This window comes from Nilaparvata lugens, chromosome 2, assembly GCF_014356525.2.
Source record: "Nilaparvata lugens isolate BPH chromosome 2, ASM1435652v1, whole genome shotgun sequence".
NCBI lineage: Eukaryota > Metazoa > Arthropoda > Insecta > Hemiptera > Delphacidae > Nilaparvata > Nilaparvata lugens.
Genome location: NC_052505.1, coordinates 33,089,074 through 33,365,700, shown reverse-complemented (window position 1 = coordinate 33,365,700; position 276,627 = coordinate 33,089,074). Strand labels below are relative to the sequence as shown.

The 276,627-nt window shown below is 35.0% G+C and overlaps 7 protein-coding genes and 1 long non-coding RNA gene across 12 annotated transcripts; 4 read left to right on the top strand and 4 right to left on the bottom strand.

Annotated features, from left to right (window-relative positions):
* Positions 1-43,266: 43,266 nt before the first annotated feature.
* Positions 43,267-67,548, bottom strand: LOC111046734 (growth arrest-specific protein 1). The gene is made up of 4 exons (XM_022332347.2): positions 66,973-67,548; positions 49,116-49,418; positions 46,251-46,800; positions 43,267-44,706 (listed from the first exon to the last, which is right to left on the bottom strand). The coding sequence occupies exons 2-3, from the start codon at positions 49,413-49,415 to the stop codon at positions 46,264-46,266; spliced, it is 837 nt and encodes a 278-aa protein (XP_022188039.2). The 5' UTR covers positions 49,416-49,418; positions 66,973-67,548; the 3' UTR covers positions 43,267-44,706; positions 46,251-46,263.
* Positions 51,731-58,151, top strand: LOC111051552. The gene is made up of 4 exons (XM_039420057.1): positions 51,731-51,895; positions 53,006-53,158; positions 53,639-54,891; positions 58,130-58,151. Exons 2-4 carry the CDS (start codon positions 53,006-53,008, stop codon positions 58,149-58,151), a joined length of 1,428 nt encoding a protein of 475 aa, XP_039275991.1. The 5' UTR covers positions 51,731-51,895.
* A 22,485-nt stretch (positions 67,549-90,033) lies between the features above and the next one.
* LOC111046741 (ADP-ribosylation factor 6) lies at positions 90,034-133,082 on the bottom strand. 5 transcript variants are annotated; one of them, XM_022332358.2, is made up of 6 exons: positions 132,703-133,082; positions 116,553-116,640; positions 109,857-109,962; positions 107,806-107,909; positions 105,498-105,696; positions 90,034-90,763 (listed from the first exon to the last, which is right to left on the bottom strand). In XM_022332358.2, exons 3-6 carry the CDS (start codon positions 109,936-109,938, stop codon positions 90,621-90,623), a joined length of 528 nt encoding a protein of 175 aa, XP_022188050.1. In that variant the 5' UTR covers positions 109,939-109,962; positions 116,553-116,640; positions 132,703-133,082; the 3' UTR covers positions 90,034-90,620. The 5 variants fall into 5 exon arrangements, with proteins under 5 accessions (XP_022188050.1, XP_022188051.1, XP_039276991.1 ...); XM_022332359.2 differs by having other exon boundaries at positions 132,938-133,075; XM_039421057.1 differs by having other exon boundaries at positions 109,857-109,959; positions 132,938-133,075.
* Positions 133,083-137,323: 4,241 nt separating this feature from the next.
* On the bottom strand, positions 137,324-198,668 carry LOC111046742 (serine/threonine-protein kinase greatwall). The gene is made up of 16 exons (XM_039420056.1): positions 198,100-198,668; positions 196,865-196,920; positions 191,915-192,015; positions 187,345-187,436; positions 186,364-186,485; positions 184,887-184,993; positions 184,003-184,100; positions 181,581-181,816; positions 179,606-179,625; positions 178,303-178,558; positions 176,477-176,656; positions 160,319-160,475; positions 144,238-144,412; positions 142,965-143,078; positions 139,762-139,974; positions 137,324-137,639 (listed from the first exon to the last, which is right to left on the bottom strand). Exons 1-16 carry the CDS (start codon positions 198,238-198,240, stop codon positions 137,593-137,595), a joined length of 2,115 nt encoding a protein of 704 aa, XP_039275990.1. The 5' UTR covers positions 198,241-198,668; the 3' UTR covers positions 137,324-137,592.
* A 3,264-nt stretch (positions 198,669-201,932) lies between these two features.
* Positions 201,933-211,849, top strand: LOC120349854. The gene is made up of 2 exons (XR_005570469.1): positions 201,933-202,572; positions 208,585-211,849. It is a non-coding gene; the product is annotated as an uncharacterized LOC120349854 (long non-coding RNA).
* A 4,413-nt stretch (positions 211,850-216,262) lies between these two features.
* Positions 216,263-254,355, top strand: LOC111057231 (COP9 signalosome complex subunit 2). The gene is made up of 9 exons (XM_039421056.1): positions 216,263-216,480; positions 238,787-238,981; positions 239,628-239,753; positions 240,448-240,615; positions 241,248-241,422; positions 246,341-246,479; positions 252,065-252,255; positions 253,358-253,499; positions 253,744-254,355. The coding sequence occupies exons 1-9, from the start codon at positions 216,427-216,429 to the stop codon at positions 253,886-253,888; spliced, it is 1,335 nt and encodes a 444-aa protein (XP_039276990.1). The 5' UTR covers positions 216,263-216,426; the 3' UTR covers positions 253,889-254,355.
* Positions 254,356-255,604: 1,249 nt separating this feature from the next.
* On the bottom strand, positions 255,605-257,726 carry LOC111057236 (inosine-5'-monophosphate dehydrogenase). The gene has a single exon (XM_022344669.2). The coding sequence runs from the start codon at positions 257,537-257,539 to the stop codon at positions 255,980-255,982; it is 1,560 nt and encodes a 519-aa protein (XP_022200361.2). The 5' UTR covers positions 257,540-257,726; the 3' UTR covers positions 255,605-255,979.
* A 2,875-nt stretch (positions 257,727-260,601) lies between these two features.
* On the top strand, positions 260,602-274,943 carry LOC111057237. The gene is made up of 2 exons (XM_039420055.1): positions 260,602-261,173; positions 274,707-274,943. Exons 1-2 carry the CDS (start codon positions 260,775-260,777, stop codon positions 274,941-274,943), a joined length of 636 nt encoding a protein of 211 aa, XP_039275989.1. The 5' UTR covers positions 260,602-260,774.
* Positions 274,944-276,627: the final 1,684 nt, after the last annotated feature.

Here is a 276,627-nt window from a genome sequence, read left to right as displayed (position 1 = left end):
CCAGTGCCTTTATACAATTGAAAAAGTGAATCAACATACTTCGTTTGAAGTTAGAGTGTCAGTCATCACCACTGGAAACTTTGAAGAGGCATTTCCAACAGTGTTTTATCTTTTCAGACTATTTTTGACAGTACCAAATAGTTCAGCCTCCTGTAAACGATCATTTTCCTGCTTAAGAAGACTGAAATCATTCTGCAGAAATACTACAGGTCAATATAGGTTATCTACATCAGGAATTTTGGCAATATTGAATACATGTAGACTTAGAAAAAGTAGTTGAAGAATTTTCAATAAAAACCAGAAGATTTCAACTGAAGAAAATAATAACAGTTCACATTAAGAGAGCGCCGGACTTGGCTTTGGTGAAGAAGAAACCGTAGTTTTATTCAAATGACATTAACTCTGTAAATATGTAAAGATAGATTCTGTAAATATATAAGTAATGATTTATTATAATATTCAATTCAAGTTGAAACTGAGCAAATTATTACTTTCCTTGCCCTACTACCATAGGTAAGGAAAGTATTGCTTTCCAAAAAAAATTAAGGTACCCCAATTTCAAGTTTTCTATACGTTTCAAGGTCCCCTGAGTCCAAAAACATGATTTTTGGGTATTGGTCTGTGTGTGTGTATGTGTGTGTGTGTGTGTGGGTGTATGTGTGTATGTCTGTGAACACGATAACTCCATTCCTAATTAACCGATTGACTTGAAATTTTAAACTTAAGGTCCTTCTACCATGATTTCCCGACAATAAGAAATTCAATAAAATTCAATTCAAAATGGCGGAAAAAATGGCGGATAATTACTAAAAAACCATGTTTTTCACGTTTTTCTCGAAAATGGCTCTAACGATTTTCTTCAAATTTATACCATGGATAGCTATTTATAGGCCCTATCAACTGGCATAAGTCTCATTTCAGGGAAAATTTTAGGAGCTCCGTAATATTCTTGAGAAAAATGGCGGATAATGACTAAAAAGCCATGTTTTTCATGGTTTTCTCGAAAACGGCTCTAAAGATTTTCTTCAAATTATACCGTGGATAGGTAGAGCAGTTTATAAAAAGAACACAGTCATAGTCAAGATATTTCATCTGTAGAACAGCTGTTTTGACGAATTTCCAAAAAATCATCGAATTTCACAATTTACATAAAGGAAAAAGTACTCTGAAAACAATTGTATATACACATATACAGTAGTCTGATCGTAGTTGCAAATATGTTGCCGTCAATCGTCATTATGTTATTCCCCTAAATTATTCTTGTTTGATAATGAGGCTTATAGTTCAATGAGCAAGGAAAGTTGTGTGAGTGTACCACACCAGATTTTTTTTGTTATTTATCATAATCTTGATCATTTGACTAGCTCTCAGATTTTGCATTAGCATGCTAAATAGGCTACACTTGATTAATATGTTTCACAAACAATACATCTTAATGAATAAGATTCGAATAGTTTCACCAAAAGGGAACCCATGTATCGTTACCCCCCAGGCCCCCTGTAGTTTGCCCCCCCCCCAATGAAAATCTTGAATTCACGCCTATGCTTATAGTTTATAAGGTTAGATGTGTAATAGGTACTAGTGTGTAGGCAACTAACTACAAAATCGAGGAAACGAGGCAATACAGTGATGACGACTCGTTGGAGTGCTGATGGGAGTCGAGTCGTAACGATAATGGAGTCATTACAAGGGACATTATAATTCTCATGAGTTCGTTCAACCGATTTGATGGCGACAGACGCAATCTTGACGCTCGATCGAAACGATGAGTGATCATGATGATCGTTGATCATTGAGTTGATGTGATGGTTGCAGGAAGAAGGCTCAAAAGTTGAAGCGGCTGGCCTGGAGGAAGCCTAACCTAACATGTTGATAATGGCTCTATCTGGTGGCGAGGTTCCTAGAACCGCCAACCAAGGTCGCCGAGTCCAACGAAATAAAGACATCAGCGCGGGTCGACAGGTGGCGTCTCACGGCTCCGGCGCGCACCATCCCCGGGATAAAGCTCACTCTTCCACTCTTCGGATCAGCCGAAAATGAGCTTCTTCGCCAAGTCCCGTTTGTTCTTCCTCCGCTTCACCCTTCTTCCCTCTTTTGTTTCTCCTTCTTCTTCCGCCTCACTCTGTGCTTCGCCGCGCCAAAGCGAGCAATTAAGTTCTTCTGCAACTTGGCATTCAAACAGGCAGGATTGACTAAGTATATGCTGTTTAATTTAATAACAACAAACTTATAGAAGTGAATAACAAACTTTAAAAGGGTTGATGATTGCTTTAAAAGCAAACAATGATTGGCAAACTGTAAAAAGACTGAATTGTAAAAAGATCAGATGAGACATGAAAGTTTGTCACATCAGCTCCTCATTCATTAGAATAACGAGACTTTTGCTAAGACTACAAGTTTATGCAACTAGTAATGTGCATTCATTTAAAATAAATAAAACTTAGATGAAGTATTGATAAACTTTACGCAAAAAAATACAAAGAAATAGCAGATAAACTGCATAAATGGTGACATGATCAGTTCAAAGGCGAATAATGATTGGATGGTAAACTGAAGGAGAGACTGAATTATGAAGAGTAATCAGATGAGAATGAAACTTGAATTTATTGCAATTTTATTAAATATTTGGAGGTTGTGAAATTTTAAGCCTTTTTCAATTGGGATGCACTATTTTCTATCAACAACAACTTTAAACTACTCCTTATCTAATTCATTAAAAGTCCAAAAAGGTAATAATTTTCAAATTTCCTCTCCTAAAAGAGAATCCTCTTTTATCTATATTTTTGCTATCTATTATTTCATCTATATTGACGAAAAACCATTCCTAAATTGGATGTTTTAAGAAAAATCATCGGATTCTACCGGACTGAACCGGGCTGTAGGGAGCTATTGCTAAAGTGAGGTGCACGTGACCACAATGGAAGTAGAGAAAGATAGGAAAACACCGTTGCCGATTCTCTGCCTTGTCTTCACTGCAATCTCTAGAGTCTAGAGGATAGCTGATACCTGTATATTTGATGTAATATTGACTGTTCATTCTTGTTTAAAGTAATCAATTGTATTTTATTCGTCGAAGAAATATATTTTTCAATGATTTAATAATATATTCACATAATTAAAAAAAAAATTTCGAGGGTGATGCCCACATGAGCTCTAGACTTATACTTGGGTAATGCGGCGGATGATAATAAGAGATAAATATACCTATAGTTTTAGGTGGCTCTATATTTCCACATTATTGAAAAACGATCTGACAACGTTGCGAAGATGGAAAAGGATAGCTCTGCTCCGTTGCGGAGAAAAGAAGGAGATCTGCTTTGTCGAATGATAGACAAGAATAGCAACACCAATGTTAATCAAGTACTGGCATTTTATTGTGGTGCTCACTATAGTAGGCCTACATCGGGAGAAGAGTTCTGGTTTTCATTGTTGACAATGCTGTACCTCAGAGCTAGAGGAGCGTAAGTACATTCTTTGACAAAATAATGTTTTTAGTGGGTCTTGTTCAGTTTTTCGAACTCTATACATTCAAGATAACGTAAATCCTCTGCAGTTGATTGTTTTTAAGATAGTCGAAGCTGGAAGAGCGTAAGTCCAGTAAGCACTGAAACTGAAAAAACGTGAGTCCAATAATTCATTGAAAGGAAGTGTAATGCTGATTCGACTTACTGTACGCTCTTTTAGCCCCGGCTGAGAGTGTAATACTTTTTGGTCTCTCTTGTAAAATCAGCCGTTTGAGACTTACGCCCTTCTAACACTGAGGTACATTATGGTTTTCAAATGGCAGCCAGAGCTCTTCTTCTGGTCAAGTTACTAAAAATTAATGCCTCATGTTGGTAATATTGCAATAATAATCACTTGAGCACTTGGGCCTTTGATTATTTGTATTATGACTGCTGAAAGTTGCGCCAGAACACAATGATGAATTTATATTTATGCAATAATTCTGTTCTTGCAACCACTAACCAGTGTTTATCATAAAAAAACTATTTGAAAAACAGTGGTTTACAGTTTATTAGTTGTGTTGTTCACTTTGCTTCGATGCATTTCTCATCATTCACGTAATCCATTATAAATTGTGATGTTTTGTTGATGGTATTGAAGTGTATGCAGTTACCGATTTACCCTTTATGAGTCTTTCTTCATCCATGTCCAATTATTTATTGCATTTAATTCAACAGTTGAGGGTTGTAGTCCAGTCAAATGGTCGTTTTTCAGGAAACAGCCCCGAAAGAATTCTTCTCAACGGTTCTATATGTATTTTGGGGCGCTGAATTCGAATCTAAAATTTTCTGACACGCCAGAGGGCGGCTTCACCCCCAAAACCCCCACTAAAATCTCGGACTTTTTTTAATTTTTCCATTTAATCTCGAAAACTTCGAGTTTTTGAAGAAAAATCATTCCCTACAAAATTAAAGATAATAAAATTTCCAATAAATTGAGTGGTCGTGCAGGATTCTACCATTTTTGGTTCCGGAGCTACGAATTTTCATTTAAGGGGTTTTCAAAATAAGGTAAACCTACCACTTCTACCCTATACAATTTAGATATTTTCCTAGAATAGATGAAAAACCACACATCACGTGAAAGAACAATCAATTCTGAACAGGATTCCTTAGGAATTTTCGAATTTAGTAGTGGGGGAGGGGGAATACACACAAAAATAGAAAATCACAGACGTATACTTTGTCTGTGAGACGTTGATATATAGTAGTACTAACGGAAGTATTTCCCTTCAATGTAAATTGCGCTCTTTCAAGAATTTTAAGTTCCAAAAATAATGGGAAAGATCTAGTTATTGATTTGATAAGCTCACTATAAAACCATAACTTTGAACTTATTATTATAGCATGTAATCAGACATGTTTCAGTCATATACATGAACATTTCATAGCAGAATGAGAATGACTATAAAAAAGTGAATGTGACAATTTCAGAGAAACATTTTTTGATGCTTTACTGATTTTAATAGTAATAAGAAATATCTGTATTTGCCAGATTCGTTGAAAATGATCTAATATCGAGATTTGAATTTGAAAGACAGATGTCTGAGAGACGTTGGATAGTAATCAAGGGTTAATGAGTCTGCATTTCCCTCTTCTACTCTTGTTCTTGTGTAAAATCTTCAGATTATAATATTATGAAGTCTTAATAATCTTCACACTATCATAGAGATCTTGTATATTTGATTTTCCAGTCATCAATTTTTTTCTGAAAATAATCGTCAAGGGGGATTGACTCATATTAATTAAATTTAAGTTGAATTTGAAGAACGGAAGCATTTGATTTGAACCTTGACCAAACCTTCATCTGATACTTTGTAAATGGTGCTGAGACTACAAAGTAACATTTCTCATGTGAATGAATTTCACAATCTAATATTGACGTAGCAAATGTGATGAGGAATAAGTGGTAGATTTGTTCAATCTGTTGATTGGTTCGACAAGTGCACATTTGATTTGATGCTAGTGTTTTGTCCCCAATTATTTTGACTTTTCAGTATTAAGCCTAAAAATCTCATCTACAGATTTTAGATTGATCAACTACAGATTGGTGCAATGAATTTATTCGATAAAGTTGTGGAATAAATGGAGAAAGACACTGAAGCGATTACAAAACTTTGGAATTTTTCATGTAGGCTTACAATATATTATTAGTCCACTCAATATAGACATAGAAAGGGGATGTGCTTGCAATAATTCATATTGTAGTTCTGATTTTTTAATATATTATTTGGGTACATAAGAGAAGTCCAGAACCAATTTCTTCATGCAAAATTTCCTTGTGCTAGATACAGAGTGGCCCAAAAACCTCGTATTTTCGGCTCATTTCCCAGTTTTCAGCTATTTCTGCCAAATCTAGTAATCAGACAGAAGAATTTGCTCTTGCCTTTTTTTTAGATTATGAAATGTTTAATAAAATGAGATCATTCGGAACTCTCTATCTCCAATGAGTACTGAGTTATGGTTTTTCAAAAATGGGTGAAATTTGAAGAAAAAAATCAATTTTGATGAATTTTAGTTTTTTGATCTATAATATCTTCTGATTGTTACCATTCAGATGTATAATTCAAAATCCCTCTGGGCGTATTTTTGAACTCAACTGCCTGAAATCCATCTTGAATCACTTTTCCTATCATAGAACTGCCAAAACCGTTAATATGAGAAAAATATCTACAATTTCCGGATTTTTTCCAACAATTAAAACTCACTTTACGAACATATTTTTTCATAAATCGTTTACAGCAGATGAAAGAGAAAACTCTATAGTACATTTCAAGATCAAGTAATGATTTTTATAATTAGGAGTTACCGAGATACATAGCTTTGAATATAGAAATTGGTCATTTTTTGGGTATTGAATATGAGCTTCAGCATACTCAACAATAAATTTTCCATTTTTCGACCGAATTTGACTTATGATGCATGAATTTGGACCGCCTTGACGGGACGAAAAGAATGAAGTGTAGTACGATGTTTTCAGAGTATTTGAAACAATCGAGGATCTATATGAACTGAAAATTTACCCAAGTGAAATCATAAAATAGCAACCTGTCACAGTCAGTGAGGATAGAATGTACATTCTATACTCTCTGGTCACAGTGCTGTATTGTTTTAAGAGCGTTTCAAGCATGTTGTTTGTTTGGTGATGGTCTGAAAGCTTTTGACTTTTTCCAGAACTCTGAAAGTCAATGTGACAGGCATACGATTTTTATAATGCTTGTCACTTTCCCGTTACAGACCTGTCTGGTCGTTTGTAACACAGACAATAAATACAAAATGCTTCAACAAAATATTGTACAGTACAATATCTTCACAAAAATCTCACAAAAGGCAATATCATTCACGTTTTGTGTGCCTGTACTCGTTGAATAGTGTTCCTAGAAGGTCAACAGTTGAAATTCAAGGACTTTGACCATTATAGCTGTTCGAAAAACACTGAAACAAGAGGGGCTGTTTTGTTTGAAGGATGTCCTTCCCTCGAGTAGTATCGTATTTGAAACTTCTTACAAAAGGTGACGGCCGTGAAATATTGGAGAACGCTTTTATCGTACGTACATTGATGCACATCTTTTATTTTATTTCTAGTTTTGTTGTATTTAGTTGATGACAGGCGGTGGATGTTTTTAGGTGCCAATACAGCGAAAGAGCAAAGGCGGCGGCAAATATCCTTTTTTCTTGGAAGGACTTGGCTGGCGTGGAACAGTGTGAGTGAGTGTGTGTAGGTGAGGAAGAGGGGCAACGGGTTCAATGGAGGAGGGTTGTGAAACAGAGTGAGATAGAAAACTCGGAGAGTGTGTGTTTGTTATGGCACGTTGTAAATTACAGGAGATAACTATCTCAGCGTCTATGGAGGAGCGAGAGAGATGGAACGAGCATGAAGAGAAAGGAACACCGTGACAATGGTACAACTTCATGTGCTAGTGGCAGCCATTCCTTCTTTCGATTCTCTTCTCCTTCTTCCTTGTCCTCCTTCTTCCCATTTTTACCATCCTCTCTCGACCTCGAGGCAAACACTCTCCACAGTCCCCTGCAGAGCCGACTTTAAACCTGGGTATTATTATTATTATACTTGACTACATCCAACCCATTTGACCAGCCAAGCCGCTGGCATCTCACTATCTACTTGTTGTATAAGTGGTGTGTGTGTATATATACATCTTAACGACTATCAGCTTCTTCTATAACGAATAGAGCAATCCCGCCTCTACGAGAGTAAATGTAGAAAAGAAACTAAAATAAAAAACAGTTGCTTATAAATATTTGAAACACGGTTGAGAGAAATGATTGGTGTTGGTGTTTCGTGTATCACACATCATGATAAGTGCGTGATCTTATTTCTTGTTTCCGGGCCGGGGTTGCTTATATCAAATTACTTTTGACAAAGTATATATCATTGTTTTAAGTTATGTTGCTTGAGTTGATTTTGGAAAGTGATAGTCATTGATAGCCGAATTATTATTGTACTAATATAATCTAATCCGTCGAATTAAAAAAGTTACAAAATATATATTATCATTGTGTGTAAATGAATTAGGTTTAAGTTTATGTAATTAGGTTTAAGTTTTCTAGTCAATATTCACTGTTTCTGGAACAAACGAGCTTTCAATGGTGCTTGAAAACTTGTTTATATAGATTTGAACTTCTTACCTTTTTTATGTAGATTTATTGCTTCTTGTCATTATGTTATCGTACGTTTTTACAGTTTAAACTAATTGAATTAGTTAAGTAAACTGAAATTGTTAAGCTTTTTGAGTTTAGTGGATTTGTTGAATGTATAAAACTTATTGGTTTTGCTGAACTTGTTGAATGAATTTAAGTTACTCAGTTATTTGAATGTGTGGAATCTATTTAATTTATTGAGTCCAAAGCTCAGGTCGATGATCTTCTTTGAAATTCAGCTATAACGCTCACACTATATGCGTCTGATACGCGCTGAATTTTTTTCGCGCGTCTTCAGAATGCATAGCATCTTATAAGGGAGCGTCAATTTCGCTTCTATGGTTTACGCCATAAGAGGCTATGCATCCGGCTAACGAGCGGGGGAAGTTCAGCGCGTCTGACGCCCATGCATTTGGAGCCTATCAGAATTGAAGATAAATGTTGATCATAATATATCTTATTATATTAAGCGAGCAATTTCTGTATGTATTTATATATTTGGATATTTATATGGTGTAATGACGTGTTTGAGACACAATAGTATAAATGAAATCATAATTATATTATTTCTAACTCTTGGTCTTGAGAACATTCGAATTGAAGTTTGTATCCGAGTCGTCTATTGGACCGCACTGAAAGAAGCCTTAGAGGCACTTACATTAAAAATAGCTGCCTTCAATGGACAAAAAGTTCTACAGCCCTTATTTTACAAAGAGGAACGAATCACAGGCTTCAGTACACTTGGAAATTTTGAAATGACTTTCAATGCAATAAAGAGGCCCAAAAATGAAACAATGCCTACTTCATACAAGATGGTACACCCACTACACTATTGTGTAGTAACATAAAACCAAGTACACTCGGTCCCAGTGTGGAGGCAGTCTTTTTCACCTATACCTACACTACAAACCTTTTTTTCGCTTTCTACAGTGCGATTTTGTGCGATAAGTTACTTCTCGTCATCACACTCCGCCAATTTTAATTCAAAAGCTAAATATTATTAGTTCTAATGATTGAGATCCTATAATTTCACTGATAATTATGCCGTTGGAAAAGATAGCTCCCCAAATTCCATGTAGTTCCATGAATTTCTCAGAACTTTAAAATTAATTTTCAACAAATTATCTTGCTTCTTGTCTCCTTTTTGTTGTCCACTTCAGTGCATGTGAACCTGCTCCGAGACGCTTGATATAGCGACGGCACTGTTCGCTGTTGACAAGTGCAAGTCGACAAGCTCCTTTCAATATTTGAAGAATATTATACGGTAATCTTCTCTCGTATACACTATTGGATATCAAAATACAGTTGAAACTTCCAATAGAACTTTGAAGTAAGAACGTTGATATTGTGGAGGGTGAAATGTTCAACTTTTGATATGTTCACCACACTAACCAATCAGAACTGCGGGGTCAAAGAATGTGTTCCATTCCTTTATTCATTCATACCCTTTTTTGAGCATTCATTGTCTAGACTAAAATGGTGAACGAGCAGACTTCTGCTGACTACACAAGCCACATTATTTTGTTGTTTTAATTAAGTTGAATGCGAGTAGTGAATGAACACACTTGTAGTATCTGGTATGATTGACCGAACGTAGTGAGGTCTAAGGCCGGTTACAGAGCTCGACCGACCGTCAGTGCGTATGCACCATAACTTTTGACACAGTGCTCAGATTTCATCGTACTACACTTCATTCTTCTCGTCTCGTCAAGGCGGTCCAAATTCATGCATCATAAGTCAAATTCTATCGAAACATGGAAAATGTATTGTTGAGTGTACTTAAGCCCATATTCCAATATACAAAAATAGGCCAATGTCTATATTCAAAGCTGCATGTCTTGTGAAATACTTCTGATAAAATTTCCAAATAAAGTGAGAATGTGAAAATTGTCCCCCTCTACCCACTCCAATGAATAATACGTTCGATTCCAATACAATTCGAAAGTTACAGAAGATTTTAAAAATGTCGATTTCAGTTTTTATATTTTTTTCGGATTTTACTGTTGATCAAGAGTTTCTAAAACGAGTCTGATTCATCATAGAAACTCTCAATTGATTCCAAATTGTAGATAAATTCATCCTCTACGAACTCAACTGCCTGAAATCCATCTTGAATCACTTTTCCCTATCATAGAACTGCCAAACCCGTTAATATGAGAAAAATATCTACAATTTCCGGATTTTTTTCAACAGTTAAAACTCACTTTACGAATATATTTTTTCATAAATCGTTTACAGCAGATGTGGTCGTTTGTAACACAGACAATAAATACAAAATGCTTCAACAAAATATTGTACAGTACAATATCTTCACAAAAATCTCACAAAAGGCAATATCATTCACGTTTTGTGTGCCTGTACTCGTTGAATAGTGTTCCTAGAAGGTCAACAGTTGAAATTCAAGGACTTTGACCATTATAGCTGTTCGAAAAACACTGAAACAAGAGGGGCTGTTTTGTTTGAAGGATGTCCTTCCCTCGAGTAGTATCGTATTTGAAACTTCTTACAAAAGGTGACGGCCGTGAAATATTGGAGAACGCTTTTATCGTACGTACATTGATGCACATCTTTTATTTTATTTCTAGTTTTGTTGTATTGAGTTGATGACAGGCGGTGGATGTTTTTAGGTGCCAATACAGCGAAAGAGCAAAGGCGGCGGCAAATATCCTTTTTTCTTGGAAGGACTTGGCTGGCGTGGAACAGTGTGAGTGAGTGTGTGTAGGTGAGGAAGAGGGGCAACGGGTTCAATGGAGGAGGGTTGTGAAACAGAGTGAGATAGAAAACTCGGAGAGTGTGTGTTTGTTATGGCACGTTGTAAATTACAGGAGATAACTATCTCAGCGTCTATGGAGGAGCGAGAGAGATGGAACGAGCATGAAGAGAAAGGAACACCGTGACAATGGTACAACTTCATGTGCTAGTGGCAGCCATTCCTTCTTTCGATTCTCTTCTCCTTCTTCCTTGTCCTCCTTCTTCCCATTTTTACCATCCTCTCTCGACCTCGAGGCAAACACTCTCCACAGTCCCCTGCAGAGCCGACTTTAAACCTGGGTATTATTATTATTATACTTGACTACATCCAACCCATTTGACCAGCCAAGCCGCTGGCATCTCACTATCTACTTGTTGTATAAGTGGTGTGTGTGTATATATACATCTTAACGACTATCAGCTTCTTCTATAACGAATAGAGCAATCCCGCCTCTACGAGAGTAAATGTAGAAAAGAAACTAAAATAAAAAACAGTTGCTTATAAATATTTGAAACACGGTTGAGAGAAATGATTGGTGTTGGTGTTTCGTGTATCACACATCATGATAAGTGCGTGATCTTATTTCTTGTCTCCTGACACGCTCACTAAAAAATAAAATTCCATTAGCGAAGCATTTCAATTATATTATTTTGAACTTTAAATTTTGGGAAGTTGAGAACAATGTTCTTTATTTGGTATTTGTATACCTCCAATACTTTGTATATGGGTAATGGGTATTATACTTTGGGTGTGGTAACTCTGAATACAATCTCCACCTTAAAAAACCATATTATATTGCAAAAAATAACATTTGTTTATGTTTTCCATATATTGAATTCATTATGGGCGCGTTTGAATTTTATTATGAATTCATTCAGACATGGGCCCTCTTTACATAGAGCTCCTCAATAAATTATGAAAATGCTGTTCTGCTGGAAACGATTTTCCTTTTTCCTGCAAGCTTTCATAGATTATTATCAAGAGTGATTTAAACCAAGGAGAATGAGAATATTTACAAATTGATAGATAAATACTTACTTATTTAATGAACTCAGTTTGACAGTAAGCAATTTGTTTCGAATAGATGGATTGGATTAAATAATGACAATGAACGCCTAACCTGAAATCCAGATCTTTAACCTTAAAAATGTAAAACCCTAATGTAAATTGTATATTCAATATGGAGTGCGAAGTCTGCAATCATGATAATATACAATCATTATTTGAATTAATTAGCGACTAAAATATGACTAACTTGGAGGAACTTGGAAGTTAAAACGTTTATTAGAATAAAAAATAACATCCTGAACAACATCACAACAGCCTGATTGTTTGCCAGTTTCTTCAATAATGTTCGTAAATGCATTTATAGCTTGTTTTGGAGTGGCCGTAGGCGAGTGGATTAGATGCTGGCTTTGTAATCCAGAGGCTCGGGTTCGAATCCCACCCCGGGAGAGCTATTTTTCTCGTAGTCCAGGCGCTGGCTTACATTGAGCATACATGAGAGAGGCAGAGAATTTGACTTCGGATTATTGTTAGGGGGTCTTTAGTGTATATGAAACTCGATGTCGTCACGTCCCAGGGTGGTCGACAGCTTGGTGGGGAGGGGGGTAAGTTGTAAAAAATGCGCGTTTATAAAATCGCCTGTCCTGCAGTTACTATCCATAGTACAGCTTTTAATTTTTTCTCAAAATTATGTACACATAACTGGCTTTCAATATGGTCCTATACATTTTTGTGATAAACCGCATAGTTTTTCCGTAAAAAAATAAAATATCTCGAAAAATGTATTTTTTTATTATGGACTTTTTGTTATTTCTCGAATATTCAAGTAATTAGCCGACTTAGAGGAAAAGGGTCCCAATAAACGTTTTAGGCTGTTTCTTGCTGAATCCAATGATATATATAGTTTGAGGGTTACGATCATAGATGCGGCGGTGGGAGGGGGATAAGTAGCACTGTTACGCTGCGGCGCGGTCCTCCCCCATGATTAATGCGCGTAATGGCCTGTCTATCGCATCGCTCCTACTAGTCTCTGCATTCAAATTATGTATTTCAGGAACGCTATCTTATGTATTTTCGGTCGCTGAACACGATTTTTCAACTCTCAAGCTTTAATAATTGATAATCCTCATCATAATATACCAATTATGGTCAAAATTAGAAACTTCATCTCATTCTACAAGGAAACTAAGAAATGACTGTTTGAAATGAACGAAACTTGGGTTTCAAGAAATATATTAGGATAGAATTAAGATAATATTCATATATGTTTATGTTCTATTGTTTTTATCTCAAATCAATTTATTGTGATGCGCTGCAGGCTAAATTATATTATTAATTGCACACTGGCCACGCTTACTTGATATAGTGGTCAGTTAATTTCCAAGAAATATTTGTGGAATTTCTTAGTTCTTCATGGTGGATATGGAATTCATCATTCATTCATTATCATAATGATTAAGTTTAGTATGAAAATGTTAATCTTTCGTGAATCTTCAGTTTGTCGTGAACTTTTGAGAAATTATATCCAATATAATAATAGATATGTGTCAAATTAAAACTGAAATGAAAATTGAATTTTCATCCATATTATTTCTAACAGTATTATTATAATGATATTTCACTAACTTTTGATTGATCCATCCATTATGGTATTCCCGTTTTGTAGACTGTTTATGGTAGACTTTTTGAAATGGTAACAAGTTATTCAGTATCAAAATTTGGGATTCGAATAGTTTTGGGCCATGCCTGTTATTCATTCCCAAACATATTTATATGATTTGTAATTTTATCCACAAATGAATGAATTTATGTATTCCTGCACGTAGCTAACGTATGGATTATTCCTTTATAGATTCTTGCATGTCACATTAATAAATCTTTTCCACAGATTTAGAAATCAAGTCTCGATGGTTTGGAGAGCATATTATTGGAGTGATTCTTTTACTCTGCTGCTTCTAATATGTTCACTACCTTTGTTTGATTTTAGACCATAGACATGAAAAGCTATGTCCACCTGTATCACTCCATCTTTATTGAGAATTTTAATAACTCTTCTCATCACAAAGTTGCCATAATCTTGCAGCGTATTGAAGTTTTGAAAAGTGAAGTAGGAGTTGAATTCAGGAGAGCCATGTCATCATTATGCGAATTTGTCAACGATATTTAGGGATTTAGTCAAATCCACAACTAGTTTCACTTACAATTTTATGGGCCAAGTGAGAATAAGAGTTTTTTTTTTCAAATATCCATCAGATGTTGACAGAGATTGCGTTTATTGTAGAAATGCATGCTGCACTAAAATTCAATGCTGAATTATCTTTAAACAGCTACCTAGTAAAAATACAGAGATCAGATCTTTTTGTTCTAGAATTAACTAAGACTAGGATTTTTGTTTGATTGCATCGTGGAGAATGAAAGAACTCTGTTTCTTTTTATAGGTGAGAATACACTTCTACAATTTGCCACAACTATGTTCAGATAAAAATCGTTGGAGTCCGAATAACTATTTCTTTCTATACGTTCAAAAGAGTATCACACACTTCTTCACTTGCTTCCAGACTATTGATAACATTATGCAGATTCTGTTGTCCATCAGAGTCTTGAAGAAAAATTTTATGTTCTCTTGAGAAGATTATGCTTCTGGAAATCATTCTCACCTCTCATTATTCTTGTTTTACTTCATTAGATGACTTTTTTCACAATCTCCAGTGATATCCATAATAATGTCAACATACTTGAACAGAATATCTTTGATGGAAGATTTATTTATTTAGTAGCAGCCATTTTAGGAAAGCCTTTGAAGAACTAGCTATTCCAATCACTCAGTTTTGGATGATCGAATGAGGGTTTGCTCCAAAGCATGATCGGTTGTCACATTTATTAAATTTTCAAGGTTTCATTTGACAGAGAGTCAATGTATTGACTGTATAGATCTAATGTTCCCTTATTGGAAATTATTTTCTACTTCTATGGTTATTTTTTTCATATTTTCTAGATATAACACAGACTTTATAACATAGTTTTTGTGATTGAATGAAAAAAGTATGGGATCTTTTCTCGTACAGTTTCTATGTGCAGTACCAGAGTCCTTCCTTATGAGCATGAATACAATTTAAGATAATTTAAGCTATGTTACAATAATCAGTCATAAATTTCAAGTAGTCATTGATTTTGATTCTAAAAAACTCCACAAATAGCTCCTGACTTCTTTCAAATATACTTTGACAATCTCTCATATTTGAACTGTTCATGAGTCCTTGTAGCTGTTTCATTGAATTGATTGCTTGCTCTCACACCTTAATTATACTGATCTCCCCTCAATAGATTTCCAACAGTATTCTCTCCAAATATTTCAAATTCAACAAAGATATCTCTCATTCCACTTTCATTCAAGTACCACCCCAAGACAATCAGTCAAACTCAGCCAGATGAAAAGTATCTATTCGTAGATATAAGTTACAGAAATCAGTTAATAAAGCTGCGTTTACACCAAAGTTATTAACAAAATGTTAATAACTTAATCTTTATAGATTCTATTAGATTGAATGTTAATAACTTAATCTCTATAGATTCTATTAGATTGAACGGAACTTGGCAAACACATATGTCCATCATATGTATGATAAGTTATGTTCAATCTAATAGAATCTATAAAGATTAAGTTATATTAACATCTCCTTAATAACTCTGGTGTAAACGCAGCTTTAGAGTTGTATTTCCTTTGTAATCAAATATTTAGTCATATCACATGGGAGTAATTGGCATTATTTGTGCTTCAACTGTAAATTTATATAAAGAAAATATTTTACTCCTTTTACACGGTGCTCTATATGGGGTTGCCTATATTATTTGTTTAACTTACTCCATTACTTGACTTTCGCAATTCCAACGTGATCATTGAACTAAATCGAATAATTATTCTCTCCTAATGGAATATCAGTTTTTTATCGACTGAGAAACACATTAGGATTCCTAACAGGATGGTTTATCATTACAATGTAATCATAAATCATGATAATATACAATCATTATTTGAATTAATTAGCGACTAAAATATGACTAACTTGGAGGAACTTGGAAGTTAAAACGTTTATTAGAATAAGAAATAACATCCTGAACAACATCACAACAGCCTGATTGTTTGCCTGTTTCTTCAATAATGTTCGTAAATGCATTTATAGCTTGTTTTGGAGTGGCCGTAGGCGAGTGGATTAGATGCTGGCTTTGTAATCCAGAGGCTCGGGTTCGAATCCCACCCCGGGAGAGCTATTTTTCTCGGACCACTCACGTGTTTTGGATACGTTGTGCTGTCGGTCCCGGCTGCCTAAAAAAAGCTGTCGTTAGGTCATGTCAGAGGCCCTGAAATTGATCAGTTGCCACCTGAAAACTCTGACACCAGACCTGAGCCGGCCAGGTCACTCGATATTATTATTATAGCTTGTTTTGAAAACTCTATCCCAGCTTCCAGCCATTTTGAATAGATTTTTGAAGGAGGTTTGGTTCATTTGAAGAATATTGTTTGCTACTCATGATTGGTCCACTCTATTGATTCTACTTTGTGGGCGTTCTTATTTGTGCAATAGGACAGATCTTTATGGCTTGTTTGTCGAGATTGAGTAAATATTGAGTGAAAAAGGTGGGTGGGTTTGAGAGCTTTTTATTATCCTTGTTGAGAAGTCAAGAGGGCCAGTGAAAACAATTTGCATCATCCTTACGACGGAATGGGGTGTTCCAATGAAGATTTCCTTGGTTGCTATCACCCAGCTGCCCTCTGTATGTGAGATACCCAGCATTGTTTCTCCAACAATATCTTCAAATCTGATGTCTCAACAGCTCTTACAATGATTTTTTTTTCATTCTCAAGCGGACTCGCTCTCACACTTTCCCATTTCACTCAGAGGTGAAAATGACAATCTGTGTTTTGATCAGCTGCTACTTAAAGAACTAATAGTAATCCTTTTTGAGGTCCTTCTTCTTCAGCAAGTTATTCCAGACTAGTTTACTAAATTCCTAATTCCATCTACATCGTTAGAGCCGTTTTCGACCGTCGGACAGAAATTGCTCACATACAGATATAATAGGATTGAGATGTTCGTGTTTATATCAGCACTCAATAGGATTGAGATCTTCGTGAACACTACTTTGATCCTACTTATCTTGCCAAAGTACTATTTTGGGCACAATTATTTTTTCGATTCAATCAATCAAAATTTTTTATACGCAATTCAAACAATTGAGGGTCCTGCCAAACCCGAAGGATTTTAAGCCGGTGACCAGTTACAAAAAAAAAACTAGTTACAAAAGATGAATAAACTTAGACAAAATAAATATGACACTTCAAAGATTCTAAGTATAAGATAAAAGAAAACAAATACAAAGTGTAAAAATAAAATAAGAAATATACATCATAGATGATATTTGATGGATGATTTCACAAAAAATTATGAGCTTGGTTAGAATCTATTCTGCTGATTAACTGAAGTTTACAACAGGAAACAAAAAAGACGCACTATCCAAATCCATAGGCTGAAAATATTGAAGCTCTAACAGTTCCAATGCTCCAAAGTCAAAATCATGTTATGTCCCATTCTAATGAAATACAGAATTTTAATTCTTAATTATATTTATTATATCATCAACACGATAAAGAGTTTCCCACGAAAGGCATAACAGCCGAAGACTATTGCGTTTGAGAAAGTTTAAGCTCTGCTTTTTATTTTCTCACAAATAATAATTATTATATTATTATAATGATAATTATAATAATAATAATTATAATTATTCCTTCCATTATTGTATATATGGAGGGAAGCTAAAACTCTGCAAATAGGGGTTTTCATAAAATAGTTAATCTATTCAGACTCTCAAATTATTGGAACGCCTGATTACAGTCAGCAAAATTTTATCACAAACTATAGTCTGTCCTGACTGACATGAGCGCTGAAAGATTAAGCCGACCGTCGCTCCTCCACGCGCAGGCACACACGCCCGGCCTACCTGCGCCATTGATTTACTATGTATAACTACGTAGTATACGGTAGGCAGACCGTCCCTTTACTCACACACACAAAAGGAGACTGCGATTGTGTGTGTGAATAGAAGGAGGGTCGGCCTAATCCTTCAGAGCTCATGCCTAATTGGACAGAGTATAACTTTACTATTCTCAATTTCCTTTACATGAAATTAGTTTCCTTTACTATTTTCTTCATTTCCCTACTGAAAGTTTTATCTGCTTTGTACTTGTGAACAGTTCGAGGAGACAAGAGGCTATTGCATTCATCGCCATGTAGAAACAAATTACTCCGACCATCCGGCAAAGCTGTAGATGGACAAGATGAAGAACAAAATTACAACGTCAAGTGTAATTTCCACTGGACGATGGGACGAGAGTAGATTGTCCATCCTGGCAGGCAACTCAGCCGGAACTTCACATAGACTGTGTGAAAAAGGACCAAGCAATGTAATTGTATGAGGAGCCGTTGATGATATGGAATAAATCATCTCTATCGCTTCAAGAAAAATGAAGAAAAATAAGTTGAGGAAACCAGCATGCAATAGGTTTTGATTCTCGGCTGCAATTTCAACCTAACAAGGAGCCAATCAGAGTGTCTCCTCCTCCTCCTACTATTACTCCTCTTCCTCTTCTTCCTTATCTTCATCCTCATTCACCAACCACTCCTCCTCCTTCTCCTCCTCCTCCTTCTCCTCCTCCTCCTTCTCCTCCTCCTCCTTCTCCTCCTCCTCCTTCTCCTCCTCCTCCGATTCCTTCTAATACTTCTCCTCTTTTTCTTCCATCCTACCCTTATCATTATCTCGGAGAGAAAAAAGCCGAAAATACCTATCTCCAACACTTCTCCAATAAAAACTAGATATTTATGGAGCAACCTGGCAACAACCCATTCTACTGTGGAAAGGAACAAAGTCAAGGAGAATGGCAATCAACAGCTTCTCCATCCCCATCCCTCCTCCAACAACATCCAGTTTTTTATTGATGATCATTTAAAAGTCAGAAAACTCTCGAATAATCTTTTTTGTGGAAAATTAATGGCTTAATCCAAGATAGCCATTTGGATTCTCATAGTAGTTCAGCATTCACTATGGTAGTTGGCACTTTTGTTTTTATATCTTATTCTAATCAAAACGTACATCTACTTAAGCACACTATAGCATCTGCATAGTAAGTACCTAATAGCTAATACTTAATTTTATGATAAAAACAAAATGGAATATCAAGCTTAATGCTTGATAGCATCTTCAGAACAGATTATGTCTTCTAATCCAGACTCAAGTCAGGATTAATCAGGAAGCTTCAATTGGGTCGAATCTCAATTCATACTCTGTGATTTATTGCAATTAATTATGCATATCTATAATCTAGAAACTACAGTACTTATATTTATAGCTTTAAATAGAACTACTCTTATAGTAATGAGAATAATTGTTATTCTCATGAGGATCTTGCCTATTCACAGAATCTATCTTGATCTTGAAACATTTATTTGAAAATAATTTTGAGCAATCATTATTATTCTCTAACTATGTCTGTATGTTTTTATCCTCTTTAAAATTGTTCCAGCAATCAGATTTTTAACTTAATTATGTGTAACGCTAGTTTGCCTCCATGGTGCACATTAGGTAACGCTAAATGGACTAGCAAATGATGGCGGTCAGACAAACTTATGTTCTCCTGACCAAAAACTACACAACATCTCAAAGAAAAATGGAAATATACGGTGTATATCTAGGCATTTGAGACTCATGAGCTATATATTTGTTGTGTATCTGACATACGCTAAATAAATATGTCTCTATTCTCCAAGATCCAGGGACAATTCTATACTACATCAGTTGAATTATTGAAGTCTTTTAGCTTCAAAATATCTTACCGGTGGTTCGAATCTCACCTGAAAAACCGTAGACCATCCATCAATCATCATCATCATCATCCGCACTATTGCCTTATCCTTCCCGTCATTATCTGTCCTAAATAAAAATAAATAAATACTTGGTCATCAGCCTCAGTAAAAATTGATGCAATGTTTATTGGATTTGATCAATTGTTATATTCATAATTATTAATAATGATCAAAACATCCTATTTGTACAATAGAATATTAATTTTCCATATTTTGGTTGAATTACGATTGAAATAGTTCACGTTGTTGATTTTAATGGGTAATAGCCATGAATCTATAGCAATGAACCTTATAAGGAACAACATGCAGCACCATACTATCTAAGATCGTTCAGTTCAGCCAATATATTACATTTACATTTATTACATTCCTTAATCACAACATCAAATTAATGATTGGGAGAGAATCAACAGGATAAACCCAAAACTTTTCCTCTCCCTAATTTTGATAAAAATAGTCCAAATGAGGTTATGAAAACACTTCTATAAAGATCACAAAAATTTACAGTCCAAATATACATTATACTAAAAATTTTGTATCTCGGTTGATCAGAAAGATGAAACAAATTATTATTACACTTGAAAATGCATTAATAAATTGAAAAATATTAAAAAACTTGATAAATTTGAAGCCAGAAAAATCACAAAAACATTCACTATCAGCATATGATCGTACAATATCATATTAATTTATGATGACAATGTTGCAAGTAGTACTTATAATATTGAATGCTGTTTCCAGCGACCTTTTTAATGAGTTTGGCATTCAATTCCACAATTATTATTTACCAATAAATATTGATATTGATGACGAATACTTATTGATGGAATATACTTTTTCAGCAAACATGGGGTTTAGTCAGATGGCAGCTGCCAACCTGCAAACAACAATTTAAATCATTCATAGAAGTTATCGAGCATGCAAAAATGGAATTAAATCAAATGAAATGCGATTTAGAGAAGACATAATTCAAGAGTGTTTTGGATTACAAGGGAGCAGCCATAATTCAGAGTGCTGCAACATGTGAGTGAGACATAAGACATTCATCCATATGTTCCAAGTTCGTTGAGGTGGAAAAAAATCAAAGCGCAGATCAAAGAAGCCGCGCCGAATGACTACAAACGCTTCCTCTCACGCATGCACATGCGCATGCTTCGGTGCAAACTCATTTCTTGTGTGTGTATGTATAATTATGTTGTATGTAACAGAGGAGATAAATATTCACAAAAGTGGAGTGAGAGAGAAGGAGGAATGAAATGAACTTTAAAGAAGACATATTCATACCGCGATTAAATATATAATTATGGAATAAAATAGCACCGGAGGAGGACAGAAGTGCTGGAGCCAGTCGGTGAAGCCGTGCCTTTGAAGAAATGGGTTTTCACACCTGTGGACTGGAGTAAGCTTTATCCCGTGACCGAGCAGCCACGGAGCCGCCGCCGCCCATCATTCATCAGCCTTCGGCCAAGCCGACCGACCCAAGTGCTGCGGAACGGGGTGGAATGAGACGGAACGTGTAGAAAATGAGAAAAAGAACAAAGTAACATAAACCAAGAGAAGACCGGGATAATTGGGGTTGCTTCTCCGTCACGTAATCAAAATGCCTCCCAATCATAACATCGGCAGAACAACAGCCCAAGTCAGCAGACCGACAAAACGCCCCTCCCCTCGCCACCCCCCTCGCCCACACCAATCATACATCATCATCTATCTAGTGTCTCAATCAGCGCCGCTAATAAATATCACACAGATTTTTCCACTACAGAACCCCCCCCTCCCTCCCATCGACCACGGACCCCTAAGTCATGAGTTTCGTGCAGCCTCTAAGGCAACACGAAGATCCAACCAGAGACAAGAGACCAGATAGGACCGAAGTTTTGTTGTGCTGTTATCAGTGAATTGCAGTTTTTCATCGTGAAAAAATGAAAAATTCAAAGTTCTCATGATGCTCAACAGCTAGCTATCTCTGATCTAGCGCCAAGTGAGATTCTCTTGCTGACAATGGCTGGGTTGTTGTGATGACATGCTACGAAGTGGGAACGTTCACGTAGAGGGTTGTGTTTTTCAAGAATATCAGATTTTTGACGTTGTTTATCACATGGCGATATTGTAGCACATAAATAACAGTCCTTGAATCTCATTCCGCTCAAGAGATAATTCATTTTTCCACATATCAGTAATTCTTTATAAAAAAATTACGATATCAACTACAGTTCCACACTTTTTCAATTTTTACCATGTTTTTTTCTAAGATAGTCCTGTTAGTTGGACAATTCAACAAGAATGGTTCAGTTATGGGATTCCAAGACAATGAATGTAGTTCATTTAAATAATAATGAATATCAACGATAATCACCTACATTTAAAGTGAGTTTTACCTTTAATGCTTAGAAAAACGTTTCGAGCTATCGTCTGAAGAAAAGAATTAAAATTAATATGAAACACCTTTTACAAAAAACCTCAATTTGATTGATTTTCAATGTTTTTACTAGACTAGGTTAAGATCCATGAGTATTTTTCCATTCAAAATAATCGACATAATTGAATGATAACTTGAATTATTGCAGTATTTATGTTCTCCGGCCAAGAGGAGTCTGTATATGTATTGTCATATTTTGACAATAAATAAAGTACTTGTCAGACATAAGGATGGAATGGGCATAATACCATCTTTATAGATACCATACCATACTATATCCATTATCCATGTTAATCTTGGTCATAGCTCTGCTGAATGGCGTGCAGTTATAGCTGTAATATCGTTTTATCGTCGAGAATAACATAGACAACCAAGTCCAGGATTTAGAATATACCTCTAATCGTGTGTAGTAAGTATACAGATACAGGTTTTGTGGGCAGTTGACTCGCTTGTAACTGTAACTCAACACAAATTCAAACTGAACAAAGCTGAATGTATCAAGTTACACCAGGCATATTCAGATTATTCACTCTTCAAACAGACACCATTCCCTTAATAGAACAACTCAACCAATGCTGCCAGTTTCAAGTGGATCTCAGTCTAGCACGTGCGTGACTATGGTAGCCATTTATGAGGTTTTCCACTCAGTTTATTCCATTAGACTTCAGGTCTCATTTTTCCACTGTATCAAATTCATCGTTCAAAAAATTAGAGTCTGATTGGTTTCTTTTCTTTTCTAGGTTGAAGCCAGTGAGTATAGAATGTACATTATATACTCACTGGTTGTAGCCTAGACGTTCAGTTTAGTTTGTAAGTCCCATTTTCTTCTTATTTTTTGAAGAATTTGTGTCTTATCATAATAATGAAGATATTAAAACTGTAATTGTCTGCTGTGAATCTCGATATCTTAATCCCAATCTCTTGTAGATACCTAATCCTAATCTAGAGTTTCAGTACTGCAAAGAGATTTTACTGCTAGAGATTTCAGCACTGGTAAAATTTAAGTTTGTAAAAGGTTGAATATTACGTAATTGAGTTGCAAGAATGCAACCGATTCGGGTATTTGGCAAGAAGTTGTTCTTATTGATTCAATATAATTGAACATAAAATCAAATTTTCAATGAAATTCAATAGAACACAACAAATTTATATTGATCAATAATTGGATTTACAGCATTCTAGTCTTAGTAGACGCATTAAGTTATCATAATTTATTAGTTACTATTTCATTTTTTATTTATAAAATCATTGCTCTCAGCCTAAAATCATCAGCCATATGTTGTTGAATAGAGAAGTGTATTTTTGAATTTTTCCCATGAATTTGTGGAACTGGAACAGTTTGAGATATAATCTTCTGTGACACAACACAAGTGTCTTGTAGTAGAAGGAGATGAAAAGTACCGTACTACCCGACTAAGATTGAATTCGGATTTATCGGAATACAACGATAAAACTTTGTGTAAAATAGTCTATTGATATATTTATGTGATTATCACATAATATAAGTTTTATAGAGTCCACCGCCAAAGCAAAATATTCCAACCACACAAACATTTTCTATCAAAAAGTGATGATTTCTGCTTTTTGTATAACTTGCTATCCCGATTTTTTCATTTCGTGTATATCTATCAACGCACATCTTAATCTTGCTTAGAAAAGTCGCTCGAGCATTCAATCCACTTATCGCCGGGCTGAGAAGAGTGGCACAATTTGAAAGGTTGGAAGTAATCTGACAGCTTGATCCCCATCTTGAAGGAAGACTGGAACTGAATTTTAAAAGTTTCTGGCGTCAAGACAACTATGAATCAAAGTTGAACTGATTGGAGCTGGCAGCCGGGCTATGACCAGAGTCCACACGTTCGTGCATCGTTAATTGTTGCCCAGTCACAAACGACTGACATGACGTGTTTCAAGTCCTGTCGATGGTCTTTCCTTCTTGGAGCACACCTTTTTGGTTGAAAAAACACAGACGTGATAACATCTTGTTAGATCTCTTCTTCCATATCCTACCCCTACGCCTCAGGCTCCAACACTACCTACTTATCGAATGGCCTCTACGCGTCAATTCTTCTCCAATTATACAACTCCTCTCCAAATGTCACTAACATCTTGTCGTGTGGTGTGTAAATCTGCATGGAAAATTATGGAGATAATGTTTTTTACTATGGATTATACAACCCACCCGTTTCTGGCCTCATTAAAAATTCCAAATCATTGTCTTGTTTATTGGCCGTTTGGTGATAGAGGGCACTCTCCTCTAAAATAGCTGGTGAGTAATAAACGAATTGAGAGCTGTCGTTAAAAACAGTTCTTATTGCTTTGATAGAGGAAAGAAGAAATGCGTCCATGAGTTCTTTAGTATGTCTGGAGTCTCAAGAAATCGGGGAAAAGTCTTATTGTTATTTTCATTATAGTTGTGTTCACCAGTCAATAAATATTGGAGCAAGAATCGCCAGTTGTCTTAATCACATTGTCTTTTGATATTTTGGAAATAAGACATGAATAAGTACTCACAAAAACTCTTCCCCTTTTCCACCATTAATGTTTTATTTGTTTGAACAAGATTTGATAGATGTGTAGTGGATCGTAGTACTTTATACAAAAATCAGTCTGTAGGCCTACTACAGCGAATTATCATCTCAACATAGATTCAACTTGATAAATTCGGTAGATGTGGAATCTGGGGCCTATTGGATGTTAAAATGCAGACTAATAATATTAGTAGCCAGCTGATTATTAGAATAGGAAATTATTATTATAATTAACTTGTATTTTTTTCATGCAACAGGGTCCACTGATGATTAGTAAAATTAGCATAATCAGTTCTTGCAATCCAATAGGGCATGGGAAATAGTACATAGAAAGTTATTTTTTTTATAAATCTAGCTTATCGAAATAAATCAAGAATGAACTGATCAGAGAATGATAAGTTGATAGTGAATATTGGGAGAACTAAATGAATTAACACGAGACACAATTAGAGAGTGCCAATGACGTAATACTCTTTCAAATACAAGGGACACGTTTATTGGACAATGTATGGCTTCGGTGTGACGTTCTGATTGGTTGAAATTGTTCAATGATGGCTATTCAACTTATTGACCAATGAGGACCTTTCCTACAATTTGGAGGCGTGCCACGCCACCATTACAAGAAGTATGTTTTCGGTTAGTGTTTGTTGCTTATCATTCCTCACTTTTTGAGAACTAAATATCTTCTATTCTTAAAATAATTCATGTATATGATAATTTCAATAACATTAGCCGTTTTAATTTTCATTTATAAGTCTCTTATGCACGGAAACATGTAATCTTTTTCAAGGAATTACAATTAAGATGACTTTTCTCTTGAATATTTTTAACATATTTGATTCAAAAATTTTCAGCCTCTTTTCTTCAGAAATATTGAGAGCTGAGCCTTTCATATCTCTACATTGTTAACAAGCCAATACTTTCTTCAACTGTTTTATATCCATAAAACCACTACATACTAATTACAATCTCTGCGCATTAAAATAATATAATCTTCATTCCTATATTATAACTGAAAATAAAAAATATTTTTAGTTTATATGTAGTAGCACAGAATACAATAGAATATTATAGAATATAGAATGTAGAATATTATACACAGAATATTATAGAAGTTTTCTCTGGTAGTAGGCTACTAGTTGCCTCGGTGACAGGCAAGTGAGGTTCAAGCTTTTAATATTCATACGGACATGTTCATATTTTACAAGAATATAATGTTGGTTTGCAGTAATTGTTGCCTCGCGAGTAACCTTGTGAGGTTTGAGTTATGTTCAAGTTTGAAATAATATCTATGCGAAATTATACGATTTTCTCCATTATTGACATGTTTTGCTCTGCAATCGGCCTTGTCAGGTTAGTTTAAATCTGCAATAGGTACTTATTTGGAAGAAAACCTTATACTGTACTATGAACACTGAACATAACAGTCTCCATCTAACCTATTCGTGACTCAGCACATTCAGCATCAGCAACCTTCCAAATTTATGCATATCTATTTAAGCAGTCAACAAGTTAGCGTCCAACCAACATGTGGCAGGGCTTTGGTAAGATTCACTCCAAACTGTCAGTATTCCTCATAGCATAACATAAATGCTTCTCATTCAACCAATGCTGACAGTTTCAAGTGAATGCTTTCATAGTGAAATTTACTTCACATTGTCAGAATTTCTTATAAATAACATCAACGCTTCCCATTCAAACAATGGTGACAGGTTGTAGTGAATCTCACTAGCTGATTGTGGAAGAAGCCTGAGCGTCAGGGAATTGGTGTCCCGCTGCGTCTCATCGTTTATTTGCAGAGGGTTGCATGTCAGCGTTCTCCTCCAGAGCAGACAGACGTCACCTTCAGTGCTTCAGTTGTCCAACTCCAGCAGAGCCAGAGAACGGACAGTGTTCGGCTGGCTGGATGGATCTCAACTCAAACTGCTTCTCTGACTATACATGGTTGTGGAATATTTTTCCACTCTGCCTTCCAATCTTTCTTCATACATCCACATTTTGTTTTGTGTGATTGGAAGTTTTAATAAGCATCAATCGGCTGCAACCAGTTTTTGTTTGGTGTTCTTCGATTTTTGCACTGGTTTTATGTAATATACGATAGATACATAAATAAATTTATACTTCATTCAGGATTCAGATAATTTCCGTTTGTTCCGAATTCATATATCTAACCCATGAACGTTTCTATAGTAAGGTCCACGTTATAATGACAGTATTTGATCAACTTTGGTTTTGCTATCCTTGTCTATCATTCGACAAAGCCGGTGGTACTATCCTTTTCTAGGTCCGCAGCGATGCCAATTATGTTTTTGACAGTGTAGAAATATAATTAATTAATGAAGAGAATCGGCATCGCTATTCTTCTATCTTTATCCACTGCCATTATAACATGGACCTCACTATAGTATGCTTCCCCATCCAGATTGTAGCTGACTATTCTCTCTGGTACCCTTCCCTTCTTCATTTTATGTTCAAAACATTGTAGTTTGCTCTCAGATAATATCCTATTAAAATGTATACCTGTTACTCTTTGCGAACTGTGAGTTTGATTCGAACACTTATTGAGTTCATCAGTGTTGTGATATCAGTATAATATTCTTTCAGTAACGATGCTCTCAAGCACATGCAAGATAATAATAACAATCATGGTGTAATTGCTTAATGGAGTAAACTCCTTCAAACTGAGACGCCTACACCTAATACGCTCTACGATAGCCTACACAATTTGAGCCTTTACAATACTCATTGGTGCAGAGCTTCTCTGTACAATCTAAAACAGTAGGACAATTTATGAATGATTTCTTGATCAAGAGACAAAATAAAGAGCTTTGAGTCCATATAGTTGATGCTTATACATGTCTTTTCATACTAAAAATGAGTTCGGACAAAGGTCCTGGATCATAAAATGATTCAGTTCCGGTATTTATTAGACGTGTAATCTTGCATTTCGATTTGTTTCGTTGTTTTTATCCTTGGCTATAACTTGAGCGCTCGACTATCTTAATAAAACTGTCAAGAAGTCGAACGTATAACTTAATTAAGTTTATTCAACAGGTTTACGGATGAAGTAATGAAGATGCGCTCGGGAGGAACGTGAACTGAGTCTTTTATTCTCTCTCTAACACACACTCTTGCACCCTCGCTCCTTCTTCGTCCTTTATTCCTTGATTCTCTCTTCCTCCAGACCTGAGACGCCACAATAATAGCTGCTCATCTCTCATTATCTGCAATGGCTTAGCAAAAGGAGGAGTAGCTACAGGAAGAAAGCAGACAGGAAAGAGAGAGATGGAGAGCGCTCAGAATGAGAGGATGTTTCCTCAATGATGAGCATCATCAAAATATTCTTCTAGCCCCGCTCCCGCTCTCAACCTCTACTCTGAAACTACTGTGATGTTTCAGCCAGGAAACTTGCTCTATACACTTAAATCTCATAAACAACTTCATTCAGTCGAAGTACGGTTTTAATATTTCATATCCTTCCTTATAGGTGCAGTAACATCATTCAGGATATTTTCCAGGTTCATTTTGCTTCTATACATCGGCTCATTATATGAAAAATTTGCCCATTATATACGAATATGAACACTCAGATCAAAATAAATTATTGATTTGAGGGTTATCATGACATATAATTATAAATATTAGCATACAGATATTATTCTATGATTATTTCTCATTATAAATATTATTTTATAGATATCATTCGATGATTATTTCTCAAGTCGACAATATTCGGGAACTGGGAAGAAAGTTGAGTTATCTGGTGGACAGTTGAATGGCGGTAAGGTATGAAGTATATTAGTCACATTAAACCTCACCTGTGATGACCTGTACTCTCTGAAAAATGTTCTTAACATTAGTTGTACATTTCATTGAATCATGCAGCATGAATTGTCCTTATACTTGAACAAACAATAGGGCATATACAGTGAAAATTGTCATTTGAAACATAGAAATTCTAGTATGTAGAGTTTGAAAGAAATTTCAGCAGATAAGCAAATTCGAAAAATTAATTTATTCAAATTGTTAAAAATCTAGAAGTATATCTCATTCATCTCAATGCTAGTTTCAAATGAATTTGGAAATAATTGAGCAACTTTGTTATTCATGTTTCAGAAACTCTTTCCAATCCAACAATTTCAATTGACTCATGTGCAGAGCCATCCAGATTTGAAAGTTTCGAATTGGAAGAGCATATTCCCTTGTTGCCTTGTATTTTCTGTCGTGAATCAAAGATTTGACAATTCTAGACATGACTATTCGGAAATAGAATCCAATGAAAGAGGAATCGAAGCTTGAAGACATCTTCCAACTCCTCTTAAAAGGCAACTGACATTTCGTTCAGTAGCAGAAATTCTATTTTTATTTAGTTCTTAACTTAGCGTTACACGCTGTTTTAGCTAGAGTGACTCCATGACCAAATCTGTCCAATGCCCCACAGCTTGATCTCTTTTCATAATATCAAAGACACAGCATAAAAACAACTCGTGCATTCATCTTTTCAACAGACATAGAGCTGGAAGAATGTTTCTATAGTCGCTGCTATTCGTTCTGGTATCGAATTCTATTAGAACGATTTTTCGGTAGCTTTTATTTTCTAGTGGCGCGTGCCTCGAACGAACACGCGGGAGGTCGAGATGACGCGATGAAATGTCAAGTAATATTATTTGGAAGCAATCCTGATTTAGGGTAGGCTACTATCCTTTGTAATCTTTCCTTTTCAAATTTTGATCAAATTTTCAAAACTTTATTGCTGGAAACTTGAAAAGCAATAAGCTGATGTTCTACTTTCTATACTCTGTCCAGACTGCGATGAGCGCTTTTCTGATTATTACAATGTGCTATTAAAGATCAAGATTGAGTGGTCATATTCATTCAAAATTATATTTTGGCTCTTGTTTTGGTGTCGAAACAGTATTGAACTTACTGATGTATGTAATCTATTAAAACTGATTCATTTCAAGTAGTGTTATAGCTTTGTAACATTTTCCCTCCGTATGCTATTTCCACTGATAATAATATGCAGCTTCGATTCCAGTATGTATCTAAGAATATTGTATTAAAATGACTTGATTCTCAGCATAATTTCAATTCATGCTTTCAAAATCTTCCTTAAAAAATGTGGCATACATCAGGACTTTGAATTACTTGGCAAATTTTTAATTATAAATACTCACAACAGTGTAAGCTTAGGACATATTCAAGACCAACAGTGAAATAGTTTTCCACACCAACCCATAGGCTGCAAGTCCACAACTGAAGCGGTACGTTAGAAATATGCAATTCACTGCTAGCATTCATTGTCAGTATAATGCGAGACCTCAATGATGAAGACATTGAGAGGATTTAGTACTTGAACATGAAAGTTCCTTGAAGTTTCCATTGTCTGATGTTCAAGGGAAAAAACCGAACTTGGAATGTTAATTAACTTCCACTCTTGTCATCTCACATCACTCAATGAATTTCATTAGAGCTTGAATTTGTAATAATAGGCGGTAAGCCAAGATGAAATGAGAATAGTTTTCATTCAATATTAAGAGCCGAGTTCTTAAAATGCATCTAAATAGATTTTTTTTTGTACAGGATGATTAAGCTGATTTACCATGCAACATGGTATCCATTCAGATTGATATTCAGCATATATTCGCATTATCGTATTCGCATTAATCCGAAATTTACCGTACCTAAACAAAACAACTTTAATACATTTCAGAACGGAAAAATTGCAATCATGCATCAAAATGTCCAGCATTTGCCATCACGGTTAGATGTGTTGCAAATTAATTTGGAAGAGATAAGACCGGATATTCTAGCTTTGTCTGAACATAAGATGTCAGAAGGTGAATCAGCATTGTTGAATATACCCAATTATAAGATTATCTCTAAATATTGTAGATTTAATAAGATAGGGGGTGGAGTCATGATTCTTGTGAATAAAGAGAGAGATTTAAAAAGTAAAAGTGTAAATCTACCAGCAATAAACTTAATCGCTAAGGAAAAAGAGTTTGAGTGCTGTGTTTCTGGATTTTCTATTGATAATAATTTCTCCTTTGTTTTGGCATGCTTGTATAGGACGCCACAGCACTGCTTTTTAGATCCGTTCTTAGATAAGTTGGAAATTTTACTAGAAATATTATGCAGGAAGTTTTAAAAATGTTGTATTGGTAGGTGATTTAAATATCAATGTTTTGGAAAAAAATACTACTTATCATAAGTTGAATAACGTGCTGAAAATGTTCAATATGACCTATAAGATTGATTTTGCCACAAGAATTACTGAAACCTCTGAAACTGCAATAGACAATTGTATAACAAATATCGATGATAATAATGTAAAAGTGTCTGGTATTATTACTCACATTTCTGATCATGACGCTCAGCTATTTGAAATTAGGAATATCAACAGACCAAGAAATAAAAAATTAAGGAAACTTAGCCGTAAGTTTGATGATTGCAATTTGAAAATTCTTATAAGAGATTTACAGGAATGTAATTGGATAGAGGTTTACCAATCGGTAGTGAATGAGAAATATGATACTTTTATTTCTATTTTTAAATACTTTTTTGATATTAATTTCCCAATACGCTTCAGAGATGTTAAATGTCATAAAGGAGTGTCATGCACTGATGTTGTAGACAGAAGAGATGACCTGGTCAAACTTGAGACAGAATATAGAATTACTAAGAGCGAGGATGTTAAAAGTTTTGAAAGTAAATTCTCTTCTGGACCTGATGACATTCCAATGGCGATAATAAAAAAAGTTCTACCCACAATTATTAAGCCGTTGACTCATGTAATTAACTCTTCACTGATATCGGGCTATTTCCCAAAGTCTTTAAAAATAGCCAGAGTCATACCGATATTTAAGAAGGGGAATGCCAAAAGTCCTGAGTGCTTTAGACCAGTTTCTGTCTTATCAGTGTTTTCAAAAATATTGGAAAGGGTGGTGTATGACCAGTTGGTGAAGTATCTAGAGTCCAACAACATACTGGACAGTGAGCAGCATGGGTTTCGATCTAACAGATCGACTATCTCAGCAGGAGTAGATTTTATTGGGTCGATTATAGATGCGGTGGATAGGGGTGATAAGGTAATGGGTACTTTTCTGGATTTGACACGTGCATTTGACAGTGTCGATCATGATGTTTTATTAGAGTCACTCAAGGGCATGGGAGTGCTGGGGAAAGAGCTGTCCTGGTTCTCATCCTACTTGAAGGGAAGACAGCAATATGTGGAATTGGAGAGGATTGATGTAACCTCTTCAATTAACTATAAAATGAAGTATCGCTCTGAGCTCAAAAGTCTCCATTACGGTGTCCCGCAAGGTTCAATATTAGGCCCTTTACTGTTTCTATGTTACATTAAGGGGTTACCTGAGGTGATCCGAGGACAGGCATCTGTTTGTCTTTATGCGGACGATGCCAACATTATTTTTACGGGTAAGACAGTTCAGGATGTGGAGAAATCATCAGCCCAGGGTCTAACAGCAATCAATAAATTTCTAAACAGCCGAAATCTCCTCCTAAATCCCAATAAGTCAGTTGTAGTCCCTTTCTCAACTAGGCAGTGCAGAAGTGTTTCAAGTCCAAACATTATATTAGATGATAACATTTTAGAGCATTCAACTAGCACAAAATTCCTAGGTTTGGTTATTGATGAACATTTGTCTTGGAACAAGCATGTCAATCATGTGCTGATGAAAATATCACCAGGCCTGTTTGCTCTTAGGCGTATGACCAATGTGTGTGGGCTGAATGCTCTGAAAGCAATTTACTACGCATTGGTTCATTCCAATATAGCTTACGGCCTGTGTATCTATGGCTGCACATCGAAAAAAAACTTGGATAAAATATTAGTTCAGCAGAAAAGAGCACTGAGAATTATCATGAACATAAAAAGGAGGGACTCGGTGAAACAAATTTTTTTTTCAGCTAGGCATATTGACAGTTTATGGGCAATATGTTTTTGATGTAATAATGTATTTTAAAAAATTCACTGATTTAGAAAAGAGAGGTAGTATTTCACATAGATATAATACTAGATCCGGAAGAATAGTACAGAGACATAATTTAGAATTTTTCAAAATGAAGACAGCTTTCATGGGAGAGAAATATTTTAACATGCTGCCCCGAAATTTAAAATTCATAGAGGAGTTGACAATCTTTAGAGCCAAGCTGAAGAAATATCTGATAGGATTGTCCTTATATTCATTTGAAGAATTTTTACATATTTGATTGTGATGAATTTGTTATTGACTGTTTTATGTGTTTTGTTATTTTATTATGTATGACGCTATTCAATGTATCTGTACATTTGTTGAATAAGATATGATTGATTGATTGATTGATCGTAGGAATTACAGGTGACAATCCAGCCCTATACTAGACCATTGATCCATTGTCTATAATCCCCCAATCGTTTCGGACATTCCGACACTGATTTATTAGAGTTTTGTTGTTGAGGAATACATTCTTTTGATCAACTCCTTGGTTTTCTGTGTCATTATGATTTGTCTCCTTGAATAAATAAATTTCCGACTAATGAAGAATAGTTTTATTATTTCATTATCATTTCCATCGATAACAGTTTTTCTTAAAGTAAAATCAATGATGCACTATAAAGTTCTTCGAGTAATAGTACATTCGTGAGAATAAAATAAAAATATTATTACAGTGCTGTATAAAATCGATTGACTTCAACATTGTATATTGGGAAAATTAAACAATTTCTGAATTACAATTTCTAGACATAAAAAGGAATTTTAGAAGAGGTCAATAAAAAGGTCAACACAAGATCATAAGATGCATTGTAGCATTTCACCTCAATATGGCAGATTGAGTCTTGTTTTGAGGCTTGCTCACTTTTCATTTTAGTATACTAGTACTATTTTTTTTAGAAAAAATCAGCTATTGCTCACCTCAAAATAATTGTTATAACATTAAATCTTCCGAATTCAGGTTCTCCAGAGAAAAGTTTGTTCGAATTAGATTGGATTTTGAAATGCACCGTCCGTCGTGACATGTGGAGTGGCCATATTGAGTGTTTTCCAAAATTAACATAATTGGTGTCCAGAACTTGACCTTGGTCTAAGTCTATAGACCTTGACTCTAAGTTGTGCACACATTACACAGACATAGTACTTTAGCACTTCAGAAAGTAGCACATAGCACATTTCCATTATCATTGGTACAACAATGTAATTTTTTTCTCTTTTATTTTAATACTTTCAATAAAAATAATATCAACGGAATACATTTATTTCATAGTTCTTCAATGATTCTAGAATTCTTTTACTTTTAATTTTTATTGGCATCCCTGCTCCCACTTTATAATTATACTGAGTAGATTTGCAATATAGCGGCCATCAATTCCCATTTTTTTAGCAGTAAAATACTACTATTTTTGCATTTTTGATGATTGCATGCATATTTTTAGATATAAATGTTTTCAAACTGTAATTTTAATTACGAGAACTGATAGTTTAAATGCAGAGACTGAGGAGGAATAATGTTTGGAAAGCAGCTTAGTATTGTGTTGGTATATGTGTTGGCATGATGAAGCGGCGGCGGCGGCTGCAGCATTAAGGCGGTCACAACAAATTACTTGGAGAGCGATTGCGTTCGCTTCTCAATTAGGCCGGAAACGTAGACGCGACTTCCTTCCGCGGGCGGTGCGTTTTCAAGAAGAACTTTATTCTCCGTCATTTTTATTGTCGGGCGAGGACAGTGAACTGGTGTCGTTCTGGGAGCGACGAGAGAGAAAGGACAGCAGAAAACAGGACTATTTGGGTGTGAGTGGAAGATGGATAGATGAGGCAGTAGGCTGCTCTGATTCTACTCCGGAGGTCCTCGCGAAGAACAGAGCATTAGATTGGGGCACGTGCAGCGATGAAACTGATGTCTGTCAATCAAGTTCATCTGATGTTGATTGCGCGGCCCGCGAGCCTCTCGCCGCGGCGACACTCTGGTCCGCGGAGGTGTGCCGTGCCGACACCGCACGCACCTATCTCTATCTGCTCCATCTAATCTCCCGACACATTCACTCACTTTCCTTTCTTCCATCTCCGACAGGAAACTACCCCGCTTTCAATCTTCTCGTAAACGCCGAGTAAGTAAATTCAAGAAGAACTGGAGCGCCCTGAAACGCACTGACAGATACCTAGGTGGTCTTCAACCGCCTCTCTATTATCTCGTGTTTTCATGCACAACAACAGTATTGTACCTTTACACGGCAATTTATCTGCGTTTACACCATTTGGACCAAAGTTGAATTCTCTAACATGAGGTTTCTTACTAGAGAATCTACAGACGTGATAAGTCGGGTACTTCCTTTGCAATGTTATCAAATATTGTTGCCTAATTTGTAGGCTACATAGTTCGTGTATTTATATATTGCGTGTTTGAGAATAAAACTTAATAATTATTATTATACTTATTTTCCACAATTTCAATCACTACAATGGGATTAAAAAAATATTCAAGATTTAATTTCATAAGTTTTTTAGAGACAATTGTTTTATTGAGCTGGATTCCCTTTTTTATCAGTATCAGTGGAAGTGACCGGCACAGTGTAGGCTAAATATCATTTCGATGGGTTGATCGGACTATTCTTACTCAGGATATAATCACTGGATTGGGAGGCCCGAGGACTTTGAGCATTTGGGTCTGATTCTTGAAGGAAGTCGAAGATGACTTTCCTATAATGAATGTTTTTAAACGAATTGTCCGAGCACAAAGTTTCTTTTGTAGGTAATGTTTTATATTATTATTGTATATTTCAATGGGATAAAGTGCAAAATGCTCAGCTGTGATTAAATGAATTCATTTATTGACGAGCAGGTGTCGCCCGTGCTCCGCAAGGGTCTGTTAAAAGCACACATAGATTGAGTTTAGTTGCATAGTTCCATACTGATATTAATAAAAGTATTAACAACTGTATATTTATAATAGAAAAACTATTTGGTTAGGCTTTTATCTTACGTCAACTTCTCATGGCAAATTGAATAAATTTGTTTTGTATAGTTAATTAATACACATGAAAGTATTTTATTCATCATAAATGTATTCCCATTTATTGAGTATTCTGAACAAACATTTACAAAGCAATGAATGTTGTTGATGAATATTGGTCAGTGTCATACAGAATGTTCAATTTCATCCTCAAGGTCTCGTTGGACACGAAAAATCAACGAAGAATTTTACGACAGCAATCGCGGAGTGTTACGACGTGTCTCTTCGATACTTGGAGGCGCTCGATTTCAGCATGTAATCAGCTCAACGATTCTAGCTCGTTCAAACCGAAATTACCGTAGCAGGACTTGAGTAGCTGTACTACAGCAGGTACTTCAAGTAAAACTGCTGCCAATAAAGCTACTGCAGAACACTCAAATCGAATGTATATTCACTCTTATTACTTTTAGGGATGGCTGTCTTATGACTTGTATTCTGATCATGAAATAGAAGTTGACATTCAGTTTATGTGGTTCATCAAGTGAGTAGCAGGTAATTTCAATTAATAAATTCTGTTGTACAGTAGAAAGAATCGACATCTTTAGAATAATTGAGATTAGGATGCATATCTGAACTCTATAGCATGAGAGTCACTTTTTTGAAATCTTATGGTATGAAGTTCTAACTTTCTCAAGAGTACTCACAAGTTTTGGAAAATATAGGCGCGTTGAAAATGCACTGGGCCTCATCTACAGCGAACTTAATGCTGATCAATAGTCAATTGGTATTAATTTTAGTTCCTTTCAATTTCGTCATATCAGAAATGAATGTTAATTGATTGATACAAAAATTTGGCTGTTCCCGGAAAAAGGTTCATTTCAATCGCATCCACTTCTACCTTCCCATTGGCGTAGATTGCTGTTTCACATTGGGGGGTCGTACTGGGGGGTCTGGGGGGAGCCCCTAGCAAAGATTTTTTTGTAAAATAGCTTTATTAAATGGTGGTTTTTGGAACATATTTTACTAGCATATATCATAAAATATTGGGGGACGCGTCCACCGTGCCCCCCCCCAGGGGCACTTCCTATGCTGACGGGGTGGAAGTTCTTTACTAGAAAAAGAACTGGATAATTTCCAACAAGGTTCATTATGTGAAATATTTTTCTTTCTTGCGGAGTTTTCGATATCTACTCCTTTGGAAGTGTGTAATTTTCTTAAAAAATAGAGATGTTTACAGTTTCCTTCTCTTCTGGTCCTATCAACTTTCAGTACAACGACAAATCACTCATTTCATCTTCAGCACACCTTTTGCAATTTCAAAGCAGTATCAAGACTCGCGCTATCATGCTGATACATAGACCTACTCCGATTTTGGAAGATTCTGAAGATAGACACGGGAAAAAAATCATGGAAAGCTTTTTCTGTTATAACATAAATAATAATAATAATCGTATGACTTTTTAGTGAGGAGCCCTTGTTGTTTTATAACATAGATGAACACGTTCTATGTCATCTGCAAGTATAGAGGCTCTCATTAGGCGTTTCCAATCTTAGAAATTTGATAAAACTAACTGTGGGTGAGTTAATGATGAGATCTATGTTCTACCAATGCTATTATGCATGATATATGATAATTTTCAAATGGCCGCAGAGTGGCGGGGATCCGACAAGTCTATTTTCCATTAGTCTGGTGCACAAAGCGAGCTCAATCTCTTCAATGATTTGAGTAATGTTGACTTTTTTGGCATCGTTGGTCCAAGTCTTTTCAACATAGACCTGTGAATTAGCTTAGTCTTTCAAGAAAGCATTTAGCGGAGTCAAATCACACGATCATTGTGGCCAGTTGAAATAATCTGCACGAAATAACCATGTATGAACACATCCAGAATTTCGATTGTTCGTTTGTATTGTGCGCTGTCCGGTACATTGAACCAAAGTGGATTAAAAAAGCATATTCTTCACATTCATATCGTCCAGTTTAGGCCACAAGAAGTCAATAGTCATTATCTGTATTGACCAATTTGAAATCAGAGAGGCCGAGATCTTGTGTTTGTGATGACTGCCACTGATTCTCCAGCACATTCCAATGTACAACGACAATATCTTGCCAGACCTTGCGATCCATTGTTGCTAGAGCAGGGGTTTCCAAACTGAGGGACGTGAGAAAAGACCAGGGGGATGCGTGACACCCAAATTAAATGAAAAATAATAGAAAAACACAGTATTTTTATCGTCAACACATCTTCAACTTTAGTGTGTTGGTTTCACTATGACTGAAGATGTGATGGTTTCAACACGAAACTGCAATTCTGTGTAAAAGTTTAATAAATAATGTGGATGTGACAAAAATACTGTGGTTTTCAATTATGGAAAAATTCCAAAATATCAATTCTCATTCAACAAATTTTATCAAAAAAATAATATACTCAGACTTTAAAATAACTCTCAAGCTTTCATATTTGTTTTTGTAAAGTTTCATTAAAGTTGTAAACTCAATCAAAGAAGGCTACAGTTTTTTTGGCACAGCAGAAACAAAACGAGCTTAGTGAATAGTTTAAAGAACCAAGTGATTTTGTCCTATCTATCAACAACCTAAATTTGAGACTGCAAGACTGAAGTATAGTAACACATCGGGATGCCTGATGCCATCAAGGTGTACTCTTACTGTACGTTGAGAAAGTATAAACTTTGAATATGTGAAGTGTCGATAAATCCCCGCAGCTATTCAAGTTTCAGCAAAGTAGTGTGAATCTCTGAAAAAGCATAATCGATCATTTGAAAAACCTCAGGGAAAAGTTCAGTAGGTACTCAACTTGCCTAAGAGAGGAGTTCTTAAACTATCAACCTGGACATACAATTGCTGCCAGTAGAGTTGCAAGAAGAAGGAAATAGAAATGAAAAATGACTCTGCTGCAAGATACGATGTTGAAAAAATGGAAAAGCAATCATTTTGCTTAAAGTAGGTACTTGAAAGTTCACCCCAGTGTTTCAAAGAAAGCTGTTCGGGTATTACCAAGCAACAACATACACGTGCAAAAAGCGTACTCTAGTGGCGATCAAAACCAAGTACCGCAATGTCAAAATGTGACCTACGCTGTGATTTGTCTGGAACTCAACTCAGGATCTGTCAACTTATCCAGAAAATACAAGCGCACCCATTTCACTAAAATCAATTTTATATTTTGTTTTTGTAAGTAAATAGGCCTACTGTTCCACCTTCCTTGAATTGAAAATGTACCTGTATTACAATATTAAATTTTGCATCAGTAATTTTATTCGTTTTTCATGTATACTATCGTTTTTCAGAGAAACCTGTTAACAATACTTATTGTATTTTGAAAAACCTTATGTCTAGCTTCAGCCATCCTCAAAACTTAGTAGTTCTCACATTGCGATTTTGCACAATGATATAAATTCTTAAAATCATGTTCTATGATAATCACCCGTTAGATGCACTTAATTTAGTAGAGAGGCGCGCATAAGGTGAGGCTAGCAGTTGTCCCTGGAAATCTATATGAGATAGTGCGCTCTACTTGTTTTCAGGTTGTTGAGCACAAAATTACGCCCAGAAGGATTTTAAATTGTAGCAATCAGAAGATATTGTTGATTAAAAACTGAGATTCTACAAAATTTATTTTATCTTGAGATTTTACTCATTTTGAAAAAAATGTAACTCAGTAATCATTGAAGATTGAGCGCTCCGGATGATTTAATAATCTTGTAATCTAAAAAATTTGGTGTGGGGCACTCACACAACTTTCCTTGCCGTTATGAAAATTGATCACCTTACGCTAGTGTTCACGCGCATCTCAAGTCTACTATTCCAAGATCTAAGCCAGCTGGTGGCAGGACAATAACGCTGGAGATACACGAGGTCTGCTATCTCTTCGTAGTGGATGATTTAATAGAATCAACAGTTGCCAACAGTTTGCAATTGAATAATCACATTTTCTCGAATTCCGAGCTTATTTTCAATTTTAGGTGAAAATGTTACTGAACATTAATTGTTGAGATTTTCATGCTCAATGTTTTGTTTAAATTGTATCTGAAGCCTGATAATTTGGAATCTAAAATCGCACTTTGCATAGATGGGGCAGAGCTCCTGAAATTTTTACAGATATGGGACTTGTGGCAGTTGATAGAGCTTATCAATGACTATATTAGGTATAGATTTTATCAAATTCGTTGGAGCCGTTTTTTAGAAAATCGCGAAAAACACTGTTTTTGACATTTTCGCCATTTTAGCCGCCATCTTGTATTGCATTTGATCGAAATTGTTCGTTTCGGATCCTTATAGTGTAAGGACTTCAAGTTCCAAATTTCAAGTTATTCCGTTAATTGGAAGATGAGATGTCGTATACACAGACGCACATACACACACACACACACACACACACACACACACACAGACCAATACCCAAAAACCATTTTTTTGGACACAGGGGACCATGAAACGTATAGAAATTTGTAAATTGGGGCACCTTAATTTTTTCGGAAAGTAATACTTTCCTTACCTATGGTAATAGCGCGAGGAAAGTAAAAAGGCAAGAGCGAATTTCTCTGTCCGATGACTGGATTTGGCGGAAATACCTGAAAACTGGAAAATTAACAGAATACTCGAGATTTTGGTCCGCTCTGTATCTAGCACAAGGAAATTTTGCATGCAAAACTTGTTTCTGGATTACTCTTATGTCTTCAAACAATATATTGAAAAATCAGAAATACAATATACATTGCAAGCACCAATGTATGGTGACTGGACTACGTAGGCTAATATTATTTCTTCTATGAGCACCAACTCACGGACTTGGGTTCTCTGAGCTTTACCTTTAATATAAATTATATCAGTAAAGGATATTTTATCTCATTCAATGAGTGTATTTATGTTAGATTTGTATTGTTTAATAAAGGGGGATAGCATGAAATTACAAACTTGAGAAGTAGGTAGATGATGTGGATGAACCAAAACGTTTGAGGAACTGACAGAATCAGATTGATTTATAAATCGTTAATACTCATGAAATAGCAATACTATGTAATTATTTTTTCATAATTCTCTCTCCCAAAGCTATTTGTAATATTGTGAGTGAAATCCATATAAATCGAATTTATATGTAAACATTCGCTACTACATTAAATTTGATTGGTATTTATAATATTGGTGGCATAAATATGTTGAAAATTCAGATAAAATGGAAGAAAGCTCCATTCTAATTCTTCATAGAGAAGTATTCTATATAATTCATCCCATTTACATTTTTGACTACCTTTGAACACATTCTTCCTTGTCAATAATATCCTAGTTTGAAAACAATCATTTCCTCTTATCTATTTTGCAGTCAGAACGACCAAGACGTTTCTTAGAAGTAACCAATATATTTTATGCCTGAAATTTGAGTTGAGACAGCTAGCAAGCCGGTTTAAATGCCAAAATTGTTTGAAAATAGAAATGTTAGCTATTGTAGTTTTTTTTCAAGTTATACATTCTGTGATAGAAGAGTGCCATCCGCCGCGAAGAGCAAGAGAAGGGGAGTTGTAGCAAGCTGTGAAGGAGAAGAGAGGGGTTGTTGAAGGAGACTGGAGAGTGATCAGAATCTGGGTGGCCTGCCTCCTCCTCCTCGGGTCCTAGGCTAGCCGACGTGTGTGGTTCCTCCTCCTCCTCTCCCGCCTCCTCATCCTCACTGATCCACGGCGACGAACATTTTGTTATTATTACCGGGACGGGAGAGAGCACAGCGGAGCAGAACAGCTGATCGTCTTCTCTTGGCTTGACTCACTCTCGTCTCTCGTCCTACTGTCGTCAGTGCCGCGATTTTTATAAAGCTATAAAAACCGCGGCAACGTAAAGACACCTCCGGGATTCAACGCCGATGACAACGACAATTTAACCGTGTCATCCGGAAAATTAATGCCCAACTCAGAGAGAGAAAGAAAAATAAAGAGTAGATGAAGGGGTGGGGAGAGTAAGAGAGTGAGGAGGGAAACGTTTATTAAAATGTTGGTCGAAAATGATGGATGCGCCTCGCTGACCAGGCTGGGAAGCATATAGCTCCACTTTCACAGACCATTACTGGACAATCGTTTTCATTCATTAAAAAAGTGGCCAGAGAAGAAAAAATGTGGGAATTCTTCATGTGATAGGCTACTCGAAATGAGATTAGTAGTGATGGAAAACATTGGTAATGCTAATTATTATAAAATATAAATTATTGTAAACTATAACTAAACAAACATACTGATGGCAGACATTTGTGATGACTATTTGAGAGAGGATGCTTTTAAATACTCCAGAGCTTTGAAAAATCGAGTATTTTCGTTCAATTCCATTCATTCATTGAATCGCTTTTACTCATTGAATACTCAAAACCACTGGAACAACAACTAAATCTTTGATATCTGCGTTAATAAGTTGATGAGAGCAGTTTCATTAGTATTAGAATTGTATATTATAATTCACTGTGATTAGGAGATATTCTAAATGGGAGAATTATCTATTGTAACATTGTGCTGGTGTTTGCTGTGCACAAGAATTGTGTAGTTTGAAGCACTATAATTAAACGTTTTCCCAATGAACTGTTAGAATGGTATCAGAATAAAAACAACATGAACAAAACATGGTATTAACAAAGAATTTGAATAGTTGAAACCGTAAAATTCCAATCAGATGTTTTTGGCTGAAGTTTTTCTCCTAGATTGGACCTGATCCAAGATGTTGTTACAATTGGTTGTGGGAATTTCTCATCAGTTTGATGAGATGGAACTGATGAAGAAGGAATGAAGATGAAGAGGGCAGGGAGAGGTAGAGGCAGTCAGTGAGAGCACGGTCCAGCAGTCAACCTCTCAACTGGAAAGGAGAAAGCCACAACTGAGAGCCAAAAGCCGAGAGAGAGAGAGAGAGAGAGAGAGAGAGAGAGAGGAGAGAGAGAGAGAGTGAGTGAGAGTGCCTCCCACTAGTTCAGTTAGTTGCCCTTCAAACCAACAACATAAATTTATTCATAAATCAATTTACTCTGACTGCTTTCAGCTAGTAAGAACAGACAGAAGTGAACGAAGCAAGAGGTATCTGATAAAATCAACGCAGAATGTAAATGAGAACATGCCAATCATGAAGTGAATGGGTAATCAGGTTGCCATGAATTTTCTTCAACAGTAATTGATAGTCTTTTTTCCAAAATCCAAAAAAAATTGCAATTTCATTTAGGGAAATTTGTTTATCACTGTAGGTGACTCAGCAAATAAAATATAACCTAATTTTTTTAATCAACTAAAATTGAAATTAAATGTAAATATTGATTAATTGCATCTAAATGAACAGGTTACATTTTTATAAATCAATAGTACCTATAAACCTTGCAAAGATTGGATTTCTGTGGTGAACAAACTCTCATCAAATATAATGAGTACAATTTCTTAAACTGATCAATGATAGTTAAAGAAATTTATGACAATCCGAAGAATGGGAAAGGGTAAATGAATTATAGTAATGAAGCATAACATGGAATCAAGAATTCTGAATGAATTGAACAAAGTATTTGAATTGTGTAAAATGTTTTTTTAATTGTTATTTTTCAAACGTTGATATTGAAATCACAATGTTGTACATTTTTTTGAAGATTGAAAATAATTCAAAAGATTCGATAAAAAATTTTTGACATGAAAGTTGCTTTCGTTTAGAATTTGACTTCAATTAAGCTAGCATAGGGATACAAACATTTTTCAAGTCATCAAGATATTATTGGGCTTCAATCATTTAATTTTTATCCAAGTAGGAAACGAATCATGCTAGCACGAATCACAATGATACACTTATTTAACGTGATTTGATAATAAATTGTAAAATTACAATAATATTATTTACAAGAACAAGAGTAATTAATTAGATGTGTTATGATGATAGAATGGAAAGCTTTTTCATAGGTATTGTCTTCTCACTGATGGGGAATCTTTGGCAAGTCTATTATGGGCAAGTGATTGTACAACATTTCATCGACCAACTTTATCAATCGCATCTTCTTTCCTAATAAATTTACAATATTCCTGTACATGATAAGTCCACACCTTAATTTTTACGTACTACAAACTTTACATAAAAATTGAACATATTTACAATATCATTATTTACAAATAAAATAAATAGTTTCTATACAATAAACATCTACTTTTCAATTGTACAAAATTAATTACAATATGGGATTAAATTCAATTGAGACGAGCTCAATTTTTATTAGAAGGTTCAATTTTGCACTGTCCCAATATGATACCAAAATACAAATAATATAGGTACTTAATCCAAAAGATAATATTCTTAATTTGTAAATAAGACTTCTTCAGACTCAAGCATCACAAAAACTAGGTTTCCGAGTATTCAGGATTACATTCCCATGAGTATAAAATTAAAAGTACGAGAATATAATTATTACATATTTTATGGTCAAATAAGGACTCATTTTCTCTAGACATGTTATTGTCAATGATAGACACATTTATCAATTGTAGTTATTATTTCATATACCGTGTCTTAAACTTATTCCATAATCATATTATATGCTTTTACTTTTATAAGTTTCCATAGAAAATCATTAATCGAGTATTACTTCGATTGATTGATTCTGCATGTAATGATACAAGTTATATTATTCTTGAAGGATGAAATAATATTCCATAATTTAGATAGATCTGAAGTTCTTTTGAAAACAAATCAGCAAAATAATATTGCTAGAAAGTATAGTAACAAATCTATTGGTAACTAAGTATAGTACTAAAATGAGTATTGTAGATGTAAATTAAATGAAATCTTTGTTTGGTTTCTAGGAGAGGAACCCTTAGGTTTACAGTTAGGATAACGAAGAATATCAAAAGTAATGCACATTTCGGCAGGTTGAGGTAGTTGATACTTTACTTACAGAGAAGAGACCTCTTAGATCTAAAATTGGAAGTCGATATCACTAATAATTTTCAATAGTCTTTTATCCTGCAACAAAGAAAAACAAGAAAAATATTAATTATGTTTCCGAAAAGTTATAATTCTAGAATGAACAATAGGCCTATTAGCATAGAGAAAATATAACTTATGCTATCTTTTCTCTATGCTAATAGTCAATCCCTTTCAAATTTTGATTAATTTAGAAAAGTTCCATCAGAATAGACCATTAAGCTGAGAAATACACCATAGAAGTTCTTCCCTTCCAGTATAACAGATAACAGTAATAATGGGGCATGTGATGATAAGATTTAATAACAGCATAGACATGAGAGAGCCCGTCTTGATTAAAATGATTCAATTATTTCATGTAGTGGCAGAGGACATTTTTTTTCTCAATCAACATTAGTCAATTAGGCAAGAATTTCAAATTTTGAGAGGAATTTTAGTGTGAATATACCTAGTTAGAATTGTTGTTATTACAATGCTCAATTAGTAATCATATGAGCTTCTATCTTATCTCACAATTAAGTTTTAGAAACGCAACGTATATTGGTATAATAGAAAGAATCCCAAGGTCTAATAAAACAATATACAGTAAAAAGATACAAAAACAGAGAAAAAAATTAAATGTTTGTGGTTGAACGATCAACTTGAGAGAATCTTTGTTCCGATGAAACCAATGTAATTAATTAGAATACATTATGATTGTATTCTCATTATATTGGATGAAACTATAATGAGAACCATATAAGAGTACGGCATCAAGAGCTGTTTGTATGATACTGGTAGGTAGCCTCTATATTAATCTATCTAAATCATATATCACCTACAAATTAGGTACCTACTAATAGTAAGTAGATTTTTGATTTTGTATTCAAATTTTTCAAATAAGTGCAATAGGTATTTCTCAATTTTTTAACTTATTGTGATTCATTTAGAGTATAACATCAAACTTCAAAATTTTCATTATTCCTGGACCGAAAATCAAGTGAAGCAGTGTGAGATTACATAATCTTAACTTTTGGACAAAATTACCATTTCATAGAAATTTTTGGAGAGATATAGTACAGGCTCAGTCTAGTTTTTCCTCCAATGTCATAATTGTATTATGACTATAGTGTTTTATATAATAAATATAATTTCCTCAAAAAAAAATCATTCCAATGAATACAGAATTCGGCTACAATTTCATTAAAGTAAGACTGGTAACTAATTATTATTTTACTGCATTTCATATTAAATTGTAGTTTTTATCAACATTTTACATTACTATTATTTTGTTCATTGCATGAAAACAGGATATTTTGGTCAATTTTTTGGCCAACAGCAGGATCTAATTTGATTTAAACGTGCCTTGAAATGTTGACGAAAAATCAGAACTCATGCAAGAATTGTGATACTAAGTTGAACCAGAGATTGAATATTACAAGTGTCAGTTGAACGAAAGCCGGTTAAATTTTAATCGTGATTGATTCAACGAGTATCATTCAAAGCCTTCTTTGAATGGTACTCGTGGAATTAATCACGATTAAAATTTAACCGGCTGTTGTGAAACCAGACCTTAGTATTCTTTCCTCTATAGTTGAACTCACCTAATAACAAGTGTCACGAAGCCGAGCCGTTTAGTGAGAGCCTCGTCAATAGGAGACACAACAATAGGACTTGGACTGATAAATGAGTGACGGTTGACGCATTGGCGGCAGCTGCAGCGGCGACGACATCATTGGTCTCGTCGTTGGCACTGGGCTGCTCGGTCGACGTCGACGTTGTCGAGTTGTGATGATGGCTTTTACGAAAGCACAACTTGTCCATGTTGGTCCGGACTTTGCGGCACTCGTGCCTCTCCTTGTCCTGGCCGTCACACAGGCACGTGTCCAGCTTGGCCGCTTTCTGCTGACGCCGCAGGATGGAGATGCTGTTCTTGCAGCGGTAGGAGCACTTGCGGCCCATGAACATGCTGCGACAATAGCTGTGGTAGTATTCGAATGCCGTCAGACACTGCGTGTCGGCCGCGCAGATCTGCTGCGCGACTTGGCACGACACGGTCGTCTCCTTGAGGTGCGCATGCTCTACGCCCGGACGACACACTTCGATGCGCGCCTTCGATGCCTTGCAGTACGTGTCGTCCTCTTTGCAGTGGCACTGCAAACAAACCAAATCATTTTAATTATGTGTGAAATGAAGAATTGTCAAAATAAATAAAACGATTTTTCCCAACTCAGAGAGATGTCTAAATCAGTACTGGGCTTGAGTATGTCCAGTTACTCACATATCGATCAATGGGCGTACGTTTTTTCGCCTTCCTTATAAACTCTTCAACCAGGTAATACAAATGCTCAAAAAAGTTTTAGAGGGAAACGTTTGAATTCAATAATTTTTGACCCAGCAGCTCTTTCAAGGATATGTAGGAAGTAAACATATCAAAAGTCCTCATCCCTAACCCCTGTGCTAAGGGGGTAGAGGTGGTTTGAAAAGTACCAAATTTTGGTTATCTGTATATATCTCGAACAATATGCGTCTTTTGGACATTTTTATGAAACACAAAATTAAATCTTACAAATATTAGCCAACTAAGAAGCTTTAGTGGAGATGTAGTGTGAAATTTTAAATACAGCAACTGATGGTACTCCACATTTAGCACAGGGATGAGGATTGTCAATATATCCAGCTCCCAACTAGTCTCAATGAAGCTGCAAAGTCAAAAATTGTGTTCCAAACATTGTGTCCAAATAACAGTGTCGAATGGTCTCTTGTAAAACCAATGATTTTACTCAACACTAAAACTTACATAAAAATTGATGAAAAGCATAAAATGTTGATATTATACATCAAATTGAAGAGAATTGAACGATCTACAGCCCAATGTTCGGTACTCATTTTTTTCTATGCATTCTTGTTGTGTATGAAAAATTGTCATTTTAAAGATTTTACACTTTCAAAAGTGAATATATCTCAAAAACTAAAGGAGACATCACAAAATTCTATTGAGCAAAATTTGTAGGGAATTTATCTAGCTTCATTTTTGTTCATTTAGTCATGTCGCTGAAATACATTTTAAACCACCCTCATCCTTTAAGCACAAGGGGTAGGGATGAGGACTTTTGATATGTTTACCTTCTAACTAGTCCAAACAAAGCTGCGAAATCAAATATTGTGTTCCAAACATTCCCTATAAATTTCTCTTTCAATTGGTCTATTGCTGTGAAGCTGAAGATTTTACACTCAACTCGTTAAAAGAAAGCTGCGAAATCAAATATTGTGTTCCAAGCATTCTCTCTAAATTTCCCTGTCAATTGATCTATTGATATATTGCTGTGAAGCTGAAGATTTTACACTCAACTCCTATAACAGCTGCAACAATCGTAGGGAGATGCGTGAAATGATGAAATAATAAATTAAATTGAAGATAATATGATGGTCTATGAGCTCATGATTAGCACGGATTTTTTCAATCAATCGTTTAAAAGTTATAAGGCCAAAAAAATTGAAAAATCGGAGCCGGAAAGGTTTTTCTTCAAAATGTGACACCTTCAAGAGCTCATATCTAGAAACCCAGGAGAGATATGGGAGAATATTATAGATGAAACTTGTAGCCTAATTTGTGAGCTTTAATTTTGTATTCGATAAAAGTGTCCTAAAGACGCATATTGTTCGAGATACATGCAAAAAACCAAAATATGGTACTTTGAAACCATCTCCACCCCCTAAGCACAGGGTGACTGACTTTTTGATATGTTACCTCCACTATCCTTAAAATAGCTGCGGTGTCAAAAATTGTGTTCCAAACTTTTTCCTCTATAATTTTTCGTTGAATGAACTACTATAAGATAACATAACTTTGCTGTTGATGACAGTTATAACATAACTTGATAACCTTGAGCAAACACATCCGTTAATCTAGTAGACTTCAGTTACAAACACATCGATTTTTGGAAGTTCGATTTATTCTGTTGAATTAAACATAATTGACAAACCGATGATGTATTCATGTGTTTGCCAAGTTCTGTTTAATCAAGATTAATTTATTAAAGTAATGGCGCGTGCATGATCAAAGCAGGCTGCCGGGTTGTAAGATGAATGTAGTATTCCGTTATACAAATTATTGTTAGTAGGTCTACTCTTGATGTACCATGTCCACTAGGAAATGATTATATTGTGATATTGAACGATAAACAATTGAATTACTAAAGAAATAGTGTTCACAGTTGAAACACAGAAAAATAATTTATTCCATTGATTATATGGTGATATTTTTAATCAATAAACGATTAAGTGCCGGTTGCACAAAAGCCGGTTAGATTTGAATCATGATGTTTCACGAAAACCAATCAGAGGAGCCTTCTTTCGAAAAAGCCGTTTCTGCGCAAACGGGCTTAAGGATCTAAAGGAATAGTTTTCACAATTGAACGACATAATGTACCTATAGATCTACTTTTAGTCACTTGTTAAGAACTGACCGTCATAAGCCGGCGCCCGTCATCGGTGGAGGTGAGTGCGATGAGCGACAGCTGACACGGCTCGGGGCAGTGCTGGTAGGGCGGGTCTGCGCTCATCACTGCCGAGCAGCCGTACATGTAGTTGCGCAGCGCCATCGAGCAGCCAGCGTTGTAGATGCACTTGAGACGCACTGCTTCACAGCTGCTGCTGTTCTGGTGGTTGTTGGAGTCCTCCTTAGCCGATGCCACTGTCATCACAACAGTGGTTAGCAGCTGCACAGCTAGCAGCGCTACAGTCGCGTCCGGCCGCCACGCAACCATCACCTGCACAGCGGGAATATTTGGTCATCTTTCATTTCAATAAGTTAACTCAAAGTTAATAGTGTATAGATTACACTCCAAAAATAGTGTATAGATTACACTGTGGCGCTGACTACATGACAGTATAATGGGTGCATAGAAAAATAGTCTGCATGTGACGACAATGACGACCAGCACCAGTGTGTGGATGGGTGGTTTGCCAGTGCTGGCCTAGATGTGGACTAAACATTACCAGGTTGGGCCAAAATGTGGACTAGGCATTACCCTTGCTGTTATACTCTTTTTCCTGGGAGTAATGTTGCTGTGGAACGTTAGTTAGTGAATGATGAAATAATATTGATATTTTCAATACACATTAAACATCAATGACATACTAAACACATAATATTATTTTCGTACATCAATTTTATGATACATTTTGACACATATCAATGACTTTTTAGTGTTCAAATCACATTAGACATCAATGACATACTAAACATATAATATTTCGTTGAATGTATTCTGGTTGACTTGACAACTTTTGGGGCTCATAATATACGAATGGCTGAAGAGACTAAAGCTGGAATCCTCCAACATCGAGTATCGAATCCATAATCCATGTCCGGTTCAGTAAAAATATTCTTCCAATGGAACTATTCCACTCAGCCCGGTCGAGTAAGTTATGAATAGTGCTATTAGAATTCATAATAGAATATTTTCACTGAACCAGGAAAGGCTCTCTGATATTGATATGAGGGAATGCATCTTGTGTAATAATAATGATGGAGTTATACGCTGAGACTGTAACTACATGTGCATACAGGGAGTAATGTTGCTGTGGAATTGAATTTCTTGTTGATTAATAACTTTTGTGAATCAGATATGTGTCTAAAGTGTGAAAAGTCCATGCTAGTAATCCAGATGAGCTGTGATCCCTTCTGCTCACAAAATACATGAGTATGAAGAAGTCGAAAAATTGTTTTGAAAGCTGTAGTTTCATTTGGTATTTCTTTTATGTAGTTGGATTTTTAGTAGCAGCTTTTTCCGCAACACAACTAATAAAAAAGTACAATTAGCATCAGAGGAAAAGTTATTTAAGCGGAAAGTTGAATATCAATGTGAAAAATATTAGGAAAAGCAAGTAAAAGTGTAAAAGACTTAGCAATCGAACTTCACAATAAAGAATCCAAAAATTTTCACAAAACACACCACGAATTTACAGATTGATGATGAAAAAGAAGAGTAGCTATTTATATTCCCATGACGTCGTTACATCCATGTACGTTTTGTTCATACCAATCGAATTTGGGATTTATAGACGCCGGAAATGCAAAGAATGTGTGTCCTTCCATTTTAGGGGATAGAAGCCAACCATGCTCAGAAATTTTCGTTTCATCAACTAGTCTTGCTTGAGTAGATGTTTTGAATATAAAAACGTACATTGTAATATCATAGCCATAAACTGATAAATCATATATCAAATAAAACATCTCATGATATAAAATGAGGAAAGTAACTTTAAATGACATACGACACCACCCATTTTTGGAAATGGAGGACACTCATGATTGAATATTATCGCTTTACAGTTTAGCATAATCTCGTTTGATCACTCCTCCTATCATAATGAAAAGGAACGGAAATGCATATTCAAAATGACAATATGACACCTTCCATTTTTAGAGATTGAAGCCGACCATGTTTTATAGATGAGTCGTTTGGCACAATCTCCTTTATCGGTAAATCTCGCTTCAACAAAATGGTATAAGATATCACGATTAAAAGACAGCGGAAATGCAGGTTTAAAATTGCGAACAGATTTCGGGGTTGAAGAAAGGGAGTAACTTGAGTAGGTACTAAGCGAAAAAAGTGTAGCAGAAGAGAAGCTGGAAGAAGCAGCAGAGGGGACCACGAAGGATTGCAATGATAAACATATGGTATAGTATATAAATCATGGTTGAAGTATAATATAAAATATGGGAGATGAGTAAACAACAGAAAAAGTAAAAAGTAGAAGGAGAGAGACATGAATGGAGGGAGAGAGACAAGTGAGCACCTGGCGCCCAGAAAAGGGTCGAGTTACAGGTCGCGTGTAACAAGTGGTTTTCGGATCATTTTTTGTGCGTCAAAAAACAAGATCATTATTCCACTTGACTTGATTGAACAGTAAACACTGGAAGCAAACAGCGAGGAGACGCTAGCGCAAACAACGAGACAGTAGGCCCACAGTACACCACTTCATTTCATGTGTATTGTATCACTACCTCCGTAAACAAAGCCATAGCGCTCCGAAGAGAAAGTTCTGTGACGTAGGTATACGTAGGGGATTGAAGAGCCCACTCTTGACACTTGACAGTCAGACACTAGTGTATTGACCAGTGCAGTGCAGTCCCAGTTAACAGTGAATTAAAGATTCCTATTTGAAATCATGGATTGAATAAAACGTGCAAAATGTTTCTATTTTGAGTACAATCAAAAGCATCGATCATACTGTTAAGTTAAGTATACTAATTCATTTCATATATTTCTTTAAAAGATAAGTTAACTTTGTTGTAGCCAAAATCTTTCACCACGTGTGCTCGTGTAGGCTTGTTTAGCGTAACCTATTTGACCGTAAATTAATCCTGGAATTAAAATATTATTGAAATTTATAGATTAGCCTATTGAAAAATAATAGTTTATAGATGATAGATTATGAGTTATTATGTGAGTGATATAGATCAGATGAAATCAACAAATTAATGTGAGTTAGTGTTTTTATTGATGTATAGTGCGTTACTCAACCTTTTTGAAGTTTATTCATATTTTCAAGTTATCAACTTATTATTTAAGTGAATTTTTTTATTATTTCTTGTATTTGCATTTTAAATAATTCAAAATTTTGGAATTTAAATGATCTGATTTAAAAACAGTTTAGTACAGAAGAAACATAACCTTGTTTGGACTTTGGATCAAAATAGTATGTCTGGTTCTATCCCCATCATTTTTATGATTGTGTATTCTCAATAAATGATAGGCCTATATAATATTTACTTGTAAAGTATTCTTTTTGTGTGAGGATAAATATAAAATCATTCAAACATCAAATCTCTAGTTTGTTTCAATAATAGAAAAAAGTTTTGGTCTAATGTTTTGGTCTAGTGTTATGGTTGATCCATAACAGCTTAATTTCCAAATCAAACTACAACCTATAATAAATATTAGACTTAAAACAAGTAATCGAACCCCTATCTATAAGTTTATCTGTTTAATTAGCATCGCTTTCAATCACAATCACATTAGCCTTATAGTGCTATAATATTATTATCAATACACATAATTTCAACCCGTAATGTGTTTAATGTAGTGATAATAAGTTATCAATATTGGATACTGGTAGCCTACTAGTAGGTACGGTAGTTTAATGTCTTACAGCATAGAATACATTTTTAATAGTGTAAGCTCACAATGCTTTTTCTATGCTTCCAGTTAATCAATAAGGATCTGTTTGATTTTTGTTCACAACAATAGGTCTTGACTTATTCAGCTAATTCTTTTATCTAATAAATTTGACTGGAATGAATCTATTATTCTATTTCTATTTATTCATATCCTATTTCTATTTTTAGATGCCATACACTTGCTGCGTTCCCTGTTGTCGTGGCAATTACGATGCTGAACACAAAGTTGCAGTATTCTCCTTCCCAAAAGATGAAAACTTGAAGAGATTATGGATTAGATCTATTCCTCGAAAGGACTACTCGTACACATCATCATCGAGGGTAAGTTTAACTATAAGTTCAACTATTTGAAGTTTTCAAAATTTGACAAAAATGCCATACATTTAATGTATGGTACATTCAATAAATAACTTAATTCATTAATAAACAGGTAAAAAATGAAAATTGAAACAAACACATTCAGGGAGAATAGAACAAACGTATTTTAATGACTTAATAAAATTTGCTATTTTTGAGAAATGATGACAACTATTTTGAACCAAGTTATTGTATTATTGTATTTCAATCTTTGTTGACAACAAATACTGGTTAATTCTATCAATGGTTTAGTTAGTGGTTTTATGAAATACTTGAGTAAATTAATAAGCGTGAGATTGATCTTCAATTGCTAACACATTTATTGAATCATCTATCATACATCATTAATCATCATCTATTAAAGAAATTGATGTAATCTCGATTGAAACTTGATGAAACAAGTTACATCACATGATCATTTTGAAAATGTCTTTTGTTTCCCAGGTTTGTGAAAAACATTTCTCTATCGATGAGATACAACGCTTCACGTCGGCCTATGATGAGAAGACCGGGAAAATTGTGACTGCTCCTTTGAAGTTTCCAAGGCTCAAACCTGATGCTGTTCCTACTATTTTCCCGGGATGCCCCAAGTATATGTCTTCAACCACTCATCATAGAGAAGCTCCCACTTCAAAAAAGAAGAGGTTCGAAGAAGAGCAGGTATCAAAAGCTATTGAATTAAGCAAATCATCTTTAAAAAACTACAACGATGAACGAAGCTTTCAAACTTTTAGTGAACTGTGCTTATTGTATAAAAAATTCAAATTCAATTCCTGTTGGACAATTGTTTCAAACAATGACTCATTATCTTTCATTCTATTGAGGAGATATGAGGGAATAATGACATTGGACTACTCAATTGAAATCGACCAAGAATTGAACATGAATGTGTTTTATCGTGGTGTTGCCTTAAGCAAACTGAGAAGTGGTCGTTTCCCCCAAAAAGTTGAGAATATAAATTTTATTATTGATGTACTTGACGAAGTTGAGAATTTGTTCAAAAATAGATGCAGCAGTGTAAATAGGTCCTATCTGATTAATTTAATAATTGATTCTCTGATTAAGCTTAGAAATAATGTAGATGAAGGTAAAAAATGTGTTGTAGATTTTGTAAAAGAGCAAATAGGTTTAATTAATTGTCAACCTGAAAATTACCGGTATGGAACCGAAATATTAATTTTTTCTACTATGCTCCATTTGGTTTCACCACAAGGGTATAAATTTTTACGAGAGTCAGGCAATATCATATTACCACACCCAGTGACGTTGAAAAAAATAAATAGCTCATTGAAATTAAATCCAATGAATGAGCTTGATGATACAAGCTTTCTGAGCTATTTGAGAAGAAAAAACAATATTTTAGGAGAGCAGGATAGAAACGTAATTCTCATGATTGATGAGGTCCACATCAAGCAGAATCTAGATTATAAAGGTGGGAATATAGTTGGTATGGATCATGAAAACGTGGACCTTGCAAATAGTGCATTTGTTTTCATGATAAAAAGTATTGCAAGCAAGTTCAAGGATGTTGCTCACATACTACCTGTGAAGAAAATTACAGCAGATGTTCTTCACTCAATTACAAGGAGAACCATTGTTTCACTGGAAATGATTGGATTCAGGGTTTTGATGGTTGTCACTGACAACAATTCTATAAATAGGAAGGCTATGAGGATGTTCAACAATCCACTGGCAGAGTACGTTTACCCTCACCCTTGTGATCCTCAGAGACCACTATTTTATTGTATAGATTCTGTGCACATCATCAAGTGTGTACGGAATAACTGGCTCAACCAGAAAAATTGTGGTCAAGCTATGCTTTACCCTGATTTCGATCAAACCAATTGTAATAATGTACATGATGATAATAGTTGTAGCAACAGTAGTATTAGTGAAAGTAGTGTTAGTCCTAGTCCCAATGATTCGTTTAATGTTGCCTCACTTTCCACAATTAGAAAAATGTATGAAGCTGAGTGTGGAAACATGTTGAAATTTGGTTATACCTTGTCACAAAAAGCTCTTTGGCCAACAAGCCTGGAAAGGCAGAATGTAAAATTGGCTCTTGATATTTTCAACTCCCATATTGCCAAGAGTCTCATTGAACTTTCAGAAAAACATAATCTGATGAATGCTGAAAGCACCAGTAATTACATAAGTATTTTTAGGAAATGGTTTGACATTATGAATGTTAAAACACCATGTAAAGGTTTTCATCTTCGAAATATCTTTCAGGAGCCTTTAACATGTAGTGAAAGTGATGAAAAACTATTGTTTCTTCACAAATTTGTAAAGTGGTTAGATTTGTGGAAAAGTTCCTTAAGTGAGAGTGGGAAATTAACTAGAGAGACACATTCTGCTCTATTAATTACCACAAATGCAATGATTGATTTTACAGAATATTGTATTAAAGAGCTAGGAATGAGTTACCTTCTACCAGGTAAAATTCAAACAGACGATTTAGAGTTTAGGTTTGGGCTGTATAGAAGATTAGCTGGTTCCCAATACCATATTTCCATCCGACAAATTTTTGAAATTGAAACCAGAATAAGAAATTTCTCGGTTATGAAATTGAGCCTGCAGTCGGGCTCGAAAGGCTCGTTTGTTATAGACAGTTTTTTTGATGAAGGAAGTGAGGAATCCTTGCATTCTTTATCGTATTATGTTCCTGATGATTTTGTAAATATCCAAGTTGAAGATAGTGATATAAGTAATGTGGATTCTGACATGCCCTTGCTAACTTATTTAGCAGGGTATTGTGCTCACTCCTTATTAAAGAGGAAAAAGTGTAAAAATTGTGAATGCAACTTAACGATTGAAAAAGAATTGAATGAACATCCAAATTTCAGGCTCATTCATTCAAATGATAGAGGAGGCCTCAGATTCCCATCTCTTGATGTTGTAAATACAATTGTACATAATTTTATAATAGTTAAGAAAATAATTAGCTGTAAGGAGTTAGAGTCTAAGTTTATGTTAGTCAGCAATCAATTGGATTTGATAATTAATGTAACAATGAGTGTTTTGAACCAGAAGGAGATGAGCATAGACTATTGCGAGAAGCATAGGTCAGAAGAAATTCAACTGACATTGATCAGGTCTTGCTCTAATACTTTGTTGAAAAATTATTGCAAAGAAAAAAATTCAAAAATTGTAAAAGTATCCAACAAAAGAAAACTACAGACTCTAACAAAATAAAAGTAGGCTGTAGCGTACACTGTAGACCTATACCGGTACTATTTTGAGAATAAATTGAATAAAAATAAGAGAACCGTGTGCTTATTTCCACCCTAAGAATGTGTCTTTTATTTTTGATAACTTGGTAATTACTATAATATTTATTGTAAATGCTTGTAAGTTTTTCCTCTCTATGCCAAAGATTATGCTCATGATCATGATTATACCTGAGGAGTCAAGATTGATGGAACAAATTATTATAGTTAGGTTGAATAAGTATATTTTCTCGATTCAATATGCATGAGAAACCTGTAATGATTACGGCTCTCCATAGTACATTATATGCTATGTTTAATGACATAATTATGATCTGCACATCAATACGGATAACACTATTAATTGTATGAATCAATCTCTGTTACTATTTGTGACTTTCAGAAGCATTTATCATCCTTCAATTCAATGATGAGGCATCTATGAGTTTCTGATTACATTAATTCAATGTTTCTAAGTACCTACTGTATTTTGAATTGAACCAGCTATATACTAGTTCTATTCATATTATGTGGCTCATATTGTAACATGAAATGACAAAAACAAATTATTTTACAAGAGTACATACTTATAGACAACATTATAGACTGAAAAATCAAGACTGATTGAATTGCAAAGCTAATCTGCCATTTTCAAATAGAAAATATCAAACCCTAGTGTAGTAGCCTACTACCACTGTAGGAGGTGGTGAGAAGCCCTACGTGCTATGACGTCACCAGAATGCACTATGGCTTTGTTTACGGAGGTAGTGATTGTATTAGCATAACAAGGAGAATGTAGTGATAATAAATCACTACATCTACATATCTACTGGAGATAATGAAGCACAAACCAATTGTAAATAGCATTGAAAGAATAATCCACTTTGATCTAAATCTAGGTCACATGATACAAGTAATGTCATAGATCGTACCCTCATAAAGGAAAGCACCCTATTAACTGTAATGCAATAGATCCAGCATCTAGAAGAGAAAGTACAAAAGTCCTAAAAGGACAGAAATGTTACTTTAGTCATTATAAAAGTTGAAATGAAAGGTCATCATGATGAATTATTTTTTGCCGAGGTTCCAAGTATTATAGAAGTGCTGGGGATGAATTATGCTGAATTTGGGGGGAAGCTTCATTGAGATTGGGGGGTGGGCACCCCTGGGTAACGTCTTTCAGCAGAATAGTAATCAAAATAAGGATTAGTAGACATGTGAGTGAGTTGAAATGACAGTTTAACCGAAGACAATAAATCTCAATTCTATTCCATTCCATAAAAAATCTTTGATTAAAAAATGGTTGGATTCAATTTACTGTATTGCATACTGTAAAAGCATAATTAAAAAGAGATAGAACCAGTAAAATAATAGCCAATGGGTAATGTACCAGTCAAAGTAAGAGAATTGAGCTAATGAGCTTTGCTAATGGATTTATAGCTCTAGACTCAAACATCTATAGATTTAGCAAATCATGAAGATAGCACAAGCTAGTTAAAAATACATATTTAAATGCATTGGTTGTCCATCCCATAAATCACTTGAATTTTATCTTATTTTCTACATGTAGTGAGTTATAAATATGTACAATAAAATATTTAAAATATGCACATATAAGCTTCATAATAGCCTGTTATCGAAGTGAAATACCCTTACATTTTTAGTCAGTTTCAAACTTTCTGAACCCCTACAATACCCTCAAGCAATTGATTTTTTTGATTTCCAGTACTGGATCCACAAGGACTTAGATTTAATGAGAATGCCTAAAATCTTCAAGATTACAAATTGAATTTTAATCTCCCAACAATTCTACTCTATTTCTAACCCGAGCCGTATTTTATTTTCCGATGTTTACTCTTCCCTTCACTCGCTCCTAGCGAAAATTGCCCAATAGATTTAGTTACACAAGAAAATGTAGGAAACCCCACGACTCTCTATTTCATTCCCTCTTCTCTCACAACGTACACATTTATTTTTAATTTGATCAAGGTCTACGAAACTGTTTGCAAAGTTTACACTAGTATTGCAAAGGTTTATGAACTGGGAAAACTGATGACGCAGATTTTGAGAAAGAATGCTTTTATTGATGAATCAACTTCAAGTCCTAGACAGGTACAATGTACCTGAGAACAATACGTCTCTACTGAAACGTCACTAGACCTAGACTACGACGACTACGTCGCAATCGCTTGGCAATTGTACCCAATGAACTAAATAAAATCTGCTGGAGCACATTCCATTAATCTTCCAATACCGTTACATCTCGACCCAATATTCTATTATGTCAGTGGCTAAACAATACCACGACTGTCGTCTCACTATGTCGTGACTACGATACACCTCATACAAATCTACAGCTATAAATCTACGTGTTCAACAACTCAGTTAACGAAGATGAATATTTCAATATCCTACCAATATAATTGGTGAAATACACTTTTCCAAGAAGCAGATAAGATTATTAAAATTAAGATGATTAAACTGAAGTTTATGCTATTGTAAATTCAATTCTTTGATGGTAGTATTTAAAGTATAAAATAGTTACATTTTGGATAAGTCAATAGATTCTTTAGGGGAGAATAAATGATAGAATATGCTTTAGCTATATAAAATTCTCTACAATGAATTATAGAGTTATACTCAAGACATTGAAGAAACTGTGTATGGTCGGCTAATGTGAACTAATTTCTCAATGGTTATAGTATATTTTAACTAGATCTGTTACACTTTGAATGACCCACTGCACTCAAGACATTTTATTTACCCATCTTATTAGTGTGAACGAGAACGGCAAACAGAAATATGTCTACAGGCATGTTTGTGCTGCTTCTGTTTAGTTTCCAGGCGTGTTCTGAGCTCAAGCACACCATAACTATAACTAAATAAATATAGTGTAGTTGTATAGTTGTGAGGTCACACAGTGAAAGGGTCGCTTCTAGGCCACTTCTTGGACCCATACAGTAGTTAGTGGAGGTCCTACATAAACACACCCTCCAAAGAGACACCACGGCCGTGTTGGGCAATGCCAGAACGACAACTCACGCACGCACCTAGATACACACTCACACCACACCCACACACTTACACAATATTAATATAAAGATACATTGGACATCTGGTCCTGATCCTGTAGGCACCAGAGAGACAGCGCCTTACCAGACAATAAACACACACGCACCCACATGCGCATTCACAGTCTCTCTTGTATCTGTTTTTTAACATCTCTATCCTATCCCACTTTTTGCTCTCAGCTACAAGATGTGAAGAAAGTTTATTCAGTCTCTCAGCCTCCGCGCACTGCATCGCTAGCGCAGATGTTCTCAATCAAAATTGATAGAGAAATTCTTGTACTGTTATAGTTTGTAATTGGGGATTTCGAGTTCGTCTTTTTCTCATGTTCTTGTACTATTGAAGGGGATGTACTTGTACTCACTGTCACTTTATTTCTTGGGCAGATGTTTTCAATCAAAAGCTCTTGATTCTCTCAAAAACTGGTCAAGTTATTGAGAATGAGTCTTGCACTTTATTTTTATCTGAAATGTTGTAATTGATGGTAGTTTGTATTTTCTAGATTGATCTCGAGAAATTTAAAGTAAGGTACAAGTACGCCTATATCAATATGGGATGTCCATGATTTAGTCTAGTAGGCTAATTGATTAGTTTAACGGTGATCTTGCACTAACAGATTTTTGAAATTTAGACTACTACTTGATAAGTCTTGCATGGAATTTCTATGGATGATCTAATAAAGGTAGATAAATCCAAGCAAATGTTAATGAGATGCTTAATAATGGAATAACCAATCTTGAAAAACGAGCTAGCAGTTAAATTACTATAATGACTCAATTACATAGCAGACGAATGTCTCTCGTTATTTCAGTTTCCAAAGGGAAAATATTTTCTCAATTCTCATTCACGACTCAGTTGCCTCAACTGAGTGCCGCTGGGATTGGAATGGTGGATTTCACTTCATCTTTTTTTACGTGTAAATAATTTTATAATCACATTAATAGTGTACTAGTAATAATGACAAAGGTCCATACATGAATAATGATGGATACAGTACCAACTTGAATCTCTTTCATGAGCGAAAGATCGGAATTGGAGAGTACTCAGACAAATAAGCCTTCTATTTCGTTTTCATGATTAGAACAATGTACTCTATAATAGCCTAGAACAGCGTTCTCAAATTCTCTATGAGAGATTCGATCGGAACGCGCAAGTTCTTCTAGGTACAGTTCTATAGCAGCAAAGATTTCAGTGACACTTTTCACACTTCATCTTTTGAAACTCTGTAGAAATGTACAGACATTGATCGATTTCCATCAGTTTGCTTTCAGCTGCTTAGCAGAGGGAAATTTATGTGTTGACAGACACCTCTCACAAAGCTCCCACTCCCACAAAGAAGGGGAACTGAAAAGAACAGACCTGACAAAGGCCCTCTATAGTTCAGCAGGAAAGTAGTAGAAGTTGCAGCTCAAAGGACAGAAGGTCTCCAGGCCTTCTCTATTCTTTATTCGGGCAACATCTTCTTTCCAACAGATAACTATTCAAAATGAAACAATAAACGTCTGCTTCAATGATAGATGATACAGTGGCTCTATTATGCTGTTTCAAGGAACCATTCCCTGAGGAAATGGAGTAGAGAAGACTCTGAGAACGATGCACTCAGGACTAAAACAGATACTGTTCTACTGAACGTAGAATCATGTTCAAATTTGGAAAACGTTTCTAAATTTGGACAAACGATGGTAAATTATAGGGGTATTACTTTACTCAGAGTAAAGAAAAAGAATATATCTATTAAATCAAAAATGTTTAAAATAGCGTTTGACGTTTTATTTTATCTGTTTTCACAATTTATCAATACTCTCTACAAATTGCATGAGACACTAAAATTTGTCTCTTTTACACATATCTTAACCATTTATAGTATCTTAATTTTATAATACTCTAATCCCGTTTACAATAAAACTTTTTTTAATTTCGTTTCATAATAGATTGGTTAACGCTTATTTGAAGATTTCAATTCTCCTATTTTGCTCTCTGGACCTCTATTATTTTATCAAAAGTCCCATAAGTAGACAATATTATAGAAAAAATGCAGTTCCTTTGTATGTGGCGTCCAAGTCAGAACGAAATATAAACATTGAAATTTTTATTAAATAAAAATACTAAGAAATTGTCAAAAAACACAGATCTATTGATACTTAGAAAGATCGTTTTCTGTTGTTAGACCATTGTTAATCTTTATCTGAGAGCGACAACCCGTCTTTCTAAGTATCAATAAATCTGTGGTTTTTGACAATTTCTTAGTATTTTTATTTAATATGAATAATTACCACAATATCAACTTCTCAACTACACAAAAAGTTAAAATTGTTATCTTATCGAAACTAATATAATAGTAGTAGTACAAAATTCTTGTTTAGTCGAGTTCACTTGATTAAAGTAAGTTTTCTTGATCATTCACAGCTCTGCCAGACGTGCACATTGAATATTTAATAACATGGAACTGTCTACAATCTACATAGAAACTTCACCTCATAAAATTTGCTTCGAGAATCTCTGTAGATAAATTGGTTGAATGTTTGATTTGATTCTCCCGAGACATAATATTCATTAAAGAAGGTTTAAAAAGACATCAAGCTGTTCTGTTTCAGCATGAGACCTCTTCAAATAAGAAATAAACGCTTTCAACTGAAAACTGAGACTCATGCGGGTATCTGCACTAGGCTACGGGTAGGAATGGATAGGACCATTATGATTGTGAAGGGTTGAATTTCAACCTGTCAAACCTTCTATTGAGTAATTAGAGGACTAAATAAATACTGCCCTGAAATATACAGCTATAAATGATTAGGTTGATATTTACATATCATGCGTGATTTTTATATTTATTCACAATTTAAAAATAGCTGGGAAACATCAGGTGAAATCTCAAGTATGCAAAAATTAAAACTCATGAGTCACAATTACTTTGAGAATCTTGGATTTATACTTCGAGACATAACGTATTAACTTTAGAAACTCAAGTCGCACAATTCTATTCTTCTTAGAGGCTTAGAGCAATCACAATAATTATTGTTCTGCATAGTCAAGGTAAACAGTATGACTGATATCATTAATGTAAATGATATGACATTGGCCATACCTCATAAAATATACCTCACAACTACATCATTCAATATGTCTTTGAACAAGTTCGTTGAGAATAAAAATAGTTGAGATTAATACTTCTGTACAGACGAGGTAAACATCATGGGAGATTTTAATAATGATAGTGGTTGATACTATAGATCTTTATTTAATGATATATTTTCTTCAAAACTAATCAAAAGTTTCTCATGAACTTAACCTGATAAATTCTGGATAGTAGCAAGTTATGACATTGACAAACCAAGGAATTAGCAAATAGCAACCATGGATACCTCTCAAATAACTATAAGCTAGAGAGATGATTATAAATGTACTAAAATGAAATGTAATGTAATTGGAATTGAATTATTGGCTAACCATGCTCTCATAAGTTTTGAAAAGGAACACTTATCATGAAGTCAAAGAGTCAAAGTCGAATGATTTGACAAAACTACAACAATCTAGAAGGAAGAAAGCAAAACAATTTTTCTAAATTATTGATTAACTGAATTTATCGAATATTAATTACTAACTTCATAACTATCAGGTCATGTTAAGGTCACCTCAATTTGTAATATGACAATACTTTCAACTTTCATATCGCTTTAAATTATGTCAATCGATTTGAAATAAAATGAGAGAAAATGACTGCAGGCTCATATTCAGCCAGAACTGTTTCTAAGTAGGAAACCAAATTAATCCGTCTCTCTTATAAAATTAACAATTAACCAAATTGTATATTCATATTTGGTTCATTGAAACCAAAATGGATTTCAGTTTTGCATGATAATCTTATCTGTCTATTGACTCAAAATTACCTTCGTAAGATTGTTGAGAATTCGTGAATTACGGTGGATTTTTGTGAATTCGTAAATTACGTAGGATTGTTGTAAATTCGTGACTGTAGTAAAGAGCGATTCGTTACCTAACAAATCAAAAAGTATGAGAGGATAGAACGCAGAGACAAATATCACGCTCACATCTTACATTTTATTAAAAATAGTGACTGAAAGTCTGTTAAATGGAAAATCTAAGCTGCTTTGAACCTATTCAAATGAAATTGTACCACAACTTTTATTCTAATCTTATACTTGTTAATTTAATAGGACTTTCACCCCTCACATTTACCCCCACAAGTCACCTTCCAATCTCTTTTGTAATGCTGAGATTAAAGATGATACTGTCTGTGAAGGGAAATCTCTAATTTCGAGTTGAAGAGTTGAGACTCAGATTCATATAAAATTTTTATGTAGAGCTCATATATAGTACTTAACGCATTGATTTCGCACTGGATTCAAAATTTAATGATGATTTGAACTGAAGAATCTGTCTTTACCTACTGATCAGTCTGCTGGAGATGATGTAGGGTATTTGGAATTTTTAGATGTTTATGAGTAGAACCTAGACCAATACTAATCGATTACATTTAGCACTGGAATCATAAAGTGTGTTTTCTCAAGCTGTTTAGATTACGAAATCCTCTCAGATGTTTTCGGATCAACTTTGTGTTACTCGGTGATGGACGAAAGCCTAGAATGGTGAGGAAGCAGCAGTCCAATAAGAAGACAAGAGGACGAAAATAGAGCGGCGAGACTGCCTTCAAATCCACGAGCCGTCTCTACAGCCTCCCAACACAAAACTAGTCTACTAATATCAGAGCATTAATACCAGATAGTCCTAATTGCTTTTTTCTTAGATTAGTACATGAGTATAGCTATATGTGGGAATATGGCTGCCTGGTTTCAAATGAATGAAAAGGAGTATAGCTATAGTTTGGGAATGAATATAGCTGCTGTTGTCTCAAATGATAGATGTGCGCAATTTAATAAATTAGTTGACCATAGTTTCAACATCTGCTTGCAGCTTAATTAGCGTTCCGGCACAAGTCTGCAGGCTAGCTTTCTTTGTCGTAATTTTATACAGTTGAATTTCCCGAACCCAATTAAAAACTCCTGTTCCTTATTCAAAAAATCATTAATAACGATTAGATCACCCAATGACGATTTTCAACCTAGGAATAGTGTGCAGTGTGCAGGTGCTGAAGTTTATCAACGGGCTTACTGAAACTACAGACTACGTACTGAAATTCCAAAAAATGAAGTATTCAACAAAGTGAAGGATTGATATTAGTTATTAAACACTCCTCGAAGAAACACATTGAGTTATTGGGTGCTGGTTTAATGAGGAACTGGGAAGAAGTTGGGAGCAAAATGTTATTGGGTTATGAAGTAAAGAATAAGTAAAATGTACAAAAGCTTTTATTGGGAGATTCGTAAGCGTTATACCTTACAGAAGAGACCTGGCCTAGTTGCATTACTGAGTAGAGAGAGCTTCACCCAATCATCGCAGAGAAATGTCACAGACTGCTATATTATTCCTCCTATACTCCTCCCTCCCACACTCAGACCTGTAGTCGTGTAAGGGATTTCCTCAGATGTTTATATTATGTTTTTATGTTGCGCATTTACGGCGAAACGCGGTAATAGATTTTCATGAAATTTGACAGGTATGTTCCTTTTTAAATTGCGCGTCGACGTATATACAAGGTTTTTGGAAATTTTTCATTTCAAGGATAATATAAAAGGAAAAAGGAGCCTCCTTCATACGCCAATATTAGAGTAAAAATCAGGCTATGGAATTATTTATCATAAATCAGCTGTCTAGTGGACTATAATACAACCCGTTCAAAAACATCGAACATCTTGAATATTTATCTTTCCATTAACGTTAGTAGACAGTTGACTATAATACTACCCGTTCAAAAACATCGAACATCTTGAAAATGTATCTTTCCATCAACGTTGTAGACAGTTGCAGCCAGACCTGATAACAGCGCTCACACTCACATTCCGGGACGACACGTCACGGTACGATAGGACAGAAAGCTCTATATTTATCTAGGATTTTTTCTAGACATTTTAAATTGATAAATTATTTATTAATTTTTGAGAAAACATAACAACAGGTCAATATAACTTAGGGTACTGAGCGCGAGGTCTACTGTTCACAGAACTACTAGTATCAAACATCAGCTATCTCCATTAGAAGAAACTCGTAATGAATCACCTCTTCCCCTGAGAAGATGAATACTCTGTCAAATCTGAAGTGACAGATGCATTTTTAATAGATTCACATTTTTTCTAATAATTGCCTCGTAGAAATGAAAAAATTGTTACCGTAGTACTTCATACTTCACTAAACTCACTGCAAGATAATCAATCTAGAAAAATAATTCAGTTTTTACATAATAACGAATAAACAATGATATGCCAATCATTTGAGTTGTAAAGAGAAGTGAATTACTGTGACATCTTGTGAACGGTAAGTTTTAGAATCAACTCTCATACAAGAGTACTCATTTATTTACTTCACCTTCATTCCTAAAAGAGCTAGAGACTGTTTTAAGGAGTAGTGGACTTGAATTTATCTGCACCCATAATCTTCATGCATATCCAAAATCGTGATCCATAAGCAGAGATTGAGGCTTTCCTGAATAGATAGTGTCAGAAAATATAAATGTTCAAGTCAGACCACACATATTTACATAAACATAACCATAAACAGCGTCATAAACCAGCGAAGATGTCATTATGCTCTTTATGTTCTATCTATCTTGATAAATAGACCTGGAATACGTTAGGTGAGCGTTTCTCCCTTCACTGAATACGGTAGTTAAAACAAAACTACATGATTAACAATAACTAGATTTAAAAAACAAGTTTACACTTATAGACAGTTCAAATGCAAGTATGCAACTCTGGACAAAATCGTCAATGCTGAACAAAAAAAGGAGGGAATTACTTATACTCATTGTTCATTTGTACAACACCAATCATTTCAATGATTGGGAGTGAAAAAGGAGAACAATAAGCTACTGTATTTTGTATTTCTTCAATTTAAATTCTCTCAACAGATGACGACACCGGTAAGAATCCTTTTCTTGAGTGCTGTACTTTGAGACAAACTTTGCTCCTTTTGTCCTTGAGAACATTATCCTTGACATATAAAAGATATTGTAGTATTTATGTACGAGTTTAAACTACTGAGGGAGCCTGAATACCCTGGCTTAACCCTATCATATTGGGCATCACACTGAATAGCAGGAGTGCTTGTTCCTTGAGAAGGAAGATGTCAGTCTTTCACACAATGTCAAATACATTCATTTTGCATAAGGAAATTGTTGACATTGAGTAGAGCTATTTTTCTGAACTAAAAAGATGTTGACTTGAACTGAAATGCGATAGTCAATCACAGCTTAATCAATGACATCATTATTCCTTTATAGTACCTTGACATATAATATGTCATGAGAAGCATTAACAACATCAGACCCTTCGTCTTTCATTCGATTTCTGATCGAAGTACATCAACTACAATAATACTAAAGTACCTATGGGTACTAATTGAGCCAGTTTGAGAAGATTCAATTACCTTAACGTGGTATGAAGGCCTTGGAGCATGAGAGCACGGAGGCAGGTCGACGGTCTCACACGTGGCTCATCAATTCAGAAGCTGGATGCAAACAAGACAACGCCAAACGATTGTTTTCACAAGCACAACACTATCGAAGCCCATAAACAAACACACCGGACTACAATCGAATCTAAAAATGCGTCGCCAAGATTACTAAAAGATGATTTGCCAACGAAAATTGAGTAACTACTAGCATGGTTAGGGAGTCTAGATGAAAGGAGGAAATGAAATGATACACGTACGATGATGTCTCAATCACTGACCGATTAAGTTGTGGGGCGAACGGAGCACTACACTGAACCTACTCGCACGAGAGCTCGACTTCTACTGGTCGGTTTTGGTTTGGTTATGTTCAGTTCCTTTGCCTTGTAGCAGCGGCCTACGTTTGATGGGTACGAGATGGCACGCCGAGTCTGGTTCTGGTTTGGTTGTGTCTTCTTTCTTCTCACTTCTCCCCCATCTTCTGTCTTCTTCTACTCTCTACCTTTGCCCTTCTTTCTTCTGGGCATGGACCTCTTGCTCTTTCGATTGAGTTGTGTAGCGCGAGATGACAGCCCGCTCACTCGTTCGATCCCCTCCTCTTAAGCTATCTCTGTCTTTCTCTACTTCTTCCAAACTACTCCCCCTCCTGCCAACCATTCGAATCCCCCGCGCCACTTGATGGCGGCGACCCTCCCCCACCCCTCCACAAGGGACTAGTAGTTATCTTTGAAACTATCTCCTCCACCACCACCACAACCCCACGAAGGCATGTGTGTAACTTCGACCACTCTCTTCCCCTATTCATTCATTCCAGCACCTGATTCCGTCCCCTCTTCCTTACTGATCATCCTCTCCTCTTTCTCTTCATCTTTTCTCGCTCATTATGTCTCAATCCTGTCGTAGTCCTTTCCTCCACCATCGGCTGCTCACCATATGGTGTTCCATAGAGCAGTCTTCTTTTTCTAATCTGTTGTGTTTGCTTCACACATTTTCGCTCAACAAGATCTTCACTTGATCTGAAGAAATAGCAGCTTATTTCAAAAGGATGAGAGAGGGGGGGGGTAGAGACTCACTCGCTCCTTCTAATGTGCTCGTATTCATTCTTCACTTCTCACATTATTAGATATTCCTCTCGCTGTCAATCTGACAATTCCAATCAATAATAAATATCACCTCTCATTTCTCCACTCCTGGTTTGCTATATGGTAATCGCGAAAAGAAAAATGTTCAAAGTTTCAAATGGCAAAGGCCAGTATTTCAATGAAGAGGAGCGTTTTCTGATACGTTGATTTTGAAAAATCAATTTTCCAATTTTATGCTTCTATGTTCAACATATTAATAAGAACAATAACTCATTATTGGCAAAATGACATAGAATTTCACAAACACTCGCAAAACACAAATGACACGTTGAACATAATAATATATCATAGAGAAAAAATAGCGTTTCTCTATGATAATATATTGTACATCACAATTTGTTCAACCAATAATAAAGCTTAATATATTGCAAAATGCCAATGAGTATCAAGAATAGTGATAGGGATCCTATTTACCTATAGTACTATACAAAACTATAGGGATCAAATCCTATTATACTGTCCTCGAATGCTTGTTTTATAAAGTGATTAACACTTAATTTCATAGACATTTGGGGGTATTAGACGGGGTATTATTGCTGTGTGAGATGATTTTATTTTACAATAATAATTCAAATTGCTATCATCGGAAAATGATTACTGAAGCAGCATTAAAAATTATTATTAACAATCAATATTGACATAAGATTGAAATAAGATGACATAAGCCTCCCCCAGCATCGACTTAAGAAGTATAGTAGATCTCCGGCCTATTCGGGGGCATACCTGTTTAACCTGCTTCCTGGCAACATAAAATCCCTAGTGAATGACAACACCTTCACAAGAAGACTAAAACAATACCTGATGGACAGACCATACTATAGCATTGCAGAATTCATTGATGACCACACCTTCTCACACCTTAAATAAAAGTGAACACCGACACCCCCACGATGGGACGAAAAAGACGATTCCCCGGTCAAGCAGACTGCGGAGAAGACATAAGAAGTAAGTAAGTAAGTAAGTAAATAGTCATTACAAATAGATAATACTTATTCGGCTATATTGATTAAGATTAAAATTCAAATTGAAATAAATATTGGAGATTGATTCCAATTTTCAATCAATTTATTACACCTGTCGCAGTTCTACTTCTACTCAAAAAAATAAGCTTTGAAGTTGGATTTCCTACATGTACTTGAAATGCACAACATTTCTAGTTTAGAAAATGCTCATAAGGTTTATTCAATAACCCGCGGTTTATTTCCACAAAAGTCCTTTTCATAATTTATGAGCTCTATCGACCTGGGTAAAATAATGGAATGGACCGCATTCCATTTCATAATCATTTCTTCCTCAATTATTTGTTGTAACTGTACTCGTAGAGTTTAATTGAGCCTATATTTAAATCCATGTACAAAGTTGTGACTCAAAAATGATCATAATTATTGTACATGATGGAATAGATAATTTTTTAAAAATGAGAAAATTGAAGAGTTCTATATCTCTGAATATTTATTCAATACTCAAGATGTTGTGCCATGATGAAGATGAACACTTTGTCGCCAGGACCAATCCCAGAGTGTTCGAGTCGCTTTCCACTTTGAAATCTCCAACATACTTTGACCACTCATCCAAATATCCTTTTTCTTTGGACAATGCCTGACAGAACTCTTTGTCCAGCTTGTCCATCTAATCCTCGTCATTATGTCATCGACAATCCTTCAAGGTAGACCCGCTGTCAATTAGGCTCTTAGCTAGTGTTCATCCCCATTAGATGTACTTCAACAACAGGCCATGCGTGCCCTAATAAATAGCTGAGCGTCTTTGTATTTCAACACTCTCTCGGTTGAAAGCTTCACAATGATTATCGGTGTAGCACATCTGACACCAATAGAAAGTATCTGACAATACAATGCAATGCTTATGGTAACTCTTATAAATAATTGGAAATTATTAGAATAATTCCTGAAAATGAGAAATTACTGTGTAAGACACAAACAATAAAATCTAATTTGGTATGTGCTCATAACTGACATAGACATGAGAAATAATAGCCTTTACAACGGTACACGATTCAAATGCTCATTAACTATAGCTACAGTAGTTGTTGTTCTCTTGAAATAATTAGGCTATATGAGTTTCTCAATGGCTGTGGGACCTTATTAATTTATACCAATTATTTATTAAATACTATAATAGGCTACTAAATACTAATTGTATAATATTATTAGTTTTATCACTATGCTAGCTGGCCCGGCGAACTTCGTACCGCCAAACAGTTAATGCATCTCATGACAAACTTTAGCTGGATGCACACCTGAGGAGGCGCGATGCGGCATTTTGCATCCAGGTGCTTCTTGCTTATTTGTTTGAATGGAAGAACTCACACTCACTGATTCGGACATGGCATGTAACAGTGTGATAAGGCAATCTCCATAAGATCAACACTTTGTATCACCAAGCCGCGCCTCCTCAGGTGTGCTTAGTCTTTGCTTAATTTGATGCACTACATTTTTATGAAAATTATCCATCAATCAGTATTTTATATCTCAATATGGACTTCCTATGTGCCAGTTGTACAGCATTTTGTATTTTTAGATATAGTTGAATGCACCTTGCTGGGGAATTGAATGGTATATTTCCTTGCTGCTGATTTTCCTGTGCATATTTTAAATTTACAGCATTCCGAGTTCTACGACCCAAGTTTGGACGTCGTTCGCACCGCGGCATTATTTCATTTCACCATTTGATTTAATTTTAATATTAGAAATAGCTGTTTCAAAACTAACCTTATTCTATAGAATGGACGATTCTAAATTATAATGATTTGTATCAACTATTATTAAAGATATTATGGGACTAAATTTTTTTAATGAAAGAAGAAGAAAAAATACGTGTCGGTAACTGAATAACAATTCTAATCAATGAAATTTAATGTTATTAATATTAACAGCAAATTTTGAATTTTGTCCAACCTATAATACTATCATGTTTTTACTAGCACCATAGAGTTGTAGAGTTATAGAGTTGCTGCTCTATTCTCTACAGGTCACAAATTTGAAGCATGCTAAATAGAGTTGTCATCGGTTTTTGAAATTGCTCGATAAGAAAGATTCCGATTTCAACTTGTTCGATTAATGATTCAAGAGTTCAATATTTATTTTATTGTTTTTTTATTGTTATTGTTTTACAAACTTCAATTTGATATATTTAAATTATAATTTGTTCTACATTTTTTCCCATTATTGGAATACTTAATACATAATCGGGGAGTCCGATCTCACTAGGCATCAAACCTGCATCCTTGTAGAAACCAATCTGAAAAAACAAACCAATTCAAACTTTTTTTTGAAAAAATTGGAAACCCCAATGGGTACTAAATTTGTAAAGTCTCATTTAGGTATTAATAATTAAAGTTTATTTATTTATTCAATCATTCAGAATTATACAACTTACAGAAAAGTACCACAGGCTAACTTATGCTTAAAACGGTTCCAGTTATAATTTTCACTACCTATCTTCAATTTTTTCAAAAAAAAAATCCAATTTTGGGAAAAAAATAATTTTGAATTAGAACTCAAATGTATCAAATTTGAATAAAAATTCTAATTCCATCAAAGAGCTAACCATTACTGCTGACCACATTTTCTTCTGTATTTAATGCTATTGATGAAGTTGATAGGAAATCTGGAAAATATCAAAAATGTGCCAGTTGTTTGCCTGAAAAATGTTGAGAATATTTTTAAATGGAGCTAACCATAATTACTGCTGACCACATTTTCTCCTGTATCTAACGATATTGATGAAACCCTACCTACCAAAGTTTGATGTGACTATCAAACCTTAAGTGATGAAGACTGAGCAAGTCTGAGGGTTGCTCAGTCTTTATCTGGTAAGGCTTTGTTATATTAGGTTGGAAAATGCTTGGTTAGAGGGGAGCTCAATGGTTGGGCTGGACTGCATTTGTTAGTTCGAGTTAGGCTTTGTTGGGTTGGGGATAATAAAAAACTCAGGTTACAAAGGTTTGGGTTGAAAAAGGTTAGGTTAGGGGAGGTTAGGTTGGAAAGATTTTGCATAGAAAGGATTTGGTTAGGAGGCATTAGCTTAGAAACACTTAGGTTGAGAAAATCTTAGGTTAGGAGATACTTAGGCTAGGAAACTGTTGGGTTGGGAAAAATTAGGTTAGAAAAAGCTTTGGTTTGTGAAAGCTTAGGTTATGAAAAGCTTTGGTTGGGGAAAGCTTCGATTGGGAAATGCTTAGGTTAAAAAAAGCACAAGTTAGGGAAAGCTTAGGTTGGGGAAAAATTGGTGAGGAAAAGCTAAGGTTGGAAAAATCTAAGGTTAGGGAAAGCCTATGTTAGGAAAAGATAAGGTTAGGAGAAGCTAAGGTAAGGAAAAGCTTTGGTTGGGGAAAGCTTAGGTTAAGAAAACCTTGGGTGAGGAATAAGCTTAAGTTGGGAAAAGCTCTGGTTAGGAAAAGCTTAGGTTAGGAGAAGCTAAGGTTGGGAGAATCTAAGGTTGAGTGAAGCTTAGGTTAGGAAAGCTTTGGTTAGTGAAAGCTTAGGTTAGGAAAAGCTTAGTTAGGTTAGGTTAGAAAAGCTTAGGTTAGGTTAGGTTAGGAAAAGTTAGGTTAGGTTAGGTTAGGTTAGGTAGGTTAGGTTAGTTAGGTTAGGTTGGGTTAGGTTAGGTTAGGTTAGAAAAGCTTAGGTTAGGTTGGGTAGGTTAGGTTAGGTTAGGTTAGAAAAGCTTAGGTTAGGTAAGGTTAGGTAAGGTTAGGTTAGGAAAAGCTTAGTTAGGTTAGGTTAGGTTAGGTTAGGTTAGGAAAAGCTTAGGTTAGGTTAGGTTAGGTTGGGTTAGGTTAGGTAGGTTAGGAAAAGCTTAGGTTAGGTTAGGTTAGGAAAAGCTTAGGTTAGGTTGGGTAGGTTAGGTTAGGAAAAGCTTAGGTTAGTTAGGTAGGTTAGGTTAGGTTAGGTTAGGTTAGGTAGGAAAAGCTTAGGTTAGGTTAGGTTAGGTTAGGAAAAGCTTAGGTTAGGTTAGGTTAGTTAGGAAAAGCTTAGGTAGGTTAGGTTGGGTAGGTTAGGTTAGGTTAGGAAAAGCTTAGGTTAGGTTAGTTAGGTAGGTTAGGTTAGGAAAAGCTTAGGTTAGGTTAGGTTAGGTAGTTAGGTTAGGTTAGTTAGGTTAGGAAAAGCTTAGGTTAGGTAGGTTAGGTTAGGTTAGGTTAGTAGGTTAGGTTAGGAAAAGCTTAGTTAGGTTAGGTTAGAAAAGCTTAGGTTAGGTTGGTTAGGTTAGGTTAGGTTAGGTTAGGTTAGAAAAGCTTAGGTTAGTTAGGTTAGGTTAGGTTAGGTTAGTTGGGTTAGGTTAGGAAAAGCTTAGGTAGGTTAGGTTAGGTTGGGTTAGGTTAGGAAAAGCTTAGGTTAGAAAAGCTTAGGTTGAGAAAAGCATGGGTTAGGAAAAGCTTGGTTGGGAAAAGTTAAAATTGGGGAAACCTCAGGTTAGGAGAAGCTTAGGTTAGGAGAATCTAAGGTTAGGTAAAGCTTAGGTTAGGAAAAGCTTTGGTTAGGGGAAGCTTTGGTTAGTGAAAGCTCAGGTTAGGAAAAGCTTTAGGTTGGAAAAGCTTTGATTAGGGAAAGCTTTGGTTAGTGAAAGCTTAGGTTAGGAAAAGCTTTGAGTTAGGAGAAACTTAGGTTAGGAGAAGCTTGGGTTAGGAGAAACTTAGGTTAGGAAACTGTTGGGTTAGGAAAAGATTAGGTTAGAGGAAGCTCAGGTTAGGAAAAGCTTTAGTTAGCAAAAGCTTTGGTTTGTGAAAGCTTAGGTTGGAAAAGCTTTGGTTGGGGAAAGCTTTGGTTAGTGAAGGCTTAGTTGAGGAAATCCTTTGAGTTAGGAGAAACTTAGGTAAGGAGAAGCTAAGGTTAGGAAAAGCTTAGGTTGGGAAAAAGCTCAGGTTAGGAAAAGCTTAGGTTGGAAAAGCTTTGGTTGGGAAAAGTTAAGGTTAGGTAAAGCTTGGGTTAGGTAAAACTTAGGTTAGGAGAAGCTAACGTTAGGTAAAGCTTAGGTTAGGAAAAGCTAGGGTTGGGGAAAGCTTTGGTTAGTGAAAGCTTAGGTTAGGAAAAGCTTAGGTTAGGAAAGCTTTGAGTTGGGAAAAACTTAGGTTAGGAGAAGCAAAGGTTAGGATAAGCTTAGGTCAGGAAAAAGTCAAGTGTTAGGGAAAGCTTAGGTTAGAAGAAGCTAAGGTTAGGAGAAGCTAAGGTTAGGTAAAGCTTATGTTAGGAAAAGCTTTGGTTAGTTAAAGCTTAGGTTAGGAAAAGCTTAGGTTGGGAAAAACTCTAGTTAGGTGAAGCTAATTTTAGGAAAATCTCAGATTAGAAAAAGTTTAGTTTAGGAGAGATCTGTTCTTGGCCCAGGCTCAGTAAGCTTTGGTCATACTTGTTCAGGTTAGTAATTATTTGACTTGATTCAAGAGTTCTGTTGTGTATTTTTGAAAGAATAAGAACTCTCAGTAGAATTATTTCAATGATCTTTATTGAACACTTTATATTATTGTTAAGTCGAATACGATACAGAATAGAAAATACTAGAACAGGTGAACAGCGCCTTATGAATGTGTCTGTCTTTGTGTTTCAAATTCAATGCCTGTCTGATCTTTTTGAATGTTGTAGTGTAGAAATGTACAATGGATAATAATTTAGATTATAATGCAAATGTTTGTAATATTCATATCATATTCATGTAAAATAAATGTTGTTGGTAATAAATTGAATCAGTGTTTTCTTCATTTCTGTGCAATATTTTATGTTGACTACTCTGTTTAGGCGGTAGTTCAAATATATATATAACAAGTTCATTCAATTAAAATGTATCATTGTCATAAGAAAATGTGATTAAGAGTAAAGGTTTGTACATTGTCCACCACTTCTTCAACTCCTAGTTCTTAACATTATAGTTCTTTCCATACTCAAAGAGTCTCCACTATTGAAAAATCTCTTTATCTTAACTCTTGAATCCTATCTCAATGTTCAATTGTTCTATTCAATCATCTTAATCAGTAGAAAGAAAATGGAAAAACAGATCTACCGACGACTGTTGGATGACGCGATGATTATAACAGCTGATTTTTATTTCTGTGTGAGGCCAGCTCACAAATCTTCACCCATAAGGATTACATGTAAATTTTGAAGGACCGTAGGGAAGAGTCCTGAAGTCGGATTATAAATTTGATAGACCAAAAACAATCCTTGATGCGGATTTTATATCATGTTAAAATTTCAACTCAATCGGTGCAGTACTTTTGGAGTTTTTGAAGCGTACAAAAACCAACATAACATTTATATATATATAGATTAGGACCTCTGTCACATTAGGCTGATTTCGACAGTGGTGTAACAAAGGAAAATATTATCTCTATTTAAAATCATGTGATTGCGCAACGTGTGATACTGTGAAGTTGGTACCGTACTATAATAATTATGTGGTAGCATTATTATATGAAAATCGGGGCACCGAGCTTTGCTCGTTATTTATTGACCGAGCGAAGTGAGGTCTAAGATTACATGTCTTTCAGCGAGTTTTCCCAGGGATGAGAACTAGTGCAATCGAATTTTGATATCATAAACCTACTATATTTCAAATTTCATGAAAATTGTTAGAGCCGTTTTCGAAATCCGTTGAACATAAATAACCATATAACCAGATAGACAGATAACCAATATAAAAATAGAAAAATATAAACAGATATACAGGAATTGCTCGCTTAATATAATAGGATATCATCAAATCATGTCTTTGGTACTAACGTTACCGTAATAATTCCAATCATTATGAATACAACAGTCAGCTAGCTTTTTCTTTTTCTTCTTCTTCTTCATCATCATCTTCTTTTATGTAACTACCCCATAAAAAATGAGCTCCGCATTCTCGATAATTTTTCATTTTTCGCGCGTATCATTCATGATTTCGGCAAATTTTTACAGCAGGATGTAGACGCTAACCATCACCATTTATTGTCCGGGCTTGAGACCGTCACTCGAAGTGAAATATCACGTCCAATTGTTCATTTGACCAATCATGTACAATTATTTCACTTTCGAAAAGGAACAACAAGCCTTGTCCAAAACTAAAACCACCCCTCATGCCGTTACAATATTAAATAATAATATAACAGTCAGCCAGGCAAGCAAGTTATCAATTTATATAAACACATCGAGGCAAAGCTATACAAATTTCCACTCACATCATGCTTCAATGACATTTTTAAAAGCATGGGCAGAGACAATCAGAGAGTCAGAAACACGCCTAGTGACGTGGTGACTGGTGTCTCAATTCTCCTGGCATGCCAGCTTTCCCTAGTCGAAGACAAGCTAGCTGTACATTACACCTACATTATTCATTCGCCTCACCATTTTTACGAGCAGACAACTAGGCATAAATTTCTATTCATTGACAGTCACACTACGGCTCATGAATAAGGACTGTTTTTGAATAGAGCGAACATTGAATGGTCAATAACAACGGCACTCATGAAGCACACAGCCTTCGAACACTCCACGAGCCACTTGTACAAACACCACCTCCAAGCTCCACTTCACATCTGATATCTTTATTTAGTAACCGACTTCAAATTTACATAGACACAACGAGTGATTGTTGGTTGGATAGAGTCGACCATATGTGTGTGTATTCAAAAAGTCTTTTTAACCAAAATCATTTTATCCCTGAAGTATTTTACACATAATTGAAATAATAAGATGAGATATTGTCAATACCACTTTAATTTATTCGAAAATTAATTCATATTACAGAACCAGGTTTCATGGTAACACCTACCACATCTTCAGCTGAACTCCATGAAACCTGGTTCTGTAATATGAATTAATTCTTGAATAAATTAAAGTGGTAGCCTATTGAGAATATCAACATCTTATTCTTTCAATTATGGAGAAATACCACAACATCTCATACCATACAATCAAATTATTTTAAACATTACAAATTTAGCATTATTTTGAAAGTTGACACTACAAATAACTTGTAATGTATTCCTATTTCGCTTTACCATTTTCAATATATTTAACGTCAATAAGACCAGTTTCAAACAAAAGACTGGAAAAATCGTCGATGTAGATGAACTTTTTGTGGTTTGTGTGAAGAAACAATAATTTTCGTCGCCGCTATTCATCTAGAGGTTTCTTTGTTTCTCATAGCAAGAGACAAGGTAAAATCCTAGCGAAATCGTCAGGTAACGTTTAAAGGAGTGCATGAACAAGAAAACCATCATTTAATTAATGCATTTTTCATAACGTAGGTTTCAAAATCTATTGCTCACACTGGAAATGGCAACATTCAAACTATACATTGTTGAGATAAAATTCGAGTTTGTTTTTATTAATAAACTGGTGACAGTTAGGCCTATTTCAAATTATTTTATACCAGGACTTCCTATTTAGGAAGTCCTGTGTATACGTCATTGCCCAACTCGGTATAGGGTATAGCCTACTGAGGGCCGTTTGCACAGTGACAGTTTAAACTAAATTTAATTTTAAACTGGATTAAATCCGTATCAAGTCTAGTTTGTTATAATGTGTTTCATTTTGAGTTTAAGCCACCAGCTGATTAAATCGAGTTTAAGCTTTGACTGTGCAAACGGCCCTTAATATGATTTCCTTTGTTGTTATGAAGGTGATGTTGCGGTAGATGCAATTATTGAATGAAAACGACTTGATATTATCAAAACCACTATATTTCAAATTCTATGTTCGGTTTATACATCGTTATTAATCTATCGTGAACCATATTAGTATACCAATAATGATTGATAATGGTGTAACAACCGAAACTAGAATCTCAAATTTGCTTTAACAAATTAGTTGCTTTGAGAGTAACAAAGTCTTTTCTTTCAATAATTGATGAGATCACTTGTCCCTAATTACAGTAGTTAGCTTGTCTACTTGAGATTAGTTAATTCAGGGGTGCCCACAGCGGAGGAGGGGATTGGACGCAGATTGCGTCCTTGGAATTCATGAGAGGTGGAGCTCAAAATCAAATATTTGGGAGGGTCACAAAAAATGTAAAAAGGTCAGCAGTGTTTTAAATAAAAAAGGTGAAAAAGTCAGCGGGGTTTAAAATTTACGACATTATTTTGGCTTTTGACAATTTTAGGGGGGGGGGTAAAGAAGGTGATTATTTTTTCAATTATTAGGGGGTATCCGTCCATGGGCCTGATGGGGGTAGGTACCCCTGATTAACTTTTCCTTTACTCATCTCCAATTGGCTCTCACAATTATTCCTATTTTCTCATCGGTTAAATATTGTGGTTGACTGAATTCTTTCTTCCTCAATTCTTATTGGCTGTTGCCATTACTAAGAAATCGCTGCTTATTCATTGGTTAGTTCGTGATGGTTACTTTCTTTCGCATTGACTCTATTCTGTATTTGTGATTGGCTGAAGTATTTAGTTCTAAACTGAAATTGTCTGTGTCATTATTGGTCAACTTGTGATTGGTTGAATTTTCACTCTACTCCCACCGACACCGAATGTTTTCATAATGTCAAGTCGCAAAGCACTTGCATATTGGTAAGATTGTGATGGTTCAATTTTATTAAATTTTCTTCCACTTGATTCTGAAGCGTATTAAAAACATAAAAAAATCATCAAAAAATAGAAATCAATGTTATAAACGAAAATTTAACACAAAATAAAACATTGTATGTCAACTTCCTGTGTTATTCTCATTCATAAAATCTTTAACGCTGTAGCAGTCCTCATGTGGTTTACGGTATTTTTTCTAATCTCGTTATTTTCAACATTATTGATAAATTATCTTTCGTGGATGACATCAATTTTCATATTGATTTAAATCTGATTAAATTCACTCTCAACTCATTCTCAAAGACAATGAAATTCATCTTCTCACATTGTTAACTTCCATTGGCTGTTGTCATGACAAAGAGGTTGATGCCCTCTCATTCTCTCATTAGTTGTCTTGTGACTGGTTTAATTCGTTGTCAACTCTCACTCACTGTAACCATTTTGGTTGAATTGTTACTTTTTTACGTGCTGAATTTTCTTGTAAAATCTCATTGGACTTCGCCATGAAAAAAAGATTGCTGCTCTCTCATTCGGCAACTTGATTAGATCTTTATTCCTGATAGGTTTTCTTATAAGTTTTAGATTCTCTTTTATTATATGTAATCGTTTTTTTATTAAGAATTTTATTTATTTCTATTAATCTCATGTAATCTTATTACATAATATGTAATATATTATTTTTGTATTCTTATGTAAATTTTCACTTATTTTGTAAAAATTTGTGTGGCAGAGAGGAACAGGAGTCCTAACTCCGCCCTAATGAAGGCATATAATCAATCTCTCTCTCTCTCTACAACTTTACACCGCACCTAACACCTAAACCGATGCCGATGACCAGCAATAATAAATATACATCCATTTTGACTTGAACGACTTAACTGCTATGAATAATGAACTTGAGGTTCTTACAAATGGAGTGTGAAACATAGACTTAGAAATCAACGAAACAAAATCCAAGACAATAAAAATATTATTGGTTACACTAATTTCTTGACTCGCTGAGGTTTCAATTTTTATAATGGACCGTACATCAGAATAAATGACAAAAATTTGAATTACTGTGACTTTGTTACAATCCGACAATAGACAAAAAAACTTGACTGAACGGAACAAATCAACACCACTTGTAATAAGGTATTCACTCGCATAAGTTGTTATTTCAAATTTGTTTGGAACAACTAACTAAAGGTAATAGTGACTTCACTCTATTATTCGTTGATTATCAGTAGGTATCAGTTATTTGTATTTTCAAGCTGGGAACACTACTCATAATACATTCTTTGTAGTCAAGTAGTTTATTAGAACTGTATCGGTAAAACTGAGAGACATCGGTATCTGTAGATGTTTATAGAGACTTCCATTATAGTATTGATAAAAATATTGTAATTATTGTACAAAACTTTCTATTATCATTTAGTTGGTAAAAAGTGTAACTATTGTATTTTATAATTGTCTTGATGGAATAAACATCTATTCTATTCTAACTGTACAAGCGACCACTCCCTCAATGTGGTCGCTGATTCCAAGTACCACCAAATTTTTTATGAACCAGCAGTGAAAAGTAGTTACACTTTTCGCTTTGAAAACGTCCGACTGCCGACTGCCGAGCCGACTACTCGGCGACTGACGTGTTGACAAGAAGAAGAGCGGTGAAACGGGCCGGACGGGGGGGGGACAGGAGTGGCAGGTGCCGACAGGTGCGGAGAACTTTATTAGATGCCACAGTTTTGAGCCGATTATTCCAGGCCACTGCAGCAGCTACAGAAAAAATCGTCAAAACTGGTGACCATCGTTCCTCGTTTATCCCTATTTCTACAGCCTTCTCTCACATCAGGACACTATAGAAATACTATTATAAACCCAGAGCTGTAGGATGCATATAGAAAACTATAGGTATACTATTGAATATAAATAATCCTATATACAGTATAAGTTTAGTATTCTATACTTTCTTCGGGTGATCTTCCGATACCCGCAACAACGATCTATATAGATATATTAATACGTTCTTCTACGTTGATATAGGTATAATACAGTACATTTTATCGATCCTTATTACCTGAATCCGCTTTCCCGCCAATAAAGAACAACATACTATAGGAAACTCGAAACATGGAACTGAAATGAAGGTCTTTCAGGGAAGCTGGCATCCCCTGACAAGAAGATAATATATTACCATCTATTATGGTTCTGTTAGGCTCCTACGAGAACACCTTGCACACCCTCGTCCCTCGTCTATTCCTTCCCGTAAATATAGAAAGAAATCCACATGCAGTCCCTCCTAATCCAGTGGATCTATACAATATAGTGAATATAGTACAGTGCTAGTAGGAATACTATACCGTATTTCCCTTATATGGTGAATATAGTAGGTATGCCTACAGGCAGTTATGGTAGGTTCAACACTCCGTTCTCCACCGAAATTCGGGATTAGGGTAGGAAAGCTAAAGGTCGGCTACCGCCCTTCAAAGTGATGGAAGAGGCCGAAGGTTGGCATTGTGTAATAATCATTTCTCAAGATTTTGTATTCAAATTCTAAAGAACCCTGGGAACTTCATCAGATTCAGTGAGGGGTGAACTAGCTTCTACCACTTCAGCTAGCAAAAAACATGCTCACCAAAAATAGAAATTTGTTGGCACAAGGTAGGCGGTGATAGGCGGTGTATTTATTGGAGATACAAAGTTCCCAAATGTTCTTTGCAAGTATTCCTAGTGGTTCGGAACCAACCTACAACCAGGTAGGTTTTTCACCATCAGAAAAAAGGATACAAGTTTCTGATTCATATGAACATGATCTTCGTAAAAAAACTTCATATTGAGAGAAATGTGAAAAGAATGGATAAATGATTAAGATTGTCATCTTGCCAAAATCTATCGATGAATAGCGATTAATTACCTCTATATTGTTTCATTTGAATATAATCCACTTTTGAAATACAAAGATTCACCGCCCCATCAGAGCCCCCGAACATTCGGAGTCCCCATCGTTCCATCGCTTGCTTTACCCCCCCCCCAAAACTCTTTTAATCCCCTAAAACTGTAAATTAATGATCAACTTTTAAAATTCTGATATAGCCTACTTTCATTTTGAATGATATACCTTGTCATATCAGATATACTAACAAATCAGATATTTTGATCAAGTTGATTAAAATTTCTAGTTGATTAAATATTGTTCTCGTGAAATAAGCTGATTGATTAAGAGCCACCCAGCAGCTGAGTGCATCTGCTAATAACAGTTTTAAGTTTGAAGGATTAAAAGAAAAAAATTAACTTTATTGATGAATTTGGAAACATCGCGAAAATATGTTTTTATTTTAAATACGACTATTATTTTTGATCAATTATGTATAATATTTTAACTCGATAACTGCGATTTTATCGAAAACAGCTCCAACGATTTTGATCAAATTCATACGTAAAATTGTCATTGATAATCTCTATCAACTGCCACAAGCCCCACATCTGTAAAAATTTCAGGAGCTCCGCCCCATCTAAGCAAAGTTTGATTTTAGATTCCCAATTATCAGGCTTCAGATACAATCTAAACAAAAATTTCAAGTGGAAAAGATTGAGCATGAAAATTTCTATAAATTAATGTTTAGTAACATTTTCACCTAAAATTAAAAATAAGCTCGAAATTCGAGAAAATGTGATTATTCAATAATTGCAAACTGTTGATTCTATTAAATCAGTCACTATGGAGAGATAGCAGACCTCGTGTGTCTCCAGCTTTATTGTCCTGTCACCAGCTGGCTCAGATTTTTGAATAATAGACTTGAGATGCACGTGAACACTAGCGTCAGGTGATCAATTTTCATAACGGCAAGGAAAGTTGTGTGAGTGCGCCAAACCAGATTTTTACTATTCTCAATGCCATCCACCTTCAAAGCCCTTGATGATAGGAAATTGAATTTGGTTTCAAACTGCGAACCAGGATCCTTCTTCCACTTGGATTAACTTGAATTAAATTAGAAATAAATAGTTTTGAAATTAGTTACGGTACGTACGTTTTCAGAAGACGAAGAATTCAAGAAATTTATCCTCTCCATACTTCAAGCAATTTTCCAATCAAACGGAGAGGTCAATCAATCAATCATTTTATTCGGTAAAATGCATTACAAAAATTGGTCCCGCTAAACCTAAAAGATTTTACAGCAGTTGAAATCAAAATGTAAGACAAAAAGGCTTTGTAGGGAATAATAATTCCCTACTATTCTATATCAATCACTTTTTCGTCTTGTATTAAATTCTAATTTTTAGTTGGTAATAATTAACAGAAAAATCGTGAAAATCAATATTTCTTTCTTCTTACTTATTAAATGTTTGATGGTGAGTCAAATCTTGATGAAATTTATTGCAGCTTGGAGAGGAGAAATTTCCTTAAAGTCGGTATTCAACATGTTTTAACCTGAATACTTTCAAGATGGGATTCAAACTGTAAAACTGTGCATTGTCGAGCATAACCAGAATTTTTCAATGCTGGCACTTTTAATGTCGATTGGTAACTCATGCTTAAAATAATAATTATGATATTCATAATTCAGTATGATAATAATTATCATTCTAATGAGTTTATTTATTGATTATTTATATCTCAATCTAGAGGAAAACATGAGAATATGCAGGGGAATCAGAGATCTACTGAACCAAAACATTCAAATTTGCCAGATGCCAGAAAGAATTGTGCAAGAAAATAATTGGATTCGGTACAAAGTTGAGTTGAGGTAGGCCTATGGAAATTGTGCGTTGAAAAAAAATGTTTGTGACACTCCCAAATTACATCAGAAATTGTCATCTTTATAGTTATTTGCGTTTTTAAAGAAAAAATGAATTTTGATGAATTTCCGTTTTTGATCAACAATATTTTCCGATTGTTACCATTTAAATGTATAATTCAAAATCCCTCTGGGCGTATTTTTGTGCTCTACAATATAAAATCAGGTAGAGCGCTCTATCTCATAATATGAGATTTCCAGGTACACCTGAACGATGCACCTTGTATTGTGAAAAACACCTGATTTTCAACTTCAATCATCATCTCCCATATTAGATCGAACAAGAAGCCATTCCATCAAGAAGGCTTAATTACCTACTTTGAACATTTCAGCCGTTATAAGATCCTCTCCCGGCGCCTTATTGTTTTTGAGTGATTGAATGGCCTCCTTCAGGTCACACATGGTTAATAAATCATGGAAGTATTCTTTCCAGCAATCCATAATCAGCTCATCCCCTCCCAAAAAATTGCCTTCCTTATCCTGACAAAAAAGTTGTTCGAGGTTAAAAACCAGCCTTCCCTTCTCTAATATGGAGTTACATCTTTTTAACTTCTTTCGGGGGAGCTTTGAGTCGGACATCGTACTCAAGAATGTGTTGAAAACTAGAATACACCCACAGTATCCCTGCTTGTGGTAGGAGGCGACTAAAAGTGACCCCCTTTCCAAAGCCCTTCTTCTCCTCTTAATATGCTTTAGAACTTTTCATTTCTAGAATGACACTTTTTCCATTGACTTGGCTTTGTGCCATTCTTTATTTCTTTTTCTATTTGTCGGCCTTCCTTGGTCATATTCTTACTTCTTTTTAGGCCAACCCAAGGTGTTATGTAGACCGTGCTGATGGGTGGTACTTTTATATGGTGTCTCTAACGGTGCCTGCAGATACCAGGCGCCCTCCTGTAGTATTTAGTCATGCCTGGACATGCAGGGTTCTGTCTGGGTTGACTCCACTTCCCTAGCTGTTCGTGGGAACCACATGAACAAACCAAACCCCAAGGCAACTCCAGAAGTTGCCTTGCCTTCAAACCCATGTGATCTGCCCCATCAGGGCAGTTTCAGAGGGGCAAAGAGAAAACCCAAGAGACCAGAGATAGATTGAATTCCAGGCACAAATGTAGGTCAAGACGCTGAATCGAGGGTGACCAAGTGCCCTAGAGGCAATTTGGCAACCCCTCCTTCAGCAGAAGGACCTACAAAAAGGCCAGGAGTGGAACTCACGTAGGTCACGAGTTAGTGGGTGGTGGAGAGACCAAAACTCACCATTGCTCAAAGAAGGGCGGCCATTCAGGCAAAACTTCTTGGGAGAGGTGAGGTTTTTGACCCTGCAGAGATTCGGAGGGGCAAAAAGAAATACCCAAGAGACCAGAGATGGGTGAAACTCCAGGCACAAATGTGGGTCAAGAGGCTGAGTCAAGGGTAGCCAGGCGCATGGCAACTTGACGACCCCTCCTCAGCGGAAGGACCTCCAAAGAAGGCCAGGAGTGTAACTCACGTAGGTCACGAGGACCAGTCTGATGAGACTGCCAAGCATATCACACTGGATTGCGACAAGCAACCAGGTGATGAATGTTATTGCATTGGGAAAAACTCCTGGTTCTTGTAAAGGACACAGGTATTGGTTTGCCTAACTAAGATACTTTTTGTGTAGTTGAACATTTGATATTGTGGTAATTATTCATATTGAATGAAAAAGACTAAATAATTGTCAAAAAACCACAGACTTATTGATACTTAGAAAGACCGGTTGATACTTAGAAAGACCCTTTTAGTTTATCAGAGATTGACAATGGTGTAACAACCGCAACCTGTCTTTCTAAGTATCGATGAATCTGTGTTTTTTTGAGAATTTCTTAGCCTTTTTCATTCAACTAAGATTCTACTTGGGAACACAATAAGCATCGGTTGGCGTGTGGGGTTCTTTGAACCTTTGGGCTTGTTTGCATGCCTCTTCTTTTCTTGAAAGGATGCAGTTGTGGCCCTTGTTTTCCGACTTATCTTATCTTTTTTATTCTTGCCAATGCTTTCAAACACTCATCATCCATCCCCGTTTTTCTCTTTTCCTTCTCATACCCAACTGTTTCCAGTGTAGCTTCTGTAACAATCTGCTTGAAATGTTCCCACTTCTGTTCCACTGTGTCGTTTTCTCTTCCTCTTCTTTCCGCCATTTTTCTGTCAATTTTTGATTGTCTGCCTCCCGAATTCCATATTCTCCAAGCAACCTCTTGCTATCAAATTTCTTTTGCTTCTCACCTTTGAACATCTTCATGTTGTTTATTCTTTGCCTGTATTTAATTTTAACGAGATAGTGATCTGTATCGCAGTCTGTCCGTATGTAACTTTGCACATCTAATATGTCCGAGCCATGCCTTTATCAATCAGAACATGATCAATTTGGTTCTGTGTTATCTGGCGAGCTCCAAGTCATTTTATGTATGTGCCTACGCTTGAAGTATCAACTACTAACTCGCATATTCATTTCACCAGCGCTTGAGAACTCACTAGAAATATTAGAGAATGCTGGCGGGTTCAGAACGATAACATCGCCGCCGTTGTCTCCCTACCGCTGCATGCCTACTCTGCTGCGCATGTCTCTCACAAGTCAAAAGTAATTTTGTACGGAGTATAGGCTGTAAGGACGTGCTTCCTGGGGAGTTACCTCTTATGATAGAGTCCCACGTTGTGAAGCCATTTGTGTAAAGTGGTAAATTGCCAATCCTTTACAGGTGATGTGGTGTTCCTGATATTTATAAGAGCGGTTGCTAAAATCCCTATTTTGCAAATAAATTCTCAAAAAGTTAAGGCCGTCCAGCTCACAAAATTGCTGGGTTCAAACCGCAGCTCTAGCTCAGTGGTAGATGCATGAATTTTCCAAATATAATTAATCACCACAAGGTTCAACGATTGGTGATTAATAATTCTTACCACTGCTTCCGTGAAGTTCTGGAAGAAGACCAATAAGGAAATCAAAAAGACAGTTGATGACTGATTACCAGTAACCATGTATCCAATCAAGAATAATGAAGACCAACTATGGGTTTTTCTAGTTGATTTTTAAAATGCTTGTCATGAATACAGGTATTCACCAATTTATCCTTCTGAAATTCCTTAGAACTTACAACGCCAGTTCTTGAAGTTCTCTGGATCCTTATATCATATAACTGTAACCTTATTAATATAATTATCAATATGATTTTTCTGGCGGACTAGTATGACTATCATCAAAGGATGATAAGTACTGAATGCACTTAATAAGATCAATATAAATTAATTCACTAATTTTATGTGCTGCTGACGAATATTTCTTGGTACCAAGACAGCTCAAACTGTATATCACGAGATGAATTAGGATATAATAAAAACTTCTATGATTTTGTATGCTGACATAAAACATATTCCCATAAAATAATATATATAAAATATTCTTATATCTATAATTTTCTTTAAATTCTTTTCTATAATTTGAACAATTATCACAAGGCTTAATAGCATTCACAGTTGTGAGCTTTAAAAGTTATAAATTTGTATTTAATACTGATACATGGACTACAAGTCAATTCAGAATTCTACAATTTAAAACCTGTTCGGTCTGTAGATTCAACATGACATACTTTAATCAATGAGCAAATAATAATTAATAAAATTAACAATTCAATGATCTCAGGATTTTATGAGTTCATGCCGTGCATGGAAGTAAGCTTCCTACATAAATCAAATAAATTCATAAAACATTCTTATAGACTATATGATAGCACTCAACACGTTGCGAATTTTTCAAACTTGAATTAATTTATATAGAGCTTTGATCAATTCCCCAATTCACTATTAAAAGCCGGCTAATGAGCTCATTAGAACTAACACTCACGGTAATGATGTTCTTGAAGGTCTTGTAGATTGAATTAATTATTTCCAATAATTAAATATGCAGGTCCTTTTCATCTCTGCTGGGCTCGCGCGTGGTCCAGATTTCTTATAAATTTCTCTCAGTATTAAAAATATATTTATGGGAACAGATTACAATTAAGAACTCTTTAGCAACACTGAGTTCACAGATAATCAAACATTAATTACAAATATTTTACATTTAAAAAAGGGATTGGCTTGATGATTTTAGAATTTAATAGAAAGTAAGGACCCTAATCTCCATGTGCATCCTCACAGATCGGGATCACAAGCCAAAAAAAAAATGATTTTCAGAAAAATTTCATCTCTTCCTTGAACGATTTGTAAGCTTCCTTCTGATTGGCTTTCTAATTTTAGTAAGACTCAATGCAATTGGTTACTTCAGATTCAGGGTTTCTCCAACTTTGTTATAGAAAGATAAATAAAAAGTTTTTATATAAATAAATGGTGTGATTGTCTTAGATCATTCCAATAAATAAATCTCAATATACAATACTATAAAGCAGTGTACATTTATTTTTTTATATGAGCTTAGTGTACTCTTGGTTTTCATACTTTTTTAGATTGCAATAAATACTCATGCAGCAATAATAGTTGTCCTTATCTATTTACATAAACCTTCCCTAGTGTATATAATATATATTTTGTGAGTAAATCTTATAATTCAATTTATACTGGTTGATCGAGCAATCAGCTGATTCGTTAGGTATCGATTCAAAGAACTGTCGATTTATCCTAGATCGATTGATTCATTTAAAACAAAAACAAAGAATTCTAACCTCAAATGTACATGCAAACTTTTATTTTTTATGATCTGCCAATAATAAATAAGCCGCTTTATAATTTTTAATTCTGCCAATGGATTCTCATTATTGTTGAATTACAATTTTGCATGATTTTCTTATCACCAATAACATTCGATTTTACTTGAGTGGTACTTTGACTAGGCTATTTTTCCTTTCTATTTTATAATTCTATTAAAGCTCAATAGTTCATTTCAAAAATATTTTGTGATGCTAATATACCACGTGACAAGGCATAGAAATTTATCATCTCATAAATTCATCACGCACAAGCTGAAAGCTCATGTGGGCATCATCATCCGCAATAAATAGCCTATTGGAAACGGATTCGGAAAAAAAACTTCTCCCGTCACCCAGGAGTCATAACTCAGTCTCAGCTACCTTCTCTGCTACCCTCTACCTTCGCCGCTCTACCAAATTTTTACTCTTAGCAGTATAGTCCAGCCGCTGAGAAAAGGACATGCAGCTGGGAACAGCACAGTCATACCAGTAGCATTAATATGTCACATTTATGCCCGGTTTCACCAATCTCGGTCAAGACATTTCAGTATGGTCAAATCGCCTACGCTTTACACTAGAACATATGATATATGTTAATAGGTTTATAGGTTTAAAATGCGATAAGTTTGAGCGTGTGGATCGGCCTTAACAAGTCATGAAATTCTTATCCCATGATTAGCGTAATATGCGAATATTATACTTGAAGAAGAAAACTGATTTCACATAAAAATTATATGAATATAATAAATTAATGAATAACATTAGAAAATATTATTTTATTCCAGATTTCAATCTACAAATAACTTAAATATCATAAGTAAATTTCAACACTATTTATACAGTAATAGAGAAGCAAAGGCATTAAAAAAATTTCAACGATTATAATTTGGTATAAATAAATTCATAAAGTGGAACATAAATAATGTTATCTCCAAAAAATATAGAATTAGAATAATAATTGTTGCTATGATCTCTTGACTATCAAAAAAAAATATTCAAGATTTGAAAAAAAACCTAATTACTGTATTTACAAGCGCGACGTCAATTATTGCAATTACAGTTTACATTCTTTATTCAGTTTATTGAATGCGATTTCAAAAGAAATTCGAAGTCATTCTTATCTAACTCTGCAATAATTCGGGAACATCAACAATAAAAAACATTCAAGCCTTATAATTCTATACAAACTATCAGTTCAAGAAAACATTTCTCCTTGACCAGCGAATAATTTGTTTTGTCTAATAATATGTTGCAGTTGTAGATCTTAGAAAAAGTGCTAAAACATAAAAACACCGGATAAGTGATTGGTACAATGATTTTCACCTGGTTCACCTATTTCACTACTGTAGTGAGAGGAGATCCTTGAATTAAAAATGTTTGAAATAATACATGACTTGGCACAGTAAAGCTAGGAAGGAGAATTGAAATATGCTCTATTCAATTTGATTTTATAATCAAGCCTCTCTACAAAGACTTTCAGTTTGCATTTAGTGTTGATTACGCCACTCTATGTACATGTTTTATATGAACAATTAGGCACATTTTACATACAATTATCATTATTTCCCATATTGGCCACTGGATCGAATGTTCATTTTCAACAATAACCACTATTGCAGTACTCTAACTATAATTTTAACAGTATTTGATTTGATGTAACATTTGGACTGAATCTATCAATAACAAAGTGAGCGTTTTCCAAGAATAAATTTAGCTCAATTGACAGTTTCTGTACTCATTAATCAGACAACATTATAAAAAAGGTTCAATACTTTAAATAAATGAATTAGCTAGCAGAAAATTCAACAGATTAGCACTTCATTATCCAAAGTCTAGATCCAGCTGTAAATTTCTTATGTCACAGCTTCAACAGAGTAGATAACAGAAGTCATGCCCAACTAGAAGTTCGAAATCACAGAATTTAAGGAATCAAAGTATATTCTAGAGTATGGTGTGCATAAATAGTCCCCAAATTCTATAAAACGTTCTAAAGTTCTATAGATGGATTCAGACTAGCTAGCAAAGAATTCAACAAAATTGAAGCTAATTTTCCAAAAGTCTCAATTCAGAAAAAGCTTATGATGCACAGCATCATGCATACCAAAATTAATCACAATGAAGGTTTTGTAGACGCACTCGGAGCGATAAAGAGTATCATGAATTAGCTAGCTAGCAAAACATTCAACAGTTTATTTCACAAAACTCGTCGAAATTTTCCGATGCACAGCATCATTCATAACAAAATAAATTACAACGAAATCATACAGTCTATAGTACAATGTTTGTAAACAGTCCTGAATTCTATAAAAAGTTTAAACGAAACCCTATCATCGAACACAAATGTGCGAACAACAACAACAACATTGAACCTGCTTTGTTTTTATTAGCCGATCATTGTTGTGAGTTGGTTATTTGATCAGTGAACGGCCTGGCAGTGTCGGCTCTAGTGGTGGAGTGGCGTGGAGTGGACTGGTCGCTGGTCTCATAGCTTGTGGTTGCTGGTGAGCCAGGTGAGTCCCTCGTAGAGGCCATCCCCTGTGGTGGCGCATGACGGCTGCACATACCAGTTGCGGTCGCGGATCCGCGTCAGGCCCAACTTCTCCTGGATCTCGTGCGGCTTCATTGCTGCAACACACAACTCTATTTCTAATTCAATTCCTCCAACAATAAACGAGCAACACACCATGCAATTCTTAATTTATTTCCTCTAACAGTACAAATAAGCAAGCAACTCACAATTCAATTTCTAATGTATTTCATCCAACAATACATATCAACAAAATACACTGGTGTTGCATATAAAGTATACTTTTATTAAAGTATACAGACTAAACAAATACATCAATAATTTATTTTCTCAATCGAGCCGAACACTGCAAATACTCCTGATAGAAAACTATTGACATGAAACATCACCATGCAGTTTAATAAAACTTGTTCGACAGTATGAGTAGCAGGTAGCCAGTAGGAGTAGGAGTAGTGGCAGCACACTAAATTGAAACAAGTTTCTGAACTCTAATAAGTAATTCATTATTGAATTAATGATTGATAATGTAATATAGACAATGTTTCTAAATGATGGCGGCGTTACAGCTTTTCTAATAATGGAAGTGTTTGTCCACTACTGCAATGATCTTCAGTCAATGAATGACTGTGTTTCTACATGAATGACTCAATCTCAAGTAGATCATGAAAAATCACATACTCAATTACTAGCATGATATTAAACTTCATGAAAGTCTAATGAAGTAAACATGAATGTATGATTGTTTCTATGACCCTGAAAATAACCCTGGAAAAACGTGTTCAAAACGCAATGAAAAACCGAAAAACACTGAACACCGTACTGACGACGAATCTCAGTGTAATTCTAAATACTTTTTCAACACAACGTTTCAACAACTGGTTCTGAAACGCAGTGAAACGCTGATTTAGGTGTTTATTTTTTTAACAAATGAACACAAAATTGCTAGATATTATTAGCTTAGCCTGTGTATCGAGTTTCAACATTTTCGAAAACCGTTGAAAAACACAAAATACTGTACTTTGGAAAAGCGTCGTCTATAGACGAAAATCGTCTTTGAGGCAATTTCAAAGTCATTTTAACAAACATTTCTAGGCCTATTGAAAGAATAAAACGTTGATGTTGTCAATACCACTATTTGTTCAAAAATTAACAAATTACAGAACCAGGTTTCATGGTAACACCTAGCACATCTTCAGCTGAACTAATATTGTTTGTTATTGTTGAAGGAACAGGAAATTCCATTTTAGGTTAGTGCTGCGGTTGTGAAAGGGAAGAATGAAAATTTTTAGTGGGAATAGATGGATTAATGATCAAATATTAAATTATGTTACAATTTTTTAAATTGGAAAATTACACTGTTTATGAAATTCTGGTCATCTTAAAATATACATCAAATTTGGTTGGTAGCTTACTGGTTATTATATCTTCATTTCTGATTTTAAAATTTCGACTTGATTACAAAAACTTATAATAATTATAAAATTATGGAAAACAAGGTTCTTGTAATGTTCAATGTTTACAATAATTATGAATAGCCTGATCAAAAACATACTAAATTTATCTATATTATTATCTAAAGAATTTGCCTATGCTACCTTTAAGTTGGAACTGGTCATGGCACCAACTTGAATATAAACTTGATTTGAAAATAAATTTGAACTAGAATATAAACTTTATGGGTTATTTGGATTGAGCTTTACAGGATAAATCACAGACTACTGAATCATAACTCCGATACTCAACCTATTTGGGGGTTGATAATTAAAATAGCTTAATAGTGGAAAATTTCTTATCTGAAACTGAGATCCATCTTAAGATCAGTTGTTTTATGATGGATACTATAAGATATTGGCTTAAGTATGAATGTAATATGCAATAACTAACTAATTGAAGTTATTGGAACATGCTTATTTCCTGCTATAAAGAACCATTCAATACATTAAGTCTTATAAGGTTAAGAATTTTAAATTCTAACTTATGAATATTATATTTTATATCCATCCTGTGCAGACAGGAAATAATAGTATAGGTTAGACTGCAGATACCTCTGTATACTGCCCGAATTCCACAACAGCTGGCTGAGTAACATACTGAGTAAAAAATTCTTGTAAAGTAGATTTTAAATAAAGCTTGTCATTAAGTTCTGGCCCATATAATAGGACAAGTAGGTAGTTGTTGCATACTACATTCATACTTTAGCCCGTTATCTTAGAGTATCATCATAAAACAGTTGATCTTAAGATAGATCTCAGTTTTAGATGCAAGTGCAAGTACTGTGGTTATCTACATAGAGCATGGATTTGAAAGACCCAAAAGTCTGGAGTAGTGTTCTTAGACTTCAGCTCTGCATATGTCTCAGAGTGGAGAGGAGGCCTACTTTTCAAATTGACAAAGGTTCCGAGATTCAAGGAAGCCATTGATATCAAGAAAAAGATACACCTTTTCTTGAAAGTTGCCATGGCAACCACGTACCGAATATGTTTGCAGAGGTTGGCACTCAGTGTAGTACCAATCAATACAAGGTTTCACTTCAAATTAAAGTTGAAATAATTTTCAATTTATGAAATTCAAATTGATAATTATTGAAAAAAAGTTTAAATGAAATTAAAATAGTATCTAGTACATTACACTTTTAAAATTATTATTAATTAGTACATAGCTCTTGAGAACCAATTCCACTAATCAGAGCCAACATTGTTATGGACTAGTGAAATATAAAATCTGGTGTGACATACACACTACTTTCCTGGCCATGATTAAATATTTTTCACTAGTTCTCTCTCTAGTACTCTTGCTTCGCATTTGAACCCCTTTGTTGTATTTGTAATTTTATTTTTTACAATAGAAGTTAGTATTGTATTTACATTGTATTTGTTTCTATTATTACAATGTATTTTCGTTATTAGTTTTTGGTCTTCAAATTGCTCATTTCAATTATTATCATTTTTATGTCAATTCTTATGTGAAGAACATTTTTTAAATTGAATTATTATTACTATACATTTAATTTTTTATTGACTCGCGCTTCGTCCTTTGCCGAATTAGTCGAAACACTGACTTCTCAATATTAGTAGTGTCTCCAGATCTACTCTATCTCGATGAAGAAAATAGAAAACCTCTTTAGATCTATGCTATCAGATCATACATGCATGTGGAAAAATCAGCTCCATGCTCTATAATGGTCTTCCTAAAGGTCAGTCCTAGCCCCCATTCTTCACTTCAATCTCTACAGAACTCACCTGCAAGAGAGTCTCACACATCTATTCAAGTACAGGATATCAGGTTAGTAGTTCAAAAGCGGAGCTTCTAAATCACTAGTTAGCTTTAAATACAGACTGAACTTTGTTCAACTGATAATGCCTATTATAAACTTATTTGTATAATATTGTTAGAATTGTCATGGCAAACTACTTGAAGCAGTGGGTCTTGAGGTCAAACCCTTCCAAGAATGCATCAGCGGTTTTAATCTCGATTGAATCGATTTTCAGTAATGAAACAGTCTCCCACCAGGATGCACCTCGATACCTTGGGAGTAAGACTTGATACAGCTCTTATCTATCTCCAGCATTTGGTAGGCTGGATATAATCAGACTGGATATAATCAGTAGATTATCCGAACAACCTGGGGTGTGATATGAGGCATGAGGGCTCTCAAAGCATCAATCCTGGCACTTCTTTAGAGTTCTGGTGAGTACTATTCCTCTGTTTGGGTCCGTTTTGTTCATACAAGCAAAATAGATGCAGTTCTAAATGAGTGCATGGAACGTTGAAACGAACAGAGACCGAGATGAATGTAATGAACTTTGGAAAGAACATTCATACACAATGGGCCATATGAATAAAATCAGAGCATATGCTCATGAGCATGGTAGATAATAGAGCATAAGGTAGAAGCATAAGCATTTGCTCATTTTTCCTATATGAATAAGCTTTACTTTATACTCTTACCTTATGCTCCTGAACTCTGGAGCAAATGCTCACGTATTTTAAAGATTTTTCATCAGGTGATTCGCCTTTGTGACCTTGCTTTGTTTTTATAACTCACGTAAGCGCTAAAATATGCAAGTATAGACACCGCTTGAGTTTGGACGTCTACTCTGTTCTCTATCCATAAATTGAGTTTCAAGTTAGTTGAGTTATGAATTTTGAAATAATAGCGTGAAAAAATGTAAATTCTATAATAATCTTCAGCATAATCTTATAATCTCAACAGCCTTCTTAAAATCGTCTTCACTCTCATCTTCTTAAATGCCTATTTCCTATTCCGTGATGACTATCTTTATATCGGATAGGTATCTTTTGTATTTATTTTAGGAATAATGGTGATATTATATCATGGTTGAATGTAAAAAGAGTTTTATAGTTCTCAACTACACGAATTAGTTGAGCCATTTTACTATGAGCAAAAGGTGAAAAGCTGGTCCATACTAGACTCACCTTTTTGAAGCATTTGCTTCAAAAGTTGAGCAAATGCTCTAGTTTATTCATACAATTTTGAGCATAAGCTTTTACTTTTGAGCAAATGCTCGAACTATTTTTTTGATGAGCGTGAGCAAAAGGTTTTGGTCACGTTTATTCATAGAAAATGAAGCATATGGTCCATATTTTAGAAGTATAAGCAAATGCTCAACTTTATTCATATTGCCCATTGCCTTCCTAGAGAATGCTGTGCTCTTAAACATTATAAAATTCAACTGAAGCTCACTGTTACTGAACTATCTAACTGCGCTATTGACATCATACTGCAATAAAAAGTGATTGCAGTCGATGTTCAGCTTTAAATCATCTTATAATCAATATTTTGCACTTTTCAACTGCTAAGGAGATCCATTAATAAATCTCTACTACATGTTTCTATACATGGAGATTCAAAACTTCACGACAATCTCTGAGGGGCACATAGCCTGCTTCCCATCTATAGCTAGAAACAAGATAAAATATAACACAAAACAAAGGTCCCCTAGTGCCCCTTGTTTGAAGATACACAGCTCAAGTGCTACAATATGTAGAATACCAGTTTGAAATCAATAAATAAACTCAGCGCACCCTATTCCAAGCTATTTGCCGCCTATGCTTTTTCTTTGTTACTGCCACTAGCTGATACCTACTACCTATAGTGAGGTCTACTTTACAATGGCAGTGGAGAGAGATGGGAGAACAGCGTTGCCGATTCTCTGCCTTGTCATTGACTTCTAGAGGAAAGCTGATAACGGTATATCTGATGAAGTATCAACTGGTCCATTATTTTAATTGAAAGAATAAACCCTTGTTCAGGATGAGAGCTACTCGCTACAACTGCCAACATCTCCAGCAAGCAGACAACAAATCAGACATCAATAGACATCATTACAAGCAGACAACAAATCAGACATCAATAGGCATCATTACAAGCAGACAACAAATCAGACATCAATAGGCATCATTACAAGCAGACAACAAATCAGACATCAATAGGCATCATTACAAGCAGACAAGAAATCAGACATCAATAGGCATCATTACAAGCAGACAACAAATCTTTGATGTAGCTCCTCACTACTTAGCATGCTAAACGCTCTCGACTGGCCATGGTAGGTACGCGTTGAAGGTAGAGACCAGTTTCGTCCGCGTTTGTTGCAGCTCTAAGACGTTGATGTTGTCAATATTTGACATAAGTAAGGGAGTTTGTTTGGAAGAGATCTACCCATACAATTAAATTATGTTGATATTCTTATGTGAATAATAAAAACAAATAAGGAGACGAAGCTGATATTAATTATCAATTATTATTAATCAATTATATTTCTACGTTGTTAAAAACGATCTGACAACGTTGCAGATTTAGAAAAAAGGATGGAAATATCTGATTTGTCGAATTGACACCAATGTTAATGAATACTGCCACCATAAAGTGGACCTCACTATATTACCTTAGAGAAAAGATAGCATAAGAAGATATCCGATGGTAAAGGTACGGTAGTTTATGTCCCAAATTTCAAGCAATTTTTTGTTAACTCAAGCTGATTACTGTCGACTACTATCTGTTATTACTGTTTTATTCGGGTGAGAGTTTAAGAACGGCACATTATGAGAAACTACCAGTGTCACATAGCTTCACGAAAAATATCTACTAGAACTATCGGCTTGAGTTAACATCGAAATTTGGAACATAAATTTCCTATACCTATTCCCTATTTCTATGTGGTATCTTTTTATGTTATATTTTCTCGTTGATTGCATTGCATTATTGCATTGCATTGCATTGCATTGCATTGGTACTGACCGTCAGGCAGATCCTGTTTGTTGGCGAATATGAGTATGATGGCGTCTCGCATTTCGCGGTCGTTGATGATGCGATGCAACTCCTGGCGCGCCTCGTCGATGCGGTCTCTGTCGGCACAGTCCACCACGAAGATCAGGCCCTGCGTGCCCGTGTAGTAGTGTCGCCACAGCGGCCGGATCTTGTCCTGCCCTCCCACGTCCTGACAAACAATTATTTGTATATTATAATGAATCAATAACTCTATTGACAAATCCACCTACCTCTTCCATATGCGTTTAATTGATTATAGAAAATGGAAAGAAATATATCACTACAATAAACTAACAAAGACTAGAAATTGCATATAAATTGTAATTTATTTGATGATGCTTCCTGCAGATGTCCTGAGATTGGAAAGATTAGTCAAATAAAATATTTGGGATTGATAATCGAGGAGGGATTCAAGTGGAGGAGGCATATTGAATACATATGCCTTAAATTAAGGTTTGTCTCCTAATTTTTTTCAAGTTGAGGTCGATACTTGATTTATCAAAGTTGAGAATGCTTTATTTTGCGATTGTACAATCTCTGTTAAATTATGGCTTGGTGGTTTGGGGAGGTACTTATGACACTCTTTTGTTACCACTATTCATTATCCAGAAAATAATCATAAAAGCCATATAAAAATTGCATTTTTCAGTGAACTGAGAGTCATGTCAATCCGTCAACTCCATGTGCTTAGCATATTTAAAGATTTAAATAAACATAGAAGGTCATTTTCAAGAATTAATGTAACTCATAGAACAAGATACAATTTGCATAGATATGTTACTTATGATTCTAATTTAACGGTCATTCAAGCCGATTACTGTCGAATACTGTCTATTATTACTGTTTTGGCCGGGTGAGAGTGAAAGAACGGCACAGTATAAGAGACTACCTACGTCACGTAGCTTCACGAAAAATAAATACTAGGACAATAGGCTCGAGTTAATAGTGAAAATTGGAACTTAAACGCCCTACAGCATGGGATATCTTCTTATGCTATCTTTTCTCTATGGTTCAACGCTAATCGGGGATTACATCCATCTACTTATGGACGCTTTTAATATAGTCTGTTATATTCAAAATTTAACCCAACAGATAATCAATCTTCGTTTAAACTGAAGTAATGCATATGGCCCTAGATCGTTCAATTCAAAATGTGACTTATACACATAACCTATATTTTAGGCTTGTGTTGTATAAGTTGGGAGTAGGGGGTTGGCACGCCTGCCATGTACTGGTAAACAAGTTTGAGAATAGCTCTGTGTACTTACGTGAATTATTAAACTATCTTCAACAAAAACTGTGAATTACGGTGTCGAGTGTGCAGTGCTTGGTATGGTGAGACGGGATTCATAACTTCAATAGAGTTTTTTGAGTAAACAATTTAGAAATCCTCTTTCGAGTTTCGGTTAACCTAACTGTGATTCAACTTCAAGCGATCAGAATTGAATTCATCAAACAACAGCTGATCGGGGCAAAATTGGACTTGCGAGTGAATCGAGGAAGGAACAGATAATAACTGTGCTGCGACGACCTTGACTGGTGCATTACGTAAACTCACCCTTTGCTTCAATCATCCTTATCGCGAGATAGATAAATGCATCTCTAACACCTGTTGAACGCCCAAGTGTTTAACTGTGATATAGGTCAAGAACTAAATTCTCGTTTCGTATCAATTTGTTATCACATTCAAACAGTTATACATGGATAGGTTCTTGTCAGCGGGTAGAGGGGATAAGCGAGATCGTTCATCACCGGAGAGTGAGCCAAATGCCGCAAAGAGGGCGACGGTAGCAAGCGCCGAAAAGCAAGGAATGCTTGATGATATGACGGAAATTATTGGAAAACTTCTTGATGAAAAGCTAAAGGTTTTAGCAAATAAAGAAGATATGGATGGCTTAACGAAAGAAATTCAAAGGCTTGTGAAGGAAAATGCTGAACTCAAAGAGGAAGTTGAGCATCTGAAGAGGAAAATAGTTCAAGTGGGTGAAAGAGTGAATAATATAGAAGATCGTTCTAGGAGGAATAATGTAATATTCAAAGGACTCCAATATAATTCCAATGAAGACTGCGGAAAAATTGTGGCGGGATTCTGTAAAGATGTTTTGAAATGCAGTAAAGAGATTATTATCAATAGAACCCATGTACTAGGACCAAAAAGGAACAATGCACCTCTCATCGCCCATATCCCTAGAGACGAAGACGTCGCAAGTATCTTCAGTCGAGTGAAAACACTGAGAGGCACCGGCTACATAGTGCACCGAGATTTCTGTGAGGAGACGAGGAGGAAGCGGGGAAAGCTGGCGCGTCTGAAGAAGGAGATCGCGCAAGTCGTCGGCCAGACACGGATGTCAATCGTCGCTGACAAACTCATCGTCGAGGGAGTCTCGTTCGCCTTGACTGGAGAGATGTGGCTTCACTGTGGCCAACAGGACGGTGTACAAAAATTAAAAGAGATGTTCAACTACGATTTTTCAAAAATTTTAGAAGACATTGCAAAAGACGCTAGAAATGATGAATAGGAAAAATGTGTCTGTCAGGTGCAGGAAAATGATAATGACTATAAAATTCTAGCTTATAATGTTGCAGGCTTGAGAGGTAAGTGCCAGATACCAGGTTTTATTGATTTTGTTCAAAGTTATGATATATTTTTTTTGATAGAAACTTTCGTGGAAGTGAAAGACTTCTGTAAATATATAAATTATTTTTCAAATTACAATCTTGAATGGGTATCAGCCGAAGAGAGAGGCATTTTGATAGGGCGAGTGGGGGAATTTTGTTAGGATTTAAAAAAGCTAGGAAAGGAGAATGCAATTTTCTTAAAGTAAATGGGATGCAGATAATAACAATGACCGTTGAAAGAGATAGGTCTTTATATTTGGTTCCAAGTTATTTTGTCAGTAGCTCTTCATGGGAAGCTGATTACAATGGAATGTGTAGTTTATTGGAAGCATGTGATAATGAAATAGAAATGATAATTATGGGGGATTTCAACGGTAGGATAGGGGAGGGACAGGTTCTTCCTGTCGAACTTATAGAGAGTGATTGGGGAATCGAGTCGATTAGATGCTCAAAGGATAAGGTTGTTAATGCAAGAGGGCGTATGATTATGAATATGTGTGATGAATTTGGTTTGACGGTGTTGAACGGTAGAATGAAGGGTGATTGGGAAGGAGAGTATACTTTTATTGGAGCTATGGGGTGTTCAGTTATTGATCTGTGTTTAGTATCAGCAAGCTTATTGGGAAAGATACATGATTTCATGGTGAGCAGTTGCATTTTCTCTGATCATATGCCAATTACTCTACGGTTAAAGCTTAGGATAAAAGACCAGCCCAATCAGATACTCAAGCCACAGTCGAAATTAAAATGGAAAAAGGAAAACGCGGATATTTACAAAAATGAGCTGGAGGTGAGATGTAGAGATTTCAACTCTGAGGGGGATGTAGATAATAGTTGGTCTAATTTATTGAAGATGATACATGAGGCTGCTGGCAGACAGGCGATTGATAAAAAGAGAAATTCCAAAATTTGTAAAAATATATGGTTTGATTGGGACTGTAGAAAAGCTAGAGATAAAAGTTTTGCTAATTTGCAGCTGTTTAGAACTTGTAATAATGAATGGACTAGAAACATGTACATAAGTGCAAACAAAGCATATAAAACTATGTGTACACAGAAAAAGAAGGATTATTACGAGAGCATTGGGAATAAATTCAAAGCAATAAGGGATACAACAGAATTTTGGAAGCTTGTTAAAATTTTCAAACGGAGTACATATAAGTTTTCAGTGGATATAACAGCGGAGGAGTGGGTGATGCATTTTCAAGGTCTGTTGGCTTTAGAGGGGAGGGCGAAGACTATCTTGTATGCTGAACCTTGTTGGCAAGATCATATTTATGACGCTGAGATAAGCCGTTCCGAAATAGTGGCAGTTTTGAAAAAGTTGAAAGATGCGAAAGCGACAGGAGTGGACGGCATACCAGGAGAATTTTTCAAATACGCCCCACAATGTTTCGTAGATGTATTGCTTGGAATTTTTAACAGCGCTATTGGGTTCGGGCAACTGCCGGCCTGTTTTGGAAAAGCTATCATTTTCCCTATACATAAGAAAGGGGACATTGCGCTAGTTCAGAATTATCGAGGTATAACATTCATAGATGCAGGAGTAAAAGTGTTTGCGGGGATATTACTGAGGCGATTCGAGAAATGGGTGAGCCAAAATAGCGTATTAACAGAGAGTCAAGCTGGTTTTAGAAAGGGGTATTCAACGGTAGATAATATTTTCAACTTGAGAAGTATAGTCGCATTGAAAACAGCAAAAAGAAGAAGTAGAGTGTATTGCATGTACGTGGATTTCAAATCTGCATTTGACGTTATAGATAGAAGGGCTCTCTGGTATAAGTTGCATGAAATGGGAGTACCTTCGAAACTGATCAAGATGACACAAGAATTATATAAATGTACGCGATCTGCAGTGTGCACATCGAATGGGCTTACTGGCGAGTTTGAGACATTTTGTGGCTTGAGACAGGGTTGTTTATTGTCACCCATGCTCTTCTCGTTATTTATTAATGATTTGTTGGAATATGTTGGTGAAGGGCTATGGATTCGTGACAGAAACGTTAGAGGATTGCTATATGCGGATGATCTGGTGATGTTGGCAGATGCGCCCAAATCCTTGCAGAGAATGATGAATAGACTAAAGTGCTACTGTGAAGAATGGGGAATAAATATAAATATGGATAAATCTAAAATCATGGTTTTCCGAAAAGGGGGAAGATTGGCGGGGCACGAGGAGTGGTATTGGGGAGAAGAGAAAATTGAAGTTGTCAACTCTTACAAATATCTAGGAGTGACTTTTACGTCCACTATGAAGTTCCGAACACATATTGCCGAAAGAGTGACAGCCGCTAAATGTGGACTTAATTCTGTGTGGAGTAGTGTCATTACTAATAATATAATTCCAGTGAAGGCAAAGTGGGAGGTTTTTGACGCAGCTCTGCGAACAGTTGTCAGTTACAGCGCGCAAGTCTGGGGTATTGAAATGTTTGAGGGGTTGGAGATTTTTCAGAGGTATTTCATGAAAAGATTATTCTCTCTGCCTCGCAGCACCCCCAATTACATTCTGTATTTGGAGACAAGGAGGGATCTGCTATTCTTTTACACTTTCAAGATGCACTATAAATATATTCTTAAAGTATTAGGGCTGCCAACATTACGACTGACACGTTTTCTGGCGGAAATAATGATTGAAAGAAACATGGGTTGGTTCAAGGAATGGAGGATTCTTAACAACAGATACCAATGTGAGGTGGGTGTATGTCCTATTAGTGTTCTCGATCGAGCTGCGGAATTGGAGAGGCTCCGGGAATGTATGATTCAAGAGTTTCGGAATAAATGCTGGGAGAGAGCGGGAAGGGCTACAATCCATGACATATATGTGAAATTGAAGCACGATTTGGGAGACAACGATTATATTCATGCCAACCTAAATAGAGCAGAAATAGCCATGATAGTCAAGTCAAGAGCAGCACTATGGCCTCTAAATTATGGAGTGGGAAGGGAGGGTCGTCAGCTGCTATGCTCGATGTGCAACAGCGGACAAAATGAAGATATCATCCATTTCTTGGGTAAGTGTTCAGTTTTGTCGGAGTTCAGATTTAGTATATGGGGAATGCGAGAGCTAAACGAGCGACAGGTTATTGATGTATTGAACGGGGAGAGCTGGGAGAAATTGATAAAATTCATAAGAATAGCCTGGAGGTACCGATCTCACCTGATTGAGGAGTTCAACACTTGATAATGCAATCTTTCTCCTGACTTAATTACATAATTAATTATTTTTGTAGAATCTAATAGTAGTCAACTCCTGGCAGACGGCCTGAAGGCCATTGCTGTATAAAATTTATCAAGTGTAATAGAACTACATAATTTTTATTATTTGTCAATCAATTAATTGATTGGATTTCTACTTCGATGAAACAATGAAATATAATTGAGCTCTGATAGACAATTTTACTAGACATTCTAACGATGATTCATTATTAAAAGATGTGAATTGTTCTCACGTTTTTGTTTATGAATGAATGCTATTTGAAAATCATCAAATACGATTTATGCTTGAATATTATTTTCTTGACTCGTATGTAATAAAATGTTTCTCTTTTTCAGAAACGGATGATTCTTGATATAATAATTTATTTATTTATAAGATTATTTATGTGAAAACGTATATTTTAATAACAATATTATCTGTATTGATGTTAATGAAATAATCAATTCCAGTAGGTGATTACGATTGGAATATAAGAAATAGCTATTAATTTGACCATTACATAATCTATTTGTAGGGTTTTTGGGGATTTTACTAGTAATTATTGTTTATAAAATTGATATCTTATACGAACTGTTCATTGATAGATTAATATAGAGTACTAACTGATATAATATTTTTAAAATGAATACCATAATACTTTGTTCCTTAGCATTTGTAGAAATATGTTGTACGGTATTGTCTCAAGAAATTTCTCTTTTTCACGGAGCTCTATTTAAAGAAATTCACAATGTAGTATTTTACGAGTCCACAGTTCCAATAACATTCAGTATTCCTAGGTCAAATCCTTTATTTGTTATGAGGAACCTTCTGAGTACTCCTTTAAAAATTGACTCATGTCCTTTCCCTTCCTCATCGGAGTGTGCAGTATTTGATCAGATTCATCGAACGGAGCTGCAACTTCTACAACTACAAGACGGCATTTACATTGGCAGCGATGACGACAACACTCCAGCTGAGAGCGAAAATCGACTACCACGCCGCGAACGCTCTATCGATACGATCGGGGCGGTCCTAAACTGGTGTTGCGGAGTAGCTACCGACGAAGAATTGGGCGCATACGTGAAAACCGAAACCGACATCACTTCTCATCTCAGTAATCTTCAAGACTTCGTTCACGCTGAACATGTCGAATTGATAGACAACACACGCAAGATGAACGGCATGGCAGAGAACGTGAAGAAAGTATTGAACAACATGAAGCATGACCTTATTCTTTGGCAAGAATCATTCACCCAACAGAATAAGTTTCAGAAAGGGAATACTACAACCGATGTACTGAAAACACAACTGAGGACTACTATTTTCATGTATATGATGACTCTATCTAACAACTACAATGAAATCGACATGAGATGCTACAATCAACAACTTTCTCATCACGTCATTTCAAAAGAAGACCTAAACAATCGACTTCAAGAACTCGAAAAGAAAATAAACAAGAGAAACTTCACCATATCAACAAAAGACAACGATAAAATTCGAAACTTGAAACTAACATCCTGCAGAAAATCCGACAACGAACTATTGGTTACCCTCAAAATACCAATAAAGAAGAAAAATTCAACTATTTCATTATTCCACCTGCAATCTATCCCGCTTCATTGGAATGGTCATACCTGCCGTTTGACCTCCCAACATCACCTGATACTTAGAGAAGAAAATAAACTGCAAATCCTGTCAGATGACGAAGAAGACGATTGCCAGTTCAAGCAGAAAGGCCTCTGCTTGATTCCGAGGAAAAAGATGTCGAACTCCGCCACCCAAGCCACTTGTCTCCACCTTCTAACATCACAAGCAGACAACAAATCAGACATCAATAGGCATCATTACAAGCAGACAACAAATCAGACATCAATAGACATCATTACAAGCAGACAACAAATCAGACATCAATAGACATCATTACAAGCAGACAAGAAATCAGACATCAATAGGCATCATTACAAGCAGACAACAAATCTTTGATGTAGCTCCTCACTACTTAGCATGCTAAACGCTCTCGACTGGCCATGGTAGGTACGCGTTGAAGGTAGAGACCAGTTTCGTCCGCGTTTGTTGCAGCTCTAAGACGTTGATGTTGTCAATATTTGACATAAGTAAGGGAGTTTGTTTGGAAGAGATCTTCCCATACAATTAAATTATGTTGATATTCTTATGTGAATAATAAAAACAAATAAGGAGACGAAGCTGATATTAATCATCAATTATTATTAATCAATTATATTTCTACGTTGTTAAAAACGATCTGACAACGTTGCAGATTTAGAAAAAAGGATGGAAATATCTGATTTGTCGAATTGACACCAATGTTAATGAATACTGCCACCATAAAGTGGACCTCACTATATTACCTTAGAGAAAAGATAGCATAAGAAGATATCCGATGGTAAAGGTACGGTAGTTTATGTCCCAAATTTCAAGCAATTTTTTGTTAACTCAAGCTGATTACTGTCGACTACTATCTGTTATTACTGTTTTATTCGGGTGAGAGTTTAAGAACGGCACATTATGAGAAACTACCAGTGTCACATAGCTTCACGAAAAATATCTACTAGAACTATCGGCTTGAGTTAACATCGAAATTTGGAACATAAATTTCCTATACCTATTCCCTATTTCTATGTGGTATCTTTTTATGTTATATTTTCTCGTTGATTGCATTGCATTATTGCATTGCATTGCATTGCATTGCATTGGTACTGACCGTCAGGCAGATCCTGTTTGTTGGCGAATATGAGTATGATGGCGTCTCGCATTTCGCGGTCGTTGATGATGCGATGCAACTCCTGGCGCGCCTCGTCGATGCGGTCTCTGTCGGCACAGTCCACCACGAAGATCAGGCCCTGCGTGCCCGTGTAGTAGTGTCGCCACAGCGGCCGGATCTTGTCCTGCCCTCCCACGTCCTGACAAACAATTATTTGTATATTATAATGAATCAATAACTCTATTGACAAATCCACCTACCTCTTCCATATGCGTTTAATTGATTATAGAAAATGGAAAGAAATATATCACTACAATAAACTAACAAATACTAGAAATTGCATATAAATTGTAATTTATTTGATGATGCTTCCTGCAGATGTCCTGAGATTGGAAGGATTAGTTAAATAAAATATTTGGGATTGATAATCGAGGAGGGATTCAAGTGAAGGCATATTGAATACATATGCCTTAAATTAAGGTTTGTCTCCTAATTTTTTTCAAGTTGAGGTCGATACTTGATTTATCAAAGTTGAGAATGCTTTATTTTGCGATTGTACAATCTCTGTTAAATTATGGCTTGGTGGTTTGGGGAGGTACTTATGACACTCTTTTGTTACCACTATTCATTATCCAAAAAATAATCATAAAAGCCATATAAAAATTGCATTTTTCAGTGAACTGAGAGTCATGTCAATCCGTCAACTCTATGTGCTTAGCATATTTAAAGATTTCAATAAACATAGAAGGTCATTTTCAAGAATTAATGTAACTCATAGAACAAGATACAATTTGCATAGATATGTTACTTATGATTCTAATTTAACGGTCATTCAAGCCGATTACTGTCGAATACTGTCTATTATTACTGTTTTGGCCGGGGTGAGAGTGAAAGAACGGCACAGTATAAGAGACTACCTGCGTCACGTAGCTTCACGAAAAAATAAATACTAGGACAATAGGCTCGAGTTAATAGTGAAAATTGGAACTTAAACGCCCTAAAGCATGGGATATCTTCTTATGCTATCTTTTCTGTATGGTTCAACGCTAATCGGGGATTACATCCATCTACTTATGGACGCTTTTAATATAGTCTGTTATATTCAAAATTTAACCCAACAGATAATCAATCTTCGTTTAAACTGAAGTAATGCATATGGCCCTAGATCGTTCAATTCAAAATGTGACTTATACATATAACCTATATTTTAGGCTTGTGTTGTATAAGTTGGGAGTACAAACCAAAAATGAAGAACAGAGAGATTGATTTGGGGTTTTTAAATTTGTTCTTTTCTGCAATTTTGTACTCTACTTTTACATTGTAGTCAATGTAATGATATTTTTGATATACATTATGCGGACAGTCAACTTGAATGAGATAATCCAATACTATCATAAGATAAGTATAAGTTACTCTTATAGAATAGAAATATAAGGATAGAGTCAAAAATCGAGCATTATGAGTATTAAAAAATGGTCTAAATAAATTCTTGTGTTTCTTCCCTTGAATCATAATCTAATTATCCCTTCCTATAATTCTCAAGATTGAGTAGTATGTAGCTTTCAAACAGTATTCCATTTTTTAAATAAAATATACCAATTGAATTCACATATGAATGACATACACACATAATACTGTATTTTTATTGTAAATAAGTAAATGCCGAGTGTACTGGCTGGCTGGAAAGCTCTGGAGTCAGTTTTGAGGTCGCATCTCATCAATTGATGAGCCTCTGTCATGACTTAAAGATTGATTTTGGGTAGACGGGACCGACGGATTCACGTGTCAATGCAAAAAACTGGAGTGGCCCGAAAAAATATCTGTCCTCGCCGAAATTTGAGACCGGGGCCTCTGGTTTACAAAGCCAGCGTCTAAAGCACTCGACCAAGGCCTCTCCATTGATTGTGAATTTACTTCACTATCCATATCTTTAAATGTAAGTAAATTGTATCTACGAAACATTCTCGTGACGGATGGTGGAACAAAATTCAGCATTCCAGATTATAATTGAGATTGTATCTTATGAAATAGAACAATACATTGTGATGGTATTTATGTATTATGTACAAGTATAACAATGATTGTGATTTTTATGACGTTGCCTATACTTGTTTTATACTTGTCGTTGGCAATAAATGGATTTGAATATCGTATTTATCTCAAAAGCTCATGTCAATTTCAATTGGACACAATTAAATTATTTTTCAACATGAGCTAATGCAGTATAGATGGGGGTTCTCTTCATAACCGAATTAATAACTGAAATACGTCGTATTGTTTAGTGTCATCAAATTAAATTGATACTTACCCATACGTTGAATTTAACATTTTTATAGGTAACCGTTTCTACATTGAATCCTACTGTGGGTATCGTTGTTACACTTTGTCCTAATTTCAATTTGTATAAAATAGCTGAAGATACATGGTTAAGGAGACAATCAAACAAGATATAGTTATAGATTTATAGATATATAATCAATAAATTATAATTGGTATATAAAGTGAAAATCTGATTACAATAGATATATTATGTGAAACAATAGAAGAGCAAAGACCAATCTCTACTACATTTTCTGTGAAGAGGTGTCTGGTGTAATTTGACTTGGACTTTACATAATCACTACAGTACTCGTCTTTCGTCAAGTTTATTTTGGCTTCATTTTGTAAATGAGAATGAGAAATATAGATAAAATTTATTCTTCGTACATTCAACCATGTACAACTTAAGTGTATGACTTACATTTCCGAACAAGAAATTTGAAAAACATTTTGAGTATTTTTTATGGCAACTATAATGATAACAATATACAGTAAATTTTCATTTTTATATGTGAAATGAATATTATTACTGTATCATTATCAAGAAAATATTTTGAAAATAGAAAAAATTGATCTTCCCTTGTCAAGGATAGAAAAACTATACAAAGCTGTATATATCTTTCTCCTATTCAGAATGGCTCGACTAGGCCTACTAGTCAAAACTATTCAAGAAGGTGACAAGGGGATCTTCAAGCAATAATTCATAGTAATGAGCATGAGCAGTTGACGTTTTCGTTTTCTGTGCTTATTATCTGAAACTATCAAAACATTTTGAATAATACCACCATGTTTAAAAGCAAAAGCCTAACCCCCTAAACTACTCTTTAACCTTTTTGAAACATTTCCTTTTAGGTTATGTTACTATTTTTTATTGATTCTGGTCAAGAAGGTTCCATACAGATGAGTTGACAACTTGACGCGAGCGAGCAAGGAGACACTCGGTCGTGTTCGGTGCCGAATGGTTGTCACCTGTAGAAGTTGTCATGCAGACAGGTTGATAACATGTCGGGAGCGATATATTTTCACTAGGTGACAATCTGTCGCCTGTGGCCAAAATGCCGAGGTGACGACGAGACGAGTGGACAACCTGTTGCGTAGCTGTTCACGAATATTGATGAATAATGACTGGAATAAAATACATACAGAGTGAGGGATATGTATGAGAACACCTTAACATTTCTGTTACAAATATAGTTTGACAATAGGCTTGATAGGGGATCCTATTTGAATTGAAAAAAACTTCTTTTCTGCCTAGGGAAGTTCTGCCTTAGACATTTCATAGCTTCTCTCGATATATGGAACGCTGGAGCCATACAGAATATTGAGGTTGATTTGCCATCTTCTCAATTTTGGCAAAACACGCAGCATTGTTAGATATCTATCTGAAATGACAGTAGCGTTTTCTCAAATAACTAAGGGGATTGATAAAAATCAATTACAAACAGAAAATCTCTATCTTAATCCACCAACGTTCCTCCACGGCAGATAAGGCAAGGTTATCTCTTGCACAGCACTTTGTTATCAACTTCTCACAACGACTACAGGAATGTTGGTAAAAAAAACGAACGCCATTTTTCAAATGTTGTTTAAAAAAAAAATAATATCAAATATTATTGATGTTCAATTTTTTCTCCCTCTCTAATTATAAAAATGGCATCATTCAAGGTACATAGGCTACAGGATGAAGGAAATTTGAATTTCGTTCAAAAATGAGTAGCCTATGTAACAGCTATTCAAAATCACCGAATCCTCCATACTTCGTTGCCCAACCGTGTATTTTTCTTGTGTACGGACCAATTTCTCTGCTTCCATCCTCTTTATATTGATGCCATCAATAAAAAGTGTGGAAGCTTTCAATTGGCCTGTATACAATTTCTTGGTCTTATGACCTCATTACAATTTATTGTAATGTAATGCAATTAGTTCAAGTACAAGAATAAACTATCGATTCAAAACTCTACAATATTGTACAACATATTATTTCACAAATAAATATTGTTTCAACGTTTAATTATATGCTTGAAGCATTTGAAAGGATACTGGTTTTGCCGGCTGCGTCTAGGCCAAGCATGAGTATCCTCATCTCCTTGTTTCCAAATATCTTGGAGAGTAACTTCCCCATTGTGGATCAAAGCTCGCCAATCTACTGCAAAAAATGAAAAATCAATTATTAATTTGCTTTAAGATTGATAATATATTAGGATTGATCACTGAAAATATTAATCGGAACAGAAGAAAAATATAGTATACGACCTCCTACTAACAATAGCAAAAACAAATATTATTAATATGTATTTTACACTTGTACTACACATGTAGTTATACTTGTATTTTCAAATGACAGTAGAAATCTCACGTCAGTGTTGGTATTTTCTAACAAAATAACTAATAACAGAAAGAGGAACTTCGATTTTAAAATATACATAAATAATCAATTAAATTGAGATGAACTGTTCAAAATTTAATTATAGAAAAACTCAATGTTTTAAAAATATTTGGATTGGCTAAGACTTATTGTTTTTCACTTTATCAAAGTACTGGCTCTGTAAAACTACATGAATTCTCATCCAAATAAAAAAGGGATTGAATGTGTAGGGAGGGGCCGGTGATGCGAAATATGTGGCATATGCACTACACACCGCACCGCACGGCACTGCAATCTAGTGTGTCGATAATTAAAAGGGGAGAAATGAGTGAAAGGGATTGAGTGAGGCCCTTGTCATTTGGAGATGGTATCGCGCGTCGCTTTTGTCTTCTCTGCGGAAACAACTTCAAGAATGACGGCGATTCACTTCAAACTGCCAACATTCCTTATAAATAACATTAATGCTCCCCATTCAGCCAATGCTGACTGTTTGAAGTGGTTCTAAGAACAGCGCTACCGGCATTCATTGCTGCCACAACTTGGGGTGAAACGGGAGAAAGTGCGAGCGGCGGCGTTCAATGAAGGGTGCCGGTTTGCTAGCAATCCAACAATTGCACACACGTGCGATAATCATCCAACATGTGTTATTATTTCTAGTAGTATTGCTTATGTGTATTTTCAACACTAAATTCAAAGTCAAAATTCTATATGTTTCAGTTTCGGATTATGTTTCTCATGTTTCGGAATCATTGTGCTGAATTTAAACTATGTTCTTGAGTTTCATTTACCTTACTTTTTAAATGATTTGCTTCATAAAATGAAAATTTTTATAATAAGAGAATTTTTTAAAAAGAAAATCCAAAGTTTTGAGCTCATTATAGTTTTTAAATCAATGTAAACTGATAAAATATTAAAATCGTGATCATAAATCATGATGCACTTGATATATAATTTATAATAGTAGGTATTATAAATTCTATTTTATTGATAAAGCTAGTCAGTCATTCACTGTCCGATTTGTTATCCAACTTGTTGGACTAACTATTAGTAGGATAGTTTCCACCACTCACACTCCGACTTGTTTTCCAACTACGAAGTTGCTTGCTCTCCAACCAAAACTTTCAAGTTGAATTTAACTTTATAGTAGAATAGAAAACAATAACAAGTCGGATGTCGGACCTTCGTGTTGGAATGTGGATGATCCAACTCGTCCGCATAGACTTCCACTCACAGTCCGATATCGGATCCAAAATTGGCTGTTGGTCTACAAGTTGGACAAGAAATCGGACAGTGAATGACTAGCTTTATCAATAAAATAGAATTTATAAGTGCATCATGATTTATGATTGATAGCAATATCTAATATCATCTATATTTGTTTAGAAGATTAATATCATAATGCTTTACATTGCACGATACTTCAAAGATATAGAAAATGGACATCTCCACACATATTTTTATAGTGAGACTACTACAAAGACACTATTATAATAAATTTATCTTCACATTCAAAAAGTAAAACAATTGTTTCCAAATTACTCCTCTGTGATAGTAATGTTTCTGGAGGTCAATATTTTTTTATCTATAACACATCTTTCTATTTCCAACAATTTGATTTTTCTTCTTTTTTTCAAAGTCCTCCGGGTTGGTTAAGGCTCCATTTCTAATTATAATAATTAGTAGAAGTCTAGAGATCTTGGATACTGGGGCAATAGCGTTTTAGATATAATTCCTACTAATGGAACAATATGAAATTCCTCCTTCCCAAATCCCAGCTACTAAGATGTGAACAGAACGATTATTTCGCTTCTCAACGACAAGAAGCTGCTCAACATGGATGCTAAATCACTTTCAAAGTTGGGCGGAATCGATCGATGCTAGGGACGAACATCGCAAGTTACCAAACTTCGGTGATCTAATGCCAACCAAGTCGTGCTGGGGATGTGAAAGGGCATCAACATTGGATAAATTACTGCCCTCAGTTAAAACAGATATGTCCTGTGACGTTCAATCTATCCGTTACCAATCCCATAAAACCTTTAACAACCGATTAATATGTTTCGATGGATATTCAATTTTGTCGTTGTATACATTACATTATTTTTTAGTAGAATTTTATACTAGTTTAAACCACTAGCATACATAGCGGTAAATGCAATCAGTCTAGCGGACCTAATTAATTAAAAACGAGACATTACAATGTATTTTGTAATTTGATTGGAACATGAACAGTGTACTAAAATGTCATTAAAAAAATTAATATCAGGATTCTCAGGGGAATAATATTACACACAAAAAAAGAATATTGTTATTTGAACTACAAGCACAAATCACATTTTTCTCTGTGATTTTCATAAAATCACAGTTTTAACAATTTAAAATCACAGTTTTTACAATTTTCATAAATTTTATAGATCTCCAAACGAATAAATAAATATGGTTTGTTATTCGATAACTTTTGAAAATTCTATTTTATTATCAATACTTTACCACCACAGTATTTACAGGTTCCATTGGAGATGACTATTTTTCTGAATATGACTGAAGGTATTTCTAAATTCAGTATTAAAATACTGTGTTACCAAGCATATTGAATTAGTCTATTGTGATTCAAGATGCTGAATTCCCTCCAATTTGATTCTTAAAACAAACAATTTTGCAATCCTCCTAGTTCTCCTTTGATATAATCAAGCTACAAACAATAACATGAGTCCTATGCAATGCAATGGTTAACGGCTGTACGCTACCGGCACCGTTATCGAGCGAAGGATGTTGTCATTTGTCATCAATGACTATTACTACTATAAAAACACATCAAAACAAGAAGGGGCGAACGTTTAGAATGAATAGTATGATAGTATCGATTTCTAGAAACGGATCATTATAGTAGAAAGAGGTCAATATCACCAGGCAACACGCAATCGTGGAATCGAAAACGGGTGGGTGGAAAATTATTATTCGTCTTGTAGAAGGACAACTACAAATAGCAATAGAAATGCTTTATATAAACAAATTTGTTACAAGAAAGAAACTTGGGCGCAGATAAGGTCAGTGAGCTTCCTACACGAACGAATTTCAACGGGCCAAATTTGTTATTTAATTTAGTGTTGCAACAAGTATCCTTCCACGTTGATTACTATCACTGAATTTTCATGGAACATAAATATTCACATACGTAGGAAGTAAATGACACTCGTTACTTTTTGTATGTCATACACACTTCTTATTTATGTATTCTAGCATCACTGATAATTACAAAATATTATAATACTTTTTTGTAGACTATGTGTCACATAGTTTACATGGATAATAAGTTTCGTAACTTATGTTGCAGAATTGATCCGCAACGAAATAAAACAACAATAAGTTTACTCGTTTTACTTGGATAAACTTCTAACTCACAAATTACAATAATTTCGTTTTCATTGAAACTTTATCTTTTTATACATAAAAACAAATAGGCCTTTGCCTCGGGAGCACCTAATTATTTCCTTTCAGATGTTTGTGTGTGTAAAAGTGATATTTTGTTTTTTTTTCACGACAATAGCTATATACAGACTTTTGTATCACTCAACTAACTATTCATACAGTGTAATTGATATTATTTTATATAATATTGTTTTTTGTTCTTTTGTACACATCTTAATGGAAATAAAAATTATTATTATATATCGGCGAAGCGCCGTTAGCTTTGCTCAAAAATCAGTACTGACAAAAATCCAAGAGATGATGCTACCATTGATTTTTTTATTTCTAACATTGTTTACCCAATTGCCGTATTTTTCAAAATAAAAATAGAAATCGCACATTTGTTGTCGCTAACTTTGATTTAGTAAAACTTTAATCCAATTTGGTTCAATATAACGTTTACTGAGTCACATTACTTTTGCAAGTGTTATAATATAATAAGGATCAAAAACCTATGAATCTGAATTGTTGATAGTTCAGTGCAAACAATGCTAAACTGATAGATTGATAGGCTGAACGCTATGTCTAAAACTATAGAAGGTAATTTGTGCGGATTGATCGGAGTGGTCACGAGACATTAGCAGAGCAGAGGAATCCCGTGGGAACATCGACCTTGGCCTTAAAATGTCGAAGCGCAGTCAGTCTGTGCTCCTCTCTTTCTCTTGATTGAATGTTTCCCTACTTTTCGTCATCATATTCTTCTTCTTCTCTTTCATCACCTTCTCCTACTTCTTGATCATCCTCTTTTTCTTCTTCCCCTGATTTCATACATCTCCATAATCTACATTTTTTCATTCATTATAATCTTCGTTCTCTTTTACTTTCACTCGATGTTCTTGATTAATTCCACCTTCTTCTTCTCCACTAACTTCTACTCCTCCTTCCCCATCATTACCGCCTTTCACTCTTCTTCATCACTGCCTTCTCCTTGTTTTACATTTATCTCCACCTTTATTTGTCTTTTCTTGATCAACCTCTAGGGTTGTGTGGCAGAGGAGACCTGGAGTCTTAACTACACCCAAATAAAGGCAAATAATCAATCAATCTCCCTCCTATTAACAACCTTCATCACTCTTCTCTTCTTAACCGTATTATTCTTCTAACCCTCTCCTTTCACCTCTTTCAGTCAACCTTCATTCTCTTCTTCTTCTTTCCTTTCTTCTCATCTTCTTTTACTTATTCATCATGGCCTACGTGTCCAGCGTGGTCGGCAATTGAGTAACGGCATCGTGACGCGCAGTGGCCGCCGCTTGAGTAGATCGCTTGGAGAAAGCACCTTCCTTCCTTTCTTTAGTTCTTTGTTCCGAAATGTCGGCCCACATTTCTCCTCCATCATGGCTAAACGATGGTTAAGAACTAAAACTGACCAAATTTGAAAATTGATGGCCTCAATCATCTCCATTGATTTTACCAAGACTTTAAAAAACATTTTCTTGTTTAAACACAGCTCACGACAAGTACAAAATGTATGTTCAGTACCCTAAAGATTATAACAATAAGTACATTATTTTTCTTAAAATTGTGATGTGGTGACAATCATGATATCACATTATTATTGTAGCACCACAATTAAAACAGGATATTAATTTGGAATTTCAAATATTATCTCTCTCCATCAAATAAATTTCATAATTCTCAAATGAGATCAGCTAAATTACACAAGTTTGCTTATAAAAATCTATTCAAACCCCGCCGATTAATATGAACACAATACAGTATTATATTTTCGTGAATGAAATTGAATTTCATATTCATATAGTTGAACATAATTTTTTTACAGTTCATACTTTGTGGAAATCATTGAATTATATTAATAAAATAATGGATAATGATCAGATTGGATTTCTTCATCCATGTAGACTACAATGCAAATTATTCTGGCTTTTATACTAATTCATAATAACTATCAATATAAAAATAACTACCCAGGGACTGGAGATTATATGAGTATAGCCTCCAGCAAAAAATACAGTCAATTTTCCAAGTCAATCTTCTTTTTCACTTCAACACGAGTGTTCCTTCTCTGTCGCGATCAAACTGTTACGACGCTCATTCATTTTGCGAACGCAAACACCCTTATCTAGTACAATAGCTAGTTAGGCAAGATCGGAAAAGCGGGGTGGCACTTTTCCAATACTCCTTCCAGACAAGCAGTGAAAATAAAAGTTGGCACTAACGTTGTCTCGTCTAGCCATGCGGCTCGAAATGTTTGCAGACACATGAAAAAAGTATGAAATTCGGGAACGAGGAGATGGCTGTAAGCTTGCAATATTTCGCATCATCTGAATTTTAGACAAGCAAGGCGATGAGTAGGAATATCGTGTATGCCAGGCTTCGCCTTTACAGGTTACTTCATGTAACTTACTGAATTTGTTCACGTTGTTTTTCCTAAAACAATACTCTTTATATTTAGACTATTTCTATTCAATTGTAGACTACATCTATACTACTTCGCTAGGAAGGAAAATTATATTAATATCAGTTTGCTAAGCCACAGTACAGTGTCTGCAGATTATATTGAAGATATTGAATCCCAGTTGTATTATAGTTAGATAAAACAGAAATAGATAATTCGTATTTTCTGATAATTCATTGAGGAATCAACTCATAATTTTTTTCTTCTTACATCGAGTTCAATTTCCATGAATTAAAACCTACAATTATATATGCGATTACGTTTATAGATCTTGATAACTTGAGTTATTCATGATGTTATAGGAAGTACAGGATAAAACAATCGTTGAAAAACAACAATATCATAATATGAATAAAATTTCTAAAAAATGAAATGTTGACCATTTTTCCTACTGAAATTCAATGTTGCTCCCTATTTGCAAAAATATACAATAAAATGAAATGTTCTGAACTATAAAATACCGATAGAGCTTATCGCTTAACCTTACCTTTCATTAACTCAACGTCTGTTGTCCACTTGTAGTCAAATGAATAAATGTTATTCCAAAGGAAGTGAGAAAAACCAAATTCGTTTCTCTGGAAACAGAAGAACAATCAATTAAATTGGTAATCTTTAATTATCTATAAATATTGATTAGGATATGAATAGATCATTCTCAATCAATCATCTTACATAAATGGTGGATTGCAAAAGCAGGAATAAGCTACAATGAATTATTAAATAATACTGAACCCGGTATTTTACATAAGAATAAGGAAGTGATAAATTTAGCTAAGAAATATCTTCATTTAACTGTATTCTAACAATGTTGATAATAGAATGACATACTTTGCTTTATAGAAACAAAGGAGTGATATGAGGATAGAACATGGATTCGATAAATGAATCTGAAGCCCTGAATTATTGCATCACACGGAAAAATATACCAAATTCTCAACCATTCACATATCCTTGAAATTTAAAATCTTTAATATTATTAGATATAATATATTTTGCAAAGCTGAAATTATGTAATGAAAGGAAAGATCATACACTTAAAAAAATTATTCTAAAAAACCTACTAATATTGCAATACATAAGACCTATATTTTAATAGGAATCATACAAAAATAGAAAAGTACGCGCAAGGTCTATTTAGATGAACATGAAGCGTTATTGCAAATATTTCAGTACAGGGAAACATCTTAACCATAATTTTTATCAATGAAGACAACAGGTGAAACAAATTTTGCCTCCTCCACATAATACAATGACAAACAAAACAATAAAATGTTAAAAATATAGCAACACATAAATAAGATGGTATAGGAATACAGAAGGGGAGAAAAAAGCGGTGGGCCTATATTGAGATGGGTGTGAAGCGGTGATTTGCAATATTACAGTACAATCTAACTAAATGCGCCACTTAACCGGTTGCCCGTTTTGCGATCCGTTAGGTAAGGCACGAGGGCCAGTGCCAGGCTGCCAGCGAGCCAGCGCAGTGCCAGTCATATGAATAAAGTGGAGTGAAGCTGTGGCTTCCGGCTGAGCAGAGCAGAGCCAGAGCAGACCGCTGCGGTCGCTGGAAGGTCGTCACGGTTCACCGCCACCAAAACAATCACATGGCTTCAGATACAAGTCACAAGTCAGACGAGACAACATAGGTATCGGAGAATAGAACGTGGGGGAGATATAATCATATAACAAAATGCAGTCATTCATAAAATTCTGGTTATAAAGAATTTGTTTGAATTTCCTTGAACGTCCCCAACACCCAATGTGAAAATAAGCCAATTATTAACATCCGAATACAACGAGTTTTTTAAAACATTAAAACCGTAAATATATCTTACTATAGTAAGATTCTTTAGAATATAGGTTAATCATATAATTATAGGTTATACAATATACAAATTGCATTGCATACAAATACCATTTTATAGACCAATTATCTAATATATTCTTCAGAATATATACATTTAAACATCCAATATCACTATCCTGATAAAAATTCCTCAATTGTATTTAAAAATCCCTTCAACGTATGGTACTCATAAATTATTAATTTTTTAGTAATCTGTAAATTATCCCAATTAAAATTAAAAGTATCCCAATAATTAATAAGAATTCTCAATAAACCAATAGTTTCTCCCGTAGTTTGTTTCGGGATTCGACTGTATTTGCTTGGTTTTAATAATTCTACCGCTGTTGTATAGTTTTATATTGAAGTACCTACTTCTTGATAAAATATAATACTATCATAAAATCTCTGTAATCTTATTGATTCTGTGGATTGTTGTAATAATTAAAGCAACATCAATAATTTGCTCTTCTGTAGTCTGTGAATTGTAATTGTAAAGTGGGATGCTACACTTTAGTTAATGAAAATTAATCGAAGTATGTAAAGGACTTTTTTTCCATATTGTGAATGTTTTTTCATGTTTAATAAACAAATCTGACATGGGTTACATGACAGAGAAAATAAATAAATAATTCAAGCAACATCAATGATTTGCTCTTAACACATCAACAATTCAAATACGTTTCTAGGATTATTCCCACATGAGCCTTAGGCTTCAAAATAGGGAGTAGTGAACTTTATACTACGTATAGAGTCAACTCTAGAATACTAGTCTACTATATTCTCTAATATAGATTTCACTGATATAGAGAGAAATGATAATGAGAGTTGAATGGATCTTCAGTTTTACGAGGGTTCCAACTTCCAACTACAGTAATGTGATTTTGAAGCTTGTTTTTAGATAATGGAGCATCAAACACTTCTCCTTCTGCAAATACAAAGTGCACTTCACTTATCTAATCTGAACAATTAACGACCACTGGAGATAAAATTGATCTCAGTTCAAATCCAATGATACACTTATACTCGACCCATGAATCCATGAGTACAGATACAGCAGCAGGCTATCCAACTTTCAGCATCATAATAATTGGTTATTTCCTGTATATTTGCAAGCTGTAATCACATACCCAAAGGATCAGTCATTTGCATCCATTTCTGACCGGATGCAGTCAGCGACATTTTGTGGACTTAGCACGTGCTTCGATTACATTATAGCATTGAACTTCAAACTGCAACTCTTGCAGTGATGTCACGGATACAAGAATAGTTTGGAACTAATATTTATTTCCTCTGAAGTGTGACAGCAGTCATCTGCTTGAAATGCATGGAAATTTTGATTATAATATAAATATTACATTGTTGACAAATCCATATTTATTCATTTGGAGGGAGTTCATTGACAGCTTGTCCAATAGTTGTGATCAATAATGAACTACATAAAACTAGATATTTTCAACTAATTTGCTTCTGGACTGAAAAATGATAATCATGATTGAATTTGAACTAATTTCAAATATAGCGACTCAAAGTGGACATGTTTTCCAATTGCTAGGCTCCAAGCTATTCAAGAAAAATTATCTACAGAATTTACAAATGAGAATCGATGAAGTGTGCATATTTCAGCTAACATGACCTTACATTCCACAATTGTTTCTATAAATTTGGAAATTATAGACTTTTAGTGAAGATACCTATTTTGTTTTTCCATTATTACAATGATTAGGCTTGTCAAATCAATGAATTCGAAATAAATGGAGAAACATATATAAGTGGGTTGGAGTTTCAGTATTGAATTCAATCTTGTATTGAAAATATAAAACCTGCCTTGGAAATGTATATCTGTGATTGAATAGAAAAAAATTCTATGAGATAAATTCAAAGCAGCATTAGTGAATTATACCAGTAGTTTCAATATTATGGTAAATTTCTACATGAAAATGTAGTATAGACCAGACCGTTGTCCTAGTTTATAAATCCTTTTCCTGGAACTGGAGAGCAATTCAATTTCGAAGCAATAGCTTTTAGCAACGATGCATTGGATTGGTGACCAAATCGCCAATTATTGTTTCTGTGTGAGTGCTGCCGGCTCCCGATAATGCAGCCTCTGCTCACCGCCAGCTAAATGCTCCGACAAAATTAGCATTGAAAAAGGAATTAATCCCTAAATGGATTGGTGACGATAGATTATGTTCAGAGAGTGGCAGCAAAACATTACTCTCAAATGATTAAATTCTTATAAAAGTTTGAATGATTTGAATAAAATGTTACAACAGAATAAAAACATGAGTTTTATAGATGATTCTCTATTGATTTTTCTGATACCAATAATACGAATAATACTGATAGACATCTACAACGTAAAAGTAGAAAATATGAAAGACTTTTTGAATTGTCGAAACGAAAATTTAAAAACGCTTACCATTAATTATAAATGAAACGAAAAATAAATGAAGAGAAAACGTTGTAGAATATGAATACAAACTAATGTCAGGTTGTAAGAACATTTACTAATTTTAGTCGACAAATAATGTTATTCAACGGAAGCAATACCAGAAACAGAAGAATCAATAAACTAATCTGACAATGCGACTACTGTACGTCATTTTCGGAGGTTAAATTCAATTGTATATTTCTAACAATTAACTCTACATCCAAACTTCTCAAACTACATCCAAGAAATGTTGAAGGTAGACTAGCTTTACTGGGTTCAAAATGATAATTCAATTATATTCACATAAGATTTATTCCTTAAGTGAAGAGGTAAATGGGACAAAAAAGAACAATAAAGCATTGAAAATAGACTTTGAATCGAATAAGCTGTCCCACCAAAGTTCTCCAGTAAAAATATTGTATCACTCATAACAAATATCTAGAATATTATTCTTACTTCTTAACCACCTTTCTTATAAAAACTGTTTAATAGCAAGCATCCTCTGCAGGTGAGCTGGAGTAAGAGACGTCCAGAATATTATAAAAAGATTAAATTTTTCTAAAATTGATTCTGAGCACGCCAACTTTCACTAGTTTCAATTCAGCTGTAACACTTTCCGAAGAAATCAGGGTAAATGGCAGCCCGTCACTCGACCATCAACAGAGTGACTGGCATCGTTGTTCCTAATGGCAAAAAGGAGAGACCTTCACTGATATCAATATTCAAGAAGGTTATTTCGAGCCGTCAAATACAAACACAATCTGAAACCCTCCACCTATGAGTAGGCAACTAGTTACTCCTTCTCACTTTTATCAATGGCGTTCCTAGAAAATGATAGAGCACAGCGAAACAAGTGTATTCTGAACCACCTGATAAGAGGCTCTTATCAGCAGAGGCAGTTTGGTTGACAACCCTTGGACGATGACGACTTTTAAAGTCATTACGGGCAAGATGAAATTTATTTTTTAGGAAACATAATCTATTCATGGTTACATATTTTGGAATGCAAAATATATTTAAGGTTCAAGTTATTATTATTATTATTTAGGATGGGTACTATTCATTTGTAGCAGCTTCATCAGCAGGTTATACAGTATAGTAGTATACTATATGTATGTATGTATATGTATATGCAGGTATAAAGTAAGTAGTATGATACAAAGTAGATGAAAGATAGTACCAGTGGTAGACAGGTTAAGACGCTTTCCTCTTCGCTGTGAAAATTTATTCAGCACAATAATTAATAAATCATAAATATTCCATTACAGATCTGCATTCATTAGAGACTTCATTAATGAGCTTGTTTACTTGTTATCTTGAGCGGTATTTCATGATACTTTCTTGATTGGAATAAAACAGAATGTTTTGCACTATCCAAGCACAAAAATTATCTATGAAATATAAATTTTAGACGAAACAAATTTGAGGAGTTAAGTTCTAAGGTAGTAATTTTTAGTGGTAAAAATGTCACGAGCAAAGAAGCAATAAATAATGAAAATAGCTTGTGAACAAACAACAAGTTGATGTAGCTGACTTTAATTTTTCTGATATTTTCTTCACAAAAATCAACCGTTAGGCCTATTAACTATAGAATGTGAAAGCAAATTTACTGACGAAAACTTTACTATGATCAGTCAAAAGGATAGCTCAGAAGACTGAAGTGTCGCTATTAGCTGGATGCTGTTCACGAAAGGTTTTTGATGTGCTTGGGTAAAAATGATAAAATAATCAAACAACTATGCATTTGGCGGGATTCGAGCCTATCACTGTCTTAATAACAGTGGAGGTAATTTCTCATTAACATTCTGTCTTGAGAATGGGTTTTGGTTCGGGTTTTGTCTTGAAGTTTCCTACTTTAATGAAACAGTAGATTAATTTTCAATAAAATAAATCTTCTAATACATAAATATTAACTAGCCTGATTCAATCAATTAACAACAAATGAATCACGATCCAAACGAGTAATTCTACATTAACTGATGAAATCTTGACTTTGAGCCCCCTGAAGCGTTTCCAAACCTGTCAAAAGCCATCGTGCGGAAAGCACTGCAAACATATGACGGAAACAAACAGATAGCTCGATATTAAAAATGATGTTTACTTCAGATTGATATGAAGGGCGTCTGCTTCAGTGTTTGAATTCGAATGCAGCCAAAACCGATATGAGGCACCAACGCCCGCCCGCGGGCTAATTCGCTATCAAACACAGCACAACGCGACCTTATGCCTTTGCAGCCTTATGAATTTGTTCACTTCTCCGCAAGAAAAAACATTTTGCAAGGCAAAGCTGCACTTCTTTCATCCCCCACATTAAAAAACATTCCTTATTGATTTAATTTACAATATTGTGGTGAACAGAAAACAGATTCAAATATTAAACACTTTTATTTCAAGAATTTAGTCAAATGACTTTGAAAAGTTAGGTTATATCCAAAGATTCACATAATTGAGAACTCTGAAATTATGAAGCCAGCCCACCAGGATAGCTGAATCGACTGAGGCGTTGCACGCTTTAGTCTGCTAGCGCGTCATGGGTACGAATCACACCAGTAGGTAAAAACGTTTAATCATCTTATTCAATTATCCACGCTTAAGCGAAAATCGTACGTGGTCATTAAATACAACAATAAAAAAGGAGCAACAAGTTGCAATTTCATCTTGTATTTTCTTTTCTGAGGATGAAATTATCCAGTATTTCAACTTTTCGTTATAGTCTGGGCGCAAATGTCATTCCGTGGTCATTTTTGAGTAACAGCCGTGGCAAGAGTCTCAATTTCTTCGTTAGGTGTAGCATAATAAGGATCGTGGTGATGATAGGTCAAAATCACAGGCAAACACCTCGGAAACAAGATGGCCGCCAAAATTTTCAGGGTTTTGCTATATCGCTTGTATTACAATAACCATTCAAGATATTCAACCGTTTTTAGACGAAAATATTTTAAAAAACTTGCTCTACAATTTTCGTTTTATAAAATTTTCCTTTAAAACGCATATTTTTTTAGTTATAACCTTCAAAAGCCCTAACAACTTTTTATAAATTTGTTCAAATTTCATTCCATTATAACTTTTTTTGTGCAAGAGATACAGAGAAATTTCAAATTATGAAAATTAGAGCGTTTTTTATCTTATCGTTTTATATCTTCATGCGCTGTATGTCAAAAAAATGAGTTCTCCAGCGCCCTCCAAAGAAAACCTTGCATGATTTCTGGTGCGTTTTTCCATACACATGAGGTAACAAACTAGAACTATAAAATCGATTTTTTCATGACTACTTTAAGATAGAGACTTGAAAATGGTCTCAATCTCTTCGTTACAACAAGACGAATAAGAATATTGATGATGGAAACAACGAACATATTCGACATCATTGAAAAATACAAGCTGGCGGCCATTATTGACAGAGATTTTTATATCGCTTGTTATTCAGTTATTGTGAGAGATATCGGATTGGTTTTACCAACAGTGTTAAGAATTAACCAAACAATGATGATCGAGAGAATCATCTCATTCCATTACCCACGCTTAAGCGAAAATCGTATGTGGCCATTAAATACAACAATAAAAAAGAAGCAACAAGTTGCAATTTCATCTTGTATTTTCTTTTCTGAGGATGAAATTATCCAGTATTTCAACTTTTCGTTATAGTCTGGGCGCAAATGTCATTCCGTGGTCATTTTTGAGTAACAGCCATGGCAGGAGTCTCAATTTCTTCGTTAGGTCTAGCATAATAAGGATCCTGATGATGATAGGTCAAAATCACAGGCAAACACCTCGGAAACAAGATGGCCACCAAAATTGTCAGGGTTTTGCTATATCGCTTGTATTACAATAACCGTTCAAGATATTCAACCGTTTTTAGACGAAAATTTTTAAAAAAACTTCCTTTAAAACGCATATTTTTTTAGTTATAACCTTCAAAAGCCCAAAAAAACTTTTTTTATAAATTTGTTCAAATTTCATTCCATTATAACTTTTTTTTGTGCATGAGATACAGAGAAATTTCAAATCTATGAAATTTAGAGCGTTTTTTCAACTTTGGAACGATATATCTTCATGCGCTATACGTCAAAGAATGAGTTCTCCAGCGCCCTCCAAAGAAAACCTTGCATGATTTCTGGTGCGTTTTTCCATACACATGAGGTAACAAGCTAGAACTATAAAATCGATTTTTTCATGACTACTTTAAGATAGAGACTTGAAAATGGTCTCAATCTTTTCGTTACAACAAGACGAATAAGAATATTGATGATGGAAACAACGAAAATATTCGACATCATTGAAAAATACAAGATGGCGGTCATTATTGACAGAAATTTCTATATAGCTTGTTATTCAGTTATTGTGAGAGATATCGGATTGATTTTACCACCAAAGTGTTAAGAATTAACCAAACAATGATGATCGAGAGAATAATCACATTTCGACCACTCTTTCCATTATTTATTCAACTTCAAAAACTTGAAACATACATTTTTCGGGGACAATATTTCACTTTCCACCCTGCGTATGTATTCCCAGTAAACAAACATTAGTATTATTGGCACAGTGTTGTAGAATATTTCCAAAGCTTCAAAATGACATCTGGTTGGAGGCTGTAAGTCCATATTTTACGACTGAAGCGTCATCGGAAAAAGAGTAAAAAGTATTGTTTGCAGCGGAAAACACGCTCCACCAAAAGCCAATTCCAACAATTAGAAAACCGTGTAACTCATGACTCCTTGAAGGTACAGACTTGGGAATGGTATCAATATGTTTTTAATGATGTTTAGAAAGAGATTATCTATTATGGTAATCTCAAAAATGTTTGTCAACATGAAAAAACAAGATGGCGGCAAAAATATGTCGATTTTCAAGAAATCGTTTGTAATTCTAATAATGTCGAGGATATCGGATCAATTCAGCCATCTGGAAGCTCCAAAATAATCATACTACAATATCCAAAAGATTTATCCAATTCCACCCACTTTTACTATGGTGAATATAACTTCAAACTCTTGAAATTAGATTTTTGGGGGACAAAATTTTATTTTTCACGTTGTAAATGTATTCAGAGTGAACTAACACCAATATTATTGGCACAGTGTAGTAGAATATTATAAAAGCTTCAAAATGGCATCTAGTTGAAGGCTGTAAGTTCACCTTCTACGGCTGGAGCGTTCTTTTTTCACCATATGCAAAACCTGAACAATTAGAAAACCATGCAACTCATGACCCCTTGAAGGTACAGACCTGAAAATGGTATAAATCACTTCATGAAGAAGTGTGGGAATAGATTATCGATGATGGCAATCTCAAAAATGTTTGTCATTATTGAAAATCCAAGATGGCGGAAAAAATCTGATTTCAAGAGTTTGAAGTTATATTCACCATAGTAAAAGTTGTCGGAACTGGATAAATCTTTTGGATATTGTAGTTTGATTATTTTGGTGCTTCCAAATGGCTGAATTGATCCAATATCCTCGACATTATTAGAATTATAGACGATTTCTTGAAAATCGACATATTTTTGCCGCCATCTTGTTTTTTCCATGTTGACAAACATTTTTGAGATTGCCATCATAGATAATCTCTTTCTAAACATCAAATTTCAAGTCTCTATCTTAAAGTAGTCATGAAAAAATCGATTTTATAGTTCTAGCTTGTTACCTCATGTGTATGGAAAAACGCACCAGAAATCATGCAGGGTTTCTTTGGAGGGCGCTGGAGAACTCATTTTTTGACGTACAGCGCATGAAGATATATCGTTCCAAAATTGAAAAAACGCTCTAAATTTCATCTGTATCTCTTGCACAAAAAAAGTTATAATGGAATGAAATTTGAACAAATTCATAAAAACGTTTTTGGGCTTTTGAAGGTTATAACTAAAGAAATATTCGTTTTAAAGGAAACTTTTATAGAACAAAAATAGTGGAGGAAGAGTTTTAAAATATTTTAATCTAATAAAACGGTTGAATATCTTGAACGTTTATTGCAATATAAGCGATATAGCAAAACCCTGAAAATTTTGGCGGCCATATTGTTTCCGAGGTGTTTGCCTGTGATTTCGACTCATCATCACGATCCTTATTACGCTACACCTAACGAAGAAATTGAGACATCTTCCACGGCTGTTACGCAAAAATGACCACGGAGTGCCTTATTCATGACATTTGCGCCCGGACTATTATTCTTGTGTATTACTATCAACACATTTCGAATAATATCAACAAATTGCCATTTAACAGCAAAAACCCAGCTCCCTAACCTTTCCTTTTACCTGTAAAACATAATTCAAGAGAACCTTTTTGATTGTTTTCAACTAAAAGCAAGACAAATTGAAATCTGGTCAATCTGAGAAACTTGCCTTACATACGTCATGGGAGGAATCATAGTACAGTACGAGATGAACGGACCAAAAGTTTAGGTGGATTTTGGATGACCGGGAATGGATTTTGGAATTCAAATTGTCTGATAGCAGAGCCGGCCTCAGGCAAACACCGTTCCAACTGGCGACCCGTCAGCACGGCGCTTATCTCAATCGGGCGTGCCTGCGATGACATCACTTCCCTCCAATCTTTTGAGCTCTACCGACGCTGCAGCAAATCAATATAACAATAGCTAAGTTACAGACAATCTCATACAAGTTTTGCAACTGATACCAGTATCAGTTGTTTCGGAAGAAGCAAAATTATTTATAATTTGATACACAAAAAATCCAACGGTTGACAACATTTCTGAACACCCACTTGAAACCATTAGGCCTACAGATAAGTGATAACAGCAATAAACACAAATGATTAGGGAGTATTTTAAACAGAAAGTATTTTTTTCAAACATCTTTATTGCCCATAAAAAGAAAATACAAAATAAAAACTTACAAAAGAAATATTCTAGATTATAATATTATGCTATTTTACAAATAAATTAAAATTACATGACACCACCCAGCAAGGGCAAAACCCTGACCGCTGAGTGAGAGTATCAGCTGTTTAGACAATATAAAAATTTACTAATAATCAAAGCTACAAAAAATCGAAGTTAACAACAAATTACAATACAATATTTATTGTGTTGTAGTGACGGTGATGTTGTAATAAATATCCATATTGAATCAAGCCCCTTGAGTTTGTCACAACTACTGATTTACCGAACATTTGAGAAACTAGTTTCGGCCATCATCAACCTTTAGTAAACTCTACCACTCTGAAGATTAGTCTTTCAAGTATTTGATAAATAAGTGATTATTAGATTTCAAAGTCGATTCAATCAATACCTTCAATAGAAAAAGAAATGTTCTTGTTCATGTTATGTATGTAAGGGAAAATTATGGGAGATATTCATGAAATAAATTCTTATTCAACTACTGTCTGCACAAAACATGTTGCCCTCTTTCTTAGTTCCAAATAAGCTACCTAATTTTGGGGACTGAATGAAGGTGAATGTAAACACTGGCACAGCTGAGCTGCCTACGAACAAAGAACTTTGAGTTGAGGTTGGAGGTTCCCAAGCAGTGACAGGACGGAGATCAAATTGCAATCAGCAGAGCGTGATGCGCGGCGCGGCTTGCATCTGGCAAGTGGCACATCGACACAATAAACCGGCATTCAATGTAGGTGAACTACAATCGACGCTTTCCTCCTCAACAATATACCGTAATACAAGTAATTATACTGATATTATACTTAACATTGCGTTAAAATTAAACTGTTTTTTTCTTGTTTTATATGGGAGCATCCCTGAAAAATGTAACGCTCTGGAGTACGGAGGAGGGGCTTAAATAGAAGCGACATTTTTTGATTAAACTAAGGACTAGGAATTTTATTTCGAATGCAGAGAATCGAAGTTTGAATATTATAGAAACTATTTATTCATTTCATGAGAATTGGAAGTCAATATAATTTTACATAATACTGTATAAATATTACTAGAAAAGAGAAATAGGGTTGAGTAGAGGATCAAGATTATAATATCTCCCTTCCATACAGAATCGTTTAATGTTGTTGAAGTAGAAAAAAGAATTATGAGAGGCAATATGTCAATAATATATTTATGCACATCGACACGTTATTAGTTATACAGTATTAGAAGAGCTAATAAGGATTGAATGAAAGTTATATGTAGAATATTGCTATGAAATAACAACTTTATAATAGTTTTTGTTGAAATAGAAAGCATGAATCATATAGTTATTATACAAATTGATAGTTCTAGTAAACATCATACGATATACCCTAAATTTACATTAACTATAGTTATTATTAGGCTTATCATGTAGAAATGATTGAAAACATTCAATACTGGTATCACTGGGTCCCATGACTATTCCTATTCCTGATAATAATAGAGTAGAATAGTTAGTTAATTTTCTATAGGAGTGCTGGGGTACCCTCTCACTCAACCCCTATTTTTCAATTTTGATTCATACATAATAAACATATTACCCTCACTAACAAAACGTTGAAAAGACATCAATCTCGAGATGTCATTTTGAAATATAATGTATGTTTAAAAAAAAACAGTAAAAAGCCTTGTTCGAATAGTGCAAAATCGGGATCACCTCAAACAGGATCGAGCATACCCAATACAAAGAAAGACACCTTCATGAAACTGAATACATATTTAAATTCTCAGACCAATACTGTGAAGATTATACACACAAGTAGAGAAAGAATACTCTAACTGAATATACATGATTCAGTTTATGAATATAAAGATGTTGGATTACAAGACTATTATAATGAAGGATAATATACAGTAAATTTGATGAACACGGAAAATATCTTCAGATCCAGAATTGCTATCCCTCAAGGAGAATTGCATGCCAACAAGTTCAGCAGGCCAAGGCCGTACAGTCTAGTACAGTTCAGAGCTTGCATTCATATGCAGTTCCAAGTTGAACAAGAAAAATTCCTCTACCTTACATCATTGGGCACACAATGAAAGTTGGCACACAATCATTATCGAACTGTAACAGGTCGATTCTTTCCTGGTGCATATTCATCTTCTGATCCTAGAAGAGTGTCTACTCAGTGTACTTAGCAAAACTTTATTAAACTTGAAAGACCAACAGTCCTCATAAGAGGTTTTTAAAAACCCTTCATAATCGGCCTCCAAAAACCCTCCATCACTTCCTAAAGGAAAAAATCTTTTTTTTATTTTTTGAATAATGTTAAAGTTTCAACATAATTTTTTATTAGAGTTATACAAAAATTGGGGAATCACGGTTTCGAGAGGCCTACAGAAACATCAAGTTTCTAATTGTCAGTGCGCTTTTAATAAATAACGTCAATTAGAACAATGGACGTAAAAAAGATAAGAAATATTGAACATTTCAATCAAGAATTAGGCCTACCAGTTTTGAATCGTTGTGAAACAATAATATTTATATTGATTATGGATGATCTCATATAAATTCGAGTAAACTTTGCAATTCACATAATTACAATACTAAATATATCAAATCTGATTTAAAATACAGTGGAACCTCGATCTAGTATACCCCGTTATAGTAATTTTTTTCTGCAGACCCTTGAAACGTACATAAAGACACATATGTCCATATGGTACACCCCGATTTTGTACAGACCGTTATAGTACATTTTTCGAGCGATCCCTTGAGATGTCCTATATCAATGCTCACTGTATTACAATAATGTATCTTATTGATCCATAATAGTACCCTAAGCATTGCATAATTCCTTTATTGCGGATAAGATTTTATCAATACAGCAGTATGAGTATAAATGCATGGATAGATACAGGAAACATCAATATATAAACATAAAAATATATAAACCTACTCTATGATGATAAAGTACGTAAAAGTGCCAAACAGAATATTCAATATCTAATATTGTGGATGAGATTCATTCTCATAGAAATGGGATTTCATATTAAAGTAATAACAATGGCACAGGCAATGATTATAGGCTTGATAGGTGAAACTGTAGTCAAACTGTATGAATATAGAGATGATTACATGAGCGATGTAGACTAGCACTAGCACAACAGCCATGGGACCAAATCAATGATATTCATTTCATTCAACAAGGAAATAATAGCGACCCGAATCAGGCGGTCGTTCAACTAACCAAGCTATATTGAATATCCTCTCACTCTCACCCATTCACCAACCACATAATATTGCAAGCACGATGCCTCACTGTCAAAAACTTCGATCATACACAGTAGGACCCAACACTGTCAAATATATAATTAAATAAACTCGTTACTAAATTGCTTTTGGAAAATGAGCTGACTATTACATGGATAATAGCGAATTTCGACTATTGTATGTTGTATGTCAATGTCCAAACTCTATGTCAATTTCAAGTGTTGAATGACAATAGGCCTATCTGAACAGTAAATTTTGGCCACAATTTTATCTGATGAACACTCCTTCTCAATTGAAGCCCATGTCTAAAAAAAATTAAAGTCAATCACAATCGTAGAATAAGTCAAAAATGTGAGGCAGTAATGCATCTAAAATTTATAAAGATAGCCTAACAGATATTTCTTAGATCAGCATCTCAGTCAATCTGAAACAATCATTGCAATATATTTTTGCTCTCTGAATAATATGTCCGGTATCCTCTAAGAAATTTAATATCACGTGTATTAGACTGGCCTACCTAACGGTAGGATATGCAGGATAAAGATGCATGTACACACATGTTTATCATGCATTTAGTGGCCAACCAAAATGCGACATTTAAAAACTCAGAGCAAATATTAGTTGAAACATAAATATATTAGCCAGTTTCTGGAAACTTGTTTAATATTAATATTATACATCAATATTTTAAAGATGAAACATTTTAGAAAGGCATATTTTGTAAGTTTTAAAACCACTTCTAAAACCAACTTTTTCATATCGTGTATAGAATAAAAATCAAGCCGCGTTGTAACCTATTAAATCATTGTAAACTTACTTCTGTGTGCGAATTTCTACAAATTAAATTACACAGTAAAATAGAAGTCTGAATAAAGCATGTTTGTAAAGCAGTGCGCACTTAGTTCACCAATGTACACTGGAGAGGAAGTACGAGTTTATTTTTATTGAACCTCCAATTGGTCATAGAAGACGAATGTAGGGTTATATAAATAAACCATTTTATCACTTCAAGTTACTTTAAAGATTTTTCTCAACATAAAACCCGTGGAATATGTCAGTGGACCAGACTGACAAGATCCTGATCATGAAATAGTGCCACCGAATGAGTTGAGGAGGGATATGGCGTTGCTTATGAACGTTTAATAATTTGGAAGCGCTGTCCTCAAAGTCATGTATAGAGCTTTAGAAAAAGCTAAAAATAGGTTACTAGTGGCTAAGTCAGGTTTGAATGGCGGGTGATAAAAAATATTAAATATTTCTTAGATCATTCACTCATATCAAATCACAATTTTTTCTGCATAAACTTGGCTCATTCTTCAGTAGATTTCTGCTAAACTATTGCATTTTGTTTGTAAAAAAAAACTAATAACGCTACATAATTCATACTTAGCGCGAGAATCAATAGGTTCGATAACTGTGATTTGTCAGCGCCTATCACAGAGAGTTTTTTGAAAACATACTGTTAATTTTTAAAAACATCAGCCCTACAATTTGTCTTATGTGATTGGGGGTTAAAAAATTTCAACTCATATTTTTTTTAAGACTGGCAAAAATAACTTTTGACAAATTTATAATGAATTACCCAACTTGAATTTGATAAACCTAGTAAAATCAATAAAAACTCGGCATCTGTTTGCAATATGCACAAATGAATCAGTGTAGTTTCCAAAGAAGGTAACAATTTCATTGTCACTGTTAATGAAGTTATGCTAGTTTCAAGCCTTTGTACTTCTTATAGAATTTACTTCCTATTTGTAATAACAGCTCTCTGAGCAAAGAACTGACAGATCATTACCTACTTGAAATATGGCACTTACTAAAAATTTGAAATTCTACCTAACCTAAAAATCAAGTCTACAAACTTTCAAATATAAAACGTATTTTCCAATTATACACCCAGACGTTATCATAATATTTGAAAAGGTATAGTGGATAAAAATAAATTGTTTTTTTAACTGAATGAAAATGGTACCGGTAGGTACTTTCTGCAAACTATGGAATAAGCTGACTGTGACTTATTTCAACTCACCATGTCAGGAGATTTGGTAAGTTATTCTACTCTTATTATTCATACAAGCCAAACAAAATATTATTAGTTAATTATTGTTTAGCATGTTCTAATATTAAAAAAGTATAAAGAGGTGCTCTAGATTCTACAGTTGAGTATTATTTTATGCCTTAGTGCAGAATGGGTTATGTTGACGAAACGTGAGAGGTATTTGAAATACAAATAAGAAATTAAAAAAATCTAGAATGAATAATAATCTTACTTCAGAACAGCAAGTAGGTATGCAGATCCAAAACACAGAAATCACTGAACTTCACAAAAAACACTTAAAACCGCTAAAACAGAAGTTACCATCCTTCATGGCGGTGACCTAACGGAAACCTAGCCTAGATCGATGTAGATTAGACGACACCAATACATACATTTCCTATATACAAGTTTTATGAAGATAGGTTCAATTTAAGTAATCACTAGACTACAGAAAACATTTTGCTTACCACTGAACATAATAATTACAAATAATTATTGACAGCGAGTCAACGCATACGGACTTATCTTTCGATGACTCCACCATCAACATCTACACACACACACACACTCACAGTCTCACACTCAAACAACGAACAAGCAAAAAATTTCACTGCCAACAAGATTGCCACGATCATTCTGCTACCTAGCGGATAGAATCTCAAGCTTGCATTTTCTACTTTTTAGCGAAGCGCGCGAAGATTTAATTTGTGTACTTTGATCATTGATTAATATTATTAATACTGTAGTGACTTTTAGCAGTCAGTTATAATAGATAATAATTCATGTAGCAGTAACTATTAGGGCTTAGTAATCCAATATACTATAAATTAGATATAATATCATCTACAAAAATATTTTACATGTAAAAAATAACGAGCACTCATTCAATAGGCATTCAAATGTTCACGATTACCATACAAGATAAAGAAATGATTTCATTATAATGGAACATAGGAGAGAAAAATTCAAAGTCCAACATATTATATGGGAATGAAATTCATGAGGTACCTCCCGAGTAGCATCAGAAGCGAAACGGATAGGGCAAAATTTAGAGTTAGAAACTTGCCGTATTGTTTTGAAGAATGTTATGGACTCTATACTACCTGCACTGAGCCTACTATAGTGAGGTCCACATTATAATGACAGTATTTGATTGATCAACTTTGGTTTTGCTATCCTTGTCTATCATTCGACAAAGCCGGTGGTACTATCCTTTTCTAGGTTCACAACGATGTATGTTTTTGACAGTGTAGAAATAAAATTAATGCAGAGAATCGGCATCGCTATTCTTCTATCTCTATCTACTGCCATAATAACATGGATGTCACTATAGAGGTTTGGCCTGCCTTACAACGTTGCAGTTAGTCTTCAACCTGAAAATTGTAGCACAAATGTAATTGAGCTACATGGGATGACCATTCTGCTTTGAGGACTTCTTGCATTATCCCAGCTACAATCGAGTTATGTGCCACACCCTCTTCTACTTGGCATGCTGACTATATATTTCGAGCAAGGCCTGTGCACGTATCTGCACTTGGAGGCTTCAAAGATGTATTGGCCAGGGTGTCATGGAATGATGTTTTTCTTTCTTCGGGACGTACTGGATTATTTGCAGCTTTCTTTGACTTTTTCCATGACAAATTTAATTTTTTCTTTCCGGAAATTGTCAAGCCTCGCCGCCCTCATGCACTGAAGAGGAGGCCTAGACATCTGGATGGTCACAAGGAGTGGTACACCGATGATCTGGCCAGACTTAGGGGAATCTTGCTCGCCCTCAAGAACAGATGTGAGGATGGTGACGCCGACAACTCGGCTAGGTATAGAAATTTCAAACAATTTCACAAGAGGAGGATCGAGCTGGCTAAGAGGTTGGCTACCGAGCGACGAATTGAGGATGCACCTAATCAATGCAAGGCTGCCTGGGAAGTGATCAATACCAACAGATCCATGCCACGTAAAAGTATTGACTTTGCAAGCCCAGATGGGTTTCATGGGTTCTTTATGGGTTCGGTTCAGGACATAGTGGGAGCCCTACCTGATGCTGCCATTGATCCCATCGCTTTGTTGGAGGGAAGAGTCCAGCCGGGCCAGAAGCATCTGTCCTTTTTCCGCCCCACCACATCAGTAGCCTTGAGGAAAATTATACGTTCCTTTAAGCCCTCTAAAAGCCCAGATGTGTTTGGCATGTCTGTGAGCATGCTTCGTGAGGTTGTGGATGCCGTTGCAGTTCCTCTCTGTGCATCTGTTAACGAGTGCTTGAGGTCTGGAAAATTTCCTGATTTCTTGAAAACTTCAAGGACTTTTCCGGTATTCAAGAAGGGTGATCGTGAGAGCCTTCGTAGCTTCAAGCCCATCTCCATTACCCCTGTCTTTGGCAAGGTGATCAAGGCGGTGATCAAGCTACAGCTGGAGGCTTTCTTTGAGGAGAATGGCCTGTTCTCCAACATGCAATTTGGCTTTCGAGTTGGGAGATCAACAGTGGGTGCAGTTGACCATGTAGCTGAGTGGATTGAAGCGGCCTTTGAGGATGGTGAGTCTCTTGCTCTTGCTCTTTGTGATCTCCGAGCCTTTGACTGCGTGGACCATGGCATTCTTCTTAGAAAGCTGAGCTTTTATGGTCTTAGAGACTCTGCCCTTTCCATCTTGGGCTCTTACCTTTCTGGAAGGACTCAGTTTGTCTCCCTCAGTGGTGCGGACTCCCGGACACTTCCGGTGACTTTTGGTGTTCCTCAGGGATCGGTGTTGGGGCCTACACTGTTCCTTGTCATGATAAATGACCTCGACGACCACGGTTCCTCCCTCATGTTCGCGGATGAAGCATCTCTACTGTCATCGGGTGCTGAGCTTGAGCGGGTTTTGGAGGCATCTGCGGAACATCTTCGATCTGCCACTTCATGGTTCCTGGCTAATCGATTCCAGCTGAATGAGGACAAGTCCCAAAGGATCATCTGCAGCTTGTTACGTGAATTGCGTGACCCTCAGAATCCAGTGAAGCTGCTGGGTTTTGTCTTGGACAGCAAACTCAGCTGGAACAATCATATACAGCAGGTAACCAGTCGACTCTCCCGCATTTGCTTTCTGCTGCTCAAGATGAGGGGCGCCTGGTGACTGAGAAGTACCTTATAATGATGTATCACGCGCTCTTCCATTGCCACATTACCTATGGCTTGCTTCTGTGGGGTCATTCAGTGGGGGCTGCTGATGTGCTGAGACTGCAAAGCCCATCTTTGCTCGCCTTGGTGTGCTAACGGTCTTCAGTCATTACATCCTCCTGTGCTTGATGTATGTCAAGAGGATACAGCACACTCTGGCTGCCCGAAGTGACGCTCACAACCACAACACCAGGCACCGCGAGCTGCTGGATGTCCCTAGGAGACGTCTCCACCGTTCACAGGCCAGCTATAGAGTTTCTGCACTGAAATTCTTCAACAAGCTGCCTCCTGGTGTGAAGCAGTTGGATGAGGCCGCCTTCAAGAGAGCCGTCAGGAAGCTGCTTTGTGATAAATTATATTATAGCGTAAATTAATTTATGAGTGATGATCTGAACTTTTTTAAAAAGTGGTCACTGTTTTACCTGCCATCTGAATAGTTTTTGTGTATATTGAAATCGAACTCTATGACGCCATCAATCCCACAAATGTGGGTAATGGATGAAGCAGAAGGTATTAAAGGAATTTTACCGGGGTAATTAGGGATACATTACCTACCTTGTTTGTTATTGTATTGTCTCTTTTTTGTTGTGTTTCTTTCTATCTTCCTAGTTTTATATTTAAGAATAATTGGAAGTATTTTTTAATGGGATGACGCATTCATGTACAATATGCATTGTATAAATCTTGAATAAAGAGATTGATTGATAATATATTATCTACTACCGGTATTCACGCTTCATGATATCACAACTAAACTATATAGGTCTAGACTTAAACTAAAGGATTATCAATCAAAACATCAATATTTAGTAAATAGAATGCTTTTAAAATAACATTCTCTTATATTTTGAAACTTGATAAAAAATTAACAAATTATGGAGCATTGTGGTTATGCCTGTAAAAGTGATTTTGTATAGCTTTTAGATGGTGGGAACTTGGGAAATGCAATTTGGGGTACCTGAACAAATGTATATCATTTAGATATACACAAAGCAGCTTCCTGACGGCTCTCTTGAAGGCGGCCTCATCCAACTGATATACATGATATTGTCAACAAATCTTCAACAGAATTTCACAGATATAGGATGCGCAATGAATGAATAGAAAAGTACGTATTGTGAATGAGAATTTCTATCGTGTAAATTTTTACTACTCAAACCCACAGACCACACTCTGGATACCGAAGGGCTGTAATAAATGTAGTAAAATGTCTTCATGATAAAGTAAAAACACAATTGTTTGTCTTTACTACTTAGACTAGAACTCAGGGTTATGAAAAAAATATCATCGAAACCCTGGATTTTGTGAAAAGAAAATATTAAGTAGAAAAGACAAAATATTGTGTTTTTATTTCATCTAGTAAAATGCGTTCAGTACGTTAATACAGGATATTTTTCGTATCAATTAATGTCTTCAAAGTAATGCCTTAATCTTGTTAGTTGAAATTGTTATTGAGTTATTTAACAACAAACTAAATCGAACAACCTCTCTATATAGCTATATAGTCCAAAATAAATGCTTTACTAAAGTACTCTTGGAACTTTTTGGATCCACAAGCTTTATATGAATCTACTGTTGAAATAATATTCAATTATTTTAGAAAACATATTTTACAGTTTTCAGTACGGTAGGCTATTTGAAACAAAGATTGATTATCCGTAACAATTTTGGTACAAAGAATATCCAACCAAAACCAAAACCAACGCTTTCGATAATTTACATTTTTATTAATAATGATAATACAGTAATTATTATAAAATTACAAATATACGAAAATCATTCACCGTTCATTCACTAATTTCGCCTAGTAAATTTATACATACGTTACATAATAAAAATACATTCAATCACTGGCCACAACTGTAAATACTGTACTTGAGCGTAGGATATCAATATGCACTCATTTTCAAGTTAATTTCTATGAAAATCACAAAAAACTTCCTTCCGAATCAACGGCACAGCATTACTGATCACAAATCGAAGTTGGAGACGTTCAAATGGTTCATCTGGTTACGAGCTGAAAAAATAAAATATAACATTAGTTATAAGTTGTAAATATAAGTTAACTAATTACTCATGACCTCAGATTTGGTTGAATAATAAATATCGAGTGACTTCATTGCCTCAGGTTTTGTGTCAGAGCTCTCAGGTCACAACTCATACTTTATTAATTTCAGGGACTCTAACGTGTCTAACGACTATTTTTACGCAGGGATCAAATAAAAAGATAAAAATAAATCATGGCCTTCCATTTGCTTGAATAGAAGGAAAATTACAATTATTACTGTAATATTTACAAATAAGATGAAATACTTTTTGTTACATAATTTGAGTGGATTCATATTATCCATTTTTTCTTTCCCATGCGTATCATTATTATTTGTAATAAGCAACAACTGAAATCAAATTGTTCGTTATATTCATTGCTACACGATACAATTAGATTAATTATAATTATCAATACTACAACTATTTTGCATTGCCAATGGCTTGAATTAGCAATTAGTCTATAATTTTAAGGCTACTAATTTATTACATTAATGAATTATTTCTATGTTTTTTACATAAAAATAAAATGTGAAGCTTGCTCGAACCTTCTAAGGTTTTAAAGTAAAATATTTTCTCCGATTTATATTCTTGAAAATTTTCACTGACAAGATTCTAATCATTCCAAGTTGTAATTTTTGCTGTGTTTATTATTCATTTTATTTTTTGTATTATTCTTTTCATCAGTGTATTTCTTATTTTGTTTATTTCATTTTCTGTAACTACCTTATTCTGTGGGTACCAGGACAAAGGAAAACAAGGAACAGCAATAGGAGTTATTGAAAATTGAATTTACAATTGAGTTGTGAAAGTTTATATTAAATTTATTATTATTCACGTAATTTCACTAGTCCTTAGAAGCCTTGGCAATATTCAAGTATACCTCTTAAGAAAAAATAATCAATTCAAGCCACGAACGAACTCCTGAAAAATCAACATATATAAGTCCTTCTCTTCATTGTTTTCTATCCTTTTTTCATGTTATTTTACGGGATTTAAGCGATAATCTTATATCCACCTCCACACAGAAAATTATTTCCGTACTATGAGATTATGTGAGCTCGAATTTGATAAACTACTTGAAAGTTATGTACTCTGATCTATATGCACTTATCTCTAGCAAAGATTTGCTTTGTGTAGCTTTGCATAAAAGAAGTCAGAAAATTTATGTAGCATACTGGAACTCAACCGTATCAAGTAGTCAATAATAAGAAAAAGGATACATCGTAATCGATGTTCACACTACTTTCTAATAAATTACTGTATAATAGATTATAAACAGTCTAAAAATCGTGGTATAACTTTTTAAAAATGCTGGTTGACTAATGGAGCTCCTGATTATGAGTGAAATACATTAAGGAAATCCAAATAAAGTGAGTGACAAAATAAATTTAAATCTCAACATTTAAAACTTTTGAAATAAATTTATCCAAAATTACGGTATCTAAAAATACGATGAAAAAGTTGCCTTTTATAGAATAACGATTGAATATAAACATCTATTGATCCATTACAAAGTGCAATGTACCTTCATACACTTTTTAAATTTTAATACCGACATTCAGTCAATAATTTTAAATGTAAGAAACTCCAAGTAAACAAATAATACATTATTCTTACATTTGAAATGAATGTCTTTATAGAATGACTATACAGTAGAAAGATTAGGTAGGCTATTTTTTAGTCTTACATTAAATGTGAGAGTACACAAATTTCGTATAATATCTTATCATGGTTTACCATATTATGTCAAAATTCAATGAAAAAGTTAAAATTTCGAAATAATGAGAACATAATTTTTATAAGCTACTCATCTTTAAATATTCACTTTTCTCTCTCTCTATGGGGCTACTAAAATTATAAAAACAATTAAAGTTATCAAGTACCCTTCTTATTTTATAAAATCACAACTTGTGATTAAACTAAAATAGAAAGGGTATTGATAACGTTTATTGTGTTTCAATTACTCACTTTTCTATAGAATTGAGTAATTGTTTAATTTTTTACTGACTAGCCCACTAGAGATCTCTAGCACTTTCATAATCTAGATAGAAGTATGTATGATGGTAATTAGATTGGAAGCTAGTGCTGACCTTGAAAATAAGAAGTATCAGCTATGTCGTCAGGCTGCGGCACAAATGGCGGAGTCTGTTCCAGCAGGTTGTCCCAATCGATGTGCGCGAAGAAAGGGAATTGCTGCACTTCGGGACCAGACGGCCGTTCCACGGGGTCTAGTGTCAATAGCTTGTCAACAGCAGTCTGAGCAGCTTCTGATAAGCTATCTTCACCCGTGGGCCAATCCATATCTTCAATAACAATATATTATTATTATTACATTTGGATAAATAAGTAACTATACATATTATATTATAGATTTGAATTATCCGGGAACATGTGAGAGATGTGCCCATATAATTTTAATTCAAATATTGAAATCATCCGCGAAAAACTAAAATGACACATTATGTTCAAATTGTCTGGAACTTGAACACCTCACTGAAGAGCATTATTTAATGTCACAAAAATAGTTATTTGTATATCTAGAGTGAAAAATGCCACTTTTTCTCCCTGAAGGGAAAGATTGATACCCGAGGCGAAGCCGAGTTGTAACAACAGCCTGCAAACCTGCAAAAGTTGTAACAATAATGGTCGACTCAACTACAACTATGATGAAGTTCCTGTTTCAAATTTGATTAGTTAATGAGGAATATTTTTCATTTTTTATTTATTTTTTTATTTTTAGTCCCGCAAGAGCGAAAAGTGACTCTTTATCGTTATGTTCAAGGGAGTAAAGTATACACTTTGAACAATAGGTGGAAAAATAGTTATTTGTATATCTAGAGTGAAAAGTACTGTCTTTTCTCCCTGAGGGAAAAGTTCGAAGCCCGAGGCGAAGCCGAGGGCAAAAATTTTCCTGAGGGAGAATAAACATTTTTCACTCGTGATGTACACAAAATTTTTATAAGTTTTTCAAAAACTAGTCCCCAAACAATTCAGCATCGGTATATTTCACCAGAGGAACTGAATTCCGGGCTAAATCTTCCACCCTGTATAGCTCGCTAATGAAGCGTTCATGGATATATGTTTATATGAACTTTTTTTCTTATTTTTACCTCTACTATCACGTATTAAAATATTTTACCATAATTATGAATCACCCTGTAGATACTTAAAAATTATAGGAAATATTATACTTTTAAAAATATACTTAAATAGAAGAAGTGCAAGAAAATTTATATTTTTGTAAAAATAAAATACTAGTTTCTTTTGGAAATTCATTTAGCTGAATTTAGACTCAAACATCTATATTGAGTTTTGACAAAATGTAGTTCACTTTCAAGAAAGAAAAACATGCTAGCTTTAATTTTACAATTTCATTTCATAATTTCGATCTAATAATAGAATTTCATTTCAGAATTAGTCCTCTGGATTTACCTTTTTGCAAGATGTTTTTGAATACGAGCTGAGGAGTTTCATCGTTGAAAGGAAGCACTCCACATAAAAACTCGTACATACAAACTCCCAGGGCCCACCAATCAACTGCTGGTCCTTCAAAAAGATACAACATACTTACACTCAAGTTACTACACATTAAAATGATACATTTTTATCAAATAAGCCTATACAGTTTTGTTTGACATTGATGAATTTGTTCCATGAACAGTTTTGTTCTACGATGAATAATCTCATCACTCAGATCTGCCTTACTAACTTAATCAAAGAAAAGCTCTATAGCTCTGGCAATTATCAAGTATAGCCTTTCCCAAATTTTATGGAACTCCTATCGGTCTCAAAATGTTCATACGGCAAAACGGTAAGGCAAATAAAAACAGCTTTCACAAATTAACATTCACTTCAAACTGTCATTGTGATTAATCATAATAAATAACATCAATGTTATCCATCATGGCTGCAGAACCGGTACACCGTACAATTACCGACTTTTTAGGTTAAGATCTGACCTACTTTTGGTAAGCTGCTTATCATCAGCTGATTAGCGAGCGTAAAGAAACTCTTCTGCGCATGCGCGAATGATTAGCAGCCGTAAAGAAAATCACACATACACTCGCTAACTCACATCAACAGACGACGAAATTATCAGCTGTTTTTCCAAAGATGAATAATAACTATCCTTTTGATGTCTCGCTAACTCACATCAACAGACGACGAAATTATCATGTTGGAAAAGGATAGACCTATCTGCTTTGTGTGATAAGAAACAAAGATAGCAATGTTAATCAGATGCTGACTTTATATTTATTTAGCGTATGGCAGTATACACAACACATTTATGATCACAAAATTCGAAAAAAAAGAAAACAATAGAAAATTCATATATAAAACGAATGAAAATATCTCAGTCACTTTTGACCTGGAAATTAGAGGCATGCTTCCAGGGTATTTAAGTAGGCTATTGATGCTGGTTTAGCCACCAGGAAATCTTCATGTGCACCCGTGTATGCTGATCTGGGACACTCCTCCACTATGTGTCTCACAGTCTGGACTGCTCCACACTCACAGAAAGGGGAGTCAGCCTTCCCCCACTTATGCATCAGATAGGCACATCTACCATGATGAGTTCGTACCCTATTCAATGCCGACCATGTTTTACGAGGCAAATCGAAGCCTGGTGGCCTTTTGGCTACAAATGGGATGTCAATGTTCTGCTTTGCTGACCACGCTTGTTGCCAGGCCTCAGTTAAACGGAAACCTGAATCTAAGGCTGTAATTGCCGTCCTAACCGGTGGCTTACGAGATTGCAGGCGGCTCTGATTGGCATATTGTATATCCTCATGTATTGGCTTTATAATTTGAATCTTACTATAGATTTGTGCTTGAGCAAGGCAAGTGGATGGTGTGATGGTATACTATGAACCCATAATTTTAGCTAACAATTTAGTGCTTACCAATCAAGAAGTCTATTGCAGAATAATCAATACATTTAGCCTCGCTAATCTGGGTTCTTGGAATGGCGGACCTAAGCTTACAGCTGATAAAGACGCTAAACATTTTCTTTATAATATAGATACTTAATAATTATAGGAAATATTATACTTTTAAAAATATACTTAAATAGGAAAAGTGCAAGAAAATTTATATTTTTGTAAAAATAAAATACTAGTTTCTTTTGGAAATTCATTTAGCTGAATTTAGACTCAAACATCTATATTGAGTTTTGACAAAATGTAGTTCACTTTCAAGAAAGAAAAACATGCTAGCTTTAATTTTACAATTTCATTTCATAATTTCGATCTAATAATAGAATTTCATTTCAGAATTAGTCCTCTGGATTTACCTTTTTGCAAGATGTTTTTGAATACGAGCTGAGGAGTTTCATCGTTGAAAGGAAGCACTCCACATAAAAACTCGTACATACAAACTCCCAGGGCCCACCAATCAACTGCTGGTCCTTCAAAAAGATACAACATACTTACACTCAAGTTACTACACATTAAAATGATACATTTTTATCAAATAAGCCTATACAGTTTTGTTTGACATTGATGAATTTGTTCCATGAACAGTTTTGTTCTACAATGAATAATCTCATCACTCAGATCTGCCTTACTAACTTAATCAAAGAAAAGCTCTATAGCTCTGGCAATTATCAAGTATAGCCATTCCCAAATTTTATGGAACTCCTATCGGTCTCAAAATGTTCATACGGCAAAACGGTAAGGCAAATAAAAACAGCTTTCACAAATTAACATTCACTTCAAACTGTCATTGTGATTAATCATAATAAATAACATCAATGTTAACCATCAATGCTGTCAGTTTGAATTAAATATCACTACAGTAAAACAGAAATTCCCAGGGATCAAATTTAGAAAGAGAATGCTTTTTTCAATAAAAGTATTATCGGATCCGGTTTGTCATAGTTGTGATTCATTATCATGTCAACTTCTAAATCAGTAATTGGATTATGAAACAAATGTTTGTTAAACGAGATATAATATTTTGTATCTTCTATTCACCCTAGTATGGTCAAGTTACACGATATTTATATTACAAGTCGAATTCAATTATGAATGAATAATGGCTTGAATTTTGTCTGTCCCAGTCTGTTAAACTGAGAAAAGATGTGAGAAGATCCCAGCTAGTGAATGGACCTGTTGGCATGGCAGTCCCTCCCTGCTGTCCCTTATTGGCAGTCCTCCCTGCTGTCCCTCATTGGCAGTCCTCCCTGCTGTCCCTCATTGGCAGTCCCTCCCTACTGTCCCTCATTGGCAGTCCCTCCCTGCTGTCCCTCATTGGCAGTCCCTTATTGGCAGCCCCTCCCTGCTGTCCCTCATTGGCAGTCCCTTATTGGCAGTCCCTACATGCTAGCATCAATCAATTTCCATGTTCTGCGACCAGCTTCAAGATTCTCTTCCCTTTAGCAGAACAGACAATAATAACTATTATAAATCAACTGTTTATTATTCGTTAATAATAAATCAATTAATTTTGTACTTATTAATGAAAGAGTATTAATGAAATTTATTCTCAAGTCGGGAACAGTTTTGGGGTTTGAAGCCAGTTGTTTCTATGCCTGTATGATGTTAGTAAATAATAAATAGAACTACCATGGCCCTGCTTGAGAAGAAGTTCGGGAGCAAGATAGTCGGGAGTTCCCAAGATGCGTTGATCGGAAGACAGCTTGCCGCGTCGAGTTGATTTGGGGGTTCTGAACGGCGTGTTGTTCACATTGCGCAGCACATTCGGGAAAGGAGTGGCAATAGGACTGACGGCTGGTTCATCCTGCAAAACAGAAAACAGAAGGTAACGTTTTTGCTATAACTTAGTGGTGATGTCAGTGATGAAAGATTATATTATGGTAGATGGGCAGTCCAGTCAATATTCAGATAGGGCCAGACCATATTAGGCGTTTTTTCATGCACCAACTCAATCAGCCAATCGAAGAGCTACCTGCCCTGCCGACTCTAAAAACGCTTTATATGGTCTGGCCCTTACAATTCTAGTCGTGAGGCCTATTAAAGGATGAATCTATCAGGCAAAGTGGGGCCCTTTTATAAGAACTACAACGAAAAGCCAAACGAATTTTTCAATTATGTGGTTCTATTATGATTTATTGATGTAAGAGTTTATTCTATAGCAACAGGTTTAATTTTCTTTTCAATATTGTTATAAGAGATTTATTGTTTGAGATGAGTTCATTGTATCCTTTTTTATTTGAAATTTATTTGCTAAAAAAAATCATACATTATAAAAATTTGAAAGAGACAAGTCTAACAAAAACACAATATCTTAAACTGAAAAATAACATAGAATAGAACTTGACTAATCATGAAAACCTAAGATAAAAGTGGAATTTTTTAGGCGCCACCAGAAAGAGAAAAACATTTTGCCCGCTGGTGGGAGTATCTATATAAATAAATAAAAACAAAAACTTGTAAAAGTAGATCAACTAAAAAGAATAGACGAGTAAATATATAGATAGCTTAAAAACGATGAAAAACAAAATTGAATGAGAAAAAAAAACAAATCAAATTGACACTACCACCATTCCGCTCCCAGTGAAAAAAGAACCTCTCCTTAATCCAAGTATCAATCATTCTATCTCGGACTTTTAATTCAAAATCAAATGGTAAAATATTTATGAATCTAGTGCTCATATACATGATCTGTCTTCTTATAAAGCTCATCTTTGAATCGTGAATAATATATTTCTAAGATGTGTCAGGTCTTAAGTTATAAAACAGTTTATCAGTTCTGATAAATGTATCTTTGTTTTTAACAATATGTTTAAGAAGTCTTTTAAAATAAAGTTGCCTTATTGTCATTACATTAAATTCAACAAAGAGGAATTCACTTGAATATAACCTAGGTTTTTTTTAAATTGTCTTAATAATGTACTTTTGAATCTATAATAAATTAAGAAGGTGAGTGTCATAGGCTCCACCCCATACAACTAAACCATATTGAATTAAAGACTGTACAAAAACATAGTATATCATCCTAAGACTTTCCAAGTTAAAAATGTTGTTAATTTTGTAAAATTTATAGTTTGCATATTTAAGTTTATTGCAAAGGAAAGTTATGTGTGGACTCCACCTTTTGAAAATTGGCTTAATTCTGGCAATTTTGAAAAGGCTTGGGAAAGAAGCTTTAGTGAAAATAGTGTTTACAATATGAGCAATTGGTAAGGATATGAACTCAGCTATCTGTTTTAAAGTAACACTGCTAATTTCATCAATTCCAGGACTGGCATTATTCTTTAGAGTTTTTATTGTATCCTCCACTTCAAGAGGAGAAACTGGAATTAAAAACAACGAATTAGCAAAGTTATGTCTGGGTTTAGAATATTTTAGTTCAGAATGATTATTTGTCTTTGAAATTGACCGAGCATGCATCTCCCCGACATGAGCAAAAAGTTGTTTAAAGTCTATGGACCAATATTAATTTCTTCATTCCCTACAGACTTTTCGTTTTTTTAGGATTTCATTTACTTTTTCCAAAGCTTTTTAGGATTACCTTTGCAATTGTTTATTTGATTCTTATAATATATTTCCTTAGCCATTTTTATTGATTCATCTGTATTTTCTTATAGTTCTTCAAGTCTTGCTTTAGTTTTAAATTGAGTGGTTCTTTTTTTAGCCGTTTATACATTTTATCTTTATCATTTATCGATTTTATGAGTCCAGGAACAATCCATGGATTCAATGGTCTACTTTTATGGGATATAGATACTTCATAAGTAGCCAGTTGGATATGGTTGGAAATAATATTTAGGAAATTTTCTACCAAAACATCTGTACTGTCTAAACTATTATGAACAATTTGAGACCAGGTTTCAGTGCTCAAACTTTCTTTCAATTTAGCGTAATCTTTTTAATTTTCTTAGGCAATAACCAGGTATGTTGAAGAGAAAGGGAACACCATCAGCGATCCATGTCTCTGTGAGCACAATAATATCATACTTTGTTTTACTGTTCTCAAGGCAGCATAGAAATTCATTAAAATTTTTATTTATACTACGTATGTTCATTGTAAGGATATTATAAAACTTTGTATATTTGGAATCGCAAGAGGGAATATAATTCAGACAGTCATCTATCTCATTAGTCGAAAGATTATCATTATCATACAATTCAAAGAGATCCTCTACTTCCACAATTCAGTAGTGAAGTAATATTAAAATAATGAGTATATAGTTACTTTGAAATAGAAATATATGATGAGAGAAAAAAAACAGTCCATTTTAGAGAAAGGCAAAAATAAAAAATTATCTTTCATAATTCAGAAGTTAATAATATTAAAATAATGAGTCCATTGTTACTTTGAAATAGAAATATATGATGAAATAAAAAAAAAAACAGTCCATTTCAAAGACAGGCAAAAATAGAGAAGAATAATAATAATCTTAGATTCGCATTTTGTAAAACTAACAGAAAAAAATAACAACAAGACAATTATCATTCATACTCATTGATATCGATAAAAAAATCAAAGAACAAGTCTATCATCTGATTTATCTATGTAGAAGTAAATGCTAAGTTCCATTTGATCCACACTTTTTGAAAAATAAATATATATTCAATGAAAAATATACATAATACTAGCCGTCAGGCTCGCTTCGCTCGCCATATCCGTCTAGCCAGGGGGCCCCGCCCCCTGGACCCCCGACTGGATCGTCCAAGAGTGAGATCAGCAGGCCTGCTTCGCTCGCCTGCATTTTTCATTTGAGCATTTTTATCATATGTTAGGACGATCCAGTCGGGGGTCCAGACTAAACGTCTGGCTAAACGGATATGGCGAGCGAAGCGAGTAATACAATATTTCCAGGAATAGCTCTGATTGAAGTAGCAGTGCCCAATCAATTTTTCCGCGATAAATGCATTTCAATCTTCAACTTGGTGCCAACCTAACAAAGTCAACTCAACTTAATGCCAACCTGACAAAATTATTAATTTAGTTACCAGTTAACAACTGTTTCGAAGAGGTACTCTCTCTAGATTATAGTTCTATATTAACATATGGTATGGCCTTTTTTCAATTATATAATTAAGAGAATAAGAATAATATACATGCTAAAAGACGAACTTTAAACCCTTAAAACCCACCCTAACAGTTAAAATATTGCCAAAAGATTTCTTAGTGCGCCTCTAAAGGGCTAACTGAACATACCTACCAAATTTGAACGTTTTTGGTCCGGTAGATTTTTAGTTCTGCGAGTGAGTGAGTGAGTGAGTGAGTCAGTCAGTCAGTGAGTGAGTGCCATTTCACTTTTATATATATAGATAAACAATTGAAAGCAACAATTTCTAATCACATGAAAATCCGAACGTCTCTTACGATCACTCTTTCGACCCCGAATTCGCACCTCCAGACTCAGCAGCAGCTGCTGGATCAGCTGTCACCTGATTCTGTCCTGCAGTAGATCCTTTACTCATGTGCTGGATTTGCTCCTTCGAAGAAACAAGTATCGCCGGAGTTTTGAGCTTTTCGAATGAAAATTTTTCCATCTTTGAACCAAACGTACTTGTAGTTTGATGCTCGAGCCAAGTTTTTAGCTAAGAAGAACAGTTGCCAGTTTTCAGAACTCATAGATGAATATTTTAATCTCGGAAACAAAACCAGCGTCCGATGCGGGAAAACCAGGTTTGACTTTGGCCAGGCGAATGAACTCATCTTTGTCCCATCGTCGTATAAATTTTATTGACCGAGCGAAGTGAGGTCTAGGATTCAAGTCGACGGTTTGGCATTTCTCTTAATGTTTGAATGTTTAAATGTTTATATGTTGCGCATTTACGGCGAAACGCGGTAATAGATTTTCATGAAATTTGACAGGTATGTTCCTTTTTTAATTGCGCGTCAACGTATATACAAGGTTTTTGGAAATTTTGCATTTCAAGGATAATAAAGGAAAAAGGAGCCTCCTTCATACGCCAATATTAGAGTAAAAATCTGGTATGGCGCACTCACACAACTTTCCTTGCCGTTATGAAAATTGATCACCTGACGCTAGTGTTCCTGCGCATCTCAAGTCTACTATTCAAAGATTTGAGCCAGCTGGTGACAGGGCAATAACGCTGGAGACACACGAGGTCTGCTATCTCTTCATAGTGAATCATTTAATAGAATCAACAGTTGCCGACAGTTTGCAATTGGATAATCACATTTTCTCGAATTTCGAGCTTATTTTTAAATTTAGTTGAAAATGTTACTGAACATTAATTGTAGAGATTCTCATGCTCAATCTTTTCCACTCTGAATTTTTTGTTTAAATTGTATCTGAAGCCTGATAATTGAGAATCTAAAATCAAACTTTGCATAGATGGGGCGGAGCTCCTGAAATTTTTACAGATAATGGGACTTGTAGCAGTTGATAGAGCTTATCGATGACTATTTTAGGTATAACTTTAATCAAAATCGTTGGAGCCGTTTTCGAGAAAATCGCGAAAAACCCTGTTTTTGACAACATTTTCGCCATTTTAGCTGCCATCTTGAATCGCATTTGATCGAAATTGTTCGTGTCGGATCCTTATATTGTAAGGACCTTACGTTCCAAATTTCAAGTCATTCTGTTAATTGGGAGATGAGATATCGTGTACACAGACGCACATACACTCATACACACACACACACACACACACACATACAGACCAATACCCAAAAACCACTTTTTTGAACTCAGGGGACCTTGAAACGTATAGAAATTTGGAAATTGGGGCATGTTAATTTTTTTCGGAAAGCAATACTTTCCTTACCTATGGTATAGGGCAAGGAAAGTAAAAATCAGACTATAGAATTATTTATCATAAATCAGCTGACAAGTGATTACACAGATGTGTGGAGAAGCCAGTCTATTGCAGTATTTTCATAAGGTCTATAGTTTCAATCAGGTACTTGTGGATGAGAATACTGCGTGAGGTCTACTGTTCACAGAACTACTAGTAATAATTCCAGATGGATTGAGTCCTGACTTACCCAATTTAGATCCAAGCCTGTGAACAGCATCCACCATACCGGGTTTTAAATCAAATCGGATAGTTTTGGCAACTGTTAACACAACATTGAAAATATTTTCGTCTTTAGAGAACACCCTGTATATCAACACAGTTAATTCTAGAATATTGTTGTAATCCATTTGACATGCCACTGTGTGGTAGAGAATTGTATCTATACTGACACATGTGATTAATGAAGATCTATTTTAGATAGGTACTTAGTTCACCATACGATTTGAATGTTGTCACCGAAACAGTTTTATTGAAAAAATAGATAGGCTACTAGGTTCCACATGAGTTAAAATGTACTAGTAGTTCTGTGAACAGTAGACCTCGCGCAGTTATAAACCGCAGCCTCCTCTTATACTGTCCATCAGAGTAAATCCTGTCTGTATGTCGTGTCGGCGAGATATCGGTGTGAAAACGGCTAATGGCTGTTGGGTTGGTGTATCAAAAATGCTAACATCAAAAGCTAATCTCCTTCACGACATATTGGCAACAGGACAGCCCAAGTTCAAAGCAGAGAGAGTTCGAGAGACAATACTATGTTATTTTAGTTATAAAATTGCATGCGTTATTGCACGCAATCAATAGTTCATTTATTTATTTATTCACAATGGAGACAACGGTTTTCCCCAAATATGTCTCCTTAACAATAAAAATTGTACAGATACAAATGAAAAAAGAAAAATAATGATAAAAAATAATACGAACTTATGCAATAATAAATAATACAAACAACAAAAATACCACCTAATTCAAAAATGAAAAATACAAAGATTTCAAATACTTATGAAAAAGTAAAAATAAAACAAATTGAGAATTCAAAATTCCAAAACTTATGAAAATTAAAGAATATAATAACAAATTATGAACAAAAATTTTATCAATAAGATAAATAACATTTATAACTGAACGACGTCCCAAACCAAATGCACATCCACACTGATACACCAACTATTAATTTGATCAAATCATACTTACACAAGATTTAATTATCATATAGACTAACGCTTTCCGGAATTTAGCACGAGAAAACCAGAAGACATCTAGGCGCCCAGACAAGCTGTTATAAGTTCTTTGCATCCTATTTTAATAGTGCATAAAAATTGCATTCAATGAGGCATGCAATTTATAGTCTACACAGCTGCTGATTTTTTACCAAGTTACATTGAAATATTGAATTGCATGCGTCATGGTATGCGATTTATAATCCACTCGACAGCTGATTTATGATAAATAATTCTATAGTCTGATTTTTACTCTAATTTGGCGTATGAAGGAGGCTCTTTTTTCCTTTTATATTATCCTTGAAATGCAACATTTCAAAAAACCTTGTATATACGTCGACGCGCAATTCAAAAAGGAACATACCTGTCAAATTTAATGAAAATCTATTACCGCGTTTCGCCGTAAATGCGCAACATATAAACATTTAAACATTAAGAGATATGTCAAACCGTCGACTTGAATCTTAGACCTAACTTCGCTCGGTCAAGTCCTTTGCATCCTATTTTAATAGTGCATAAAAATTGCATTCAATGAGGCATGCAATTTATAGTCTACACAGCTGCTGATTTTTTACCAAGTTACATTGAGTGCGATTTATAATCCACTCGACAGCTGATTTATGATGAATAATTCTATAGTCTGATTTTTACTCTGATATTGGCGTATGAAGGAGGCTCCTTTTTCCTTTTATATTATCCTTAAAATGCAACATTTCAAAAAACCTTGTATATACGTCGACGCGCAATTTAAAAAGGAACATACCTGTCAAATGTCATGAAAATCTATTACCGCGTTTCGCCGTAAATGCGCAAAATATAAACATATAAACGTTTAAACGTTAAGAGAAATACCAAACCGTCGACTTGAATCTTAGACCTCACTTCGCTCGGTCAACTGTACTGATGATTGTTTTGTAAAATTATCGTTGTGTTCAATAAATAATCTAAGAAATCACTAATATTCCAAGTTGAATAAAACAATGAAATTTTCAAAACCAATTCAGTAAGCAATCTATTAAAACATATTGAGAAACTAGTCGTGATTATTAATTTATTGCGCCATTATCGACCTCTAGTAAATTCTAAATTTTAATAAGTAAGTGATTGCGACAATTTCAAATCGTTCTTCTCAAAATGAATAGATATATTTCCCACATCACTTCACTTCACTGTGCAACCGGCACTAAGTACCTGATCGAATGATTGTAATTGTTCAACAGCTGAGTCATAATTTTGTCTCATTCCTACACACATACACTCGCTAACTCACATCAACAGACGACGAAATTATCAGCTGTTTTTCCAAAGATGAATAATAACTATCCTTTTAATGTCTCGCTAACTCACATCAACAGACGACGAAATTATCAGCTGTTTTTCCAAAGATGAATAATAACTATCCTTTTAATGCCCTTCAGCGAGTTTCCCCAGAGATGACACCTAGTGCAATCTAATTTTTATATTATACCCCTACTATGTTCTGAATTTCGTGAGAATCGTTAGAGCCGTTTTCGAGATCCAATGACATACACACATAAATATAAACATATAAACACAAATTGCTCGTATAATAGGATATGTAAATTACAGTCTAGTACAGGGTGTTTCAGAGAAACGGGAAATTTTGATAGTTAAATAATTTCAAGAAAAACAAATCTTTAAATAACGTTTTTCATATCATTCAATCAGTATCGATCGAGCAGTCGTAGCAAGCAGACGTAGTTTTTGTTTTAGTGAGAATAGTTGAAATAGTGTATGCAATAGTTTAAGTGCTGAGTTCAGTGTTTTAATTGTTGTGCGCGAGTTCAGTGCCCTGCGCCGAAAAATCAGTTCAGTGCTGAATTATCATCTAGTCCGGCTAAGGAATGTAAAGAAAGTGAGGAATGTCGACTCCCAAAAGATTGCCAACCTTCCTCGTGCCAGAGTTCGAAGAGGAGGAGGAAACCGATGACGACATGATGAGTCAACTTACACCGGCTAAGAGCGTTGATTCAGCGTCAATGACTGTCAACGTCAACGTCAACAGTTCCCCAGAAACGTTTCTAAAAACGAACCAACTGAAAACTGCAACAGAGCAGTTTTTGTACAACGCATGGAAAGAAGTCACTTGTCAACAGAGTGAAGAGAGAGAAAGAATGAATAAGCTGGAAAAGGAGTTGGAGATCAATCAGCTGAAAGAGATGTTTTCTTCAGCATCTTCAACGACACAGAAGCTTCAATCATCAGCTTCAAATACAATGCAACCAGCATCGTCTTTAAGTAGCGATAAAAGTTATTCACCACCGAATTGGGTGGAAGAAGAGAAAATGGTGGCATCAGAGACTGCATGGATTCTCCCTAAACAAAAGAAGAGAAAAATCCGTGACTCACCAGAAAAAATAAGGCCTGCAACTGAGTCTACAAGTATGAAACCGACAGAAAAGAAAAACAAGCCTCCACCAGTCATATTAAGCAATGTTCAAGAGTATTCGAAGATTAAAGAGGCATTGAAATAGAAAAATATCAATTTCAGTGCCAACATGATGAACAACAACCAGCTAAAATTGAATGTTGAAACTGAACAAGAATACAGAGATTTAACTAAGATGTTAAATGAAGCTAAATATGAATGGCACACGTACGAAAATAAACAAACTCGTCCAATTCGTGTCATGGCTAAAGAGCTTCATCCATCATGCGATCCAGAGGATATAAAGAACGATCTTCTAAGCAGAGGCTTTCAAATAATCAGTGCTGTCAACAAAATGAAAAAAGTGAAGAAGGATGGAAAAGAACACATTATCAGACTTCCAATGTTCATGTTAGCATTCAAGAATATTGAAGAAGATACAGAAAAATGAAATTAAACATATTTGCTATATGAAATTGAAAATTGAATCAATTCAATCAACAGCAATAAAATGATTCCGCAGTGTAAACGTTGTCAGCGGTTTGGTCATACTCAGACATACTGTCAACATGAACCTGTGTGTGTGAAGTGTGCTGGAAAACACTGGACCATTTCATGTACCAAGGCTAAAGAAACCCCAGCCAAATGTTTCAATTGTGCTGAGGCTCACCCAGCTAACTACAGAGGCTGTCTCATTGCTAAAGAACTTCAGAGAAGAAGATCTGAAAAAGACAACATAGTTAAAAGAAGTAGCGGAGTACCACATACAACCCAACAGAGAAAATTCACTTCTAGAAAGTACACTGGAGAAATATCCTATTCTCAAGTAACAAAACCCACTCCAAGCCTACAACAGGAGAGTCAACCAAAGCAGCAACAACAGCAGCAACAACCAGTTGATGTTAATAAGGTTTTGCAGGAAATTTCAAACAGTTTAAACATTCTTTCTGGACGACTTGACAGCTTGGAAGGGAAGAGTAAGAGTATCGAGAAGAAAACTAAAGCACTGGCCACACCAACGTCTGCTAGAGGTTGCGAGCTCGCTCCCGCGGTGGTAGTTCAGGCCACACCAAAAAATGTCCACTAGCGGTAGTTTGGTTTTGTTTTTGTTTTGATGAGTGTGGATCTCTAGTAGTGGGGGAAGGCCGGCTACCGAAGGCAAACTTTTAAAACTAGCTTCCAATGTTATTCAATTGTGCAGGTCAGACCGAGCTCGCTACCTTGGCGGTAGTACCACCAGCAGACGTTTCAAAAGTTCGCCTGGCACGGCCAAGTGAAACTACCGCCGAGGTACTCCCTCTGCGGGAGCGAGCTCGGTGTGGCCTGCTCAATTTAATAACATGGAAAGCGTGTTTTTTAACTTCGCTACCGCCGCGGGAGCGAGTTTGGTGTGGTCTGCGCTTAAAAAATGAATATTACAAGCCAACAAGATATTAGGATTGCTACCTGGAATGCCAATGGAATGAATAATATCAATAATAATAGAAAACAAGAAATAGAAATATTTCTAAAGACCCAAAATATAGATGTGTGCCTTATCTCTGAAACCCATTCAACTGAGCAGATTCACTTCAAAATCAATGGATATAATGTTTAAGAAACTATTCATCCTTAAAATCAAGCAAGAGGTGGAAGTGCTGTAATAGTGAAGGAGAGTATTAAACACTATGAAGACTTCAGTATTCAAAGTAATGAAATACACCTAACTGTAGTTGGAATAGAGTCTATCAACCAAATACTTGTTGGAGCTGCATATTTTCCACCACGTTACAATTTAAAGAAAAATGATTATACAAGTATTCTTCATCAGCTTGGAGATAGATTCATAGTGGGTGGAGATTTTAATGCCAAGCATAAGGATTGGGGTTCAAGACTCACAACTACCAAAGGAAAAGAACTCAGAGAGGCTATCCAGGAGCTGGGCTGCGAATTCCATTCAACAGGGACACCTACTTATTGGCCAACTGATTTGAATAAAACTCCAGATCTTCTAGATTTCTTCATAACAAAGAGAATATCCAGTAATTTCATTGACATTGAAGAGAGCTTTGACCTGGATTCTGATCATTCAGCTGTAATTCTCACACTCAGTGAACGAATAATAAAGAAAGAAGACAGACCAATGTTACTCAACAGAACAACAGACTGGGAAGCTTTTAAAGTGGATTTGGAGAATGAAATCAACTTGAATATTCCACTTAGAACAGCTGAGCAGTTAGATGAAGCCGCAGAAAATTTCATGTGGCAAATCCAGAAATCAGCCTGGAAAAACACTAGACAAAACACTAGGAAAACAAAAGGATGCAATTAACCACTGGAGATTCGACAACTTGTTTTAGAAAAACGAAGGGCAAGAAGAAGAAGACGGCAACAAACTCGTGATCCTGCTGAAAAAAATATATTGAATAACAAAACACAACAATTGAGAAGAGAGATAAGGAAACTAACTCAGGAGTCCATTAATAACTAACTACCTTCAAAATTTGACAGCTGATGCCAGTACAGATTATTCATTATGGAAAGCAACAAAAAGAATTAAGCGACCAATATTACAATCCCCTCAAATCAGAAAACCAGATGGTACTTGGGCAAGAAATAACAGAGAAAAGGCAGATATATTTGCTAATCATCTAGAAGAAATCTTTCAGCCAAACAACATTCAATCTGAAATTGATCCTGAAGAAGATATAATAGATGATTTAGATACAGAGATTGATCTAGTTTCTATAAATGAGGTTCAAGAAGAAATAAAAAATTTAATCTGAATACCAAAAAAGCACCTGGATTTGATCTGATTACAGGTGAAATCTTGAAGAAACTTCCAAGGGAAGGTATTGTCATGCTAACATATTTATTCAATTCATCACTCCGATTACAGCATTTTCCTTCAATTTGGAAGGTGGCAGAAATCATTGGGCCATATGAATAAAGTTGAGCATTTGCTCATACTTCTAAAATATGGAGCATTTTCTTCATTTTCTATGAATAAACGTGAGCAAAACCTTTTGCTCATGCTCATCAAAAAAATAGTTTGAGCATTTGCTCAAAAGTAAAAGCTTTTGCTCAAAATTGTATGAATAAACTAGAGCATTTGCTCAACTTTTGAAGCAAATGATTCAAAAAAGGTGAGTCTAGTCTAGAGCAGCTTATCACCTTTTGCTCATAGAAAAATGGCTCAACTAATTCGTATAAGGAAGAGGAAACTACCAGATACGATCACAACCAATAGTTGAGAGCTATACATTTCTTTTTAGATTCAACCATGATATATATCACCATTATTCCTACAAAAGAATAAATACAAAAGCTACCTGTTATAAAGATAGCCATCACAAAATAGGATATGGGTATTTAAGAAGATGAAAGTGTAGACGATTATAAGAAGGCGATTGATATTATAAGAATATGCTGAATATTATTATAGAGATGACATTTTTTCACGCTATTATTTCAAAATTCTAAACTCAACTAACCTAAAACTCTATTCATAAATAGAAAACAAAGCAGACTACGCAAACACAAGCGGTGCACCCTATTTGCATATTTAGAGCTTCCGTGTGCTATAAAAACAAACTAAGGCTACAAAAGCGAATCAGCTGATGAAAAATCTCTAAAATACGTGAGCATTTGCTCCAGAGTTCAGGAGCATAAGGTGAGAGTAAAAGGTAAAGCTTATTCATATAAAAATGAGCAAATGCTTTTGCTTCTACCTTTTGCTCATTAGCAAAACCTTATGCTCCATGCTCTTGCTCATGAGCATTTGCTCTGGTTATATTCATATGGGCCATTATGTTCAAAAGCCTGGGAAATGTCCTCAAGAAGCAAAATTGTACCGCCCAATATCTCTTCTACCTGTAATTTCAAAGCTTTTTGAGAAATTGCTAATGAAGAGATTGGCTCCCATCATAAGTAGCAGGAATCTGATACCAGCCCATCAATTTGGTTTCAGGCAGAAGCACTCAACCCTGGACCAAGTACATAGAATCACTAATGTAATAGAGAATTCATTAGAGAAAAAATGTATATGCTCAGCAATCTTCCTTGATGTGGCACAGGCATTTGACAAAGTGTGGCATGAAGGACTGATCAATAAACTTCACAAAATTCTTCCCACTCAACTTGTAAAACTTTTAAAATCATACATCACTAACAGATTGTTCTGAGTAAAACAAGGTGATGACGTCTCTGAATTAAATGAAATAAGGGCTGGAGTTCCACAAGGTATTGTTCTTGGACCAGTTCTTTATGTGCTGTACACAAGCGATCTTCCTGAATTGGATGCAGTGACAATTGCTACTTTTGCTGATGCTACTGCAATACTGGCAGAAGGAGAAACAGTACAAGAATCAGCCACAAAACTAAAGAATGCTAGCAACAAATTCAGTGACTGGACCAAAAAATGGAGAATTCGATTGAATGAGATGAAGTCCATTCATATCAACTTCACAAACAGAAATATCAATGATCCGATTCGTATAAATCTAAATGGGAATGTAGTACCACACAGCAACACAGCAAAATACCTTGGAATGACTCTTGACGCCAAGTTGAAATGGAAAGAGCATATCAAGATGAAAAGGAGTGAGCTGGGACTCAAATACAGTAAAATCTATTGGCTGTTGGGCAGACAATCACAACTCTCATTGGACAACAAAATATTGATCTATAAACAAATTCTAAAACCTGTCTGGACGTATGGAATTCAGCTTTGGGGCTGCTCTAGAACATCTAACATCAATCAGATTCAAACATTCCAAAACAAAGTACTGCGGAACATGGTGAATGCGCCCTGGTACATAAGGAACAGCGATTTGCACCGAGATCTACACATCCCCTATGTGACCAGTGAAATAAGACCATCATGAGTCACGTCTTCATCAACACGACAACACCGAAGTCATCCAACTACTAGACAGCACTGAACTCACAAGGAGGTTGAAGAGAGCAAAGCCCTTCGAGTTGGTGTAGTGCTAGTGAAGTGAAAAAGTATAAATTAAATAAATGTGTAGCGAAAGAATTTAAAGTAGAAGAATTATAGATTAGAACTGTAGGCTTCACTGGAAGACTTTAGCAATAAAAATTAATATTTTAGGATAAGAAATAAGAGAACAAAATTAATGGTTAGTTCTAGTGACTAGTTTTAATGGAAGTAATAATAATAAAAAAATATCATTCAATAGTAAAAATAATGTCATTTCAGGATAAATAATAACCATAACATTTATTTTTTGAAGATGACATCTTGCAGGTGTGTTCCTTTTCTACGCAAACATTCCTGTAGTCTCTTCATCACATTGTCCATGCATGGTTTGACGTAACATTACAACTGAAATTTGAAATCGTTTCTCGAATCTTGGCTTTCAATTCTTCCCTTGTTGCAGAATTAAAAGCCAAGATTCAAGAAGCGATTTAAAATTCCAGTAGTAATGTTATGTCAAACCATGGACAATGTGATGAAGAGACTACAGGAATATTTGCGTAGAAAAGGAACACACCTGCAAGATGTCATCTTCAAAAAATAAATGTTACGGTATTATTTATTCTAAAATGGCTTTATCTGTGTGATATATGGCTTTATCTATGGATTTTTTGTGTGAGGTGCGTACACCTCACACAAACGCAACGCGAGGAGTAGGCAAGATGATCTGAGGTCGCGCGATTGCGGTTCGCGCGCAACAAAATGGCCAAGCTCTCGCCGACAACAATGAAACACGTGGCAAGCTCGCGCTCTGATCTCGATCACCGTGTTTAGAGAATACTTGTTCAGGAAACGCACGTTAGTCTATACGCAAAAGCTGCTTGTTACACTATCGATAGCAGAAATAGTTATTTGTGCAACTAGTGCGCAAAGTGACAGTTTGCTGCACCAAAAGAAACGTTTCTTAAGTGCAGCAGAGGAACTTTGCGCACGTATTTCACATTAAATTTTTCCTACAGTTACCAATGAATATGAAAAGTGGTTGATTATGGGTAAAATGATGGCTGAAATTAATCAAATGTTTGTCTGTATAATTTTGTTATTGATAACAACTTGTATTTATTTTAAACTTGATAATCCAATTAAAAATTAATAATCGATAATTTATTCAAATTAAAAATTAAATTAATCCAATAAATTTGAATAATTTTGAGTAAAACTTAATTTCTAAATAATTTTTCAACCAATCAATGTATGAATGAATAAAATATTATTTGAAATAATGGATAATTAATAATATTCAAAATGTATAATTTAATGAGTTCTCATTTTAATTTATTTGAAAATCAAAAAAAATATAGATAGAACAAAATCGCATTCAAAATACACGGCAAAAATGTCAACAGCTGATTGGGATGGCTGCAAGATAATATGCAAAGTATTAAGAGTATGCAAAGTAATACTTTGCGCACTAGAGCGGAAAAGTGATTCTTTGAGTTCTGTAATCAGTGCAGGAATGGTCACTTTTCAAGGTAACTGTAGGAAAATAGCATTATTCACAATTCAGACATAGAAATAATTCCAGGATAACACAGCATATAAATGTGCAGATAAATAATACAAATGATGACCAGCCTCATTTCGTGAAATTCCAAGTGGTTGCTGTGGACCAGTATCTTTCATAGTTTGCTATACCGATCAGCTCTGTAGGATGATTGCATCTTTCGTTTTTGCACTCTGACAAATCAAAAGATTAAATGATTCTAAACTGACAATGACAGTCTACCACTCACTCATAATGTCACACATTCGCTATGCCACCGTCGTGTGGAGTGGGTCCTGCCAGAAGTTGGAGAGACTGTTAAAGCTCCGAAAATGGCTGTAAGAGTAATCAGAGGAATTATGCCAATTCATTCCTGTAGAAACCATTTTAAAGAAAAAAAATATTTTAAAAAGAAATTAGGTATACTAACAGTTCCCTCTATTTATATCTATGAGGTGATTGAAATGAATTGGTATCTATGATGTATGTTGAAAGAAAGACTAATAAAATGCCGATACTCATAGATATAATACAAGAACTATACCACAGAACAGCTCTTTTTGAAAAACTCAACATACTTACTTGAACTTAAATTTATTAAAAAACTCCCTACTCATTTGAAAAGTTGAGAAGATGTCGATTTTTTTGAGGAGTTGAAAAGCTTTTTGATGGTTGGAGTATTCTATACCACGGAAGAGTTTGTGAGTAGAGAGGGTTCCTCTGAGTGATTTCCGTTTTTCTTCTTTTTTTGTTGTGTTATAATTTGACAATTCTTATACTCTGATAAGAGTCTCTAGGAAGTTTTAAAACCAAAACAAATTCTGGAACCTACTGACCATATGAATTGCGTCATGCACCTCCATGGTGGAAGGTACGGGTAGCGTGAAGCGTGTGGTCTTTAGTCCAGTGATGACGTCAGAGTGACGTCGAGTGCTCTCTGACACGGGTGTCGACACATGCACGTTGTTCCACAGTTGGTCTTCCGACGCGCATCTACCAATCATATAAAAGCTTTATTACAATCAACATTTATAAATAAAATAATCTCTTATCAAAAATCACTTATACATTGTTATTTAATACATTATGCTGCTATAACAATACCACACTAGTGATTCAGAAGTAAATGCACTAAAAATGATCAGTTGAGCTGCCCCAACTGCAAATGTATTAATAATCAACAGGAGTTAACATATAGTAGAAGCACAGAATACAATACAGAATGGAAAGTCGGCTAGTATCCTGACGCCAAAATCAGCCATCTTGAAAGAAAGTAGCATTGTAATAGCAGCGATAGTTTTAATTTCTAACAAGATGGCGCAGTAACGTGGCGTGATCTTGGTGCACTCAAGTCTTGGTGTCATGTAAAATGCATTGGTTGGATTGATACTTTCCATTCTGTATGTATTCTGTGGTTGAGGTTCAGCACGATAAGTTATTAAACAGATACACCCAATTTCCACTGAAGTTAACTAACCACATTTATTTATTATGAGATACCTGATCTCTTATAATATTATCTATAATACAATGAAGGAAAGAATCGGCTTACACACTACGGGATAGGAAATAATTATACGAATTACGCATCGTCTGAACTTCTGAACTGATTAACTTGAAATTTTGCACACAGATTCCTAATTTACTGATGATGGCCATAGGTCTATTTTCATTGCCAATTTTCCCCAATGCAAAACACGGGTCACCTGCTAGTCACAAATAAAGCTCTCGGCATACACCGAACACTAAAACAAATCTTCGGTAACTAATACCATTAGATTGAATTAGTTAAGCTAATACTAGTTACCTAGTATTACATTAGGAGAACTAATATTATAGATTATATTGATAAGCTATCTGAAAGCAGAATTAAGAATGTTCACTGTAAATTATGACCATTATGCATTGTGCATATAAAACTTCTGATGATGTGGAGAACTGGGATAAGCCTAAGAGCATAGAGGATGACATGCGTGTAGTCACTAGTGCTCTAGAGTATGCTTACAAAGTCACGCAGGAGTCATAGGTTCATCAAAACTCAGGCTCATAGTTAGAATCATCAAAACTCATAAAATTTGAGAGAGGACAGTTTTGGGCATAAACCTGTTGTGCCTTCGCACATAAGTGTAATAATTATTGTACATGTCTGTATAAATAAATAAATGGCGTTTTATTATGACTCAAAAGTTTTAAGTTTAAAGTTTATTTGGGGTCGCAGAGAACCGCCTGCCCTTAAAACCACCACAACCAGAAAAAAAATGGGACAAATTGGGCTATTTCGTCAAACTGGGACGACGACAAACTAGGTATTTTTTCGATCCAGCTGTCGCTTCACGCACACGACAAGCTTGGTTTACTCGCGGAAATCCACCACCCCCGGCCATAAAATTCTATTGACCAAACATAGGTAGCGTTTTCCAACTCGTCAAAAGTGGCATCTTTGTCGGCGTTGGGGTTGGGAATTCCATCGCCCAATTGCTTCATGCAACTGCAGACACCCACTCTGGAGCCCTTCTTTCCAAATCCCTTCTTACCTTCCTTTTGCTCCGGAGACCTTTCATCCTAGGGCGGCTGTTTTTCCATTGACTTTGCTTCTGTGCTGCCCTCTCCTATGTGCATGACTTGACGGATGGCGGGGGGGGGGGGCATCTCGATGCCCTGACTTCCACCAAATAGTCGCGTACAAACTTTCTTTCCTAACTGTCTTCCTTGACAAACTCTTCGTTTCCCTAACTATCCTGCTATTTTTGTCGGAGAGACAACTTCGTTAAAAAACCCAGCCTGAGGAGTTTCTTCGAAGTAATTGAAGCAGAAGTCCCTAGCTGTGATGAACCCTTGGGTCTGAGGTTTCATTAGAGATGGCGGCGGAAGAACCATTACTGGTCAAAGGCGGCTCTCAGGTTCTCCAGGAGGATCAAGACCTTGGTGTCAGGTGGCAACCGACTGTAAAACCATATAGCCAAAACCCGATCATGAGGCACAACACAGAGATAAAGCGACATAAGGCTAGGGCGTCCCCCTCAAGCGACGATGGAAATGTGACACATACTAGGGCGTCCCCTGCAGGCGACGAAAACTCAAACAAGAGACACACGAATCAAGAAACAAAGATGGAACTACGTATAGGTTCTTGGAATATAGGTACAATGACTGGACGCAGCGCTGAGCTAAGTTCGATTTTAGATAGACGTCACATAAACATATGCTGTGTGCAAGAAACAAAATGGAGAGGTGCCAAATCGCGACAGATCGGAAATGGCTTTAAACTGATTTACAACGGAACAGAGACCACTAGAAATGGTATTGGTGTTATTCTGGACCACCACCTCAGCAATAATGTTGTTGAAATATGCACAATAAATTATCGAATCATGTCTGTAAAAACTTGCCTTAGATAGACAACCATGTCTGAACATCGTTTCTGTCAATGCTCTACAAGTGAATTTCCCAGAAATGGAAAAGCAAGAGTTCTGAGAGGAGTTACAAATGCATCTAGCAACCATAGCTGTGAAAGAACAAACAATAGTATGTGGAGATCTAAATGGACATGTTGGTATGAATGGTGAAGGTTATGAGGGCTTCCATGGAGGCTTTGGATACGGAGAGCTAAATAAAGAAGGGGAAACAATTCTTGAATTTGCAGCCGCCCACAACCTAGCAATAGCGAACACCTTCTTTCCAAAGAAGGATGAACATCTGATCACATACAAAAGTGGAAACTTTAAGACACAGATTGACTATGTCCTCATTGACAGGAAATATCTTAGGCAGATCAAAGATTGTAAGGTTATCCCTGGGGAATCAATTACTTCTCAACACAGGCTATTGTTAACTGCCTTCAAACTGAAAACGCCCATTAAGATGAAAAGACCCAAAGTAGAGAAGATAAAATGGTATGCACTGAACTATGAGAAAGGAAATAATGTGAGACACAAAGTAGTAGAATATTTCAGCAAAACAGTCTCCCCAAGCAACCACAGCTCTTTGACAATATTTGGCAAACTTTGAATCTTTCTGTGTTGCTACAGCAAGAGAAGAACTGGAAGTCACAAAAGGAGCGCTACATAACGCTAAAAGCACCAAGTGGTGGAATAAGCAAGCCTAAGACAGTGTAGCTGAAAAGAAACGCCTGTTCAAAATTTGGCAAAACACCAAAGATGAGGCTGATAAAGAAAACTATAAACAGGCAAAGAAAGTAGCAAGAGGAACAGTGGCATCTGAAAAGGAAAAAGCTGAAACAAACTTATACCAGCAGTTTGAGCAAGTAAATGGAAATGAAATATATACAATTGCTAAACGTAGACATAATGAAATTAAAGATTTTGGAGCTACAAAATACATCAAGGATAAGCAAGGCATACTTACTGAAGACAAAGACATGTGTTCAAGATGGTATGAATATTACAAACACTTGTTGAATGAGGAATTCCCAAGAGAGCCAGAAGTAGAGCAACCAAGGACAGAGGAACCTATAAATGAAATCACTGAAGCAGAGGTAAGAAGAGCTATCTCAAAAATGAAAAATCATAGAGCAACTGGACCAAATTCAGTTCTGCTCAGGCAGCCGATGAGAGCAGAGGTCTGTTTGCGATAAGATAGGCACGCTGAAGCCGGCCGGCCAGTAAATTTCGTTTAACTTAAAAGTGATTCGAGTCGTGTTATAATGGAGTGTTATAAGTGCAAATTGAACATTAATAAGGAAAAGGACAGTGTCGTATGTACGGTTTGTCAATCTGCATTTCATTATACTTGTGTAGGTCTTGGTACACGGAGCACAAAATGGAAGTGTGCAAAGTGTACAACAAACGCCTCATCTACCGACAAGTCAGAAGTTCAAGATACGAGTAACGCCACAATATTGAAGGCCATATACGATCTACGAGCAGAGAATAATGAGAAGTGGAAGGAGAACAACAACAGGTGGAATGAAAACAAGGCAATGTGGGAGACACTGAAATCCCAACTTTCGGATATTACAGTAAAGTGCAACAGTGCGAGTGCAAGAGTTGATGATCTCGAGATTAAGTTTGCTGCAGTGAAAGATGAATCTGACAAGACTAAGATCGAAGTGAGAGATCTCCAACAACATACTCGAAAAAACAATATCATTTTAACTGGTGTACCCTTCACTAAAAATGAAAATATGTTGAATATTCTGCAGGCTGTAGCCCGTGCATTGCAACTGAACTTTTTCCATGCAGATATCTCAGCTGCCCATAGGTTGGGAAGTAGTAAAAATAGTCCTAGACCACCGTCTATCGTAGTTAACTTCACTTCTCGCTTTGTAAAGTCGTCGTGGTTGGAAGCTAGGAGGCAGAAAGGAAGTCTCACCGCTAATGAACTCGTAAATACGTTCCCTGATTCCGTAATCTACCTCAATGAACATTTAACACCTGAGACTAAAGCTATTTTCAATGCAGCCATGGCAATGAAAAAAGACGGGAAATTGTCATCAGTATGGACGTCTGATTGTAAAGTGATTGCGAGGATTTCGAAGGAGCAGCGACCGTTTCGAGTGCGCGACCTCGCACATGTGGAGCTGATAAGGCGCGAGGGCCAGCGGGCTGCGGTCGCCAACCCTCCAAACCCCATCCCACCACCGCCATCGTCCACCAGTCAGTCATGAAGTGTGCATGTGTCTCTGCCAGCCTATTATTAGTATGTGCCTCCAATATATATGTGAGTAAGAAATACTAAGTCATTTATTCTTGAAATAAAAACGAAGACCGTTCAAGTGATTTTAATTTCAAGACGACTTTATTATTTTTTTTCAATTCATATCGTTCTGTAACCTACATGAACTACTGGTTAATGTGTTTACTGGTTTATATTTACGATTTTACTTTATTTCTTTATGATTCATAGATATAAGCCTGGAAAAATCGTGAATGAGTATTAGTTAGGTATCTATAATTACAAACTAAAGTAGGTCTATACTGTTCTGCTTATGCTGCAACACTCACTTATGGACAATATACGTCCACTATTAGTAGGGTAAAATTATACTTATCACTAACTGAAACTGAATAATATACTGTCATAAATAAACTAATCATGTGAAGAATAATATATAAAATGTGAGGAATATTGAGTATGGGCTAAAATTAAATAGGAATATTATATTTAGAAAATATGAATACAACTGCAGTATATCTCATTATTTTTTCTTCTGCATATATAGAATAGTTTGGTAAATGATAATGGCATCTTCATTTCATTAATACAGGAAAATACAGTACCGTACTGACTTTATAACCAGTAGGCTATTTGAGTTCTTACTTGTAAGACAATGAATTATCGTAGAAAATGTTTTCAGTCACGATCTTATCTTGTTTTATCTTTGAAGGAAGCATGATATTCGATTATTACTCTCACAATTCCACTATTTTTCTTACTACCCACTTTACCGATAAAAACAGATCTCTCTATAAATATAGTTATAAAAGTAAACACATAATTTTTATCGCCAATAATATGAATCACTACAGCTAGTCGAAACTCACAAAACTGTTTGGACAAATTACTATGAACTTAAATGAATATATTATAATCATGAGCAATATTGGAAATTGAATACAGTAGTTTCGAATTTTCTTTAATAAACATTTGTCAACATTCTTTATCACATAGGTAACTTGTTCTCTCATTTTATTTCCTTAATTTTTAATCTTATATTATTATAATAAATCACTGTTTAAAAAAATAAAGGTCTGAATTATAATTGATGAACGGTAAAAGTTTAATGTTATAATAATTATAAATCAATGATATTAATGATGAGGTTGTGATATTGTCGATAATTGATGAAGATTAGTCATTAATCCACTTTTGATCACTATTGAGCGTCTGAGTTATTGTTATTCTATACTTTTACATTATCTTTCACATTCATAAAATAAATTTTAATTTTTTCTTCACATAACTTCCATACACATTCTCATGTATTCTTTTATGTTTGTTTATCACTGGACTAAATTTTCAACTGCTACTTAAAACCATTATGAGTATTGAAAGCTTTTGGTTGGCCGGTTTCGGCTAGATGCCTTGGTTTTTGGCGCTCACTACAATTATAAACAATAGATTTGATGATGAGGATGGCATGGGATTCTCGACTGTGGTTAACGAATGTGTGAGCCTCGATGATTTTACTGAATATTCCCAATTTATCAACTGTTCCGGTCTAGAAAGCCTGAAAATCTTACATTGTAATATAAGGAGCTATAAGAAAAATTTTGATGACTACTTAATTTATTTAGATTCTGTTTTTCCCAAATTGGATATAATATTTTTTTCAGAATGTTGGTTGCCCAAGTGTGACGGTGTTGTTGATCTTGCTGGTTTCAATTCTTTTAATACAAGCATCTATCGCAACCAGAACGATGGTGTATTGATTTATGTAAATGAGCGAATATCAGCGGTTGCAAGGGAGGTTACTCTTGGAGATGTTTATGGGTTAAGTCTTGATTTTAATTATTGCGGGGTAAATTATAACTTGCTGGGGTTGTATAGAACGTTCGATAGCAGTATTGATAATTTTATTACTGAACTGGATACATATTACAGAAATATTCCACGAAATAGAGGATGCATCTTGATAGGCGACATAAATATAGATTTACTCAAAAATGATGTTGTCACTGATCGATATCTTAACAGTTTGTCAGGAGCCGGTCTTGTCCAATGTATCGATAAGCCAACGAGAGTGTCAGGAACTGGAGGAGCATGTCTGGACCATGCGTTCCTGAGGCATTGTGATATGTCGGCTGTAAATTCAGCTGTTCTCCATACCAGTGTAACCGATCATTATAGTATCACCGTAACTATCACTTCCCCTATGCAGCCAAATATTCAGTCAGGACATGAAGCTAATACCACTAATAATACCTACATTTCAAAATCTCTTCTCAGTAATAATTTAGCAAGTATCGACTGGCAACCCTTCTTTGCCTGTCAGGATACTAACACCTGCGCTCAATTATTTTGTTCCAATATTAGAATATGTACAGAGAAGTCAAAAAAATATTTAATTACCGGTATACATCCAAATCTAAAAAACTCAAGCCGTGGATCACGTCTGGTCTTGTTGCAGCTATTCGAACTAGGGATAATTTGAGCAAACTAATCAAAAGACAGCCTTTCAATGATGTTCTAAAAAATCAATACCGCACTCACAGAAACCTATTGAGTAACCTATTAAAACAGACAAAAAGAGATTATTACCGATCACAATTTGATGCAAACTATGGCAATCCAAAACTTTTTTGGAATACCGTCAATGAGATAGCAGGCCGTACAAAGAATAAAGAACAGTTCCCTCTACAAAAATTTCTAAATACGAGTACACAGAACCTCTCCTTGAACTCCTATAAGGATGTATCCAATGAATTCAACAATTTCTTCTCTAGTGTAGGCAGGAGGTTGGCTAATGCTATTGTTTCAGGTGATGAACCTTTAATAGATGACTATTTATACAGAAGTCATACTAACTTTGTTTTGAAGCCTGTCACAGAGCAAGTTATCTTGCGACACGTGTCCGGCTCAAGAGGAGGTTCTGCCCCTGGCTATGATAATTTCTCTGCATCCTGTCTTAAATATAACATTCATCTTTTATCAAAACCCCTTCTTCATCTCATTAATCTTAGTCTGTCATGTGGTGTATTCCCTGATCCTTTCAAATTAGCTAAAGTGATACCTCTATTTAAATCTGGAGCATGTAATGATATGAATAACTACCGTCCTATATCCCTTTTGAGTGTTTTCTCTAAAATATTAGAAAAAATTGTGAAAGAACAACTGATGAGCTATCTTCTAGCAAACAATATTCTTAGTAAATCTCAGTATGGGTTTAGGCAAGATAAATCAATAAATGATGCCCTATTTGATATCAATGTAGAGATTAACAATTCTATATCTTCTAGCCAAAAATCCATGATGATCTTCTTAGACTTGAAAAAAGCTTTTGATTCTATAGATAGGAGAAAGCTCTTAAAAAAGTTAGAATACATAGGCATCCAAGGCACATCCTTGTCTTGGTTCAATAGTTTTCTTTCAAACAGGAGGCAATCTGTTTCCATAGCGGGTATAGCTGGTGATGAAGCTGACGTGGATTACGGGGTGATCCAGGGCAGTACTCTGGGTCCCCTGCTTTTCCTCGTCTACATTAACAATATTTCGAGACTTGCCCTGAATGGAAAGATTTTGCTATTTGCCGACGATACCCTGATTTTTCTGAGAGGTGATTCTTGGGAGGAAGTAAAAGATAAAGCAACACATGATCTTGCACAGGTGAAAAAGTGGCTTGACCAGAACACCCTTTCTCTAAATGTAACAAAAACAAAGTTTATGCCAATATCCCTGCGCCCCATTACTGACTACAACCTTGAAGACATCAAAATACATAACTGTGATGATCCGCGAAGCAATGTATGTAACTGTGAGCGTATAGAAAGAGTACACTCATACAAATATCTAGGTATTGTTTTCGACAGTCGTATGAAATGGTCAGAACACATCACCTACTTAAAATGCAGAATTCGTCGGCTAATTTATGCTTTTCGGATGTTGAGTGACATTCTCAATCCAAATGAGATTAAGATAGCCTATTATGCTTATATACAATCAATACTGGCTTTTGGCATCATTGCTTGGGGGGGAGCTTATAAAACGGTTCTCGAACCCGTTGCTGTGGTACAGAGAGAAGTCATAAAGGTAGCCTTCAAGAAATCAAGATTTCATCCCTCAGATTTATTATTTAATGAAACATCTATTCTTACAGTAAGACAAATTTTTATAAAAGTTCTTCTTATTCACATGTACAAACATCAAAACTCAATCTTTTCAGTAGTCTCACACTCTTATAACACCCGTTACTCACAGAATACAACTGTCTCATCCACTTATTTGCACAGAACTTACTCAACTACCAACCCTTCATATATTTCACAAATTCTTTCTTTATAGGAACATTTCCAGCAGATTTGCCAACCTGAACTTATTTGAATCTTTGTCTATTGACACATTCAAAAAGAACACACACTGGTTATTATCAGTCCTCGGTCTGGATGAATCAGAGGAACTTATAAACTCATCCTACAGATAGTTTTTTTTTCATAATCTTTTTATGAGTTTAGTGTCTTGCATCAGACTTAAGGTGAATTTTGCTCCTCATTCAATTCATAATTATTTATTAGAATTTCAATTAAGGTATCACTCCTATAATAGCTCTATAGTTATTTTTTTCTAATTGAAATCCAACATCGTCGGGGTTTGTGCTTTGTTTCTCATTTCGAGTTTTCCCTGTCCTCCTCTCAATATCTTAGGATACGTCAACATCCTTTTCCAATATAAATTAATGAATTTATATGTAATTTAATAATAAAATTTCATTCTCGTCAGGCTGACTGATGGGGGCTCATCCTTGCTCACAGACCTTAGGTCCATGCAGGGATAAATTCCTTTAAGTACGGCCTGTCAGCTTGCACTATTAGAGGAATAATAAACATTAATGGTAGAATAGAAAGTCTTTATGTTATTATGCTTTATTATTATTATATTTATTATTATGATTATGCTTTGTAAGTAACATTATTGTATTGTAAACATTTTTCTGATAGTGTGGGTGACAGAATTTATTTATATTTGTTGTATTGTTTTTTGGATGAGGAATAAAAGAATTTGATTTGATTTGATTTGATATACCGGCTGAGCTCTGGAAATTTCTCCGCTCGGATGGAGTTGTGTGGTTTATGGAGCTATTTAATAACATCTTGACCAGTGGGAAAATGCCAATGGCATGGAGAGAAAGCACTTTAGTCCCGTTTTATGAGAATAGGGGTGATGTCCGAGAATGTGGAAACTTCCGTGGTATTAAACTTACTTCTCACACATTGAAGATATGGGAACGAAATTATAAGCGAACGTCTTCAGAATGTAATAAACCTGACCGAAAATCAATTTGGCTTCACTGCAGGTAAAGGAACGACTGATGCAATCCACGCAATAAGGCTGTTGATGGAAAAAGCCCGAGAAAACAATAAAAATCTCTGGATGGTGTTTATAGACCTTGAAAAGGCCTTCGACCGGGTACCAAGGACATTAATATGGCAAGCCTTGCGATATCAAAACATTCCTGAAGCTATATAAATCTCATCCAGGACATATATGACAATGTACAAACATGTGTTGGAAGTACAGCCGGTCAATCAAAGATTTTTGGTGTAAAAGTAGGAGTTCATCAAGGTAATGCTCTCAGCCCAATTTTATTCAACATTACAATGAACTACCTTACTGAGAAGATTCAGAGACCCCTGCCATGGAAACTGTTGTATGAAGATGATGTAGCATTAATATCAGACAGCGTAAAAGAAATACAAGATATGATGGAGCAGTGGCGAGGAGCTCTTGAACCAAATGGGCTGCGCATTAGCAGGACCAAAACCGAGTATATGATGTGCAACTTCGACCCAGACACATATTTGGTAGGACAAATCCAGATCTCAAACTAGATGGCATCATACTACCTAGAGTGAGCAAATTCAAATACCTAGGGTCAGTAATTTCAGACGATGGCACAATAACAGCAGATATAACACATGGAACAACATCTGCATGGAACAGATGGCGCGAGTTAACAGGTGTTCTTTGTGATCCAAAAATGCCCATTAGAACAAAAGGCAGGGTCTACAAAACATGCATACGACCGGTTTTACTTTATGGAGGCGAAACATGGGCTTCGTTGAAAACACATGAGCGAAAGCTTCATACTAAGGAAATGCGCATGCTGCGGTGGTCAGGAGGAGTTACCCTTAAAGATAAAATCCGTAATGAACATGTACGTGGCAGTTTTAAGGTAGCGCCTATTGCTGAGAACAGTCCAGGCTGAGATGGTATGGTCATGGCGAGGACCCGACGATCACGTGGTGAAAAAGTGCCTCTCCATGGCTACACAAACAAGAAAAAGAGGTAGGCCAAAAACTACCTGGATGACGAATGTCCAGAAGGACATGAAAAATTTGGATCTTTCTATAATCGGAAGGAATGGTGCCTCAGGATTGGTAAAGCCGACCCCACATAACGGGAAGTGGCGAGGATAAAGAAGAAGAAGAAGAAGAAGTCGAAAGTGGCATCTTTCTACAGAGCTGTAGATGATTTATTTGTCAATGAGTTCAGATTCATATTGTTGGTTGAATATCATGAAGGACACATATTATAGTTTCTTATTTATAGCGTGCCGGTATGGCAGATACCGGTAATATAGCAGATAATATAAATAATTTTATTTCAATATAATATTAAAGTTTGTATAATCAATAGTATTCCATTTTATTCATCATTTTCAACTATCAATTTCGAGTAAGGCTAGCTTCACACGCATTCGGTTTCATTCGGTTCGGTTCGTTACCGAAAACGAATGAGGCTTTCATACAATCATGTCAGGTTTTAATTCGTACGGTTCTAATTAAGTATTTTCTTCTCAAACACAGCTGTGTTTGGATTTTCACAGTTATTGCTGGTATATTTAAATATAACAGCTGGTGTTTAATTGTAAGATGTTATTTCTTGAACAACAACGTTTTAAAGTTAATTAAAAATTGTGAATTATCTGAATAATTTATTTTTGATTATGTTTTATTTTGGATGTTCAGAAAGATTATTTTTTAAATTGAAAATTTGTTCCTTGTTTTGACACATGGTTAATAGGTTAAACTTCATCTCTTCTCTCCATTGATGAAATCATGTAATATTCGTGGAAGAATAAAAAATAAAAATTCTCCCTGAGTTTTAATTTATATCTTTCATATTTTTCTAGCAAACTATTCATAAAAAAAAAATGTTCCTGTAAACTAACAGAAATGAATTGGCCATATGATTTTGACTTGGAAAATTTTGAAACAGACAATCACGCTATCAGGTTATTAAAATAAAAAGAAGAACGGCAAGCGTGTGTAAAAGACTTTGTTTTTTCCTGTTTCCCTAGCAACGAATTCGAATATGATGAAACCTATTCGTGTCGAGGGGGCGTTCGGTGCTATGCGGTTGCTATTCGGTACCGAATTCAAACCGAATCATCGTTTCACACTTATCGGAATTTGCCGAAAACGAAACGAACCGAACCGAAAGTGTGTGAAAGTAGCCTCTCGATAGCAACGAATTGAAACCTGATGGAGTTTATTAGAGTCAAGTGAGCGTTCGGTTCTATGCGGTTTCTATCCGGTACCGAATTCAAACCGAATTACCGTTTCACACTTATCGGAATTCGCCGAAAACAACCCGAAAACGAAACGAACCGAATGAGTGTGAAACTAGCCTAACTGGTCAAGCAGTCAACGGTTCGGTAAATAGAATTTTTCTGTGCCAGGATGATGATGATTCTAGAGCCAGGATGATGATCATAAATAATATTTGAATTACTAACCTATAAAATAGATAACGCAAATTGACCACCTTCTTTGATCTGAGCAAATTATATCTGAGCCTATAAATATCTTAGTTTTGTTTCCAATACAGTTAGATACTAGAAGGAGATTTAAGAAAAAATGATATTAACATTATGTTTTCATAAATTTTATTCCCTGAATATGGTGGAATTCCCCAATATAAGAATATTACTAAAACTAGTGATAACTCCTATAATAAACACTTTTAATAGGCCTATTTACTTTTCTGCCTTTTTCATGTTACTACAAACTAAGAGGAATTCATTGCTGCCAAAAAATGATAAATGTAAAATAGGAATAGACCCAGTTTGTCTTTCACTGTTCCACTTTGGTAGCGTCCGTAAAAACTGACCATTTTTTGTGAGTGGCGGCTTTCAGTGCAGGCGGAACTCCGGCGACCCGTTTATTTAATATTTTTCAAGTTTTCAAGTGATTACTAAGGTGGTTTGTTTGATTTATCTCCAATACTAACATTCTAATTTTTAAATTTCTTTTTATTATTTTGGGATCAAAAATATCTGTGTTTGAAAGAGCTTACAAAGCCTAATCTTTTTTGGACTAATTTTAGATCAAAATTCGGGAATAAAATAGTAAGGTTTACAAGCCTGTTTTTTTTTCATTTCCAATCATTCTATGATTAAGTGTTTTTATCATTGATGATGATTATAAATAATATAAAACAACTTGAAACAAAAAATATGTTAGAAATTTATTAAGAATAAAAGTTGTCACAAAACATTGTTTTTACTTTTTGATAACAAATGAAGTGGTCTTCATAACATTTTTTATATTTAATTTGAGACAGAATCGATACCACAAAGTCCATGAATTTATTAAAATGGAAATTGGAAAATTTAAAAATACTTCATAAAAGTTTAGAGTTGAAGCCAAAAGTTTTAGCATAATCTATATATATAAAAATGTTATGTTGGTTTGTGTGTAATGCAAAAACTCCAAAAGTACTGGACCGATTGAGTTGAAATTTTAACATGATATAAAATCCGCATCAAGGATGGTTTTTATCTACTTTTTACAATTTTCAGGGGCGCTACGCTCGCCCGAAAATTTTTAACTTTTTGTTTATGGATTTTTCCGATTTTTGACTTCACATTCGGGGTCAGCTCGCGAAAATAAGTCGATTAAAAAAAAAAAAATTGACCGGGCTCGCAGGGTGGCCCGGGGGGAGGGGGTGAAACTTTGGCCATTTTTGGCCAGATTTGAGCTGAGCGCTGCTGCAATCAAAGTGCAAAATCTGACCGCTAGATAGCGCGCATGTTTCAAAACGCAGCTTCAACAGGTTCGTGAGATATAGAGTACCGGTAAACTACACTCTTGATTACCGTATGTTTTCCGGTACAATTATTGGATTTCAATTACTTTCGCAATTCAGAACAAAGAAAGCATACCGATGCTTTTTTTTCGATAATAAATTCGTGTTTCAGTGCAAATAATCGTGTTACTTGTGTTAATATTGTAGTAATTTCAATCAGTGAATGGATCGATACCGGTACCGTGTTACAATCAATTGGCGATTCAGTCGATACTGTGAGTATAATCTTATCGATGTAAATCAATCTTGTAATGAATAATAACTATTGAGGCTTTTATTCTTGCATTTGTGTATTCATAATTTCTCAATTGTCAATGTTTCATAATCCTCCAAACCTTAGTTCATAAGCTGATCGGCTTATCTTATAGTTTCAATATCTTATTTCTATTTCATATTCATGCTATGTTTCCTTCTATCATAAAACAACGAGAAATAAAAAAAAATTCTTATCTCTTTTCTACTAACATACCGGCATTTGACAACGGTGTTGTTGATAATACGATCTGGGCTGTGTTGCATGCTAAAATACAAAGTAGGCTAATATTTTAGTAGTCAGCTGGTTATTTGATCATATAAACAAAATGAAGGGATAGATTATAATAATATATTAGTCTATCTTTAGAATTGTGTGGTCTAGATTTAGATGTGGATTGCTTTTCACATGGACAACTGTATGTTGCGTGTTCCCGAGTCGGCAAACCAGATAGTCTTTATATTTACGCAGACAGTGGAAAAACAAAAAATATTGTATATAAACAAGTATTGCAAAATCAAACTTATATGAAATGTATTCTTTGTTTTTTCTCATTTCTCAACCATTCGCAAACAGAGAGTGAGAATAGGGAAAAATCTGAGTGCAGAAGAAGGCCTTCCTGTAAAATTCGGCGTGCCACAAGGAACAGTTCTTGGTCCGATACTGTACCTCATCTTTGCCAATGAGTTGTGCTCACTCGACATTGGTGGCAAGATCATTGTCTTTGCCGACGACACAGCTGTGATATTTCAAGGCAACAACTGGAACGAGACTTTCATAACCGCTGAATTAGGCATGGAAAAAATTACACTTTGGCTCCACAGTAATATCCTGACTCTCAATTCATCAAAAACTAAATTTCTAGCATTTTCACTGACGGACTCCAAAAAACCTGTACGAAATACAATCAAGTTACATCACTGCAAAATAAATCGCATAGACTGCAATTGTCCATCAGTAGAACGATACTCACACTGATACAGATACTCACACTGGATACGTTAAAAATTGTATATCACGCATTGGTAGAGTCAATAGCAAGATATGGAATCCTGGCATGGGGAGCTACGTATTTCTGCCATATCAATCCTGTTTTTAAAGTCCAGAAACTCATCCTCAGAATAATGGGACAGAAACATCCACTCTACCCTTCAGATTCTCTATATGAAGAGCTCCAACTACTGAGCATCCGACAAATTTACATTCACAATTACTCACATTCATCAGGAAAAACACGCAGTTCTTTCTCAACATGGACCACACCCACAGCACGCGAAGAAGGAATATTGATCTAGCAGTCCCCAGGATGACAACAACTGCCGCCCAGAGAACAGTCACATACTTAGGACCGAAGATTTACAACAGGCTGCCAATGGACATCAAGGAAATGGTACTGGTTAATATATTTAAAGCAAAAACAAAAACTTGGATAATTGAAAATAGAATAAATTATAGTGAAGACCTTATTACAAACTAGATATTATGAATATTATTAATTCATTTTTTTATCAATCCTTTTTAAGAGACTATTCTCAATATTTTTTTCTTTTAGAATCTAATTATTTTCCATCAATAATTTTCTATTTTATATATAGGTATTCATTTACTCATTTTAATTTCTTTTTTCTTAAATTTTTTTCTTTTTTTCATTTTATTTCTCACATAAACATTATTTTTCCTTTTAGTTTTGTAATTGCACAATAAACCAGATTTAACAGCTCACATAACACAGATGTTCATAATTTATTTAACAAGCATAATATTTGTGGTTTCCCAACACATATTTTATATATAGTGGGGGCCACAGAAAAAAAAAACATTCAATCACAATGTGCCACTGCGAAGCGTGGCAGGGTACAGCTAGTATTTTTATAATATCATTAATAAACATTATCAAGCAATAAGCGAGTAATGATTGTGTATAGAAACGTAGATAATTTTCTAATCAACTGTAAATAATTGAACGCATAATTACTTGTTTTTGAGAACGCCCTTCAAAGGGCTCTCATGCTGTATTGACGAATGGCTGTACATCTCCAGCTTACTGATCTCTTGTGTGAGCTGAGTATGAGTATTCACAGAAATTTCCCCAAGAGGTGTTCTAAAACGTTTAGAAGATCTGTCGTCTTCAGTCGAGTTCATTCGTTTGTAGGTTCTGTACAACAAAAATATCAACCGTAAACACATAAAATAATTTTATGAAATTCATATTTTTACAACGATTGTGGTCATTTTTTTTCAATAACGTTGCATCTATTTATGAATTGGAAAAGAATGACAAATTAAAAATCCATAGGGCCCACAGCTCAATGCTGAAAAAGCAACATGCAAGCTCAAAGTAATCCTCTAAAATAACACAGACTGATTCAAACTAACAAGGAAATTACTAGATAGAAGTTGGAATGATTATTAACTTATTGTTTAAATCAAGCAATAATTTTTCTTCTTCAAATTATTTTGAAGGAAAATGAAATTATTGAAAAGATCAGAAATTTATTTGTAGGAAAATACAATCATCATTCCAAAGAAATACTGTGTCAGAATTATAAATAATAATACTGAGGGTGAGGCCCACATAAGCTCTTAGGCTTGTGCTTGTATATTGAGTGAGAGGGATGATGATGAGAGATGAAGACTAGTAGTTCTGTGAACAGTAGACCTCGCGCTAAGTAAGTTACATTGACCTGTTGTTATGTTTTCTCAAAAAATAATAAATAATTTATCAATTTAAAATGTCAAGAAAAATTCCTAAATAACAGAGCTTTCTGTCCTATTGTACCGTGACGTGTCGTCCCGGAATGTGAGTGTAAGCGCTGTTATCAGGTCTGGCTGCAACTGCCTACAACGTTGATGGAAAGATACAATTTTCAAGATGTTAGATGTTTTTGAACGGGTAGTATTATAGTCAACTGTCTACTAACGTTAATGGAAAGATACATTTTCAAGATGTTCGATGCTTTTGAAAGGGTAGTATTATAGTCCACTAGACAGCTGATTTATGATGACGCGCAATTTAAAAAGGAACATACCTGTCAAATTTCATGAAAATCTATTACCGTGTTTTGCCGTAAATGCGCAACATAAAAACATTTAAACATTAAGAGAAATGCCAAACCGTCGACTTGAATCTTAGACCTCACTTCGCTCGGTCAACTACTTTTTAGGTAGTCGGGACCGACGACTTATCGTCTCCTCCGAAAGACGGGGTGGCCGTATCTATGTGATTGTGCTGTGGTCAAAACTTGAACTAGAAAAAAATAGAAGGTATATTCACAATACCACAATACCCCTGTTGTTTTAGCCAGCTAAAGTGCTATTTGATAACTCTGGATTGTGAACGACCCATCTAAAACCAACTGCTATAAGCTAACTGCAATAGCGATCCAAGCGGATAATTTGTGTAAATCAAAGATTATAACCTCATTTTTGCTACCAAATATGACCAAAACAAATATGGCCGCCGTTTCAACAGAGTTAGCTAGAGTTAGCAGACTGAAACCTGCGCTATCTGCTATCTCGTCTGCTAATTTTTTTCTAACGTACTACTACCTATAGCATTGAGTTAACACAAACTTAGCAAATAGCACGAGTTAGAGAATATTGCGACTTAGCCAGCTAACTCCAACATTGTGAATACCCAAAGAATTATTGTTGTGACTAGTGAGTGATATTATATAAAAGCGAGATTCGTGGCATCGAACTTAAATTGAATCATAGCTCCAATCATCCTATCTAACACACTGAATAATAATTAATTTTATAAACTGTTAAATCGATTTTTCAGTTATTTTATTTCTTTACCTCGATTTTGATATGGAAAATGAGAGGTCGGTTTGAACGGAGTATTCAGCATCGGTTGGGATAGTGTTGGAGTTGCAAGTGTAGTAGGAGCTTGAATTGAAGCTCTCATTATGCTCAGCTAAGAAGCTATTCACTCCAGACAGATGACTATGACTATGACTTTCCTCAGACTCATACTCATCAGTTATATTCAGGCGGTGTGCTTTCGCACTCACTGGAGTACCATCGTTCGATCCCTGCAAAATGTAAATCGAAACTGACATTAACAATTACTTAAAGACGTAAACAAATGAAAAAAGAACATGAATTTTGGTCAATCATAATATAATACATAACGTTATATAAAATTACACAAAGAACAGATACAGTTTGGTAAATTAAAAATGTATAACTACATAGTCGAAAAAATCTTCAACAGGGTTTTTAAGTAGCAACGTATCCAATTTCCTAAGTAATAATAATTCATGAGTGTATTTAGAGATGCAGTCAGATAACTTTACACCTTCTTACAAATTATACTATGACTATTGAGTGATTTATTTAATGTACAATACTGAAAGCTAATTTTCGCTGTATTATGTATGTTGTGTGAGTGAATATCTTCATTGAGAGCGATTACAGATGATTTCTTCAATGAGTATGCAGCTAGTTCAAAAATGTACAAAATGAGCTTACTGTGATCTAGGAAATTGCTCATGATTCGCACAATCATTTTTGCTACCAAATATGACCAAAACAAATATGGCCGCCGTTTCAACAGAGTTAGCTAGAGTTAGCAGACTGAAACCTGCGCTATCTGCTATCTCGTCTGCTAATTTTTTTCTAACGTACTACTACCTATAGCATTGAGTTAACACAAACTTAGCAAATAGCACGAGTTAGAGAATATTGCGACTTAGCCAGCTAACTCCAACATTGTGAATACCCATAGAATTATTGTTGTGACTAGTGAGTGATATTATATAAAAGCGAGATTCGTGGCATCGAACTTAAATTGAATCATAGCTCCAATCATCCTATCTAACACACTGAATAATAATTAATTTTATAACTGTTAAATCGATTTTTCAGTTATTTTATTTCTTTACCTCGATTTTGATATGGAAAATGAGAGGTCGGTTTGAACGGAGTATTCAGCATCGGTTGGGATAGTGTTGGAGTTGCAAGTGTAGTAGGAGCTTGAATTGAAGCTCTCATTATGCTCAGCTAAGAAGCTATTCACTCCAGACAGATGACTATGACTATGACTTTCCTCAGACTCATACTCATCAGTTATATTCAGGCGGTGTGCTTTCGCACTCACTGGAGTACCATCGTTCGATCCTGCAAAATGTAAATCGAAACTGACATTAACAATTACTTAAAGACGTAAACAAATGAAAAAAGAACATGAATTTTGGTCAATCATAATATAATACATAACGTTATATAAAATACACAAAGAACAGATACAGTTTGGTAAATTAAAAATGTATAACTACATAGTCGAAAAAATCTTCAACAGGGTTTTTAAGTAGCAACGTATCCAATTTCCTAAGTAATAATAATTCATGAGTGTATTTAGAGATGCAGTCAGATAACTTTACACCTTCTTACAAATTATACTATGACTATTGAGTGATTTATTTAATGTACAATACTGAAAGCTAATTTTCGCTGTATTATGTATGTTGTGTGAGTGAATATCTTCATTGAGAGCGATTACAGATGATTTCTTCAATGAGTATGCAGCTAGTTCAAAAATGTACAAAATGAGCTTACTGTGATCTAGGAAATTGCTCATGATTCGCACAATCATTTCTGCAACACCAGAATTTCATCAACCCAAGCAGAATTACCCCATACAAGCAAACAGTATTTAGCTATAGACTGGTAAAAAACAAAAAAGCCATCCTAGTTCAGTAACTATATACATTGGTGCATGCAATCTATATTGTAGTTCTGATTTTTCAATATATTATTTGGGTACTTAAGAGAAGTCCAGAGCAATTTCTTCATGCAAAATTTCCTTATGCTAGATACAGGGTGACCCAAAAATCTCGTATTTTCGGCTCATTTTCCAGTTTTCAGCAATCATTCGGAACTCTCTATCTCCAATGAGTACTGAATTATGATTTTTCAAAAATGAGTGAAATTTGAAGAAAAAATCAATTATGATGAATTTTAGTTTTTGATCAACAATATCTTCCGATTGTTACCATTTACATGTATAATTCAAAATCCCTCTGGGCGTATATTTGTGCTCTACAATCGGAGATCAGGTAGAGCGCTCTATCTCATATAGATTTCCAGGAACACCTGACTACAATGCTCCTTGAATTTTCAGCTTCAACCATCATCACCAACTACATAGTCTTCACATTGATTGATTGATATTTCGCACAATTACATAAGTTCATAAGATTATGTTCTATGAGAATCACCCGTTAGATGCACTTCATTTCAGTATTTCCTAGTAGAGAGGCGCGCTTAAGGACACCTCAAGGATCAAAATTTCAAACACATAATTTTTGACACAGTGCTCAGATTTCATTCTTCTCGTCTCGTAAATGCGCAACATAAAACATTTAAACATTAAGAGAAATGCCAAACCGTCGACTTGAATCTTAGACCTCACTTCGCTCGGTCAACTACTTTTTAGGTAGTCGGGACCGACGACTTATCGTCTCCTCCGAAAGACGGGGTGGCCGTATCTATGTGATTGTGCTGTGGTCAAAACTTGAACTAGAAAAAAATAGAAGGTATATTCACAATACCACAATACCCCTGTTGTTTTAGCCAGCTAAAGTGCTATTTGATAACTCTGGATTGTGAACGACCCATCTAAAACCAACTGCTATAAGCTAACTGCAATAGCGATCCAAGCGGATAATTTGTGTAACTCAAAGATTATAACCTCATTTTTGCTACCAAATATGACCAAAACAAATATGGCCGCCGTTTCAACAGAGTTAGCTAGAGTTAGCGGACTGAAACCTGCGCTATCTGCTATCTCGTCTGCTAATTTTTTTCTAACGTACTACTACCTATAGCATTGAGTTAACACAAACTTAGCAAATAGCAGGAGTTAGAGAATATTGCGACTTAGCCAGCTAACTCCAACATTGTGAATACCCATAGAATTATTGTTGTGACTAGTGAGTGATATTATATAAAAGCGAGATTCGTGGCATCGAACTTAAATTGAATCATAGCTCCAATCATCCTATCTAACACACTGAATAATAATTAATTTTATAAACTGTTAAATCGATTTTTCAGTTATTTTATTTCTTTACCTCGATTTTGATATGGAAAATGAGAGGTCGGTTTGAACGGAGTATTCAGCATCGGTTGGGATAGTGTTGGAGTTGCAAGTGTAGTAGGAGCTTGAATTGAAGCTCTCATTATGCTCAGCTAAGAAGCTATTCACTCCAGACAGATGACTATGACTATGACTTTCCTCAGACTCATACTCATCAGTTATATTCAGGCGGTGTGCTTTCGCACTCACTGGAGTACCATCGTTCGATCCCTGCAAAATGTAAATCGAAACTGACATTAACAATTACTTAAAGACGTAAACAAATGAAAAAAGAACATGAATTTTGGTCAATCATAATATAATACATAACGTTATATAAAATTACACAAAGAACAGATACAGTTTGGTAAATTAAAAATGTATAACTACATAGTCGAAAAAATCTTCAACAGGGTTTTTAAGTAGCAACGTATCCAATTTCCTAAGTAATAATTCATGAGTGTATTTAGAGATGCAGTCAGATAACTTTACACCTTCTTACAAATTATACTATGACTATTGAGTGATTTATTTAATGTACAATACTGAAAGCTAATTTTCGCTCTATTATGTATGTTGTGTGAGTGAATATCTTCATTGAGAGCGATTACAGATGATTTCTTCAATGAGTATGCAGCTAGTTCAAAAATGTACAAATAAATGCCATAATGACAGCAAAATGAGCTTACTGTGATCTAGGAAATTGCTCATGATTCGCACAATCATTTCTGCAACACCAGAATTTCATCAACCCAAGCAGAATTACCCCATACAAGCAAACAGTATTTAGCTATAGACTGGTAAAAAACAAAAAAGCCATCCTAGTTCAGTAACTATATACATTGGTGCATGCAATCTATATTGTAGTTCTGATTTTTCAATATATTATTTGGGTACTTAAGAGAAGTCCAGAGCAATTTCTTCATGCAAAATTTCCTTATGCTAGATACAGGGTGACCCAAAAATCTCGTATTTTCGGCTCATTTTCCAGTTTTCAGCAATCATTCGGAACTCTCTATCTCCAATGAGTACTGAATTATGATTTTTCAAAAATGAGTGAAATTTGAAGAAAAAATCAATTATGATGAATTTTAGTTTTTGATCAACAATATCTTCCGATTGTTACCATTTACATGTATAATTCAAAATCCCTCTGGGCGTATATTTGTGCTCTACAATCGGAGATCAGGTAGAGCGCTCTATCTCATATAGATTTCCAGGAACACCTGACTACAATGCTCCTTGAATTGTGAAAAAACACTTAATTTTCAGCTTCAACCATCATCACCAACTACATAGTCTTCACATTGATTGATTGATATTTCGCACAATTACATAAGTTCATAAGATTATGTTCTATGAGAATCACCCGTTAGATGCACTTCATTTCAGTATTTCCTAGTAGAGAGGCGCGCTTAAGGACACCTCAAGGATCAAAATTTCAAACACATAACTTTTGACACAGTGCTCAGATTTCATCGTACTACACTTCATTCTTCTCGTCTCGTCAAGGCGGTCCAAATTCATGCATCATAAGTTAAATTCTATCGATTTAATCGCTTTAACCACTTTTTTGCCAGTAATGCATGGATATGAAATCAAGAAACAATTAATATGATTGGTCAAAGTCATGGAAAAATAGTTAAACATTGTGAGGGCGTTAGAAGAATTTATTGTCGAGATCCAGTCATCAGGCTCCAGTCAGTATTATTCAGCTTCTTAATTAGACGAGGCAGGCTTTTTTGGTAAAATAATTTTAAATTTATATTTAAAAAGGAAGTAAACAAATTATACGAAAACAATTATTAATTTCATAATTAACTCGTTGTTTTTGGACTGGGATAGTTCTTATTCCAGAGTTCAGGATCGAGCAGTGTGGCTTGTTGCTCCACGAACAACATAGCAACATTATAAGAGTTGCTATGAACGCTGTGAATGCTTTGTTTTTAGGTGGCGTCATTTCCTAGAGCAGGGATGAATTCGTTCGTAGAGCACCACATATTTGGCAATCTGCAACCTTATTCTATGAGGCTACTTGAAATCTTGAACAGTACACCTAGAACTACCTATCCCAAATTTTGTTTTTTTCATGAGTTTGATGGAATATGCTGCTGAATGTTATGGGAAACATGCATAGATTCCAATGGATGACATTTAGCAGATGTAATATAAAATGTTGTTCAATTATTTTAAAGCAAATGGCAACCATTTACTTTATATTTTTGATCATTGAATTGGAAAAATAAATTTTATTCAAGACTTAGTCACCTTTGAAATTTTTAACGTTTCACTGAAAGACCCAGTGAATCTTGGCAAATGAATTAATTTTTCGCATTATCAAAATTTGTTGATAAAACAAGACTAGAATATTCAGTCATCATATTGTCTCAGATGAATTTATAGAAACTTGTACTTACAAAAGAAAGATGGGATGTAAGTGATAAGAGTTGCCCAGGCGTTCTGATTTTGCTTCCCTGATAAGGCGTTTGATTTATCAAGTCTTCCATTACAAGGTCTGAAATTAAATACATTGAACAATTTATGATTTGCCAATTAATTATAATCATTCAAAATAAATTGAATATAGGATTAAAAATACACAGATACACATGCTACTTATTTATTTGTTTTAATTGCCGCTTGACTAATTCTCTAATTAACTAATTTCAAGAGTAATATAGGATACAAAACTGAATGTTCGGCAGAACGTTTTTTGAATTAATACATAACTTTCAATTCTTTAAATAGTCATAAATCCATTATAATAATTATCACTAATATCATCAAAATGAGTCACTCTATATTTTCAAATCATATCTGGTTCGAGTTTAATAGAACGAAGATTTACATTTTTACAAATTTTAACATAGCTGCTAGGCTAAACCAAAACAACAATCTCTTTATTACACAAATTATCATCAAAATCTAAAAAAATATTGTTTAAATTAATATATTTTCCGTGGTGAAAATTCGGTAGTGCATTGTGTATGGCTCGGGGTGATTTTATGATAAAAACAATATCTTTCCTGGTTCTACAATGATGATAATTAAAAAAAAACAAAACACTATACAAGATAGGTATAAATCATCCTCAGTTGATTTTATCCTTATTATTAAGGGTGAGATGTAACAAGAAATCATCAAATATTCAAATAATAAAATAGCACATAATTTAAGTTAATCTTGCAAAGACTACGTAACGAAATTAAAACTTCTGAATGCGAGAAAAAGTTATTATTCTTGAACAGGCTTAACTGGGAATTCACTTAATCAAAAATTGCCGAGTGAACAGTGCACATACCTCGATGCAACGCGATACGACTCAATCCGAAATCAGTGAGCTTCAAATGACCAGTAGCTGACAGCAGCATGTTATCAGGCTTCAAGTCCCTGTGCACTATACCATGCCTGTAGACAATATAATAGCAGGGAATAAATTCTATATGAAGTAACAGTATGTGAACTTAAACCCTACAGAGACACACTTACTTGATGCTAACACAGTAGACACACTGGGGTGTTGAACACCCAAATTTAATTTTGCATGTTTCTTTGAAAAATATAGAGAAAAACAAGTACTTGGCCCATAATTCATCATTTCTTAATCATTTTTGTTCCAAGTGAATATAGAAATCGAAAGTCAATATTTATACTAATTTTATGTGTATATGTTTTATAATGACCATCAATTGCAACAGTTACCTTGAATATTAGTTTTTTTTAATGTATTGATGAGGCTGGAAATGAATCAGTCAAGGCAAGTAGAAATAAGTATATGAACATAGAAAAATATGGTTTGTGGAATACAACAAAAATTGTAAGCTAATCAAGGTCTTTGTTTTCTGTATGATTTTAGTCATCACATTCACAGCAAAATTTGATGCAATGCTCATCACAAGTGAGCCTATGACAACTAGCACATCTGGTTTTAGTATTTCGGTCTCTGGTTCGAGGGCAGAAGCTACATCGTGCCTGGAGAGTAGGCCTCGCATCTTGTTTCACATTTTTTACACCCAAAATTTCAGAAATTGAAGTACGTACGTTACGCCTAAGTGTTGGAAACATCACTTTCTTCATATACAAAATCAGGATCATTATCGGAGTCATCACCAAAAATATCTAAAATACTTTCATTGTCACTGTCCTCATTCTGGAGTAGATCTCTAATGTCATCACTGCCTAAAGCCATAGTTCTATAGTCAATACAAGTAAATCTTTGTAATAAAAGTATTTGATGAAAGTCGTAAAAGACACTCTGGGGTGTTAGACACCCCAAACGAAGAACAAGATGAGCTGGTGACCTTGTAGAATGCTTTTACTGAGAGTGGTGGAGAGCAGTTGACAATGCTACCAACCTAATTTAGACTGGGCAAAAATTCTCATCTGTTTGTTATCGTCAACTGCAAAACAGAAGAAAAAAATCCCTGGGGTGTGAAACACCCCAGTGTGTCTCTTCAGGGTGAAAGCAATATTCTAAAATGAAAATACTAATGAATGTATTGAAATTTATTCTCAGTTAAAGATGAATTCCACCGTATTGCAGATACGATTTGCAGAATCTTATTGACATTAGTCAATTTAGATTACAACAACTGATCAGCTGATGAAAGTGAAATGCGCGAGTTCGAGGCGCTCAAGTCTGTACCCAGCTTGATGCTCAAAGGTGAAATGGCGGTCTAGGTAAGCTCAAACTGTATTACTATAAATTACATTATAAAGTTCTACAAAAATGTAAATACTATAGTTAGCTTGAATGGCTGATTGTGTGGGATACCTACCTATGGAGATATCTTAGAGCCAGCACCACCTCTGCACTGTAGAATGCAGCCGAGGTTTCATTAAAGCACCCATACATGGCCAACAATGATTTCAAATCCCCTCCAATCATGTATTCCATCACCTGTAAGAGTAAAAATGCAATTTTCTCATAATCATGCAATAATATTTTTTAGGAATAATTCAGTTCTAAATAGTGTTTCAAATGAATTGAAAGATGAATCCAGCAGTTCTGACAAATCTACAGAGTCCTGATCTTAAATTGATTAAAACATGCACATTACTATTGGAAGCAAAACTTGAAATGATCATAAGAGACAGTACTATTTTTCAGGAAATTGAAATCAAGAAAGAGGATATTTCAATTAAATGAGTCAAAATTATTTGATCAGTATTATTGATAGCAAACTCTTTTTCACCAATAATCTGTAATGCATGGATTAACTTGTATTAGGAGACTAAATTGCATATTATGTTATAATAATTAATTATCAATCTTGTTATTCAGTAAGAAAGTTGCAGTTACTATTCTTAATTATTTCTTCTGTAATTGTAAAGACTCAAGTGCCTGAAGATAGTATAATATGATAGTATGTCTACAAAATTCAATTTATGAGGAAATAAATTAGAATTCTCACAGAACTTAGGTTTATCAAATTCAATACAAAAGGGACATAATGATAACTTTGATATTTCTCTGAATTATTTGGATCACACATTTTTCCCTAATTTCTTTTGATTTCTCGACCACACTATTCTTTTTCAAGATACAGTATAATTCACTTTTTTACTTGAAAATATAATTCGCATCTTCAGTCCAATCTGCTGCATTTTCTTGTAATTTTGTATTTTATATTATAGGCCTAGTTTAATGTAACACTGTACAATAATGAATTGAAATGGTAGCTGCTGAAAAATATATTGTTTTAGCAGGACCCAAAATTCATTTCGATTTAAATTGCTTGATTGATTGAGTACCTTACCAGATAAACACAAAGAGGTGTTTGCAACGAATAGAAGAGATTCACACAGAAGGGGCTTCGAGACAGAGCAAGAGCATTTCGTTCGTTGACCACTGTGACAAAATACAATACACTGAATTAGAACAAAAAATATGATGTTTCTCCATAAGGAATTAAATGGTGGCTGACAATTTTTTATTCGTAAATTGAGATTGGAATTATTATCAATGAGAAATTAAACAGTAAAACTTGACAATTAAGGTTGTTTGAATGGCTTCCTTCCTTGGCGTTGGAGGAGCATAGATCAGGAGTTTGACACTCGTAGCGCTCAGTGTAGTGAAGCTTGCAATGCAATCTCTCTCTTCCCCCACTTTACCACCAGACCACTTCCCCTCGAAAAAGAAGGTATTCGAAATAGTAAGTCTTTCATGAAAGAACTCACCCCCAATGAAAAAATCTATTCACAGTTGCAGGCTTCCGTAACTAATTGATTGTTGTAGACTGGCCTGAAAATGTTCTTGGCCCTTGAAGCCTCTTGAAGAGGCTAGCCACTTACTGTGAGAAGATTCACTTTCAACTGTCAGCAATCCTCATGAATAACATCAATGCTTCCCATTCAGTCAATGCTGACCGACTCAGGTACTCTATTAGGTAGTTCACTTTCAACAGTCAGTATTGCTAGTGAATAGCACCAATGTTTCACCTTTAACTAATGCTGACACTGTCTCAGTGTAAAGCTGCTTGGTTGTGTGTCAGCGTACCTAATAAATAACATCGAAGCTCGTCACGTTCAACTAATGCTGACATTTTAGAGTGAATCTCACTATAGAGCAGCTTGGTTGAATGGCATCATACCTCGTGAATGATATCAATGCTCTTTGTTTGGTAGGAAGTTTAGAAACACCCCCTGTGTTTTGTTCCACAGACGTTTCAATAGGTACTCAATATGAATGTTCATACTGAAGCACACTGCCAATTTATGATGTCAGAATAGTGTGATATTCGTAGAAAGTCACTTGTTGCAAATCTTGAGATTGACACTCAAAACTAAAACTGCTGCAACAGTCGTATGGGAATGCGTGAAATAGTCGAATTATACATGAAATGAGAGATAATTGAATGCTCTACAATCTCGTGATTAGCACATTCTCGTTTCATCAATTGTTGAAATGTTATAAGACTTGAAAGAGCGAAAATATGGAAGAGAAACTGGTTTTTGGAAAATGCATCACTGTTAGTAGAACATAAATATCTCGAAAAGTATAGGATTTATCGAAAACCTCTACCAAACAAAACTTGTAGGAAATTTATTAAGCTTCATTTTTATGTAGTTGATTATGTCAATAGAACACATTGTTTCCAAGATATTTGCATGTAAGTAATAAGTGGAAAAAATGTAAAGGACAAAACTTGTTGGTAATTTTGTAAGCTTCAATTTTTCACAAAATACAAATGTTCCTAAGATGCATAGTTTCCGAGATATATTGGAAAAATGAAAAAAAAAATTACTCTAAACTAAATCTACTACAGGCAATTATTGGCGCGCCCACCTTTTATCTGTCAAAACAGAAGTCACCCATACAATGCTCACCACAGTCAATGAATACAGAACAGTGTTCTGTGTTCAGTATTCATTCACAGTCTGCTTATTGGACTGTGAGCTCACTGTCATTCTGCTACTGTTTTACGTTACCGGTACTGTAATCACGGTGCAGAAAATGGTGTTTCAGATCACAGTCATAAGATTTTAGATCAGATCATAAAGATTTTTCAAGATCATTTTGAAAATGATCCAAATCATGGCATTGGATTCAAAGCATAACGTCTCCCATGTTTACTTAATAATCAATATCGGGGACCGAGCTTCGCTCTGGAGTACAAAAGCATAGAAATCTGGTGTGGCGCACTCACACAACTTTCCTTGCCGTTATGAAAATTGATCAACTGACGCTAGTGTTCACGCGCATTTCAAGTCTACTATTCTAAGATCTGAGCCAGCTGGTGACAGGACAATAGCGCCGCAGACACACGAAGTCTGCTATATCTTCATAGTGAATGATTTAATAGAATCATCAGTTGCCAACAGTTTGCAATTGAATAATCTTATTTTCTCGAATTTCGAGCTTATTTTCAATTTTAGGTGAAAATGTTACAAAACATTAATTGTAGAGATGTTCATGCTCAATCTTTTCCACTTGAAATTTTCTGTTTAAATTGTATATGAAGCCTGATAATTGGGAATCTAAAATCAAACTTTGCATAGATGGGGCGAAGCTCCTGAAATTTTCACAGATATGGGACTTGTGGCAGTTGATATAGCTTATCAATGACAATTTTAGGTATGAATTTGATAAAAATCGTTGGAGCCATTTTCGATGAAATCGCGAAAAACCCTGTTTTTGACAACATTTTCGTCATTTTAGATAGATAGAAGATAGAACATAACAATGACTTTTTTAGGTATGAATTTGATCAAAATCGCTGGAGCCGTTTTCGAGACCCTGTTTTTGAGAACATTTTCGCCATTTTAGCCGCCATCTTGAATTACATTTGATCAAAATTATTGTTCGTGTTGGATCCTTATATTACAAGAAATTGGGGTACCTTTGGGAGACCTAGTTCAATCCAATCTTTATATTATAAACCTAATATGTTCTGAATTTCGTGAGAATCGTTAGAGCAGCTTTCGAGATCCGGTGAAATACAAACATAAAAAGATCTAAACATCCAAACATCTAAACATAAAAACAGAAGTTGCTCGTTTAATAGTAGGCTATAGGATAACACGGACTTTTCTTAAAACTTAGAGAAGCCCGTATAATGCACCACCGCCTAATCTATAGCTCAAATAGACCTATCAGTACTATATAACCAATTTATACCCAATTTTCAATAATCCTTCAGAAAGAAGTTATTTTCCATACGATTTAAACAAGCTAAGTGTTGTTGTCCAAAGAAAGTTATTCCCAACATTATTTTGTTGAGAGCTTGGTTTTGTACTTATCAAGTGTTAAAAGTTCAAAGATGAAACATAGGTCCTAATAAATAACTTGATTGGTGTTATAAATGATGAAATAACGAATATCGTTCAAATACCAAAATTATTATATTGCCTGAGTTCTGAGTACAAGTTAAAAAAGCGCAAATTTGTATAGAACAGTTCACACCGAGCTTACTCCAGTATTTCCTAATACCAGATTATCCTACTTTATGGAAATATGAAAATAATTGAAAATTGAAAAACTTCTGTTGAAAATAAAATCAACAAACGTGATAATATAATACAATGATTTTAAATACAGAGCAAACTATACAAAAATAAATAAAGAAGCATAGATATGCCACAATTGAACCACAAATTCATATTATTTAGTGTACACACTACTCTGTTTCAGTTCTATTCACTGGGAGAATGCAAACATTTCCAACTACCAAAAAATTTAGTGTTCACATTGAATTAACAAAAGTAATAGTATAATAGAACAGTATGACATTGACAACGTCTGGCACAGTGCAATCGGTCACAAAATCAGGAAGCAAACCTGGACGAAAGGAGTCCCCAAGGTCATTACTCCCGGCCACTCAGCCAGTCTAAGTCTACCAAGGAGACAGCTACCGAAACTGCCCCACTCCTACCTCCCCGATACTTTACGCACGCACGGTGCTTGCGCACGAGCCCAAGTATAAACATTGGCTTGTTCAACCAATTAACGTTTCTAAACGGATACTTATAATGAGAAACAAAAAATTGCATTGGCTAGCGAGTTAAACCCCACGTATGCTAATATAAATAAAAAACTGAAAATTTCACTGTAAAACACAATAAAAAATCGATATTTTGTAAAAAAAAAAACATGAATATTTTGTAATTAAGAGTAGACCACTTGGAAGAGCATATTTATTTTGAAGATAATTGTCCTAAAGTTTCATTACTGTGGTGTTTATTGTTTGCATTTGCAGGAAGTACGAAAAATGCTCAAAATGTACACTTCAAGGTCACACATAGGCCACAATAAATTTTTTTGAATTTTTTCAATAGCATATTCGGTTTTGACTCAATGAACTTTAAAGCTTCCAACAAAAAAAAGTTGAAATTTTTTGTTCAAACAGCCTTAAAAGCAATTTAATAGCTAAACATTAGTTACCTTGAGATGATTTATAAATTGGTTATATTCTAAGATGATTTTCAAATACAATATTTCAATATAAGAGGGCTCACTTAATATATATTAAGGCAGAAGTTGAATTTCTCAAGTCTCTACATCAATTTATTCTCTTATTTATATGTAATAACGTTTTAGCAGCAGGACTTTGGGAAAGTATCTAAATTCGGGAAAGAAATTCGGGAACAAGGTGCTCTCTCCCAATCATTTCAATGATGTGATTTCTTGTAAAAATAAAGAATACAAGAACAAGTAAAGAATACACAATTAATTAATTTAACTGAGCTGCTAGATGTCATGTTACAAACTACCCACAAACAAAAATCTGAAATTTATTTTAGATAGAATCAAATTACTAAAATTGAATGGAAATTTTGAACAGTATGTGGTGTGAAATGATAAAATTTATTAAAAAATAATAATGTTACCTTGGGAAGCCATGTTTTTATGTATCATTTCACATTTTTTCATCACTTTTATGGCGAACAATTGATCTGGATTATCCTTTTTGCACCCAAGAAATACTTTGCTGGAAACAATATAAAATTTATAAGAGATTAGAGTGAAACATATTCGAAAAAACGGCTAGGTTTGAATAGTACAAAAGTATCATCACCACTAGAATTTCAGTCTACAAATAAAATATATTATATTAGGAGCCCGATTCACAAATTTGATTTGCTTTTTCACGGAATTCACATTATTTGAAAATACAGTAACTAGAACCCGTGTTTCAATTCCTGAATAAAATTATTTAAATTTCAATCGAGTAGCAATTTTTACATTGCACAACAATATATGAGGAATGGGGTTACCAAACGCTAATGGTGAAAGAGTGGAACAGTGGACAATGAATAATGATCACTCACTTCTATTTGACCCAAATCAAGGTCCATCTTTTAATATCTTTTAAAATTATAGAGAACATGTACCAACCCAGACAATGTATTCATAACAAGTCAAATCAAGTCAAATCAAGTTTATTCATCCATCTGATACAAATTTACATAACATACGGTAAATTGTAATCACTTATAAATACATTTCATCATAATCAATGTGAATCAAAAACTACAGATTTTTCACAAAAATAATTTGCTAATTTCTACAGAATTCAATTACACTAATTAATTTACTACAAACTTTATTAATAATAATTATTACACATATATATATTTCCCTGTAGCCTACAGATGGATGTAAGAGCTTACATAGGCAACATAGGCCTGTGCGTAAGCTCGGGTAATTAGTACAAAAATATTATAATATAGGATGTTCAGTAATTAGGTACTTTGAGAGTTAAATATTATCAAAAAGTTATGCTCCACATGCAAGAAGGGGGGTGGAGAATTGTACACAACCGAGAAGTGGTAAGGACAAACTCACAGTCTTGGAATGCAAAATAGTTTAGTACAAGGGATTAGAATTCATCAATCAATCAATATAGTTGAATAACCTGCCAGGCCGATACAGCAAATGTAAAGGTTAACTTCCCCATGGACATGTCCATTCAGGTAGAACTAGACGCGTGCACCGCCAATTCTACCAATCAGCAAGCCCGCGTCTTCATCAGTGATGTTAAACAACCATGTCTTCACACGTCTCTTGAAGATAGATGCTGAATCCGAATTCAACAATTGACCTTGGTTAGAAAACAGACGGAAGTTCCTGAATAATACATGTGAAATATAAAAGCAATTCGTTGTGGAAAAGGTTAATGCCTGTTGAATTGTGTTGATGCCCACAGCTGATGCATATCTTGTGTTATGAGAATGGTCGGTTTGTGTATATACATTGCTAATAACATTGATATTTAGATACTCATTCAACAAGCAAATCTTTGATTCCCTCCCAAACACCTAAAAAAGGCCTCTAATCTTGGAGGTAATTCCATAAATCAGGGCAAAGAAGGTTCCCCTCAAACGAAGATTCGACTTAAAAAAAGGAGATAGACCTCGTTCGCAAGCCATATGGATCTGGGAATCGTAAATCATCAGCCATCTCCAGCAGAGTAGAGTTAGTTCTTGAGTTTGTTTAAAACTACCTTCTTCAGCACCATTCCTCGTGGATGTAATCAACACTACATCCCAGTCTTCACTGATGATCTCCAGCAGCAGAGCAAGGACTACATCGACTACTTCAATGCTAAACCTTTCTCAGAGAGAGTTTATAAATAAGAAGAGCCAATCTCTTAAGCTGCGTACAGACTTTTGTACCACAGACACGCGCATTTCGCTTTCCATCAGCTGAGAATATTTGTGTTTGTACAAAGACAGTGGGATTCAGATATAATGTGCTGATGAAAATGAAATGCGCATGTTCGGGCGCTCAAGTCTGTACGCAGCTCAAGATTGCTAATTACAAAAAGAAAAAATGGTGTGAGATGCTTAATGGTGTGTTGATATGAAGTGGAATAGTTTCAAAGCTTGATAATTTGTTCGGAGGCTAAACTATGAAAATCAACCACAAAGCCTCCACACCAATATTATTTCTAAAGGTGACTCAGTTACTGATTGAGAATGGTAAACCTGTAAGAATCAAACATCTTCCAGTATTCAGTAATACAGTATATTCAGTCCATGACCGGCAGTCGCCAGACAGACCTCGTCAAATTTTAAAACAATTTATTAGAACACAAATAACTTGAAATGGCTGCAGATAAGTAGTTTCATGTGGCTCTGTAGATGGACTGTAATTCTAAATTATGAAACAGTCTCAAACTGTTCTACAAGTCCACTGGTTTCACCATCTCTCAGTGAGTACAGAGGGTAGTTAATGCTTTTCTCACGTACCAGCCTACAAAATGTCCCATATTCCAGCTAACGAACACAAATCGGCAGTCTGTTAAAAAATTTTAGCGCCTGGTAGCATTTTAAGGGGTAGCATTCATGTGCTTTCGACAGTCTGGAGTAGGGCAGGCCCCGTCTCCTGGTATTGTGGTGGTGCAGCTGGCCCCTCTCCTGGTAGGCATGAACCTCACTCCTTAGGAGCCGTAGGGAGCTATATATGTACTGACTGTACATTGTCAATATTTACAGACGTTTGAAAATTGGCCGGTAGTGCTCCAGATAAAGCGATGACGTGATGACACGAAGAACTTTCTTCTGTAGAAGGAGAATCCTTTCACAGCTACCCGCATGGCCCCATAGTACTATTCCATAGCTTATATGACTAAATGAACAGCCCATGGTAGGCTGAAATTGAGTAGTTGGCAGGCACATGTCGCTTCAGTTTCTGCATCAAAAATGTGACCCTGGCCAGTCGATTGCACAGTATGACAATATGTTGTTCCCACGATAGAGCGGGGTCCATCACGAAACCCAAGAGTTTGACCTCCGCCTCACCACGAGCCTGCAGACCACGCCTTGAGGTGCACAACAGGTTCTGTGCTTTCCCCTCATTCAGACACAGTTTATTTGTTTTAAGCCACTGGGTAGCCTCTTCTACAAGTAGATTTGACTGAGCAACAGGATAGATGAAGTTGGATCCGCATCAAGAACACTGAAGGTATGTAAGGCTAAATATTTGATGGTGTCTTCAATGAACGCCTTCTCCATCTTAGTCCCACTGCAAAATCCTAGCTTAAGGACTTGTTGAACAACAAAATAGCTCGTCATCTCGTAACGGACTTGTTGAACAACAAAGGAAAGCATATCTTCCATATGGATTGATAAATAAAATAATATTGCTGTCTGTAAGCCTCGGAAGGATTCTGAGTGTCAATGCCCAAAATCCTATCGTCCAATCTCACTGCTAATCTCAAGTCTAGTGTCTAAAACCTTTTCATCCTAAACAAAATATTCACTGTGCTGAATAGGAAACAATTATACCTCAGAAAGCTGGGTTCTACCCAAGAAAATCATGCACTGGCTAAGTTTTGAACTTGACTAAGTATATTCCATAGAAGGCGGATTTCAGGAGATAATAGATTAGTGATCTAGTTGTGGTTGATTTGTCTGTGGCCTGACACTATCAACACAAAGGAAATGGTCATTGCTACAAATACAATGTACAAGCTGGTGGGCTTTCCTGGATTACCAATGCCAGCACTTTCAGAATGATTCTGTGTTTTTCAGCTGTGGAATAAAGGGAATATTGCTAACATTCACAAAAAAAGATAAACTGATAATCCTACAAACTATAGATCAATCTCTGATTCCAGTATTCTCAAAGGTTATATAAATGAAGCTTAAGCAACAACTGGTGGAGTTCTTTGAAGGCAATAATCTGCTGACCTCATCTCAACATGGATTTAGGCATGGACGCTCCACTACCAGTGCTTTGCTGGCATTGACCTCCAAAATTCAAAGTGCTTTTGAAGCTAGGGACTCTCTCTGCAGTAGCGATGTGTGACCTCAGTAAGGCTTTTGAGTGTGTGCCCCACGAGCTCCTGATCATCAAATTTCAGAGGTATGGCCTGGGTGACACAGTCCTAAGGATGTTAGAGTCCTCCTACCTGTGGTTCAGCTTGGGGTGCTAATATCCAAATATCCAAAGTAGTGATCAGGGCCAGGTCTTCCTGGATAGATCGTGGATAAGCTACTTCCAGCCTATAGAGTGTGAATCATGGAGTCCCACAGGAAACTATTTTGGGCCCACTGCTTTTTATTCTGCGTATGAACAACTTTACAAGCAACCAGAGTACAGTAATTTTTGTGGATGACACCACATTGATCTCCAGGTCTTCTTCCTTCGTGAAACCTCAACTTGGTTTAGGAGGCAAATCTGTGGTTTGCTACAAATAAGTTGAAGGTAAACGAGAAAAAGAAATGCATCCTTGTCTGTTCAATGAAGATGCACGCAGCTGCAGGTGAACGAGTCAATCTGCTTGATGGAAGACTGTCTTGGAACCCCCACATTCACAAGGTGTGTCTCAAGATGTCTAAAGCCATTTACATTCTAAGACGGCTGGGTTAAAAGGACGACCAGAACTGCCTTGTGAACGCATACCATGTCATTTGATGTATGGAGTGCTCTTTTGAAGGCATATTCATGCCGTCCAGGATAAACTGTTTATGCAGAAGAGAGCACTGAGATTGGTGACTTTCGCGGGCTAAAGGGATCACTGCCATCCACTTTTCAAAAGCCGTGGCATTCTCACAGTCTACAGCCAGTACATACTGTGTTCATCGAGCAGCTGCGAAAAAAGAGTGAGATACACAACCACAACACTTTCTAACTTATCATGCTGCCAAACTGGAGAAGCGCGATGCAGACTGGCGGGGACCCAAGGCAGCTTCCCAACTCGGGTCATAAGATCCTTCAACACTCCGCCAACAACATCTCTATATGATGAGATTTAATGATAATTATCTCAACGTTTGCTTTAATCTGTTGGACGATGATGTTTGAATCCTACAAGTAGGATTTTGACTTACCCATAGGCGCCTCGGCTGATAGGCTTCAATATCTTGAAATCATCTATTTCAGGAGCCTGAAATTTAAAAACAATTACTTGCTATTTTGCAAATACAACTATACAGAACACTCTCTTAATCTAGATTCTTGGTGAATTAAGGTAGGAAACTTAGACTTATTAGACTAAATTGAAAATAAAATAAGATTCCATACCATTTGAAAGATAAATTCATTTTACTTTTTAATAGTGCATAAACCCTGCCTTGCCTTGTGATCCTTAAGTACTACGAAAATGATTTTTTTCGCTGAACTTATTATTAAAATGATTGAGAAAGAAAAAATAACGTAAAACTTGAGCTATTTCATTTTCAAATTTAAATAAAACCTTTTAGGTTCTGAACAGATGTGTTTTGTTATTTTGATAATTTTAATATTGATAATAGAGGGACCAGTACCAGTTACGGAACTCTACCCATTGGTTGGTGAGGTTCAAGAGTTTTAATTCCAACCTTTAAATCGAAAATGCATAGTCCTAATCGATTTTATTATCACAAATGTTAAATACAAACATAATCTGGGTAATAATTAATTACAGTAGCCTATTTTCCAACCTTTAAATCGAAAATGCATAGTCCTAATCGATTTTATTATCACAAATGTTAAATACAAACATAATCTGGGTAATAATTAATTACAGTAGCCTATTTTGTAATGCTATGCGCTATTATATCACAACACTTTAGGAATAATAGGTAGAAAATAGGGTTAGGATGCGTTTGAAGGTTTGGAGCATATAAATTAAACTATCAATACTCAAAAGTATATATTTACCTTGACTTTATTTGAATTTGAGATGACCGTTTGTAAAATTGATTGTTTATTATCATCATCATCGGCTTTCACTTCAATAACATAACCGTTAATTTCGTCCATTTCAGCAATGGAGTTATCCATTTCGAATTCAATTTTCGGAAACAAATATCAATATAACATGTTCACCACGTTAGAAAAAACAATTTATGTTCTTAAACTAATTAATAAACATGCAATTCTACAAAACAGTTTATTTGTTAATGAAGTCACAAGAATACAGGGTTGAAACGAAAAAAGGTAAACAACATTTGAATTTTGAACACCTGCATTGCACATATGACTCATAGATAATCAGTCGATGTATGGAGTGGATATGTGTTGATAAGTTTGTTTCACACTCTGTGGTACATCTTTATAAAAGTAATATTGGTACAGTACATACGTTGAAAAATATGTTGGAAGAAGTATCATGGGTAAGAACGCTGCAACTGGATTTTCTATCATTTTTATATCTTCCAGAATCATTAGAAGAACACATAAGTAATCCCTGACAAAGCTTAAGATGTTTCTTCCTAGCTGTCATTACTAAATCATATATATTTATCCCTATGAATCCTAGAATTAAACTTGAAACCGTAGTATGATGAGTAGTGTAATTTACAATGATTTCAATCTAAAAAAAATCCTGCATGAACATGATTTAGTTTGAGATACCAAAAAAATGTTATGCAGGATCTAGTCATAGATGCAGCTCCCTGGAATGGCTACTTTTCAATTTTATCTCAATTTCAATTTTGTGTCTGCCTCCCGGAATTCGTTTGCTCGCGCAAAAATAGTGATCAACTCCAAATATTACTTGCGCATAACGTTTTGATAGATGAGTTTCGAAATAACTGTTACTGAGTAGTGTAACTGGAGCAGATAATATACAGTACGTCATTGTGATATGACTCACAGAGAAGATAGACTCCTTCTACTTTGTGTATGAGCTCATTATGAAAAAATCTTTCAATTCCAGCAAATTACCATTTTGAAAAACTCAAACACCTATACTGACCCTTTTACTTTTGAAACATAAATGAACCTTCTTTCTTTCTTTCTGTTATAGCTCTAAAGCCCATTGTGGGCTTTGGCCTCCTCCACAACATTCCTCCAAACGTTTCTATCCATTATAAATCCTCTCCATCCTCTATAACCCATCCTTATCAAATCATCCCTTATCTCATCTTCCCATCGAATTCTTGGTCTGCCTTGTTTTCTTCTTGAGTGAAGCTTCTCTTTAAGCACTATTTTTGGCATTCTGGTTTCCTCCATCCTATAAATATGTCCGAACCACCTTAGTCTCTGTGCCTTTATGAAGCGTACTATACTACGACCTTTTATTAATAGTTCAAGTTCAGCATTGGTTCTCCTTCTCCACTTTTCTCCTTCTTTTACAGGACCGTACACTTTTCTAAGCACCTTTCGTTCAAATACACTTAAATTATGTTGGTCTTCCTTAGTCAAAGTCCATGATTCAGAGCCATAGGTAACTACAGGTCTTATAAGGGTTTCATAAATCTTGTGCTTGCTGCTTCTACTGATGAGCCTGCTCTTTAGAAGCTTCATGTTGCTGTAGTATGCTCTATTTCCCGACAATATTCTTTGTTTGATACTGGTGCTCATCATATTCTGATTATTCAATTCAACACCCAGATAGCTGAAGTTTTTCACTCCCTCAAACAACCTATTATCGATTCTCAGACTCTGTGGAACCCTTCGCGCTTGACTTCTTGATATTTTCATGTATTTTGTTTTATTTTCATTGACTAGGAGACCAATCTTTTGTGCTTCTCTTTCTAGTAATTTATACGTGTCCTGGAGGATATCTTTTCTTCTGGCAATTATGGCTACATCATCGGCATAAGCACATACTTGATACATTTTATGAAAAATGCTGCCTCTCTTGTCAATGACGTCTGTCACACGATGTAATGCAACATTGAATAGGAGTGCTGACAGTCCGTCACCTTGCTTTACGCCAGTATTGAACTCAAACTTTCTACTTTTTCTAGATCCAACTTTTATCATGGCCGTAGTCTTGTTCATTGACATTTTGGCAAGTTTGATCAACTTCTTCGGTAAGCCATAATGCTCTAGTACTTTCCATAACTCACCCCTTATTATACTATCGAAGGCTTGTTTAAAATCGATGAATAAAATGTGTAGGTCGAGGTCATGCTCATAGAACTTTTCTGTGATCTGTCTTATTGTAAAGATTTGGTCTGCTGTCGCTCTTTCAGGACGGAAACCACACTGATACTCTCCAATGATTCGTTCTACATATATTGTCATTCTTTTGTTGATTACACTTGAAAGGATTTTATAAACTACACTGAGCAGAGTTATCCCACGGTAGTTGGAGCATTCTAGTTTATCTCCTTTCTTATAAATGGGACATATGAGGCCTATGTTCCAGCATTGCGGCATGACTTCTTTCCTCCAAATCATACATATAAGCTCATGTATGTTCCGCACTGTGAAATGACTAGCGTATTTTATCATTTCAGGAGGTATATTATCTTCCCCAGCTGCTTTGCCATTTTTGAGCTGCTTAACAATAGCCTCTATTTCCTCATATGTTGGCTCTGGTACATCATCTGTGTTGATTGGTGGTTCCTCATCCCCGTTTCGACCACCCTCATCTTCATTGGTCTCTGCTGATATTAGCAGTTCTTCAAAGTGTTCTGCCCACCTCTCCATTACATTGTCCTCTTCACTTATAACTTTTCCTCTTTTGTCTTTGCAGGAGCTAATTTTGTGCCTATATTCTCTATTAATTTTCTTCATAGCACTGTAAAACTTCTGTGTTTCATTTTGTCTGTACAAGCACTCTATTTCTCCCAATTGATTCTTCATTGCCTCTCTTTTCTTTCTTTTACATGTTTTATTGGCTATCGCGCGTTTCTGCTTGTATTCCTCACAGTTGCGTCTAGTCTCCCTTTGAATCATCCGAGCTCTTGCCTCATTCTTCTCTCTTATTACTTCTCTGCACTCATCGTCGAACCATTTCTCGTTTCTCACCCATCTCTTTTCACCGATCGCTTCATCTGCTGCTTCTTTCAAGCTAGTGGTTAGTTTGGACCATACTTCTTCAACCCCATCTGAGCCTAACATGTCTCTGGTTTTAATCTGAACAAGTCTAATGTAGTCATTTCGATTCTGTTGATTTTTAAGTTTTTCGACATCCCATCTCTTACTTGTGACTTTATGTATTTTCATCATTGACAGTCTCTGCCTAACCACTGCTTTGACAATGAAGTGATCTGAGTCACAATTAGGACCTCTACAACTCCTTACATCAATAATTGATGAAGTATTCCGAGAATCCACAAGTACATGGTCAATTTGATTCACTGTTATCGAGTCTGGTGATCTCCAAGTGCCGAGATGGATTTTTTTGTGTGGGAATTGAGTGCTTCTTATCTGCATCTTGTTTCTCATTGCGAACTGGCTGAGTAGAAATCCATTCTCATTAGTTTTCTCATGTAAGGTATGTTTTCCAGCCACTTGCTCAAGATAACTTTCCTTCCCAACCTGTGCATTGAAGTCACCCATAATGATCAATTGATCGTATTTACATATCCCAGCACCTGCTGATTCCAACTGTTCATAGAAGTCTTCCTTGATTGCTATATCTTTTTCGTTTGTGGGTGCATGTATAGATAGAAATGATACATTTCTAAATTTACCTCTGAGGCGCACTCTGCAAATTCTTTCATTAAGTGCTTCAAATTCTATCAGGGCTCTCCTCAACTTCTTTGACAAAATGAATCCTGTTCCAAATGCTCCAGACCTTTGCTCATGGCCACTATATAAGAGAGAGAAGTTCCTCTTATCAATTCTGCCTTGTCCTCGCCATCTCACTTCTTGGAGTACTAGCATATCTGATGAATCTGTTCATTTAACTGTTCATTATTGTTGAAAATGGTTAATCATATTTTATTTGTCAAGAAAATATATTTTTTAAAGATTTCATAATAAATTTTCATGATTGATATCAAATATTTTGTCAATTAGTTGAATTTCTAAATTGTGGCAACATTGCAATGCGCTAAAGAGATTGCGCTATCTGCATTGTTGAATGATAAACAAGGATAGCAACACCATTGCAAATCACACACTGCCATTATAACGTGGACCTCACTATAGTATTGTTTATTGATCCTTGTCAGTTACCGTTACAGACTATCATGGTCACCGTTACAGGTCGGTACTAGCTATATTGCCCGACGATCTTCGTCAGCGGTCAATAATATAATTTATCAATAATTTAATATTCATTGGGTCATTTTTGGAACAATAAGAACAGAACCAATTATGTTCAGTATTTTCAGTTTTGAACCAATTTTCGCAAGTAAAATATTCCTAACCTAACCTTACGCTGCGACAAATTCGGCCGCATTCCTGAGTGGCCTAGTCCCAGACTGTTGGGTTCAACGACAACCAGGGTTGATTATACTTTACCTTTCCACAAATTGATCACATTTCTTAGGCCAGCCACTAACTTTATGATAGCTGAATATTTGTGACTGTACAGATAAGATCTGGAACGTTTTCCTGCAAGTGCCAGTCACTTCCAAAGCAGGTGTATATTACGGTACCGCAGTTTGTGTGCTTTTGCAGTTCAGGTGTTACAGTTAGATGACTGCCTGTCAGTCGAATCTGTTATGTCTGATTAATTCAAACAAAACATTAGTGACAGGCCTAACAGAGTGTTCTGAAAAAAGGTGCCCATAAGTCAGGGCGTGATTCTTCACATCAAAAGAAAAAAAAATCTAATTAACATAGGTCTGAGAATGCTTGGTTACCAAGTTATACAGAGTGGAAGATTTCGTCTGAATTTCAGTTCCCCTGTTGAAACAAAGCCCTACAGGTATTTGTTGACTGTTAATTGAGATGTACAATTTAACGTAGGCCTACTTTATGTAAAATTAACTGACAAATTGAATAAAACCGTTTCCAGACCTGTAGCCACAGTAATTTTCTAGATATGTGACGAAATACGCTAAACTTATCCCGAACACAAGTTCATTCAAGGTTTGAAGAAGATTTACAATGTTAAAGCTATAATAAACACAGAAAATTTTTCTACAGAACTTGTAGAAAATTTAATTTTTTAGAGAAAGATGTATAATAAGTCTATAATAGACATACGCAACCTTAAAAAAATAATCCTCAATTACATACATAACGCATAAAAATGAGAGCTTAAGAGATTTGGTCTACTTTTCATGGTTTGTAATTAATGATTATTTTATATAATATACCGTACTTACGCTAAGTACAGAGTACCTCAAAAACTTATAATTTTCTGTTCCTTTCCTAATTTTCAGCGATTTCTGCCTAATCCAGCCATCTGACAGGAAAAATCAAAATCCAATATTTTTTTAGCAAATAAAATTGAATATTTCACAGCTCTCTATCTATGAATAACGAGTTGAAAAAATAGAGATTTCAATCAGTTTTTGTTTTTAATAGACTATTTCTCCATAAGAATTATTAATAGTGTTCTCCATTTATTATTATTATTTCAACATTTGGGTTATTAATTTTGTTTTCGCTACGGTAATGTTTATATTTTCAGTAATATTATCAATTTTCTGTAGCTTTAAGATTATTTTGTATTTTTTCACTTTGCATTCATTGTTATAGAATGAATCAATTTGTTTGTTTCAAGAGGCTTAAGCTTAGAAATAATTTTTATATAAAATGAATAAAATTTCTTACAATTGTCTGCGTTTGTAAGTCTAATTTGTAATCTGTCTAATTATGTGATTTTCAACATGAGAACAAGTGGATCTTTCAATTTCAAATAGATTTTCAGTTACACTCAAAACAAAATTCTCAAAACACACAGCTTCAAGTTGTAGCCTACCTGACACGATCCATGTATATGTTATAACTATATGTATATTTGTTGATCAATAAAACTATTCTATTCTAGAACGAAGAATTGTCAATCGTCACTAGCCAACGAATTTTGATACAGCACTCTCAGCAGTCCAAAAGTTTCTAGACTATATATTTTTCATGTAGAGATTGCAGTTAGGGCAAATTTTGGAGTCAACTACCTTTTTCCATGAAACACGAAGTAATTTTCAAATTAATTAAATAACCAATATAGTAAAAATAAAGAATAAACTTCACTCATAGCTGAGTAGCCTATATTGAGGCTGCTGTTATACGTAGTGTAATTATTTTTTTCTACAGTTACCTTGAAAAGAGACTATTCCTATACTGATAACAGAACGCAAAAAAAATCACTTTTCCGCACTAGTGCGTAAAGTGCTAGTCGCGTACTCCAGATTTGCTACATGACAACACAAAATAGTATGTAGTTCATATAAAGAATCAGTGCGCAAAAACCGAAATTAAGTTGGCCACACTGACTGTAGTAATCATTTCAATGCTTAGAACCCCCATCAATATATACGTCTATATAAGTCAATATTGTGAGAAGCCTGCGAAATTTGGAATCCATATTAAAATGAACAGATTTACCTACTGGAACGTTTACAGCAAATTTTTAAGATGCATTTATTACAGAAAACATGTCTTTTGTACCTTTGATTATCCTTCCAATTCACTTAGAAATGAGTTTGATATTACTGTACTTCTTTGAAAGTAGGACGTGATGTCAAATCACTCATTGTCCTATACAATTTACTAAATAATAAAATTGATTCACCCTATTTGCTATCAAAAATTAACATATATGTTAATACCATTGCTCGCCGTTCTGTTTTTTCATTTCATATAGCAAGCTCTAAAACTGTAAGTCATTACAATTCTCCTCTAAGGACCAAAATCACCAAAACTAAAACTTGGTTTGAGCGCCAGTTGATTCTAAATGAACAAAAAATAATATCACAAAACCGATTAAAAATCATATGACTTAGAACCAACTGGCGCTCAAACCTAGTTTTTGTTTTAGGTGAATTTGGGCCTAAATAGAGTTCAGAGAATCTATCATTGTTTGGAGCACTTAGACGTCTTCTGGTTCACCCCTCAAAATTCCGTAAAATATCATATAATTTGATTGGGTAGCATGTGATCTGTCTTTTTGTGATTGGTGTTAATATAATTAAATTTTATATTATTTTCTATTACCTATTATTTAATTAATCATTATTTCCTTTCATCTTTGGTTCTACACAGACATTCTTTCTTCTTTTTTCATCTATTATTATTGATTCTATTTTAATGACTATTATTATAATAAATTGTTGTTTACGATTACTTCAGTGATTATTTATATTCTTTTATATTAATTGTAGGCTATATTTATTTCACTTTTTACTTTCCTTGCCCTATTACCATAGGTAAGGAAAGTATTGCTTTCCGAAAAAAATTAAGGTACCCCAATTTCTAAACGTTTCAAGGTCCAAAAAAGTGGTTTTTGGGTATTGGTCTGTGTGTATGTATGTACGTGTGTACGAAATGACTTGAAATTTGTGTGTGTGTGTGTGTGTGTGTGTGTGGATGTATGTATGAGTGTATGTGTGTCTGTGTACACATTATCTCATCTCCCAATCAACGAAATGACTTGAAATTTGTGTGTGTGTGTGTATGTATGTATGAGTGTATGTGTGTCTGTGTACACGATATCTCATCTCCCAATTAACGAAATGACTTGAAATTTGGAACTTAAGGTCCTTACACTATAAGGATCCGACACGAACAATTTCGATCAAATGCAATTCAAGATGGCGGCTAAAATGACGAAAATGTTGTCAAAAACAGGGTTTTTCGCGATTTCATCGAAAATGGCTCCAACGATTTTGATCAAATTCATACCTAAAATTGTCATTGATAAGCTATATCAACTGCCACAAGTCCCATATCTGTGAAAATTTCAGGAGCTCCGCCCCATCTATGCAAAGTTTGATTTTAGATTTCCAATTGTCAGGTCTCACATATAATTTAAACGAAAAATTTTGAGTGGAAAAGATTGAGCATGAAAATCTCTACAATTAATGTTCAGTAACATTTTCACCTAAAATTTAAAATAAGCTTGAAATTTGAGAAAATGTGATTATTCAATTGCAAACTGTTGGCAACTATTAATAGAACTATTGATTCTATTAAACTAGTAGTTCTGTGAACAGTAGACCTCACGCAGTATTCTCATCCACAAATACCTGATTGAAACTATAGACCTTATGAAAATACAGCAAGAGACTGGCTTCTCCACACATCTATGTAATCACTTGTCAGCTGATTTATGATGAATAATATTCTATAGTCTGATTTTTACTCTAATATTGGCGTATGAAGGAGGCTCCTTTTTCCTTTTATATTATCCTTGAAATGCAAAATTTCCAAAAACCTTGTATATACGTCGACGCGCAATCAAAAGAGGAACATACCTGTCAAATTTCATGAAAATCTATTACCGCGTTTCGCCGTAAATGCGCAACATATAAACATTTAAACATTAAGAGAAATGCCAAACCGTCGACTTGAATCTTGGACCTCACTTTTCTCGGTCAATCATTCACTATGAAGAGATAGCAGACCTCGTGTGTCTACAGCGTTATTGTCCTGTCACATAGCCATAGCTGGCTCAGATCTTTGAATAGTAAACTTGAGATGCGCGGGAACACTAGCGTAAGGTGATCAATTTTCATAACGACAAGGAAAGTTGTGTGAGTGCGCCACACCAGATTTGTTATCTTCTTTTATTTCAATTGTATAATGTGTTGAAAATATTGTATTTTGTGAAGGAGGCAAAGTGAGTTTCAGCCTGTTGTCTCCATTAATAAAAAATATTATTAAACGAAATTCCAATCAAGTATTCCATCAGCAGAGAATCCTCGGTGGCTCAGCGTACTGGACTGGTATAATGAAAGATTGAGAAGGTTGATGTGGTTGGGGATTCGACTCCATCCTTTTATTTTGCTGAGAATTTTCAACGTCAATGAAGAATATCTATGTAATTTTGGAAAAAAATAAGTATTTAAAATTAATTAATAATAAATGATTAATATAAAACATAATAAAAAATTGTAGAAATATTAATTGATTAGGCCTATTATTATTAGCGTATGGCTTTCAATGGTGGGGAGACCAAAGGGAAGTTCCACCTCGCCGTACATAGTCCAAAGTTCCCTAATGACAAACCAGACACTACAACTGTAAGGTGTCAATTAATTAATTATCAGTACTCATATTATAGTTTCTAAATATATTCAATTACATATACATTATAAACATATTATTTATTATTTCAATGAATAATTATTTTAATCAATTAATTGGTTAATAAATCATTCAGAAATTAGAATTAATTTAAAATATTATATTAAATTATCAAATTAATTGAATTGAAAAATAAATTATTGATTATGAATTTTTAATTGAATAAGTGATTCTAGGATTAACTAAATTTATGATTTACAAAATTACACAAACTTGTGATGCATTTTAGCACATTTTAACCTCCAATTATTCACTTTTCATATTCAATGGTAACTGTAGGAAAAATTTAATGTGTAATTTTTCTTTGTAATCCTTACATGATCTTTAGACTAGTGCATGTGTAATTGGTTGACGATATGATACTGTATATTATATTGTTTTTCATTATTCTATAATATGAACATTTATTTTGCTACTGGAAAAATAGTCAATTATGCTGTAACGATAATGAGTCTGAACACCAAAGGCACTGACAGCTACATAGCTCAGTCCGCAATTACATTATTTGATCTCAGGATGAAAGTAGACTAAAGCTGCGTTTACACCAAAGTTATTAATAAAATGTTAAAATAACTTAATCCTTATAGATTCTATTAGATTGAACGGAACTTGACACACATATGTTCATCATGTCGATGATAAGTTATGTTCAATCTAAATATAATCTATAAGGATTAAGTTATTAAAATTTTGTTAATAGCTTTGGTGTAAGCACAGATTTAATGATATCATTTTAATCGAAGATAACACAGTAATTAACGTCTGTGCAATCGGCTATTTGTATTTTAAAACACAATAGAATAAGGTGATAAATTATAGTATACACAATCATAGTATAGCAAATATTTTATAATACCTATTTGAAAGTTTTACACTAATGTGGGGTAACGTCAACTATTAGAAGGGATGAAATATTCAAAATCTTATTAATTTTGTATACGAGTAAAACGAAGAGATATATCGTGAGGGTATGCGAAGAATCCTAATAATGCAGATTCTGGTGGAGAATTAGAATAACTAGGTAAAATAAATGTGATGGAACGTATCTTATGTAAATTGACTGCGATATTGTTGCTATCCATGATCTGCAGTGTAATGCTGATTGCGGTATTGATTTGTTTAAAGTGGAGGTTCACTTGTAACCCTCAATTTTATTGATTCTAAAATGACGTATGGGGTCGGGGGGTTGACACAATTTACTTTCAAGAACATCTCTATTAATATGTTAGCAATGAGAGACGATAATGTATATAAAACTATGATTCTCTCACTTTTACTACTATGATTCTTCACTCACTCTTACTATTAATTCAAAATAATATATTCACAGTGTTGTTCAGATATGAGATCATCTTTCGTCTTCTGTAAAATAGTATTCATATTTTGTCTTATAAAACATGATGCATTTTTTAAAAGGAAATAAACGACATCATTATACAATCAACAAGAGCTTTGATGATCTCAATAATAAAAATAATATGATAGGATTTTTGGAGTTTTTGATTTAAATATTCTAGTGGAAAAAAATGAAAGTACTCTTCTACAATAGTCATCTCTAGTGAAATGCCATGCCCAACATCAACGTTAGGCCTAGGTCTAGGTGCAGCAGACTAGATTGGATGCATAACATTATCCTCAATTGATTTTGGTAAATGTTTTCAATTTTCTGTTAACCCTTGCGCAGGTGACCAGCTGACTGAACCTACTTATGGAACGATGCCGTTTTCATGTGGTCGGGGCACCCTAGAGAGTGAGAAGACTGCGCTTCTATTTGATGCGAGCAAAAAGGTGGAGGTGATTTCAAAAACGTCGGGGAGCGCTCATGACGGAATTGTTTCCAATTTAATTAGGACAAATTACAAAGGATAGTTTAAAATAATATGTTTTTATTGTATTGTAAAATAAAAATAACAGTAATGTTGGTAAGGTCTTTCTTCTATAAATTCCTTATTCCCAAAAAATAATTGGTTTGATGAATAGATTGTAGCTTTCAATGAAATCGGAGATAGAATGCATAACCGTTATATAGATTCACATCAAACTGTCAGCATTCCTTATCAATAACATCAATTCTGTTAATTCAACTAATGCTGACATTAGAGTGAGCCCAAGTATAAACTGTTTACATAATTATAACCAGATGACGATTCGTCAATTTATCACATCTGAATTATTAGAGTTTCTATCATTCATGACATTTCATCTCTCTTATCACAGCTTTCATTATTATGTAAATAATCTGATTAGAGATCGAAATATTAGGGAGTCTAACTTTCAAATGTATTGCATAACTTGAATTTGAAGTTATGGAAGTGCGTATTAAAATTATTTTGTTCAAATTTATCATACTAAAGTTTATTCTACAATCATTGGACACAAAACAACTTCACAATAAATTTGTAGACAAATATTATTAGGCTTTTATATACTTCACCACTATGATTTACATTTCAAATTTTGCCCTAATTGACGAATTAAATTCAGATGATTATCCGACAGATTGCAGATCATTAAATGCTCCTAGCCAATAGTAAAGCTCAAAGCAAACATGAGGTGCGCCGCACCGCTCTTCTCAAATCAACTTAGCATTAACGGAGGCGAGCGCGCTTGATTTTTAATTTGGGAGGCGCGGCGCACCACATATGTGCGTTGAGCTTTCGGGTTCTTGTCAGCAACTGATTAACATTGGGTTGCTATCCTTGTCTGTCATTAGAGAAAGCAGATAGCTCTATCCTTTTCCAACCCTGTACCGTTACCAGATTGGCACAGATCTAACCTATTAGTTTAGTTAGTCTATGCCTTGAGTAAGAAACTCCAGAAAATTGATAATGGAACAAGATCTTAAATTTTTCACATACATTCGAATCTCTTAGACTTTTGTACACAATTCAAGTGGAATAAGTTGCACCAGAAAAATCCTATTGTTTTTCTATGGTAGTACTACCATAGTAGTATGTAGTACTACCACAGTATGCTGAAATTGACAAGTGTTTTTTTCAAACTAAGTAGGTACAGCCAAAAATGGAATTTAATAGATTTTGGATTAAATTATTAGTTTTTTGATAGAACTATATACTACATGTTTGTGAGGTTTCAATACTCAAAATATATCAAGGATGGTGAAATTAGTTTTACTTTTTGTGTAGTTAGAAGTAGATATTGTGGTAATTATTTAAATTAAATAAAAAGACCAAGAAATTGTTAGAAACCACAGATTTTGATAATAGAAAGACCGGTTTTGGTTCTTACACCATTGTCAATCTCTGATAAACTCTATCAAAAACTCTTTAAAAAAACTCTAATCCGAATAAACTCTGTTTATCAGAGATTGACAATGGTGTAACAACCGAAACCGGTCTTTCTAACTATCAATAAAATCTGTGGTTATTGACAATTTCTTAGTAATTTTATTTAATGTGAAATTAGTTCATCAAATAATTGAAGCCTCCATTCACAATCACACTATTGGTGTCAACTGTTTCGCTTCTTGTTACTATAGTGGCAATTATAGTAGCGTTAAAAGGCAATACAGTATTTGATTAACATTGGTATTACTATCCTTGTACATGAATAAATGCTGTCCATGAATAATCCAATGCTATCCATACTGTACATGAATAAACTTTGTATAGTACCATATTAATATATATGCCTACCTGGCCACTTGAAAATGGGATGTAAATGGATGTCGTACTAAAAACGTGATTCAGAAAAATTATTTTATTATACACTTTATAGCCTACATTAATCATTTGAATCAGTTTAAGCTCCATATATAAATCATAACACTTTTGTTAAATGTCAAATATAGAGATTTCATAAACATTCAGGTTGGACAAAGTAGGGGGATCCTCATCTTACAATATTTATACATCACATCAGTTTCACTGAAATTATGTTTCAAGAAAATAAATTAATAGAAGAGTAACTTGAATTACAAAAAGAATAATCAATGTGTAGAATACAGTTTTGTAGAAATAAGTCTCCAATAAGATTATAATCCACATTTAACAAGTTACTTAGTGCTTTGCCAAGTAATTTTTGAAGTTACTAAAGAAATAATAGCATTTGGCTATGAAACAGCCAATCTCGAATGTACTTCCATAATATTATTCTGAAATTCTAGTAAATTGAATAAAATCTATACACATTTTAAAGAGTGAGTTTTGCTTAATTTAGAGAACCGAATTGCAATAATGTAAATGGGTTAGCCTTTGGCTTAAGGCTGAAATTAATCCACAGCTCATTGCTGGCTTTCAAATTTGAAATATTTCTCCAGTTCTTTATTAAGCCTACTGGATAATAATCCATCTTCCAGTTGATTTACTGTGTTATTTTGAAGGTGATGTTATGATCTGATCTTCACAGTAACTGCCAAAAACAACAATCAAATAGTGAAGTGGAAAGTTTCAGATGCAAGCAGAACAGCCTGCTCTTGGAGAAGTCTGGAAGTTGGACACCACATTCGGGGTTGCCAAGTTGCATGCACCGGAAACTGTCCCCTTACAATGTGATTGTACAGTCGGCAGTGATTGCTAAGATTGGAATGCCACCTTTAATTTTTCTAAGCACTTTTCAATATGCTTGTGAGCTGCTCCCTCCATGTAGACATACAAGACCAATATGACGAGTTATGTTGGTATTACATTGTATCAATACAATGAGAGATAAATTTTAAAAGATATAATTATATACTTCAGATTTAGAAAAAGTTCAACATCAAGATACTGTAGGCCTAACAATCAACAGTAACCTTCAAACTAAGATGCCTATTTAGCTGGTAAAATGAATAACTAATTCACTACCCGATCTAATGAATTTTCACGAAATAAATAATTAACTGTTTAAAATGTTCAACTAAATGCCTTTGAAGAATAACTATTTTTATTGCAAATTAAATACAATATTCAAAAGTGAATTTAAAAAGATAACATTGAAAAAACAACCAAGATCACCGCCGATTCGGCATACCGGTACTGGATTCGTTTAAAATATTAAACTGCTTATATCAGTGGTCTCATTCTTGTAATAATTCTAGAAGTTAATGTTAAAGACACGTTCTTTAGAAGCTTCAAGTACATTTCTGCCACAGCAGAAAGGCGTTGGAGACTGAATAAATTATGGATACGAAATATGAATCTTTTAATGATAACTATGGATAATTAAGGAATAATTATTAACAAAATTATATAGTTGGTTGAAAAATAGCATACAGTACATACAGTTCATATCCATAGTTATCCCGAGCACAATATAAACGATAATTTCAAAAATTGAGACTATTTCCATTGTTGTCTTCTCAACAATCATTACAAAAATATAAGAAATTTGACTGATATTTCATTTGAAAATATGGATAAAAACCTCTATCAGATTTTTATTCCATTTAGTTTTAAATTATAATTGTTTCTGGATGAAATAATTGTAAATAAACTTGAAACGACAGGTACAGTCTAAATGCAACACTTTCTAAAAAGCCTATTCCACGTCGCTAACGTTGAACTATAGTCAGGTCTACGTTATAATGGCAGTGAAGAAAGATACAGTGAGGTCCACGTTATTATGGCAGAAAATAAGGATAGAAGAATAGCGATGCCGATTCTCTTCATTAATTAATTATATTTCTATACTGTCAAAAACATAATTGGCATATCATATCATATCATAATTTCTTTATTCATAAATTTGTACAGTGTATACAATGAATAGTGTCATAAATATATATCTTTGATTAGATACAATTAAAAATAAAATGCATAACAAATAAAATCACTGCAGACCAAGAAAAGGATAGTACCACCGGCGTTGTCGAATGATAGACAAGGATAGCAAAACCAAAGTTGATCAAATACTGCCATTATAACGTGGACCTCACTATAGCAGAACAACGTTGCCGAACCTCTGTCTTGTCAATGCCTTTTATAGATGGTAGCTGATTCAGATTTATTGATGAAATATTAACTGTTCATTCTCGTTTAAAGTAATCAATTATATTTTATCAAGCAAGAAATTATAATTTTTCAATTATCTCACAATGAATTTTCATAATTATGATGAAATATTTTGTTAATTAATTATTAATTCCACATTGTTGAAAGACGATCTGGCAACAGAGCAAAGCGAGAAAGAGATAGCGCTATCAGTTTTGTTGAATGATAGACAAGGATAGCAATACCATTGCTAATCAAACACTGCCATTATAACGTGGACCTCACTAAAGTATTGAAGTCTTGATAATTACTGTACCTCAATTACCTTCCCCTTCACCAATACCAGCAATGTCGGATGGGTTGCGTCAAGAGTTTAAAATATATAACTTTACACATTTATCACATTTGTAACTATCAAGATGGTAGTACACGTCAAACAAGGCCTACCAAGTCGTTAAGAAAATCAAAGACCTTAAAGATATCAAGGTCTTTGAGGAAAATATTCCTGAATGGAATAAACAGATTTCTCCTAACCAACACTTGAGTCTCAGGTTGAATGCTGTCATGTTCAACATCTTCAAATCCTTTGGCAGCCTATTGAAGATGCAGGAAATGCATTACGGGTCTTTGACAAGTGACGGTATGGCACATCTATGAGACCTCGACTTCTAGTGTCGTGACCATGGGAGTCACTCCTCGTGTTAAACTTTTCAAGATTTGCTCGCACATACACAGCACACAAGTAAATGTAATGACTGTAGATGGTCATTACACCTGTGGATTGGAAAAGAGGTCGACAATGATCCAGAAATCCACTAAAGGTGATAATGCAGATGGCCCTCTTTTGCAGCTTGAAGACATCTTCACATACAGAAGCAAGATCCCATGGCAGCAGTCCATAGCTCAGGATGCTATGAAAAGCGCATGGTACACCACCAGCAAGTAGGGCCTGCTCACCAACTGCGTCAGCTTCCTAAGCAAATTCATGACTCGTGACAACCTCTTACAGTTGCCCTCAATATAAGTTGCCTCCCAGGTAAGCTTTGGATCAATCGTGAATCCAAGGAGAGACACATTGTAAGCACTAATGGCCTGACTGCGACTCAGTGTACAGACCAATCTATGTGTCTTTTTCCACATTCAGTAGCAATTTATTTTTTCCAACCACCCTCCAGCAGCATCAAGTAGCAAATCAGCCCCCTGCTGTACCTGGGCCAGAAGAAATCAATGTGGTATCATCAGCAAACTTCAGTGCCCTACCCTCAATATCAAGGTCATTGATTGCAATCAAGAATAATACAGGTCCCAGACTGGAAAAGTCTATAGAAACAGGACAAGACACCCATATTCCTTATGGAGTGGCCACTTTGATGCGATTTTGGGTGGCACATTTCAAAATAGAATCTAATACAAACAACTTATTTGTAACAAAATAATTCATTATACATTTTAAGAAGAATATTCTGATATTTGAGTGTGTAACACAAGTTATACTGCTCAACAAACTGACCCCTTATGTAGTATGTGGTCCAGTTCTCACCACCTTTGGACCTTACCTTTTTGAAAGCGAATACTTACCCTTGATGGAGCAAACTCAGGTTCGCTGCAGGAACAATTGAGTGCCTCAGGGTTCAGTGATAGGCCCACTCCTGTTCTGACCAAATGACCTGGGATCTCTGGGCAACATCCACATGTTTGCTGATGACACCACCATCTATTCAAGGGACAGAGCACCAGATCGAAAATGGTAGCAGCAGATATTCTTGAAGAAGCCAAGCAGTGGTTTACCAACAATGAGCTAATGCTGAATGAAAAAAATCACAGGAAACTACATGCAATCTTGGACGGAGCCAGCTCAGTAGCCTCACAGAAGTGAAGCTGTTGGGATTCATCTTAGATACCAGTCTCAGCTGAAGTGGCCAAATTGGCAATATCTGTTTGAAACTCTCCAGAGTGATATCATTATTCTCAGATGACTGAGACCATTGATCCCCCGGAAGCAATTGATGGATGTATACTTTGCTAAGTTCCATAGCCATATTAATTACGGACTCCAGCTGTGGGGACATGCACCTAGCTGTGAAGAGGTACTACTCCTACTCAGAATATTGGACTCAGCAGGCTACCTGGACCATTGACAACCCATCTTCATCAGGTTTAAAATGTTCACTGTTTTCAACCAATAAATCTTGCTCTCCTTGTTGTATGCAAGAGATAACCATCACTTACTGACAAGAAGAGCTGATAAACACTCTTAAAAGGAAAAGTCAAATTAGATCTTCCATTCTGCAGGCTGAGCAAGAAAAAATATTGTTTTCTGGTGCTAGCGCTGAGGATCTACCTAATGAGGTGAGGAGTCTCGTCGTCAGGAGCTTCAGGGCACGAATGTTTTATGTTTGACCAAGTGAAAAACGCAAATAAGTGTTTTATTTCTGACATAACGTATGTCTATACTATGACAAGGAGCAAGTCGGGTCCACTTCCAGACACGACACAGTCAATCCAGAATGTATTTAGCTCTTTCCACAATAATTCCCACCAACTCTGTATAATTACAAGTTGTGGATTTCAGAGATGAATACAACAGAGTTCATGAGCGAGCCAAGGAGTCACTAGTATTATACTTGTCAGGAAAAAATATTTTTCAACGATTTGATAATAAATTTTGTATTTGAGATTAAATTAATATTTTGTTTATTAATCATATTTCTACATTGTTGAGAATGATCTCGATGTCGCGGAACTAGAAAAGAATAGCTCTAATGTTTCAACAATAAATTATATTTCTACATTGCTGAAAAACAATTTGGCAAAGTTGTGAAGCTAGAATTTTGCTGGATCTGTTTTGTCAAATAATAGCGACATCGATATTTATAATGTTTTATTCTTGAGGTGCATACAGACTTTCGCTCTGCTCCGCAACCGAACGTCACTCCAGCAGAGTGATTGATGATCGACCGGGGAGCAACAATGGTTCGACTGGGGAACGCAAGAAGATCTAACATCTTCCATAACGTTCATGATGGGTGCGTGGGCGGTGCGACTGTGGTTCGATGGTGGTACGAGGGAGGAGCGTGCTCGGTGCTGGTTGGAAGCGCGAATATGTGTATGCAGCTCAACATCTTCCGTAACGTTCATGATGGGTGCGTAGGCGGAGCGACTGTGGTTCGATGGAGGAACGAGGGCGGTACGAGGGCGGAGCGTGCTCGGTGCGGGTTGGAGGCGCGTATATGTGTACGCAGCTTTACACGGACCTCATTATAGTTTAGATTTGGAAGGTTAAAGTCCCTCTTGCTTTGACAAAGAAATCCAAATTATAACGAACAACTAGAAAACGGCTACTCTCTACTCGAGCAAATATGACTTATAGAATAAAATTGATTCAGAATTTTTGCACTGAAAAGCAGTCTGAATGGCGATGCTCTATATTTCATGGTCTCTCTAGGATCTTGTGTTCTAAGTGGACATTATCAAAGAAAAATAGAATAGGCGCACGGTCGAATTGGAAACTAAGTCCAAAGAAGCAATTTAGTTTTGTTTATTCGAATTGTAAATTGAATTTTAAACCGGTTGTAAGGATATTAAAAACCTGAAAAATGTCGGATGTTGAGGACGACTTTATGTGTGAAGAAGAAGAAGATTATGGTTTGGTAAGTTCTTACTATAAAACAGTTAAGTGCCTAAAACCATGAATCAAGTTTGTAAAAGGTAATTTTAGTTTATTCAATTATTTCTAATTCAGTATATCTTATTTCATTAATGACGAGTTATTTACTTATTCAACTCAATATTACTGAATTACTTAAAATACCTTATATTAGTTCTATTATAATAAGTACCGTATAAGTGCTAGGTTATGTTATGTTCAACAAGATTCCCTTTTTGGGCCGGTTTCCGAGCTCAGGAATTAGAATTAATTCTAGAATCTGATTTGCTTGGACTGACTCTGGAGTTTAAAAATGGCTTGCCGAGTCAAAGCTAATATTTAGAGTATTTCAACTCATTTGACTTGAATCAAAGTCACTTGATGATAAAAATAATTACTCTCATTTATTAATTCTTATTGGGCATTTTTTTCTGAATGCACTTGTATGGGTTCAAAGCTCAAAACATTTGTATGAAATGTTCAAAGAATTCACAGGATTCTTCACAACTTCACGGTTGAAGCTAATTGAGATCAAGAAAACCAAGATGGTAGAAAATTTATTTTTCTACGAGGGTGAATCAAATAGAAACCTTAAAAGTCCTGTAAAGTTTGGAGAAGTTGTAGGATTGATCCGGTAGTTGGCACGGATGTTCGTTGAAGCTCACACAATGGGCCATATGAATATAGTTGAGCATTTTCTTATACTTCTAAAATATGGAGCATTTGCTTTATTTTCTATGAATAAACGTAGAGCAGCTTATCACCTTTTGCTCATGGTAAAATGGCTCAACTAATTCGTATGAGGTAGAGGAAACTATACCAGATACGATCACAACCAATAGTTGAGAACTATAAAACTCTTTTTAGATTCAACCATAATATATATATATCATCACTATCCCTACTTCTTACTTACTTACTTCTGATGTCTTCCTCACGGTCCTGGGATCGGGGAATCGTCAATGGATTTGGTCTCCTCTGTCAGAGTCGTCAAGGTGTATAGAGTATCCTGCACTATACTCTAAGGTGGTGGTACGTTACGTATGCTCCTCAATAAATTCGGTCACTGCATAGTACGGTCTTGCAATGAGGTATTTTTTCAGCTTTCTGTGGAATGTTGTCCGTGAATCCCTCAAAGTCTTTAGGCTGTCCGGTAGATAGTTGAAGAAATGTGAGCCTGCATAGGTAGGTATGTTCTTGAATTTGCTCAGCCTGTGTTGCGGAAGGTCAATGTACAGCTTGCTTCTTGTGTTATGAGTGTGTTGGCTATTTCTGAGATTCGGGCTTCAGTCTATGGCAAGAGTTATGGTTTCAAATATGTAGATAGAGACCACAGTAAGTAGTTTGTTTTCGTCAAATAATGGTCTACAGTGCTCCAGTGCATCTCTTCTTAGGATGGTTCGTAAGGCTTTTTTTGACTTCGTAGAACTCTGTCCATGTGCACCTGCGCTGATGCTCCCCAGGCAACAATGCCATATCGCAGCTGTGAGGCAAATAGGGCATGATACGCGATAAATGTGGTACTGACATCAGTGGTACATCTTATTCTACGAAGTACATATGTGGCTGAAGCTAATTTCTTACACAGAATATCAATATGTTCATTCCAGTTCAGGTGCTTGTCCATCATGATACCAAGAAATCTTGTACAATCCTTTGTATTTGTTGGTTCATTGGTTACATTGTTGTCCATATTGAATATCTGTCCCTTTGGAGTGAAGTTTATATTTACTGTCTTGTCTTTATTGATTGATAGTTTCAGTTTCCTACATATATTTGTGGCCATTTCAAGTGTCGAGCTTACATCGTTGCTTTCGGATACTCTGTCTGATGGGATTATTATGGTGGTATCGTCTGCAAATAGTACACATTTTTGGTCCTTCTTGAGATTATTTGGGATGTCATTTATGTAAATGAGAAAGAACAAGGGTCCTAGAATTGACCCTTGAGGAACACCCTTGGACATTTTGCAAAGAGATGATTTGGCACTAGTCAAGGCAGTGTGCTGCTGATAACTGATTTCAACATACTGATACCTTTCAGTGAAATAATTTTGGATCCATTCTATTACTTTGCCCTGAATGTTTAGCTGTTTCAGTTTTGTGATTAGGATTTCTTGGTCTAAGTTGTCGAATGCCTTCTGCAAGTCTAGGAACAGGCCAGATGCAATCCTCTTTTCCTCCCAGATCTCATTAATCACCCTGCAGAGATATGCTATTGCTGTGTTTGTACTACGCCCCTTCCTAAAACCATGTTGAAATGATGAAATCAGTTCATTTTTTTCCAGGTGTGCTATTAACTGATTGTACACCACCCGCTCAGTCAGCTTTGAAGTTCCAGGCAAATTTGATATTGGTCTGTAGTTGTTTGGATTAAGTTTGTCTCCTTTCTTGAAGACTGGATACACCTTGGAAATTTTCATCTTACTAGGCAAAGTAGATTGACTCAATGAGGTGTTGATGATGTGGGTCAATGGTTTTATGACTTCTTCTTTGCAGAATTTCAGCATCTTCCCAGAGATTTCATCAAAGCCTGCCGAATTGTTGGACTTTAAATTATTAAGAAGTTCATCCATTCCGTGATGAGTGACACTTTTGAAGGCTGAGAAAATTGGTATACTATTGTCGGGCTCAGTTTCAGATGTGGTACTGGTTTGTGATTGATTTGTGTGGTTTGATGCTTGAGGTAAGGTGAAGATGCTATTGAAGATATTGCTGATTTCAAGTGGATCTGCTGTCAGCTTACCATCCAGAAGAAGCCTTATGCTGTTCTGCCTTCCATCTTGCTTATTTCTTTCACTATTCACAGTTTTCCACAGCTCTTTGGTTTTGTCTTTTGAGTTTTTTTACAAAAGAATAAATACAAAAGATAGCTACCTGTTATAAAGATAGCCATCACAAAATAGGAAATAGGCATTTAAGAAGATGAGAGTGTAGACGATTAAAAGAAGGCTATTGATATTATAAGAATATGCTAAAGATTATTATAGAGATGACATTTTTTCACGCTATTATTTCAAAATTCTAAACTGAACTAACCTAAAACTCTATTCATAAATAGAAAACAGAGCAGACGACGCAAACACAAGCGGTGCACCCTACTTGCATATTTAGCGCTTCCGTGAGCTATAAAAACAAAGTAAGGCTACAAAAGCAAATCAGCTGATGAAAATCTTTAAAATACGTGAGCATTTGCTCCAGAGTTCAGGAGCATAAGGTAAAAGTATAAGGTAAAGCTTATTCATATAAAAATGAGCAAATGCTTTTGCTTCTACCTTTTGCTCATGAGCAAAACCTTATGCTCCATGCTCTTGCTCATGAGCATTTGCTCTGGTTTTATTCATATGGGCCAATGACTACCAGGTGCATCAGTGTCCTTGTTACACACAACTAGTGATGTGGATCGAGAATATTCCCAGTGGGAAGGAACTTATGATTTGGCAATATTTCCAAGGCCAAGAAATTTTGGGAACTTGAGGGAATTTATAAAAATGATTGAAATTGATCAATCCCACTCATATTTTACATCAATATAATCAATAAATCATCATTTTATTTGATATTGATCAAGCTCAGCCACATTTTACATTGATATAATCAATAAATCATAATTCTTTGACCCTATTTTTGCTCACTCACTCACTGTCTTTTAAATACTCGTATAGTCCAGTCAATGAAAGATTATAGAGGGAAAATTTTGGAACAATTTTTGACCCCGTAGCTCCTTCAAGGGTAGGAAGGGGGTAAACATATCAAAAGTCCTCACTCCTACCCCCTGTGCTAAGGTGGTGGGGGTGGTTTGAAAGTGCCATATTTTGTTTTTTGCATATATCTCAAACAATATGCGCCTTTCGAAAATTTTTGTCGAACACAATCATAATATTAAAGCTCACAAATTATCCTACAAGTTTCATTTCCAACATTTTTCCATATCTCTAATAGTTTTCTAAGTATGAATGAGCTCTCTAAGGTATCACATTTTGAAGAAAAACTCTTCCGGCTCCGTTTTTTTTTCATCTTTTTGGCCTTATAACTTTTTAACGATTCATTGAAATAATCCGTGCTAATCATGGGCTTATAGAGCATTATATTCTCTTCAATTTCATCTATGATCTCATTATTTTATCCATCTCCCAACGATTGTTGCAGCCGTTATAGTGTTGAGTGTGAAATCTTCAGTTTAACAACAATAGATCAATAATTGTCAGGGAATGTTTGGAACACAATATTTGACTTCGCAGCTTTGTTTGAACTAGTTAGAAGGTGAACATATCAAAAGTCCTCATCCCTACTCCTTGAGGTTAAGGTATAAGGGTAGTTTACCAGTTGCATTTTCTCATTTCTGGCTGACACGCATGTAACTGGGAAACAATGCATTTCAGCGACATGGCTTACTGAGTAAAAATGAAGCTAGATATATTTCTTACAAGTTTTGTACAGTACAGTTTTGTTATATCTTTAGTTTTTGAGATATTCACTTTTATAAGTGTAAAATCTTTGAAATGACAGTTATTCTTCCAACTTTTTGCACTTTCAGGGCTTATTACTCAACAACAATGCATCGAAAAAATGTAATTTTTTACACAGGGGGTAGGAGTGAGGACTTTTACTCCCTTACTATCCTTAAAAGAAGAGCTACGGGGTCAAAAATTGTTTTCCAAAACTTCCCTTCTATAATCTTTCATTGACTGGACTATACGAGTATTTAATAGACAGTGAGTTGTAGAGCATTCAATTCTCTTCAATTCAATGTATTATTTCATCATTTTATGCTTTAATGCTTTCTATCAATTTTTATAGTAGTTTTAGTGTTGAGTGTGGTAGGAGTGAGGACTTTTTATATGCTTAACCCCTCACTATCCTTGAAAGGACTGCCAGGTCAAAAATTGGGTTCTAAACTTTTCCCTCTATATCTTTTTGAGCATTCGTCATCGTTGCCTGGACTATTATCTTATTACAAGTTAAGTGAGCCTCAATGACTCTTGAAAGGTTGTGAGCTGTGGAAGTATTCTCTTTTTAATATTGAAATAAACTCGAGTATGCTCCTTGTTTTAGTTTAGCCTATTTTGCTGTATTATATAATTTTTAATTTTTGGATCTATATTCTAATTTAATCTTCATGTAGGGGGTCAATTATTTTTGTGCGGAGAAATTGAATAAAGTCATGCAATGACAGTTAAATTACACTCAATACTTTGTTGACTTTGTTTACCTGATTTACAGGCATTTATTAGTACCGTAAGTAAAAAATTCTTATTCAACTTGTAAGACATGAAAGTAGCATAATAATAGTGGTGCAATTGAATGATTAATTGAGTGCTCATTTCTCCTTTCAGTTTATAAACTTCAAATTACTGTTTTCTTTGAACTTACTACAATTTTTAAGTTATTCATCCTTATATTTCTTACATAAATCTGTTGTATAACAGGTAATTGAGACCTTGTGTAAAAAAACGTCTTTTCCGGTCATTTTTGATGAAAGAAATCATAAATTTCCTTAAGTTCCCATAAATTCCCGGGAATTCATGATATTTCCTTTAAATTCCCGGGGAATATTTCCTCGATCTTAAATTCCCGGGAATTTTACATCACTACACACAACTAGTAATGACTTCAGTTACAATATGGCCGCCCCATTATCAATATTCACCACGTTAAAACAACTATCAGTCATTCGTTTCTTAAGCAGTGAAGGTGTCAAACCAAAGGAAATTCATTGCAAGATGACAGTACAGTATGGTGATTTATGTTTGTCTAGAAATAAACATTACCATCAACCAGAAACATAAAAAGCAAGTTAGCTGCGCCATAGCGCATCGCCAAAACAACAACAAAAAAATCCGAACTCAGCGATCAGCAGAAAACTTGCTGATTGAGGAAACAAAAAAAACATGGCGCTTCATTTCATGGCGAATCAGCTGAAAATTAACTTCTTGGACTACACTTATAAACTGAAAAGGCAACAGTAAAAAACACTGGGACGGTGTGCATCTCAATAAAGAGGGAACTAACATATTGAAGGCCGGCATTTGTAGGAAGGAAATACGAACTGGAAGGGAGAAGAATTTTGGAGCCCTCACTGAGTGCATCTCATAGCAACCATCACTTCCTGCGCAAATTGGATATGACCATGAAATAGGAAAAAGCAATAACATTAAAAACAAAACACAATACAACAACAATAGTGAAAATACTAGAATCATGTCTGTAAATATAAGATCATTGACGGGTAAAATTGAATTACTGGAATCTGTTTTGTATGACAGTGGATGTGCCATTGTTTGTTTAGCTGAGACTTGGCTAAATGAGTTGAAATACAAATCTGTAAAAATTGAGAATTATACTATTGCTGCTAATTTTCATAGAGAAAACAAAACCGGAGGTGGAGTTACTATCTTACACTCAATACATAACTCTAGTAAATTAATTCAAGCCAAATTGAAAGAAGTTTGTGTCGAGGAAATATTTGAATGTTGTGGTGTAATTGTAGAAAACGGTAAGCACAGTTTTATTCTAATAAATATATACAGACCACCCTATCGAACTAATTTCCTACAATTCATGGAAATTTTTGAAAATACTTTATGCATGGTCAAAAACTCTTACTTTAATCACCAAATTGTCTTATGTGGCGACCTCAATATTGACAACCTTGTAGATAGCTGTGAAAAAGATATTCTCTATGACTTAATTGGATCTTATAACCTGCATGTGACCTTCGAGCAGCACACTAGAGTGGACCACAGAACATACCGTCACAGCCAACTTGACTATTTTATAACTGATATATCAGCACCACAGAACAGAAGTACTTCCTCCACTCCTCTCTGATCACAATATTATAATACTCAACTTAATTTAAAGTCTCTTAGTATCTTGAACAGAAGAACCGAAAAAATAAGTTTTACCAAACCGTATCAAGACCTGTTAAAATCATTGGTCTCAAACCAGGATTGGAATTCTTGCGATATTTACGATGCAAGCGAAAGCTTTAAGCTCTTCTACAACAATTTTCTACATATATTTGAAGTCTGCTTCCCTAAGATGATTTACAGAGAAAGGAAGGACTCACTCAATGTTGGATGGATAAAGAGTGAAATTGTTGAAGCAAGAGATGAGTTGAAAGAATTATACTTACTTACTTACTTCATACTTCTCTTCTTAGTCATGACCAGATAACTGGATTGACTGTGTCAGAAAGTGGACCTGACTTGGTCCTTGTCGTAGAGTTGATATATAAACTATGTCCATAATAAACACTTATTTACGTTTGTAAACTTAGTCAAACATATAAAAATATAAACATTTAAGAATAGTAATATTCAAACTTTTTCAAGATTGCCTTGCCTGTAGGCATTACATTAATTATCACTCGACGTTAGCTGATGTTTTTAGTGGCCTCAAAGTATTCCTCCACTGAATAGAATGGAGACTCTATTAACCAGTTTTTAATTTTTGTTCTGAAGCTCCTGTCGTCCAAGTTCTTCACACTGTCAGGTAAGGCGTTGTAAATCCTCAGGGCTAGTATTGGAAAACAATCCTTCTTCTTACTCAGCCTGCAGAAAGGGATGTCTATTTTTGCTTTTCCTCTGGTGTTGTAGGAGTGTCTGTCTTCTCTTCTTGTGAGCAAGTGGAAATTATCTCTTGCGTGCAACAGGGAGAGCCAGATATATTGATTGTATACCGTGAGTATTCTCAGCTTGATAAAGATGGGTCGGCAGTGGTCCAAGTAGCCCGCCGAATCTAGGATCCTTAGAGCTTTCTTCTGCTGGAGCAGTACATCTTTACTGCTTGGAGCGTGTCCCCATAACTGAAGTCCATAGTTCATATGGCTATGAAATATAGCAAAATACACCTCCACCAGATGCTTCCTGGAGATTAATGGCTTCAGACGTCTCAGTAGGTACATCACTCTGGCTAGTTTCTGACAGATGTTATCAATGTGGCTACTCCAGCCAAGTTTAGCATCCAGTGTAAAACCCAGTAGCTTTACTGGAGCTTAGTAGGATCGTCAAGCTGCTCCCGAACAAGAGTGCATGTTGTCTCCTGGGTTTTGCTTTCATTAAGCATCTTTTGCTGGTGAACCACTGCTTCGCCTGCTCAAAAATATCTGCTGCCAACCTCTTGGACAAGTCTGGTGCTCTTCCCCTTGCGAAATAGTGGCATCATCAGCAAACATGAGGATGTTGCCCATAAATCCGAGGTCATTTATCATTACCAGGAACAGAACAGGACCAATCACTGAACCTTGTGGCACTCCGTGACGAACCCGTAGTGGACCTGAGTTCGCTCCATCAAGGTTAAGAACCTGCCTCCTATCAGAAAGGTAGGCTCTGAAGGTGGCAAGGACTGGACCGCGCACTCCATAAGCAGCCAGTTTCTTGAGGAGAATATCGTGTGAAACACACTCAAAAGCCTTGCTCAAGTCCGCCAGAGCAAGAGACACTGAGTCACCCGCCTCGAAAGAGTTGAGGATCTCAGCAACTAGCTGTGATCCGTTGACTTTCCCTGCCTGAATCCATGCTGGGCGTTTGTAAATAGGTCTCTTCTTTCAAAGTAGAGAACCAGCTGCTTCATCATGCACACCTCAAAAATCTTTGCCAGAGCTTGTAACGAATTGAAATTCGGATGGATAAATAAAAATTCCTACTTGTAGAAATTTATAGGTCTAAGTGGAATAATAGGCTAATATCGCCAAAGATGATAACGTTTAAAGATTAGATAATATCAGGCATCATGGCTAAATTTATAACGGCCGAATAGAAATGAAAATAATTTTGCTACCTATATAATATTATACAAAATATTGAAAATTTGAGGTTAGGCGTAAAATATCTATTGATCGGCGACCTAATGATCGACTGAGTCGCATAACGTAGAATCTAGCCAAACACCTTGGCAGAAATTTATTGTAACTAAAAATAGTATGCAACTTGAGGAACCAAAAAATCCACATGGCTAATTGTTGTAATATGAGAAACAACCTATAATCTTTAGAAAATTACTTTGCATGTAAAAAACGTATTAAAAAACCCAGACAAAAATAATTTAATGTATTAAGGAAGTAGGAGGTTCCTAGGCGCATGTATACTATAATAATTTGCATGCACCAATCAAATGGTAGCAATTGATGGGCGGTAATAGTGAGCCGATTCAAATATATTTGTATATATTTCTATAAATGATAAGAATTTATGAATTATTGTTGTTCAGTTTATGTTTTGGATATGGCCCGAAGGCAGATAAATTATCAGAGGTTTAACATAAGTCATAATTTAATAGATTGGCCCGAATGGGCCTACATGGAACAGATTATTTAAATTTTATGTAAATTTGCAAGTCGGAAGTGAAAATTGTGAATTAGAAAGGAGAACTTCCCCACTTGCCTGCCAACCACTACCATGAGTTGTCACCGAAAATTGTAGAGCGCAATATCTTTTAATAACTTAAAGTTAAATCGAATTATTAATTTTTTCATAAGACTTTGTGATGCTATTGTAAAGCAAAAGTCATTTAAATACTTTTAATCCCTTGGAAGAGACGACTTCGGCCACCAATAATCCAGGACCACCAGGAGTTTGGATCGTCATCAGCAGCTCATAGAAAATCCAGCATGTGAGTGAATAATATTTGAAATAGTGATAGGGCGCCCTCAGTGCTTCGAAATGAAATAAGAAATAAAAGCTAGCTCGTCAAAAAGGTTTTAAAAATTAAGAAATTGGTAAAAATACTTGTGCAAGTTTAAAAATGGTATAAGAGATATTTTATTGAATAGTAACGAGTCAATTCATATATCAAAAAGAATACTAAGTTCTAAGCTGATAATACAAATTTTCATATGATCATTAATTTTATAATATAATTTACGATAATATAATGTAGCTCTGGTTCATTAGATAAATTGATCTATCTATTTCCGTCAGGTGCCGAATCTTGCACCCTGAGATAAATATATTTATTATAAAGAAATTTATTGGAAACTATAGAAACTAATATATATTTTGATTATTGATTTGTCAATTTATCATGCTCTGATTTGAGAAGTTTATATATGAAATAGGATTATCCAAATCGACAAGCAACAGCAAGTTGATGTCAAAGCTACATGCAGATAAATGCATGATCAATGAAGTGAAAGCACATGGTAAAGTTTCGTGCTATAGAACTCAAAAATAGTATTAATCTGTGATATTTTATTTGATTTCGTTCCTTGTTTTATTATATATTTTTTGTCGCTCTATATATTTTTGCTTTGATTTATTTTTGAGATATTTGTTAATATATGTATCAAATTTTTTATGGTGTACTATTCATTTTATTCCTCAATACTATAGGATATAAGTTATATTTATTATATATATATATATTTTATGAATTATCAGTATTATATTATTGCGAAAACTCTTGTCTGAGCCTATGAAGATTTTAGTGAGATTATATCCTAGGAAAACCACGACCAGATTTTATAATTATTAAAATAACTCTCATGCTCTACCGATTGACGCCAAGCAAGAGGCTAAGCGTTATTCCACCAAAAGTAACGTGACAAGCTGGAATAATTGAGATGGCCCTGCAGCTACCCATGTCTGATGGATCTCCCTTCTTGAAGACAGGTACAGTTCTGGCAAGCTTCAGAGCAGAAGGGAAATATCCGTCTCTAGGCAAAAGTTCAAGACAATGCAGAGGGGGTGAACAATTTCCTCAATAATAGCTTTCAATAGTTCAACTGACACACCATATATATCCTGGGTACTTTTACCTTTGAAACTCTTTACCATCAGAATGATATCGTCTGCTGTTACTGGGTCCCACCTATCAAAGACTGTGATGTGATTTCCTGGCACGTGGAATAGCCCAGTCAATGAAGGTCCAAAAAAGCAGTTTCGATCCGAAAATTAAATAAAAGCTGAATCTCCAACCATCGATAGAACCCTACGAGAGGGTCATTCTCCCAAAAGTCCCAAGAAATCCCCTTGGAGCTTTCCACCCCAGCCCCCTTGTGATGAAAAACCTCTGCATTCTAGGCTTTATTGATCAGTAATGAATTCATAACAGATTCAAAATTAGAATAAATAGTTCAACATCTGATAACAGAAACATAAGAAGAAAACACTAGTCATATGATGATTCAATATCATCACATTCTTCCCAAAATCATCAAATCAATTCATCTTATCAAATACGAGTCAATCAATTTCTATTCTCTATTTCACAATTTCTATTCAACAACAAAATGTATAATCTTCAAATCTTTTCTGGAAACGAAAACTGAAAATTCGCGTTACAATGGACAAATTTTTGAAACCAGACAAGTTTGATGGTGATCCGAATTCTCCAACAGCTCTACAAGAATGGAACTTCTGGCTAAAGACTTTTGAGAATTTCATCGCATCTTTTGAAGAAGACATCAATGATGAAAGTAAGTTGCGGTTGCTTACCAACTTTCTATCTCATTCTGTTTATCAAACAATTGCCGACAAAAATTCATATACTTCGGCTATTGACGCACTAAAATCTGCATATGTAAAACCAATAAATGAAATATTCGCTAGACATAAATTGGCAACTAGAAAACAGTCTTCAGATGAGAATTGACCAATATAACCAAGCTTTACAACAACTGAGTAAGAATTGTGGGTTTGCAGATGTTGATTCTGAAACTCATAGGAAAACATACATTCGTGATTCATTTATCCGGGGCCTCAGCTCTCATCAGATAAGACTGAGACTTTTGGAGTTTGACAAGCTAACTCTTGATGAAGCTATTGAAAAAGCACGTGCCTTGGAATCTGCCAGAAATCAATCAGCTTCTTACTCTTCTGAAATAACTCTTAATGCCACTTCAAATAATTCTTCAGAAATTCATGTAAAGAAACAAATTTGTCAGCTGTAAAAACTGGAAGCTCAAGTTTTCAAAAATGTTATTTTTGTGGTCGTCAGCGACATAAAACACGTCAGCAGTGCCCTGCACTAAATGACTCATGCGAAAAATGCCAGAAAATAGGTCATTGGAAAAATGTCTGCAAATCTACTAAAACTTCTTCATCTTCGGCGCTTATTGCAGCCTCTACTGTTCTTGAAAATGCTACAGTACAAGCTCAGGTAAACAACATTCCTACTTCTGCTTTGATAGATACAGGAAGCTCTGAGACATTTATTTCACACTGTTTTGCTAAAAAATGTGGACTTGAAATGTACCCTACAACTGGTGCAGTGTCCATGGCTTTAACATCACTAAGAAAGAACATTTCCTTTTATTGTGTAGCTCATTTAGAATTTTCAGGTCAACATTACCCCAAAACAAAATTCAGTGTATTGCCTGATTTGTGTGCTAATGTTATTGTAGGACATGACTTACTTAATCAACACTCTGAACTTAGAGTTTCATTTGGAGGAACTAAACCCCCATTGACTATCAATTATCTGGCTCCAGCAAAGATAGAACCTCCACCACTTTTTGAGTTTTTAACTAAAGACATTAAACCTATAATTACTAAATCCCGAAAGCACTAGTGTTCCCTTGAAGACACTAGTTTCATGGAGAAAGAAATTGAGAAACTGCTAGCTGATGGAATTATTGAAGAAAGCAGGTCTCCCTGGAGAGCTCAAGCATTTGTAGTGAAGAACGAAAATCACGAAAAGCGAATGGTAATAGACTATTCTCAAACTATTAACCGATACACACATCTTGACGCATATCCCCTCCCTAGTCTTGAAGATATTGTTTCTAAGGTCTCAAAAAACTCTGTATTCACCACTATTGACTTGAAAAGTGCTTACCACCAGGTACCCCTACGAGAAAAAGATCGACCTTTCACTGCATTTGAGGCATGTGGCCGTTTGTATCAATTTCGAAGGCTTGCTTTTGGTCTGACAGATGGTGTACCCACTTTTCAGCGAGTCATTGATAATGTTATTAATAATGAAAAACTTGAAAAAACGTATGCATACCTGGATGATGTGACAATATGTGGTAAGAATCAGAAGGAACATGATTTGAATCTCAAAAAATTCTTAGATGCAGTACAAAAATATAATTTTACAATCAATACAGAAAAAAGCAAATATTCACTTACTTCAATAAGCTTGCTTGGCTATAAAATTGAAAATGGGACAATTTCTCCTGACCCTGAACGTCTGAAACCATTGCTCAATCTTCCACCCCCAGATAATAGAAAGGCTCTTGAGCGAACAATTGGAATGTTTGCACACTATTCCAAATGGATATCCAATTATTCAGATAAAGCTAAACGGCTTCTTACAGCAAAGACCTTTCCTTTGACTTCGGAAGCTATAGCTGACTTCAATCAACTCAAAACTGAGATTTCTAAGGCAGTAGTTAGTACAATTGACGACTTTGAACCTTTTGTGGTTGAAACAGATGCATCTGATTTTTCAATTTCAGCTGTCCTATCACAGTGTGGACGTCCAGTAGCATTCTTTTCTCAGAAGCTGAATGATAGTGAGCGTAAACATTCATCCATTGAAAAAGAGGCTTTTGCTATTGTGTGTGCTCTTAAAAAGTGGACGTCCAGTAGCATTCTTTTCTCAGAAGCTGAATGATAGTGAGCGTAAACATTCATCCATTGAAAAAGAGGCTTTTGCTATTGTGTGTGCTCTTAAAAAGTGGAGACATTTCTTACTTGGAAGATTCTTCAAAATTATCACTGACCAGCGCTCTGTATCATTCATGTTTGATATGACTCATCAAAATAAAATAAAAAATGAAAAAATACAACGATGGCGATTGGAGATGTCATGCTACAATTACGAAATAATTTACAGACCAGGAAAGGACAACCAAGTAGCAGATGCACTTTCCAGATTGTGTAATGCAACTCAAACCGATAAATTACACTCCCTACACTGTGACTTGTGTCACCCTGGAGTGACCAGAATGATTCATTGGGTAAGAACTCATAATTTACCCTATTCAGTTGAGGATGTCAGGAAAATGACTTCTTCATGTCAAACATGTAATGCCATAAAACCTCAATTTTTCAAGAAATTGAAATCTACTCTCATAAAGGCGACACATCCATTTGAAAGATTAAGCGTGGACTTCAAGGGTCCTCTTCCATCAAAAACTAAAAACAAATATTTGTTGACAATAATTGATGAGTACTCTAGGTTTCCATTTGCATACCCTTGTCCGAATATGAATTCATCAACTGTAATTCAGTGCCTTGTGAACTTGTTTACCACATTTGGTTTACCTTCTTATGTACATACTGACAATGGAACCTCTTTCAAATCCAGAGAGCTGCAGGAATTCCTTCATAATCGAGGAGTAGCCACTTCCATGTCATCACCTTATAACGCACCAGGAAATGGCCAAATCGAACGAGAAAATTGTACAATTTGGCGCACAGTGTCTCTTACATTGAAGCATAGAAATTTGGATGTATCTGATTGGGAATCTGTGCTCCCAGATTCTCTACATTCTATTCAATCCCTATTGTGCACGGCTACTAATGAGATGCCACATGATAGGATGTTCCGACACTATAGACAATCATCTAATGGTATAGCACTTCCGACCTGGCTTGCCCCTTCAAACAAAGTCCTAATGAAAGTACCTATACAAAGAAGTAAATTCGATCCATTGGTCGAGGAGGTGGATATTCTTCAAATCAACCCACAATATGCCAAGGTACGGCTTAGTGATGGAAGAGAGACAACTGTATCATTGAAAAACCTTGCCCCTCGAGGAGAAGAGAGCATTCAAGAAGATAACGATAAAAATGAACAGAAACATTAATGAAAAGATAACATTAATTGAAAGATGATTCATCATCTTCTATTATTTTTGTTAACATATCGATTTTTCACCTCCACTCGCATCTTGTCATTCATTACACAAGGTTGACGCTTTTCTTTATGTCGATTAATGTTGATTGAAATTGATTTTGTTTAGGGCACCAAAAGAATAGATCATTTTCTATTTGAAGCATTCAAATTAAATCTATTGAACATGATTTCTTATGACTTAGCATTCACAGATTTAGTTGGGTGAAGCTATTTGAAAAATGTACCTGATAATCAATTTCATGGTTTTTATACCATTCTAGCTCATTGTGATAATTGAAGGGTTGAAGTGATGAGTTAGTTCAAGTGAATTCTAGTACACAAGTATATTGTGCTTATAATGGGCTCTTCTTTATTTTCTATCGATGTTTTGCTCCAGTAGAGAAAATTGAAAATATTGGTTTTACATTTTATAAGCTTTATAAATAATATAAATTAACGGTAATATAAATTTGATAAGTCCAGTATTAAATTAATCGATGTTGATTTTCATTGTATCGCTTTGTATCAATGTTACTTGCACTGTTTGCAATTCATCACTATTCTTTCAAGAATTAGTTTTTTATGAATTTCATGATCTGAAAATTGAAATTCAAATGCTATTTGGATGACGTTCACATTCCACTGGTTTTTTTTTTACAATAATTGTTACGTTGAAGAGTGAGGCAATTCAATCCATTTGGAAGTAAAAGGAAATCACAGTGCGATTTGAACAGTGGATAGTAACTTTGAAATTCAGTTGCTCAATTCATTCTGCTTGATACTATCATTTGTAATTATAGTTGATTATAGTTGAAATATGCATTGTATATCATGTTTATATTTCAGTTTGACTAATCTTCTATCACAGTCTCGCTTTCATTCATAAACATGATAATCCTAAATACGTTGATTACCTTAAAGATGTAGCTTATCTTACGTCGAACAGGATTAACCCCACTCGGGTATATAAAACTTTAAACTGAAGATTAACTGACTACGTCTTCTTTAAATTTTCAGTGATCAAAAGGTTATTTAAAAAATGCCAGACAAGAATGAGAGTAAGTTGTCTCTACAAAACTCAAAGCAAGAATGAATAAAAAATTTGAAGAAGGACGACTTGTTTACCGCTTCAATCCAAAATACATGTAGAGTTTTGACAAATGATAGCACAACAAAGAGGGAAAAATCAGACAAGCTGTGTAACTTACGGAGACAGAAAATCAAGAGAGAGAGAGAGAGGGAGAGAGTGTGAGAGAGAGAGAGAGAGAGATAGTTGAAACTAGATAAATAAAGCAGTGCGGAATACTCGATTAGTTTCTCCTTTGTCTTATAATGAAGCAAACAAGACAGATTGAGTTGTTTTTCGAATTACAAAATTTTACACTAATTTAATTGTTGAAACGCATGAAATATGTTACAACATACGGCCCGTCTCTCAGTTAAAACTATCCAGGATATCAAATTTGAATGCCTTATTGACCTACCTTATTCTCCAGACCTCGCCTCTAGTGATTGGAAAGCTTAATGATGCAATGGGAGGAAATCATATTTAAAGTGATGAAGAGGTGAATACCGCGGTGCACTACAGGCACAACCAAAAGAATTCTTGAACGTGGTATTCATGTGCTTCCAAAGAGCTGGAACACTTGAATAATACGTAAAGGAGACCATGTCTCCTAGATAAATGTAGGTTTTACTAGTTATCAGAATATATAATTTATAACACTTTTAAGGTTTTCATTTGATTCACCCTCGTATAAGACAAATAAGATACAAGTTAGCCTTACTCACTTCCAATGTCTTCAAATTTGTCGAGCCTGTGCTGCGGATGGTTTATCTAGCTAGGTCATTGTATTGTATAACTTCCATAAATTTATTATTTCCTTTTAGAGGCTGTTGACTCTATTCATTATGAAATCTAACCAGCACAAGCTGGACATGGGTTGATGAAGAATTCATGGAATTGGTCATTGAAGTGGTTTAAATGGTGACTTTATTCATGTAATCATTCAGAGAAGCTCAAAGGGGAGACATTTTTCCACAAGTGCTCTGAACTTTGTAAAAAATTTGAATTTCGTACAAAAATTCAGAGCACTTTTTGCTCTGACTACAAATTTTGTTCAAGGCTCAGAACACCTGCAGAAAAATATCTCCTCTTTGAACTTCTCTGATTACATGAATGAAGTCACCATTTGAAAGTTATATGATGAAAGTTTTTTAATTTTTCTTAATCAACAGTCTCTGCGCCTCTGGATTCAGATTGATTCAAGGTGAAAAGAAGTATTTGGATTTTGGACAAAATCATCTTACAGGGGCTTAGTTTTTTTTGTCTCATTCATCATCAACATTTTTCCAATCAAGAATTTAACAGTGATTTCTAGGTCCAATTTCAAAGATCCACTAAGGCTATATCTACATTGATTTTATTTGTTCAGCACTCACTGAATTCACTCATTTGTTGGAAATTATTGTATAGTGTGGAGGAGGCAAAATGGGTTTTTACCTGTTGTCTCCATGAATAAATAAATAAATAAGCTCTCACTGAATGTTGAATATTAATTACTCAAAAAATTTAGAAATGTTAAAATTGACATTAAAAAATGATGAACTAGGTGTTAATAATATTTTGTGCCAAGTTGAAGTAACTTGAAAAATATTGGTTGAACCGATAGGGGAGGGGGTGGCATTTAACTGTAACTTCTATCAATTAATTCAATGTTATTACAATAAGACAATTATATATTTTGAGTGTAGTAAAATAGGCTATATTATTAAGCATGAAACTGATTTCCCTCCTACGAATAACACTGCCAACAGCCTATACAACCTAAGACCTAAAGCAAATAAATAATTCAACAATTTACAATCAACTTACAATACAAACATAGAAACCATCAGTAGACAACTTATATACATAAGCAGTAAAAGTATCAATTCAATCCCCGAACAGTATATTAAATGTGCGTGAAAAACTAAAACAGGATATTAACACCTTGATCAAATGCAATTACTTCTTCTATCTATGAAATGTTTCCACTAAGAGTATTCTTCTGACTTGTGTGTTTGCTTATTCTGCAGTCCTTTGTAAATCATCTATGCCCGGTTTCTCAGTCGTTCAATAAACAACGCTATAGCTATTGATTCAATAACTTTATGTATTCAATCAATTTTTAAACTAATTTATAAAATCCAAGCTATGGAACGATTATCTGTTCAATGAATCTAGCAACATGGCATGATCCCAAAAACGGCCACTTTTGTAAACAAACTTGGTGCAGGTTGCACAAAAGCCTAAATTTTTGACCGATCGCATTGAGGTCTATGTTTTAACTTGGATTTTCTTTCGTCTGTGTGTATGTATGTAACGTATTTACGTCCTTTTTTCATTGCATCCATTACACAGATGTCTGGAGAAGCCGGTGAACAGGTGACACCAGATACTTGTGGATGAGAAAACTGCGTGAGGTCTAATGTTCACATAACTACTAGTTATCGTGATTAATCCCACAAAAACCAATCAGAGAAGCGATCTTATCAGAAATGTCTTCTCTGATTGGTTCTCGTGAAATTAATCATGGTTAAAATCTAACCGGCTTTTGGTAACCAGCCAAAATCTTGGTTGTTTATTCCATGCTGCTTGTTGGGAGGTTAAGTTGAAGGTTATCTCCTACGGTACTAACATCTTTTGGCTGATTTCTCCAAAACAAGATGGCTGACACCAGATAAGGGCTAGCAATTCTAAAATATAGTGCAACTTTGAATCTGTTTTATTTTTAAAATACTGGTGACCTACACTTAATTTTTCGATTGCAACCGAAAATTTGATCCATTCCGAAAATTTGACACATTTATCCATTCCATAAATATTTATAGGCTGGATAATGGCACTATAGTTTATCGAGAGATTTATGGATTCAATAAATTCTAGAAACACATTTACCATGTTTATCGATTCAATAAAGTTATTGAATTGTGCCTGCACTTTTTTAAAGATGATAAAGAAGACAATTTTGAATAAAATTTAGAATTTAGAAATAGGCCGACACATCTAGAAAATACCTGAGTCTATACCTAATTCATGCAGGTGAACGGGCTAGAGTCAAGAAAACTTCAATTAATCTTGCCATGCCTGATTTAATAGGTTTATACTATAGAATAACACTACAATTTGAAATAATATAAAAATACAAACAGCTTCAATAAACATTGGCAGCTAAAATCGAACAACAGAAACAACAATTTCATGTTACTTTGTTGACATTCTTCATCTGATTCGGGGGGCGCATTACTATCCCCGTTTAGATAGCAATACGTCACAAAACCAAACAATATCAGTCATCAAATAACAAATAATGAACTTCAACATAAAATTACTCAAGAAAGAAAAGCCCGTTGAACCCAAGTTTCGTCGATAGTAACCCATATAACCCATTTCATAATAATTTTGAATCCCCACTTTTGATTGACATTCTCGAATGAACCTTTGTTTCACTACACTGCACTTTCGTTGGTCTGTACGTTGCTTTATCGTCGGGTTACAGTACCTTGTTTTTGGCGGTGAGCTTTTACCGGTTGAATTTGGCTTGACGGCGACGTCCTCTTACGTCCCTAGACCTGTCGTCTGAACGGGTGTCTTGAAGCGGTGTTACATAAAGTTGCGGAACCAAAGGGTGGTAGTACAAGAAGTTGGTTTGGGAACACACATGAACCGCTGTAAATAAATGTATTACAGCATTAATTTCTAACTCTTCCTACAATTCATCAAAAGCTAAAACAGGAGTTATCTATTGATTACAATTAATTAAATTCTTTCATTCTTTGAATCCTCATTTTATATAGATTTTTATCTTTAAACTACTGATTCTTTTTATCAGAATTAATGGATCTTTCTTCACAAATAATTCAAATTGAAATGATGCTAACTTATATGATATTTTCGTTTGGTTTGTGAAATCAAATATAATTTTTCATATAGTAGCTCGGCTAGTATTGTTGGAAACTTGTGCGCCAGCCAACATTTATTTTATTTATTATTTATGAACTATAGGACGCAATCCAAGTGTAAATAACGGGCATTCGCCCAAAACTGCTCAGAACCTTAATTAAAAATGAACATTCCAGAGTTTATGATTTGATTTACCTACAAATACAAGTCCAAAAACTAGTATCAACTGAAATTATGAATTTATCACCTAATAAAACAAGACACTTTATAACACAATAAAAGAAAAAAAATATTGAAAATTTCACTTTAAGGAAAGATAATGTTTGCCTTATAAGATTCACCTTTAATTAAATAAAATTAGTAGACACATAGAAAATAATTTAAATTGTATTAAAATTTGAACATTCAAATAAAAACTTTCTTCTTCATCTATTAAGATTTCTATCATAAAAAATTTACTAAATCATTCAAAAGCCTTAATGACATAAGAAAACAGAGTCTGAAAAATATAAATTAAAAAATGTCATAAACTCAATATGAACAATTCTTAAAAGTTTCATTTCAATTTAAAGGCTATCTTCCTGACTTTCAGCAATCCTCTACGATAATATATCTCCAGGAACAATAACTCAAATGTAACGTAACTGAAAACTTTCTATACTTCTGTAGAAAAAAATTATAAGTATCTTCCATCACTAATAAAATCAAAAGGATTATTCTCAATCAATATTATTAACTTGAAAATAACAGGCTTTGTTGATAAAATCTTTTGATTGAAGTTTCACTTAATTAATTTCCCTAAATTATATTTTAACCTTAGTTTACGTACCTTAGCGGTTATTTGAAGAAACAATTATTCGTACATGATGAAGAAACACAATTAAACCTTTCAGGACATGGCACTACTAGTAAATTTAAACATTAATAAAAATAAAACTAGCTCCTACATTAACTAATGAAATAAACTTATAAACCTGCCCAAAAAGGGGGAAACATAGTGACTACATCTTTACTCTCGTAGTGCTCCTAGCAAAGTGTCCTCCGGAACGTAATCTGGTCTGTCGGCTGGGGAATCGCCCCACTACTGTATTTAGAAACAGGTCTCCTATTGGGCGAACGGAATCAATTTGACCAATCGTCGCGTGGCTTCTAGAGCCTTAGGACCAAATAGTAACTGCAAAATCGGTAGTTTGTTATAATTTCAATGCTTGCTGTTTTCCAACTTATCGCATTTTATGTCGCGACAAGAAGGCTAAGTTTTAGAGATAATTCCATAATCTACATTCCTCGACGACTCGGAGCCACAATTTTTAAATATCCATCATGGGAAACTCGAAGTCATGGCCGTTCATAATAGAGAGAGAAAATAATTTATTTCGCTAACTCACTTACAATAATGGCTCTAGTCTATTGCGTATTAAATTTACTATTATAACTTGGGAAAAGGCCTGAATTAAAGACAGTGCCCGGCACAGAATGGATAAACAGTTTATGGAACAACTGAGAAACCGGGCACTAGCCCTTCAAATTTTTTTTCTACCACCTGGGCCTATCGTTTTTTTCATCCTTTTTCTTCCCCCATCCCATTCTTTCATACCTACCGTCTACCTTTCCACCTTCTCAAGAATTGAAGGTTTTCCTAGTAGGTACATGGATAACCATATTTGGAAAAAACCCTTCAATCTTCACCCTTCTTTTGCACCACTATTCTTTTATTTTGTTTTATTGTGATTTTTGTTTGTTTTGCATGTACTTATTTCGTTAATTTGAATTTATCTTGTATGTATGTGTGAATAAAAGAATTGAATTGAATTGACTTCTATCAAATTTTCCCAGACATTCCCCCCCGAGAACCGTCTTGGATCCGCCTCTGTATATATATATTCGAATTTACATGTTTTGTACATGGTACCTTGTAAAGCAGCCTCTTTCAAGGTTTGCTTAAGGTAGCTTATTTGATGTAATAGACGTTTCTTCTGTAAAAAACACTTTACTCACATGGCCTACTTTTTAACAAATTAATAAAAACAATATAAAAATCTTGTAGTAAGTTATCCTTTTTTTTTAAAAACTTTAAAATAGTTCAACAACTAGTTTCGACCCTAACTTAGGTCATTTTCAAGTTGATTTCAACAACAATAGTTGTTGACCTATTTTAAAGTTTTTTAAAAAATAAAGGGTTCTACAAGATTTGTATTTTGTTTTTATAAATACGTTTCTTCTGTTCTAAGATCGGCCATGAATAGCTATGATCAGATGACGAGCGTTATACCTTTTATCTGTCTACCTTGCCACTGAGGTATATAGGCCTGGTGGCCCTATATTTGACAACATGTGACTGTGCAATGGCGGAAAGAGTGTTCACAGTTCACATATCATATGTTTGGAAATATGAAAAATACTGTACAATGTACAAGTAATGCTTGATGGAAATTTAATATTTAATAGTAAGCATGCGAAATAAAACCTGAATAATTCCAAAGGAGCACTCTATTCTAAAAATTGGAGCACTAAGCAGTTATCCATAGAAATATAAAACTACTTACTATCCTAACATATTGTGATAATGTTTGCAGGAGTACTCCGAAGACAGCAACTCTGAGCCTGATGTGGACTTGGAGAATCAATATTACAACTCGAAAGCATTGAAAGAGGACGACCCCAAAGCTGCACTTTCCTCGTTTCAAAAGGTTTTGGAATTGGAAGGCGGTGAGAAAGGCGAGTGGGGCTTCAAAGCACTAAAGCAGATGATTAAAATCAATTTCAAGTTGGTAAGAGTTTTATTTGTTCAGATTATATATAAGGATAGTATTTCATTCAAAAAAGACTTGCTTTGATCCAAGAATGTGTTGATTATCTTCCGTGGTAGATGAGGAATGTGAATAAATAATTTACTTGTTTAGTGAAGATGACTGTGGGTATTCCTTCAAGCTGGAATATCTGACTCATTATTCGATTTCCGGTAAAATGAATGAATAAAAAAATTAAATAATGTGGAATTATTATTTCGGAAGCAAATTGATAGAAGTGTAGCCCTGGAGATATTTTGAAGTTTGCAGTTCATCTTGGCAAATAGATAAACTTCTCTTGAAATTGTGTACAAAAGTTCAGTACGGCATTAAATGAAGCTTCATTGTAATTAGACATTGATTTATATAAATTTTTCACTTTGATATTCTATTTTTGAAAAATCATACCAATTCAAATGATATGTATCTCTTTGTTGACTACATGATCAATTATAGCTACCTCCTACCTCAGATATGTGTAATGCAAATATTTTGCTTCAGTAATTACAAAAAATTGTTAGAGACAACTATAGTTTCTAATGAAGAAAATATTCAATTTGTTTGCATGATTCATTTTAAGTTTTATAATGCGAAATGTGTTGTGAATCATTCAAATCTGTTTCCACAGAATAACTATTATGAAATGATGATCAGATACAAGCAGTTGCTGACTTATATAAAGAGTGCAGTCACCAGGAACCATAGTGAAAAATCCATCAACTCAATTCTCGATTACATCTCCACTTCTAAAAATGTAAGTAAAAAACTAAACATTTTAAACTCCAATACATTAAATATAATTAGTTCAATTATATGTCACTTGATTCAATCAACACCCTCAAGAAATGTTTTTGAAGATGTGGATTCGAAATACTAGGTATAAATCAAATTGGAAATCACTAGTTTGAATGATGTACATGCCTCTTTGGGTATGAGTCAGAGTGACTTTAGGGGAAACATACATATTTTTAATGTACTATACAAGATAAATTTATATATTAATGTATTCATTTATCTATTTATTCATTTTAGGAGACAACAGGTTATCCCATTTTCAATTTACAAGATGGATGATTGAATTATTTCTATGCTACACAAAGATCATTCCATGTACATATAAAAAGAAGTCTCAAAATTAAGCTCATAGAATAACGGCCGATATTGAAATGAGTGGGTTCAAGTCCAATTCTGATTACTGCCACACTCCCTCCGGTGATACTTTCAGTCATCCTTGCTGCTCTTGCAGGCTCGCCCTCATTGTCGCCTAACATCGAATCTACTGATGTACATAATAATACTATTTTCTATTTTTATTGATTAAATCTTATGCTTTATAAAATCTAACATTGATATATATTTGAATTGCGTAGCATTGAATCGACTGATGTGCATAATGCTATTTCCTATTTCTATTGATTGAGTCTGATGTATGTTCTCGATTTTTTCAGATGGAACTGCTTCAAGACTTCTATGAAACTACATTGGATGCCTTGAAAGATGCCAAGAACGATAGACTGTGGTTCAAAACCAATACCAAGCTTGGAAAACTCTACTATGATCGCTCCGATTTCAACAAACTGGCGAGAATATTGAAACAGTTGCACCAATCTTGCCAAGTAAGTTGATTGTATTTCTAATAAATCATAATGTTCTATTGATGTTTCTAATTGTGAGGGATTTGCAATCAAAAGCCCGCCGAATGCTTTGAACGAATCCTTAATGTGTTTGGAAAAAATAAGGCCATATGCACTATGTAGTCATTAGTTGGAAATACGTCTATAGTTGAAAGATATAATTAGTAATAGATGCAATTTTATTGTTTAAAATTCCACTATCATTCGTCTCTTATTTTCAATAGATAATCATAGTTTAAAATTTTTTGATTGTCAACTACCTATACTTCCATTATTGGAAACAAAAATCAAAACGTAAATTGTCAATAATTATTATTTTGTATTTGTATTGGGTAATTGAAGTAGTATTCTTGATTTGTGAGCCTACTTAAAAATGGCTACTTATTCGTAGTACATGTTGAAAGGAAAGCATTGTTTGTTGGTCTTTACTTCTGCTTTGGCAGTATGTGAAGCGATGATTAATCGTTCAGAAATAGGAACGCTTGTTTTGTTCCCTTGTTTCTTTCTATCCTTCAAATGTTATCACATTAAATTATTCTTTATATATATTTTTTCTCTGTTTTATTATATTTTGATTATGCCTTCTTTCAATTCATTATCATTGTATTTTTCAGACCGATGATGGTGAAGATGATTTAAAAAAGGGAACACAATTGTTGGAAATCTACGCACTTGAAATTCAAATGTACACTGCACAAAAGAACAATAAGAAATTGAAAACTCTTTATGAACAGTCTCTTCACATAAAATCGGCTATTCCTCATCCACTGATTATGGGCGTTATTAGAGGTGAGCATTACATTACAGTAAAACATGAAAATCTAAGGACTGTTCAAATTTATTGATTTAACTTTTCACCCCTATTGCAACATACATTGTTGAATGAATAGCATTTTTCGTGATAAGTTTCTAAAATAATTCCTGCGTATAGTGAAAACAAGTTGGATATTCATCATGCGTATCCAAGTTCAAATTTGTAGAAAACCCAATCATTTTACTAAAGAGCTTATTCATAATATGTAAACACTCTATTGAGGAATATTATTTCTTTGTCGTTTGAGAAACTGGGGAATAATTCTTGTAAGCATTTCTTTTACATGGATAATTTGGCTGTAGGATAATTCGACTGTTTGCCCCATCAAATCAAATCAAATAATTTTTATTTTGCATCAAAACAAATACAACATATTATAGTACAAGTTCCTTCTCTTGAGTATAATAACATACTGTAATTTAAAACTAAAAATATATATATAATAAGAGAAGAGGAAAAAAAACAAACTTATGATTTTCACAGAGCAAAATAAAATTACTACTAACAAAAAAGAACAAAGTCTTTTGCCCGCTAGTAGGAGCTGACAACACTGCTAATTTTTATCAAAATGTACTTTCACACACGCAGACACACACACTCTCACACATGCAAATGGGAATCAATTTGAACTTTACCATACAATTCAATAATAAATAGTCACAACCAACAACTAATTCTTGATTAAACTATTCATTCCATGGTAATAAAACAAGGCTTAGATTGCTCAAGCATAGATGTCATTATGAAGAGAAAAGCAAAAAATAATAAACACTTGCTTTAAAAATAACACACAGACTGTCAACAAGGAAAAATAAATTCCTCACTTGAAAGTAAGTCATTACAACAACAGTATCACAGTACAGACAAAATTGTGAAAAATTGCAATAATAATAATATCAAATTAAACACAAGGTTGTATAAAAAAAGAACCTAATTAATGAGTACGCAAAAATATTAAAGTTCATTAACACCACTGAGATGGTGTTTATTTATAGACAAAGTCGTAGAACTCATCAATGAGTACAACAAATAAAAAATAAATTAATAAAGGTAAAAAAAAAGTATTATAGTTTATTAAACATCATTAAATCTTCAAATGACAAATTCAAAAGCCATTTCTTTACTTTCACTTTGAATTGTGTCAAAGAATTGATTCTCCTTATGTCAGTAGGGAGCAAGTTGTAATATTTGCATCCTAAAAATACAAAACTCTTTTTATACCTGGTACAATAAGGCCTTGGTGTTGCTAGCAACTCTCTTGTTCTTTGCCGTGTTACCACTTCACCCATTGGATGAGTTTCAGGCGCAATCCCCATATTTCGGTTCCCAATCATTTTAAAGAACAACGACAGCACGTTTGCAGAACTTGCTAAATTTTGAAATAAGGGAACTAGTGAATCCTTCTTTTAACACCACAAATGATGCGTATTATGGCTTTCTTTAGAATTACAACTGGATTATAGTGACAAGCATATATGTTGACATCCAGCAAGATAATCCATAATCTAGTTTTGAGTGAAAAAATGCAGAATACAATTGACGGAGAATATATCTAGGTAAGAATTGTTGAAGATTATAAAATTTCCTAATTAAAAAAAGAAGTCTCCATTTCAAATTTGTTATGTGATTTGTCCAAATTAATCTGTCATCCAAAGTCATACCAAGATACTTCAAGGAATTAGCTTGATTTAATACTATTACAATTACATGACTCTGCTTGACAATCTATCTCGTAATACTTTAAAGGGACTGACAATTCAAAAACCGTTGATAGGGAGAAATTAATGAAGTTAGTTTTAGAAGCATTTAACACTATTTTGTTCCCATCAAACCAGAGTCTCAAATTGTTCAAGTCTGACTGTATCATTGTTTGTAATTCATTTATACTATTAGCTGAATAGGCCAGTGCAGTATCGTCAGCAAATGATGTTACAGATCCATGAAAATTAAATGAGAATAAGTCATTTATATATATACTAAAAATAAGAGAGGCCCCAGGACTGAACCCTGAGGGACTCCACAGTTGCTGTTTACAACCAATTCACTATTAATACCATTTATACTAACACATTGGCTCCTATTCTCTAAATAAGATTTAAACCACTTTAAGGGGATTCCACGAACCCCAGACATGAACAACTTATTTATCAATATATCATGATCAACAGTGTCAAAAGCTTTTTAATATCAAGGAAGAGCCCTGAAACTTTCATCTTACCACGAGTATTCAAACTATTATAAATATTTGTCATAAAGTGATTCAGCGCAATTTCAGTACTCAAACCCTGTTGAAAGCCGAATTGGCCACTGTAGAAGAATTTGTTAACATTGAAGAAATCTACAATTCTCTTCTTTACTAGTTTCTCTAGTATTTTAGAAAAAACTGAAAGCAAACTGAGACCATCCCATGGTCTTTTAGCTGGGAAGCTTAAAGTATGGTGTCCTAGGAAAAGTATTGAACACTGTTAAAAGCTACTTAGGATAGCAGGCAGGCAGGTAGTCTCACGCGAGGGAGCCTCTTCAGGCATCAGATATTAGTGCACGGTGTGCCACATGGTTCGGTGTTTGGTCCCCTGCTCTTCATCCTGCTCATGAACGACTTTCCAGACAGCCTGGGCTCCATTCTCTTTGCGTATGACACCACACTGAATGAAACTTTGAACAGGTCAGCTGAGCAACTGAATGTCACCAAGACCTGGTTTATTGCGAACATGATGAAGCTAAACGTGAAGAAAACTAAATTTCTGGTCTGTTCCCTCAAGAGGACTGCAGTGGAGGCTGAGCCTGTTAGGTTTCTCGGCTTCTGGATTGATAACAAGTAACAAGCTGAGGTGGTGTCATCTTGTGGCTGAGGTATGCAAGAGATTGTCCACAGTGATATACCTCCTCAGGAAGCTGAGATACATTGTCAGTAGTGAATACCTTGTCTCAGCATATCATGCGATGTTCCACAGCCACATCATGTGTGGACTTCTATTGTGGGGGCTTACACCTTCTAATCATAATGTGCTACTGCTTCAAAAGCAGGCAATTATGGTCATTACTTTCGCGGGTCAATATTGTCATAGGGTCATAGGGACTATTGTAGGCCGCTCTTTAAAGATCTCAAGATTCTCACCATACACAGCCAGTACATCTTGACAATGTACTCCTTGATCCATGTCAGAGATAATCTGCAGAGGCTGGTGAGAAGAGATGAGATTCACACCCACAACACTCGCCATGCAACAGATCTTGAGGTTCCTCGCAGCAGGCTGGCTAGTACATAGAGATGCTTCCCATCAGCTGCAATAAATTTTTCAACAGACTCTCAATGGTAGTAGAAAATGCTCCACGCGCAAGATTTTGCTCTCTCTCTCTCTCTCTCTCGTCAGACAGAAATTGATCAATAGACCAATTTATTCATTGGCTGAACTGACCGATGTGCCTATTTTTTAGAGTATTTTTAACTTTGACAGTCTTTCTGGTATCCCAGACAGTCAAGGACGACGACATCAAGTATCAAGTAAGTAGGTTTCATTGGATCTTATTCAAATTAAAAAAAAAAAAAACACTTTTCTGTCGCTTCAAAATCTTGAGCCGCCATTTTGAATCAAACTTCTTTTTTTTAAATGGGAAGGTTGAGGTTGTCAAATGATACATACTTTCGATACAGAATTTCAAGAGAAAATCGATGGTGAAAACCACACATCGATATCTCGAACCGTTTCAAAGTTATGCACATTCAAAGATACTAATAAATTGTACAGATATTAAATAAATGAGTAGCCTATATTAAAAATCTGACAGATCAAACTTTTTTTGTTCTAAGTGTTAAATATGTGAGTAGAAGTTGCTGTAAGTAGGCTATTTACTAACACTTAAGAAAGTGAAATTTGTTAGGTTTGATTTTTTTTAGATTTTTTAATAGGTTACTGTACTCATTTACTTCATTTTTGTATGACTTTTTAGTATCTTCAAACGTGAATAACTCTGAAATGGCTTGAGATATCGATGTGCGGTTTTCGCTATTCATTTTCTCTTTAAATTCTGTGTCGAAATCATGTATCATGTGACGACCATACTTACTTACTTACTGCCATGGCCATACATATCTAAGTGGATATTTAGCCGCACCAACAAAGCCCCTCCACCTCTCTCGATTCTCCGCGTCCTCCTCGGTTGCTCCGATTCTCTCCATATCGGCCTTCACTTGACTCCACCATTTCCGTCTTTTTCTCGGTCGTCGTCCTTCCGGATTCTTTCCAACACTTGAAACATATCCTTCAAGTCAAACAACCTTCCCATCAAAAAAATGAAGTTGGATTCAAAATGGTGGTTCCAATATGGCGGAGCAAAATTTTGAAACGATAGAATAGTAGTTTTCTTAATTCGAATAGGAGCCCCAATGAAATCTGCTGCCATATTATCCTTGTAAAAGAAATATCAAGCTGTTTCCATGATTTTCACAAACTCTTTATGTCAAGTAGGTGTATTATTTACAATTTTGCTTTTGCTGTCCAGAAAACCTCTGACTTGGGCGTGTATTGATGAGAGGAATGATCAGTGTTAGAAGAAATAATTGTAATCGTACTAGTTATTCATTATGTGTGAAGTTATGCTATTATAGCAAGGATCACATAATTATATTTATACTAGACTGCAATACAATTATTATTTTAATATGTTAATTATGTCTTTACCAGGGAAATTATATTTCTATTCAATCTGATTTTATACAGTACAACAATCTTATAATCTTATGAACTCGATTGTGTACAAGATTGTACATGCAGATTGTACTGTTCCTACTGTCTAATCTAAATTGTGTTTTTGAATGTTGAAAATTCTGTTATAGTTTTGTTGGATATTTTAGTAAACTAATTAATTTCTGTTTGAAATTTTCATTTTCAGAATGTGGTGGAAAAATGCACCTTCGAGAAGGGGAGTTTGAAAAAGCACACACAGATTTCTTTGAAGCTTTCAAGAATTATGATGAGTCTGGAAGTCCAAGGAGAACAACATGCTTGAAGTACTTAGTTCTAGCCAACATGTGAGTTTTTATTACACTACCTATTTCTATTTAATTTCTCAGCAGCATGAATCAATTAATTGCTTTTAATTCTCATAAATAACATATACATTTTTCTTCATTACTTGTAAACTAGTAGTTCTGTGAACAGTAGACCTCACGCAGTATTCTCATCCACAAGTACCAGATGTAAACTGTTTTAAATGTTAACAAACTCAGTTCACGTTTGAATTTGTATTCCATATGATATAATTAATCCAGTTCCGTGATGATCTTTCTATCTGATGAAAATTATTTTTTTAGAATCAAAAATATTATAATTTCTCCAGCATTATTTAGTTCATTTGTTTATTCTTATTCACCTATTAAATTAGTTTTTTCGAATGTGAGAATATTGATACTGATGGGCACGCATAATAATACCATGACTGCAAAACAAAATATTGAAACCAAAGACCTTAAAGCTGCGATTAGACCAAATTGATTTAAAAAATGTTAATAACTCAATCCTTTTAGATTATATTATATTGAACATAACTTATCATACACATGATGAACATATGTGTTTGTCAACTTCCGCTCAATCTAATAGAATCTATAAGGATTAAGTTATAACCATTTTGTTAATAACTTTGGTGTAAACCCAGCTTAAAGATGCATAGGTACCTCTTTAATGTCTTTGATTGAAACTATAATAGACCTTATACAAATACAGTAATAGACTGGCTTCTCCACACATCTGTGTAATCACTTGTCAGCTGATTTATGATGAATAATTCTATAGTCTGATTTTTACTTTCCTTGCCCTAAGGAAAGTATTGCTTTCCGAAAAAAATAAGGTATCCCAATTTCCAAATTTCTATACGTTTCAAGGTCCCCTGAGTCCAAAAAAGTGGTTTTTGGGTATTGGTCTGTATGTGTGTGTATGAGTGTATGTGCGTCTGTGTACACGATATCTCATCTCCCAATTAACGGAATAACTTGAAATTCGGAACTTGAGGTCCTTACACTATAAGGATCCGACACGAACAATTTCGATCAAATGCAATACAAGATGGCGACTAAAATGGCAAAAATGTTGTCAAAAACAGGGTTTTTTGCGATTTTCTCAAAAACGGCTCAAACGATTTTAATCAAACTTATACCTGATATAGTAATTGATAAGCTCTATCAACTTCCACGAGTGCCATATCTGTAAAAATTTCAGGAGCTCCGCCCCATCTATGCAAAGTTTGATTTTAGATTTCCAATTGTCAGGTCTCACATATAATTTAAACGAAAAATTTTGAGTGGAAAAGATTGAGCATGAAAATCTCTACAATTAATGTTCAGTAACATTTTCACCTAAAATTTAAAATAAGCTTGAAATTTGAGAAAATGTGATTATTCAATTGCAAACTGTTGGCAACTATTAATAGAACTAACTATTGATTCTATTAAACTAGTATAATAGAACAATAATCTTGATCAAATGTAATTCAAGATGGCGGCTAAAATGGCGAAAATGTTGTCAAAAACAGGGTCTCGAAAACGGCTCCAGCGATTTTGATCAAATTCATACCTAAAAAAGTCATTTTTAAGTTCTATCTTCTATCTATCTAAAATGACGAAAATGTTGTCAAAAACAGGGTTTTTCGCGATTTCATCGAAAATGGCTCCAACGATTTTGATTAAATTCATACCTAAAATTGTCATTGATAAGCTATATCAACTGCCACAAGTCCCATATCTGTGAAAATTTCAGGAGTTTCGCCCCATCTATGCAAAGTTCGATTTTAGATTCCCAATTTATTATCAGGCTTCAGATACAATTGAAACAAAAAATTTCAAGTGGAAAAGATTGAGCATAAAAATCTTTACAATTAATGTTCAGTAACATTTTCACCTAAAATTGAAAATAAGCTCGGAATTCGAGAAAATAATATTATTCAATTGCAATCATTCACTATGAAGAGATAGCAGACTTCGTGTGTCTTCAGCGCTATTGTCCTGTCACCAGCTGGCTCAGATCTTAGAATAGTAGACTTGAGATGCGCGGTAACACTAGCGTTAGTTGACCAATTTTCATAACGGCAAGGAAAGTTGTGTGAGTGCGCCACTCCAGATTTTTACTCTAATATTGGCGTATGAAGGAGGCTCCTTTTTACTTTCCTTGCCCTACTACCATAGGTAAGGAAAGTATTGCTTTCCAAAAAAAATTAAGGTACCCCAATTTCAAGTTTTCTATACGTTTCAAGGTCCCCTGAGTCCAAAAACATGATTTTTGGGTATTGGTCTGTGTGTGTGTATGTGTGTGTGTGTGTATGTGTGTGTGTGTGTATGTCTGTGAACACGATAACTCCATTCCTAATTAACCGATCGACTTGAAATTTTAAACTTAAGGTCCCTATACCATGAGGACCCGACAATAAGAAATTCAATAAAATTCAATTCAAGATGGCGGAAAAAATGGCGGATATTTACTAAAAAACCATGTTTTTCACGTTTTTCTCGAAAATGGCTCTAACGATTTTCTTCAAATTTATATCATGGATAGCTATTTATAAGCCCTATCAACTAGCATAAGTCTCATTTCTGGGAAAATTTCAGGAGCTCCGTAATATTCTTGAGAAAAATGGCGGAAAATGACTAAAAAACCATGTTTTTCACGGTTTTCTCGAAAACGGCTCCAACGATTTTCTTCAAATTTATACCATGGATAGCTATTTTTAAGCCCTATCAACTAGCATAAGTTTCATTTCTGGGAAAATTTCTGGAGCTCCGTAATATTCTTGAGAAAAATGGCGGATATTGACTAAAAATCCATGTTTTTCACCGTTTTCTCGAAAACTGCTCTAACGATTTACTTCAAATTCATACCATGGATAGATATTCATAAGCACTATCAACTGGCATGAGTCTCATTTCTGGGAAAATTCCATGAGCTCCGTAATATTCTTGAGAAAAATGGCGGATAATGACCAAAAACCAGGTTTTTCACGGTTTTCTCGAAAACGGCTCTAACGATTTTCTTCAAATTCAAGCCATGGGTAGCTATTCATAAGTCCTATCAAATGACATGAGTTTTTTCCTTGGAAAATTGCAGGAGCTCCGTAATATTCTTGAGAAAAATGGCGGATAATTACTAAAAAAACCATGTTTTTCACGATTTTTTCAAAATAACTTGACCGATTTTTTTCAAATTCATACTCTGTATAGTTATTTATCAGCTCTATTAACTGGCATGAGTCTCCTTTCTGGGAAACTAATGGGGGGTCCACCCCATCCTTGAGATTTCACTCCAGATTTTTACTCTAATATTGGCGTATGAAGGAGGCTCCTTTTTCCTTTTATATTATTCTTGAAATGCAAAATTTCCAAAAACCTTGTATATACGTCGACGCGCAATTTAAAAAGGAACATACCTGTCAAATTTCATGAAAATCTATTACCGCGTTTCGCCGTAAATGCGCAATATATAAATATATAAACATTAAGAGAAATGCCAAACCGTCGACTTGAATCTTAGACCTCACTTCGTTCGGTCAAAAAAAACTTTTCAGTGAATTAATACACACAAATGAGTCGAACCGAGAAGAATGAGCTCTAGTTTGAGAATATAAGAGCATTGTGTCAAAAGTTATGAGTGTTTGAAATTTTGATCATTGAGGTGTCCTTATATAAGCCTCCCCACTAGAAAATCTGAAATTAAGTGCATCTAACGGGCGATTATGATAGAACATAGCCTTTTTATAACAATGATCCAAAATATTGATTTGGTCGGTTAGGAAGTCCAAGTTATTTCAATAGAAAATTTGTATTTTGGCTTTAGGGCCATTTTCAAGAAAAAAAAACAAGATATCTGAGGAATCAATTTCAGAATTAATTGTACTCTCACGTTATATGTGATTTTCAACTTTACTCCTTGTATAGAGTAAAAGTAGTGAGTTTCCAGAATTTTAAAAAATACCCCTTTTTTGAAAATCTGTAGCTCAAAAACTAGAAATCGTAGAATCTGCGCGACCACTCAATCTATTGGAAACTTTATTGTCTTAATATTGTAAAAAGTGATTTTATTCGAAAAACCCCGAAGTTTTTGAATTAAAACGAAAAAAGTTGAAAAAAGTCCCAAAACTACAACGAAAAACTGGCCTGAACAAGTTCAATCCAGAAAATTTGTTTTACATTATTTTACTTATGTTACATTGATTTTTCTTATTTTCCCTTACGGAAAATTACTAAGTGAGTACATGATTGTAGTTTATGTATTTGTAATAGTGTGATATTGACAGGGTATTATTGTAGTTGTTTTTGTGTTTCTTATATTGTTTTTTAGGTTTTTGAACTGAAATGAACTTTGATTCTAACTGTATGTTGAACCCTGCGTTTTTAGTGTGAGAATTGACTCTGTCTTGTTTGAATTTGCTAACTTGTTGCTTAGCTGTCAAAATTAAAGCAATTTTCGTGCATTTTCCAAGTGGTTTCAATTTCATGTCGAAAAAGCCACTGTATTTGAAAATTGTACGAGCATTGACCTTTTTGCAGCTTTGGCTTTTCCACTGGAAGTTATGCTCAACGCTCGTGGAGGGGGAATAATTTTCAGTGAAAAGGCACAGTTGGAATTGAGACGTAACTGGGAAAACATGTAACGGTGTGCGAGCCTCGGTCCTCTGATTGGGCCCATTTCCCATTCAGAGGGACAAATTGTTATGTTTCAGTTATCAGTAATTTTTATCTAGTTGAATAGGGAACCAAATTTTATAGAGTTAGTAGGAGTAGAATCAGGAAATTATCTGTGAGTGTGAGTTTAAGTATAGTGAGTTTTATTAAAGCGTATGTGAGTGTTTCTGAAGAGTCCAAGTTTAAATATTGTTAAAATGGTGAGTGCCAAACTTTTGTTGTTTTTCTTATTAAGCTCAAAATTTAGTTTCATACAATGACCGAGGCCCAAATTTGAATGCAGCAAGTTAGCAGGTTCCCAAAATGTATAGATTAAAAAAAAAAATTGAGTATGTCTTCTTGACCTGAATCGATTGCTGAATAACTTTGTTCTGTTTGAAAATTCGACATGTTACCTGACTTTTATTAATTCGTTCTATTTACTTAGATTTTAATAAACCTGAAGTTAAATTTTAAAAGTATTTTCATTGAAGTTCCTGGCTCGTAGTTACTGTAGTTGCTAGAATAGGTGACAATGATGATAATCTGTGCATTTGAATGAACGAATCCACTAAAAGCTCCTAACCAATCAAGGATTCAAATACCGGTAGATGGATTGATAGCAGTAAACTTTAGCAAATATTATAGAAGAGAAGGAACACCACCACTCCGTGTACATTGGTGGCCAGCGGTGGTATAGTCTGCAAGAATGACTATCGAACCACATGTATTCTTATATATTTCATATTTTGGAAGGTTAACTCAATAGAGACAAATATGTCACCGGTTACAGAAATGATTTCAGGTGGGGGTAGTGTTAGATACCTCCTCCAATTATTACAATGATGTCAGGTGTGGTGTAGGGTTGAAAATACATCCACCAGTTACATATTATTTTTTTTTAGTAAAACTAAAAAAATGACAAAAAAGAATTATAGTTGTTAATAATATTGTTGTATTTTGTGCAGGTTGATGAAATCTGGTATAAATCCTTTTGATTCACAAGAAGCAAAACCGTACAGGAAAGATCCAGAGATTCTAGCGATGACGAATCTTGTTTCGTCTTACCAGAATAATGACATCAATGAATTCGAAACGATACTGAAAGAACAGCGAAAGAATATCATGGATGATCCTTTCATCCGGGAACACATAGAAGGCAAGTGTTTATTAGATATTATCAATATAAGTATTATTGAGGATAGAGAACTGTTCAAATTGTATCGTCAACTTGAACCAACAGCCTATATTATTAATTTTCACTTCACTGAGACTTAACAGTTTCAATTGTGAATCCTTATATCATGATAATCAATTATTTTGTTTACTAGAGAAACTTTATTGAAGGTGTTGAATTTTATGAATTTGTTCATTTTTTATAGGAACCTTTGCATCACCTGTATGTTGAAACTGTATAATGTTTCACTTCGGTGAAAATAGTGTTTAATATATTCTTAAATTACAGAAAATTCACTTTTCAATAGTATATTTTAATTCAATTATTATATTTTATACTATGTTCATACTCAGGTTTTTATAGTATGTACAATTTATTCATAAGATATTAGAAAGGTGCGTTATGTAACGACGGAACAAGTAAAATCAAAGCTTACCAAAATACAGCTCATAGTTGGATTCCCGTATATCAATGGCAGTGAAAATGACCGGCACAGTGAAAATATAACTTCCATGAGTTCTAATTGGGCGGCTGGTCCCACTCAGCACGGCCGAGCGAGTATGGATAGCCCCATTAGTACTTATGGGTATAATATTCTCACTGTACCGGTCACTTTCACCACTACCTCCGTAAACAAAGCCGTAGTGCATTCGTGTGGTGTCAGCACAAGTAGGGCTCCTACACCAATAAAAACACTAGCTGATATAGATCAGCTGAAATCAACGAATTTTTATTGGTGTGTTTTAGAGCTGATGTCACACGAGTGCACTACGCTTTGTTTACGGAGGCAAGTGCTTTCACTGATTTAATCATTATCACTGTGTTAATCAAGCTTAATTCGGTGTTGCTCAATGTTATTGCAGCCTCTCTTTCTGGTAGGAAAAAATACTGAGCAACTTTGTTCCTTGTTCTCTCTTTAAGCAGCTGAAGAACATCGTACAGCTCATGTTTTCAGGCTCAGGCAGTCTGTTCTCCTTGCCAGCTTTGATCATATCACTAATGTTTCTCTTTATTGTAATTCATGAAGTAGTTTAAACTAAAATTACAAAATTATTATTAATGAAGTTGATCCATTTTTTTTCAGACCTTTTACGAAACATCAGGACACAAGTACTCATCAAACTAATCAAACCGTACACAAGGATTCATATACCGTTCATTTCGAAAGAATTGAACATAGACGCCTGCGAAGTGGAAAGTCTATTAGTGTCTTGCATTTTGGATAGGTTAGTATTACTGAAACTGAAAATTAATTACACATTTTTTACAATAAGGTATTTCAATGATTAAGTATATTATTTTGATAAAAAAATTGATATATTTCAAGGTTTAGTGGTTCCATTCTTGTATCAGTGATTTGTCATGAAGATGCTTACAACTGAAAAAGAACAACAATAATTTTCCAAATAAATGTATATATAATAATCAAATTGAATGATTAGAGAATAATACTGTATTGTAATGTTTCAGTACGGTTCGGGGAAGGATAGACCAAGTGAACCAAGTATTGGAACTGGACAAAGGAAACGTAACAGGTGGCCGATACAGTGCTCTGGACAAGTGGACCACTCAGCTCTCTTCGTTGCACATTGCTGTTGTCAATAAAATGGTCTAACACATTGTCATCACGATGAAAATAATTTTACAAACAATTCGTTGTCGAGTAAATGAACGAAAATTAATGCATCTTAATTGATTGAATTTAAAATTGATATTTTGATAATTATTTATTATTGTTCAACTAAAATTTTGATTTAATCCAGTTCATTTACTGACTACTGAATGCTGTTTTCAAAATTCTCCATTTCAAAGTGTGTGCACAAAGAGAGCGGTCAGGCGTTCCGAGTTCCAGTTGTCTAACAAGGGTTTATAGATTATTTATACCCTCCTAAGACTGCTCTCTGTATGCACACACACTTGAACAGTTTTATAGATTATTTATACCCGTCAAATTAATACTTTATAGATATTGTTTCCTTCTTGAACGGTAAATGGAATAAGTTTCAAGTTCACGTAAACTTCATAAGTTTGAGTAATGAGAATAATTCATTATGATTTAAATAAATTTTTATGCTAAAATGATTTTTGAAATTTTTGTGTTCAATTTTACCAATTCTCCATTTTATAGTAAGCATATTTTTTTAATAGGAAACTGGCCTTCACGAGTCGAGTGTCATACCAGTGATTGACCTAGGCTGTTCGGTACACTTTTTATTATTAAAATTGGATAATATTTTTCAATATAATTGTTAACATCATTATAAGATTGAGAAAAAGTGGCAACTGAAATTTTTAAGTGTTCTAATAAGCGAGTTATGGGTTGTTGAAGTGCTAACTCTCCAGATTCCGTTTTCTTTCCAGATCATAAACGGTTTCGACTATATTATTAGAACTTAAAAATTAAAAAAATGTATCTTTCCAAACTAAAGCATTTTATTCCCCATATCGTTCATAAATAAAAAAGTAACATTTTTGTAAATTCAATAACTTGTTTATTTTGGCATTAATCGAAAAAATACGCATATTAGAACAAAGCCATGATATACTGAATGTATTAAAAAAACTTCGATGTAAATTTCGAAACCGTTCATGATCTGAAAAGAAAACGGAGTTTAGCACTTCAACAACCCATAACTCGCTTATCAGACAGACCACTTTGATATTTCAGTTGCCACTTTTTCTCACTCTTATAATGATCTTAACAATTATATTGAAAAAGATTATCCAATTTAAATACAAATTAAAAGGTGTACCAAACAGCTTCAATCATTAAGTTTTACTCTATTTTAAATTATTTTGCCTAGTATTACTATATTTAAATTCATAAAACTACACTCAGTCAATTCAATCGAAATTACTACAATGCTGTTTATCTGCTGTTTAGCACTTCAACAACCCATAACTCGCTTATCAGACAGACCACTTTAATATTTCAGTTGCCACTTTTTCTCACTCTTATAATGATCTTAACAATTATATTGAAAAAGATTATCCAATTTAAATACAAATTAAAAGGTGTACCAAACAGCTTCAATCATTAAGTTTTACTCTATTTTAAATTATTTTGCCTAGTATTACTATATTTAAATTCATAAAACTACACTCAGTCAATTCAATCGAAATTACTACAATGCTGTTTATCTTTCCTTGGAAAGGTATGCCAAGGATGTCTCAAATATTTAATCTTAACTTTTTTTTCTGCAATAATCTATTCCAACTTTTGATAAAAAAGGGGGATTCTAATAATTTATTCTCATATTTCATTTATAGCCAAAAAAAAATATTTCAACTAATAATCAAGGTAGTAACTTTTATTCTAATTAATAAAAACGGCACTTTCAATCAACAATTATTTTATTATGCTATTGACAATTGCACAAAATCCAAGCTATAATTGAGAGGTTGATAATCCATATGATAATCTTGAGTAATTATTGTGGATCTAAAAAATGACGATTGAGTTAAAACTACTGTAGTCCACTATTTGAGAAGTGACAGTGAATCATCATGGGCCTGCTTAGTAAGAGTATGTGAATGTCAAAAAACTCATCTAAATGTTCTCAAATATCTATTTTATAATTTTTGTCAAGATAAACAAAAGTAAAATTGTATTGAAAATGGAAGGAAAATTTTTATTATAAAACTTACTGCCTCACGACAAGCGGTGAATTGATTGTGATTAGCAGTTGGGGAAATTTACTGAATGCTAATACAATCTTTTCTCATAAGAAAACAGACTGTGCACTCCTCCCTCAGATTGAGCGGAATGAGTTCGCTTTTCAAATTTCAATTCTCCTGAATACATGGATGAGCGTAGATTTGACAAGCAACGGGAGCCGATGTCTTGACAACTGTGCTGAAGTCCACACTGAAGGTAAGGCAGAAATTGCAAAACTGAGCCCTTGTCAACAATGGAGCCGCTCACACCTTGAGCAACTTTCAGTTTGTCAGCTTCGTTATGAAAATATCTATCCATAGCAGAGCCCTTGGCATCCTTCCGGTTCATAGCATCCAGACTTCCCATGCCTCTATACTTCTTCAGTCGAACTCCATCTGAGAAAAAGTAGTCGCCAGGAGCTTCCGATGTGCCAGCCAACATTGAACCCATCATCACTGTTGAGGCGCCAAGTGCCAGAGCTTTGACTATGTGGCCAACCGACTGGATTCCACCATCGGCGATGCACGGGACTCCGAACCGACGAGCATATTCAGCCACTTTGTAGACTGCAGTAGCTTGAGCTCTACCAACTGCCATCACTTCCTGAGTAATACATATAGAACCACTACCCATACCCACTCGTAATCCATCAGCTCCTGCATCAATCAGATTCTTAGCTTGTGCAGCAGTCACTACATTACCAGCAATTACTTGCAGATTGGGATAACCACTCTTGATGTGTTTGATCATTTCTATTTGATAGATAGAGTTTCCTTGAGAAGAATCTAATACAATGACATCGACACCAGCGGCGACAAGAAGTTTCAACCGTTCCTTATCATCAGCTCTGGTTCCAATAGCAGCTCCAACTAGCAACTGTTTATCTTCATCTTTAGAAGCATTCGGATAGTTTCTAGACTTTTTCAGATCAGTTCGAGCAATCAATGCAACCAGTTCTCCATTATCATTAACAATAGGAAGTTTTCCCTTTTTCGACTTTTCTAAAATACTGTTTGCCTCTTCCAAAGTAACTTCCGAATTTGCAGAAACGATATCTTCTACTTTAGTCATGATAGAGTCTAGTTTCACATTTTTATCCTGCTTATCTTCTAGAAAATCAATGTCCCGGGATGTGACAATTCCAACTAAACGGCCACCTAGTTTGCCATTATGTGTAACTGGAAATCCACTAAAACCATGCTCTTCTTTCAACTTGATCACATCCAATAATGTGTTATCAGGACTGATGACAACCGGAGCTCTGATGAACCCATGCTTGTAGTTTTTCACTTTGTGTACTTCATTGGCCTGGTAAACTGGACTGCAATTGTGATGAATGATGCCAATACCTCCGCTTAGTGCCATAGCAATAGCCATATTGGATTCGGTAACTGTATCCATGGGACTTGAAACCAAAGGAGTTTGTAAAGAAATTTTTTTAGTTAGCGCTGATGTCAAGCTCACTTCATCGGCAGTAAAATTGATAAATCCCGGCAAAATAATAAAATCATTGTAGGTTAATCCTTCGCCGTTTCCGAAAAGTGTTGCTCCGCTGAGACCATCTTGAGGAAAGGTAGCTGCATCACCACAATTTGTATGATTTTCCATAGTAATAAGCCAACCAAAGCAATAACACAATATATAGAAACTAAAAACAAAATGCCACACTTACAGAAACAAAATGCTACACTAAATTATAGAAACAAAAAACAAAATGCCAACAAATGGAAATTCTATCTCATGGTATTTACAGGTTATGTCACAGGTAGGTTATGTAACTCCTTGACGATCAACTTATTTCCACTGAACTCTATACTAACTGGAATGGACTAGCAACACAAAGAAAGTGAGGCAGCTGGTAAAGATAGGCAACCCGCATTGCTGTGGGATTCGTCGTTTTGTAACACATTGGCTCTTATGGGAAAATGCATTGCACAGTTTCAATTTCTATTTTATTTCTATATGGTATGTCTTATTCCATGGAAGCGTTATTTTTCCTTTATTAAGCAGTTCATTGTTAACTTTTTTAGAGCAAAAATAATGAAATAGGTTGAATATGAATAATGAAAAGATTTTTTTCATTTGTGACTGCAGTAGTTTTAGTATTGTCAACTTTTCACAAGCAAGGGAATAACTTTGGGCCAGATTTCAGAGAAGTGTATCATTCATTAATTTTTATTTATTAAACAAGGACAAATATAAACTGTCATGAAATGATTGGGAATGAAAAAACAGGCTCATAGTCCTTATTATTCCAATCCCGAATTTTGTTCGTACACGCAGTCCAAAGGAGGGCTGTGTTTAATTGAAACTATTGAACACAGTCTTATGTTTATTTTGATAGGATATACTATTGTTTTTGGATTATATGATTTATTGTTATTGTTAAAGGAAATATTTATGATTTATTGTTCAAGGAAATATCTCAATTTAATAATATAGGCCTACTTACAGCAGGCTATGAATGTAGAATATTATTTAGGTGTGCATTGGTGTAATTTCAAATCATATAAAAGTGGGAGTTTCAGAAATGAAGCAAATAACGAAGAAACATTTTATTATATTATATGACTATGATAAGCAAACAGTAAAATATGCTACATAATTACCATAGTAAAATGAACAATTTGAAATTAAAAGGTTTCAAAAATTAATTACAATTCAGCTGATAACAATCTCATATTTTTTACAATAAAAGTAGGTAAATAAAATGACTTATCTGGACTCATGATGATTAAATAACACAGGATTATTGAATATGTAATGATAGCAATATACTAGGTATTCTGATAACATTTCAAATCATGTAAGTGTGGGAGTTTCAGAAATGATGCAAAGAAATCTATGAAGAAACATTTATATTAATTGCATTATAACTATGACCATATGATAAGCAAACAGTAAAATATGCTTAATAATGATTATAATATTGTAAATTGAACGATTATTTATTTGAAACGGAAAGTTTTCAAAAATTAATCACAATTAAGCTGATAGCAATATCATATTTTTCAAAATAAAAGTAGGTACCTAAAATAAATCGCTGTGGCTACAGTTACGGTAACCGTAACTCCATTCGCGTTCCGGTAAACATTTGCGCAGGCGCGGCTACCGCTATTTACATGTGCATTGTGGTGTTGATGGTTTTTGGTGACATGGTTATGATAACCTATCGTTTCAATGAAGTTAGTTAGAAATAAGTTAGTTAATAATGAAGTTAGTTAGTTACTTAGAAATCATAACCATGTGACCAAAAACCACAAGCACCACAATGCACATGTAAATAGCGGTAGCCGCGCATGCTCAAATGTTTACCGGAACTCGATATGAGCTACGGTTACCGTAACTGTAGCCACAGCGAAAATAAATTATGTCATCTCTTGATGATAACACAGAATTATTAATCATTTGTATTTATTCTTTTTTGAATAAGAATTTATTTGTTCTTCAACTATGTTTTTTCATTTTAGATGCTACAAAGTAGGCCTAAATTTTCAATTAGCATAGAATCTATCACCATATACTATGAATATATAACCAAATTTTTTGTTTTATTTTTGGTCAAATAAACTGATCAATATAGAAAAAAGTATTGGAAATGTATGTACAACAAAAAGGTTCCTTCAAATTAATTAATAGACTAAAAATGTTTGACTTACCTGTGAAATGGTATTTCATTTCCTTTTACATGCCCATTATTCTTGCATCCAAATGCAACACAATACATCACCATTTCTCGGTCGTATTTTTGACGTGACAACGTTTTATAAATTGGTTTGCCGGGTGACACTTCAAGAAACTGCATTACGTTCCCACGTAATGCGCTCACAATGAGAGCGAGTGAGAGCGTTCGTTTCGGTTCATGGTCGTCTGGAAAGAGCACGAATAGGAGCAGTGGCGAGCAACGCAGCAGCACAGCAATCCGAAGGCATTCACCTGGAGAGAGTGTGAAACGGAGCAGTCAACCTGCGCAGGCGCCGCAAGCAATCTCCTGCGACTGGGCCTGCTTAGGTGAATAACTGAATAGGTTATGTTGTAGTAATCACAATAATGCATAATCACATAATCATGCATAAGTGAATAGGTTATGTTGTAGTAATCACAATGTTGTGGTTCAGTGCGAGATTCTTTGTATAAATTAATGTTTTAAATTGTTACTATTATTTCATCCTTCTTCCTACTATACGAATGAATATTCACATTAAAATTATTTTACCACTCAAGTCTTTGTCACGTAAAACTTTCGCCCGTATACCGACTTTACAGGCAACCATGCAATTTTTGTTCAATTCTACGCATTTTACGACAAATACATCACAATATTAAAGAGAAAAGGTTGTGATCTAATACTGATAGCCCTAATACTCATTCAAATCCGTTTTTCAACTTTAAAAATGAAAAATCGTACTCAATAGCTGCAACAACCTGCTTAAATGTATGAGTACGAGAGAGAAGGGAGTCCCACACGGTAGGCCTGTCTCACTCACTCCGCCTTACACACTTTTGGCTGTAGCTTAGCCATTGGACAGCCCGTTCCAGTTAGTATAGAGTTCACTGCTTATTTTTCTCATCATTTATCGATATTTTATTATATTCAATTGATCTGGGAAGATCTTCCTCAAAAGTCGATTATTGGTGTAACCATCGATACTTTGCATTATCGAAATCGTTCAAATGATAAAAATATCGACTCCAATAGAAAGAAAAATGGTATACATAACCTCAAAAATCGTAGGTCTTCTGAAAGATGTGACTATTGTTTGTTTTACAATATTAGTGATATGAAAATTAATCAATATCTTAATAATTATTGTATACATGAGCTATTGGTTTTAAAAGCATAATGTATATAATTGGATCAATAAACTGTTATAGTTGCAACATGCTCAGTTTTACATATTTTACTTTGAGAAAGTCAAGCTTCAGGTCAATAAGTAATTTTAGAAGTAACAGAAACATTTCTAGTGTCTTAAACTTGAAACATCTTGATATAAACAAGAACCATTCTATTTATCAACCTGAGACAAACATATTTGCTCCTAGAAGTACATTGCTCACCCTTCACAATAACAAATACTGCACTGAAAAGAGAGAGGCTTTACCAAAACTCATGGATTTTCCCGAGATAGCTTGGCCTAGTTTGATTAAAACTATAAGAAACTATTTTTTGTCCAACTTTATCATAAGACGTTACTTTGACAGCGAATTCAACCTTCCAGATTTCATTGCTGGTTCCAAACAGGTAAGTTGATTACAACATTGAACATGTTTGCAACTTTGCAGTGCTTGGCTCTCTTTCTTGCTTGATGCTAGCACTAGGCTTACAGTCATTGATTTTGATTGGACTTGAAAAATAAAATAATTGCAAGAGAATGCAGAAGTATAGATTTTTACTTATTGTACTTCGTTGCTACTCCCAACGTTCCTGCATGTGTCCGAGGAATCGTCATTAATTGTATTACATAAGAATATAAGGTTGGGCAAATTAGAAGGGAGCGCGGGGTATTAGCATATTTCTTATTGCATCTATTAAACTAGAAGAACCAAATCTTGGCAACCGGCTGGTGCCTCATTTGATTCACAAGCCCGGCCACTGTGGTGACACCACTATTGGTGTTCTTCTGGCAATCCTGAGTTGTCATGGTTTTAGTGCAGTTTTGGAATGCAGGGTTTAAGTTGAACTTTTTTCTGTAAGCAGGTTTAGGCTACCTATAAGAATATTTGATAGTCATTTTTTTGCAAAATAAAGAACTTTTAGAAAACCTGCGAGGAATCATGGGTAGTCTGGCAAGTTTCTTAATGAATAAATTTCTTAAAATCCTGGTACACACAAAAGCTAGTGCAGATCAAAAATACTTGATACTTGTAGTTATGCTACTGGAAACGCAGCTGCGTCGTCGTCGTCACTCTGTAGATATTCTTCTACCGAGTAGTATGGATTGGCTAACAGGTAGCTCTTGAATCTGTCTTATTTCTCTATGCTTCTAATGCTAGCCGGAACCTTGTTATAGGCTATATTTTTGAGCTGAGGAATTTAGACCCCTTGCTGTGGGAATGTGCCTAATTAAATGTTATTGTTGCTTTTTATGCTAGGGTTAGGCTCAGCAATGATTAGGGCGATAGTCTTCATCTGCACAACCATTACCTGAGAGCAAAGAGCATATATCAAGCTGAGATTGATGCTGCAAAAGGGTCGGCCAACATGGCCAGAAATAAATTTGCAGAAAGCCCATGTAAAGTAGTCTGTGCAAACCGGGAATTTTTTATTGGAGATAGAAAATATTGTTGAAATCTGTTATCACGTTATATATGCAATCTATTTGATATGACTAGGCCTGGTTTTGACTTCATATCACTTGCTTTTTTTATTTGAATAATGCCTAATTGGTAATTGATTTGAATAATGCTGAAAAAAAGGTACAGAAAATTTTTTTTGATGCTCTCAGTATCGATCTATTTCTTAATCGATTTTTTCAGCTCGATACTCATGCAAATTCCCAATCGATCAAAATATAAAATGATAGCATTTTTTTCAATGTTATCGATATTCTGTTATTGTCTATAGCCCCCTGTTGGTTGGGGGAGCTTTGAGTCGATCATCGTACTCAAGAATGAGTTGAAAACCAGAATTCACCCACAGTATCCATGCATGTCGAAGGAGGCGACTAAAATGGACCTCAAGGCAACTCCAGAAGTTGCCTAGCCTTCAAATCCACGGGATCTGCCCCATCAGGGCAGTTTCGGAGTGGCAGAAAGAAAAACCCAAGAGACCAGAAATGGGTGAAACTCCAGGCACAAATGTGGGTCAAGAGACTGAGTCAAGGGTGGCCGGGCGCCCTAGAGGCAGTTTGGCGTCCCCTCTCTCAGTGGAAGGACTGACAAAAAGGCCAGGAGTTGAACTCACATAGGTCACGAGTTTGTGGGTGGAGAGGCCAAAACTCATCACTGCTCAAAGAAGGGCGGCCATTCAGGCAAAACTTCTTGGGAGAGGTGAGGCTTTTGACCCTGCAGAGTTTCAAAGGAGCAAAAAGAAAAACCAAAGAGATAATAATAAAATAAATAATATTTTTATTGCATAAAAACTGTACCTACATTACAGATATGGCAAACGTCAATTATTATAAAAACAAATAAAATACATGAAAATGATCAATGTCACAAAGTAGGCCTACAAAACACAAAAGTACAATAAGTTATCACAGCTATTAATTGATAAGTACACAATATTATTGAAATGTATCCACTAATTATCCATGTATTCCTTTATGGAATAGAAGCCACCATTCAATAAATATTTTTTCAATTGTGCTTTAAATACATTTTTATTTGTTCTAACAGATTTTATTTCATTTGGGAGCCTATTGTAAAAAATTATTCCTTGATAAAATGGATTCTTCTTTGCTATTGCTAAATTAACATTAGGTAAATGATAGTTATTAGCTGTTCTTGTTCTATGACTGTGGATATTGCTATTAGTGGGTAGAAAATTATTATCAACGGTGCTAAGGATAGTCTTATAGATGAACTATATAATTATGTCTTATGATGGAAATGTGAGAATACTTTCAATTTTAAAATAATCTCGGCAGGACTGATATCTCGTCAGTTTACACATACATCTAATGGCTTTTTTTGTAAAGTAAATATTTTTCTTACATTTCTTTCAGAAGAATTGCCCCAAACTGTTACTCCATATCTCAGATGACATTCAAATAAAGCAAAATATATGCATTTAAGTATATTGAAAGTACAATAGCGGGATAGTGTTCTTAAAATAAAAATCACTGAACTTAGTTTAGAACAAGTATGATCCACATGAGATTGCCAGTTAAGACTAGAATCCAGATGAATACCTAAAAATTTACACACTTCAACCTCTGAAACGAACTCATCATCCAGCAATAAACCAATACAACATACACTATTTGAAAAGGTCATTCTAACAGTTTTACTAACATTAAGATGCAGATCGATGCTGTTGAACCACTGACAAATGTTATTGACTGATACATAAGCTTTTAACTCCAGCCGCTCACAGTCATTCTCAGCATTTAGGATGCTAGTGTCATCCGCATATAAAGTAATATCAGCTCCTAATCCACTGCCCTTTATATCATTTATGTAGATGTTAAAAAGAAGCGGACCTAGCACCGATCCTTGGGGGACTCCAAATTTGACTTCTCTTAACTTAGATTTAAAATTGCCATTGCTGTTTTTTATTTCAACATATTGTACTCTGTTAAGTAGGTATGACGCAAGTAATTTCAGTGCAAGCCCTCTAACGCCAATATTTTCTAATTTATTTAGTAGAATTGTAAGTTCAACTGTATCAAATGCCTTGCTGAGGTCAACAAAAGTGGCTGCTGAATGTTTTTTCTTATCCAAATTATCAATAATTCTATTCACAAAGGTAACAACTGCTGTTTCTGTGGATTTTCCTTTTATGAACCCATGCTGGTCAACACTAAGAAGTTTGTACTTATTAAAGAAAGACACTATTCTATTTTCTAATAGTTTTTCAAATATTTTTGAGAATGTGGATATAATTGACACCGGTCTATAGTTCTCTATGTTATCCCTCTCCTTACTTTTAAACAGTGGAATAACTTTTACAATCTTCAAGTTTCTTGGGAATACACCCACCTCGAAAGATTTGTTTATGATAAAGGAAAGAGGTGTACAAATAAAAGTGTCACATTTCTTTACCAACCAGTTAGAGAATCCATCATGACCTTCCGACTTTTTGTTTTTGAGAGTTCTTATAACGTGCAGAATCTCATCTGCGGATACTGTTGTCAAGTATATTGAATTTAATGAATTAGTTGATGTGTTCCTACAATATTCAAACCTCTGCTTTCCCCTGCCTTTCCGTATTTTTTCAGCCACAGATACATAATGATCATTGAAGACGTTGGCTATTTTCACTGGGTCTTCAACTTCTGAATCCTCTGTTTTGATTTTGATTATAGATTTACTTCTTCTATTATTAGCTCTATTACCCACCTCATTATTTATAATATTCCATGTAGTCTTACTTAAGTTGTCTGAATGTGATATTTGCCTAGTGATGAATTGTGTTTTGCATGTGTTTAAAATGTTCTTGTATTGTTGTTTTTTTTTGTTTTAATAAGTTTTTGAGAGTATTAGTTTTGTATTGCCTATAGAAAAGAGCAGCATCTCTATATTCCTCCCTAGCTCTTTTTACATCATTATTCATCCATTTATTCTGTTTAAGCTGTGATACTTTCTTTCTTTTTAGCGGGAAAGCCTGATTTTTGTGAGAGGTTAATATTTTTAAGAATGATTCATACATTTCATCAACATTACAAGACCGATATATATCATCCCAAGATTCTTTTTTCAGTAGTTGATGAAAAGCATTTACATTATGTTCATTATAATCTCTGAAATACGTGAAGGGTGTTTGGGGTTTACCCTGAGACCTATCAACTTCCTCGCTAAATATTTCTATTATTTGGGAGTGATGATCAGATATATATGTTTTTACAACTTCAGCCCTATAAAAATCTTCATTCAAATCGGTTGCAATATTATCAATAATTGTTTCAGAGTGTATTGTTTCTCTAGTAAAGGTATGAATGCATAAACTTAAATTATGTGATAGTAGCATGTCTCTGAGTGAACTGCTCTCATTTGTCACCTCGGCTGTATTTATATTAAAATCCCCTAAAATTATTTTATTCCTGTTAATGGGTAGTTTTGACAGTATCTTATCTAAGTTTTCTATGAATGGCTTAACCTCACAAGAAGGTGATCTATACAAAGACAATAAATAAATCTCTTCATTCTGTAACTTAATTGATAACAAACAAACTTCAAGAACCTTTTCTTCACAAAAATCCTCCAGCAAATGGGAGTTTATAACATTAGATACAATGTTTCTATTATTTTTGAAAAAGATTGATACCCCACCTCCTCTATATGACTCTCTACAAAAATATGTAATTAAGCTGTAACCACTTATATTGACAAGATTGATTTCAGAAGATTTCAGTCCATGTTCTGACAGACACAAGATATCTGGCTTCATTTCATCTAAAACTACATCTAATTCTAAAAGTTTATTTTTCAAGTGTTGTATGTTCAGGTGCATAATTCTAATATTTCCTTTCTTGCAACCTGAATCTTTACCATTACATATTGAAGTTGGATTCTCATTAGTCTTCCTATCAAGTGATTGCTCAAGAGGTGAACAATCTATCCTAAAAAAACATCAGTGTTATCATGATTGTGTTGACTCAATGGAATAGGTTGTTTAGAAGATTCTACGGTGTCACTAATGCTGCTTGTGCAGCCACCATGAGGTTCCACGTCTAGATAGCTCTTTCGGTACCGCAAGATACAGTCAGCTATGATGCGTTTTCCAATGAAGTTGATATGTAAGCCGTGTCGTGTGTAGAAACGTCTACCCAGTCCATGCACGTTGAACAGCTTCACGTTGTTGAAACGACTGACTATCTTCTTCAGTTTTTCATTAGCATCAGATATCGCCTGATTGATGGGTGCAGACAGTGAAAGATCATAACGGCACGGTACATTTACTAAGAAAACATGTGTATGCGTCAATATTTCTCTAATTGAGCCTCAATAGTGCCGAGGTAGTTTGCATGACAATCAGCTGAAAAATCATTTGTACCACCAAACAACACAATCAAATCACGTGCAGTCATAGACTTACAATCATTGTCACACTCAGCCATAACCGAACACAAGCGAGCCCCACGTTTCATTGTACTAGTTACTTTGTCAATCGTTTTCTCTGCTATCAGTTCGTCCATTCTTCTACCCTGACTATCAGCAAATAATTTAATCCCGCCACCAATATTTATCCTCCGTTTTGAATTCAGCGCCAACTTACAGGCAGGTGGTGCCGAGTCACTGATGCCAACCGCACAAGATGCCATCTTCTCCTTATTCCCATCACCCGTTGCAGTCACATTAAACTCATTGTACCTAGCGCACATATTATCATACAGCGACCTCCATTTGTCAGACTGATTACGATATGTGAGCAATTCCCCTCTTAAGGCAACGTTGTCCGCCTCCAAAGCCTCAATCGAGACAGCCATGTGCGATAATTTATTTGATAAGGAATCATTTTCTTCCTTGAGAGACCTGTCAGTCTCATTTTTATCGCAACAAATCTCACATGGATTCACAAGAGGCTCTGTATTTACAGCTGTGTTAACCAATGATACACTGTAAGGATACTTAGTCACATTCCGATCCTCTAGTTGAAGGGTGAGATCCTGTATTTCTTGAACGAGTGCTGACTGATTCTCAGTCAACTGTTGAATTTTGTTTATCAATTCATCCTTGGACTTGAGGACTGTCTCATCAGTTTGAGAAACTGAATCAAAACAAACTGGCCTCCTTAATGAACCTAAGACAGAATCCAGTGATGCCCTATTTGATGGCTTCTTGATATTTGAAAACAAACGCTTCATTTTCGGACTTGAAAGATTATCTGGAGTTTGATGTTTCTCGTGTTGTTTATGATTATCAATGTAATGTTTTACACAATCAATTTTAGACGAGGTAGTAATGGTTGCAAGGCATCCAGGTGTGCAACACCGCCAACTAATGTCTCCACTTACAAGAGTATGACCTTTTCTAAAGCAATAGCTTTTATAGTACACTGCCAGATTATCCTTAGTTGTTCTGTATGTTTTGAGTTCTGAGGCCATTTCGAAACCGGAAAAAGGTAAGCAAAAGTGTTTTCAATATTGAGACAAGAAGTATATTACAATTCAAAAAGTTTACAAGGTTTTGAATTATTGGCGCCAATGCTGTAGTTTACATCGCCTCTATCGAATCAAATTATCACTCATATTCATTTACACTGCAGTATGCCGCATCACACAGCAGCTCCCTGACGGTTCCCTTGATGGCCTCATTCAAACATCCAAACTGCTTCACAACAGGAGGGAGCTTGTTACAGAATTTTAGGACAGAAATTCTACAACTAGCGTGCGATCTGTGAAGGCATCTACTGGGGACATCCAATAGCTCACGGTGCCTGGTGTTGTGGTAGAGAATGTCACTACGGGCAACCAGAGACTTGTGCCTCTTGACTCACATGCTCAATGTCTGTCTGCGTCATGGCATTATACCTGATGTCCCAAAGCTATCCCAAATACTGTTTTCAAAAAAGTGGGGCCGAGTTTATGATCAACTATTATAGACCTATATCAATCCTTCCTGTGTTGGGTAACGTGTTTGAGACCCTAATGAAGAAGCAGATTATGTTCCACTTCGAAAGAAATCACCTGTTCTCTGATTCAGAGCATAGATTTAGAAGTGGAAGATCTACGTTTACACTTTCACTTTTCTTTTTACCACCTATATCATTGAGATTAGGGGCACGTTAGGTAAGGAGGAGGGTGAGGTTATGGAAGCAGCGAGTGTTGAGCTCCTTGAATTCCTGTACTGAATACAGAGGGTTCTCCGTCAGATACTTTTTGAATTGTTTTTGAGATTCAATCTTTTTGAGGTCATCCGGTAGGCAGTTGAAAAATTTACACTCTGAGGATTACGGTTGTTTTTATGATGTTTGACGTTTGTTGTAGGGAATTTCAAGATCATTCTTTCTTCTTGTGTTGTGCTCATGGATATTTCTTCTGTGTTGCTTGTCTGGTTTGAATTTTTTATCATTATTGTTTTGAGGATGTATAGGGATATTACAGTGAGGATCCTATCCTGTGAATCGTATGGTAAACTATTTATTATTCTTATCATTTGGAGAACTAGAACTTGCACAGTGTAGGTCTGCGGGGCTACTCCCCATGCTATTATTCCATAGCCCATATGTGATGAAAATAGCGAGTAGTAAGCTATCAGAGCATTTTTTTGTCAGCTACTGCCTTTATACGTTTGATGGCATAGAGGGCTGAGGAAAGTTTGCCCACCAATTTTTCTATGTGTTTGGCCCATGTTAGGTGTGCATCAAGTGTAATTACCGTATCTGTCACCTCTTTATCTTTATTTAGTTGATTTTCGTTTGCATTTGTTGATTTTGTCTATTACTGTTATGGTGTCTATATTAAGTTTCAGGTTTGTCTGGGCTGTCTTTGTTGAAGTTAAGGTAATATTTTAATTTGATTGTACAAGGTATCTGATAAAGAACATATTTCTTCTACAGTCAAAAGAGGGGGCATTTCTAAACTGAAAAAAAGGAAAATTGGTGTTAAACAAAACCTCAAGTAGTGCTCTATCTAACAAATGTAGTTCTAACCAAATAGGTTCATAAGTAAAGAAATTATATCAGTATAAAAATAGGGAGTGGCTTATCAGACACCCTGTAGTTTGTCCTGGTCTTTCCAAATTATGATTGAAGTTGTGTCATTGGCGAATATAATACATTTAAAAAACATTGGAAGTTGTATGGCTGAACCGTTTGTGTAAATGAGAAACAGTAACGGTCCCAGAACAGATCTCTGCGGTATTCCGTTTTTCATAGATTAGGCTAGAGAAATAGAAAGAAAAATAAAAATCTCAGTACCCTTTTACTTTCCTTGCCCTACTACCATAGGTAAGGAAAGTATTGCTTTCCAAAAAAAATTAAGGTACCCCAATTTCAAGTTTTCTATACGTTTCAAGGTCCCCTGAGTCCAAAAACATGATTTTTGGGTATTGGTCTGTGTGTGTGTATGTGTGTGTGTGTGTGTGTATGTGTGTGTGTGTGTGTGTGTGTGTGTGTATGTGTGTGTGTGTGTATGTCTGTGAACACGATAACTCCATTCCTAATTAACCGATCGACTTGAAATTTTAAACTTAAGGTCCCTATACCATGAGGACCCGGCAATAAGAAATTCAATAAAATTCAATTCAAGATGGCGGAAAAAATGGCGGATAATTACTAAAAAACCATGTTTTTCACGTTTTTCTCGAAAATGGCTCTAACGATTTTCTTCAAATTTATATCATGGATAGCTATTTATAAGCCCTATCAACTAGCATAAGTCTCATTTCTGGGAAAATTTCAGGAGCTCCGTAATATTCTTGAGAAAAATGGCGGAAAATGACTAAAAAACCATGTTTTTCACGGTTTTCTCGAAAACGGCTCCAACGATTTTCTTCAAATTTATACCATGGATAGCTATTTTTAAGCCCTATCAACTGGCATAAGTTTCATTTCTGGGGAAATTTCAGGAGCTCCGTAATATTCTTGAGAAAAATGGCGGATAATAACTAAAAATCCATGTTTTTCATCGTTTTCTCGAAAACTGCTCTAACGATTTACTTCAAATTCATACCATGGATAGATATTCATAAGCACTATCAACTGGCATGAGTCTCATTTCTGGGAAAATTCCATGAGCTCCGTAATATTCTTGAGAAAAATGGCGGATAATGACCAAAAACCAGGTTTTTCACGGTTTTCTCGAAAACGGCTCTAACGATTTTCTTCAAATTCAAGCCATGGGTAGCTATTCATAAGTCCTATCAAATGACATGAGTTTTTTCCTTGGAAAATTGCAGGAGCTCCGTAATATTCTTGAGAAAAATGGCGGATAATTACTAAAAAACCATGTTTTTCACGATTTTTTCAAAATAACTTGACCGATTTTTTTCAAATTCATACTCTGTATAGTTATTTATCAGCTCTATTAACTGGCATGAGTCTCCTTTCTGGGAAACTAATGGGGGGTCCACCCCATCCTTGAGAAATGGACTTTGTAACCTCCTTCTCGTGCATGAGGTAGGTAGGTAGAGCAGTTCATAAAAAGAACACCTAGTCGAGATATTTCATCTGTAGAACAGCTGTTTTGACGACTTTAAAAAAATGACGACTAAAAAAATCATTGAATTTCACAATTTACACAAAGGAAAAAGTACTCTGAAAACAATTATATATACACATATACAAAAGTCTGATCGTAGTTTCGAATATGAGCAAGGAAAGTTGTGTGAGTGTACCACACCAGATTTTTTGAATTATTTAATCACAACATGTTTCCGACATTGATGCCATTTTCAAGTGATATGAAGTAAATAAATAAATTCTGCTGAAAGATTCTTATTTTGATCATATGTTAGTGTATTCATATGATTTTATGAACTAAAACTATAAATTGTGGATTTAAATTTGCATGATCCTATCGAAAATGGGATTATTGGTGTCTAATTGGATTAAGTTTATTATTTTATCTCTGTTTAATTTTGCCGCTTTAAAAAAATGAAATTCTTCTTTAACATTCAGTTTTCCACTTTTATTACCATAATTTAGTATTTTCATATTGAAATTTATATCTGTAAAATTATGGCCTGAATCTATCAAGTGTTCAGCAAATGCCGACTTTTGTGTATAATTTTTAGATTTTAGTGCTCGGATATGTTCTTAAAACCTGATATGGAAATTTCTACTCATTTGTCCGATATAGAATATCGGACAAATAATTTTTAGTGCTAAATATTTCATATTAAGCACCAAATCCAAAAATTATACACTAAAGTCGGCATTTTCTGAACACTTGATAGATTCAGGCCATAATTTTACAGATATAAATTCCAATATGAAAATACTAAATTATGGTAATAAAAGTGGAAAACTCAATGTTAAAGAAGAATTTCATATTTATAAAGCGGCAAAATTAAACAGAGATAAAATAATAAACTTAATCCAATTAGACACCAATAACCCCATTTTTGATAGAATTGTAATGAAAACAATTGGAAGTAGTGTTATTGAAATTAGTGAAAATTAGAATGTAATATTCTATTTGCTGGCTGCCTAGCATAGGCTACGGAAAGCTTGCATTTTTTCAACCAATGGACGAGTTGAGGATCTTTCTCAGGGTTGGGAACTGCCTAGCTAGCATCCCAGCCTGGGAAAGATAGTTTCCATCCACTCGTCCCATCAACAGCTTCCGGCTCTTCTTCCCCCCTGCCGTAGTCTAGTTTCCACATATAGGCCTAGGAAGAGTCGGACCTGAGACAAAAATTGCATTCTTTCCGTGCACTCTTCTTTTAACCGTTGAAGCGAACGGAGCGCGTTCAGACAGCAATTCTTTTCGGAAGTGTGGATCACTCAAATCATCATTTAATGGATTTCTTCAACGTCTTCATTGTGGGTGAGTCCCAAAATTAATCCTTCTCAAATGACAAGGGGCGATCGAACTTTATTTGCATAACGATAGGTTTTTTTTTGTTTTATTGTACCATTCCAAATCTCTTTCAATGTTTTTTTTTATATTAGGCTAGGCAGCCAGAGTAAAGTCAAAATTGTTGTAAACAATGGTAGAGAAAATGTTTAATTATAACAAACTTTCATACAGTAAAAAAATTAGCTTTCTTTAACCACATCTACCCTTCGGTAAAAGCAGTTAATAATATATAATCTACCCGAGATATTACAGAATCATGCGAATTTAAATCCACAAATTATAGTTTATAGGACATATGATCAAAATAAGAATCTTCCAGCAGTATTTATTTATTTACTCCATATCACTTGAAAATGGCATCAATGTCCGAAACATGTTGTGATTAAATAATTCAAAAAGGGTACTGAGATTTTTATTTTCCTTTCTATTTCTATAAAAAGTAGCCCTATAATGAAAAGAGATAAATAAGTTGGGCTAGAGATCTGGCGGTCATGGTTGTTGCCATTGTTTTTGTATTTAAGCTCCACGCATTGGTATCTGTTTGTTATATGGTTTTCCTACCACTTTCCTACTTGGCCTTTTTGAGATATATATAAAGATTGCGGATGCCTTTTCTTTTGTTCCCAGTTTTGTGTGACAAAGTATAAGAGGTCTGCTAAGTCTGTATCTTTTGTCTTATCGGTTCGGAATCCATGTTGGTGTTAGTTTGTTGTTTTGTTTCAGATAATTCAGGATTTGCAGGTAGATTGCTTCTTCGAGGTATTTTGATAATGTAGGTAGTGTTGCTATTGGTCGGAAGTTTTCTATATTTGTTTGATAATTTTTTTATATTTTGGATATACAAGTAATACTCCTTCCAGTCTTCCATTTGGAGTGCCAGTCTCACCAGTCCATGTTCTCAGGATTCAGCCGTCTTCAGTTCACTATATCATACTGTCTGCGGCTTATGGATGCATCAAGAGTGCATTTTATTCCCCTTTGGTCTGATATTGCATTATCAACTTTTATTTTAGGATTGCACAAGTTTGTAATGCAGTGACCTTTGCTTGTTTCAGAGTTACACGTTTGTCTTGTTGGTGGAAGCCGTAGTGTTTCCAAGTTATGCTGGGCTAAAATGTTTTTCGGTTTTTAGATTGGGTGAGTTTTGCAGTTAGTCGATGTTTAAATACTCCATCATCACTATGTCACCATTGCCCGTCATGATATGTGTCAAAAACCTGGCCATGTATTCGAAAAACTCTAGGGTATTTTCTGATGTTGGTCCATAAATACAGGCTATTGTCAATTTTCCAGTTTTTTTCTTTTAAGTCAGAACAGCCATTTCACCAGTGATCTCCTTAGAGAATTGTTCTGTGTCCATAACTTTGTAATTGTAATCTAGTGTGTCAGATGAGTATATGACTACGCCCAACCTCATGTAAAGTTTCCTTGAGAAATCGGATTGTAGTATGTAGCCTGGTATATTAGTAGTCTTTAGTCTATCCTTGCTTAGTCCGTGTTCATCTACAGCTGTCTCACAAACGATTGATTATATCATAAAGCTTTTGAGGAGGGGGGACTTTTGCATCGGGTCTGAGGAAGGCTTGTGATTGTGTAGCTCATGTAATAAGTAATCATTCTTGGGAATCTTGCGGGGTATGGCCTTGGTGGTGAGATGCTTGTGACCCTCAGCTTCTAATTGACTGGAAAGAAGCAGATCGTATCCATTGTGAGATCATTGGAAGTGTTTTTTTCTCTAAACCAATGCGGCTTTGACACCGGGGACAGTCATGTACCGAGGACTAATCTCCATTACACACATTACAACGAGGAAACTTGAAATTGTCATCCCACGTTGAAGAATCAACAACAGAAAAGACTCCTTCCCTATCTTTGCACTACGCCTACTTGTCAGTGTAAAGAACCAGCAGGGAAGTACTTTTAGAAACAAAGTCGAGACCTGATTGAAGAGAAATCCATTCTACTCACTGAATGGATATATTTTGAATGAGTATAATTTTACCTGCGATCTCACTTTTCTGACGCCATCTATCCAGTTCAATCGTCATGGATGTATAATGAGGAATTGAATGGATTTTAGTAGAATCCATGGAAACATTTTCCAAAACTAGCTAGTCAATTTGAATTTGTGAGAATTATTGAAACCCTATTCGTCAGTTCTAATTTGACAGTGAAACTCATCAGTGCCAAATGATAGCAGGTATTCCTAAAAAAAATTGAAAATATAAAAAATTGGTTCTTGAAATCTCAATAAGTTCTCACAATAACTGAATTCTAATTTACTGCAATTTATTTTTTTTATAATTTATTTTTATAATCATATTGTAGGTTCAAATAAATCAAAGGTTCAAATAATAAAAGTAAAAGCAGAAAATCCATGGTTCTTAGTCTCAAGTATTTTATAGCTTCCTGCACAACTTGGCTATTCGTTTGGGCTACTAAAATTCCGTTTATTTCCCTTTCAGAAGGGGTTTGGACGTTGCAAATGTCCCTGTGTAATACCATTTTGTCTCTACTGGAGCCAACTAATGTAGGCCACGATTGTGCCTGTATGCAGGATATTCAATTTAATGAGAAATAATAATTTCTTTATTTGTCTTTGTTACAGTATTATTTATTTAAGTTGATAACTATTTTTTTTGTTACAGGCGGTAGTAGTGGTGTCAAAATCTCTAGCACAGGGTGACTTGAACAGTGTCGAAAACCTAGTCAGTCCAGAGGCCTTATCAGAAGTGAAACAAAATATCAACTCTTTCAGCATGAAACAGCGGCAGCTATTAGCTGTTAATGAAGACGATATCTATTTCCATTTCCCTTACGAAGTTGGAGTCATTTTTCCTGAGGAAAGTGAGTTGAAATTTCAGTTGTTCTCATACAATCACTAAACCGAAGTCGGCTAAAATAAAGTTAATATCAATAATGTATTGAACAATTACTCTGGTCATCTCAAAAGTAAGTTGCACTATTTTTTTATATCCGCGCAGTTGGCAGGAGTTTGCCAAAATTTTTGTCTGGGTGTTGTGTGATAGCACTGTAAAATTCCTTAGAGGCCGCCATGACTTATTTGTCAGTTGCGATCAAACCACTATGGAGCTACCACTTACTCCTACCGCCGATTACGAAGTACGCAGTGTTGTTCGTTATTTAACGAGAAACAATGAAAATGCAACTGAAATTCATCGTGAGTTGTGCAGTGTGTACGGTGAAAACGTTATGTTGAGGTAAATGATGTCTCGTTCGCGCCAATCATTATTGAAGGCAGAACAGCAACACATGACGAACAACGGCTTTACGCATCCCGAACATTGTCGAAGACAATGCTTGGATGGGATGTTTTCGGACACCCACCATACTCCCCTGATACATACTTGCTCCAAGCAACTTTCATCTGTTTCCACAGATGAAACGACACCTTGGGGGAAGACGCTTTGCAAACGAAGAAAATCTCAAACAAGAAGTTCAGACATGGCTAACCAGTTAGGCGGCAGAATGGTATGACACTGGATTAAAAAAAATTATACCACGATACCAAAAATGTATTGAAATTAAAGGAGATTATGTAGAAAAATAACTGATACATGTAGTTTCTCAAATATAACCTCTTAAACAAATTCTGTGCGTTATTATATTTTTTATTTAATAGTGCAACTTACTTTTGAGATAACCCACGTATTTTTCAAACAATATTGATAAAATTTGGCATTTTAATGCTATTTAAAACTTCTGATTAAAAAATTGACTTGGTGAATAGGTAAATATGAATGTTAAATTAGGCTGCAGTTTAACAGACATGATGGTTACCCTTGCTTGCTACATCAGATTAAAAAAATAATAATACAAAGTTATATCAAGTTATATGCTATAATTATTCTCTAATCATTCAATTCGCATTCAACAAATGATCTATTAACATTAAATGTTGCCACTTGATCAAGATCAGAGTTAATGAAGGGAGGTAGTTTGTAGGAAACAGGACGTACAAGTAAACTAAGTGCCGGTTGCTCAAAAGACGGTTAAGTTTCAAGCGTGATTAATTCCACGAGAACCAATCAGAGAAGCCGTCTTTTCAAAAACGCTGTCTCCTCTAATTTGTTTTCGTAAAGTTAATCACGGTTAACCTTCCTGTAGTGGCGCCCTACTCATTCACACGAGTAGTCGCGTGTTGTTATTTTTACAACATCCAATTTTCCAAGTGTTATGTACTCTTTTTACTGTCAAAACATATTAATTTTTTTTTTTTTATCCCATTGCAATCTAGTCTAAAAAGACTAATGAGCAATTTTTTCCTAATATAATAACTGGTTAAATATTAATAAGATAGGTAGTTCTCACCAGGACTACTACTTCTAGCAACTAACTTGGAATTAACATTAGATAATAATAGTAATATATATATAAATAAAGTATCATGTATTATAATATACACATTCACACTATCAACACTGCTCTGCTTTTGACACTTTCACTCCACAGCACCACACAACTCGAAGGGTTTGGTCCGCTTCAATCTGCGCAGCATATGTGTGTTGTCAAGTAGCTGAGCGACTTCTTCATTTTCATGCCGTTGGA

Excerpts from the sequence above, each read along its gene's own strand:
- LOC111057231 (XM_039421056.1), top strand. The coding sequence starts at position 216,427 with ATGTCGGATGTTGAGGACGACTTTATGTGTGAAGAAGAAGAAGATTAT. Across the intron at positions 241,423-246,340 it reads GATTATGGGCGTTATTAGAG|AATGTGGTGGAAAAATGCAC; the intron begins GTGAGCATTACA and ends TTTCATTTTCAG. Across the intron at positions 252,256-253,357 it reads CATCCGGGAACACATAGAAG|ACCTTTTACGAAACATCAGG; the intron begins GCAAGTGTTTAT and ends ATTTTTTTTCAG.
- LOC111046741 (XM_022332358.2), bottom strand. The coding sequence starts at position 109,938 with ATGGGGAAGTTACTCTCCAAGATATTTGGAAACAAGGAGATGAGGATA. Across the intron at positions 105,697-107,805 it reads ATGTTAAATTCAACGTATGG|GACGTGGGAGGGCAGGACAA; the intron begins GTAAGTATCAAT and ends ATTGTTTGTCAG. Across the intron at positions 90,764-105,497 it reads CAAACAGGATCTGCCTGACG|CAATGAAGCCGCACGAGATC; the intron begins GTCAGTACCAAT and ends TGTGTGTTGCAG.
- LOC111057237 (XM_039420055.1), top strand. The coding sequence starts at position 260,775 with ATGTATATAATTGGATCAATAAACTGTTATAGTTGCAACATGCTCAGT. Across the intron at positions 261,174-274,706 it reads TCATTGCTGGTTCCAAACAG|GCGGTAGTAGTGGTGTCAAA; the intron begins GTAAGTTGATTA and ends TTTTTGTTACAG.
- LOC111046734 (XM_022332347.2), bottom strand. The coding sequence starts at position 49,415 with ATGGTTGCGTGGCGGCCGGACGCGACTGTAGCGCTGCTAGCTGTGCAG. Across the intron at positions 46,801-49,115 it reads ACGGGCGCCGGCTTATGACG|TGCCACTGCAAAGAGGACGA; the intron begins GTCAGTTCTTAA and ends GTTTGTTTGCAG.
- LOC111051552 (XM_039420057.1), top strand. The coding sequence starts at position 53,006 with ATGCCATACACTTGCTGCGTTCCCTGTTGTCGTGGCAATTACGATGCT. Across the intron at positions 53,159-53,638 it reads CGTACACATCATCATCGAGG|GTTTGTGAAAAACATTTCTC; the intron begins GTAAGTTTAACT and ends TTTGTTTCCCAG. Across the intron at positions 54,892-58,129 it reads TTCAACAATCCACTGGCAGA|TACTGGATCCACAAGGACTT; the intron begins GTACGTTTACCC and ends TTTGATTTCCAG.
- LOC111046742 (XM_039420056.1), bottom strand. The coding sequence starts at position 198,240 with ATGACAGCTAGGAAGAAACATCTTAAGCTTTGTCAGGGATTACTTATG. Across the intron at positions 179,626-181,580 it reads TTTTCCATATCAAAATCGAG|GATCGAACGATGGTACTCCA; the intron begins GTAAAGAAATAA and ends TACATTTTGCAG. Across the intron at positions 144,413-160,318 it reads TGCATGACGCAATTCATATG|GATGAACCAGCCGTCAGTCC; the intron begins GTCAGTAGGTTC and ends TCTGTTTTGCAG.
- LOC111057236 (XM_022344669.2), bottom strand. The coding sequence starts at position 257,539 with ATGGAAAATCATACAAATTGTGGTGATGCAGCTACCTTTCCTCAAGAT.